The following is a 288,358-nucleotide window of genomic DNA, read 5'->3' as shown; positions in this document are numbered from 1 at the left end:
AATGTACTCATTTGAGTGTTTACATTTAAAAATAACAAAACCAGATTTTTTTTTCTAGAACTTTTCTTTCTTCAGTAAATTTCTGGAAAATAGAGCTTTAGCTGCATTTAAATCAAAGTGTTAAGACTGCGTGCTTGCACGTGGCTCTGGGCTCTACCGCACTGCAGTGCTTGGCATTTCCCTGGGACTCTCATGTACTGAGAACTGACGTATACTCTGAGCAAGAATCTGTATAGCAGGTCTGCCAGCTGAGGCTGAAAAATAGACTTCATCTGAGGACTTCTCTGTGTGTTAATTGACCGAGTATTGGCTCTCTTATTTCTTATTTTCTGAAACCTACATGCCGTCTGCCTCCTTTTTCCTTCCCTTCTCTGGATATTCACTTATTCGTTTGTTCAGGCATTCAGCTGCTCCTTTAACAAGCATGAGTTGGGGGCACTACGTGCGGGTGGGCTTCCAGCTGGTGCTAATGGTAAAGAACCCGTCTGCCAAGGCAGAGCCGTAAGAGACTTGGGTTGATCCCTGAGTCGGGAAGATCCCCTGGAGGAGGGCATGGTGACCCACCCCAGTCTTCTTGCCTGGAGAATCCCACGGACAGAGAAGCCTGTCGGGCTACAGTCCATGGGGTCACAAAGAGTTGGACACGAAGGAAGTGACTTAGCACACTCATGTGTGGGCACTGGTCTGGGAGAAGGGGTTAGGGTCAGGGAGAATGCTCACCACTGAGAACCGTGTGCTCTACTAGGGGAGACGACATGATGGACGCTGGAGGGACTCCAGAAGCTCAGAGCAGGCATGTCTAACAGTGATTGCAGAGTTGGAGAGCTGTTCTCAGAAGACTTGGGTCGTATTATCTTTCTCTAAAACCTGGGTGATTCCTAGACTCACACTGAGTTTCAGTTCCTTAAGCCAGAAGGTGAGTACTCTGTGCTCAGCAGCTTCCCTGCTCCTACCGCCTCACTTTCCTTGTTCTCCATCTGTGGGAGTGAGTTGGGCCACGCTCAGGGTACTGATAATGGGCACCCTTGAAGGGTCTTTGACAGTGAAGACAGAGAAGGTTCATACAGCCAAAGGTCCATCTAGTCAAAGCTGTGGTTTTTCCAGTAGTCTTGTATGGATGTGAGTTCAGTTCAGTTCAGTCACTCAGTCGTGTCCGATTCTTTGTGACTCCATGGACTGCAGCACGCCAGGCCCCCCTGTCCATCACCAACTCCCGGAGTTCACTCAAACTCAAGTCCATTGAGTCAGTGATGCCATCCAATGATCTCATCCTCTTTCATGCCCTTCTCCTGCCCTCAATCTTTCCCCGCATCAGGGTCTTTTCCAATGAGTCAGCTCTTCACATCAGGTGGCCAAAGGATTGGAGTTTCAGCCTCAGCATCAGTCCCTCCAATGAACACCCAGGACTGATCTCCTTTAGAATGGACTGGTTGGATCTCAGCTTTCTTTATAGTCCAACTCTCACATCCATACATGACCACTGGGAAAACCATAGCCTTGACTAGATGGACCTTTGTTGCCAAGGTAATGTCTGCTTTTGAATATGCTATCTAGGTTGGTCATAACTTTCCTTCCAAGGAGTAAACGTCTTTTAATTTCATGGCTGCAATCACCATCTGCAGTGATTTTGGAGCCAAAAAATATAAAGTCAGCCCCTGTGTCCCCATCTATTTGTCATGAAGTGATGGGACTGGATGCCATGATCTTCGTTTTCTGAATGTTGAGCTTTAAGCCAACTTTTTCACTCTCCTCTTTCACTTTCATCAAGAGGCTTTTTAGTTCCTCTTCACTTTCTGCCATCAAGGTGGTGTCATCTGCATATCTGAGGTGATTGATATTTCTCCCGGCAGTCTTGATTCCAGCTTGTGCTTCATCCAGCCCAGAGTTTCTCATGATGTACTCTGCATAGAAGTTAAATAAGCAGGGTGACAATATATAGCCTGGACGTACTCCTTTTCCTATTTGGAACCAGTCTGTTGTTTCATGTCCAGTTCTAACTGTTGCTTCCTGACCTGCATAGAGGTTTCTCAAGAGGCAGGTCAGATGGTCTGGTATTCCCATCTCTTTCAGAATTCTCCACAGTTTATTGTGATCCACACAGTCAAAGGCTTTGGCATAGTCAATAAAGCAGAAATAGATGTTTTTCTGGAACTCTCTTGCTTTTTCAATGATCCAGCCAGTGTTGGCAATTTGATCTCTGGTTCCTCTGCCTTCTCTAAAACCAGCTTGAACATCAGGGAGTTCACGGTTCACATACTGCTGAAGCCTGGCTTGGAGAATTTTGAGCATTACTTAACTCAATGCATGTGAGATGAGTGCAATTGTGCGGTAGTCCAAGCATTCTTTGGCATTGCCTTTCTTTGGGATTGGAATGAAAACTGACCTTTTCCAGTCCTCTGGCCACTGCTGAGTTTTCCAAATTTGCTGGCATATTGAGTGCAGCACTTTCACAGCATCATCTTTCAGGATTTGAAATAGCTCCACTGGAATTCCATCACCTCCACCAGCTTTGTTCACAGTCATGCTTCCTAAGGCCCACTGGACTTCACATTCCAGGATGTCTGGCTCTAGTGAGTGATCACACCATTGTGATTATCTGGGTTGTGAAGGTCTTTTTTGTATAGGTCTTCTGTGTATTCTTGCCACCTCTTCTTAATATCTTCTGCTTCTTTTAGGTCCATATCATTTCTGTCCTTTATTGAGCCCATCTTTGCATAAAATATTCCCTTAGTATCTCTTATTATCTTGAATTAGGTGTGTTGAATGGATGTGAGGGTTGGACCATAAAGAAGAGTGAGCATCAGAGAACTGATGCTCTGAACTGTGATGTTGGAGGAGACTCTTGAGAGTCCCTTGGACGGCAAGGAGATCCAACCAGCCAACCCTAAAGGAAAACAGCCCTGAATATTCACTGGAAGGACTGATGCTGAAGCTGAAGCTCCAATACTTTGGCCACCTGATGGAAAGGGCCGACTGATTGGAAAAGACCCTGATGCTGGGAAGGATTGCAGGCGGGAGGAAAAGGGGATGACAGAGGATGAGCTGGTTGGATGGCATCACTAACTCAGTGGACATGAGTCTGAGTGAACTCCGGGAGCTGGTGATGGACAGGGAGGCCTGGTGTGCTGCGATCCATGGGGTCGCACACAGTTGGACGCGACTTAGTGACTGAACAGCAACAAGGGAGATGGGAAGGCAACGTGTAAGTGAAGGGCATTGCACATGCAGGGCACAATTCAGCAGAACAAGCTCTCCAATGCCATGAGAAAGAACGGCTGGATGTGGGAAGGGAATACGGAGGGGTACAGAGGGAAGACAGGTTTTTTTTTTTTTAAGTAATGAGGCATTCACTGGTAGTGAGCCCCAGAATTGATCATAATGAGGATCCTGTGTCTGAGGCTCTTAGAACTAACAATAAACGTGAGCAGCACTTTAGGGAAGGACCAGACATCAGTGTGCACATTGAAGGCAACTTTGCTATCTTAAAGTATTTTTGAAATATGGTGAGGTCTTTTTTTTTTTTCCTCTAAAGAAACACTAGCTAATGTGCATGGATAATTATTTTTAAATGTTTTTTTTTTAAAAGAAAACTGTTGTGATGTTTTTCACCATCAGTCTAATACTAAAAGATTCATAGCCCATATTGATTTTTCTTCCCCCAAAGACATCTCAGTTTTCAGCACGCCTTTTGCCCTCCCTCCGCCCATATACTCAGCTCTTTTCTTTCTCTGCTGTCTCCAGCCCCTGGCTACCTTCCAAGGCAGTCTGTTTGTAAACATGTATATGCTTTTAAAGGAATTTTAGTGATGGTATCTGATTTGAGATATTCTATTGCTCATCTGTTCTCTGAGGTTGTATTGAGATGTTCAGGGAGAAACAAGCAACGTTGGATATCTGTATACAGACGGACTTGAGCCTGTCCACAGCGATGAGCTCGCGGAGCCAGAGGTTCTGGTAGAACTAGGGAAGGAAGCAGGGAGCGCTGGGGCATCTTCTTCGAGTGCGCCCCGCAGAAGAACCGAGACACGGGGTGCAGTCTCTGCACCATCTCATTTCCCTGCTTGGCGCCGTTCTGTCTCTCTGGGCCGACCATCCTTAACCCCCAACCCTAAACATCTATTACAGGGAATTAATTCTGTTTCCTGACAAGCCAGGTTGGAAAGCACTGCTGGCAGCGTTGTAGTGAAACAAAGAACAAAGAAATGAACCAGAACAATAAAAAACCGAAACTATCACTACTGGAAAAAAAGGGTCTTCTCAAGATGTTTACAGCATGATGCGTTTATCCCCTCAACAAATGGTGGCTGGGTGCCTACGTGTGCCGGACACGGTGCTGATGAGTGGAGAGGAAACGATGGCCATTCAGGATGCAGTGTGTTAAACGCTGAGATGGATGTACACGCGAGGCACTTGAAAGCTCAGAGAGAAATCAAGCATCGGGGGCCAAGTTCTGCACACACAGTCTCGCTGTCTTCTCACGATGCTCTCAAGAGGTAGATACTCTCATTATCCCATTATGCAGATAAGGAAGTGGAGGTTAGGAAGAATACATGGTTTATCCGAGGTCACACAGCAAGTATGTGGTAGGCCCTGCCCTTGACTGACTCCAAGCCCGTGTATCACGGTTTATTCAGGCTGCTTTCCAGAAGTTACGCTCAGACTCAGGTTAGTGCAGAAAGGGGCTACGAGCATCCCAGGCAGAGGGAGCATGTTCAAGGGCTCAGAAGCAATTGTTACTGAAGCCAAAGAACAAGAAACCTTCAAGCAGGAAGGACAGCTCCTGCAGAATGAAGAATGAAAACCCCAAGGAGTTAAGGGTGGGATTTCAGGTATCTGAACTCCAGAGGCTGGGAGAGATGATTTCAAGGCCGTACCTTAAACATGTAAATGAAAGTATATGGCATCGGTGGCCATCCACCTCCTTCCATGTTGCCCACTGATGAGGATGCTGATGGGTGGACTCATGGACGGAACCACAAAATTTTAGAGATGGGCAATGAGATTATTTAATTTTTACCATCCAGTTTTCCACAAGAGGAAATGGAGACTCAGAACTCTGCAGTGATATTTTCCCCGACATTGCATAGCTAATTAGGGGTGTGTGTGTGTCGGGGGGGGGGTGCTTCCCGCATAGCTCAGTTGGTAAATCATCTGCCTGCAACGCAGGAGACCCAGGTTCAATTCCTCGGTCGGGAAGATTGGGAAACTCAGCAGTGGCCACATGACTGGAAAAGGTCAGTTTTCATTACAATCTCAAAGAAAGGCAATGCCAAAGAATGCTCAAACTACTGCACAATTGCACTCATCTCACATGCTAGTAAAGTAATGCTCAAAATTCTCCAAGCCAGGCTTCAGCAATACATGAACCGTGAACTTCCAGATGTTCAAGCTGGTTTTAGAAAAGGCAGAGGAACCAGAGATCAAATTGCCAACGTCCTCTAGATCACGGAAAAAGCAAGAGAGTTCCAGAAAAACATCTCTTTCTGCTTTATCGACTATGCCAAAGCCTTTCACTGTGTAGATCACAATAAACTGTGGAAAATTCTGAGAGAGATGGGAACACCAGACCACCTGACCTGCCTCTTGAGAAACCTGTATGCAGGTCAGGAAGCAACAGTTAGAACTGGACATGGAACAACAGACTGGTTCCAAATAGGAAAAGGAGTACGTCAAGGCTGTATATTGTCACCCTGCTTATTTAACTTCTATGCAGAGTACATCATGAGAAACTCTGGGCTGGATGAAGCACAAGCTGGAATCAAGATTGCTGGGAGAAATATCAATAATATTTCAGAAATATCTCAGATATGCAGATGACACCACCTTGATGGCAGAAAGTGAAGAGGAACTAAAAATCTTCTTGATGAAAGTGAAAGAGGAGAGTGAAAAAGTTGGCTTAAAGCTCAACATTCAGAAAACGAAGATCATGGCACCTGGTCCCATCACTTCATGGGAAATAGATGGAGAAACAGTGGAAACAGTGTCAGACTTTATTTGGGGGGGCTCCAAAATCACTGCAGATGGTGACTGTAGCCATGAAATTAAAAGACGCTTACTCCTTGGAAGAAAAGTTATGACCAACCTAGATAGCATATTCAAAAGCAGAGAATACTTTGCCAACAAAGTTCCATGTAGTTAAGGCTATGGTTTTTCCAGTAGTCATGTATGGATGTGAGAGTTGGACTGTGAAGAAGGCTGAGCACCTAAGAATTGATGCCTTTGAACTGTGGTGTTGGAGAAGATTCTTGAGAGTCCCTTGGACTGCAAGGAGATCCAACCGGTCCATCCTAAAGGAGATCAGCCCTGGGATTTCTTTGGAAGGAATGATGCTAAAGCTGAAGCTCCAGTACTCTGGTCACCTCATGCGAAGAGTTGACTCATTGGAAACGACTCTGATGCTGGGAGAGATTGGGGGCAGGAGGAGAAGGGGACGACCGAGGATGAGATGGCTGGATGGCATCACGGACTCGATGGACGTGAGTCTGAGTGAACTCCGGGAGTTGGTGATGGACAGGGAGGCCTGGCGTGCTGCAGTTCATCGGGTTGCAGAGTCGGACACGACTGAGCGACTGCACTGAACTGAACTGAACTCTCTGTGTGTGTGTGTGTGTGTGTGTGTGTGTGTGTGTGTGTGAAGTCAGTTCCATCGTGTCCAACTCTTTGGACTGTGCAAAGGTGGGCTTGTGGACCATAGACCACCCTGCGAACTAGCCAGCAAGGTTCCTCTGTCCATGGGAGTCTCCAGGTACAAATACTGGGGGGCTGCCCTGCCCTCCTCCAGGGGACCTTCCCGACCCAGGGACGGAGGCCACGTCTCTTCCGGCTCCTGCATTGGCAGGTGGGTTCTTTACTAGCGCCGCCTGGGAAGCCTCCGTAGCGCAGTCTCCAGCATGTGGAGTCCAGCAGAATGGACCCTCTTGACTACTGTATATAATGAGTTCTGTAAATACATTCCTTGGACCCGCAATTTCACATCTAGGCATTTATCTTTGCACGAACAATCAGAAATGGTCAGAAAGATTTATATGGATATTCATCACAACATTATTTGTAACAGTGCAAAACTGGAAACAAAATGTCCAGCAGTAGAATGGGTAAATTAATGACGGTCCATGTGGCTGATGGAATACCATGCAGCTATTGAATATCAGGCTAAAGAGAGCATTTCATCATCACAGAAAACCTCCTTAGGAAGTGACGAAAGCAGCCTGCGCACAATATATGAGCATAGTGCCGAACTTTGTAACAGACAGTAGACGCTGTCTAGTCACTAAGTCGGGTCTGACTTGTGAGCCCATGGACAATAGCCCGCCAGGCTCCCTGTCCATGGGATTTCCCAGGCAAGAATACTGGAGTGGGTTCTCATTTCCTCCTCCAGGGGATCTTCTAGACCCAGGGATCCAAACCATGTTTCCCGCACATGTCTTCTGCATTGCAGGCAGATTCTTTACCACTGAGCTACCAGGGAAGCCCGCACAGAGAGTATTGGAGGCAACTTGGTGAGAAAGAGAGGATTCGCCCAATAAATCCACGGTCATCATGCAGGTGCACGTCTGCGTGAGACCCCTGCCCCCAAATCGAGGAAAACCTAGTTTTAGTGGATTGTGTTAGAAACTCTGTAGTAAGACTAAGATAAAGAATGAAAATAAGTTCTTTTTTCTGATACTATCAAAACGACATTCATATTTGAGTTTAACGAGCCATTCTCAGTGTTCCAGATTTGAAAAGGCTTGGAAGGAAATTATATTTTATGGCTGTAAACTGATCTCAGCATGCTGAGATTTCCACATTTAACTCCTATTAATGCTTCTCAATGCCAGCATGAAAACGTATACCTTAGACAATCTTCCTCAGTGCTATTTCTTACAGGGAGCTGATTAGAAGCAATAAAGTCATAGACGAAATAGGCAAAGCCTCTGGACAAACATGAGAAAGGATGTTAGAGCTGAGTCATTTACTGCTTTCTTCTATTGATAAATCCATGGATACTGACAGGAATCAGAGTACAGATGAGGAAAATAAGGGTCCCAAAGCAACGAGTGGTCGTTTCCTACACTTGTAATTCCAAGTGGGTCAGTGCAACCAACTCTGAAAAGACTCTAGTGTGCCTCCTTGCTTGTAAAACACTTATCTGCTCCTTCAAGTTACACGTTATTTGTAGCAGGTTTGGAAAACACACATCAAATAGATTCTACAAATACAGAGACTCCATCATTATTGGTTTTGTGCTTCAGTTTATAACAGAATTAAGTTATAAACATGCTTTTAATAATGCGCTCTGAACAAGTCACTTGGCCCATCAAATCCTTCTTAACCTCCTCAGCAAACAGTTACCGGACTGAAGGGAATGATTTCTGAGATTCCTTCTAGCTCTGAAATTATACAGCAAGCTATTGACTTACAAATAAAAAATCTTCAATCTTTTAGATCGGAGGTTGACGAACTATAGTCCATGGGCCACTCTGGAAGGCTGCTTTTTTTTTTTAAATAAAGTTTTATTGGAACACCAGCCACATCTGTTCCTTTACACAAGGTCTGTGCTTGCTTTTGTGCGCTAGCGGCAGAGGTGAGCAGCTGCAGCAAAGACCACAGGGCTCACAAAGCCTAAGGTGCTTACCATGGGCCCTTTACAGAAGATCACCAGTCTCTCTCTTGGGCTCGATTTACAGACCTTTTTACACTTTATAGAAAGTTATTCTTCTTATTCTTTATATAGAGCAAATCTTGACAATCACTTTTAAGGAAGATTTATAGATTCAGATAAAATGCCATCAAGCTTTTCAATAACACACATACACCTCTGTATTAGATTTCCTTTCACTGTAACTCAGGGGTCTGTCTTCACAAACAACTTTCCAAGTGTTTGTATTGTTCTTGCAGATCTCCTAACCTTGCTGAGTCTCGTAAACACAACCAGGAAAGTGGAGATGAAAGCTCTGGTCACTCAGTCATGCCTGACTCTTTGCACCCCTGTGGACTGTATCTTCCAGGCCCCTCTGTCCATGGAGTTCTCCAGGAAAGAATATTGGACTGGGTTGCCATTTCCTTCTCCAGGGGGTCTTCCCAATTCAGGGATCGAACCTGCAGATTCTTTACCATCTGAGCCACCAGGGAAGCCCAAATATAACCATATGTTTATATTATTTTTATGTAACTTACAACCAGTCCTTCTAAAGGATATCAGTCGTGACTATTCATGGAAGCACTGATTTTGAAGCTGAAACTCCAATACTTTGGCTACCTGATGTGAAGAGCTGTCTCCTTGGAAAAGACCCTGGCGCTGGGAAAGATTGAAGGCAGGAGAAGAAGCGGATGACAGAGGATGGGATGGTTGGATGGCATCACTGACTCAATGTACATGAGTTTAAGTAAACTCCAGGAGTTGGCGATGGACAGGGAGGCCTGGTATGCTGCAGTTCATGGGGTTGCAGAGAGGTGGACACGACTAAGCAACTGAACCAATGACGACTGAACTGAACTTACAACTATTGCTATAATCCTGTAACCATTATATTCCCTTAAATGTTTCAATACTTTATATAAATGTGAAAGGGTTTCAGTTGAGAAATCAGAAGCCTAAATCAATTATAATTTTTCAGAGAACAAGACTGACCTATCTAACCAAGAGGTTAAAGTCTCTTAAGCAAAAATGAACCGATATGAACAGATTCCTTCTGAAATAAAATGTATATATGAAAGGCTAGACCCTCTTCTGCCAGCAATGCCATTTATGGACGCATCAAGTGCACTCTTTGTTCTCATGATATTCCATGCAACATGATTTCTGACCAAGAAAAGAATATCACTGCTAGAAAAAGCAGGTGGCTGACCTCCATGCGCCTCACTGACCTACCTGTGTGACCATCACTCCGAAGGCTGCCAGGCAGAGAGGGGAATGGCCAGGGGAGACAGCTGGAGCCATACCTCGCAGGGTGCTTTCCTTGTCCGCGTAGCAGCACGGATTCTCCTACAGCAGATCTCACAGGTCTGGAAACCAAGGGCTGAATATGAAGACAGTACCTCTCGTTATGAAACCCGATGCTACACAGGGACGTCGCTGGTGGTCCAGTGGCTAAGAGTCCACATCCCCGATTCAGGGGCCCAGGTTTGATCCCAGGTCAGAGAACTAGATCCCACAAGCCACAGATAAGATCACTAAGGTCCAGCACAGAGAAGTAAATAAATAAACATAAATGTTTAAAATAATGTGTCAAAAATAAAAGCAAAAAATAAACCTAATGCTACATAAAAGCTTAAAAAAATTTTTTTATTTACTTATTTTTTTATACCTGTCTTAGTTGTGGCATGTGGGATCTAGTTCCCTGACCAGGGATCAAACCCAGGGCCCTGCACTGGGAGCAAGGAGTCTTAACTGCTGAACCACGAGGGAAGTCCCCATAAAAGCTTTTCTTTGCTCCACTGGGACTTGGAGCCACCGTGCACTTGGAGGTTTGCGAACTCTTCCAGCAGGGAGCACGTGGTTTCACTGGACTAGAAGCTGAGACTCCCACCGAGTCATCACTGAGCTCTTTACTTTCAGGGATAATTAAGGTCACTGCTACACACTGAGGGCCATCAGATTCTCTGGAGCACCTCCTAGGACCGCCACACCCAGGGGCAAAAGTTAGAGAAGATTCCAGCCATCTTGGAATGGCAACCCACTCCAGTACTCTTGCCTGGGAAATCCCATGGACAGAGGAGCCTGGCGGGCTACAGTCCATGGCATTGCAGAGTCGGACACGACTGAGCAACTAACACTTTCAGTTTCTTTCAGCCAGCCTAGAACTCAAGACACCTGGGAAATAAAGGTTTAGATCACGCCACCGGGCAAGGAAGCTTGGCAGGCCCGCAGGGAGCAGAGACTGCACGGCAGAAGGAAGCTCAACACCAGCTCTGGGCTTGAGACGCTGGCAAACCCAAGGGCCTTCGTGGCTAGCACGTGCCTGCCTTGCTCTTTACGGATCACTTACATATGCTAATCACTTCCCTTTGTCCCCTTCCCTTTGTCCCTACTGTTTGATAAAGCATTTCTGGGGCATGATTAACTCAGCAGTTCAGCTCTCAGGTTGTGGAACATCAGTGCTGGATGGTGGGGACGTCCCTGTGGTCCAGTGGCTGAGACTCCGAGCTCCCATTGCAGGGGCCTGGGGTGGGCCCCTGGTCAGGAAACTAGAACCACGTGCTGCATACCGCCACGGAGACCCAGCTCAGCCAAATAAAGAAATAAACACTACAGAATAAAGAGAGTGGATTGTGATTGGGCGGCAGGGAAAATGAAGCATCCCCACAGGTACGGGCAGTCTGGCCTTCCTCCGCGGAGCCGGCACTGTCGTCAGGGAGCATCTGCTCTCACTGCCGTAATTTCTTTTTTGTTGCTCCTGCCTCGCTTTTCTGACTGCATTGCGTGGCTTGTGGGATCTCAACTCCCCAACCAGGGGCTGAACCCAGGCCTCCAGCAGTGGGATCACAGAGTCCTAGCCTCTGGACCACCAGGAAATTCTCCATTACTGCTACAATGTGGCGGCTCACATTTGGGAGGAAGAGTAGCGGACAAAGGATTAGCCTTTCCAGCCTTATTTTCACGCGCCTTCCTTGGCTGCAGAGGTGGGAACACCGCAGACTCGGTTTTCAGACTTCCCTGAAGCAGAGTTCTGGGGATAATTGAGGTTCTCATGAGGCACCGGCACAAACCCAGGTGGACGTCTAGGTTGGGCGATTTCTGCTGGTCAGCAAGATCCAGGAGCCACCGAGGCCAACAGTTAACCCCGCTGCCGGGACTCGCCTGGCCGGTGCCTGGACTGCCCCCTTCCACTCCTCCCTGCCCTCCTTGCTCAAAACGTCTTGTTTCAGGTCCTATCAGAATTCTATCTTTGGACACTTTAATAAATTAATCCAGGCTAAGTAAACTGGTGACCATGGAAACAATGTTTTAATATTGATAAGAACTCTGATGAGGACAGCCACCGCTGACTAACACCATTCATTGTCGATTGCATGCCAAGAGCTTTGCAAGAATTGCGCTATTTAATTCTTAAAAACAGTCAAATTTAATGAACTAAAAAGTGCTATAATCTCAATTTTACGGATGAGAAAACTGAGGCCTTGAGTTTTTTTCCCTTAAACCTTGATTAAAGTCACGTAGCTAGTAAACATTAGAACCAGGACTGGGTTCTTAGCCTGAGTTGAGAGTCTTGTCTAACTACTATACTACATCGCCTGTTCAAATCCTGTGCAGTGATGAGAGAGTATTAGGTGACCTTGAAGCTGGATGGGAAAAAATATTTGAGGATTTCAAGGCGGGGGACTCTTCTAGCTCCGTCGCTTCAGTCATGTCCGACTCACTGTGACCCCATGGACTGTGGCCCACCAGGTTCTCTGTCCACGGAATTCTCCAGGCAAGAACACTGGAGTGGGTTGTCATTTCCTTCCCCAGGGGGTCTTCCTGACCCAGGGATCAAACCCACATCTGCATTGGCAGGCGTGTTCTTTACCACGAGCGCCAACAGACACATGTCTATTTTCCCAAGATTGGGAGATCTGAACACACAACGCTAAGAACTAAACCAGAACACTTTGTGGTAACACAATCATTTCTAAAGAAACAAGTGTTTTGCACTGTATAGGAAACATGAATATTTAAAGAAGGGAAAGTGTACATAGGTAAGTGAGCAAAAGTAGAGAAATCTGGAAAAGTAGAGAAAGGTTAGTTTATTCATATGATAAACATTTTATTAAAGAGCTCAGATTATAAGCTTCTAAAAGATTAAAGTAGTATGGATAAAGAAGTAAATCAAGTTTAATGCAGCATTAGATAAGAGGCTGGCAGCCAGTAACAAGGCTAAGATGCTCAAAGCTTACAGTCACTGATGATTCGAAAAAGAAGAAAGGTGAGCATGCAAAATGGATCCTGTGTTTGATAAATATTAGGTTCCTAAGGAAACAATAACCATAAATAAAAAGGTAGAAACCTTGTAATACTGGAAACTAACTGGAATGCTCATACGGAGATGATTTTCACATTAGGAAACGCTGCAGAAAATCTAGTGGGGTTCTCAACACTCACATATTCCTAACAAAATGCAGTAACTCTCCAAAATGGTCAGTGAATTCTGAATGAAGGTTGGGCTAACTCATGGGTATAACCAAACCTCTACTTACCTACAGAGAACAACCATCCAATTAAATGGCTTAGCTGATCAGTTCTATTTGCCATGCCAGGCATATGTGCAGCCTCACCAGTATCTGGCAATCACGTTGGTCTAAGCTCATAATGAAGAATCAGTTCAGTTCAGTTCAGTCGCTCAGTCGTGTCCTACTCTTTGCAACCCCATGAACCGCAGCACGCCAGGCCTCCCTGTCTATCACCAACTGCTGGAGTCTACCCAAACCGACGTCCATTGAGTCGGTGATGCCATCCAACCATCTCATCCTCTGTTGTCCCCTTCTTCTCCTGCCTTCAATCTTTCCCAGCATCAGGGTCTTTTCTAATGAGTCAATTCTTCGCATCAGGTGGCCAAAGTATTGGAGTTTCGCTTCAGCATCAGTCCTTCCAATGAACATCCAGGACTGACCTCCTTTAGGATGGACCGGTTGGATCTCCTTGCAGTCCAAGGGACTCTCAAGGGTCTTCTCCAACACCACAGTTCAAAAGCGTCAATTCTTTGGCACTCAGCTTTCTTTATAGTCCAACTCTCACATCCATACATGACCACTGGAAAAACCATAGCCTTGACTAGACAGACCTTTGTTGGCAAAGTAATGTCTCTGCTTTTTAATATGCTGTCTGGGTTGGTCATAACTTTCCTTCCAAGGAGTAAGTGTCTTTTAATTTCATGGCTGCACTCACCATCTGCAGTCATTTTGGAACCCCCCCCCAAAATAAAGTCTGACACTGTTTCCACTGTTTCCCCATCTATTTCCCATGAAGTGATGGGACTGGATATCATGATCTTCGTTTTCTGAATGCTGAGCTTTAAGCCAGCTTTTTCACTCTCCTCTTTCACTCTCATCAAGAGGCTTTTTAGCTCCTCTTCACTTTCTGCCATAAGGGTGGTGTCATCTGCATATCTGAGGTCATTGCTATTTCTCCCGGCAGTCTTGATTCCAGCTTGTGCTTCACCCAGCCCAGTGTTTCTCATGATGTACTCTGCATATAAGCTAAATAAGCACAGTGACAATAGACAGCCTTGAGGTACTCCTTTTCCTGTTTGGAACCAGTCTGTTGTTCCATGTCCAGTTCTAACTGTTGCTTCCTGACTTCTGTGAAAAGAACTTCTGGGTAATGAATGTACATAATCAGACATTATGAAAATTACCATATAAAATTGTTTGCAAGTGCTAATATTTTACTATAAAATGTACTTATTGTTTTCTACTATCCTAACATTAAACTACCAAATCTGAAGCAGATTTAGCAATTCACCTCATGCATAAAAAAAGTCATTATGTACATCCGTTTTTTCTCCAACTTTATACCTCCTGTTGTTCATACATCCCCTTTTTCCTCCAGTTAGTGCTAAACATATAACTATTATTTTCAGGTGCTTGATTTAGCTTTCTGAATGCAACATAAAGGTTCTGTTTTGATACTGGGGGGATATACAAGCACACACATTCATATATATGATCATTTGCCCAACCACGGTTACATTTTTAAACTAAAAAGTAGGTAAAAGTGGCTTTCTAAGAGACTAAATAGTCTGGCAAAATGAAGGATAAAAAAGTTCCCAGTGAATGATCCATTAGAGTGAAAAAACGTCAGCTGCGATCACGCTTGTGAAATACACCGTGGAGGATTCTCCTTCTGCGATTATGGTCGTTCCTGCCTCCAGGTTCAAGTGTTGCTCAATCAGCAAGGTGTTCAATTCACAGTGATTGCTGCGCGTCTCCTTGTTGATCAAGACAATACATCATCTCAGCCTAGACACATTTACCATAGAAACGAATATAAGAAACAGAATTTTGATTAAAATTTTCCGCTGGCAGGAGATCGACAAAAATACATGCAAGAAAAGATTCCATTTGAAAAGCTCGGATTCAAGTTAAGTCCAAAGAGAACGCATCTTTCTGTACCTAATGCAGTCTTGGCATTACATAGCAAGCCTTTCTCGCTCACAGCCTTTGTCAATTTGATTAAACTCACAAACACGTGACTGTCTCCGCCTCTGTTAAAAATACTCAAGCCGGAGGATGACTGAAAGTCGTGGGGCTTTGTCTCTGTGCGTTTAACAGAGCAGTCATAATACACAATACTAGCTAGAGGCGTCTGCGTTTAAATTCAATGCCCACAAGTGAGTTCTCCAAACGCAGCTCACGGCAGGGTGGGACTGAGAATGCAAATTCAAGTCCGGAGTCCGGACTCTTCTTTCAGGCGTGAGCATTTTCAGCTTAAGATGGCCTTCGTGAAACATGCTACTTATTGACAGGGTGGTTTTAAAAGGCTGGTTTTGGAAACCGTCTTCTTTTCTGCATGTTCTCTTTACAAGATGAAAGACCCTCCAGGTGCAACACTCGAGGGAAAGGACGGGACCCTAGGCCGTGTCTGTGTATGCCTCTTGCGCAGGTCGGAGGGGAAAAAGGTCCTGCGAGACTCCAGAACCAAACACGTTCCTCCTGCCTAGACCCGGCCCGGAGGACCGACCCCGAGCCCACGAGACGGGCTGGAAAGTCTCCAGGCCTTCAGCGGGCCCTGGCGGCGCGGGAGCAGGTCGGGATAGAGGCCGGCCTCGCGGGGCCGGCCAAGGTAGCCGACAGCGTGGGACCCCCAGGCCGGAGCTAGAGCCGCGGCGGCGGGAGGGACGCCGCCCGGATACCCACGCGGGGCCGGGAGCGCCGGCCTCCCGCAGGCGCCGCCGGCGTCGGGCGTGGCGGACGCGTTACCATGGCAACGGCGGCGCCTGGCCCCGCCCCTGCCACGCGGGGCGGGGAGGGGCGGGATGGGCGTTGCTAGGACACCGGCGGCGGGCGGCCGCCTCCGCGGCCTGGGATCCCGCGGCCGCCCCTCGCCTATCTCAGCCCAGACTCGCGGGCGGTGGGCGGTGGGCGGTGGAGCCGCGTGGCGGTCCGGGGTCTCGGGGCCTTTCTCCTCTGAGGCCGCCGGCCCTTCCGGCCGGGATGACGTCCGCCTGCCGTTTGCTTGGGAAAGTATTGTGTCCTGTGCTTGGGGGGCGAAAGGGATCGCAAACGCTTCGGCCTCTCCCCCGCCTGGCTCTGTAACGGCTGCGACGTCCCCGAGCCCCACTGGGGACGCTTCATCCGCCCTTCTTGCCCTTCCAGAAGGAACCACGTTTTGAGCTTTACTAGGTCAAGGAGCAGTGCTAAGCACTCTGCCTGGATGGACTCATTTTCAGTCTTGGGAAATAGGAGCTAGTAACTTGGTCCGAACGGGGATAAAACGTGGCCAAGGTCGAAGAGCTGGCTGGGGTGCAGCCAGGATTTGAGGTCCAGGCTTGCTAACTTCAGGTCCCTGCTTTTTTATATTGCTTAAGTGTCCTCCCGCAGCTGCCTCTTGGCTAGCACGTTATCCTTTGCTGTCCAAACACCACACCGACTGGAACACGCTGTCTGGAAATGGTCTGACAGGGAGATTGGAAAACTGAAATCAGAGTTGTCCAAAAAACCTGGGACATGTGTTTTACATTGATGTATCACTGATAATTTACAGATGTTCCTGTCTGAACTATACTAATGCAATCGCCACTTAGGATCCTCAAGATTCTTACTAGAGGAAGAAACCCCTGATGGACTTCTGGTAGGTATCCCATGCTGGGCTACATACAGTAGGAGATTTTAAAACTTATTTTTTTTTTTTCCTAAACAGTGTTCACAAAGAGTTTATGTGCTACTAGGGAACCGTCTCCGAGAAGGCAATGGCACCCCACTCCAGTACTCTTGCCTGGGAAATCCCATGAACAGAGGAGCCTGGTAGGCTGCAGTCCATGGAGTCGCTGAGAGTCGGACACGACTGAGCAACTTCACTTTCACTTTTCACTTTCATGCATTGGAGAAGGAAATGGCAACCCACTCCAGTGTTCTTGCCTGGAGCCTGGTGGGCTGCCGTCTATGGGGTCGCACAGAGTTGGACACGACAAGCGACTTAGCAGCAGCAGCAGGGAACTGTCTTGTTTTGTCAAGGATTTCTATGCAAGTAGTTTATTAAGGACATGCTTCCAGAGAAACTAGGAAGGGAAGCAAAAGAGGGCAGGAGACTAAGGCAAGCAAGGTGGCAGTTTAAGCCTCAGCTGGATCTGAAGGCAGCTCTGGAGTACAAATTACACAGTGAACCGCTCCCATCTTGAAGGAAGGGAGCTGGGATTTTGTGGCTCAGACAGTAAAGAGTCTCTGCAATGCGGGAGACTGGGGTTTGACCCCCGGGTCGGGAAGATCCCCTGGAGAAGGGGATGGCCACCTACTCCAGTGTTCTTGCTGGGAGAATCCCTTGGTCTGAGGAGCACTTTTGGTTCTAGAGTGAGCCTGGGTGCAGTGGCCACGGTGGATTAAGGTTGGAGGTGCGAGCCGTCAGGAGGAAGCACCCAGAAGCTGGGGGAAGGGTGCAGTGGGCCAGTGAAGAGGCTCTGAACCTATCTGGGCAGAGCGCCAGAAGCATCCACTACAGTCCACCCCTTGTGACACTCAGATTCACATGTTCTCACATCAAGTCTCCATATTGTCACAGTCTTTTCAAGATGCTAACTGGTCTCAAATCTAGTGGGACAAACCACAGCCCTTGCTGCTGCCCCTGGCCCCAAGATTGAAACTGATATGCACCACCTCTCGTCTCTACCATCCATTCTAGGCTCCTTTCAACCTTCAACTAGCCCTTCTGCCCGTCTAGGGATTGCTTGGCGGAGTGACCCAAATCTTCATCCTTGAAGGTCTTTATCAGGCAGTGGTTGGCACAACTGCCTGTTTGCAGATAAAACTGGGAAAGAGAGAGAGTCCAGTGGATCAGCTGAGTGTCAGACGTATTCGTCCCCAGTTAAGTAGCAGGCAGCCCTGCCTTCCTATGATGATCAGGGTCGGTTACCTCAGCCTGGGTGATCGTAGCTTTCTTCGCCCACCCTGAATCCAAAATGGTAGGACTGCAGCGGTAGCTTTAAGCTCAGTGTGAAGTTCTCTCCCTCTAGGAGCTAGAGCCACTAGAGCCTTAGAGTTGAGAAGACGGGAAGGCTGCCTTCCCCGAGCGGGTCACCAGGAGCCGCAGCGAGCCAGGCTGCTCCTCTTCCCACTCCTTGGCCGCCAGACCCATGTCTTCAACTCCCTGGAGACCCAGCAAAACAGAAAGGCTGTTGGTCTAAGGCACGTGCAGCGACCTGCAGGGTGGTGCCCCAGCCTCACAGGGTACCACTTCCAAGTTGGTGCCTTCCTCTGCCTTCAGAAGGTGGGTACAGCATACGTTAGAACGGTGAGTGTGTTGTGCAGTCCGTGGATCCCCTTGTCATTTGCCCAGTAGAATAGCTTTCTTTGGGACAAAAAAAAATGTTTTGTGGGATTCTGTGTTTATAAATCAGACATTCTGAGACTTCACATAGTGAGTCTCGCCAAAGCACTGTGGTCAGGAAAGGCGAATTCAAACCATGAATTTGTATCAGTCTCAGAACAAAATGCTGCCCTTGCGAGGGTGAAAGGGATGCCACGCAGCTAGTTCACCAGCAAGGCTCTGGGCTGGCTTCCCAGGTGGCACACGGTAAAGAGCCCTCCTGTCAGTGCAGGATGCGGGAGACGTGGGTTCGATCCCTGGGTGGGGAAGATCCCCTGGAGAAGAGGATGGCTCCCCACTCCAGTACTCTTGCCTGGGAAATCCCGTGGACCCAGGAGCCTGGCGGGCTACAGTCCACGGGGTAGCAAAGAGCTGGACATGGCCATGCACACAGGACTCGGGTGGGTCTCCTCAAGAAATGGCCCTGTTGGGGGAACGCAGGGTCAGTCCCTGGCAGGTCAGACATTCAGCAGTGGCAACAGCTGCATCGGCTGTAGTGACAAGGCACCCAGGCTTTTGGACCCACGTGTATGTGGCCTCTATTTGTGTTACTGTGGCTATTACATCCATGAGCCTTTAGGACTGAGGTCGCGGGCAGCACGTGCTGGCTGACACCTGCCTGGTGAGCCAGCACGCCCACCCGTTTCTTCATGCCTCTTCTGCAGTGTATGCCCATTGGCAGGCATCAGTATACAAGACGCAGGTCTTCACTCCACACGGCCTCTTCCCCCAAACGTCCATGTACCCCGTCTTCCAGTTGCACACCTTCCAGCCCCACGACCCCGCAGTGGAGGCAGTTTCCACTGCCCGTGAGTCCTCTCTATCTTTACCCTGGGCCACCTCTCTCTCCACACAGATTGGATCACCTGGTCCAATGCCCAGAGCTCTGCCTATTACAAAGATTAATCCTCATTGGTCTCATCAGAGCCACCTCTTGGGGGGACTCCAGTGCAGCTGGCCATTTTCGGTTGATGCCAGTGTACAGGACTGAGTCGGTGATACCGACTCGATGGACATGAGTTTAAGCAAGCTCCGGGAGCTGGTGGTGGACAGGGAGGCCTGGCGTGTGCCGTCCATGGGGTCGCAAAGAGTCAGACACAGCTGGGCAACTGAACTGAGCTGAGCTGACAGTACTGAGTCAGTCCACTGGTGAACCAAACTTGGGATCTTTCCTCTATCAGCTGGTCATGGGGGAGCCCCGTCCATGAGGGCCTCGGTGTGAGCTGATGAAGATGCCTTGGTTGGTGGAGAACAGTAGACTCTGGTTCCTACTCTGTGCAGTTCACTAGCATGTTCTGGATCCACTCAAGCCCAATGCCACCTGATTACATAGTCCTGACGATTGTCATTTCTCAAAAGCTAGAGATACCGCACAAGCCAGGACAACGTCTTTCAGCTATCTCCCGTCACTGCTCACCAAGAGTGAAAGTCTTGGCAGCTGCAGCAGTATAGAGCGCCACGGTGAATGCTTGGCACGTAGACTGAGTCAGCTTCCTCGGTGCTCCCTAGTGCACGCGGCGACCTAGAGGTCTGAGTCTGTGTCCTTGCGGTGCTGTCCCTGCCGTAGTTTCTGACTCTGTGCGACCCCAGGGACTGTAGCCTGCCAGGCTCCTCTGTCCCGGGGATTCTCCAGGCAAGAATACCGGAGTGGGTTGCTAAGCACTCCTCCAGGGGATCTTCCTGACTGCGGTGATCGAACCCTTGTTTCTTAGGTCTCCTGCGTTGGCAGGCCGGGTCTTTACCACTAGCGCCACCTGGGAAGCCCACAAATGTCCTTAAATGTAAGTAAGATGAGATGAATTATTCTATGAGATAAATTATTATCTGCAGTTTTCTCTTATAAAATAAAGGTATGCCGATTTTCTAACAAACAGAGAAAAGATACAGAAAGCTACCTACCACCACAGATGCGGGTCCCTACCTTCCATCTTGCTAGTAAATGGGCTGCACCCAGAATCCTTTCTTTGCCAGCTTCCTGGGACTACTTATGGCACCTTCTGTCTTAGGCAGGTTCCCCAGACACAGACCCTGCAGAGATGGTTTGTGTGTGAATAATTTATTAAGCACATTGCCCCAAGAGAAATCAGACAGGGAGTAGGAACTCAGAAGAGGGAGCAAAAATTAACCAGGGAAGGTTGTGGTTCATGGAAAGTTCCAGACTCAATGTGAAGCCCTGAGGAGCTGTGGAGAATAAGTTGCTCGGCAGCGTTTACCCCTCCTGAAAGTAAGGGGCTAGCTTTTCACACCCCCGCCCGTCGGTCACGGGCTACAGGCCGCCGTGCTGCGGTGTGGGCCGGCTCAGGCGCACCGACGCTCTTCGACCCTGGGGACTGTGGCCCGCCAGGCTGCTCTGTCCCTGGGACTCTGCAGACGAGAATCCGGGGGTGGGTTCCCGCTTCCTCCTCCGACCATGTAGATCTGTAGCTTTCTTGGCTGTTTTGATTCTGGAAGCTTCTGAATGAAGTGGCTCCAGGGGACCCAGGGTAGGGCCCCAAATGGAATTACAGAGCAGCGTCTGGGGCAAAGCCTGCAGAAACGGGGGAACGGGCACACTGGGCCAGCAGGGGGCTTAGACCCAGCGCCACAAGCGCCCAAGGGGCTAAGATTCATACGTGGAGAACCGGCACAGAGCTTCTGGTCGCTGATAAGACGGTAAAATAAGCTGCACTTCTGTCTTCTCCCAGAATCTAACTCTGAGGAAACTGCTAGGGAGACATTGAGGACTTGGGGCCCCAAGTATGTTGATGAGGGGCACCGTGCATGGACGTTCAGAGCTTCAGAGAGATGGTTGCTATGGAGACTTTGCTTCCCTCACTGCGCTGAGCAGACTATTACACTTTGTGATTAGGCTGCATAAGATTATGGCTTCCGTCTTGCTAGTACACGCCGTCTATTGCGTGCTTGGGTTGTGTGCCTTGATAAGACAAACCGCCGTGTTGGAGAGGCCCACGTGGCAAGGACGCGATGGAGGCCTGCAGCCAACAACAGCCAGCAAAGATCTCAGGCCCTGGCACTTCCCTAGCGGTCCTGTGGTTAAGAATCCTCCCGCCAATGCAGGGGACATGGCTTCAACCCCTGGTCAGGGAACTAAGACCCCACTAAGCCCGTGTGCCACAACTACTGTGCTCTAGAGCCTCCTGTGGCTGCAGCTGCTACAGATTCTGGCATTCTGTCGGCCGGCGGGCTTGAGCACAGCCTCCTTACAGATGGTTATCTGTGTACAGAGTACCTGCTAGAAGGCAGTGCCCACCTTTGGGTCTCCCTGCACCAGCCAAGGTGTTGCCCCACACATGGCATCACGTAGAAAATGATTCTTGGCAGGAAGCCGAGGCATTTATGATAATAACAGATATGAATTGAGTCCTCACCACGTGCCAGGCCTTGATGTAGACATTTTACAGATCGAATTTTTTATTAATCAGGTAGGCTTTTGTAGGATTTCCATTTTGGATGAGAAAAATGAGGCTTGCCGAGGACAAGTAACACGCCTGGGTCTGAAACTGGTGAGTGACAAGCTGAGCGTCGAGCCTGGGCAGCCTGCTCCGGGACCGGGGCTGCCCGCAGAACTGGGGGGAGGTGGGGCCAGTGCCGCCCAAACGCTGTCCTTCCCCGAAACGCCAGAAAGAACGCCAGCTGCTCGGCCGCTGCTCGTCGACCATGGGAGGGCGGGGATGTACCTTGTTCGACATGAAATCTCACTGTAGTATTCAAAACAGGGCTAGAGTAGGAGCCTTAAAAGGCGCTTGAATGAATGAAAGAGACGCCGTAAATAGCAGGTGGGGAGAAAGGAAAAGGGCTCTGCTTCCCAATGTTACACCAGCAGCCTCATACGTCTCACTCCAACACGTTTCTTGGCCGTTGCTACCAATATTACCTCTTCTGTGCTTATCTGATAGCATGGCTTGGGAAATGGAGTGTGTTTTTCTTGATTTGGAATTGAGAACAGAAAATAATTCCTAAGAGGTAAGTGAAGTGGAAGGCGGCTGTTGTCCCTAACAAGTGTGTTCATTTCTTATGGGTCTGACTGCACGCGCTCACACAGAAAACCCAGGATTATATCTAATTCTGCATTTATAGCAGCTCATTACCTGCAGGGATAAGAGAGGTTATATAATGGGCTGGTTCAAAGACTGTGCTTGCTTGTATATGCAAATATCTATCAAAAGTGCTTAAAATAACAAGTTATTCTTACACCCTCCACTGAGGGAATTTGGTTGGAAATGTTCAAGTGTCCCCCTTTATTAGGCCTGCCTCCTACAAGCACCTGAAATGAAAGGTGGCCCCTTTTAATGCTAATACCTTGGCCACACAATTTGTCTGAAGAAGGAAAGAAGCTCATGTCTTGTCTCACATTTCGTTGTTTTCGGGTACTAGAGTCAGAATAATAGCTTATTTATTAACAGTTTTTATGGTTAAGCTGCTTTCATTTCTGGACACAGATAAAAACGTGTGGAAGAGTCTGACTACGTGCACATCCTTCACTTAACAAAAGTGGACGCTGCCGTTTAAGGCAGTGGGGTTTGCTCACGACTGAGCAATTTCCTTGGCCTTCCCTGGCCTTTCTCCTCTTTTTAGTGCCACCCCAGCTGAGACACGCGGGTCTGCTCACATCACACCTGGCTTAAAACCGCACTGATCTCCCAGCCCCGCCGACACAGGGCACGCAGGCTTCTCAGCCTGATCCCCAAGGCGCTTGTCATCCAGGCCTCGTCCTCGGACTGACTTCATCTCTCAGAGGTCTGCCCCACTCCCCAGCCTCCGTCTTCCCGCCCTTCTGCCCCGTTTTTGCTTTCTCAGAGTTTCTGTGATCTCCAGAGCTCCGGGCCTTGCACCTGCGGTGGTCCCCTTCATCTTGTTCACCCTCCTCCCCCGCCCCAGCCCTGATGGCCACTGCCAGCCCCCAGGGAGCTGTCATGCCTAGGGTGCGGTCCTTTCCGAGGTGGGGTGCCCTCCCCCGGGACTGCCCACACCCACACAGCCCCCCTGCTGGACTCAGCTCCTGCATGGGGTGTCTCAGCACCCAGCACGGGGCCCAGTTCAAGGAAGAAACTGAAAAAAACTAGAATAAAAATTTTAGTTGAGCGCGTGTTCTCACTACTCTCCTGTGGCCTTTGTCTCTCTGCTTTGGGTGGATCTAAACTGTAATGAGTACAGTTTATACATTTCAATCCAAATGAATGACAGTTTAGGTAAAATAAAAGCTGTTAGCACAATAGACCATTTTCCTGAAAACAAAATTAACTTTTGAAATTTTAACCTCATGGAATTCAGTGCTGTCATTGAAAATGCAAAACTGGGAACCTGTTCCTCAAATGTCAGACCCCCAGGACTGCCTCCAAATCAATCTATTTTCAGTTCTTACAGACCCCTCCTATTATATGGGAAATAAGCCCCCATGGGCAATGCTGCCTGTAACCCTCCCTCACAACTTTTCTTAGAAAGTGTGATATGCATTTTTTTTTCTTGCTGGCATAATAATGACAGGAAGGGTAACTACAGTAAGGCGTGCTTCGAATAGCACTAGTACAGAATGGAAAAATAGCTAAGAAGATCTTAAAAATTCTAAAATATGTCTATTAGCAAACTTGATTTTTTGGTACCGTTTTCTTTTGAGTATGGCTGATTCAGCATGTTGCGTTAGCTTCTGCTGCACAGCAAGGCGAATCAGCTGTGTCCACACACAGCCCTTCTTTCCTGGATTTCTTTCCCATTTAGGTTCCCACGTTGAGTAGAGTTCCTGCGATACACAGCAGGTTCTCATTAGTTCCCTGCTTTACGCACAGTATCAGTAGTGTATGTCTGTGTCAACCCCAGCCTCCCAACTCACACCCCTACCACCACCACATGCCACGTGCTGAGATGTGGGTGGACCTAGAAGCTGTCATATAGAATAAGTCAGAAAGAGAAAACTGAATATTGTATACTAATGCATATATGTGGAATCTAGGAAAATGGTGTAAATGAGCTTATTTGCAAAGCAGAAATAAAACCCAGATGTAGGGAACAAACGTGTGGATGTAGGTATGTGTAAGTGTGAGTCGCTCAGAGCTGTGTCCGACTCTGCGATCCTATGGATTGTAGCCCGCCAGGCTCCTCCGTCCATGGGATTCTCCAGGCAAGAAGACTGGAGTGGGTTGCCATTTTTTTCTCCAGGGGGTCTTCCTGACCCAGGAATCGAACCAGGGTCTACAGCATTACAGGCAGATATTTTACCTTCTCAGCTACCAGGGATGCCCAATGTATGGGTACCAAGGGGGCAAAACTGATTTTTATTTAGAAGGGAATTCTCTCTGTGCAGGGCACACTCTTTGATATCTCCTCAGCTATTATCAGCAGCAGTAACAGTTTGGTCAAAGAGAAAAGATGAGACTTGATAATTTGGGCAGGTTCCTAATCAGACTCTCTAGGATGGAGGCAACTTTCAAACGAGAGCTGAGAGTTGGGGCTTTATTTTTATTTGGAAGGCTCAGATGGGGCTTGGTCTAAGTGCTTTGTAAACTGTAAACCACTATCTGAGTAGTTTTACTCAGAGTCTTCGATCGTCTTTATCAGTTTGAATGTTTAGAGCCAGGGGGCCCAATTTGTACATTATGTGGTTCTTATTCTGGGAAAAGCTCCAATGTTTTCTGAGCATTTTGTTCAGGCCTGACCCCACTTATCAGGACTGACTTCCCAGGTCTGATGAGAAGGTATTCACCAGCTCACTGGAGGAGTCGGGCAACCAGGGCAGAACGGGAAGAAGTGAGCATTAAGACAGAACCGGCGAACTAGCTCCCTGGAGCTGCCCTCAGAAATGGCCACACGCTCGGCAGCTCACAACAACACAGACGTGTCCTCTCGCGGTGCCGGAGGCCAGGCATCCAACATCAAAGTGCTGGCAGAGCTGGTTCACTCTGGAGGCTCCGGAGAATGCGGCCCACGCCTCTTTCTGAGCTGCCGGCGGGTGTGAGCAGTCCCGGCTGCTCTTTGATTTGTGGACGCTTCCCTCTGATCCGGCTCCACCTTTACCTTCTTCTCCGGGTGTCCCTGTGTCTGCATCCCAAATCTCCTTTCTCTTATAAAGACGCCAGTTGCTAGATTTAGGGTCCACACTTCTGCAAGTATCTGATCCAGGATACCTTAATATCCTTAACTGATTGCCTCTGCAAGGACCCTATTTCCCAGGAAGGTCACATTCACAGCTACCCGGAGAGAGAACTTGGACATACCTTTTTGTTCAGTTGCTAAGTCATGTCCAACTCTTTGCAACCCCATGGGCGGCAGCACGCCAGGCTTCCCTTCACCATCTCCCGGAGTTTACTCAAACTCATGTTCACTGAGTCAGTGATGCCATCCAGCCACCTCGTCTTCCCCCTTCTCCACTCCCCCTCCCCAATCTTTCCAAGCATCAGGGTCTTTTCCAATGAATTGGCGCTTCTCATCAGGTGGCCAAAGTACTGGAGCTTCAGCTTCAGCATCAGTCCTTCCAGTGAATAATCAGGGTTGATTTCCTTTCGGATTGATTGGCTTGATCTCCTTGATGTTCAAGGGACTCTCAAGAGTCTTCTCCAACACCGCAATTCAAAAGCATCAATTCTTCGGTGATCAGCCTTCCTTATGGTCCAAGTTTCACATTGGTACATAGCTGGACATAACTTCTGGGGGAACAGAATTCAACCCACTCCCAAAGGAGACGTCACCTGGGTAGAAACTCTTCCTTCTCAGACCCTCCCAAGAGCTCTCCATATTTTGACCTTCTCAACTTTCTTCTCTGGCCCCTGAAACCAAATCCTGCCTCTCACCTGTAGTGTTTATAATAAAACCAGAAACTTCAGCACTATTGTGAGGAGATCTTCAAGACGGAAAAAGCGAGATGGAACCAAGAAACAAACAGGGAAGGAAGACTGCTCCTGAAGTGAAGTCGCTCCGTCGTGTCCGACTCTTTGCGACCCCGTGGACTGTAGCCCACCAGGCTCCTCCTTCCATGGGATTCTCCAGGCAGGAATACTGGAATGGGTTGCCATTTCCTAGGATCTTAAAAGTTCGAACTTTAGGACTAGTGATGTATGACACGGCCCCATTTTTTGATGTAAAAATTGCACATGTGTTCTTAGAAAATGTCTGGAAGGATGTGTACCAAAAAAGCCAACAGAAGTAATCCCTAGGTTCTGGGATTATGATATCTTTCTTCTTTATGTGCATGTACTATATTTTATAATTTTTATAATTAATTTTTAATTTAATTTCTTTATTTAAATTTAAACTGTAAAATGTGTCTTTTTAAAACTTGTTTGGTTGCCTCCAGTCTTGGCTGGGGCGTGCAGGGTTTTCATCGCGTCACACGGGATCTTTCTCGGCAGTGCGTGGGCTCTGGTTGTGGCGCTTGGGGTTAGTCGCTCCGTGGCAAATGGAAGCTTAGTTCCCGAACCAGGGATTGAACCCTCCTCCTCTGCATTGCAAGGCAGATTCTTAGCCACTGGACCATCTGGGAAGTCCCCAGATTTAAACTATTATTATTAGTAGTAGTATTTTTGCCTTTTTAAACTGCTTTATTAACTTCACAATATATAATGGACATGTCTCCATGAGATAGATAAAACTCTCCCGCTGATGGAACTTTACAGGTTGGGTCCAAAACACAACACTGAATTAGAAGCTGAAGCAAACCAAGGTTCCTAAGGGTGAACTGACGGGCCCAAGTTGACACCACTAGTCAGCTGGGGAAGCTTGCTGGGAAATCTAAACTTCGGGATTACTAAAGGTCACCAATGGTTCTTTATCTTCCTCCCCCTCCTCCTTTTCCTAACTAACCAGTTTTAAAAGCCAAATAGTGCTCTAAAACTTGTAAAGAAAAAACAGCCTTCTGCTACCCCAGAAATCCCCAATCTTTTTGGCACCAGGGACCAACTGGATTAGTGGAAGGCAATTTGTGTGTGTGTGTGTGTGTGTGTGTGTGTGTGTGTGTGTGTGTGTGTGTGTGTGTGTGTCGGGGCAAGGGGGTAGGAGGGCCTAGAGGAGCTATCCCACATTGAAGGTCAGGAATGGTGGTGGTAAGGAGATACCCCTCATCCAAGGTAAGGAGCAGCAGCTGCGCTTTGCTGGAGCAGCCGTGAAGAGATACCCCATGCCCAAGGTAAGAGAAACCCAAGTAAGATGGTAGGTGTTGCAAGAGGGCATCAGAGGGCAGACACACTGAAACCAAATCACAGACAACTAGTCAACTAATCACATGGACCACAGCCTTGTCTAACTCAATGAAACTCAGCCATGCCCTGTGGGGCCACCCAAGACAGACGGGTCATGGTAGAGAGGTCTGACAGAACGTGGTCCACTGGAGAAGGAAATGGCAAGCCACTTCAGTATTCTTGCCTTGAGAACCCCATGAACAGTATGAAAAGGCAAAATGATAGGATACTGAAAGAGGAACTCCCCAGGTCAGTAGGTGCCCAATATGCTACTGGAGATCAGTGGAGAAATAACTCCAGAAAGAATGAAGGGATGGAGCCAAAGCAAAAACAATACCCAGTTCTGGATGTGACTGGTGATAGAAGCAAGATCTGATGCTGTAAAGAGCAATATCGCATAGGAACTTGGAATGTTAGGTCCATGAATCAAGGCAAATTGGAAGTGGTCAAACAAGAGATGGCAAGGGTGAACATTGACATTCACGAACTAAATCAGTGAACTAAAATGGACTGGAATGGGTGAATTTAACTCAGATAACCATTACATCTACTACTGCAGGCAGGAATACCTCAGAAGAAATGGAGTAGCCATCATGGTCAACAAAAGAGTCTGAAATGCAGTACTTGGATGCAATCTCAAAAATGACAGAATGATCTCTGTTCATTTCCAAGGCAAACCATACAATATCACAGTAATCCAAGTCTATGCCCCAACCAGTAACGCTGAAGAAGCTGAAGTCGAACGGTTCTATGAAGACCTACAAGACCTTTTAGAACTAACACCCAAAAAAGATGTCCTTTTCATTATAGGGGACTGGAATGCAAAAGTAGGAAGTCAAGAAACACCTGGAGTAACAGGCAAATTTGGCCTTGAAATGCGGAATGAAGCAGGGCAAAGACTAATAGAGTTTTGCCAAGAAAATGCACTGGTCATAGCAAACACCCTCTTCCAACAACACAAGAGAAGACTCTACACATGGACGTCACCAGATTGTCAACACCGATATCAGATTGATTATATTCTTTGCAGCCAAAGATGGAGAAGCTCTATACGGTCAGCAAAATCAAGACCAGGAGCTACTGTGGCTCAGATCATGAACTCCTTATTACCAATTTCAGACTCAAATTGAAGAAAGTAGGGAAAACTGCTAGACCATTCAGGTATGACCTAAATCAAATCCCTTATGATTATACAGTGGAAGTGAGAAATAGATTTAAGGGCCTAGATCTGATAGATAGAGTGCCTGATGAACTATGGAATGAGGTTCATGACATTGTACAGGAGACAGGGATCCAGACCATCTCCATGGAAAAGAAATGCAAAAAAGCAAAATGGCTGTCTGAGGAGGCCTTACAAATAGCTGTGAAAAGAAGAGAGGCGAAAAACAAAGGAGAAAAGGAATGATATAAGCATCTGAATGCAGAGTTCCAAAGAATAGCAAGAAGAGATAAGAAAGCCTTCTTCAGCAATCAATGCAAAGAAATAGAGGAAAACAACAGAATGGGGAAGACTAGAGATCTCGTCAAGAAAATTAGAGATACCAAGGGAACATTTCATGCAAAGATGGGCTTGATAAAGGACAGAAATGGTCTGGACCTAACAGAAGATATTAAGAAGAGGTGGCAAGAATACACGGAAGAATTGTACAAAAAAGATCTTCACGACCCAGATAATCATGATGATGTGATCACTTATCTAGAGCCAGACATCTTGGAATGTGAAGGCAAGTGGGCCTTAGAAAGCATCACTACGAACAAAGTTAGTGGAGGTGATGGAATTCCAGTTGAGCTGTTTCAAATCCTGAAAGATGATGCTGTGAAAGTGCTGCACTCAATATGCCAGCAAATTTGGAAAACTCAGCAGTGGCTGAAGGACTGGAAAAGGTCAGTTTTCATTTCAATCCCAAAGAAAGGCAATGCCAAAGAATGCTCAAACTACTGCACAACTGCACTCATCTCACATGCTAGTAAAGTAATGCTCAAAATTCTCCAAGCCAGGCTTCAGCAATACGTGAACCGTGAACTTCCAGATGTTCAAGCTGGTTTTACAAAAGGCAGAGGAACCAGAGATCAAATTGCCAACATCTGCTGGATCATGGAAAAAGCAAGAGAGTTCCAGAAAAACATCTATTTCTGCTTTATTGACTATGCCAAAGCCTTTGACTGTGTGGATCACAATAAACTGTGGAAAATTCTGAAAGAGATGGGAAAACCAGACCACCAAACCTGCCTCTTGAGAAACCTGTATGCAGGTCAGGAAGCAACAGTTAGAACTGGACATGGAACAACAGACTGGTTCCAAATAGGAAAAGGAGTACGTCAAGGCTGTATATTGTCACCCTGCTTATTTAACTTCTACGCAGAGTACATAATGAGAAACGCTGGACTGGAAGAAACACAAGCTGGAATCAAGATTGCCGGGAGAAATATCAATCACCTCAGATATGCAGATGACACCACCCTTATGGCAGAAAGTGAAGAGGAACTAAAAAGCCTCTTGATAAAAGTGAAAGAGGAGAGTGAAAAAGTTGGCTTAAAGCTCAACATTCAGAAAACGAAGATCATGGCATCTGGTCCCATCACTTCATGGGAAATAGATGGGGAAACAGTGGAACCAGTGTCAGACTTTATTTTGGGGTGCTCCAAAATCACTGCAGATGGTGACTGCAGCCATGAAGTTAAAAGACGCTTACTCCTTGGCACGAAAGTTATGACCAACCTAGATAGCATATTCAAAAGCAGAGACATTACTTTGCTAACAAAGGTCCGTCTAGTCAAGGCTATGGTTTTTTCTGTGGTCATGTATGGATGTGAGAGTTGGACTGTGAAGAAAGCTGAGCACCAAAGAATTGATACTTTTGTGTTGGAGAAGACTGTCGAGAGTCCCTTGGACTGCAAGGAGATCCAACCAGTCCATCCTAAAGGAGATCACTCCTGGGTGTTCATTGGAGGGACTGATGCTGAAGCTGAAACTCCAGTACTCGGGCCACCTTATGTGAAGAGTTGACTCATTGGAAAGGACTCTGATGCTGGGAGAGACTGGGGGCAGGAGGAGAAGGGCATGACAGAGGATGAGATGGCTGGATGGCATCACTGACTCGATGGACGTGAGTCTGAGTGAACTTCAGGGGTTGGTGATGGACAGGGAGGCCTGGCGTGCTGCGATTCATGGGGTCGCAAAGAGTCGGACACGACTGAGTGACTGAACTGAATAGAAAAACCCGCAAGAGACAAGTCACGCCAAAAGGCTTACAGCAAAGGTGCCTCACGGACAGGCGAGCTCAGGAGACAGGCATCCCCTGTTAGCCTCAGAGAGAGCATTCCTATTCATGGCGCAGGGCAGAGCCCGCAGTCACGGTCATGGTGAGGGGTCAGGTGACTGCTCAGAGCGTGGCTCATCTGCTCTTCCGCCGGCTCTTCCCCCGCTGCAGCACCCCCGCCCAAGCCCTTGCCACATTCTCCTCTCTCACCCTTGCCCGCGGCGCCCCAAACCTGTGTCACGTCCCAGCCCCACTGCAGGGCGCGCTGCGTAACGTGGAACCACCTAGATTTCCTCTGGATGCACAATATTCACCAGCTTCCAAAGGGAGAGCCGGAGACTCTCCGTGCCTAGCGTCGTGCGGCTTTCACCCTTCTTCCTCTTTCTCCACGCTGAGATTGGGCACTGCTTGTTCGTCTTTGGACTCCGTCGCCCCTGGAGTGTCCTCACTGTCTGCTGCCCCTCCCAGTTCTCACGCCTGTGCCCACCACACTGTGCCCACCACACTGTGCATTGCAGGCCCGCTTCTCAGGTCCTGCTCGTCCTGGGGGCCGAGCCCAGCCTGCACCCCCTCAGGGCTGCCAGGCGCAGGGGCCAGGGAGAGGGTGACCGCTGCGTCTGAACTTTGATTTTATGTTGGAGTTTGGCCAGTTACCTCTGTTGTCTGGTTTCTGGCGCACAGCCAAGGGACTCAGCCATACTTATAGATGTATCTATTCTCTCCCGAACTTCCCTCCCATCCAAGCTGCTGCTACTGCTGCTAAGTCGCTTCAGACGTGTCCAACTCTGTGCAACCCCATAGACGGCAGCCCACCAGGCTCCCCCGTCCCTGGGATTCTCCAGGCAAGAGCACTGGAGTGGGTTGCCATTTCCTTCTCCAATGCATGAAAGTGAAAAGTGAAAGTGAAGTCGCTCAGTCATGTCTGACTCTTAGCAACCCCATGGACTGTAGCCTACCAGGCTCCTCCGTCCATGGGATTTCCAGGCAAGAGTACTGGAGTGGGGTGCCATTGCCTTCTCTGCCCATCCAGGCTAACATCTCTTTAAACATTAGAACTAACAGTTTCTTAAAACATAATGAAATTCCCAGCCGGTAAAGAATCAGTTCTGTTGGGCCCTAAACGGGAAACCTTGAAATAGAAGGGCCAGCTTTGTGGTTTAGAGCTAAGATGGCGCCTGGCGGAAGAGATGAGGGCAGGGCCTAAGTTGTTTGTTAAAACTTTTGATTGGCTCTCTTGATTTCCGTGCACGTGGACAGCACCTGATCACCATAGACTCTTGTTACAATGAAGCGCATGATGACTTGACCTTTAACGTGGTTGGTGCAACTATGGTATATTATAATTTGACCTTTAACGTGATTGGTGCAACTATGGGCGGGCCCTCGCAAACCCCCTTGCTTGCCTATATAAACCAAGAGTTTGTGGCAATAAAGCGGAACTGCTTAGACGGAACCCCTGTCGTGTTTGATCTTCTCTTGCTCTCAGAGGGGCTTGGTTGGCGGACAGCAGGGTCACATCTCCTTGGGACCCTTTGGCTTTGCTGAGGGAAGTTCCACTGCCTCTCTCTTTCTCCTGAGCGCCCTCCCCGCACAGTTCACTTGGCCTGCTTGTTCGGAGAGGCAACTGCTCTGAAATCAAGTAGAGAAGGTGGAACAGGGGTCGGTTGTCATCTTTCCCCGAGTCGTCTTCGTGGCTGTGAATTCCACACCATATCCCGCTGTTTGTTCACTGTCTGGATACTTTTACTGAATTGTAGGCATGAGAACTAGAATAAATCATACAGATATCTGGTCTAAACTTCTAGTTTTACACACCATGGAAGATAGGATGGCTCGCTCTCTTAAGGCCCATGGACAGAGGGGTCTCCACCCCAGATGGGTCTCCTATTACTGCCAGCGGCTGCTGTCAATGTCTCATAAATGGCCCACTGGACTAACATGGATCATATTGTGTATTTTCAGCTTACCCTCTAATGAATAAGCCACTTGTCTATGCCATTACCAGGCATACAGAATTTATGAAGACATTAACTGAAAATTCATTGAATACCTGTACGCTGTCCCAGCATATGCTGGGCACCAGGTATTAAGATGGGTAGACGAGGCTTCAGCACCTACCTCAGCAAGAAGAAACCGTACCCCGAGTGTCCCCAGGCCTCGCCAGGCTGTGGATGCAGAAGTGAGCATTTTCATGTAAAGACCCAGCTCTCCATCCCTGGAGTTCCCAGTTGCCATTCTGGGCCTCCCAACACCCTCACACTCATGATTTCAGGGAGTCTCAAGACATGAGGACGTGAGGGATTGTGTTTGCTGTCTCAGCAGCAGCTCTGCTCACGTGTCCCCCACCCCCCAAACACACACATCCAGGGCCTCAATTTGGGAGGTGTTCCAAAAACCGTTTGAGGAGGTATGACAGTTATTCCGTGTGTCAATACGGGTAGGTCGGGGTAGGTCGTGGCACCCAGATATTCAGCCAAATGCTATTTTAGATGTTTCTGTGAAGATATTTTTATGTAGGATTACCATTTAAATCAGTAGCTTTCTGAATAAAGCAGATTACGTCCCTATCTACTCAGATGCAGGCTTTAATAGGAAAAAAAAATGACTGCCCTCCCTGGCAGAAGAGGGGATTCTGCGGGCAGATTTGGTGTCTGGACTCCCGCTGCAGCTCTTCCCTGGGTCTCCAGCCTCTTGGCCCACCCTCTGGATCTCGGACTTGCCAGCCTTTGTGATCGTATAAACCAATTTCTTAACAGTCTCTGTCTCAGCACTTCCTGGCGGGCCAGTGGTTTAGAGTTTCCAATGCAGGGGGTGCGGGTTCCATCCCTGGTCCCAAGTGCCATGCGGCCAAAAAATAAAAATGTAAAAAGTTATCCCTGCCTCTGGTTTTCTTTCTCAGCCTCTCTCTTTCTCCTGCTGCATGGCTAGCTAGACTGGCGATTGATGGCAGATAGACAGATGATAGACATAGATAGAGAGGCAGATGGCAGACAGATAATATCCTTTTAGACTGGTCTAGACTGATCTATCTCTCTACCTATGGTATCTATCTATCCTTCCTACTTGTTCTGTTTCTGTGGCCACCCCACCTCAGACGGAGACCTAAGCATCACGAGTGGTCAGCCCAGAGAACCCTGCCTCCTTGCTGCTCTCTGACTGACTCTGCCGCCGCGTCGCAGCCGCTCTCAGACCCCACTGCTCTGTCCTGGGACAGAAGCGGGAGAATGCAGGCCACCCACCCCAACTCTGTTGGGCCTGTGAGCTGGAGCCCGAAGCAGCTAATGTGACGAAAGGGTGTCGCGTCTGATGGCAAGAAGGACTTCCCAAACGCCTTAGAACATTGTGTAACTAAAATAGAACTACGAAAATGGCAAACAAATACAGACAGTGTGAATAACGATGAATAGGCTGAACACTGCCCCAAAAAGGATCGCACACTTTTCCATTTTTCATATTTTATTGTCTGGACGTTTTTCAGATTTGCGTCCCCCTACAGTTTCACAATGGTATGCTTGTCAATCAACACTTTTTTTTTTTTTTTTGCAGATAATAGGCATGCTAAAAAGTTTTTTCTCCTCTGTTGTATTCCTCATCCACATATTCAGTGTGCTCTGTGCTTTTTGGCATGGACTTGTGGGCTCTCTCGCTCGTGTCCTATTGTGGTCCTGGGGGTATAGAATAATTTGAATAAAATAGTAGCCTCATTGCATATTACGTGAGAACGGTGTTATTATCCCTGTGGTACAGAAATGGAAACTGAGGTTCACTGATGTCCAATAACTTCCCTAATATCCTCCAGCTAGAATGTCCCAAAGCTGGCCCCAAACCCAGGGCTGTGTGGATCCAAGCCCACACTGACCTCTGCGATTTAGAATGCTTTGGGTAATGTTTAATCAGCTCAAGACAGCTGAACAGTGACTTGCCAGGTTTGCGCCACCGCACAGAGGCCCGCGTGGGGCTTTGTCCGGGGCCGTGACAGCCTCAGGGCCTGGCCCGGTTCTCTGCCCGTCTTAGGTGCGGCTCTGCTCTCTGCCTCGGCTCACGCTCAGCCGGCCGGTCGCTCTCCAGCCTGTGTTTACTTCCTCGAGGCTTCGGTGCTTTTCTGCCTCCTGTCGCAGCTGTTTCCCATTCCTCACCCCTAGGTGACTCCTGACAACTCATCTTTCTCACGTGCTCACTCCTAGCGGAAACGAGCTTCACGTATGTGAAGAAAAATGTTCACGGTTGCAAGCAGAGGCACTGTATTAGCCCGCACAGTGACAGATGCAGCTGCAGGGAGCTACCTGGCTCAGGTGCCCGGGAAGTCTGGGGCTGTCTGCCTTCGGGTATGGCTGTATCGGGGGCTCAGGCAAGGACATGAGGAGCTTGACTTGGTGAGACTTCTCCCAGAGAGAATCCCTTCACCATGGCAGCAAGACTGCTCTGGCTGCTCCAGAGTCCCATGATCCCAGCTCTCTTGACCCTAGTGCAGAGGAGGGAAGCTCACTCCTACCCCACCGTCAGCCCCAGCTCCCACACAAACCCCAGAGTAATGTTGACTTAGCCTGTTTGGGGTGCATACCCATCCCTTTGGCAAAGGGGTGGGGATGTGTTTGACAGCCTCAGGGGTGTGACACACAGTGGGTGCACATGACCTTCAGCAAGGAAAGCAGGGAGGACCAATCACAGCCCCTCTGGTCCACATAATGAACTTCCCGTGAGGGACCCTCAGGACAGCAGAGAGCACGCACTCCCCACTTAACCACCATGCGCCTCACAGGCTGACGAGGGAAGATTTGCCCCGTTTCCAGTTGTCTTGGGATGGGAGGGAGCCCAGCATTAGAACCAGACAGGCCAGGAGGTGACAGGCACGCTGGGTTTCCAGAAGCTCCTCTCTCGTTATAAACACCCTGGGGTTGGCAGGGCCAGCCCGAACCTCTGCAGAGAAGCGTGGGGCGTGTCCAGTCCCTCCGTGGACTCCGTTCCCTCCGCCTCAGGGCCACCTGGGGCTGTTTCCAATACGCATGTTCACAACCTCCCCCTTTTTTCTCCCAGATCTGGATGATGGTGGCCTTGCTGCTGACGGCGGCGACAGCACAGCAGACTGAAGCGAAGCCTCACTGATGGCCAAGTGCTGCTCGAGGTGCCCGGGAGGCGCGAGCTCATCTAACCCCCTCGATCACCCTGTTTCACAGGAAAGAAGCTGAGGCACAGGAAATCGAGAGACTTGCCCAAGATCACAGAGCTGTTTGCTAGTGTTGTACCCAAGCAGTCCCTTAGCCAAGCGTGAAGAGTGGACGTTTAACTGGGCGCTTGCTATGTCCCAAGTGCTTTATAAGGATTATCTTGAATTGTCACAGCAGTTCAACAACGCAGCGACTGTCACCACCCTTACTTCGTGGAAGAGAGTGACGTATCGGAGGGGTAACTAACTCACTGAGTCCCCAAAGCCTGCAGCGGACCCCTGGCTAAGCAGTCAGGAGCCCGTTCTGAAAGCAGAAAGGTAAGCCTGAAGCTCCGCTTTTGGAAAACGGATCTGGCAGCAGCAAGGAAGAGAGACTCTTTTCTAGGCTCAGTAGCCGGAAGATCGGACCACAGCGCAAGCAAGTACGGAGCCAGGGTTAGAAGCTCGTCTGAGTCCTGGGCCCGGAGCTCAGACCCGCTCCAGCGGGTGGACTGAGCCAGGGGGAGGCGTAGGCTCCCTGAGGCGCTTCCCTCATCCGGGTGCCCTGGGGCCTCGCCTCTCTCATAGCAGGTGCCCCGGGGGCCTCGCTGCTTTGCTGTCCCTAAGCCTCCTGGTGGCCCATCTCGGCAGACACTGTCTCTGAGCCGAATACGCTCAGAAAAGCCCAAATCCGCCACCAGCTGGAGCTGGTAAGGCTGCAGCGCTTCCTGCCGAATTGGGTCCTGGGGGCAGAAACCGCAGTGTTACTTTCACCGGAAGCTCCTTATTCGCGGGGCTTTACAACACTCAGGAGGCTGAGCCCTGTCTCCTGGAGCCGAGACCGCAGACACACTTAAAATAACAGAGAAGAAGAACGCACCGTCTCCCCTCTCCCACACCCGAGCTTCCGTTCGGCCTGAGCGGCCCCTTCCGCGGCCCCTTTTGTTCCGTTCATTACCTTCCTCCCAGCCGTCTCATTACTGACACAGACGCCTAATTAACACATCAGGTTTCCCCTTTTCCAAAAAGTCTCGGAAACGTGCCTGTTCTGAGAGGCTGCCCACTCGAGGCCCCCACCCCCAGCCCCCGCCGTCTTTATTTTGCTCTGCTTCTCGTCCTGGCTTGTATAATTTGTTTCTTTGTATTGAAAGCTTGTCAGCTCGCGGAGCCTGGCACATATTCATCAGGAGGACGGCCCAGCACACATCACAGCTCGATGGAAAGCGAGCCTGAGTGGGGAGTTGGGCAGAGAGTCAGAAAGAAGCGGAAGCAAGCGGGAGTGGGAGCCGGCTTAAGCCCGTGACCCAGTTTCCAGGCCCAAGGCGACCAACAGTCCCCCTCTTGCGCCGCGATCTTTCATTTGCGCTAAGCTGGTCTTCAGCTTGCGCCTTAAAAGCTCATTGCTTCTGTGCCTCTGCCCAATCTGTTTTCCTCTGTCAGGATGCCCTTCCATCTCTCTGAATTCCACTGATCTTTTAAGGCCAGGACGGAGCCCCATCTCCTCCAAGAAGCCTGCCATGATTCCTCCAGTCCCAGTTAAGCTCCATTTTCGTGCTACTCTTAGAGTATTTGTATCACAGAATCTAGTCCTTGATGATGTTTTCTGGAAGGGAACTGTCTCAGACTCTCCAGCCCTCTGAAGAGAGAGAGAAAAAAAATGGTTCCTTTTGACACAGGTTGAATAAGAAAGAGACTTGTTAGGTGCCAGGGGTCAGAGGCGCCCCCAGAGCAGCCCTGCGCCCACCCTCACAAGGGCAGCCAGAGGGGAGCTTGGCAGGCACACAAGATTATACAGCAGCTGCGAAGGGGAATCACCAGCCATTGTGTAAAAACATGACCAAGTATACACACATCTCCGCTGCTGCCAGCTGCAAAGACCTGCCCACCCATCTGAGAAGCGGCTCAATTGAAAACCAGCGTCTGCAGTGGCAAGCGTCTGCCTCTGGAACCGTGGACTTGTCTGAAATTCCTATTTCTTATCCTGTACGTGGGTTTCAACACACGTGATGAACACAGTTGGAGGGGCTCTCTCTGATGCCCTCAGAATTCTTCGTTTCTGGATGCTCTACCCCTGGCTTCTATGTTTGCATCCAACGGCCAGCACTGTGACCGTCTCCTGAAGACGGGAATTTAGAGTCACTTCACCTGGGCGTCCTTTGGTCAGTGACTGACTGGTACCCGCTCTGAAAACCCAGCCCTCTGCCCAGAGTTGGGGTCAAGTGTAACTTACCCCCGCCCCCTGGGGCCGCGCCAGGCTCAGCCTTGCCTGAAACAGCTCTGTCCCGGCTCTTTGTGTTCCCCACCCTGCCTGTCCTCCCCATTCCCACCCCACCCCCTCTGATTTTCCCCAGGGAGCAGCTCCTTAGAAAGTTCCTTGCACATGAATCTTCATTTCCAAGTCTGTTTCTGGGAGAATCTGACCAAAGATAATACCCACGGTGTGTCTCTCCACTGGGCAACGGCAGTCACACACCCCACCCCACCCCACCTGGCCAGTTCCCACGTCTCTGAGTGATGGTTGTCATTCTTCTTGAAGTAGCCCTCCAGGACCAGGGAAGTTTTGCCACGGAGCCCATATTTCAAGTCACATCACTGCAAACGTGCCCTCCAACCCAGTGTAAACCCATTCGGTCACGCTTGATAGCAGATATCCAGTCAGAAGCTTAAAGAAACTTATTTTTACTGATTCTATGTATAAAATAAAACGTATCTTACTTTTTTTTCTTGGATTTTCTCAATTAAAAATTTTTTTTCTATGCCATTCAGTTAAGGACATCAATGCACTAAAATGGTGTGTCCCTGGTGGCTCAGACAGTAAAGAATCTGCCTGCAATGCAGGAGACCTGGCTTTGATCTCTGTGTCAGGAAGATCCCCTGGAGAAAGAAATAGCAACCCACTCCAACATTCTTGCCTGGAGAATTCCATGGACAGAGGAGCCTGGTGGGCCACAGTCCATGGGGGTGGCAAAGAGTCCAAAGACTTGGACACGGCTGAGTGATTAACACTTCCACTTTCTTTCATCAGGACTAAAAGGCCTCATGGAGCTTGTATATATTATTTTAAAACGATGATGGTTACTCTTAATCCTGGGTAAAAATTTCACTTCCTTCTTATATCCCAAAGTTTGCAAAGATAATCAATTAAATGTCGTTGTTCATCCTCTTAGAAAACAGTAATACCTTCCCTATGACTTTGGATGCTGCCAAGGGAGTCAGAGCTAGATTTCATTTATCTTTCTAGAGCCAACACTCTTGCTATTGCAGCTCTAGGCTGCTTCTGCATCCCCGGCCCTACCCTAAACTCTTCTGAGAAGCTACCAACAAAGCAAAGCGCAGAGCCACCTTTCCATCCTTGGTTGCAATCACCAAGCTCTTCCTAACTCTGTCAAACCTACGCCTAAGACCCCACCACCACGTCGTCACCTTTGCTGCAGGTGAGCACGCCCACTTCTTACCTTTCCGAGCCCAAGGCCAAGTTTCTTTGTTCACCTGTCGTGCTCAGCACAAGTCCAGGATCACATCGGCCAAACACATCAGTTACATGGGAATGAAGGTCACAGACTGCTTCAAGTCAAGCAAATAGAGTTTGTAACCGATTCAACCTATTTGTGGGTCCAGGCAACTTTGCAAGCTAGAGCCTAAGTTGGCAGCTGCAAGGTAATTTTCTGTAGTGTATTGGTTTGGCCAAAAAAATTCGTTTGAGTTTTTCTGTAAGATGTGATGAAAAGCCTGAATGAACTTTCTGGCCAACCCAGTGCTTTTTCACACTCCCTTGGCTATCTGCTGTAAGCTGCAGCTGGGTTTCCTTCCTTCCTCTATGTTTCTGCAAGTTGATCCCTTTTCCTGCCTCCCTAAGATATTTAAATTCTCCTGAACTCAAGGATTTGGTGCCCTTTCTTCTAAGTGAAACGCACTCAGTCGTGACTGACTCTTTGAGACCCCGTGGACTATACAGTCCATGAGATTCTCCAGGCCAGAATACTGGCGTGGGTAGCCTTTTCCTTCTCCAGGGATCTTCCAAACCCAGGGACTGAACCCAGGTCTCCCGCATTGCAGGCGGATTCTTTACCAGCTTGCCACAAGGGAAGCCCTAAGAAAGAGACTATCAGGAAACCTGGGTTTGATCTCTGGGTTGGGAAGATCCCTTGGAGAAGGGAATGGCACCCCACTCCAGTACTCTTGGCTGGAGAATCCCATGGACTGAGAAGCCTGGTAGGCTACAGTCCATGGGGTCGCAAAGAGTCAGGCACGACTGAACGACTTTCCCTTCCCTTCCTTCCCTTCCTGTGTTTACTCAAGTATGCGGCAAGTCCCACTTGGCCAACAAGCTAAATGTGATGCCTTGAAGTTCTCTTCCAAGCATGGACTCCGGGAGCTGAATGTGACACGTAGTCATCAATAGGATGATTTAGCTTCATTCTTTCTCCTCGCTTTCTAAGAAGGGCCTGGACTTCATGCTGGTTTTCTCCAGAAAATGGAGCTACCTCCCCACCCTGTGTGTTAGACGCTCAGTCGTATCTGACTCTGTGACCCTGTGGACTGTAGCCCATCAGGCTCCTCTGTCCATGGAATTCTCCAGGCAAGAATACTGGAGTGGGTTGCCATTCCTTTCTCCAGGACATCTTCCCAACCCAGGGACCATACCCAGGTCTCCTGCACTGCAGGCAGATTCTTTACCATCCGAACCACCAGAGACGCCCTGTACGTGATCTTTGAAAGAACCATGTCTCCGGCACGGCCTTCCTCTGTGCTTCGTGGCTTAGGCACAGTGTCTTTTCAGGCGTGCTGGCTCTTGATGGCTTCAGCAACGTAACAGTGGATAAATGCTATTGGCCATTTACCATTTGGGATTCAACTCCACGCCTGGATCTTGTTATGCAGGCATTTTCAGAGCATTACAGCTCAGCTGTGAAAGCACTCTGGCTTAAAGTGAAAATGCAGTAGAACCTTGCTAATCTAACAAGTTAATCACACTTGCCACCCCTTCACAGCAAGGACTTAATAGTCAGGCTCAAAGTGAGGCTTCGTGTCTTCAGACTGCATAGGAACGCATTCTTCTGATGACTGTGTTATCGTAGGTAATCTCCAACTTTGTTTATTGAAGCAAATGAGACATTACTTAACCGCTGCGCTATCCTTTTAATTCAGCCTTCAAGGGTAGCTTCAAAACGCTGGAGAACTGGGCTGAGATGTTCTGGCTAATGCTTTGCCTTCTATCCTCCAGTACCAAGACTATGAAAAGATGTGTCCCGGGCCATTTGATATCTTCAAGGTACCTGAAGACAGTCTTTACAGGAACGTTTCTAAACACAGACTGTTTGGATTTCAATATGGAAATTCACACATGTATCATTGTAATTATTTGGCCAGGGTAGGTTCATCCCTTCTCTTTCCCTGTGGGGGTGAGGGATACTTTCAAAGTCATTTCGGGTTATCTCTAAATGATTTCCGTGGCATCTACTAGATAAATTTGCTTTCTATTTACCATCTCCCCTGGGCTTCCCTGGTGGCTCAGCTGGTAAAGAATGCGCCTGCAGTGCAGGAGAGCCCGGTTCAACTCCTGGGTTGGGAAGATCCCTTGGAGAAGGGAACGGCTACCCACTCCAGTATTCTTGCCTGGAGAATTCCAAGGACAGAGGAGCCTGGCAGGCTACAGTCCGTGGGGTCGCAAAGGGTCAGACACGACTGAGTGGCTTTCACTTTCACTACCATCTGCCCGTTTATAAAACAGAAGAGTGGGTTTCCAAAAGAAGAGAGACTGAAAAAGTGACCCATGTTGTAATTTTTGAAATCTAACTCATCTCACCTAAAATTCTATGTTTAATTAAGACATTACAGTTGGAAGTTTTTCTATGAGTGTGTGTGTCTAAAATCATCATACTCTTCTATGTGAGGAAGGTTTTTACAGATCCCAAAAGGCAGCTCTCAGTAACAAAGTTTAATTGCAATGCAAGAGGGAAAATTGACGGCTTATGTTTACACGTTCCCCCGAAGGTGACTACCAGTCTATTCAATGAAGGAAATGGCATCCCACTCCAGTACTCTTGCCTAGAAAATCCCTTGGACGGAGGAACGTGGTAGGCTACATTCCATGGGGTCGCAAAGAGTCGGACATGACTGAGCGACTTCACTTTCACTGAGTATAGAGCTTGAATCTGAGTGCAACATGAACACTCTGTAAAGGCGGATGTGGCCATTCTAAGTGACCGATGCTCTGATGGTGTGGGCACAGCCTGGTGCTGTGCAGGCTGCCTGCCCTTGGCTCTGGAGAATGCGTTCTCTGTTGTTTCAGTCGGGGTCTAGAGATGTGACTTGCTTTGTGCAGATCCCTTATCTGGGGGCAACAACTTGCTTTAGACTTTCAAAGAAATTGTTACTCACTTCTGTTACTTCATCTATTCTAGAGATGACGTTTGTCAAAGATGGAAAAGGCACTTCAGAGTTTGCCCTGACTCAAACTATCCCAAGTAATGTCAATTTAATATCACTCCTTATAAATTGATGACTACAGACCCACTCACCAGAACCAAAGTTTTTTCTCAAGAAAAGGGCTTTTCCATATATGCAAACTGAGCCAAATATTTCTCTTGTCAAAAACTCAGCATCATTGGATGTGGCAGGGGAGACCTCAGCAGTAATCCAGTAATCCCAAGAATTCTTAGCTGATACTTTAACCTTCGAAGGAAAGAATTCTTAGAAAATCACTGGAGAATAACCACTGAGGTCTGCATCTCAACTATTCTAGGAAATGTTTCTGGGTTTCAAGATCAATTTGATCTTTCCAAGTGAATTCCTGGGAGTCTACAGAAAAATCTGTTGTCAACGTAAAAATAATCCTTTAAAAACATATGTGAAATTATATCCCTGCCTCACTCAAAACAGTCCTCTGACTTCCCACGACATTCAGAAGAAACTTCAGTCCTTGCCACGCCTCCAGGCTTCCTCGCCCTTGGCCTCTACCTAAGCCTGTGGCGTCCTTGCCTCCCTCACAGCTCCGGGTCACCACGGCCTCCCTGACACCGGCTCAGGTCTGCGCACTCGCTGTTCCCCTGCCGGAAATGCTCTTCCCCTGCCGGAAACGCTCTTCCGCGGATGACTTGGCCTGTACCTGCAACTTGCTCCCTTATTTGGTCTCTGCTCAGTTATCTCCCTTCCTCAGGACTTGCCTGAACCTCCATTATAGGCTGAATTGTGTCCTCCCAGAATTCACATTGGAGCTGTGTGTGTGTGTGTGTGTGTGTGTGTGTGTGTGTGTGTGTGTGTGTACTGAGACGTGTCCAGCTCTTTGCGACCCCATGGCCTGTAGCCCACCAGACTACTCTGCCCGTGGAATTTTCCAGGCATGACTACTGCAGTGGGTTTCCATTTCCTACTCCAGGGGATCTTCCTGAGCCAGGGATCGAACCTGCGTCTCTGGTGTCTCTGGCATTGGCAGGTGGGTTCTTTACCACTGTGCCTCCTGGGGAGCTGCAGCCCTCAGCATCTCAGAATGTGACTATATTCATCAGTAAGGCCTTTAAAGACATAATCAAGTTAAAATGGGTTTGTAAGGGTGACCTTAATTCCGTATGACTGGTGTCCTTATAAGAATAAGAGATTCGCACAGAGGAACTTTCTTGGTGGTCCAGTGGCTGAGACCTCCACTTCCAGCATGGGGGGTGAGGGTTCAATCCCTGGCGGGGAACTGGGATCCCACGTGCTTCGTGGCCAAAAGACCGAAACGTAAAGAGGAGGTGGTATTGTAACAAATTCCATAAAGTCTGTAAGAAATGGTTCATATTAAAAAAAAAATCTTAAGAAGAGAGATTAGCACAGAGAAAGAGAGTCAATCAAGTGAACACACAATGAGAAGATGGCCGTGAGTAAGCCAAGGAGAGAGGCTTCAGAAGAAACCAACGCTGCCGGCACCTTGACCTTGGGCTTCTACCCTCTAGGCTTATGAAAACCATACTTCTGCTGTTTAGGCCTCTCCATCTGAGGTGCTTTGCCACGGTAGCTGAGGGGACTGGGCCCCCACCCCGGGGCCCTTCTCTGACTCCTGGCCCCTGCTCTGGGATTTGCATCTCTTCCCAGCCCTTGAGGGTAGGAACCCATTTATTTATATTTTTAAATTGAAGTTCAATTAACAATTGGCATATAAAATTGTATTAGTTTCAGGCATACAATGTAATGATCTGTACGCCTGAAACTATATTTAGTCTTAGTGAAGTCGCTCAGTCCTGTCTGACTCTTTGCGACCCCAGGGACTGTAGCCTCTCGGGCTCCTCTTTCCAGGCAAGAGTGCTGGAGTGGATTGCCATTTCCTTCTCCAGGGGATCGTCCTGACCCAGGAATCGAACCTGGGGCTCCCGCATTGTAGGCAGACGCTTTACCGTCCGAGCCACCAGGGAAGCCCTGAAACTATATACATATACAGTATATATGTACAATATACATACTCTATATACATACAATATACATACACTATATATACGTACAATGTACGTACTATATATACGTGCAATATACATACACTCTATATATGTACAATATACATACACTATATATATGAACAATATGCATACTATATATATTACAATATACATACACTATATATATGTGAGGGCTTCCCCAGTGGCTCAGTGGGAAAAGGATCTGCCTGAGAGGCAGGCGCTGCAGGAGCCGAGTTCGATCCCTGTGTCAGGAAGATCCCCTGGAGGAGGGCAGGGCAACCCACTCCAGTGCTCTTGCCTGGAGAAGCCCACAGGCAGAGGAGCCTGGCGGGCTGCAGCCCGTGGGGTCACAGAGTGTCGGACACGACTGAGCGACTCCCAGATAATGCCCAGTGAGCACGGCTGGCTGCTTTACTGGCCAGAACGCCTGCCGTTTCTGTCTGTCCCTCACGTGCAATGATCTCTCCTGAAGCCTCTCTCCTTGGCTCACCGCCGGCCGTCTTCTCACTGTGTGTTCACTTGATTTGCTTCTGTTTCTTTCTCTGTGCTAATCTCTTTAAGATTTCATTTTTTTTAATGTGAACCATTTCTTGGAGATTTTATGGAATTTGTTACAATGTTGCCTCCACTTTATGTTTTGGCCTTTTGGCCACGAGGCATGTGACCAATAAGATTAAAATTTCAGATCAAAGGTAGCAGAAACACAGAGTGGGGTCGGGGGGGGGAGGCGGGAAGATAGCCTCCTTTCTTCTTCCATCCCCACACACATTTACCACAGCACCAATGATCAGATATACACATGCACATACATATAGTCTAGTCAATAGTCATCACTGCACATAGTTAAAAATTTTCTTGTGATGAAAACTTCTAAGATCTGCTCTCTTAGCAACCTTCCAGGACACAGTGCACCTTTACTATCCATAGTCGCCACATTGTTCGTTCCATCCTCAGGACTGACTCATCACTGGAAGCTTGTACCTTTTGGCCACCTTCACGCATGGCAGGTGTTCAGTAAATATCAATTTAATGAATTAATAAAGACATCAAATAATGGGCGCTGGTCCAGTTCTGTGATAACTGAACTAGGAGACTTAAGCCATGTATGCACACAGATGTTGAGGTCCTGCACTTAAATCAAATGGACGGACTTATTCCCTAAATGTATAGAAACTTGGGTTGAAATGATTATAATTCTGGCAGCCACCTTGGAAATGACATTGAAATGAATCTAATAACTAGAGAGGTGCTAAGTGGAAGCTGTATGAAATCAAATTCAAGAACATAAAATGGTTTTCCTTTCTGCTTTCATAGTCATTATACTATATTTGGAATAATTAGGAAAAAATACACCACAAAGAAGCTAATGTTCAAAAAGGCAGAGACACTTGAAAGTCTTTGAACATCTCACCAGAAATAACTTAACCCAATGAGATTAAAATTCCAGATCAAAGGTAGCAAAAATACAGAAAGGAAAGAAAGACAGTTGTGAGATCCCTCATTCCCACACACGTTTACCACCACATCAGTGATTAGTAGACATGGGGTTCCCATGGCAAATAATTTCCATTTCCCCCACGTATAAGGAATAGCATGACATCAATGTTCTCAGAAACATAGCTGGTAATTTTTACCACTCGTGATCAGATTGATCTAGGAACAGATAAACAATAGAGGAAAAATAATGGTGCAGAAGGGTGAATCTTTATCATCATATAATCAGTCAGCAAACAGGTATTGACTGGCTGGTACCATTTGAAATTCTGTACATGGTGTCATGAGAAAAATCCAACATCATACACCAAAGCTTCATGTGATTGACATAGTCAAGCAAACCTATATTAAACGGCAATAAGCAGTAAGCCCCACCTGGGGATACAAACCCAGCCCGCGGTGCTGATTCACCTCTGCATTTCAGGATCCTCACACCTAGCTAGGGCTGCATTAATATCTGTTGAAGGAATAAATGGATATCAAGAAAGAAGTGAAAAATACGGCAGTTGCTCCGTTTCTTAAGTGATCCGTGAGTCGTGAATTCAAAACTGTCAGAATCTTTACAAGGACTCTGGCCAGCAAGCTTTGTAGGGGGAAATCAGGCTACTGGGCACACAACCCAGTGACAGAGCTTCCCTCAACTCCACGCTGTGGGCCGATAACTTCCAGTGGACACGGCAGCTGCTTTACTGGCCAGAATGCCTGTTATTTTTGTCTCTCCTGCATGTGTTGCTTCCTTCTTTGAATACTGACATCTCTGTTTGCCTTCTCATTCTTGGTCCACACAGTTTAGATGGCACCACCAAAAAGAAAAAAAAAATGGACAACTGGCTCAGGTCAGGCCAATCTGAGGTTTCCTTCCACTTAACCACAGGGATGGGTTTAGGGATGTTAGGCCCGCAAGACTCAAGACCAGGTTCAGGCTGAGACTCTAGAGAGGGGAAAAAAGCTGTCTTTCTACCAAATGCTAGGCTTTCAGATGTAGGTCTGATGCTAGTTGGTTTAACTGTGTCGGCACAGAGGTAAGCAACTCTAGAGGTGGAGACAATGTGTATGTGCAGGTGTGCACGTCCGGGTGAGCACACGTGTGAGTACAATGTGGGGAGAGGAGAGAGAGGAGAGCAAGAGAGCACCAGAGAGAGGGCCACCGTGGCTCACCCGGACCCAGTCGCGCCCGAGACCACGCACACACTGCTGATAAATCCCCGTGGTGCCTCAGCGAATGTGAGCTGGCTTCCTGGGCTTTATCAGGGTTACTCTGGCCAACGGATGCACAGAGCTGACTCGTTGGAACAGACCCTGATGCGGGGAAAGATTGAAGGCAAGAGGAGAAGGGGGCAACAGAGGATGAGAAGGTTGGATGGCCTCACCAACTCAATGGACATGAGTTTGAGCAAGCTCCGGGAGTTGATAATGGACAGGGGGGCCTGGCATTCTGCAGTTAAGAATTGAACATGACTAAGTGACTGAAAAACAGCAACCTGAGATTTCTAGAAAAATAACTTGGATAATACAGTAACACAGAGCCTCAAACTGGTCTTCTTCTCAGTATTCTTGCCTGCAGAATCCCATGGACAGAGGAGCCTGGCAGCCTATAGTCCCTGGAGTGGCAAAGAGTCCAACATGACTGAGTAACTAACGCTTTCACATGAAACTGAGAAGGCTTCTGTGGCGGCTGGGCTGTAAAGAATCTGCCTGTCAAGCAGGAGATGCGGGTTCAATCCCTGGGTTGGTAACCTCTGAAGAAGGAAATGGCAACCCACTCCAGTATTCTTGCCTGGGAAATACCACGGACCAAGGAGCCTGGTGGGCTATAGTCGAAGGGTCGCAGAGTTGGGCATGAATGAATGACTAACATGAAGTGAAAGTGACACTCAGTCGTGTCTTACCGGGGTCCAGCCCTGGTTGGATCCAGGGTATCCAAAGCATGATGGCGTCGGCGACTGGGAGAGATAGATGAAGAGATAAGGAAAGAATTTTGCAGTTAAGAAGATAAATGAGAGAAAGAGGCTGATATTCCTTGGTTTACACAGAAAGCCAATAAAGCCCCAGCACGGGACTTGCTCTGTTCATGTAGGCCGCAGGCGCCCTCCCAAACAGCGGAGGGTGCCCCACCTTGGGCACCCTCTCGAGTGGGTCTTAGAAGCCCAGGCAGGAAAGTGAACTCAGAAGGCCCCTGTGCTCCGGGGGATCAACCTGAAAATGAAAGAGAAAGAGAGAAAGAAGGGAAGAGAAAGAGAGAGAAAAAGAACGACATGGGGAGACCAAGCTTCAGTGAGCAAGCCCCACAACTTTATTTTCCAAAGAAGCTTATATACCTTAAGCTGTACATAGAAAATAATGGAAGACGCATAGTCACGCAGGGTCGGCAGTCCTGACCCCTATTGAGACCAGGCGCTCTTTCTGCATTCCTTCCGATATACAGAGGTCTCAGGTGATTTACATCATCTTATGGCCAGGAGGCCTGCTAACATTTTATGACCTTTCTGATGATGATTAGTCAACCAGAAAACTTATTTTCTCCAAAGGTGATTTTTCTAAAGTCAGGCGCCACTCTCCGAAAGCACTAGATAAGGTTGCATTCCTATAGGGTAAGGGTGTAGGGGCTATAGCATGGAAAGAATTTATTAACTCAAGGTCTAATGTGGTTAAATCAAAGGGTACTACTTATTTTTCCCACATATCCGCTATATTAATAATATATTCTCAGGGACACAATGGGTAAGGGATATGGAAACTTTAGCAGTGAATATTGGCTCAACAATGAAACCCTCCACCAGTGCTATTCTAATAATTTCTTAACTCCCTGAAAGGCTCTATATTTTTAGAATGTTTTAGGCTTCCCGTGCCTCTCGCAGCTGGGAGGCCGTAAACAATCACATGCGTAGCTGTAGGAGTCTGGAGAAGCCTGTCAGGCAAGCTAGAAAGTCATCAGAGGGGTTTGGATTGGAACACTCTATTATGCCCAGGAGATTTATTAACTAGAGCTCTAAGTTGATTTTCTTTAGGGAAAGGTGGTCAGGGATAGCCCCCCATTAATGTCAGAGGTGTTGGTGAGAGGCATGAAATAGTAAGACAGACAGATTCTGGTTTGGGGGTAGATGCTCGAGCAGGTCCAGGGGGTCCCTTGAGTCCTGATTCACCTTTGCCCATCAGGTGTCTTCCTCACGACCTTTGCCATGAGTGGGATCTCCCGTGCTGGCTCCAGGCAGTGTCTGACTCTTTGCAACCCCATGGGGATAGTCCATGGAATTCTCCAGGCCAGAATACTGCAGTGGGCCACCTTTCCCTTCTCCAGGGGATCTTCCCAACCCAGGGATCTAATCCAGGTCTCCCACACTGCAGGCGGATTCTTTACAACAAAATGGAACTGGGAAGGTTATCTCCCCTCTCTGTGCCTGAATTTCCACATCTGTGAAACGGGGATGACAATAAAACCTCCCTCATGGCATTACTGTGATTAAATAAGTCAACGAGAAAAGTGTGACATGAAAGGATACCAAATGTTAGCCAATGTTGGTATTATTATTGTTATTCTCATCCTAACAGCAGTTACGTCAATGCCAGAGCTCCGTTGCTCTGTGTGAAGGAACCACTTTGGCATCAGATTTGAATTGTTACTGAGTTGAATATCCATAAGATTTTTTTTTTAAGTTCTTTGTTTTGGCTTCTTTGGGTCTCCATTGCTGCCTGCAGGCTTTCTCCAGCTGCAGTGGGCAAGGGCTACCCTGGGCTGCAGTGCCCGAGAGTTTCTCTTGGTGCCCAGGCTCTGGGCTTCAGTAGATGTGGTGTTGGACTTAGTTGCCCCATGGCAGGTGGAATCTTCCCAGACCAGGGGTCGAACCTGTGTCCCCTGCACTGACAGGAGGATTCTTAACCACTGGGCCCCCAGGAAAGTCCCCCACAGCATCTGTTATTGGATAAATTGGTCATTTATTCAGTCATTCAGGGAGGAAAGCCATGTCCAATTCTGGGATCTGGCCTGACCCCTGAATCCATAAGCGGCACTCAGGAAAAAGCAGGAGCCCCAGAGGAAGGGTCCTTATCCTCACAGGAGCCTGTGAGGGCCAGGCCACCGGCTCTGTCTGCACCTGTGGGATCAGCCCGACTTCCCTTCTCTGTGAAATCCAGTAGGGAAGCGAGGTTTTTAAGGGAACTGAGGGAAAAGGGTAATGGTGGTAGGCTGCAGTCCATGGGGTTGCTGGGAATCAGACACGACTGAGCGAATTCACTTTCACTTTTCACTTTCATGCATTGGAGAAGGAAATGGCAACCCACTCCAGTGTTCTTGCCTGGAGACTCCCAGGGACAGGGAAGCCTGGTGGGCAGCCGTCTATGGGGTCGCCCAGAGTCGGACACGACTGAAGCGACTTAGCAGCAGCAGCTTCAGCTTGAATCTGAGGCTGTTGTAAGAGAGAATAAGTGTTGGTACTTTCTCCTTCCTGTTTGAGCACGTTGGTGAAGTGCCTTCCCCTAAATTAAACTGGGAAGTAAGAAGAAACTAGTCCCCATGCCAGCATGCGGACCCACAGGCCCGCTTGGCCACGGATTTCTAGCACACAGGAGTTCTCTGAGAGGAGAACTGGGGAGGCAGGCCAGACTGCAATCCCAGAATTTCCCTCTGCTGTGGAAAAAAGAAAAGGACCTCCCGTCAGCTCAGGCAAAAGTGCTTAGAGGTTTTCTTCCCAAACCCTGCGCCCTTCTCCTCAGCCTATCCCTCCTCTCTTCATCTTTAAAAAATACTGTGGGTACCTGTGCATACGAACGGCACCACAGCGGCCCTTCTAGAGCGAGGCGTTCACACTGAGCGTGTTCACACTGTGCAGCCTTCGGCACCACCCCCCGCTCCGGGGCTTCCTCCGGGAGTGCCCCCGAGCCTCCCCAGCCTCTGCTCACGCCGCCCTGCTGTCCGTCTGTCCGTGAGTTTGCCTGCTCCAGGTCTCCAACAGGCGTGGAGTCTCACAGCATCTTCAGCGTGCGACTGGGTTATTGCACGGCACAGCGTCTCAGGATCTGTGTTGCAGCCTGTGTCTGAATCTCCTCCTTTTTAAAGATTGTTACTGTTTCGTTGTATGGGGCATGTTCCGTTACCCACTTACCTGTCGATCTCACCTGGGCTGCCTTTTGGCTGTTGGGAGCAAGTACTCCTCTGAACGTGGGTGTACAACACCTGTCTGAGTCTCTGATTCCAATCCATCTGGCAGAAGTGGGGCTGCTAGACCACGAGGTAAACCTGTGTGTAATTGGGGAGAGCCCCACTGTGTTCCTTAGCGGTTATCCCGCTAACTATGCACAATGGTTCAATTCCCCCGCACCTTCACCAGTGTTTACTTTCTGTTTTGTTTTTTTTTTAATAATGGCCATATTAATGGGTGTAAAGTGGCTTTGATTTGCATTTCCTTAGAAATGGCAACCCACTCCAGCCAGCGTTCTTACCTGGAGAATCCCAGGGACAGGGGGAGCCTGGTGGGCTGCTGTCTATGGGGTCGCACAGAGTCGGACCCGACTGAAGCGACTCAGCAGCAGCAGCAGCTGTGACGTTGAGCTTCTTTTCACATGCTTGCTGACCTTCTGTATATCTTCTTTGAAGGAATGTCCATATATTCAAGTCCTTCACTCGTTTTTAAATTGAAGTGTTTGTAGTTTATTGTTGGGTTGTAAAAATTCTTTATATATATTTAATATTAATCCCTTGTTAGATACGACTTTAAAATCTCTTCTGTCGCGCGGGCTGCCTTTTCACTGTGCTGACGTTACCTCGTTTCCTTTCTTCCCCTCCAGAAGCCGTGCCGCGTGACCCATGCAGCCTTAGTGCCCTGCCCAGGGTCTCAGCCTCGGCCCTCAGCAGTGAAAGCACGGACGCCTAAGCACCGGCCCACCAGGAAATTCCCCAGCTGCACTTTGAAAGTGTTTGTATTTAATGTAGTTACCGATATGGTTGGATTTAAGTCTAACACCTTACTATTTTGTTTTCCATTTGGTTGATGGTACTTTTTTCCTCTTTTCATGCTTTCTTATGGATTATTTCTAGATTCTATTTCCTCTCTACTGGCTTATTATCATTATCTGCTTTCTTTCTTTGTTTTTTGATGGGGTATAGAGTTCACAGCATGCACCTTTAACATCAGTTTGCTCTCAAATCATAACATACCACGTAATATGGACCCTACAAACCACACAATGGCTGTACTTCCATTTCTCCCAGGTCCTTTAAGTAATTGTTGCTGTTCACTTTACTTCAGTACACCCCACAATGCATCGTTATTGCAGTAAGTCCCCTACATATGAATGAGTTCCATTCTGAGAGTGCACTGGTAAGTCCAATTTGTAGGCCCAACAGAGTTAGCCTAAGCCCCCGACTAACACAATTGGCTATACAATACTGCGCTGTAATAGATTTAGAATACTTTTCACCAAATGACACATAAAAACAAACACAAGAAATAGAAAACATCTTAAACCTTATGGTAAGTACTGTGAAAGGCCGGTAGCAGAGTACGGCAGCCGGCACGCAGGAGCTGGCACCAGCGAACAGGCAGGGAGAGCAGCTGCCTGGAGAGGAGCGGTGGGAGGCGGCGCGGCTGAAGGGTGGTCCGCGACGGGAGACGGGGGCAGGGCCCGTGACAGTGAGCCCCAGACACACGGGCTCACTCACCTGATTGTCACACGATCGGACGAGCGAACGCACGTTCCCATCTTTGAAAGTTCTCACCTTGACAGTGCCTATGTAGGGGGACCACCGTATTTTTTCTTTTTTTTTAATTTAAACGTTCAATTGTTTTTAAAGACAATTTTAAATTAGGGAGACATTTACTTTTTATTTACACTCGCATTCACCACTTCAGTGTTCTTCTCTTCGTGTAGATTTAAGCTTCCAAGTGGTATGACTTTCCTTCCGCCTGAAAAGCTTCCTTTAACTTTCCTTTTAGGGTAGGTTTCCTGGATGAAAAGGCTGATTTAGCTTCCTTTTTTTTTTTTTAATTTTCTGTGTATTCCGTTTTTATCGGAGGATAATTGCTTTACAGTACTGTGTTGGCCTCTGCCCGGCTCCCACGCGACTCAGCCTCAAGGACATGGAAGACCCCGCCCCCCGAGCGCCCCGCCCACCTCCCAGCCCGCCCCGCCCCTCTGGGTCACCAAGCGGGGGCTGAGCTACGTCTCACAGCAAATCCCCACTCGCTCTCTGTGTTACATAGAGTAATGTGTATGTTTCCATGCTATTTTTTTCTGGATACAGAATTCTATTTCCACCATTTTTTTTCTTCCAGCATTATTAGAATGCATCTTCCTTATCTTTTGCCTTCCATTGCTCCTGACGAGAAGTATCTGTGCATTCTCAACTTTGTCCTGTGTATGTAGTAATAGCTTTCTTTCTCTGCCTACTTTTTAATTTTTTATTTTCTAAATTTTCTCTGGATGTTTTTATTTTTATTTTTTTCCTGTTCGGGGTTCACTGAGCTTCTTGAATCTGTGCATTTATAGGTTTCCTCAGCTTTGGGAAAATATTGACCATTATTTCTTCAAATAGCATTTCTGTCCCCCCCACCCCCTTCTGGGATTCCTATGTTATATACATTAAAACACTTGATCTTGTACCACAAGTCGCTAAAGCTGTTTTCATCCTTTCTTTTCTTTTTTTGAGAAGATTTTTAAAATTCTATTTATTTACTTATTTATTTTGGCTGTGCTGGCTCTTGCTGTGTGTGGAAATTCTCTACCTCAGTGCAGGGGATTCTCACTGTGATGACTTTCCCTGTTGCGGAGCGCGGGCTACCTGGCTTGGGCTCCGTAACTGCGGCACATGGGCTTGGTTGCCCTGCGGGATGTGGAATCTTCCCAGACCAGGATTCGAACCTGTGTCCCCTGCATTGGCGGGTGGATTCTTAACCACTGGACCACCAGGGAAGTCTGCTTTTCTTTTTTTTTTTTTTAAGACAGTTACCCTCTGTGTGGTTCAGCCTAAGTAGTTTCTTTTGTGATTTATTCAACTTTGCTGATCTTTTTTTCTGTAGTGTCCAATCTCCTGTTAACCTTATTCTGTGAATTTTTAACTTCACTTGGTTCTTTAGAAATTCCATTCAGTTCTTTTTTTATATAGTTTGCATTTCCTATCTCAGTATGATCATCTTTTCCTTTGATTTCATAAACATATAAATATGAGCTATTTTAAAGCTTTTGTTTGATAATTCTATTATTGCTGTTATTTCTGGGTCTGTTTTTAATGATTAATTTTATCCTAATTATGAATTGTATCTTCATGCTTCCCTTAAATGAAAAGGGATGCTGGAGAAGACTTTTGAGAGTCCCTTGGAAAACAAGAAGATCAAACCAGTCAATCCTAAAGGAAATCAACCCTGAATATTCATTGGAAGGACAGATGCTGAAGCTGAGGCTCTAATACTTTGTCCACCTGATACGAAGAACTGACTCATTGTAAAAGACCCTGATGATGGGAAAGATTGAAGGCAGGAGGAAAAGGGGACAACAGAGCATGAGATGGTTGGATGGCATCACCGACTTGATGAGCATGAATCTGGGCAAACTGTGGGAGACAGTGAAGGGCAGGGGAGCCTGGCATGCTGCCCGTGGGGTCGCAGAGAGTTGGGCATGATTTAGCAACTGAACAACAGCAACAATTAGCTGACTTTAAAAATAGGAGGATTATCCTGGAATATCCAAGTGCGCTCAAGGGTCTTTAAAAGTGGAAGAGGGAGGCAGAAAGGAGAACCAGAGACAAAGAGGGTGAGAAAGACTCAGCTCAGTGTCCTGGCTTTGAAGAGGGAGGAAGGGGTCAAGGGAAGTGGGGTGTCTAGGAGGCCAAAGAGGCAAAGTTATCGATTCTTCCGGGACCCTCCAGAAAGCATCCGAATCTCGCCCAGTGAGATACTGAGCCACAGAGCTGTGAGCTAATTTGTGCTGCTTTAAACTGCTACATTTAGAGTAATTTGTTGCAGCAGTCTATAGAAAGCTAAGGCAGCCGTCAGCAAGACCTCTGCACACTGCCTGGGTGGGGCTGACCCGTTTCCCAGGTAACTGTGAATGCAGGCAGGCTTCCTGTGTATCGCTCCCCCGTGGTTCTTTCACCTCATTTTGTTTCCCTTTCCTCAGGGATTGTACTCCTGCTGTCCAATGTCTGAAAATAATTGTATCATATATTTTGACCAGTTGTCTAGTTGTTTATGGCAGGGAGAAAACAAATAGTACCGGTTATTCCAACATGACCAGAGGCAGAAATAATGTGTTCAACACTGCATATTGAGAAATGAACTTATACAGCCTAACTTAAAAAAAAAAGACTTCTCTGAGCAGAGGACTGAAGACCCAGCTCCGTCCGCCGCCAGAGGAGAGCACTGCCTTCTTTGCGACTTGGCCGCCGCTGCTGAGGGTGAAAGGAATTCTCTGTATCTTCACATGGTCTTCTCTTTGTGTGTGTGTCTTGTAATCTAATCTCTTCTTTTAAGAACACAAGTTATATTGGATTGGGGCCCACCTCCGTTCTAAAGGAGATCAGCCCTGGGTGTTCTTTGGAAGGAATGATGCTGAAGCTGAAGCTCCAGTACTTTGGCCACCTCATGCGAAGGGTTGACTCATTGGAAAAGACTCTGATGCTGGGAGGGACTGGGGGCAGGAGGAGAAGGGGACAACAGAGGATGAGATGGCTGATGGCATCACCGACTTGATGGACGTGTGTCTGAGTGAACTCTGGGAGTTGGTGATGGACAGGGAGGCCTGGCGTGCAGCAATTCATGGGGTCGCAAAGAGTCGGACATGACTGAGCAACTGAACTGAACTGAACTGAACTTAGTAACCTCATTTTAACATTTAGTCACCTTTTTAAGACCCTACCTTCAAGTACGGTCACATTCTGAGATGTTGAGGGTTAGGGCTCCAGGTATGAATCTGGGAGGCAGTGACCACAATTCAGCCATAACAGGGCCTCTCCACGCGTGAGGTCACTGTTGCAGAAGGGACTGAGGAGTCCTCTCTCTCTGTTTCTGTGGCCCCTGGAGTGCTCTCTATCGGTTAATGGCAGTAGGAACTATTTAACGAGGTGAACTCGATTTGCTGGACAGAGTCACAGACTATGTTTAGGACAGACTTCCTGCCCTCAGCGGGCTTTCTTCCTGTGGTGAAATTATATTTTTGATATGTTAAAATATTAACTGATTTTTTTTTGTCCTTAGTACCTTCTTCTGATTGACCCACAAAGAAATTTCTATATACCCCAGACTTTCACTCAGGCCTCTTTACCCTTCCATACCTATAAGCAGCATGGAGATGCTGAGACTTGTGCCAATGGAAGGAAGAATTGCAGTCCAAAAGGAGCGCACACTCCCCACTCCAGCTCAGAGGCTCAGTCATGCGACTCTGTGTGACCCCGTGGACTGCAGCACGCCAGGCCTCCCTGTCCATCATCAACTCCGGAAGCTTGCTCAAACTCATGTCCATCAAGTCCACCCAACCATCTCATCCTGTCATCCCCTTCTCCTCCCACTTTTAATCTTTCCCAGCATCAGGGTCTTTTCTAATGAGTCAGCTCTTCACATCAGGTGGACAAAGTATTGGAATTTCAGCTTCAGCGTTGGTCCTTCCAGTGAATATTCAGGACTGATTTCCTTTAGGCTGGACTAGTTGGATCTCCTTGCAGCCCAAGGGACTCTCAAGAGTCTTCTCCAACACCACAGTTCAAAAGCATCAATTCTTTGGCACTAAGCTTTCTTTATAGTCCAACTCTCACACCCATACCTGACCACTGGAAAAACCATAGCTTTGACTAGACGGACCTTTGTTGGCAAAGTAATGTCTCTGCTTTTTAATATGCTGCCATTATGTCAGTATGTCCCAGTGTTTCTCATGATGTACTCTGCATATAAGTTAAATAAGCAGGGTGACAATATACAGCCCTGATGTACTCCTCTCCCTATTTGGAACCAGTCTGTCATTCCATGTCCAGTTCTGACTGTTGCTTCCTGACCTGCATACAGATTTCTCAGGAGGCAGGTAAGGTCATAACTTTTCTTCCAAGAAGCAAGTGTCTTTTAATTTCATGGCTGCAATCACCATCTGCAGTGATTTTGGATCCCCCATAAATTAGGTCTCTCACTGTTTCCACTGTTTCCCCATCTATTTGCCATGAAGTGATGGGACCAGATGCCATGATCTTCATTTTCTGAATGTTGAGCTGTAAGCCAGCTTTTTCACTCTCCTCTTTCACTTTCATCAAGAGGCTCTTTAGTTCCTCTTCGCTTTCTGCCATAAGGATGGTATCATCTGCATATCTGAGGTTATTGATATTTCTCCCAGCAATCTTGATTCCAGCTTGTGTTTCTTCCAGCCCAGCATTTCTCATGATGTACTCTGCATAGAAGTTAAATAAGCAGGGTGACAATATATAGCCCTGATGTACTCCTTTCCCTATTTGGAACCAGTCTGTTGTTCCATGTCCAGTTCTAACTGTTGCTTCCTGACCTGCATACAGATTTCTCAGGAGGCAGGTCAGGTGGTCTGGTATTCCCATCTCTCTCAGAATTTTCCACAGTTTACTGTGATCCACACAGTCAAAGGCTTTGGCATAGTCAACAAAGCAGAAGTAGATGTTTTTCTGGAACTCTCTTGCTTTTTCTGTTATCCAGTGGATGTCAGCAATTTGATCTCTGGTTTCTCTGTCTTTTCTAAATCCAGCTTGAACATCTGGAAGTTCATGGTTCACGTAGCCTGGTTTGGAGAATTTTGAGCTTTGTTTTGCTAGCATGTAACTCCCCAGTTAGCTGACAGTTAAATCCCAAACAGAAATGAGAGCCTGCGTCCAAGGATGCTGCCAAAGACCAGACACCCGTCCCCACAACCTGGAACTCAGACGCAGCTCCAGAACAGATTAGGAAAGCCCCAGATAAGCTAGAATTCCCTTTCTGCTGTGCCATAGGCATAGATACTCAAAAAAATTAAAGAAAGCCCTGAAATCAATACCCATGATACTGTCTGAGCAAACAAGATGTTTTCATAAGAAGAGAAGCATAGACAGCGGCTGGAAGATACATGGTGTTAATACGCTGCATCGCAGAGACTTTCTGTGATGCTCAAGGCCTGTGAAGTCTGCAGAGTGGAGAGGACATCACGAATGGCCAGTGGTCTTGTAATATTAGCCAACCATGCTGGTTAAGGTGATACACAACGCCTAGCAAGCTTACTGCTACAATGAGGTGGCACCAGCAGTAAAGAATCCTCCCGTCAATGCAGGAGACGCCCCAGATGTGGCTTTGAGCCTGGGTCAGGAAGGTCCCCTGACGTAGCAAAGGGCAACCCACTCCAGAGTTCTTGCCTGGAAAAATTCCATGGACAGAGCAGTCTAGTGGGCTGCAGTCCACGAGGTCACAAAGAGTCGGACATGACTGAGCAGGCACACGCACACACACACACACACACACCACTTTATTTATTTTTTTTTTCCCCAGCTCTTTTATTCCTTTAACATCTTAACAAAAGAACATTCCTCAAGTTTAAAAAAAGAAAAAAACTTTGAAAAATATACAGTTTCATATTATTTACATAACATACACACACCACTTTAAAAGATTAACCAGAGTTCTTTACTCCTCGCATCTGTAGCAGCTTGACACTGGTGATCCTTGTGGCTGGGTGACTTCCTCCACAAAGTCATTCAGGGACCGGATACAAGGCATGCTGGTACAAGGTGGGGCACTGTAACAACACAGAGAATCGCTATTCCCACTGGTCATGTGCTTCCTGAGTGCCAGGCACTGTGCCGAGACTCACTATCCCATCCTTACGACAGCACTGTGTGAAGAAGCTGAGGACCGGAAAGGTTCATGCCGAGCGAACCAGATTCTACACCACACTACTTGCCACCAGGCTCTTGATATGTGCTGATATTGTACTCCTGAGAGGTGACAGTTAATTCAGAAACATGTAGAGCAAAACTGAATTTTCTCACCAGGAATGAAGGGAAAGAAATGCAAGAGAAATGCTCTGGTAGATTGCGAAAGACTCTGGTCATGTGAATGTTTCTTTGCTATATTGCATTAATATGAACAGTAAATAAGCAGTTTATGGGGAAAATTGAATATATTAAAATTTATTCATGGAATAACAAGAAAAAATAGCCACTGATTAATGGAGCACTGGCCAGTATAGCCTGTAAATTGTGAGTCTGCAAGGCTCCATTTTCTACATTATGAGAATTCTAATGCGTGAAGTCGCTCATCACATTAGTGGTGTTCCCAACCAAATGCTCCTGTACTCTTGGTGGTTCTACTTATAATTTTTCCTAGCACTTTCATCAGAGAGCGGCAGCATACAACTAAAGCCTCTGACAATAGTAATTAATGATAAAAAGAGTCAAGAGCAAGCTCTCACCAAGCACTGTGCAGACGCTGTGCTGCGCGCACGCACTGATTCGTTTATCCTCTGCGTTCACCGGATATGACAGGCCCTTCCGTTCTCTCCACGTTATAGATGAGAGCACCAAGGCCCTGGGAGATCAACTTCCTTGCAGTGGTTGCTTTTATGTGTCAACTTGGCTGGGCCATAGTGCCCAGATATTTGGTCAAACATTATTCTGGACCTTTCTGTGAGGGTGTTTTTGGATGAGATTTACATTTAGATCAGTGGACTTTGAGCAAAGCAGATTGCTCTCCATCATGCTGGGTGATCCTCACCCAATCAGTTGAAGGCCTGAAAAGATGAGAACGCTGACCTCTCTCTGAGCAAGAAGAAGGTCTGCCAGCAGAGTGCCTGTGGCCTCCCCTGCGGACCGGCTCTTCCCGGTTCCCTAACAGGCTGCCTTTGCACTTGACGTGTGGCTCTTCCCTTTGTCTCCAGCCCGTGGTCCTTCCCCATCAGATTTAGGACTTGCTGACCCTCCACAATCACACAAGTCAATCACTTGGAATAAATCTCTTCCTGTCAGCTCACATCCTGTTATTTCTGTCTCTTTGGAGAACCCCAGCTAATGCACTTGCCTAAAGTTATATTCCCCATAAATGGTAGATCTGGCCTTCCACCCTACAGTCTGGTACTGGGATCCATACTCTTTTTTGGCTGTGTCAGGTCTTAGCTGCAGCTCACGAGGTCTCCATTGCAGCTCACAAGCCTCTCTCCAGTCATGGCCTGCGGGCTCTACAGCATGTGGGCTCCGTTGTCCCACAGCGTGGGGAATCTGTTCCCCGATCAGGGATCAAGCCGACGTCCCCTGCATTGCAAGGCAGATTCTTAACCGCGGGACCGCCGGGGGAGTCGCCTGGAGTCCCTGCTCTTGATGGGAGCTGTCCTGTTAGCCCTTCCCAGTGCAGTGGGCAACCTCCTTTTTTAGGCAATAGTGATAGCTTTCCCTCACTTCCTCCTGTTAACTGATCATATTGGTCAAGATAATGCAAATTGCCTAAAAAGCTAGTTGCCATAATAAACAAACCCCACATGTCAGAGGCCAACCACAGTAGACCCTCATTTCTTACATCTGCAGCAGCTTGACAGGAGTCATCCTGGTTGCTAGGTGACCTTCCTTCACGCACTCATTCAGGGACCCAGCTGCCAGAGGCTCTGTCATCTTCAACACTGTAGCTTCCAAGGTCACCCTGGGGCTTGGCTCCGTTCCAGCTAGCCAGAAAGGGAAAGGAGCATGGTAGACCATGCATGAGAATTTTTATAATCACTGTTGCTAAGGAATTTTTTGTTAAAATAATTAGGCAAGCAGTTTAAATTCTGTTATTCCAAAATTATTTTATGTGCCTGTGTTGCTCATTTATTGTTCATTTTAAAGAGTGTAATTCTTTTAAAGTAACATTTAAAAGCACATTTTAAAGTCACTTGTTTATTTCATTTTATTTCACACTCAACAGGCTGTAAATTGAGGGGCAGGTGTATTTCTTAATGAATCAAGCAAGCTGAATAGAAGGGCTGCTTTTTATAGAGGATAGAAAGAAGTTTGGAGGTGAAGCTGGGGCAAGATTAAGGAGGGCATTAAATGCCAGGCCAAGGGGCTTGGACGTTTTCCCTTTGTTGTTGCTGCTGTTCAGTTGCTAAATCTTCGTGGCTGCAGGGATGGTAGCACGCCAGGCTCCTCTGTCCTCCACTGTCTCCTGGAGTTTGCTGAAATTCATGTTCATTGAGTCCACTGAGTCAGTGATGCTATCTAACCATCCTGTCCTCTGCCCTCTTCTTCTCCTTTTGCCTTCAATCTTTCCCAGCATCAGAGTCTTTTCCAGTGAGCCGGCTCTTCATAGCAGGTGGCCGAAGTATTGGAGTTTCAGCGTCAGTCCTTCCAATGAATATTCAGGACTGATTTTCTTGAGATTGACTCGTTTGACCTCCTTGCAGTCCAAGGGATTCTCAAAAGTCTTCTCCAGCACCACAATTTGAAAGCATCAGTTCTTCAGTGCTCAGTCTTCTTTAAGGCCCAGCTCTCACATCTGTACATGGCTACTGGAAAAAACATATCTTTGACTAGACACATGTTTGTCAGCAAAGTGATGCCTCTGCTTTTCAGTACACTGTCTAGGTTTGCCATAGCTTTCCTTCCAAGGAGCATGCATCTTTTTCCTTTGGGAGATCTCAAATTCTTACTCTTTCTCCTCTGAACTGATGGTCCTTATTCTCTATACCAACTGATCATAGGTGATGTTCACCACCACATATGAGTATTAAATATTATTAAATATTTATATTAAATCTTATTTGTTTTTCATTTCCTCTCCTCCCTCCACACCCATCACCTGGATAAACTGTATGAGTCTCAAGGGCAGGATCATGACTAACACTATCTCTTAACACTGCACAAGCCTAGTAGAACATCTCATAGGTGACGTTAAGGACTACATCCTTTTGAAATTCAAGAGATGTTCCTACATCTTCAGATATAGCACAAATTGGTGACTATAACTATGGGTATTATTTCCTCCTAAAAGGTACTATATTTTAAGTTAAAATATGAATGCTGTCTGAAGACTGCTAATGCCTTTATAAACTGCCATATTCTGCATTCTCACCAAGATGACCTGCCCAGTTGTGCCTTCTCGTCTGGGGGTTGCATCTTTTAACCCTTTTCGCACCATGAAACCGGCTCGCCATCACATCTGACATCCCAGTCTTTGAGATGTCTTCTATTGGATGGGAATCTCTTTTTATCAGCCTCTTTATATTTTCCCTTCACTTCCATCACTAAGATTAGCCATCAGCTGATACTTTTTCACACTTTTGGAGGGGGGAAGCAAAGCATCAAAAAAAATGCATCAAAAATTTAATGGATAAGGAATGACTGTGAAAGTCGCTCAGTCATGTCCGACTCTTTGCGGCCTCACGGACTATGTGGTCCATGGGATTCTCTAGGCCAGAATACTGAAGTGGGTAGCCCTTCCCTTCTCCAGGGGATCTTCCCAACCCAGGATCGAACCCAGGTCTCTCGCATTGCAGGCGGATCCCTTACACGGTGAGCCGCAGAGGCAGTCCAGGGAATGGCTAGTAGAGACCAAAGAGCTGTCTGTGCTGGTGGCCAGTGAGGGCCCCTCACTCACAGGCTGAGAAACCAGCTCCCCGCGACGAGCCTGGGGCTCACATTCATGACCCAGCAAAACTGCAAATGACCTTGTATCACGGATCTGGGATTTGCAAATAATCAAGGCAATGCATGCTGACTCTGGAGGCGCCAGGTGTCTCGGATTCGATAATAATGGGACTGTTGCGCTGCTACCAGCTTACTATGCTGTGTGGCTCTGTGTGTGTCAGATGGGATTCAGGTCTGTTTGAACGGATTTGCACACAAATATGAGGGTGGGCACGTGTGCATTTTCGAGGTTTTCACTGCTGCATGACAAGCCACCCCAAACAATGGGCTAACAACAGCCATCATTTCCTCTCTCACTCCAGTCCTGGGGCTGACTGAACTCAGCTGGGCGGTTCTCACTGGGGACCCGCTCCTGGCTGCAGTCAGCTTGTGAGTGGAGCCAGAATCATCTCAGAGACCGGTTCACACACACGTCCAGGGCTTGTACGGGAAGCCCCACAAGAGCTGGGAGCTCGGGCTGGAAGACAGGCAGCCTCTTGAGCATCTCGGGCCCTATTCGGCTTCTGCATGTAGTTGTTCTGGGATGGTGGCTTCAGTGTGGCTGGACTTCAGCACAGGAGCCCGGCACTCCAAGGGCTTCCCTGGCAGCTCAGACACCGAAGAATCTGCCTGCAACGCAGGAGACCTGGGTTTAATCCCTAGGTCAGGGATGTGACCCCAAGTGGCCCGACTCTAGGGTCCCCATTCTCAATTATCATCCTAGAGGGACACTTGTGTGAGTGAGTTTTTACAAGTTTTGGGGGCTGCACCATGTAGACTGCAGTGTCCCAGCTCCTGGCCCGGGGCTGAGCCTGCACTTCCTGCATTGAAAGCACAGACAGCATCTTTACCACCAGGGACGTTCCAAGAGAGAATGTTTCTAATTGTTCAAACCCTCTTGTAAAACGAATACACCCTCCTGCACATCCTCAGTTAGTAAGAAACCAAGCTGATGGAATCACGCTTCTGAGTCTGCACAGCTGAGGACCAGCCCCCAGGGCCTGGTGACTTCAGGCGGATAATGCCACACCCATCAAGAAGCCTTCCTTGGTGGCACCTGCTCCATCCTGACACCTTCAGGTTCGAAATAAAATACCTGACGTATTTGTATAAGGAGAGGAAAAGAGCTTGTCAGAGACCGTGCGTTTCCTTGGAGCATCTTCAGGCCACATGGCACATGGGCAGGAACAAATGGGTCATGTTGTGATGGAAGCAACTGGGCAAGGTCCTGGAGGTGCTCGGACCTCAGCCTTGGGAAGAACTCCAGCAGCAGCTGATCCTCTACCGCACATCAGGCTGAGAAAAACACAGCTCCGGGAAAAGAAAGAAAAGCCTACCCGAGTGCAGCTGCCAGCCTCCCAATAATCAGATCTGGAGGATCTTTGCTGAGATGAATGGAAGGTATCATATGGTCACTGCTGGAAATATTTGCCGTCTTTGTCTAACTGTACTAGCAGACACTAGAGTTCTCAGTGGACCCACATATGCTTGTTTTTAATTAAAATGTGCTGACTGAACTGTTCGCTACAATGAAATAATGAAGAAGAGCAACAAAGACACATCGGCTAATTGACAACTCCGAACATTCTAGTTTATACCCTTCAGTTATGTTAATGGAGAGTTGCAATATGTTCGGGTTGAAATAATAATTACACAGTGCAGTTACATAATAACCTAAGAGGTAGATAAAAATGTTACAAATAACTACAGCAGCAAGACTCACAAATGGGTCAAAGGATTACAAATTCATTTACTCAGTCTTTATTCCAACAAGTACATATTGAGTGAGTACTGCTCATTATGTGTCAGTCTCTCACAGGCTAATACTTATGATGAAATATTCCTAGTGTTTTCAAGCACACACTTTTGTTTCAGATAGCACGCTCTGTGAGTATGAAGGTGTTGTGTGGGTTATCTCTCCAACCACCTGATGAAACCAAATAGCAAGCAAGTTTTGAAAAGGGGAGATTATAATTTTAAATAATTTCAAAAGCCAGTTTATGTGAAGGCAGAGACTCCAGCCAGGATCTTGACAAATTATGTGTTATTCAGTGCAAAAGAAGCTAGCACGGATGCCTGAAGGGAAAACTTGTCCTGGGACTGTGTACACAGACCGAGGCCAAAGGGCGGCCAGACTTCACGCAGACTCAAAACAGGGGCTGGCTGGAAGCCTTTCCGAAGACCACAGCAGAGTTTCAACTGTGTGATACCCAGAAATCTGGCCAAAAGGAGGAGTGATAGAAACTGCCACCGATCTTTGGGTCTTTTGTGGAGATTAATCCCTTGGCTGCGTCATCTCGGATGAATGAAGGGAGATAATTCAGAGTCAGTCACAGAACACTCTTGCTCTTAACTGGAGGGGCAGGATATCGATGAGCTAAACTAACTCCAGTGCATTCAGAGTTTATTTACAACTAAACTGCAAAGCCTCCATCTCATCCATATTCAATCAGACAAAATTGAGGCTCATCCAAGACAAGACATGAGCCAAATTTGGGGCGAGGCGAAGGGTGACATCATCGGAAAGGGCTGGAAATGAAGTGCAAATTTGAATATCATCTGTATATAAGTGATAATTAAAGCTGTGAGACTCAGTGTGTGCCAAGAGAGAAAGTCAGTAAAAGTGAGGAAAACAGTGTCCCAAGCTATGTGGTGCTTCTGAAATGGAGGTTTTAAAAAATAAGCTGGTGGGGGGCAAGATTTTCTTTCCTCTTGAATGATCTGAAGACAAATACAAGTCACTTGTGAGGAAGACTCCTTTTCTTGCAGAGAGTCACTGAATCACTTGATTGTTAAAGCAGAGGAGCTGTCTTGTAAGAAGTAACATTTTTGTTTAGTTTAAGGTAAACCATTCTTTCTCCCCAGAGAGATAATTTTGGTAAATAACAACAAAGAGAATGACACATGCTTGTCCTTGTCAAGATTGGTGTTAAATTTGGGCTGGAAACATGTTGCTTTATCTGGTTTTGCAGGGATTTCATTCATGCAGTGAAGAGATGGCTCCTCTTTTCCTAACTGGGTCTGATCATTGTAACAGAGACATAACTAGAGTAAATGCAACATGAGTCGAATCCATAAGAAGACCGGCTCAGAAGGAAGTAGTCATCGTGAGGAGGGCAGTGCTTGCCCTAATCATCCCTCCAGAGATCTATGACTTAGGGCTCTCTTTCTCTCTCTTTTTAACTTTTTTTTTTTTAGACTACCAGCTCTCCAGACCATACAAACTTCCAAACCGCTCGTTCCTCAGTAGCGTGGGCGCAGCGGGACCCTCACCCTGAGCGACAGGTGTTACGGGTTGAATAGTGTGTGTGTTAGTCACGCAGTCGTGCCCGACTCTCTGCGACCCCATGGACTGTAGCCCACCAGGTTCCTCTGCCCATGGAGCTTTCCAGGAAATACTGGAGTGGGTAGCCATTCCTTCTCCAGGGGAATCTTCCCGACCCAGGGATTGAACATGGGTCTCCTGCATTGAAGGCAGATTCTTTACCATCTGAGGTTCCAGGTAAGGCTAAATAGGGTCTCCTTAAATTCATCTGTGGAAGTTCTAACCCCTAGTACCTCTTGAGAAATCTGTATGCAGGTCAGGGAGCAACAGTTAGAACCAGACATGGAACAACAGACTGGTTCCAAATAGGAAAAGGAGTACGTCAAGGCTGTATATTGTCACCCTGCTTATTTAACTCATATGCAGAGAACATCATGAGAAATGCTAGGCTGGAGTAAGCACAAGCTGGAATCAAGATTGACGGGGGAAATATCAATCACCTCAGATATGCAGATGACACCACCCTTATGGCAGAAAGTGAAGAGGAACTAAAAAAGCCTCTTGATGAAAGTGAAAGTGGAAAGTGAAAAAGTTGGCTTAAAGCTCAGCATTCAAGAAACTAAGATCATGGCATCTGGTTGCATCACTTCATGGCAGATAGATGGGGAAACAATGGAAACAGTGAAAGATTTTATTTTGGAGAAGCGTCTGCCTGCAATGTGGGAGACCCAGGTTCGATCCCTGGGTTGGGAAGATCCCCTGGAGAAGGAAATGGCAACCCACTCCAGTACTCTTGCCTGGAAAATTCTCAAAGAGTCAGACACGACTGAGTGACTTCACTTCTTCCAAAATCACTGCAGATGGTGACTGCAGCCATGAAATTAAAAGATGCTTACTTCTTGGAAGGAAAGTTATGACCAACCTAGATAGCATATTAAAAAGCAGAGACATTGCTTTGCCAACAAAGGTCCGTCTAGTCAAGGCTATGGTTTTTCCAGTAGTCATGTGTGGATGTGAGAGTTGGACTATAAAGAAAGCTGAGTGCCAAAGAATTGCTGTTTTTGAACTGTGGTGTTGGAGAAGACTCTTGAGAGTCCCTTGGACTGCAAGGAGATCCAACCAGTCCATCCTAAAGGAGATCAGTCCTGGGTGTTTATTGGAAGGACTGATGCTAAAGCTGAAACACCAATATTTTGGCCACCTGATGTGAAGAGCTGACTCACTGGAAAAGACCCTGATGCTGGGAAAGATTGAAGGTGGGAGGAGAAGGGGATGACAGAGGATGAGATGGTTGGATGGTCCACCACCGACTCAGTGGACTCAAAGGACATGAGTTTGAGCAAACTCCGGGAGTTGGTGATGGACAGGGAGGCCTGGCATGCTGCAGTCTGTGGGGTCACAAAGAGTCGGACACAACTGAGAGACTGAACTGAACTGAACTAACTGAGCCTCAGAACATCGCTGCATCTGACAACGGGGTCTTTAAAGAGGTAACTAAACTGACAGGAGGTCATTAGGGTGGGCCGTGATCCAGTCTATGACTGGAATCCTTGTAAGAAGAGAGAAAGTGGACACAGCACGCACAGCTGAGGGGAGAGGCCTCAGAGGAAACCAGCCCTGCCGACGCCTGACTTCAGACCTCTCATCTCCAGAACTGTGAGAAGATACACTTCTGTAAATACAGTTCTGACGTCTACGTCCCTGAAGACTCTGGTACTTTGTTACAGGCAGTCTGAGCTGACTAGTACAATGGGTTGAGGGCTTGCCTGGTGGTTCAGTGGCTAAGACTCCACTCTCCCAATGCAGGGGGTCTGGGTTCAATCCCTGGTCAGGGAACCAGAACCCACATGCCTCAACGAAGTGCTCCCACGCTGCAGCTGAGGTCCTGCATGCCGCAACCAGGACCAAACGCAGCCGATGAACTTTTAAAAAAATACAAGGGGACAAAAGAACTCAGTGTATACAAGCACACAATGTATTTTCCATGGAGGGGCCTTACCTTGAGACTCTTCTCTCATTCTAACAATAGACCTACCACATAGAGTGTTTTTTTTTCTGTCATCTTGAACAACAAGAGCAAACATACTTTATTTCTGAGTTTTAGTCTCCTCATTTCGAAACTGGAGTGAAAAATCTACACCTGTTGCTCTGGAAGTAGATTTCCAACAAATTCACACAAGCATGCCTCTTCTGGTCCCCGCACAGTCATAAAATGCTCTGGCTTCCCAAATATTTTCATCAAAATATTTTATTTGGGTTTGAAGTTAGTCTGGTCCAGTCACTCACTCTGTGACTTTGGACAAGTCACGAGAACTCGTTGTTGTCGTTGTTCAGTCATTTACTTGTGTCCGACTCTTTGCAACCGTGGACTGCAGCTCACCAGGCCTCCATGTCCTTCACTCTCTGCTGGAGTTTGCTCACACTCATGTCCACTGAGTCCACTGAGTCGGTGGTGGACCATCCAACCATCTCATCCTCTGTCGTCCCCTTCTCCTGCAGCCTTCAACCTTTCCCAGCATCAGGGTCTTTTCCACTGAGTCAGCTCTTCACATCAGGTGGCCAAAGTATTGGCGTTTCAGCTTCAGCATCAGTCCTTCTAATGAATATTCAGGACTGATTTCCTTTAGGATGGACTGGTTGGATCTCCTTGCAATTCAAGGGATTCTCAAGAGTCTTCTCCAACACCACAGTTCAAATTTACTATTCTTTATAACCTGCTCCACAGGTTATGAAAATCAAAACTCAAGTGACAATTATTTAAGGCTTATAGCAGAGTGCCTGGGCCAGGGTAGGAGTTCTGTGAAGGTTGCTTTCATCCTTCTAAAGGCATGAGTCTGTTTTCTCCCAGTGGAAAAAAGTTTATTGCATTTGATATTATACTCATCTTACTTATTTATGCCCCTCTTAATTCTAAAAGGAATTTATCACTTCAGGAAAATATCTCCAAAATGAATTAGTTTTCATAAGCTGACTGTGGCTCAGATCATGAACTCCTTATTGCCAAAATCAGACTTAAATGGAAGAAAGTAGGTATGACCTAAATCAAATCCCTTATGATTATACAGTGGAAGTGAGAAATAGATTTAAGGGACTAGATCTGATAGACAGAGCGCCTGATGAACTATGGAATGAGGTTCGTGACATTGTACAGGAGACAGGGATCAAGACCATCCCCATGGAAAAGAAATGCAAAAAAGCAAAATGGCTGTCTGGGGAGGCCTTACAAATAGCTGTGAAAAGAAGAGAAGTGGAAAGCAAAGGAGAAAAGGAAAGATATAAGCATCTGAATGCAGAGTTCCAAAGAATAGCAAGAAGAGATAAGAAAGCCTTCCTCAGTGATCAGTGCAAAGAAATAGAGGAAAACAACAGAATGGGAAAGACTAGAGATCTCTTCAAGAAAGTTAGAGATACCAAGGGAACATTTTGTGCAAAGATGGGCTCAATAAAGGACAGAAATGGTATGGACCTAACAGAAGCAGAAGATATTAAGAAGAGGTGGCAAGAATACACAGAAGAACTGTACAGAAAAGAGCTTCATGACCCAGATAATCACGATGGTGTGATCACTCACCTAGAGCCAGACATCCTGGAATGTGAAGTCAGTGGGCCTTAGAAAGCATCACTACGAACAAAGCTAGTGGAGGTGATGGAATTCCAGTTGAGCTATTTCAAATCCTGGAAGATGATGCTGTGAAAGTGCTGCACTCAATATGCCAGCAAATTTGGAAAACTCAGCAGTGGCTGAAGGACTGGAAAAGGTCAGTTTTCATTCCAATCCCAAAGAAAGGCAATGTCAAAGAATGCTCAAACTACTGCACAATTGCACTCATCTCACATGCATTGAGTTAAGTAATGCTCAAAATTCTCCAAGCCAGGCTTCAGCAGTATGTGAACCGTGAACTTCTAGATGTTCAAGCTGGTTTTAGAAAAGGCAGAGAACCAGAGATCAAATTGCCAACATCCACTGGATCATGGAAAAAGCAAGAGAGTTCCAGAAAAACATCTATTTCTGCTTTATTGACTATGCCAAAGCCTTTGACTGTGTGGATCACAATAAACTGTGGAAAACTCTGAGAGAGATGGGAATACCAGACCACCTGACCTGCCTCTTGAGAAACCTGTATGCAGGTCAGGAAGCAACAGTTAGAACTGGACATGGAACAACAGACTGGTTTCAAATAGGAAAAGGAGTACATCAGGGCTGTATATCGTCACCCTTCTTATTTAACTTCTATGCAGAGTACATCATGAGAAACTCTGGGATGGAAGAAGCACAAGCTGGAATCAAGATTGCTGGGAGAAATATCAATAACCTCAGATATGCAGATGACACTACCCTTATGGCAGAAAGTGAAGAGGAACTAAAAAGCCTCTTGATGAAAGTGAAAGAGGAGAGTGAAAAAGTTGCTAAAAGCTCAACATTCAGAAAATGAAGATCACGGCATCTGGTCCCATCACTTCAGGGCAGATAGATGGGGAAACAATGGAAACAGTGAAAGATTTTATTTTGGAGGGCCTCCAAAATGACTGCAGATGGTGACTGCAGCCATGAAATTAAAAGACGCTTACTCCTTGGAAGGAAAGTTATGACCAACCTGGAAAATCCTATGGAGAGAGGAGCTTGGAAGGCTGCAGTCCATGGGGTCGCTGAGGGTCGGACATGACTGAGTGCTTAACTTTCACTTTTCACTTTCATGCATTGGAGAAGGAAATGGCAATCCACTCCAGTGTTCTTGCCTGGAGAATCCCAGGGACGGCGGAGCCTGGTGGGCTGCAGTCTATGGGGTTGCACAGAGTCAAACACGACTGAAGTGACTTAGTAGCAGCAGCAGCAAATAGCATACTAAAAAGCAGGGGCATTACTTTGCCAACAAAGGTGCGTCTAGTCAAGGCCATGGTTTTCCCAGTGGTCATGTATGGATGCAAGAGTTGGACTGTGAAGAAAGCTCAGCACCAAAGAATTGATGCTTTTGAACTGTGGTGTTGGAGAAGACTCTTGAGAGTCCCTTGGACTGCAAGCAGATCCAACCAATCCATCCTAAAGGAGATCAGTCCTGGGTGTTCTTTGGAGGGACTGATGCTAAAGCTGAAACTCCAATACTTTCGCCACCTCATGCTAAGAGTTGACTCATTGGAAAAGACCCTGATGCTGGGAGGGATTGAGGCCGGGGAAAGAAGGGGACGACCGAGGATGAGATGGCTGGATGGCATCACTGACTCGATGAACATGAGTCTGAGTGAATTCTGGGAGTTGGTGATGGACAGGGAGGCCTGGTGTGTTGCAATTCATGGGGTCGCAAAGAGTCGGACACGACTGAGCAACTGAACTGAACTGAACTGAAGGGAGAAATAGCATGAGGTGGTAGGTCATAGACCACCTTCTTAGAAAGAACTCGAAAGGAAGTTCAGAGGGCTGACACGTAATGCATCCTGCAGTTTCCTGATGTCAGAATGCAGTGGGGGGAGTAAGGGTCTTGAGGGAGGCAGAGGTGAGATGCAGCCTGTTTGCAGCTCCTCTATGGTGGTGGTTGTTGTTGTTCAGCCTGCTCAGTCGTATCCGTCTCTGTGTGACCCCATGGACTGTACCCCACCAGGCTCCTCTGTCCATGGGATTTCCCAGGCAAGAATACCGGAGTGGTCGCCATGCCCTCCTCCAGGGGATCTTCCCGATCCAGGGGCTGAACCGACATCTCCTGCAAATCTCCTGCACTGCAGGCGGATTCTTTACCACTGTGTCACCAGGGAAGCCCTTATGGTTGGACTTCACCTCAAAATAAATGTAAAGTCCCTGTGGGAATGGGTGAGTTGGTCTTCCTTTTTGCTTTTTTTAACTTATTGAATAATTGAAATGTGTAAACACTAGAAGACTGTAACAACCACACTCCCGTATTATACTACTTAGAATTAAAAGCCACTCACATCTCATCATGTTTGCTTCCAGTGTTTTTACAAAAATAAAGCACTACAGCTAAAGTCACATTTAACCAAGTGACATAGAGGCCACCTCCAGTGCATTTGAATCGATCCTTCCAGAACACTAACATGCTTATACAAAAGATTCTTGTGCGGTGAATGAGTGTGTGTTTCATGCCCATGATGGCACGTGGTAGCATATGTAATATGCACGCTTTGCACCGTGTGTGCTCCCCCTTTGCCCTTTCAACTCAGCGTTGTTTTCTGAGTTGACACTGTACTGTGGATGTATATCTGACCCATTCCTTGTGGAGGCCATTTCATGGGATGGATTGGGTGCCCCCAAAATTCCCATGTTCAAGTCCTAATCCTCAGTGCCTCAGAATGTGACTATTTGGATCTTTAAAGAGATAATTAGGTTAAACTGGGGCCATTAGGGTAAAGCCTGATCCGATATGACTGGCAGCCTCATGGAAGAGGAGATTAGGACAGAGACACAGCGAAAGACCAGGTGAATTCAGAGGGAACCCAGCCGTCCACGAGCCACGGAGCGCGGCCTCAGAGAAACCGACCCTGCTGACGCCTAGGCTCCAGAACCGTGAGCGCAGACTTCTGTCGTCTAAGCCACCCGATCTGCCACACTTTCCACGGCAGCCAACTAGACCAACAGCGGCAGCAAACTGCTCCACAGAAGGCACCGGCTGCAGCGGGCTTCCCTCATGGCACAGCTGGTGAAGAATCCGCCTGCAATATGGGAGCCCTGGGTTCGATCCCGGGGTCAGGAAGATCCCCTGGAGGAGGGAAAGGCTACCCACTCCAGTATTCTGGCCTGGAGAATCCCATGGACAGAGGAGCCTGGATGGGCTGCAGTCCACGGGGTGGCACAGAGCTGGACACGACGGAGCGGCTTCCACTGCCACAGTGCTTCAGCCACTGCTCTCACGGTGGACGCTCCTCTCACGGTGGACATTCCTCTCGTGGTGGACGTTTAGCTGGAAACAGCACAGACATGTATCCTTGCCCATGGCTTCTGGTGCATACATGCAGGAGTGCCTCTAGGGTGATGCCTAGAAATGGAATCGCTGGGTTAAACGGGACGCGCGTTTTCAAACTTTCAAGATGCTGCCAGCCTGTTCTCTAAAGCACTTGCATCAGTTCTCACTCTCAATGACAGTTAGTTCCCCCACACCCTAGCCAACATCTAATATCCTCAGACTTAACAATTTGTGCCAAAATGATTGACCCAAAAAAAAAAAGGACTGCCTTAATTACTTTCCCTAATTACATATGCCCTGGAGAAGATAATGGCAACCTACTCCAGGATTCTCGCCTGGAGAATCCCATGGACAGAGGAGCCTGGTGGGCTACAGTCCATGGGGTCGCAAAGGAGTTGGACACAACTTAGCAACTCAACAACAAGAACCATTATATATGACACTGACTATCTTTTCACACATTGCCCTTTCTTATTTCTTCTATAAATTCTCAGTGCGTATCCTTTGTCTGTTTTCACTTTAGATTGTATGTCTTCTTTCACCTGACTTGTGGGAACTATACACGTCTTAGATAGCAATCCTCTGTCTGCTAGCTCTTTTGTAAATCCTTCTCCCAGGCTACCATTTGTCTTTCAGTCTTGCTCATGGCGTTATTTTGACAAAAGCTTTCTAATTAGGTGTAATCAGATGTATCTCTATGTCTTTTTTGGTGTCAGCTTAAAAAAAAAAAAAAAACACCTTTCCTCTCCCCAATTCATAATTTATTTTCTCACAATTCTGGCATTTTCTTATTTTTTTTCTAACAGCTCTAGAACATTTTGCCATGTTTAGATCTTCAGTACATCTTTAATTTATTTCTGTGATGGGGATAGGTAGGACTTTCTAATTATTTCCTCTGTGAGAGTCAACTGTCTCAACACCACCTATTGAAATAGCAAATACTTACTCTAAAAAAAAGCCTCAGTAAAGCACCCACAGACGGTCTCATTTTAAGTAGCGTAATTTCCTGCTAACTCCTCCAAAATGTATTAGGAGGAAAGTGTGCCCCAAGGTAAGTAAGTAAGTTGACCTAAATGGGTATTTGGATATGAGCCAAGCAAATGCTAGACATTGTCTGCCAAAAAAAAGGGTTTTGATGTTGGAAGAGGTGATGTCAAGCCCTTCTTGCTGACAGTCACTGGATATTGGGGCCAGGTGTCTCTCCGGGGCCATTCTGAGTGCAATGATTCAGCCGTCAGTGGCGTTTGGAAGGCTTGTCTTTCTGCTGTCCCAGGCCAGTGGATGTGTCTCCTGCCCCTCCGGAGCAGTGACCCCTCCCTCTGGAAGGACATGCTGAAGCTACAGAATCGTCTCTGGAGATGGGAGAATGTGTGCTTGTGCACAGGCTGATTTTTTGACTGAATTCCCCCCTTTTTTGACTAGCTGCATGTAGTAGCCACTCAAGATAATAATTTCTTTTTAAAGCCCCAAAGGAGAAAAAGACACTATGTCATTAAGACACTAAGTAAAATCAGGAGAAAACATGCCTATTCTGCTTAAGAAAAGAAATATTGATGAGAACTTTTATGGGGAGTAATTTGAATAGAAATTTATGTTTTACCTTAATTATCTGAATAATTGACACCAGTGGTTTTCAGATATTTCTTAGCTACAAAAACTTTGTTCAAACTAGACTTTTCTCAGAAGACCAACATGTAGAATCGATGAAAATGAAGCAAGATTGTTTAAAATGGGAATCCCCACTGAGGGTCTTTGGCGGGGGTGCTTGGTGGGACCCTCAGGGCTCTTTAGAGTACACTGAAAATCCTCCTTTAAAGTCAAGATATTGGAGACTTAGAGATCAGTTATAATTCTCTTTTTCACTTGCATCACACAGTAATTCTACTTTCTCTCTGAGATTCACAACGCTGTGCGTCTGTTCATTCTGTAAACACTTCTTGACACACCTGCTGTTTTCCAGGCCCTAGGATAGGCAGCCAAGAGGAGGAGATGATGGGATGGGAATACCAGACCACCTGACCTGCTTCTTGAGAAACCTATATGCAGGTCAGGAAGCAACAGTTAGAACTGGACATGGAACAACAGACTGGTTCCAAATAGGAAAAGGAGTATGTCAAGGCTGTATATTGTCACCCTGCTTATTTAACTTCTATGCAGAGTACATCATGAGAAACGCTGGGATGGAGGAAGCACAAGCTGGAATCAAGATTTCCAGGGGAAATATCAATAAACTCAGATATGCAGATAACACCATCCCTATGGCAAAAGTGAAGAGGAGCTAAAAAGCCTCTTGATGAAAGTGAAAGTGGAGAGTGAAAAAGTTGGCTTCAAGCTCAACATTCAGAAAACTAAGATCATGGCATCTGGTCCCATCACTTCATGGGAAATAGATGGGGAAACAGTGGAAACGGTGTCAGACTTTATTTTGGGGGGCTCCAAAATGACTGCAGATGGTGACTGCAGCCATGAAATTAAAAGACACTTACTCCCTGAAAGAACAGTTATGAACCAACGTAGATAGAGTATTTAAAAGCAGAGACATTACTTTGCCGACTAAGGTCCATCTAGTCAAGGATATGGTTTTTCCAGTGGTCATGTATGGATGTGAGTTGGACTGTGAAGAAAGCTGAGCACCAAAGAATTGATGCTTTTGAGCTGTGGTGTTGGAGAAGACTCTTGCGAGTCCCTTGGACTGCAAGATCTAGTCCGTTTTGAAGGGGATCAGCCCTGGGATTTCTTTGGAAGGAATGATGCTGAAGCTGAAGCCCCAGTGCTTTGGCCACCTCATGCAAAGAGTTGACTCATTGGAAAAGACTGATGCTGGGAGGGATTGGGGGCAGGAGGAGAAGGGGATGACAGAGGATGAGATGGCTGGATGGCATCACTGACTCAATGGACGTTGAGTCTGGGTGAGCTCTGGGAGTTGGTGATGGACAGGGAGGCCTGGCGTGCTGTGATTCATGGGGTCACAAATAGTCGGACACGGCTGAGCAAAGAGTCGGAGGTGGTGGGGTCTAAGCCTAATCTCAAAGTGTGAGGAGGGGAGTGCTGAAGGTCGGGGAGGACATCCCAGCCTCCATAGATGCAGGGGGAAGCTGGGGGGAAGCAGGCTGCCAGATCAGAGGGGTGGGGCGGACAGTGGGGGGTGGCCTGGGGAGACACACGAGGCATCTGTTGGCAGCGGCAGGTGCTGAAACTGGAGAGGAAGGGAGGAGTGAGCTGCTGCGTGCCTGGGGGACCGTTCTAAGTTTGGACTTGGAAAGCCACGAGGAAGAGATTGAAGGGTCTTAAGCAGGAGATTGACATAGTCATGTTTGTGCTTTGGAAGGATCCCTCTGGCCCAAGCGAGCATTGAAAGGGGATGTGATTAAGGCAGGAAGGCTGGCTAGGAGATCGGCGCAGACATCCAGGGAATGATGGGCTGACCCAAAACCGAGCTGCAGAGATGAAGCTGGAGAGGGACAGAACGCACAGGATGGTGTTCAGAGGAGGAAGACAGAGGTGTCTGGAGGATCCTGGGAGTCTGGGTTTGTGTAACCAAAAGGGGGTGGGTAATCAGTGCCATTTAACATGGCAAGCAAGATGGCAGAAAGGGCTGGAGGTAATAAGTGATGAGTTTCAACGGGGCAGGTTTTTGTTTGAAGTACCTGTGAGGTGTCAAACTAGAGAGGCCCAGTAGGCAGTCGGATATCCAGTTCTGGATCTTGGGGGAGAGATCTTGGATGGAGGGCACGATTTGGGAGCCAGCCTAAGTGTGATGATAATGGTGGGTCGAAAAGGTAGCTAACATTCTTGACAGACTGGAAATAATACGGAGAGAAGAGTCCCGAGAACAGGGCAAGGGGACCCCGGGGAGCAGACTGAGCCGGCGCAGCAGAGAGGAAGAGGCAGGGAGGGTGGGGATCAAGGAAATAAGGGGGAGAGCCCTGGGGAAAGGGGGTCGTGGCAGGTTCAGATGCTGGCTGGGAAGAAGAAAGGGCAGGACTGTGACGATGAAGGAAGTACGAGCTAACCCGGATCAAGGATTATCTAACTGCACGATAGAAACACCTGGGGAATCTCTGTAAAATAATAAATCCTGGGTTCTAGACTTCATTGGTCTAATGGGGAGCCTGGGCCAGAATATATCTTTAAATCTCCCCAAGAGAGCCTAGCATGTGGCCACAGCTGGGGGCCCCATTCCGGTTATGCCCTGTTTGAGCCCCAGAGGATTGAAGCAGGCCCCCCTGGGAGAGGTCAGACAGCTCTCACATTGACCCATGGTGCTGGGTCACGCTGGAGAGATGAGCAGGAGAAACGGAGTCCGGCCAATTAAAATGCATCTACGTGGACCTGGGTCTTTTTGGTAGAGACAGGTCCTGAAACTGGGGAAACACCAAAGGTGGGTCCTCATTGCTGGTGAAGGGAATTTCACTGGGCTTTCCCAGAATGTAAGAGCTCTGTCCCGCAGTTCAGGCCAAATTTATACCCACCAAATGTCTTTCTGGTGAATAATTAAGCTTTACTTGGTAATTTAAGAGTTTCACATAGTTTTCGAAATTTGAAAGGAGATAAAAAAGTTCTACAGAAGGCACATTCTTCCTCCTCAAATCATCTCCACCCACAACCACAGCCCAGAGCCAGCCGCTGGGTCATTTCTGTTTGTGCATCTTCTGGTGGTTATCCCATAACTGTAAGTAATATGCCTGCACCTCTTTCGTAACTGATCCATACTGTACATCACTTACCCGTAAGTGAAGAGGAACATTGACTCACTCCGCTTTTACTTCTTTTCCCTGCCAAAGTCTGGTGCTCTCTGTATTATTTTTAATTCTTCTTTGGGTTCCTTTTATAAGAGTATACTTTAAATTCAATTTCTCCTTCCACAGACTCGACACAAAATTTCTTACCCCCACACAGTGTGAGATGAAGAGGTCAGCTCCCTCTTCCCTCTTTCACCTTCTGTCAGTCTGATCTGTGCGTTTCCACTGTTCTGACAGCATCCCACTCTGTTCTGTAACCCTAAGTCCTCTCTTCTTGGTCTGTAGGTTAATTCTGAGTTGAAAACCAAAACACTGCACTTACGTTACTGCACGCAGGCAGATGTCAGTCCCTGGAGAGCCAAGGCCTGCGCCAGCACCACGCCTCTCTCTCTGGGTCCAGCGTCACAGCTCTTGGGTGACTCAGGGAGTGCTCCCAGCAGCATGCGCTGATGCTCTTTTACTACAGTCCACCCGTGACTCGAAATCATGGTTCACTTTAGCTTGCCTCCTTTGGGACCACAATTCTCTTGTACCTTTTGGAGGTTTTCCTGAAAAAGCCACTCAGTCATGTCCAACTCTGTAACCCCATGGACCATACAGTCCATGGCATTCTCCAGGCCGGAATACTGGAGTGGGGAGTCTTTCTCTTCTCCAGGGGATCTTCCTGACCCAGGAATTGAACTGGGGTCTCCTGCATTGCAGGCAGATTCTTTTATAACTGAGCTATCAGGGAAGCCTTAGACTTCTCTTTTTTCTTACTGAAAGAAGAAACATATTCTGTCTTCACCACGTCACAAACATTTCCGCGTCCTACTCATCCCATCTCAGTAAGAAGACAAATTGAGGGCATTTAATTTGTCTATTTGTCTCTTTACAGAGATTTCTTGGAGTCCAGTAACTTCCTGCTTCCAGTTAAACCTGGGAAAAGGGATGTGAGAGATAAAGAACATTTTGATCACTGCAAATGGCCAGTCTCGTTGTAAACAAATCAGTCTGTTATGTATTCATTAGTGTTGTCTGGATTTAGTTAGCATGACCTTGTCATTAGAGATGCTAATTATCTATGGACATGTAAAAAACATTCAGGTTCTGAGCCTCAGAGACTAAGCATCAGACCCTGAAGATAGCCACTCAGGCACCCCGCAGGCTCGCCACAGTCAGCCAAAGCCCTGCAGGGCACTTGCAGTGGACACGGCCGTGTGTCGCCAAGACGCGCAGAAGGACTGAGGCATCCCGCCTCTCGCCGCGGTGCCAGCCGTCTCCGAGCGGCATCCACCTTCAGAGCTCACCTGGGCAGAGGCCTCTTCTGCAGCTGCCTTGAACTTCCGTTCCTTTTTCTGCCCAATCTTTCTTTCACTTTCTGACGGGTGCTGTTCCCACAAGCATTTCCCAAGAAACATTCTGTCCTGAGTCTGTTTTCTGAGGAACTGTATCTACAATCCTTTTCTCTCATACATAAACAAGACAATATAAGCGAATAATAATACAGAACTAAGCTTCGCCTTCCCCCGAGAAGGCAGGGGGCGGCGAGGTGCAGGAGACACAGGGCTTGGAGCGGCGGGGCGGAGGGCGCGGGAATGGCGGCTGGGAATCGGTTGAGGAGAAGGCTCACTTCTAGCCTCGGTTCGCCTATTGCGTCTGAACCAGAGGACGCCTGTCTCCATGCGGCCAGCGCCCTCGATCTAGCAGGCGGTCTCTCCCTCTGCCGTGCCCGCCACCTCCCCAGACCCAGGCCAGGCCCTGCTCTGCCGACTCAGATCCCGGCGGATCCCATGGGGCCCTCCTTGCCCGGAAGAGACGCCCACGCTCGCCGGGGTGACTGACTTCCGGTAGCGCCGCGGCACTTCCTGCCTGGACCGGCCGCTTCGCCGCCCCGCCGCCCCGCCGCCGACCTGCTCGTCGGCTTCCCACCAACGATGGGGTGGGCAAAACCTTTTCCCCCTCACCAAGACCGATTTGCTATAAACGAAATTCTCAGGGAACATATATATATTTTTCATTCAGAATGAGAACTTGAATCCCAAGGGGAAATGTGCAGCCTTGTAGCTTAGATAACCAGCCTTGAGAAGGGGCGGGAGCTCTTGGCTGAGAGACCACACACCACAGTCTCTGCCCCCCACTCCACCCTGCTTTTGCCAGCTGGGTGACCTGGACCAGGGACTCACTAACTCTAACCCTCAGTCTCCACATCTGTAACACTATCATAGGAACAGCACCTACTGAGCAGAGCTTGGAAAACTTCTATGGAAGATTGAGGGAGACAGCCATGAAGCCCCGCTGGCACCCTGCCCAGCGTGTGGTGAGCACAGAGCAAATGTGACCTGTGATTGTTGAACTTTGTTTATTTTTTTCTAATATTTTCTTTTTATGAATTTATTTTTTAATTGGAGGAAAATCGCTTTGCAATGCTGTGTTGGTCTTTGCCATGTCACAGCAAAAATCAGCCGTAATCACACATGTATCACCTCCCTCTTGAGCCTTCCTCCCCTTCCCCACACCCCCGGGGCCATCTCAGAGCACCGCGCCAGGCTCCCCGGGGTCAGTGAACTGGCACTGTTCCGGTTGCTAAAATGATACTGCTTGGGCCTTTGTGAGCAGCAGCTGTATAGAGTCAGCTTTCTGTTTTATTCTCTAGTGATGTGCTGCTGCTGCTGCTGCTGCTACTGAGTCGCTTCAGTCGTGTCCGACTCTGTGCGACCCCACAGACAGCAGCCTACTAGGCTCCTCTGTCCCTGGGATTCTCCAGGCAAGAATACCGGAGTGGGTTGCCATTTCCTTCTCCCCTTAAGGTTTCCAGCTCTGGAGGTCCCCATAGGCTCTAAACCCGAGGAGGTGTCACGTGGGAATCAAAATCCAGTCTGTTTCTCTTTGGTGAACACTTCCGCTGCCCCACAAAGATGCCTGCCTACTCCATGTGGCAGATTCATCTTTCAGAATCGTCGACGCAGAGGCTGGCCTATCAGCCCCCCACAACCCCGGCGTGATGTTCGTCTCGGGTGCAACACGCTGACCCGGGAGAACCTGTCCTCTGGGGACGAGGCTGCACTCCGCTCCTACCCGCCCTTTTTTCCTGCCCATGGGTTTCTTTCTGCCATCTTATTTTCTCTTTGTCATTTTTGCTTTTTTCTTCTAGATGATTGTGGGTTCTTTTCACATATGAAATAAATGACATATGATTAGTCTAGAAATCACAGGAAAGCAAAGAAGTGGGGAACGTGACCCCACAGCCTTTGGCGTGCATTCCCTAAAGCACCTGGGCGTACACGCACTTTTGTCTCCGTGAAGATAAATTCGTACAGGAGAGACTGATGGTTCCCCATCAGGGTGATTTTTGTCCCTCTTTCAGGGGACATTTGGCACCCTCGGGGGATATTTTGGGTTTCCTTGGTGGCTCTGTGGTAAAGAACCTGCCTGCCAATGCAGGAGGTGTGGGTTCAGTCTCTGGGTCAGGAAGATCCCCTGGAGAAGGAGGGGACCACCCACTCCAGCGTCCATGGGCAGAGGAGACTGGCGGGCTACAGTCTGCAGGGTTGCAAAAGAACTGGACTCAACAGTAAGAGTGGGGATGTTCTCGTTGTCAGAACTGGGGCAGGTGGTGCCTCTGCGTCTCGAGACAGCGGCCACGGACGCTGCTGGCCCCCCACGCCGCACAGGACAGTCCCACAACAGCCAGCCGTCCAGCCTCAGCAAGCAAGAGGGCCGAGGTTAAGGAATGCTGGGCTGGCCCAGGCTTTAGTAGACCACAGCACCTGCTGAGCATCTGCCTGTTCTTGTGAACGAACTTTTACTGGAACGTGGTGCTGTCCGCCTGTCCGCATGCTGTCTCTGCCTGCTTTGGCCTTACCAGGGCAGCTGAGGACTTGTCACGGGGACTGTGTGGTCCGCAGAGCCTAAAGTAGATGTGAACCACATGTGAACATTTAAGTTTTTCTAACATCCACAGTTCTTTAAACTACCCAGACTACTCAATAGCAAAAGAAGCAACCCATCTTAAAAAAACCGGCTAAGGATAGGAACAGACATTTTTCTAAAGAAGACACGAAAATGGCCACCTGGTTTGTGAAAATATTCTCAACCCTAATCATCAGGGAAATGTAAACCGAAACCACAAGCTATTGCCTCGTACCTGTTAGGAGAGCTAAAAGGACAAAGAGAAAAGGTAAGTGGTCCTGATGCAGAGAAAAGAAAGCGCCCCCTGCCCGGGTGATGGGCGAAATTGGTGGGAAAATGCCCACTTCAGTTTTCTTGCCTGGAAAATCCCAGGGACAGAGGAGCCTGGCAGGCTACAGGCCATGGGGTTGCAAAGAGTCAGACATGACTGAGCAATGAACACTTTCACTGTGGAAACCAGCATGATGGTTCCTCAAAAATTAAAAATAGAACTACTGTGTGAGCAGCAATCCCTCCTCTAGACAAACACAACCACTGGTAGGTCATTCAACCCAGACCCTGAAATCATTGTCACCTCAAGGAGAGGTCTGCGCGCTCATGTTCACTGTAGCATTATTCACAATAACCAAAATATGGAAGCAATACAAATGTCCATCGACAAATGAATGAATATAGAAATTGTAGTATATAAAGTCAATGGAATATCATCCAGCCTGAGAAAATGAGAACTTGCCATTTGCAACAACATGGATGTACCTGGAAGACATTTTGCTAAGTGAAATAACAGATCTGAAAAGAAAATTACTGCATAATCTCATTTGTATGTAGAATCTCAGAGAAGTCAAGAAACAGGGAATAGAACGGTGGTTACCAGGGTTGGGGAGGTGGAGGAAATCAGGAAATGTGGGTGAGACGGTACATAGTTGCATCAGAGAGCACACATAAATGTTTAAGCCTCTGAAAGACACTGTGTAATAATAACAACTGCCTTACCAGAGATCAAATTGCCAACACCTGCTGGATCATGGAAAAAGCAAGAGAGTTCCAGAAAAACATCTATTTCTGCTTTATTGACTATGCCAACGCCTTTGACTGTGTGGATCACAAGAAACTGTGGAGAATTCTGAAAGAGATGGGAATACCAGACCACCTGACTTGCCTCTTGAGAAATCTGTATGCAGGTCAGGAAGCAACAGTTAGAACTGGGCATGGAACAACAGACTGGTTCCAAATAGGAAAAGGAGTACGTCAAGGCTGTATATTGTCACCCTGCTTATTTAACTGATATGCAGAGTACATCATGAGAAACGCTGGACTGGAAGAAACACAAGCTGGAATCAAGATTGCTGGAGGAAATATCAATCACCTCAGATATGCAGATGACACCACCCTTATGGCAGAAAGTGAAGAGGAACTAAAAAGCCTCTTGATGAGATTGAAAGAGGAGAGTGAAAAAGTTGACTTAAAGCTCAACATTCAGAAAACGAAGATCATGGCATCTGGTCCCATCACTTCATGGGAAATAGATGAGGAAACAGTGGAAACAGTGTCAGACTTTATTTTGGGGGCCTCCAAAATGACTGCAGATGGTGACTGCAGCCATGAAATTAAAAGACGCTTACTCCTTGGAAGGAAAGTTATGACCAACCTAGATAGCATATTGAAAAGCAGAGACATTGCTTTGCCGACTAAGGTCCGTCTAGTCAAGGCTATGGTTTTTCCTGTGCTCATGTATGGATGTGAGAGTTGGACTGTGAAGAAGGCTGAGCGCCGAAGAATTGATGCTTTTGAACTGTGTTGTTGGAGAAGACTCTTGAGAGTCCCTTGGACTGCAAGGAGATCCAACCAGTCCATTCTGAAGGAGATCAGCCCTGGGATTTCTTTGGAAGGAATGATGCTGAAGCTGAAACTCCAGTACTTTGGCCATCTCATGTGAAGAGTTGACTCATTGGAAAAGACTCTGATGCTGGGAGGGATTGGGGGCAGGAGGAGAAGGGGACGACCGAGGATGAGATGGCTGGATGGCATCACGGACTCGATGGACATGAGTGTGAGTGAACTCCGGGAGTTGGTGATGGACAGGGGGCCCTGGCGTGCTGCGATTCATGGGGTCGCAAAGAGTCGGACACGACTGAGCAACTGAACTGAACTGAACTGAACTGAACTACCAGGTTGTCATGAGGATTAAGTGAGCTGGTACATGTAACCAGTTTTACTAACAGAGTCCCAGGGATGGGGGAGCCTGGCAGGCTGCCATCCATGGGGTCGCACAGAGTCGGACATGACTGAAGTGACTTAGCAGCAGCAGCAGCAGTATTACATCTGAATCCATCTCCAGCACTGTTATATCAATTTAAATACACTGTTGCTGCTGCTGCTGCGTCACTTCAGTCGTATCCGACTCGTGCGACCCCATAGACAGCAGCCCACCACGCTCCCCCGTCCCTGGGATTCTCCAGGCGAGAATACTGGAGTGGGGTGCCACTGCCTTCTCCAATGCATGAAAGTGAAAAGTGAAAGTGAGGTCGCTCAGTCATGTCCGACTCTTAGTGACCCCATGGACTGCAGCCCACCAGGCTCCTTCATGAGATGTGTGTGCAAAAGTGGCCTCCTGCTACTGCTGGTTTAGTCCGACTGTGATTCATCAGTCTTCTTAGACACAGGACTGGTTTTCCTTGATAGACTTGTCACAGCTTCAGTCTATATCTATGCATATGTGATGTATGCTAAGTCACTTCGGTCATGTCCAACTCTGTACGACGCTATGGACTGTAGCCCACCAGGCTTCTCTGTCCATGGGATTCTCCAGGCAAGAATACTGGAGTGGGTCGCCATGCCCTCCTCCAGGGGATCTTCCCAACCCAGGGATCGAACCCGTATCTCTTATATCTCCTGTATTGGCAGGGCGGTTCTTTACCACTAGCACCACCTGGGAAGCCCAATCCATATATATATATGTGTGTGTGTGTGTGTGTGTGTGTGTATGTATATATATATGAAGTGAAGTGAAGTGAAGTCGCTCAGTCGTGTGTCCGACTTTGGGACCCCATGGACTGTAGCCTACCAGGCTCCTCTGTCCATGGGATTTTCCAGGCAAGAATACTGGAGTGGGGTGCCATTTCCTTCTCATATATATATACATATACATATATATATATACAAACATACATATATATAGTTGATCTTATTTTTCACTGAAATGTTTAGGACAATAAATGATCATTTGTATCAGTTAGCTTTCACTTGGTTGTTCCGTTGTAACAAACAGCCTGACAGTCTCAGGGCTTACAAACATATATTGCTCACTCTCATCCAACGTGAGGACCTGGGCTGCAGGAGCAGCACCTTCTGGGAACGTGGCTCTCTGAGGCAGACAGAAAGGGACACGTGATCAAGAGGCCAGGTGAAGCCCCCACAGCCTCTGCCCTCACCTGCCACCCGCTCTCTCCTGTCCACATGTCAGTTTGTGCAAATCATGGCACCCAGCCCAGTATCAAGGGGTGGAGAAGCACGCTCCAAACACAAGAGACACGGCAAGCCACACGGCAGTGGGTGGCGGCAGAAAGGGGGAGCAAATGGTTGAGAACAGGACTAAAATCTACCGCACCAGTCAGCCCAACCCAGCTAAGTTAGGCTAGTTATCACTTCCAGCTGCCGGAATGCAGGGACCCTTCTACAGGCTCACTGTGGCGCTCAAGGGAGCATCACGGCTCCTGCCCCCTAAGAGGCCAGATGGCAGATGCTGAGCTGCTCTCAGGATGAGATGCTCTCAGGACAGACAGATCTGGAGAGGCCAAGCTTAAGGCAAACATGGCCACACCTCCACTCCCTGCATGAAGGACAATCAATGAAAAAACTTTGCACCCAAAGAAATCATTTCATCATCAACCAGCTAGGAAACGGTAAATCCCTGGATGCTCTTGCAGTCATCAAGGAGATGAAAGGGACCTCAGTTCTCTGGGCAAGATGGTATGACGGCCCCCTCAGGACAGGAGGAAGCGGGGCTCACGTGCGAGCTGCCTCCCCTCTGTGATCAGTGTTGCGGCTGTGCTGTTGCCAAGTCAGGCCCAACTCCATGACCCCTGGACTGCAGCACACCAGGCTCCTCGTCCTTCACTGCCTCCTGGAGTTTGCTCAGATTCACGTCCACTGGTGAGTTAGTGATGCCATCCGACCATCTCCTCCTCCGCTGTCCCCTTCTGTGTGATCAGCAGGAGCTATCACCACCATCACCATCATCACCGCCAGCACCCCCGCCTTTTAATGCCCAGCCAGCTGCCATGCTTCGGAGCCTGCCAGTGGCGCCCTGGTTTCTCAAAGAGCTGCCTCCATTGCAGAGAATGGACCCCTGACTGGAAGGAAAGGGCCACCGGCTCTGGCTGCCTGAGCAGCTGGAAAACCACTCAGCTACTTGCAGCTGCATAAAAGTGTGTTTGTAAAATCCAACACGAGCTTTGGAATTAATAAACGTAGTAAATTACAAGCCTATCCCACTCAAATGTAAAAGAAAGCATTCTAGGAACACAAAAATCAAAAAGGAGAAATGCCTGTTTCCTGCAGTAAGTCACTTTAGGTTTGAATCACTTATTTATATAACAAGCCTTTCTGGACTGATTAAGAGAACTGCCAGTTACACTCACCAGCCTTTCTTCAGCTTACAGAGGGGTGCGTTCCTTCTTGTTTCACCTGGGAGAGCCTGGCTGCAGACTCGTGTCCTGACCACCAGCCTCTCCCCATCGTTGTCAGCTTCTGGGAGGGTCCAGGGCGCAAAGCAGAACACGCTCATCCCAAACCCACAGCAGCGGAAGAAAAGCAATGGGATCCTTTCCGTCCCACGGGGCCACCAAGCCTGCCTGAGCCTTTGAAAATGGTCAGGAATGAAAGTCCAGTATCCTCTCCTTCATCCATTTTTAAAATCTCAATCTTTCAAGGCCCAGTTCAAACCCCACCTCTGCTGTGAAGCATTTCCGAACCACCCCAGGTAAGCGTCATTTTCCTTCCTCTGAGCCCCAGCTGCTATCTCCTGACTTTACCCGCCTCTTGGATGCTGTCTCCACTCCTGGTCATGTTGGTTAATTTTTCGAGTAGACTGGAGCAGGTAGTGACTCTACAGATTCATTCCAGTCTCCTTCTAGGGTTCAGAGCAATGACTTCCGGGTGAGCCTGTGATCCCAGGAGGACCACTCAGCATCTGCTCTGCATAATTAAAAATGCACCTTGGAAGAGAGGACCTCCTGTCTTCTCCTGGGTTGAGGAGCTATAACGAGATCTTAAATCTGCAATTTTTGAGCCCCATCTTCTCCAGATTGCCTCAGAACGCCCAGACTGAGAGATGGAGAGCTCCAAGGGCACGGTGTGAACCACAAGCAGGTGCAGCTATGCCTAAAATTCTTACCCCAGACTTCACAACCATGTGAGCAAATAGATTTCTTTTTCTACGTCAGTGAATTTGAGTTGGCTTTTATCATCTACAACCTAAGGGACTAATATGGTCACTCAGACCTCCTGAAGAAAAAGGATGCTTAGGGACTTGCCTGGTGGTCCAGTGCTTAAGAATCCACCTGTCAAAGCAGGGGACACAAGTTTGATCCCTGGCCAGGTTAGATTTATTGTTATTCATTGTTATACTTCCTTTGACTAAGATCAGAGCTCTTGTGGGCTCCTGAGCGGCACTGTTTGCTGGGGTCGGCCTGGGCCTGCTCCTTCCCCGGACCCTGACTAACACGGGCACCCACCTCCCACAGTCGCCTTCTTTGTAAGCAGAACAAAAACACAGGAAGCAGGGACTGGCTTCTTTCAAGACCCACCTGAGTTCAGGGGAGGAGCCCCATGCACTTGAGGCTGCCGTGGATGGAAGCAGAGTGAAACTGGGGGCGTGCGGCGGGGGGAGCCTGCTTCTTAGTCCACGAGTTCGACCAATAGAAATGCTGGTCGTGATGTAGGGAATTTTCTGGGCAAAAGATGAGTGTGAAATAGAACTCCCTTTTAAAAACACATCAAAGAAAACAAGTGTGTCTCAAGTTGAAATTGTAGATTTGTGTTTTCTATGTATTTTCCATTAGACGGTGAATAATCGGATATAAATCATTGGGTGCAATCACATGGATCAATCCCAGGTCCCCTTCTGTGCCCAGGGACGGCTGTTTCTGATTAGTAGGAAGCCCACTGCCCCGCCGAACAACGGGCTCCTCTCCACCCGCTGAGGACAGGAAATTAAGCCATCAGGCGTCTTGCCTACTTTCTTCATGCAATCCTCAAGCTGGAAATCCATCAAATATGAAAGGCAGAAATAAAAATTGGGGCCAAATGGGAGGAAGTCGGAGATGCAGCTGAATTCCGCATGGCTCTCAGTTTGTCCATGAATGTTCAGCATTTGCTTTGGAATTGAAATCCCTGCTTTACAGCAGCTAGTTTATAGATTGGCAGTACTCTGGGTGGTAAGAAGTTTGTTATCAAAGCACCAACTATTTCCTTCAGCAACAACTCTGCTTTTATCTATGAAAATATCAGGAAATCATTTTGAGTCAAACAACCAAAATAAAGGCAGCAGAGTTTGAAATAAATGTTAGGAAAATTGTGTAAAACATTACATCAACACCCTTGGCACTGTCGAAAAGCAAGATTTCTGAATCCAGTGAGTAGCTGAAGAAGAAAATTCAATTCCACTTTTTCACTTTGCCAATTGTATAGCACTTCATTTAAAACAGACTCTCTGAAGAATCGATTCAAATTAGCTGTACAGTTTTCCCTCAAAGAATCTGCTTTAAAATAAATTGAATTGGAGCATGAGACATAATAAGTGAGCATAAAATTCATGCTAACTAGTCCGATGGAAAAACTTCTCACAATGAGGAAACAAATAATCTCACATGACTGAGCTAAAAATAGTCTTTAGATTGTCAGTCTCAAAATTGAACAAAAATAGGGAGAGCTGTTATAATAATGATATGGCACATTTCCTCCTAATGAAATGCCCTTGAATTTTGTAATAAATTACATAAAGAGAATCCTCTGGGCAAAAAGAAAATACTAGACATGAGTTGCTTTCATAACTAGAGCGACAGCGATATGAATGCCTTCCGTACCGTCTCGGGCCCGAGCCGTCTCGGCTGGCGGCTTCCTTACCGGAGGCAGGCTGGGCGCGGGTGGACGGCGGCCGGGCTGAGGATGCTCCTTCCCGGTCTACCGCCCGGCGTAGAGAACTGCTTTGCTGCTGTCGTCGCTTTCTTTTTCCAGGTGTCGGCGGTATAAATATCTATTTGAAATCACTTTACAAAGTTTATTAGGGCTCTCAGGCGTCCAGGTGGCATTCAGTTCAGTTCAGTTCAGTCGCTCAGTCGCGTCCGACTCTTTGCGACCCCATGAATCGCAGCACGCCAGGCCTCCCTGTGCATCACCAGGTGGCATCAGTGGTCAAGAAATGTAAGAGACACGTGATCGATCCCTGGGTGGGAAGACACCCTGGAGGAGGGCATGGCAGCCCACACCAGTGTTCTTGCCTGGGGAATCCCATGCACAGAGGAGCCTGGCAGGCTGCAGTCCATGGGGTCGCCAAGAGTCGGACACCCCTGAAGTGACTTAGCAGGACTCTTAGGCCCCCTGAGGACAAGGATAATAGCTTAGGTGGCTTGGTAACCACCAGTACCTGTTGCAGCATCTGACCCATGGTAGGAGTCCCTTATGTGTTTGAGGGGCATAAGAATAAATACATCAATGAATCAATCTATTGTTTAAGTCAGATTAAACTTATTTTTTAAATTATACCTTTTGAAGAAATTTCACAGTTAAGTTGGAAAATGTGCAGTCAGTTTAATTAGAGAGAGGATAGTTGGGTTGTATTGATTTTTTTTTCCTATTGAAATTAAGAAACAAATCCTTAGGTGTATCATTGAAGAAGGCTTGGTGGAGGTTCTTGTTTTAAGTTTTATTTTTTCATTTATTTTGCAGTTACCTTGTAGTGTTGGGTTAGTTTCTGGTGGACAGCGAAGTGAATCAGCTATATGCGCCAGTTTGTGTCTGCTCACTCCAGACTCCCGGTCCACCCCTCCGTGCCCCTCCTTGGCGGCCACGGGCTCCTCTCTGCCTGCAAGTCCGCTTCTATTTCAAAGACAAGTTCGTCTGCATCACATGAGGCTCCACATGGGAGCTGGCATATGCTGCCCGTCTTTCCCTTTCTGACTCACTTCACTTGGTATCATCATCTCTCGGTCCACCGGCTGCCGCCACCGGCATTATTCCATTCTTTTCTGTGGCCATTGTGAGCGCGTGCACCGTCTGCTTCACTCAGTCGTCGATGGGCCTCCGGGTTTCTCCACGTCTTGGCTGTGGAGAAGCCTGCCGCTGTGTACACTGGAGAGCACGGATCCTTCCAAATGGCCGTTTCGTCTGGATATATCCGCAGGAATGGGGTGGCTGGGTCATCTGGCAGCTGCGTTTCCAGGTGTTTGAGGAACCACCACACTCTTCTCCATAGTGGCTGCACCAACGCACATTCCCACTGACAGTGAAGGAGGCTCTCTCTTCTCCACATCCGCTCCAGCATTTATCAGCTGTAGGTTTTTTAATGATGGCCATTCTGACCGGGGTGAGGTGCTGGCTGCCGTTGTTCAGTTGCTCAGTCGTGTCCGACTCTTTAGGACCCCATGGACCGAGGCACGCCCAGCTTCCCTGTCCTTCACCATCTCCCGGGGTTTGCTCAAACTCAAGTCCATTGAGTCGGTGATGCCATCCAACCATCTCATCCTCTGTCGCCCCCTTCTCCTCCCACCTTCAATCTTTCCCAGCATCAGGGTCTTTTACAATGAGTTGGTTCATCGGTGTGAAGTGGTGTCTCATCATAGATTTGATTTACGTTTTCCCAGTAATTAGTGGTGTTGAGCATCTTTTCATGTGCCTGTGTACCATCTATGTATCCTCTTTGGAGAAATGTCTATTTTGGTCCTGATGGAGATTCTTTAAGCCCCTGCCTGGGAATAACCATACAGAAGAAGTTTATCTTAGTAGAACCCAATTATCTTGGAATTTAGCTTTGTCTTGACGTATGGGCAAGCCCCTCTTTCCACGATACCCATTTGGGCTTCCTTGCTTTCCACTGGGCTCCCTCAGTTTAGCTTGGTTTCCTGTCACCTCATCTATCCTCATCCATGCATCAGTCTATCCATCTATCTGATCATCTGCCCGTCAAACACTCAGGGATACAGGTATGAACAGCAGCAAGAGCCGACATTTACCGAGTGCTTAATCTATGTCGAGCACTGTTACTAGTACTTTCTGCTAATTAACTTGTTTGATTGTCCAGCATTTCTCTGGAAAATGCACTGTTAGAATCCACACTTAGCATTCAAACCAACAAGATGCAGCGAGAAGCAACACCCTGTCCAAGACCACACCACGAGGAAGTGGGGGAGTTAGGAGTGGAGCCCAGAGGGTCTGGCTCTAGAACCACCTGCCTGCATACAGTCTCGGCCCTTAACAAGCTGTACATTCCAGGGGGAGAAACAGAATTCAAACACGTAACCATGTGGTTTTGGCTGTAACAACTTCTCTGGACAAAAACTACAGGTGCTGCAAGAGTATGTAACATGGACGTGTAGCCTGCAGTGAGGACTTCAGGGAGGCCTCGCTGCCGAGGAGGTGGACCCTTGGCTTGAACCGTGAAGATTGGTGGGGGGGGAGCATAAATAGGAGAGACGTTCTAGGCAGAGTAGCATGTGCAGGGGAGAAGCATCTGTGTTGAGGCAGAAAAACTGCCCGAGGGGCCTTTGGTACCTACTGACGTCAGCTCAGTGCAGTCGCTCAGGCGTGTCCAACTCCCTGTGACCCCATGGACCACAGCACGCCAGGCCTCCCTGTCCAGCACCAACTCCTGGAGCTTGCTCAGACTCACGTCCATCGCGTCAGTGATGCCATCCGACCATCTCATCCTGTCAGTATGATCCAAGCTCTAGCACGAGCCTCTTCCGCTGTTCTCCATCCTGCTGACTCACCCCTAGGTCACCCAGTCACAGAAGTCAGGTGTCCAGGAGACAGCCTTATCATCTTCTCCCTCACCCAGCGCCCAGCATGCCCACTCCTGCAACCCAGCACCACCAAATTTAACTCATTGTCCCCACCGATCTATCAAATCCACTGGTTTCTTTCCGATCCCAGCCAGCCTCCTGAATCCAGACCACTTTCACTTCTTGCTTGGATGTCTGCAGTGTTCCCTTCTATCCAGCACGCTCTTTCAGGCTGTTCTCCAGAACGCCTCCTGTCTGGCCTCCACACGACAGCTGGGGTCCTCACCAAAAAACACCTCTGGCGGCCTCCCACTGCTGTCACGAAAATGACAGAACCCCCTGCCCTGGCTGAGCGGCCCCGCATGGCCTGGCCACGCGCTGTGATGTCAGCGCCCTGCTGGCCACACGCTGCGCCGCACGGCCCCGCAGCCCCCACGCAGCCTCCCTAGGCCTGCTCTCCCTCTTCCCGGAGCTCCCTTCCCCGCCACTCTGCTTAGTTAGCTCTTAGCCTGCTGGCTCAGCTGGTAAGGAAACCACCTGCAGTGCAGGACACCCCCCAGGTTCGATCCTTGGGTCGGGAAGATCTCCTGGAGAAGGGATGGGCTACCCACTCCAGTATTCTTGGGCTTCCCGTGCGGCTCAGCTGGTAAAGAATCCGCCTGCAATGCAGGAGACCTGGGTTCAATTCCTGGGTTGGGAAGATCCCCTGGAGAAGGGAAAGGCCCCCCACTCCAGTATGCTGGCCTCCATGGAGTGGCAGAGTCAGACACGACTGAGCGACTTTCACAGTCATCCTTTAGGTTTCCATTTAACCCTTAGCAAGCCCATCCTGTGACCCAGCTTGGGTATCTGACCTCATTAACATCTCCGCTTGAACAAGATACCTCTCTCTAGTGACTGAATTGTGTCCCCAGATTCATACACTGAACCTCTAACTCCCTGTACTCGGATGCGACTGAGTTTGAAGACAGGGCCTTTAAGGACCCAATCAAGTTACAGTGAGGTTGTTAGGGTGGGCTCGATCCAGTGTGACCAGTGCCCTTGTGAGAGGAGGAAATGCAGACATGCACACACACACACAGGGGAGAGGCCCTGTGAGGGCTCCCAGAGAAGGCTGCGATCAGCATGCCAGAAGGAGAGGCCTCAGACGGAGCCAAGCCTGCTGAGACCCTGATCCTGAACTTGCAACATCCAGACTGCGAGGCAACACAGCCATTCCTGCTGTTTAAGTTGCTCAGTCTGCAGTCATCTGCCATGCAGTCTGAGCAGACTAACACACTCTCTCTCACAGAAACTGTCAGAGCTGAGGTTCAGTCCAGTCCAGGCGCTCAGGCGTGTCCAACTCTCTGAGAACCCACGAATCGCAGCACGCCAGCCTCCCTGTCCATCACCAACTCCCAGAGTTCACTCAAACCCATGTCCATCGAGTCCGTGATGCCATCCAGCCATCTCATCCTCTGTTGTCCCCTTCTCCTGCCCCCAATCCCTCCCAGCATCAGTTATTTCCAATGAGTCAACTCTTCACATGAGGTGGCCAAAGTATTGGAGTTTCAGCTTCAGCATCATTCCTTCCAAAGAATATCCAGGACTGATCTCCTTTAGAATGGACTGGTTGGATCTCCTTGCAGTCCAAGGGACTCTCAAGAGTCTTCTCCAACACCACAGCTCAAAAGCATCAATTCTTTGGTGCTCAGAATTCTTCACAGTCCAACTCTCACATCCATACATGACTACTGGAAAAACCATAGCCTTGACTAGATGGGCCTTTGTCGGCAAAGTAATGTCTCTGCTTCTGAATATGCTATGTAGGTTGATCATAACTTTCCTTCCAAGGAGTAAGCGTCTTTTAATTTCATGGCTGCAGTCACCACCTGCAGTCATTTTGGAGCCCAAAAAAATGAAGTCTGGCAGTGTTTCCACTGTTTCCCCATCTATTTGCCATGAAGTGATGGGACCAGATACCATGATCTTAGTTTCTGAATGTTGAGCTTTAAGCCAACTTTTTCACTCTCCTCTTTCACTTTTATCAAGAGGCTTTTTGGTTCTTCTTCACTTTCTGCCATAAGGGTGGTGTCATCTGCATATCTGAGGTTATAGATAATTCTCCCAGCAATCTTGATTCCAGCTTGTGCTTCTTCCAGTCCAGCGTTTCTCATGATGTACTCTGCATATAAGTTAAATAAGCAGGGTGACAATATACAGCCTTGACGTGCTCCTTTTCCTATTTGGAACCAGTCTGTTGTTCCATGTCCAGTTCTAACTGTTGCTTCCTGACCTGCATAGAGGTTTCTCAAGAGGCAGGTCAGGTGGTCTGGTATTCCCATCTCTTTCAGAATTCTCCACAGTTTATTGTGATCCACACAGTCAAAGGCGTTGGCATAGTCAATAAAGCAGAAATAGATGTTTTTCTGGAATTCTCTTGCTTTTTCCATGATCCAGCAGATGTTGGCAATTTGATCTCTGATTCCTCTGCCTTTTCTAAAACCAGCTTGAACATCTGGAAGTTCACAGTTCACATATTGCTGAAGCCTGGCTTGGAGAATTTTGAGCATTACTTTACTAGCGTGTGAGATGAGTGCAATTGTGCAGTAGTTTGAGCATTCTTTGGCATTGCCTTTCTTTGGGATTGGAATGAAAACTGACCTTTTCCAGTCCTTCAGCCACTGCTGAGTTTTCCAATTTGCTGGCATATTGAGTGCGGCACTTTCACAGCATCATCTTTCAGGATTTGAAAGAGCTCAACTGGAATTCCATCACCTCCACTAGCTTTGTTCGTAGTGATGCTTCCTAAGGCCCACTTGACTTCACAGTCCAGGATGCCTGGCTCTAGATGAGTGATCACACCATCGTGATTATCTGGGTCATGAAGCTCTTTTTTGTACAGTTCTTCTGTGTATTCTTGCCACCTCTTTTTAATATCTTCTGCTTCTGTTAGGTCCATACAATTTATCTCCTTTATCGAGCCCATCTTTGCATGAAATGTTCCCTTGGTATCTCTAACTTTCTTGAAGAGATCTCTAGTCTTTCCCATTCTGTTGTTTTCCTCTATTTCTTTGCATTGATTACTGAGGAAGGCTTTCTTATCTCTCCTTGCTATTCTTTGGAACTCTGCATTCAGATGCTTATATCTTTCCTTTTCTCCTTTGCTTTTCACTTCTCTTCTTTTCAAAGCTATTTGTAAGGCCTCCCCAGATAGCCATTTTGCTTTTTGCATTTCTTTTCCATGGGGATGGTCTTGATCCCTGTTTCCTGTACAATGTCACAAACCTCATTCCATAGTTCACCAGGCACTCTATCAGATCTAGTCCCTTAAATCTATTTCTCACTTCCACTGTATAATCATAAGGGATTTGATTTAGGTCATACCTGAATAGTCTAGTGGTTTTCCCTACTTCAATTTCAGTCTGAATTTGGCAATAAGGAGTTCATGATCTGAGCCACAGTCAGCTCCCGGTCTTGTTTTTGCTGACTGTATAGAGATTCTCCATCTTTGGCTGCAAAGAATATAATCAATCTGATTTTGGTGTTGACCATCTGGTGATGTCCATGTGTAGAGTCTTCTCTTGTGTTGTTGGAAGAGGGTGTTTGCTATGACCAGTGAGTTCTGTTGGCAAAACTCTATTAGCCTTTGCCCTGCTTCATTCCACATTCCAAGGCCAAATTTGCCTGTTACTCCAGGTGTTTCTTGACTTCCTACTTTTGCATTCCAGTCCCCTATAATGAAAAGGACATCTTTTTCGGGTGTTAGTTCTAAAAGGTCTTGTAGGTCTTCATAGAACCATTCAACTTCAGCTTCTTCAGCGTTACTGGTTGGGGCATAGACTGTGGGATTACTATGATATTGAATGGTTTGCCTTGGAAATGAACAGAGATCATTCTGTCGTTTTTGAGATTGCATCCAAGTACTGCATTTCGGACTCTTTTGTTGACCATGATGGCTACTGCCTTTCTTCTGAGGGATTCCTGCCCGCAGTAGTAGATGTAATGGTCATCTGAGTTAAATTCACCCATTCCAGTCTATTTTAGTTTGATGATTCCTAGAATGTTGACATTCACTCTTGCCATCTCCTGTTTGACTACTTCCAATTTGCCTTGATTCATGGACCTAACATTCCAGGTTCCTATGTGATATTGCTCTTTACAGCATCGGACCTTGCTTCTCTCACCAGTCACATCTACAACTGGGTATTGTTTTTGCTTTGGCTCCATCCCTTCATTCTTTCTGGAGTTATTTCTCCACTGATCTCCAGTAGCATATTAGGCACTTACCATCCTGGGGAGTTCCTCCTTCAGTATCCTATCATTTTGCCTTTTCATACTGTTCATGGGGTTCTCAAGGCAAGAATACTGAAGTGGTTTGCCATTCCCTTCTCCAGTGGACCACATTCTGTCAGACTTCTCTACCATGACCCGCCCGTCTTGGGTGGCCCCACAGGGCATGGCTGAGTTTCATTGAGTTAGACAAGGCTGTGGTCCATGTGATTAGTTGACTAGTTGTCTGTGATTTGGTTTCAGTGTGTCTGCCCTCTGATGCCCTCTTGCAACACCTACCATCTTACTTGGATTTCTCTTACCTTGGGCATGGGGTATCTCTTCACGGCTGCTCCAGCAAAGCGCAGCTGCTGCTCCCTACCTTGGACGAGGGGTATCTCCTCATAGCCGCCCCTCCTGACCTTGAACGTGGAGTAGCTCCTCTCTGCCCTCCTGCGCCAGCCCGCGCAGCCACCGCTCCTTGCAAATTAACTTTCATTATTTGACTGTTGTCTCCCTAATAAGAATACAAGCTCTGGAAGGACAGGAACTGGGTCTGGTATTGCCCACCATGGGATCGCTGGAGCCTGGCATGGTGTTTGGCATGTGGTAGGTGCTCAGTAAATACTTGGTGCATGAATGAATGAATGGACAAGGAAAAACATCTGAGTGGGGGGACTTCCCTGGTGGTCCAGGGTTCAGAATCCGCCTTGCAGTGCTGGGGATGTGGGTTTGATCCCTGGTTAGGGAACTAAGATCCGACAAGCCACAGAGGAACAAGCCCATGGGTCACAACTGCTGAGCCCATGTGCTCCAGAGCTAATGCCTCACAACTAGAGGTCTGTGTGCAAGAATGCCAAAACGGGGACTCCATGCAGCTACATAAATAAATATTTTTTAAAGACGTCTGAGTGAGTGGATGAAGTCACACAGAGAATGGAAAGTAATTACACAGTGGTTTCATCTTTGGGAAGATTCATTTTGGGCCTGGGTTGCCTCTAGAAGCAAGGGCACCTTGTACTGGCTAATCTGAGCATTAACAGGCACTTATATAATTTCACGAGACACAGTGAATTCCCAGAATTTCAAGTTTTTAGTCCCCCCGAGAAACACAGATCGGAGAAATTTAATCTCATGGATTTCATATTTAATCTTTCATATTAAAGATTTAAATATCTCTCTCTAGGGTAAAGAAAAAAAAAAGATAATTTTAAGAGACATAAAGCCAGCATCCTTACAATTGGAAAAAAATATCTTCTTTGGATCAGTCCACGTTGATTAATGGCAAGCTTGACTTCCACTTGGAAAAATGTCCTCGCTGGTTTCCATTCGGGGTCATGACGCAGTGAGAGCAGCGTGGAATCGCCGTGCGGGAGGGGGGGCTCACACGTGGGAACGTCTGTCGCAGTCTTAAGAGGAGCCTTCTTTTCTGAGAAACTCATTATTCACTTAATTATTCATTCTGTTTATTTACTGTATAGTTATTACACATAAATATGGTGCAAATCCCCAGAATCCTCAAACACCAGATGCCAATTTCCCTCTGCGCTCCCAAAAGACACAGCCAAGCCATCACTGTGAGAATTAAAACAACAACAACTAAAACCCAATTAAAATTGTGCCAGCATGTTCATTTCCAAAATAAAAACCCTGCAAATGAATAAGCTTTTAGTCACTCCCCTGACTGCTCCTGCAAAAGAACAAACACAAAAAAACTTTAAACGAAAACTGGCGTATAATTAGTATTTAAACCGCAGCTACAATGTACCTCGTATCTGCACAGAAAGGGCATTGGCTGAGTCAACTTTGCATTCTCTCTCTCATTTTCAAAACGAAATGATTGAAGAAAACGGCATTTTGCTTTTCAGAATTCAGATGTGTCTGGCGAAAGCCCAGTGATGCTGGAGGCAAGATGGCAGTATCAGGGTGGGGTCTTGGATCCGCAGGCCACGCGACCTCTGTCTCCTAAAACGTGAGGGGCGCTCACACCCAGGAGCATCTCCCCATCTGAGTACACGGCTGGGAGTATGAGGGGGTGAGTGTGCCGCTCACACTCTTTGTAAAAGGGCCAACAGAGCGCAAAAGAGGCATGGCCCCCTTTGCTGGGATTGCAGAGAGAACCCCATGATGGACAGCAGTGCATGGCTGGCTGTGGACTGGAGGGCCTGTGTGGGTGTGGGGAAGAGGAGTGTGCACGTGTATAAGTGCTTTGTTGCCGCTGTTCAGTAGCTCAGTCGTGTCCGACTCTTTGCGACGCCATGGACTGCAGCCTGCCAGGCCTCCCTGTCCATCGCCAACTCCTGGAGTTCACCCAAACTCATGCTCATCGAGTCAGTGATGCCATCCAACCATCTCATCCTCTGTTGTCCCCTTTTCCTCCTGCCTTCAATCTTTCCCAGCATCAGGGTCTTTTCCGATGAGTCAGTTCTTTGCATCAGGTGGCCAAAGTATTGGAGCTTCAGCTTCAGCATCAGTCCTTCCAATGAATATTCAGGACTGATCTCCTTTAGGATGGACTGGTTGGATTTCGTTGCAGTCCAAGGGACTCTCAAGAGTCTTCTCCAACACCACAGTTTGAAAGCATCAGTTCTTCAGCGCTCAGCTTTCTTAATAGTTGAACTCTCACATCCACACATGACCACTGGAAAAACCATAAGTGTAAATGTTTCCAGTCACCAATCTGCTGGTGATACTGGCTCCACAAGGAACCGAGAGGCCATTTCAGTGAGCGTGTGGCTGGTGCCCTGCAGGAGAAAGTCTTGCTGTGCTGGGAGACCCGTCTGGCTGGCTACACTCATACCCGCATCAGAGTCTGCCTGCAGGGTCACCGTGAGGCCTGAAGGGACCTCAGAGATGCAGGCAAATGGGTCCGTCACTGGAAACACGTGAAGCTCTTCTGGGCAGGCCAGAGGCCCTGAGCTCAGGCCTGGAGGGCCAGGGGGCCCCATTCTCAGCGTTGCGGTTACCAGGACGGACTCAGGAGTCGGCCTGTGCAGGTTCAAGCCCCGGGTCTGCCACAGGCCTTCGCTTCTCTGTGCTTATTCCTGTCCCGACAACGAGGATCCGCCTGGGTCTTAGAGTTGCCGTGAGAATTAACTGGCGGTTCGTGTGAAGCGCTGAGAGCTGTGTCAGCCGGTGGCAGGCCTATACCAAACACTGGCTTCACCATCATGGGGAGCAAGTTCCAGCCCCTGCGCAGCTTATCACAGGACTAAGCTTTGCTGGAACGCTGTTGTTTTCCTTTTTGTCTTTCCAAGGAGGCTGATAAACGGTTTCACTCTTGAGCAACAAAATTGTTGCTATTCCTGGCACCTCGGACTAGAATAAACTCATTGCTTTCTGTCTCCCAATGCCTCACAGCCATTTTTATTACCTGCTGCAAATATTCTCTACTCACGTAGCCTAATTTGGGGGCTTTTTGCTGAGAAGGCAAAAACATTTTCTCATCTCTTTGGCAACCGTCGTGTAAAGGATCAGGTCCATGAAAGCACAAAAGGGCTTCACTAATCATATATGGAACTGGAACTGTGTATCATATTTCATTATTGCTTTCTTACCAATATAATATTAAAAACCTGTTGCTGCTTTAAGAATTCCTAGGCATGAAAGCCTGGTAGATTAAGTTATGGCTCTGATTAGATATATTAAACAATTACATCCATGGTATCAAGAAACATGATAGAACTGAGAAAGTCAATTTAAATGAAAATAAAATCATTGTGTCTTATGCTTCAATTTTCAAAGCAGCTGCTCCTTTCAGTCAGCGTTGATGTAACTTTACTCTCTGAGGTCTGAAGTTGAGTGCTTGCAGTCCAGACCCTTCCCTCCAGATGGGCACCTCAAGCTGAGTTGCTCAGTGGCTTCTCTTGGGTGGGGTGCAGGGTGCAAGGGGGGATGAGGAACCAGGGGTGGAGGGAGTGGAAGGTTAAGTGTGTGACTGATGAGTTTACAGCCACACCACTAGTCAAGTTAGGTACCAGCAATGGTAGGATGCACGTTCATAAGACATAAAAACACCGAACTGGAAGATCCCTTCAGTTCAGTTCAGTTCAGTCGCTCAGTCGTGTCCAACTCTTTGCGACCCCATGAATTGTAGCACGCCAGACCTCCCTGTCCATCACCAACTGCCAGAGTTCACTCAAACTCACGTCCATCGAGTCAGTGATGCCATCCAGCCATCTCATCCTCTGTCGTCCCCTTCTCCTCCTGCCCCCAATCCCTCCCAGCATCAGAGTCTTTTCCAATGAGTCAACTCTTCTCATGAGGTGGCCAAAGTACTGGAGTTTCAGCTTTAGCATCATTCCTTCCAAAGAAATCCCAGGGCTGATCTCTTTCAGAATGGACTGGTTGGATCTCCTTGCAGTCCAAGGGACTCTCAAGAGCCTTCTCCAATACCACAGTTCAAAAGCATCAATTCTTCAGCGCTCAGCTTTCTTCACAGTCCAACTCTCACATCCATACATGACCACAGGAAAAGCCATAGCCTTGACTAGATGGACCTTTGTTGACAAAGTAATGTCTCTGCTTTTGAATATGCTGTCTAGGTTGGTCATAACTTTCCTTTCAAGGAGTCAGCATCTTTTAATTTCACGCTGCAGTCACCATCTGCAGTGATTTTGGAGCCCCAAAATACCTTAGAGACAGCTAATCAATCATTTCCCAAGGTATAATCCAGGGAACATTAGTTCTTTAAGACGGCTCTCTCTGTATATCCACACATGTGTACACACACACACACACACACACACACCGAGTTACATGGTCCATCAAAGAAGTGTGAGACACTGCATTCTACTGTCTCCTGGGAGTTCCACAATGGGCTTCAGCATTTTAAAGTTTCCGTGAATTTCTACAGTAAGAAAACCCCCATTTGTCGTGTTTACGTGTCCGCAGTTCTCTTTATTATTTTTGGTTGTGCTGGGTCTCTGATGCCGCGTGGGCTTGTCTCCGGTTCCGGCAGGCTCGGGCTGGTCTGAAGCTGTGACCTGCGGGCTTCTCGCTGCGGTGGCTGCTCGTGCTGCGGAGTCCCGGCCGTAGGGCGAGAGGGCTCAGCAATCGCCGCTCGCGGGCTCAGCGGTTGCCGCGCACGGGCTGTCTGTCCACCGCACGTGCGATCTCCCTAGACCGGGCATCAAAACCGCGTCTCCTGCATTGCCAGGCAGGTTCTTCACCACTGAGAAACCAAGGAAGCCCCCTTTGTCATCTTCCACCAAATGGTTCCTGAGCTTTCTCGGCCACAGCACCCTCTGTTCATACAACCCTTACTTACGTCTAACCAGCAATGCGCAGTCTTACCTAAGTCAACTTTCTCCTTGAAACTGGAAGAGGAAACTGAGGCCCGAGAAGCGTGTGCGCCTCGCCAAGCCACTGAGAGAGGGGACTTCGGAGCTCTGCGTCTCAGAGCCAGTCCCCTCTCATTCGTCGGCGTGCGCAGGCCTGGCCGCGGCCAGCCGCGAAGGGCGCAGCGCAAACAGTGCCGGCCCCGGGGAGCGGGGGATCCAGAGCGGGAGGCAGAGCTGGAGACGCACCGATCGCACCACGCCGCGGGCGGGCCCGGACAGGACCGCCGCGGGAGTGAGCCCCGAGGAAAGGAAGGCTCAGCCCCGAAGCAGTCAGGGGCTCGCGGGCCCGGGGTGGGGCGGGGGAGGCTGGCGCGCGCCCGGGGCGGGGGGGGCTGGCGCGGGGCCGGGGGGGGGTGGGGGGGGAGGCTGGCGCGGGCCCGGGGGGGGGGAGGCTGGCGCGGGCCCGGGGGGGGGGGAGGCTGGCGCGGGCCCGGGGGGGGGAGGCTGGCGCGGGCCCGGGAGGGGTGTGAGCAGGAGTCCGCCTCCGACTGCCTTCTCTCCCTCAGCCCCTGCTAGGGGTCCCCGCCGTACCTCCCTTGTGCGGGTGACGCTGCAAAGTCAGCACAGGACTCGCCCCCTGATCGGACCAGGCTCGGGGCCCCAGAACAGCCGGTCCACAGGCTGGAGGGCGCCGTCCAGGAGCGGCCGCGCGGTCCCGCAGAAACGCGCGCAACGGCGCCGGGATGGCGCTGTCAGTGCGGCGGCCACGGTCCCACGCAGCCAGTTAACGGAAACCCAGCTGCCCTTCAGAGGAGATGAATCTTTCAGGCGTCTGTGTTGGTAGCTTTAGATAGCACCGTTCTAGACTGATTGACAGATTCACTTTGTGATTCCAATTTAAAATACAAGTTAGCTTAGACTTTTGATTTTAAGTTCAAATTCAAGTTTATACTATTGAAACATTCAAGAGAATTAAGACATCAGATTCCAGAGTTTTCTTAATTATACTTAAATTTTAGTTAACTACATGGCAAGATGTATTTGTTCACTGGAGAACTGGAGAGCTTAAAAGAGAATTGATTCAAGGATTTGAAAACATTCAAAATAAGTCCTCTGACCATGGAATTAGCTAGAAATCAATAACGAAAACGAAAAAGCCCACAACTTTTGAAAATGTAACAAATCATTTCTGAATAGCCTATGTGTCAAAGAAGAAATAAGAACAAATTAGAAAATATTTTGAAGAAAATAATGAAGACAAGGTATATCAAGACTTGTCAGATGCAGCTAAAGCAGGGCTTAGAGGAGGTTTATAGTCTTAAAGTATTAGGAAAAAAGACTGAAAATCAGTATAGTGTCTGTCTTTCTCTGTATGATTTATCTCACTTAGCATGCTGCTGCTGCTACTGTTGCTGCTGAGTCACTTAAGTCGTGTCCAACTCTGTGTGACCCTGTGGACTACAGCCCACCAGGCTCCCCCGTCCCTGGGATTCTCCAGGCAAGAACACTGGAGTGGGGTGCCATTGCCTTCTCCTCGCTTAGCATAATGCCCTCAGGATCCACCTATGTTGTCACAAATGGCAGCTTTTCTTCTTTTTCATGGCTGAGTAATATTCCATTGGTATTAGATGCAGATATATCTTATATTTCCTTTGTCCATTCATCCATCAGTGGACACGTGGGTCATTTCCGCATCTCGGCTGTATTAACATATTAGCTGGCTTTTTGAGACTGGCCACAGGGAGAATCCAGGAGCCATACCTCTGGGTTTTCTCAGTGCTGTAGGAATTATGAAGCTCAGAAGAAGTATAAAGGGCTTTCATTTCAATAGGTCCAAAGCTAAGGGAGTTTGTTCTTTGAAAGGTTTATCACCAGCAGTTTCATGGGCAAGATCAATACTTTTTTCTGCTTTGCCGAGCTCTTCCAAACACAATTCAAGGGCAGATCCATGAGGCCTCTTCTTTGTCAGAAACCAGCCCATATAACCGGACGTGAACATACTTCTGTGTGGCAAAAGCCTGAGTCCAGTGGACACTGCTGAGAGTTCAGAGTCTTATAAAAGTGCCATTAAGGCTGCCGTCCATGGGGTTGCGAAGAGTCGGACATGACTGAGCAACTTCCCTTTTACTTTTCACTTTCATGCATTGGAGAAGGAAATGGCACCCCACTCCAGTGTTCTTGCCTGGAGAATCCCAGGGACGGGGGAGCCTGGTGGGCTGCCGTCTATGGGGTCGCACAGAGTCCAACACGACTGAAGTGACTTAGCAGTAGCAGCAAGTGGCGATCTTCTGGTTTCTGCCAAAATACCCAAAACATTACTTTGAAAGGCCATCTACCCTCTTTACATATTTTTAAAATTCATTTATTTATTTTTTGGTTGCAGCTCATAGCATGTGGGATCTTAGTTCCTCCGCCAGGAATCGAACCTGCACCCCCTGCATCAGAAGCTCAGAATCTTAACCACTGGACCACAGAGAAGTCCCTACATATTTTTAATTGACATCTGGGCTTTTACTATAAATTAAACAGTGGCAAGGGATACAATTTCCACCATACAGTCACATCTGAAAATTTTTAAATAAACTTTTATTTCAAAACAGTTTCAGGTTTACAAAAAAAAAAAATTGAGATGATAGTGTAGATGTCTCACATGCCTCACACCCAGTTTCCCCGATTATGAACATCTTATGTTAGGACTATACATTTGTTAGAATTAATGAAATAATATCATACATCACTATTCACCGAAACCCATGTTTCATTCAGTTTCCTATGGCTTCTATCCAGTGTCTCTCTCCTGTTTCCAGGCTCCCATCTCAGCTCTCACGTTGCATTGACTTGTCACGTCTCCTTAGGCTCCTCTTGGCTATGACGGTTCTCAAGGATTCTTTGTTTTTGACCTTGACAGTTTTGAGAAGTGCTGGTCAGGTATTTTTCAGAATGTCTCTGAGTTGGGATTTGTCTGCTGTTTTTCTCATGATTGCACTGAGGCTGCGGGGTTTGAGGAGGAAAGTCAGAGAGGTTGAGTGTCATTTTCATCACATACGCAAAGTACACAGTATCGACAAGATTTATCCCTGTTAATGTTGACCTTGATCACCTGGCTCAGGTGGTTAGCATCAGGCTTCACCACTGTTCCCGTCTGCCCTCTTCCATCTGGTACTCCCTGGAAGAAAGTCACTATATGCAGTCCATACTGCAGGGATGGAGAGTCACGCCCCCTCTCTTTGAGGGCAGGGCACCTACATTAATTATTTGGAATTCTTCTGCAAATGAGATGTGTCTCAATTCTTCCATTTGTTTAATTATTCCACATTTACTTGAATCAGTATGGACTCACAGATATTTATTTTATACTTTGGGTTATAATCAATACTTCTTTGTTACTCAGATTGTTCCAGCTTTGACCACGTGGACATTTTCTAGAATTGGTTCTTGTGTTCCTGTGACATACCCGCCCACCAATATGTGGTTGCTTTGGTTTTTGCTTATTTTTTAATTTTTGTTTTGTTTTCTGAGTATGTCCTCTTTCTAGCACTGCAGGATGACCTAGGTTCATCTTATATATTTTGCCACAAGCACTCACAAATCCCTGTGCCTTCCCTATTCAACACCCCTTGCTGATAGTTACTGGTCTTTTAGTCATCACTATATTTTCCCCTTTTCCAGGATGTCATATTGGTGCACAGCGAATGTAGTCTTTTCACTTTTGACTTCTTTCACTTAGAAATATGCATTTAAGAGTCACTCGTGTGATTTTGTGGGCTGATAAGAGCTCATTTCTTTTAATCACTGGATAATAATTCCATTGCATGGCTGTTCCACATTTTGTTTACACCGTTGTCTCCTGAAGAACATCTTGGCTGCTTCCAGTTTGGGGTGATGATGAATAAAGCTGCAATAACAGTCTTGTGCGAGTTTTCTTGCGGAGAGAAGTTTTCAAACCAGTTGAGTGCAAAAAACAATTTGAGCAGAAAACCAATGAACAACAATGATGGCTGCATCAGTTGGCAAGACTGTGTTTAGCTTTGTAAGACACTGTCACCGTCTTCTGAAGTGGCTGTGCCATTTTGCATTCCCACTAGCAATGAATGAATAGAAACTACTGAACCGAAAGTTAAACTCGGAAAGAGGAGGAGAGGGAATGAAAGGCATGCCAGATAGTGTCATGAGTATAACACAGGTACAGCCGGATTCCGAGAGTGCATTTTCCTCCAGAATGTCGTGAGAGAAGTGTTTGAAGAGATAATTGTCAAAAAGTTTTCATATTTGATAAAATGCGTAAAATACACTAGAACTTTAGTTTCAACTTGCAGTGGGAGGCATTGGAATCTGTTGACACAAGTTTGGACATTAGTCAAAAAGCAGGTCAGATAGAACCCTGGATGGTGTAATATATGGAATTCTGTTTATGGGTGTGGTGGGGAGAGTAGGAACAAAGGCAAAAAGGAAAGAAGGAGGGGAGAGAGAGAAGGGAGGAAGAAGGAGGGGAGGGAAGGAGGAGGGAGGGAAGGAGGGTAAAGGGAGGGAAAGAAAGACAGAAGAATGAACCTCAACCCACAAGGAGTGTCGGGGCAGCAGCGAGACCTTGCTCAAGAGATTGCCTCGAGCACTATTTCTGCCATGACTAACCTCAGAAACATCGTTTAAATTCAAGCAAGGTTGGCATCCGTCTTTAAAACAAAGAAAACGACCAAACCTACAATAGGTGTTATGATAATGCTTGCAGTGTGTCTCTAGACCTTTGATCAATTTTTTTTCTATAAGTTTAATAGTATTGAAATTGTTCTGCCTAACGAATATACTACAGCAAACCTAACTGGTTTGTTCTCCATTGAAGTCTTTTTCTCCCACCAAGTATCAGTAAATCATAAAATAAGGAGTATATTTGGATTTTGGTTTATGTTTTCATATAAATTAATCTGCATTTTCTGTGAAGTTAATGTTCTTTTTGATTCACACTTCTGAGCATTTTACCAATTTAGCAACCCAAGAGAAATTTAGATTGAACACTCCATATTTTATTATGTTAAATTGTTTTCAGCCAGTTTTGAATCCATGTGGCCAAGCCAATTTAAATGTGTTTTGTAAGAAAGGTCACTTCATGAGCTGCTGTTCCTCATGCCATTAAATTTCCATTTGTATGTATTTTAACTGTCTAATTCTGCAGCTCTAAACAGATTTCTCAAAAATTACAAACTAAGAAAAAGGAAAGCAACCAACTGTTTTTATTAACCCTAAATTACAGTTCTGTGACGCATGAACCCTGAGTACTGCTGATGGTTGAAAATGCTGTTAAAAACTAATGCACATAAGTGAGTGATGCCCAGTGAGCATGTACATTTATTTAAAAAATATTTCCACTGTTCAGGGCGCTTCCCTGGTGGCTCAGATGGTAAAGCATCTGCTTGCAATGCGGGAGACCTGGGTTCAATCCCTGGATCAGGAAGATCCCCCGAAGAAGGAAATGGCAACCCACTCCAGTACTCTTGCCTGGAAAATCCCATGGATGGAAGAGCCTGGTGGGCTAAAGTTTATGGAGTTGCAAAGAGTCGGACACGACTGAGCAACTTATCTCCCCCCGTCTCTCTCTACACTGTTCAGAGCATTTCATCATCTCTGAAAATTGCCCTTCCAGCTGGCAGCACCTTTTAAAAGATATTGTCTCTGGTAGCAAATCTTTGTCTTTTGAAAGTGGGTTCGATTAATAACCCAAGGTAATTTGGGCTAAGCTTGGTCATGTGCAAGATGGGAATTAATATTTAATACCAGTCATGTGATGGAAGCTTGACCCGGGATGGCCAGTGAGTCTGGATAAACTCATTTTGGAGCAAAAGCAAAGTGTGGCCAAAGACGATGGCCTAGAGCCACGGATCATCTTCCCGCTGGGAGTGATGCAGTGGGATAGAAGTCGTTTGTGCTCAGTCAGGCTGACAGGTTTGATCACCACCCTACACTCCACCCATCGCCACCACTCGGCCTGCACCAAGTTGCTGAGACTCTGAGATGGTTTCCTCTTAAAAAAGAGGATGCAAATGTCTGTCTCATCAATTTTCAAGGATAAAATAAAATAATACAGAACACCTAGCACAATCCGCCCCCCTTTTTCCCTCTGAAAGTGACAACTAGGAAGGGGAAAATATTCATTAGGATGAAGGTGGTCCAGTTTTTTTAATGGAATTTTAGCTTTGGTTGTATTTCTCTATTATCTCATCCGATATGAATTCCAAGGTTATTTGTTAGCCTCCAATTTGGGGCAAAGATCTAGCTGTTATTTTGGTGTTTCTAGGCTAAGGGTCTGTGTGTGTTGAGTCACCTGGTTGTGGGATGGGATGGTGGAGGTAGTGGTGAAGATAAAGCTGAACAGACAAGTGGAGACTAGATTAGGGAAGGTTTTGAATGGCATATTAAGAGTTAGCCATGACCCAATAGAAAGGGTCACTATAAGGCTTTGAGAAGAGAGAAAACCACCTCTAGCTGTGCTTTGAGAAGACAGCTGACATGCTGGACCATTCCATGGCGAGGGCCTGCTTCTTCCTTACCAGCACCTCCTCCGCTCATCTTCACACCAGTGAACAGAGGGACACATGGAGGGCCCGACGGGAACAGAAGGCCAGGCGGGACGGCAGGCGGGGTCTCGGGGGTCTCTGCAGACGCGGGCTCAGGACGCCGTGGGTCCCTGGACGCCACCGCAGGGGAGGATGGGGAGACGGGAGGGCTGGGAGGGCTCCCGAGGCGGCTGGCTCGGTGACGGCTTGTGCAGGGGAATGGGGTCGGCGCCATTAACAGAAATAGAAGACGCAGAATGAGAAGCCAATTTTGGAAATCAGGGAAAACGAGTCCAATTTTAGTTCAATGAGCTTATAGGGAGGCGGAAGTGTCCAAGAGGCAAATGAGAACACGCGTCTGGGTGGAGCAGAGACCCAGACTGAAGGCAAAGGCGTGTGGTGGAATCGCACCGAGAAAGGCGGCAGAGAATGAGCTCATCCCTGGAGAGGCTGTTGGCCTAGCAGGCTGGCCAGTTAGAGGCCCCTGGTGAATACTAACGCCTGTGAGAGGGCCGAAGACACAGGAAGAGAGTGGGGAGACACAGGCCCAGAAATGTCACGAGAGAACAGCGCTACGGAAGCCAAAGAGAGGAGGACCCCAGAGAAGGGACAGCGGGACGAGGTCCGAGAGGGGCCGGTGGGTTTGGGCCCTGGTGGATCACTGGTGACCTCTGAGAGATAGCCTCCGAGTTGCCGCAAGGGGAGCCTGAGGCGGAGAGTACTGAAACATCAGCTCTCCCTGATACCCCTGAGGGAGAGAGAATTGGCAACAGCTTCCTTTACCCTCTTTGGCTACTTCTGAAACCATCAACTCAGAATGGGACTTGAACCCATGGTCTTTTAACTGAGATCACACACCTGGTGTCAGGACTACATGAAATCCCTTGGACTGCAAGGAGATCAACTGGTCCATCCTAAGGGAGATCAGTCCTGGGTGTTCTTTGGAAGGAATGATGCTGAAGCTGAAACTCCAATACTTTGGCCACCTGATGCAAAGAGCTGAATCATTTGAAAAGACCCTGATGCTGGGAAAGATTGAAGGCAGGAGGGGAAGGGGACGACAGAGGATGAGATGGTTGGATGGCATCACCGACCTGATGAACATAGCTTTGGGTGGACCCTGGCAGTTGGTGATGGACAGGGAGGCCTGGCATTCTGCGGTTCATGGAGTCACAAAGAGTCAGACACAACTGAGGGACTGAACTGAACTGAAACCATCAACTCAGAATGGGACTTGAATCCATGGTCTTTTAACTGAGATCACACACCTGGTGCAGGACTACATGAAATCCAGGTTCTTGATGTCTCATTGCAGAAAGAATTCAGTGAGAGATAAGTGACAGTAAAAAGTGGATTTATTTAGAGAGAAACACATTCTACAGAGTGTGGGCCATCTCAGAAGCCCAGAGCAGACCAGGGTACGGGGTTGTCAGTTTTTACAGGGCTGGGTAATTTCATCACCTAGCGAGTGGGAGGAGTATTCTAGCTATTTTGGGGAAGGGGTGGGGATTTCCAGGAGTTGGGCCACCACCCACTTTTGGACCTTGATGGTTGACCTTGGGCCTGCCACAATGCCCGTGGTATCTCATCTAGCTTGCTGTTGTATTATGATGAGCGTGCCCAGAGGCTCAGGGTCTAGAGGTGGGCGGCCTGTCTGCCATCTTGGACCCGCTTGGTTCTAGTCAGTTTGCCGTGTCTGCCTGTGTCCCTCTTTTAAAGGCTGTGCCCTGCCCCCTTCCCTCCCACTTCCCTTCTCCTTGGTCTGTTTATTAGACTCTTTCCTCTGTTGCCCCAGTGAATGTTGCTGTTACCTAGGACTCTGTCCTTGGCTCTGAGCTCCTAACAGTTAGGGTTCTCTTGGTTTCAGATAACAGAGAGCAACTCCAGCTGGCTTGCGCAGAAAGATTTACTGGAAGGAAAGAGGGTTACCTCATAGGACCCAAAGGGCTATGACTGGACCTTGTGTACGCGCTTTCCCCAGAAACCCAGCACCGTGGGGTTTCACTAGCTCCTTCCTTGTTCCCCTCTCGGTGTCTATTTCACTTTCTGCTCTCAGTTGCAAACCAGCTGCCTAGGTTTTCATGCCACGTGGTGGCAAACACGCCTGCCCCTTGGCCCAGGGTCATACCCACTCGCTCGGCCAGAGGAGCGAGCTATGCCTCCCTCGCTCGCCCTTGGGGTCTTCTGGGGGAGAGGCTGAGCGGACCCACTTGCACAGGTGCCCATCTGTGGACGGTTCAATTGAGGCACACCAACAGGTGGACAGGGCAGACGAAACCACGTGGCTCGGGGCGAGGGTGGGGCAGGGGCCCGGACACGGGAAACTGGGGCGAAGCTTACAGGAGGAGGGCTGGGGCTGGGTTCTGGGGGGCCACAGGGGGACGGTGACATGAGCAGCTTCTCAGCTCCCCTCCCTCCTTTGGTCTCTGCTCTGCCCCGAGACCTGGCCCTCCTAGGTATCAAATCCTGGAGGTGCCTTCCCTCCTAGAGAAGGTCCAGGTCATGTGGCTTTCTTCTGGAAAAGAAAATACAATGACCTCCCCGGGTAGCTCAGACAGTAAAGAATCTGCCTGCAATTCAGGAGACCTAGGTTCAATCCCTGGGTCGGGAAGATCCCCTGGAGAAGGGAACAGCAACCCATTCCAGTGTTCTTGCCTGGAGAATCCTGTGGACAGAGGAGCCTGATGGGCTACAGTTCATTGGGTCACAAAGAGTTGGACACGACTAAGCGACTAACACACACACACACACACACACACACACACACGCACAAACACATTCTATTTGACTTCCTCTCCCTGTGACCAGCCCTCAGCAGACCTGGGTGAGTGTCCAGGGATCAAGCCTGTATTCTCAAGATGAATCAGAGTTGACTGATCCCGAGCCAGCTGCAGCCCCTTTACCTAGGGTGTCTGCCCTCGGGGTGGGACAGGTCACGGGCCGGCTCCTCTCGAGTGTGCTGCGAGGCTGGCGGGGGCCATGGGGCAGGGGCACGGTCCAGAGGCGTGCCTGCTGTTGGTGCGTGTTTTCCTGGAAACCCAGCTGCACAGCTGCCCTCCCAGAGTTAGACTCCAGAGGTGAGCCCAGTATTTCCTAGCAAATTCCTTTTCCATCTAAGCTGGTCTGGGGGAGGTTTCTGTCACCGAGACCGAGGCGCGCCTGGACTAACCCTGGGTCGGAGGAGATGCCCAGTGGCTGTTCCCACCCTGGCCTCCTGCCTGCCGCTCAGCGGGAGGACGTGACTTCTCCTTCTCTCCTGTCATGTCTCCAGGGAGAAATAAGGTCCAAAGAGTCATTGCAATACAAGGTTGTGGTATTCTGGCAGTTACTGAATGCTGGCATTTTGTTGGTGAACTACTCTAATTTTTAAATTAAAAATTGTAAAAGCAGGATCACTTATGTACTGAGATGAAGATCAATGACTCAGCTATTCAAATTACAATAAAAATGCTTGCTGAATAAAACTGCCCAGGGGCTTTTCATCAGTCAGAACAATTTGTCCAAAATCACACATGATGCTGAACAATACTGTTGATCTCCTTTTTTCTTGAATGATACTTATTTGTACTTCTTAATGATTTTCAAAATTTTCTTCATTTTGGATGCTTAGCATATGCTAACTTTGGGATAAGACTTTATTTTCTAACAACCTTTTTATTTTGGACTAGTTTTAGGTTCATAGAAAGACTGTGAAGCTAGGAGAGAGAGCTCCAACACGCTTGCACGGTCTCCTGTGATGAATATTCTCTGAGTGTGTCCTTGGCTACAGTACATGGGTCACAGTCAATGAACCAATATTGATACAGTGTTAGGAACTAAACTCCACACCTTGCTAGTGTTTACCTCATGTCCTTTCTTCTGTTGCATGATCCCATCCAGAACACCAAATTACATTTAGTTGTGAAGTCTCTTTAGGTTCCTCTGATTGATGACAGTTTAGTAAGTTTATCTGCTAATAATCTGTTAGAAGGATGCTTGGTTAATGTTTCTATTTGACAAATTTACATTTTTCTTTGACCTTTAAACCTTTTAAAATTTGACTTAAACGAGATGTTTTCACAGTGTTGTTAATGTTTGGGATTCTGAACACTTCCAGATAAAATATTAGTATTGATATGAGTATTTACTTAAGTGCTGAATGTCCAGGGTCATAGTCCCTAGATCCCAGGTGTGGATGGGCAGAGCACAGAGAACAGGTACACAGATGGCTAAGACCCTTGGTGCATGGAAGAACCTTCCAGAACCAGTCAGAGTCCAGGAGAGGGCAGCCCAGGGCTTGCTGTTCTGCTGCAGAACCCCAGGCCCAGGCCATTCTAATGGATTCTGAAGATAAGTTTTTGTTCCCACCCTATTCTTCCTCTGCGTGTACAGCTGGGAAAAGACTTACTAATTACAGCCCAATCTGTCTCTCTGTCTTACATAGCGAGTGCTCTAGGGCCATTTTTTGGTGATGATTTTGGTGAATACTAATGATACATTGTAGACTTCCCAGGTGGCTCGTTGGTGAAGAATCCACCTGCTAAGCAGGAGACAGATTTGATCCCTGAGTTGGGAAGATCCCCTGGAGAAGGAAATGGCAACCCATTCCAGTATCCTTGCCTGGGAAATCCCATGGCACCTTTTCTTAGAGAAGTCTTTAGTCTTGGTTTTCCAAAAGCCTTCCTCACTGCTTGGAACACAGTCAGCACTCAGAACGTGCAGGCGCTATTACTTGATCAACTGATGCTGAATGCACGAAGGAAACCGGCACTGTTGGCAGGAAAAAAACACCCTCTCCTTGGGGGTTAGGACCTGCTGAGGGCCAGGGAGCCTCTGGGTAGGTGTCGAGGACCAGGAAACGAGTGGAGCCTCCCTGCCTGTGATGTGGGTGGGAGTCGGGGGCTGCAAGTGAAGAGGAAGGGTTGGGGACAACCCCAGTGGCAGTGCCAGCAGCAGCCGAACTTAGGGCTAGGGCCACATGGAAGAAGATGACTTATAATCATAATAACCACCTCTAGGAGTCTGAGATGCAAGCAGTCGTGAGCATCTGCAGACCATATAAAGAGTTTAATGGAAGGTATGGAGTATGACACCATCGCTAGGGTGCAATCTGACATCTCTTTACATCACCATCTATTCTGGTCTCCCCAGAAGTTGCATACAAGCAGTACACCATAATTAGGCTTGCTTTTGTCCAGAGTTCATGGCATATTCGAAGTCTTTGAAGCTGACATGACCATCTGAGTCTTGATCTACTTCCCTGGAAAATGAAACAGAAAGTGATTTATGGTGAGTTTCATCCTACTTCCACACTTCACTTCTCTGTCTTATCTGCAGGAAGGCTGAGGTCAATGGCTATCCTTTTTTTTCCCCCTTGCATTGATACTACCTAAGGAGAGAAGGAAAGGAAAGGAAAAAGTATTTATTAAAACCTACAGAAATGATATATTCAATACATTTAAAGGAATGTCACCAAGTGTAAAAGTTACATTTTTTATATTAAAAAAGGCAGGAGTGATGGTTTTTCTAGCCATCCTGCAATTTTTTTCTGTGATATGTCAATAAATATACATGCATCTGTCAACCAAAAAAGCAAGGCAGGAGGCTGCAAAGAAGAAGAGAGTTTATCCGGATTCTGGAAGAATTGCAATTCAGGAAATACAAACTTCGGTAGCCCTGAAAGTGTCCTGAAAAAGAGATGAAAAGCCACAGGGTTGTTAAAAGCTGCCCGGTGACAACTTGATTGACTCTGACTCAAGCCAGAAAATATTTGTCCTTGAGGACTCACAAGTTGTTTCAGAGTAAGAGTCCAGTAAGTATCTTGAGTTTCTGGAAGGTGCTCTGGATGACAAAGGACCTTGATGTCTGTAAGTCACACTTCCTTACTGATCTCCTGGCCCCATGGCAGAGAGCTCTTAGCAACACCAACACCATTTTGATTTTTCCCATCATACATTGCACAACAGAAGTGTGGAGTAAACAATTAAGAGGTAAGAAAAACCTTTTGGGGTCCAGTGGCTGACTCCCTGCTCCCAGTGCAGGCGGCCCCGGTTAGATCCCTGGTCAGGGAACTTGATCCCAAATGCCACAACTAAAAGACCCTGCATGCTACTGCTAAAAAAGATCACACAGGCCACAGTTTAAAAAAAGAGATCTCATGCTCGACGAGGAAGATTCCACAGGCCGTAACTAAGACCTGAAGCAGCCAAACGAATAAATATTTTAAAAAAGGAAAAGCATTTTGGGAGTAAATAACTATAGTGACTGGCGTCTTGCCTCGCACTGCCTTCATCTCACTGAATCTGTGCACAGATGCCAGGATGCGCCCATTCTGCAGACGGTGATGTTCAATGTGCTGGTAGGACCACTGTGTTGGTAACAGACATGGAACTCAAGTCAGGACGGTTAAATTCCCAAGCGTGGGCTTTACACTCTATCCCACACATCTCCCTATGTAAACAGGATGTTCCAGACAGAAGTGGTCGTGTTGCAATCACCACGCAGCTAACTCAAGCTCCGGGAGTTTTCATTGACTTCATTCGTGGCCTCGGAAGCTCAGTTAATTCCTCACAAACACCCGATAAGCTTTTCTGAATCCTAGGAAGAGAGGTGAAGGCGTGAGCCTCTGACTGGTCGGCTGAGGGTGTGGGTGGCCTCAGCTGGGTTGCGCCTAAGTGTCCCTAGGGCCACTGAGACAGGGGCATTGCTCTTTTGAACAGGGAGCAGAGAAATGGTGCTCAGTCCCCCTAGCTAACATAACACATGGCAGAGGGAGAAAATCGTGGTGTAAGCAATACGTTCGGCTGCTACCAGTGAAAGCAGTGCTTCCTTTAAGCGTATGTTTGAGAGGGAACTGTTGAGCTGTGATCACAGCTCCTCTTTGAGGGGCATTCTAAAACAATGCATTACTAGCCTTATGTGGTGCTCCTGGGTTGGCACAAACCACATTTTGTGGAAACAGCAAATGGTATCAACCAGGACAAAGGGCTTTTTAAACCAAAGACTGGTCCAAGTAACAGAGCCACTAATCACTGTAATAGTTTTAAAGCAGGCTTTTAAAATATTGAATTCTAAAATAAACTTTCTGAATATTTCATGCCAAAGTCTCTGAAGTCTATAACGGTACGGGATAGAGTGATAATAATTTTTCATTCTTTTGAAGAAAAGAAAAATCCCTACTTCTTTGCCCCAGGGCGAAACCATGTTGCAGTATGTTAGTATAAAATGACGGCAGACTGCAAGGCCCATTATTCTTGCTGCTTCTTTTGGTGAAATATACATGACAATTTCATGCTGCACAGGACCAAAAGCGGAATGCCGGATCTCTTCTAAGGGATTAGAAATAATCAGTATCACATGTTACTGACTACAGAGTATAAATCATCCCCTTTATTAAATTAGATAATTGAAGATTCTTAATATTGCCTAAGTATTTTTTCCCAAGGAATTGGATTAGATAAATGACCTTTTTTCTTTCCACTCTGAACTGGCATGATTGAACTATAAATCTCATAGGGTGAGTTAAGTGGATAACTTAGAAAAGTAATATTTAGGATAAACTGTTTCCATATATGTGTGTGTGTGCATTTATGCACTTATTGAGATGCTGAATACTTGTAGAAAAGGAAACCCCTTTGCCTGATTCTCTCAGTAAATAACCTTTCTGTAATTACATTAACTTTTTATTTTTCTTGCTATCTTTGCCAAAGCTTCCCATCATAAAATGGTTACAGTATAACCAAGAGGTATTAGAATGGGAAAGTTTATTCATAAAGCTTGGAGTGGCATTTTTATAATGAATGGAGGAGCGTCATGTTTATATTTAGAATGAGACATGGTAAAATACCGTCTCCTCATCACATACATATCATGGTCGTCTCAAGGAGAGGAAATTCACATTTCAGAGCTATACTTTTAAAAGCTAAAATACTGTTTTTCATTGCAGACGGCATTATTCTAAACAAGGAAGCTCTCACAGCACCCACACTCAGATCGCTGTGTGATGGAAGAGCAGATGTGCTGGTGGGCAGTCGGTGGTGCTGAAGAGATGAAGCCGACGTCATTATGCAAAAAGGTTCATCGTTTCTGTTTACGCTGTTTAACCCTGAAAGGAGTACGCTCTCCTTCTGAAACCAGAGTGCGCTGTCTTGGCGTCACTGACACACATTCAGCACTGAAATAGTCCACCTCCAACTAGAAATAAGCGCTGGGAAGGCAAGAACTTTCTCTTGTTTGCTGCAAGGTTCCCATCTCTTGGCCCACAGTTGGCAATGACTGTTTATAGAGTGAACGAATTTGTAAAATAAGGGAACCTGCGGAGACAGTGGATGGCACTGTGGAATATCCACCGCCTCTCCGGAGGTTTGGGGGGATTAAAGAAAGTACGTCCTCACTGTTTGAGTCGGAATCCTAGGCAGAGACATAACACTCTGATGGTGGCACCTAGGAGCTATCGCTCAGGGGCCCGTAAGGAATGGTCAAGTTGCGGTCTCCATGCCCAACCGCATTCTGTAAACACAGACCAGATGCAAGAGAGTCCAAGTGAGAGACGGACTCCAAAAACTGAGGTTGCCTAGAAGAGCAATGAATGGGAGGAACCCCTTGAGTGTCAGGCTGAACAGTTAAGAGACAAAGAGCGGGAAACTGGAAACCATAGCAAAACACTGGGCACATCCGCATCTGCCCTGCCCTACAGCTGGAGCCCAGGCACTGGGAGCCACTGAAGTGGCCGCTCTTCTACTGGACACAGGAATATACGTCTATATATACACACACACAAAAATGAAATAGAAGCCTGAATACACACACACACGCTTCCCTAGTGACTCGGTCAAGAATCTGCCTGTAGTGCAGGAGACCCTGATTCGATCCCTGGGTCGGGAAGATCTGCTGGAGAAGGGGTGGGCTACCCGCTCCAGTGCTCTTGGGCTTCCCTGCTGGCTCAGCTGGTCAAGAACCTGTCTGCAATGCGGGAGACCTGGGTTCGACCCCTGGGTTGGGAAGGTCCCCTGGAGAAGGGTAAGGCTCCCCACTCCAGGATTCTGGCCTGGAGAATGCCATGGACTATACAGTCCACGGGGTCGCAAAGGGCTGGACATGGCTGAGCGCCTTTCACTCTGACACACACACACACACACACACGCACACACACACACGGGCTTATATTTCACAGCTGGCTTTTTAAAGGAGTGAAGTTTACAAAGACAGATGAAGGGAAAATAAATAAAGCCATGAACAACAGTAACTGCTTTCTAGCCATGTAAAGCCAGTTAAATTAAAGACTTTTTGATTTGTTTGTTTTGAGATGCAAATGGAGAGCTGGAATGGGCCTGGGGAGTAGGAGCTCCAGAGTGGAACCGCTCTGTGTCACTCAGTATGAACATTCTAGGACCATCTGGGTGGAGGAGATGACAAGAAAGACGAGAGAGGGAGTTCCCTGGTGGTCCAGTGGTTAGGACATCGACCTTCCAGTTCAGGGGGCACAGGCTCGATCCCTGGCCAGGGAACTCAGATCCCAAATGCCATGTGGTGAGGAGAAAAAAGAGAGAGACGGTGCAAGAAGGGCCTACGGACGGGTGGGGAGGAGGCTGGGATGTGATGAGGGGAACTGGCCCAAGAGAGGCCCCGTGCTCAAAAGGCCCTGAATTAACTGCTACCTTTCTGCGGACTCTGAGGTTGGTTGCGTTGCGTGTCATAACTTCTCTTTTATCTTCTCCAAGGACTGTGACAGCCACACAGTCTGAGAGGGGATGGTGCGGTTGGGGTGTGTGCACCGAATCTGGCACAGAGGATGGAGTTCGGCGATGAGTTCAGTCTGAGTGGGTGTGGTACAGAGCAGGAAAAGTCGGTGGGGGGGTGGGAAGATGACCCACCAACTGAACGAGCTCAGAGAGAAAGGAGAACTCAGAGCCACAGGCCTTCCAGAAACTTGCAAAAGCTTATAAAGTGCTGTAAAATTCCACAGGGAGTGGAATGGGAGTTCCAGGCAATCCTATCTGGACTTTGAAGGGCAGAGGACCTAGGGCGACAGTGCGATACACTGAGAATTTCAGGTGGGTCTACACTCTGTCCATTCAGCTGAATCCCAACAGTTTTCTTATCTGTTAAAATTCCAACATTTTTTGGACTTGTCAGATGAGTGGTTATAATTACTTCTATCACCATAAGCTTTAGCATTTGTCTTTGTACATCCTGATTTGTTAAGCAAGATTCTCTCTCCTTTTGGGATGCGGCATGGACTTAGCCCAGACGAGATGTTTCCCTGTGATCGAGAGGCTAAGTGGTCCCTACCTTGAAGGAGCCAGGCTTTCACACTGTGAAATTTTTATTAAGCTCAGCTGTACTGCTGCTCTAACATTATATTCTAGAGAAAAACAGGTTGTTTTTAAATTTTAAAAAGACATAAACAGCAAATGTTTCTCACAAGTAGTACATGTTCCTTGTGCAACAATATTTACATCATACCAATTTCTTTTAAGGGGCTTCCCTGCTGGCTCAGAAGGTGAAGAATCTGCCTGTAATGCAGGAGACCTGGGTTCAATCCCTGGGTCAGGAAGATCCCCTGCAGAAGGGAATGGCAACCCATGCCAGTATTCTTGCCTGGAGAATTCCATGCACAGAGGAACCTGGCTGGCTACAGTCCATGGGGTCACAAGGAGTCGGACACAACTGAGGGGCTAACACTTTTAACACTTAATTTCTTGTAATGTTTTGAAAATATTTTTCATTGTAAAATAATTCACAAGTGCCCCATTGCTAGGTCTCCAAATTCAGATTTCAAAGCAGAGTATGTGCTTTTGCTAAAGTTATTTGTAAAAAAGGGGCGGGGGGAAGGAGAGAAACAAACAGGGAAGGAATTGAAACATGGAGCATTCTCTATTGAAATGATGAAAAGACTCTAAAAGTGATGGTTTTATGTGGAAACAAGAATAAATACTATGTATATTATAACTGTAATCTCATACACATTTATATTCATTTGGGCAGAAGTGGAAGATTATAAGCTAAACACAAATTTGTTTTATGGGCTGTTTTGGATTAAAATATTCTTTAGTATTGATATCTTTTTCAACTGAAGGAGTATTTCCTTTCTTTTTGGTCTGAATTTTCTAAACAAGTGACCTTATTTCACAATGTCTAAATCTTCAGTACAGCAGGATTTCTCAATCTCGATGCTGTTGACATTTGGGGCCGGATCACTCTCTGCCATGAGGGCTGTCAGGCCTGTGCACTGTAGGGTGTTTAGCAGCATCCCTGGTTTCTATCTGTCTGATGTCAGGAGGACCCTTCCCCACTGGGACAGTCAAAACTGTCTCCAGATATTGCCAGGTGTCTCCTGGGAGGGTCACGGGACAAAACCATCCCTGGTTGAAAACCACAGAGCTAGAATACATGAACTGTGAACTTCCAGATGTTCAAGCTGGTTTTAGAAAAGACAGAGGAACCAGAGATCAAATTGCCAACATCCGCTGGATCATAAAAAAGGCAAGAGAGTTCCAGAAAAACATCTATTTCTGCTTTATTGACTATGCCAAAAGCTTTGACTGTGTGGATCACAATAAACTGTGGAAAATTCTGAAACAGATGGGAATAACAGACCACCTGACCTGCCTCTTGAGAAACCTCTATGCAGGTCAGGAAGCAACAGTTAGAACTGGACATGGAACAACAGACTGGTTCCAAACAGGAAACGGAGTAAGTCAAGGCTGTATATTGTCATCCTGCTTATTTAACTTATATGCAGAGTACATCATGAGAAACGCTGGACTGGAAGAAACACAAGCTGGAATCAAGATTGCCGGGAGAAATATCAATAACCTTAGATATGCAGATGACACCACCCTCGAAAATGAAGAACTAAAGAGCCTCTTGATGAAAGTGAAAGAGGAGAGTGAAAAAGTTGGCTTAAAACTCAACATTCATAAAACTAAGATCATGGCATCTGGTCCCATCACTTCATGGGAAATAGATGGGGAAACAGTGGAAAGAGTGGTTGACTTTATTTTTTTGGTCTCCAAAATCACTACAGCTGGTGAGTGCAGCCATGAAATTCAAAGACACTTACTTTTTGGAAGGAAAGTTATGACCAACCTAGATAGCATATTCAAAAGCAGAGATGTTACTTTATCAACAAAGGTCCGTCTAGTCAAGGCTATGGTTTTTCCAGTGGTTATGTATGGATGTGAGCGTTGGACTATATAGAAAGCTGAGCACCCAAGAATTGATGCTTTTGAACCATGGTGTTGGAGAAGACTCCTGAGAGTCCCTTGGACTAAGGAGATCCAACTAGTCCATCCTAAAGGAGATCAGCCCTGGGTGTTCATTGGAAGGACTGATGTTGAAGCTGAAACTCCAATACTTTGGCCACCTGATGCGAAGGGCTGACTCATTGGAAAAGACCTTGATGCCGGGAGGGATTGGGGGCAGGAGGAGAAGAGGACGATAGAGGATGAGATGGTTGGGTGGCATCACCAACTCAATGGACATGAGTTTGAGTAAACTCTGGGAGTTAGTGATGGACAGGGAGGCCTGGTGGGCTGCGGTTCGTGGGGTCGCAAAGAGCAGGACATGACCTAGATAGCATGTTGAAAAGCAGAGACATTACTTTGCCAACAAAGGTCCATCTAGTCAAGGCTATGGTTTCTCCTGTGGTCATGTATGGATGTGAGAGTTGGACTGTGAAGAAAGCTGAGCGCCGAAGAATTGATGCTTTTGAACTGTGGTGTTGGAGAAGACTCTTGAGAGTCCCCTGGACTGCAAGGAGATCCAACCAGTCCCTTCTGAAGGAGATCAACCCTGGGATTTCTTTGGAAGGAACGATGCTAAAGCTGAAACTCCAGTACTTTGGCCACCTCATGTGAAGAGTTGACTGCCTGATGCTGGGAGGGATTGGGGGCAGGAGGAGAAGGGGACGACAGAGGATGAGATGGCTGGATGGCATCACGGACTCGATGGACGCGAGTCTGAGTGAACTCCGGGAGTTGGTGATGGACGGGGAGGCCTGGTGTGCTGCGATTCACGGGGTCGCAGAGTCGGACCCGACTGAGCAACTGAACTGAACTGAACTGAGCGACTAAACTGAACTGAGAGGAGCCAAAAGTGGAGCCATTCTCTGGAACATTCCAGCTAAATCTACACTCACTAGAAAACTGCTTTAAAGACATCCCCTGGCCCCAAACAAGTGATGTCGGGGCAGGGGAGGCACCCGTGTTTCTTGGCTGGATTAAGCAGACAGTTGCCTCAGTGCGCTTCCCCGCCGACACCAAGGGTTTGATGAAGCCCAGAGAGGACCTCCGGGGAGGCAAGCCCTCGGGGGCGATGACAGAGCCAGCGGCGGGCACGTCTGTGTTGGCAGCGCACAGGGGGCAGTCGGCAGTTGCTCTGAGTCACTGGGATAGTCACGCGGGTGTTGGAAGTTGACGGCCCATTTCGCTCACCTGAAACATGGATGAGAAATTCAACGTGGAGGCAAAGACTGAGATGAGAAAAGCTTTCTGAGTGGAACTTGAGGGGCGGGGGGAAAGGGAGAGGGGCCCTCTTTCTCTCTGATTCGTCGCGGAGTAATTTAAAGGAAAAAAGCGAAAACTGCCGTTCTGTCAGAGCTGTCCTGCTGCCTGAACGCTGAGAGCTACGGCGGCCCTCCCGGCGAGGCGGCCCTCCGCGCGCGAGCCGCCGGCCATTTGGGGCCGCGCGTCGCCAGCCCGCGGGCGCCCTGCCCTCCGGGCCGCCGGTGCCCCCGCCGGCGCGCTTGCCTCCTTGCGGTGAGAGGCCGCGGGGCTCGGCGGCCGTCCGGTCGGCGATGCGCTCGGGAACTCCAGCTGGCTGAAGACGCGCGTGAAGCGAAGCCACTGAGACGCACGGAGAGCCGGAAGCAGCCTCCCGCGGGCTTCCGGGCTGTGGCGGCCCCCGCGCGGCGGCGTCCGGCGCCTTCCCCGCCGCGCGGCCGCACCCCTTCCCGCCCGCCGCTCTCTCATCTTCTGCCGCGGTGCCTCCCGTCGCCGCGGGCCTCCAGCCGTCCGCCATGGCTCTCACCCCGGGGCGGCCCTCGCCCGCACAGGCGCAAGTATGAAAACGGCGTCAGCGCCCCCGAGGTGATTCTTGACCCGTGAGGGGACGGGTGTCAGTGGACAGTCACTTTCCAGTGGTGGCTCTCGGGACTCGGGGAAGCCCTCCTTCACCTCAGGCCTGCCCTCACTCACCGGCCCACCCTTGCTCCCCGAGGTTGTACCCCAAAGAAGCAACCTGCGCGTAGCCCTCATCTAAAGCTCTGCTTTCAGGAAGATCTCAGGCTGACACAGAGGAAAGTTTGAGAGATGAAGTCCTCACGGGCATTTAAATTTCCATCATGGGTAGCATGTCACAGCAGAGTCTCGTTCAGGTAACAGGGAACTCACTATTGAAACAGATCAGTTTCTTCTCTTTGGGAACTGACTTTTAGAGCAAATTAAATATTGCCTTTCAGAAGAGCTCTGAAGTTTGAAGTTTCAAGCAATTGAAACGCCAAGGACAGCCAGAAAAAGGGAATCTTCTCTTCATTGTCTGACGTGCATGTCTTATTTAATACTATTTAGTCTGCCAACAATACGTGGTATTTAGACCTTACGTGAGTAGTTTAGCTCCTCTTCACTGGGTGGTGTCATCTGCATATCTGAGGTTTTTGGTATTTCTCCCAGCAATCTTGATGCCAGCTTGTGCTTCTTCCAGCCCAGCGTTTCTCATGATGTACTCTGCATAGAAGTTAAATAAGCAGGGTGGCAATATACAGCCTTGACAGACTCCTTTTCCTACTTGGAACCAGTCTGTTGTTCCATGTCCAGTTCTAACTGTTGCTTCCTGACCTGCATACAGATTTCTCAAGAGGCAGGTCAGGTGGTCTGGTATTCCCATCTCTCTCAGAATTGTCCACAGTTTATTGTGATCCACACAGTCAAAGGTTTTGGTATAGTCAATAAAGCAGAAATAGATGTTTTTCTGGAACTCTCTTCCTTTTTCCATGATCCACCCTTATGGCAGAAAGTGAAGAGGAACTAGAAACCCTTTTGATGAAAGTGAAAGAGGAGAGTGAAAAAGCTGGCTTAAAGTTCAGCATTCAGAAAACTAAGATCCTGACATCTGGTCCCATCACTTCATGGGAAATAGATGGGGAAACAGTGGAAACAGTGTCAAACTTTATTTTGGGGGGCTCCAAAATCACTGCAGATGGTGATTGGAGCCATGAAATTAAGAGATGCTTACTCCTTGGAAGAAAAGTTATGACCAACCTAGATAGCATATTCAAAAGCAGAGACATTACTTTGCCAACAAAGGTCCATCTAGTCAAGGCTATGGTTTTTCCAGTGTTCATGTATGGATGTGAAAGTTGGACTGAGAAGAAAGCTGAGCGCCAAAGAATTGATGCTTTTGAACTGTGGTGTTGGAGAAGACTCTTGAGAGTCCCTTGGACTGCAAGGAGATCCAACCAGTCCATTCTAAAAGGAGGTCAGTCCTGGGTGTTCTTTGGAAGGACTGAGGCTAAAGCTGAAACTCCAATACTTTGGCCACCTCATGTGAAGAGGTGACTCATTGGAAAAGACCCTGATGCTAGGAGGGACTGGGGCAGGAGGAGAAAGGGATGACAGAGGATGAGATGGCTAGATGGCATCACCGACTCAATGGACATGAGTTTGGGTGAACTCCGGGAGTTGGTGATGGACAGGGAGGCCTGGCGTGCTGTAATTCATGGGGTCGCAAAGAGTCAGACACGACTGAGCGACTGAACTGAACTGAACTGAGGATCCTGTATACCTCAATGTAAGAGTGTTCTTCTGCTTTCTGGACACAGAGGTATAGCTATGGCCTGGTCGTGGGCGGGTGGTGGAACTGGCCACTTAGGATGAACTATGGAGGATAAAGGGCAGGCCAGGAAGAAAGGATGACACAAGCCAGGCAAAGCTCTGGCCTCCTTAGGACCAGGTTCTGCCGACTAGAAGAGAGACACAGTGCATGCTGTCGGTACTTCCCCGTCACCTGTGCTACTCAGCTGTGTGGTTTGGGTGAATGGATCCCCACCCCAAGTTCCAGAAGTGGGATCCCACTGGCTTAAGGCAACCAGTTTAATCCTCCTGTCCTTACCATAGTGACTGGTTTGAGGGATCATTGGCTACTTAGGACATGACATTCCTCCTCTGACCACTGCTGATGGGTAAAGAGTTGTGTGCATATGTGCTCAGCGGTCAGTTGTGTCTGACTCTTTGTGACCCCATGGACTGTAGTCTGCCAGGCTCCTCTCTCTTTCTGGGGATTCTCCAGTCAAGAATACTGGAGTGGGTTGCCATTTCTTATTCCAGGGGATCTTCCTGACCCAGGGATTGAACATCTCCTGCGTCTCCTACATTGGCAGGTGGATTCTGGGTAAAGAGTTGGGTCAATCATAATGAAGCCTGGGCATTTTGTTTGTCAGCTAAGAAGAAGCTCTCTCACTGGACAGCTGGGATGCAGAGATGACATGACCTTACAGCAGTCATTTTCCTGACACAAGAGTACAACTTCCATAACAGTTCTCTGAGTCACTGATCTAAAAATGTATGCATCTGCTTTTCATGGTCAATTATCAGCCTGAAAATGGTGCTACATACAGTGAAGGGATGAGTCAGAAGAATCAGAGAGTGAGTTGGAGCCTAGTCAGCCAGGCCTGAAGCATGCCCAGTTTCAAAACTCTTAGTTACCTGATCCAATAAATTCCCTGGGTTGTTAAAAGCAGTCTAGAAAGTATTTCCTGGTATGTGCAAATAAAAGCATCCTGACATGTCAGGTATCCCACCTGAAATCTTTTCTAAACTTTGCAATATCTGGAACTTGGTAGCTATCGAGGAGACACTCATAAATTCAATATTTTTGAAACAATTATTCCATTTTGAAAGAAACCCTGAAATAATTCAGATTTTCCCTTTGGGTGCTATCTGAAGATGCTGAATTAGTCTCTCTAATTCTGCATTCTAAAGAAGTTACTTTCTCACTGCAATCCAACAAAAATCTTTGTTTACACTGCCTTAGCTGTGATTATGTGCTGAAGGAAGCTATTGATGGGACCAATATGGTTTTTTTCCTAAACAGTGACAGAATAGATTCTCCAGTCCAAGGAAAAAAAAGAAAAATGGATGTGAAATGCAGTCACAGCTGGCAAAAGTGATCAACCATAAATAATGACTCATTTTTTCCTATTTACTAGGTTTTTAAAACAAGGAGCCTTATTTGAAACTAGAGGGATTTTAAAAGGAGGAAAGAATGTACTTTCAGAATGTGTGATTATTGACTACTTGTGCACACGTGGATAAATGCAATCAACATATAGCCCAAAGTCTCATTTCTGGCAAAGAGTTTCATATTCCTTCTCTATCAAGTGTTTTAGCAGAACCACTAATACATAGTGACATGATCTTTTCACTCAGTTTGAGTCTCTGGAAGAGAAATTGTGATGGCAGAAAATAGCTTATATCAGAGAGCTTTAGGGATAAAGAACAAAAACCAAAGTGAGTCTCTCTGAACTAATAATAAAAAAATCTGGTTCCTATACTTTTGGGTCACTAGCTCCTCTGTTCCCGCCGCATGCCATATCTGTCTAAGAGGCCTGCTCTCAATACAGCAGGGAGCGATGTGGCCCACCAGAAAAGGCCCAGGAGTGAGGTTTTGTCTCAGCGAGGCTGGGTGACCCTGGGCAAGTGTCTCAGCTGCTGTGAATTCCAAGCTTCTTGCTGCTCAAGCCGAATGGCTGGGCTATGATTGATACGCTGATACAGCTCTGCATTTTGACAAATCTACACTGGATCTCATCTGCTACCAGTGTATTTGTACCAGAAGTCTAAAATGGCAAGCCACCCCCCAGGCATTTTTAGCTTTTAAAAAGTAGTTTTGAGTCTTCAACCCTGCAGACAGGTGTAAAGATCCCTAAACATATATAAATAGGGACAAAAATGATCCTGCCTTCAACAGTGTGAAATATGAATGGAGAGAAAGCCATGTCTATTTCAAATATATAATCACTTCAGCTGAGATATCTAGTATCATCGTGAACTTGATTATGAGATAAAAGAAGTGGGCCAGAGATGGCAATCATTTAATCTCTTAAGAACAGCTCTTCTGAAGAGCTTTTCACACTATGCTCCATAGACTTCTGGCAGGTTATGATCTGGCTAGAAAGAAAGCATAATGATGAGGAAAATTGTGTTTTCAATAACACATGCTTTTCCAGTACAAGCCCTTCCACAAAGGAGGCAATAAGATGAACTCTGACCACTTTAACAGATGGCGTAATGGGTCTGTGCACAGATGTGGCCTCTCTGAAAACAACAAGTTCATAGCCTTGATTGGAGGTTTAGGAATGAGCTGAACTTTCAAGTGTGATGTAGGAAAGATTACATACTTCCAGACAAGAAAGCTGAGTATTAGCGGGTTCAGATGCTCGGAGAGATGAGCTAAAAGAATAAAGCTTAATGAGCTTCATTTTGCTAATGCAACAAATAGAGTTGAAGATGAAATATGAACTCTAAACATCGAGCCATTTATAAATGCCCTGCTGATAATGCTGTTAGCCCCTGTCGGATAGGGAAGCTTGCTTTTTCAAAAGCATACTTCCTCGGAGTCAGAAAACACCAATTGTCAGGTGATGCTCATTTTCCCCAGTAGTATGAGGTTTTCGAGTAGAATATATCTTTAATAATACATGATAGGGGGACTGTGGGATTTTTTGTTTACTTATTTGTGCTTTCCTTTTTTAAGGAAGACAGAGAAATAGACTCTAAAGTTTATCTGGATAAAGAAATATGCCAGGAGAATATTTTTTTCCAAAAAATAATAATGATATCAAAACAAAATATAAAGCCTCAGTGTGCTTATGGCCCAGGAGTTAATGAATGAGAATGGCATCCAGATACACATATATACACACACACATACATGGGAATTCAGCAGTGATCAACAGAGGCATTTCAAGTTGGTGGGGATAAAACAAGTTGGTAGGAGAAGGAGCTGGGATCACTGACCCTCTGTTTATCCGTTCTGGGATGGCTGGAGTCTGTTTCCATGGCAGTCTGCTATGTGGCCAACAAAACTTGTTTCCGTTTCTTCCTGAGAACATAGCTAAGCCACATTTTCCAGCCTCGCTTGCAATGAGATGCCACTGGGAGTTCTGGCAACAGAATGATAATAATATAATAGTATAGAAAGAAAGAATATCCATTGTTCCTTCTAATTAAAAGCCCTCACATTTCAAAGGAGTGTACAGGACCTGACAGTCACCCCAGGGACTGTGGCATGGCCAAATCCTGAAAGATATTCTCATCCTGTGTTAGCAGAGATGCGCCAGTAATCCAAGGGATTAATTCTATATATTAATAACTTGGTTATAGGAACATTGTTTGAAAATTCTATCAAGTCAGGGCGTAGTGTCATTTTTCTCACTAAATGAAGAGTACAGGGATTTATAAAAATTAAAAATTTTTAACTGTTCACACTACAGCTCTAAATGATCCATGTGGGAACAATAAGATTCCGCCTCCCAGGCCACTTTTCAATGACGTGCATCACTGAGCCAATGGAACGTCTGGCCTTACTTCTGCATAATTGTAATAAATTATTGATGGCTTTGCTTACAACATACTCTCAGCATGTGAAAACTCTGCGTCTGTGGACAATAATAAGCAACATAAAAAAAGAAAAATGAAACATTTCATAGTGAAACAATTCCCTCAGATTATCAGAAGTACCCTGTTCTTCAAAGGCCACCTGTAACGGCAAAGACACACCAAATGGCATGAACACGAGGGCTTTTCCTATGAGAATTTCAGCTGGGAAAGAGATGAAGGTTCAGAGGGCACATAGCAAATGTTTAGAAAGTTATGAAATGCAGAGAGAATAAACATGGCCAAATCAATCAAATGCTAGGCTAAGATAAAGGGACCGCCAAGTCCAAGCGCAGAGAGAACACTTTAGCATTGAAACCTGCTAGAAGGCAGGACTTCTTTTCTTTCCCTGAAAGAGTAACTCCCAAGGTAAGTATGAGGATGGGGGAAGAAGAAGGGATGCACCTCTTCCCCCAGCCTTAATGAGGTCCCACAAAGTGTGTGACCCTCTTGTCCTGACAGACCTCTCCCCACCTGCCCAGGACTGACAATCCACTCCCCACGGGGAGACCACAGTGCCGGAAGCTGGCATGACGTTTGCCTTCCAGAGTGGGTGGGAGGGCCAGGGAGAGTCTTCAAAGGTTTTAGGCTGAGAACACAAGCTGGTTCCTGGTGGGGTTTCAGTAATGTGTAAATCACATTAGGAGTGTGAGGGTATGTGTGTATGTCAAGGTTGGGGTGGGGCTTTTCCTAGCCTTGGGAAGAAACTGGACTCGCCCATAAACGGCCCCAGCAATACAGATTTTAGGGATTCAAATTACTGGCCCCATCCAGTGTGACATTTTCCTCCCATTATCCAGTCTCTCCTGCCTCCAGGCAGGGCCGGATCATTGATTATGGAATATTCCAGCCACTAAAAAAGATCCCGATGATCATTAAAGACATTAAGTGCTGATCGGTGCTGGCGGAGTGAGTTAAAAGGTTCGTGCCCTTCTAGTAACAACTCCATGGGGCTATTTCAGGGTATTTATTAAACAAATTAAGTATTTACATTATGCTCCAGCACAGAGGCAGAGTCACTGAGTACCTGCGTACAAGAAGGTGAAACCAAGAGAAGTTATGTTGGGGAAACTGTTTTTCCAGTTTCCTAGAATTGGGGGCTGAGGACGCACTGACCCACTCCAGTGTTCTTGCTGGGAGAATCCCAGGGACGGGGGAGCCTGGTGGGCTGCTGTCTATGGGGCCGCACAGAGTCGGACATGACTGAAGCGACTTAGCAGCAGCAGCTGCATTAGGCAGGTATCAGTAGGGTCCTCGTGCCCACCTGCACACAACTTTTTTATGTAGCTGAACCAAGGGACCAGGAAAAATTCATCACGATCCCAGGTGTTTTCCTTCTGGGTATACAGTCTATGTCTTAGAAAGTGGTGATTGAGGACTAGAAAAAGGGGCTTAGTTAGTAAAGAATATCTCGGTTAGTAAAGAATCCACCTGCAATGCAGGAGACCTGGGTTTAATCCCTGGGTTGGGAAGATCCCCTGGAGAAGGGAAAGGCCACCCACTCCAGTGTTCTGGCCTGGAGAATTCCATGGACTTCACCCCATAGTCCATGGGGTCGCAAAGCGCTGGATATGACTGAGCGACTTTCACTTTCACTTTCACTTTCAAGGACTAGAAAGACAATTAAGGAAATCTCCTTCAAAGCCTAAATGAAATGGGTCTACTCCAACAATCCCCCCCCAAACTAAAAATATTAATGCCATAATGATGATGAACCTAATCTAAACGTATTTTCTTACCCTACGGCGCTATGGTTTCCTGTGGTAAAGGAATCTATGGTTTCAAATACAGTGATAGCCCATGAAGGCCAGGCCATCTGCACTATATTATTATTAGTTTTCCTCCTCACTTGACTGTCAACTTGCAGTTCTTACATTTTATTACACTTGACTCACGGTGTGGTTCTTAGAGTTGACACAGTGCCTGGCACACACTGATCCAAGGAACGTGTGCTGTATTGAGCCTGTGAATAGGCAAGTTTGGAAACGGGAGAAAAGCAGTATCACTGACTCTCTAATAGTCTTAAACCAGTTACTGTGATCACTGTGGCACTTTGCTTTCTGATTAGGGTAAGAAATTCTGTATCCTGCTAATTTAAATGTACTAGAAACATTTACCCCCCTATCATTATAGTCTTGGTTATTTCCACTTTAATGGATGTATATGATTTCATCCTCTGGAGTAGCAAACGGCAACCCACTCCAGTATTCTTGCCTGGACACTCTGTGGACAGAGGGGTCTGGTGGGCTACGGTCCACGGAGGCACAAGAAGTTGGATACCACTGAGCAGCCGAGTCCACGTGACATTACCAAATGGATCTATAATGATGTGCATGTCTGTTGGGCTTTGGAAATGCCCCAGGCTTTCTGCTTTTATATCTGTGCCAATGAACACATCCATTAAGAATCCTTTCTCTCAGAAATAGATTCTTGAGGACTTCCCTGGCGGGGCAGTGGATAAGAATCTGCCTGCTGGTGTCAGGGACATGGATTCGATCTCTGGTTGGGGAAGATTCCACATGCCGTGGGGCAACCAGGCCCACGTGATACAACTCCTGAAGCCTGCGTGCCCCGAGCCCGTGCTCCGCAACTGGAGAGTAGTCCCTGCTCGCTGCACCTAGAGACAGCTCACAGAAAGCAAGCGAGACCCAGCACAGCCAAAAATAGAGACGCAATAAAATAAACATTTGAAAATTATATTATGGCACCCCACTCCAGTACTCTTGCCTGGAAAATCCCATGGATGGAGGAGCCTGGAAGCCTGCAGTCCATGGGGTCGCTGAGGGTCGGACACGACTGAGTGCCTTCACTTTCACTTTTCACTCTCATGCATTGGAGAAGGAAATGGCAACCCACGCCAGTGTCCTTGCCTGGAGAATCCCAGGGACGGGGGAGCCTGGTGGGCTGCCATCTATGGGGTCGCACAGAGTTGGACACGACTGAAGCGACTTAGCAGCAGCAGCAGCAGCAGCATATTAAAAAATAGATCGAGTTCATTTATTTATTCATCAGATACACCCTAAAAGCCACTATGAACCAGGAGCATTAGGTGCTGAAGATGTAGGGGTGAGCCAAAAAGAAACAGGGTCCCTTGCAGCTTTTAGTCCAGCCAGGGAGAGAATCAAATGATTAGACAGGACGTCGAGTCACCAGTGTGCTGAGCGCCCTGTGCCCTGTGTGCTGTGCTTAGTCACTCACTGGTGTCTGACTCTCCGCGACCTCCGTGGAATGCAGCCCGCCAGGCTCCCCTGTTCATGGGGATTTTCCAGGCAAGAATACTGGAGTGGGTTGCCATGCCCTCCTCCAGGGGATCTTCCCAACCCAGGGATCGAACCCAGGTCTCCTGCATTGCAGGCAGATTCCTTACCATCTGGGCCACCAGGGAAGCCGAGCACCGTGGGAGAGAGACAGAAGGCGCCACAAGAGGGCAGGATAGAGGAGCCGGGTGCGGAGGTCAGGGAAGCGGTCCCTGAAGAGTTAACAGAGAGGTGCAGGGCAGGGAAGAGCTGTCTAGCAAAGACAACAGCATGTGCAAGGGCCTCGAGGCAAGAGACAGCAAGTACATTCAAGGAACTGGAAGAAGCCGTGTCCCCAGCGTACACGTGATGAGCATGGAGTCCAGTGACCCTGCAGGGTGACTGAGATCACTCAGGGCCTGGTGGGCCACTTAAGGACTCTGGTTATAATCCAAAGGGCTATAGGAAGTTGCTGAACTGCTTCGAGGAGAGGGCTAACATGCTTAAATCAACATTTTGAAAGTGCATCCTTGCTGAGGTAGGCAGAATAATGGCCCTCCAAAGATGTCCATGTCTGAAACCCTGAAAAATACAGTTAGGTTCCATGGGAAAGTGGGGAGAAGGTTGTATTAAGAGATAGAATTAAGGTCATTGACCTTACAATGGGAGGTTATTCCTAGACTCTCCAGGTGGGCCCCATGTAATCTCAAGGGTCCTTAAAGGTAGGGAAGGAGAAGGCTCAATTAAGAGTCAGAGAGAGACTGGAAGATGCTAAGCTGCTGGCTTTGGACCTGGAGGAAGGTGCCGTGAGCCAAGGCATGCAGGTGGCCTGCAGAAGCTGCAAATGACTCTTCCCCTAGAGCCTCTGGGGGCGGTGTGGTCCTGCTGACATCTTGATTTTGGCCCAGCAAGGCCCATTTTGGATTTCTGGCCTCCGGAACAGAACGCTGACAAATGTGTGCTGAGTCACTACGGCTGGGGTGACTGGTTGTGGCGGTCATAGGAGATTAACACGAGGGAGGAGAGCGTGAGTTTGGCTCTGGACAGTTAAGTTCTGGATGTCCTCGGCGAAAAGAGCATGGGCATCTGCGAGTATCCACCTGTCAGCTACTTCCCAGTGCGCTGTTGTTTAGTTGATAAGTCCTGTCCGACTCCTTGTGACCCCGTGGACCGTAGCCCGCCAGGCTCCTCTTTCCATGGGGTCGCCCAGGCAAGAATACTGGAGGGGGTTGCCGTTTCCTTCTCCAGGGGAGATTCCCGACCCAGGGATCAAACCTGCGTCTCCTGCCTTGGCCACTGAGCCACCAGGGAAGCCCTTCTCTAATAAGTGACATGGTAATTTTTTTGGCCACACCCACAGAGTATGGGATCTTAGTTCCTCAACCAGGGATAGAACCCATGACCCCTGCACTGGAGCATGGAGTCTTAAATCACTGGGCTGCCAGGGAAGTCCCATTAGTTACATGATTTTTAAATAAATCTGACTTTTCAGGATTCCAGTTTTACGTTACATTTAAAGTCGGTTCTACTTCTAAATCTCTGAGTATATAAGCTTGAAAAGAAACAAACATATTTTTCCCTTAGATTCTTGTCAGTACTTGGCAATCATTGGGGGAAAAGTGATATTAAAAACAGTGGATCTAAACTAAAGGGGGAAAAGATTCCATTAAAAAGGTAGCCCATATATAAAATTATCTTAACTTTAATAAAAAATGCATTGAATTTATATAAAGAGAACTACAAAATTCCATGGAGACATACAAAAGGATATTTTTAAATGTCCATATGTGTATTTCTGGATGGGAAGATGAACGCTGTAAAGATGCCAAATTCTTCCCAATTAATTTATAGATTGAATGCAATTTTTATCAAAACCCCAAAGGGAGGCTTTGGAACTCCACAGAAATGACTCTACCATTCATCCGGAAAATAAACAGGCAGGAAGAGCCGAGAACAATGTGAAAACGAGAAATGCCAGGTTTCAGAACCTATCAGAAGAGCTGGGGTGGGGGGAGTGTGTTCCTGGTGTTAGAACGTGGGAAGAGAGAGGGTCACAGCCTGGAAAGATCCCTAGTCTGCAAGAGAACTCAATACAGAATGTGACAACCGAGGCATTTTCTATGAACAGAGAGTATCTATTGTAACCAATGATAAAGGGAAGCGGGCAAGCAAATCAGAAGCACAAATGTTTAGCTCATGAGCCCAGGCCAAACACACAACTAAATCCCAAAGCACCAAACAATCTGAAAATTCAAGCCAGCCAAGAAAACGGACATGGGTGTTAACCTGGTCTCTAGATGCAGAAAACCTTCTCAGTATAAAAACACTGGGGAAAAATTGTGAAGAAAAAGATCACGAGTCTGAATACATGAAAGCTTAAAATTTTGTGGATCGAAAAATCATTATAGAAATTAAAGGAAAACAGCACACTGGGAAAATAGCTGTGATAAAAATGGAAATGGGTAAATATTCTCACACAGAAGAGAAAACAGTCAAATGACACGGATAGATAATTCACAGAAGGAGGACCAGAACGAGCTAACCAACACGTGCAAACGTTCAGTGCTGCTAGCAATCAGGGAAATACGGAAATGAGATACTGTTTTCACCTATTAGCTTATCAAAGATTGGAAAATAAATAGCATTCAGTCATCAGTGAGAGCACAGAGGGCGGATGCTGAAAGAGGCAGTGTCGTTTTCAATGAGGCAATTTAGTAAGAAGAGCCAGGAGTCCTAAAAGTGAAAAAAAGCAAGTCCACGCTCTCCAGTATGGTCCTCCCCAAACTGGGAACGTCTCTGAAGGAAGTAACCGTGTGAACAGATACGCTGATCGTGGGGCTGTTTGCGGGGCCTCCCAGGTGGCACTCGTCGCGAAGAGCCCACCCGCCAGTGCAGGAGACAGAGAGACGGGGGTCTCTCCCTGCCAGAAGGCGGACACAGTACCCCACTCCAGCACTGCCTGGAAAACCCCACGGACAGGGGAGCCTGTCGGGCTACAGTCCACGGGGTCACAGAGAGTCGGACAGGACTGAAGCAACTTCCCAGGCAGGCGGGGCTGTTTAGAAACTGAAAATGCCAAAACGGTGGAAAAGCATGGGGCCTAAAATTCATTTATTTTAACAAAAATGTGGACAGCAACAAAAAAGACTACATACTGAAATATTAACAACAGTTGTTCCTGATTTGCTAGGAATGTGGTTGGTTTCTATTCTCTTTTTCTGACCTTTTTCCATTTCGGAAATAACTGTACAAGGAGTATTTGTTACTTTTGTAAGCAGATCTCTTCCCCCACCATCCACATACACAAGAACCGCTCTCCCCAACCACACACATGCACACACATGCACACACACACACATGCAAATGCTCGAGCCGTCAGCACACATATGCACACAAATGCCCGAGCCATCAGCACACACACGCGTGCACACACACACACACACACACGCAAATGCCTGAGCCATCGGCACACACATGCGTGCACACACACGTGCGAGCCCTCAGCGTGCGCACACACACGCAAATGCCCAAGCTGTCAGTGCACACACACACGCAAGTGCCTGAGCCATCAGCACACACACACACGCGTGCACACACACATGCAAATACCCGAGCCATCAGCACACACGCAAATGCCGGAGCCATCAGCGCACACACACAGACACAGACACACACACGCGAGAGCCCTCAGCGCGCACACAAACACGTCTTCTCTACTCTGCCAGCTTCCCATTGCTCGCAGTCATTAGCTAAGGGAAAACTCAGGGTTGGTAAAATCATCCTGTGAGTGATGGCCAACAAAGGGAAAACACTGATGAGCGCTTGGAGGGCTCAGGTGGTGTGAGTGCACAGGAAAGGGGGGAAAGCAGCGAGGCTCGGGAGGGCACTGGGGAACGGGCACCGGGGCTCGATCGCGGCCCGCAGGGCGCGGCCGGCACGCGTCCCTCCGGGTTTTCCTTCGGTGACTGCGTAGCTGACTGTTCAGCGCGCTTGACATTCTTTACAACAAATACATCCCCGGACGGAAGTCTTCCTGAAATCAGCTCCCAGCTGGGAAGGAGAACAAAACAGAACCTTTTCTTAGCTTGGATCAAACCGCAGGCACAGGGAGGAAGCGAGCCTGAACTTCTCGCTTGGCCTTCTCGCCTCCGGGGCGACGCACAGAAGAGGCGCGCCAAGACGGGAGCCTTCGTGTCTCCGCGCCGAGACGGGAGCCTTCGTGTCTCCGGGCTGATATGGCGGCTTTCGTGTCTCCGTCCTTCCCTGTCCGTCTCTGCGCCCCCACCCGCCCCGTCCCGCCAGCCCGGCGAGCTGGACCTGCCCCTGGCCCGCCGCGGGGGAGACCAGGCCTGACCTGCCCGGGTGCAACCCGGTTCCACCCTCCGCCCCGAGTAAGAGCAGGTAGGCACGCTTTCCCTTTCAGAGACTGTAGAAATCACTCAGCTCACTCTTTCCATTTCATGGAGGAGGGAAGTGAGGCTCAGAAGCGCCAGTCAGCTTTCCTAAACTTGCACATCCAGCTGGCAACAAAAGCAGATCAGAAACGCGAGTCCCTTGATACAGAGCACAGTCCTGCACACAGCTAATGGTAATTCTGGGCTTTCTGCGACCAGGACACCTTTGTCAGGAATCCACGTGGCTCCTTCTTTCGTTGTTTAGTGGCTAGGTCCCCTAGGACTCTTTGCCACCCCATGGACTGGAGCCCACCAGGCTCCTCTGTCCACGGGACTTCCCAGCAAGAATACTGGAGCAGGTTGCCTTTTCCTTCTCCAGGGGATCTTCGTGACCCAGGGGTAGAATCCACGTCTCCTGCCTCAGCAGGTGGTTTTTTTACTGCTGAGCCACCAGGGAAGAGAGGCTGTATTTTACAGAGAAAGAACACCAGCAGCTCAAAGCTCCCTACGCCCTGCCTGTGGTGCCAGGAGCCAGGCTCTGGGAGTCCTGTCCTAACCCCTTGATGATTCTCACTGTATGTGTGGACATGGGATAAACTCTGGGATGAGGATCCTTTGTTGTGCTATCAGCCAAGCTGTTCACAGCCGCGCAGAATTACTGGCTGAGCAAGACCTGGGCCTGGAATGCCCTAGACCATGACATCACACTGAGTGTCCTCCCCAGAGCTCCAGAGAACATTCCAGTAATTTGGGGCTGGGACAAGAAAGCACAAAAACATTTCAAAATATTAGTGATTCAAAATTACGTAGTTAGTGCATAGCTAGAAATTTTCCACTGAAGTTCTTAATCACGTTTTTTTCAGGTTGTCCTTAAGAAAAGAGCCCTTAGCAAAATCTGAGTTTAAGAGAAGCACTGGCATCTAAATTAGAGGAATTCCATCATAAAATGTTTTTTAATTAATGCTTCATAAATAGGTATAGACGAGTTTTGAGCACTGGTGAGGAAGTGAACGGTCAGAGGCGAGTGAGTGCTCCTGGAGCGTCCTGGAGATCAGAGTGCTGATCGATTTGGCGGAGAATCCAACTGGAAGGAGAAAAAGTGGTGAGGATCAAGGGGGAAGGCGAATGAGCAGGCCAGAGACAGCGTCGAGGCCGGCGGAGAGCGTGAGCGCCCCAGGAGCCTGAGCTCCAAGAAGAGTGAGCGCGAAGGCCTCCCCAGAGCTCAGAGCCAAGGACGAAACGTCTGCGAAGCAAAATGGAAAGAAACCGAAACCAACTACGTCCTTCTCATAATAGTAACTTGCCCCTCATATACTTTGCTCACGCTCAGTATATTAGAAGACTTCAAGAAGAATTTTACAAAATCCAATGTACATGCTTGACTTTGGATTTGTGAAGACTAAACAAAAGCCTTAATGATATTGTTGTTAGTGGATATATAGGCATTAGTGGCATGTTTCCTAAAAGCAATCAAAACCAAGGTACTCATCACACGCATTATTTAATTAACTATTAGAGGGTCTTGCCATGGCAAAAAGGCAAGAAAAACAGGTAGGAGAAATTAATAGGAAAGGAATATCACTAATTACGGAAGTCATGCTAATATAACCCAACAAACGCAAAGGAAAGTTGCTGAAATAAAATAATTCAAGAATATTTACCATGTAAAACACCTTCCAGGATAACAATAGCATCCCTTTTCAATGACAGTAATTAATATTTTTGTTTTGAAAACAGATTTCCCTTATAACAAGGGCAAAATATATCTTTTCTTAATATACTTTCATTGAGTACCTACTTGGTAACTAACCTGATAAAGTAATACATAAAGAATTCTCAAAACTCAATAATAAGAAAGTAAACAACATAATAAAAGATGGGCAAAAGACTTGAACTAAAGAAGATATACAGGGACTTCCCTGGGAGTCCAGGGGCTAAGAGTCCATGTTCACAATGCGGGGGGCCCCGCCGGGCCCCTGGTCAGAGAACTAGAACCCAGATGCCACATCTAAAGGCCCCTCCTGCTGCAACGAAGAGCTGGTGTAGCCACGTAGACAAGTAGAGAAAAAGAAGACACACAGGTGTAAAACAAACTCACGAAAAGAGTTCCAGCGTCTCTGGTCACTAGGAAAATAGGACTGGAAACCACAGTGAGATAACCACCGCGTGCCTTAAAGAATGGCTCCGTTTACAAAGACCACGTACTGACAAAGACGCAGAGCAACGGGAATTCTCATGCACCGCTGGCGGGAATGCAAACGCTTTGCTAAGTTTGGCAGTTTCTTAAAACATTAGACACGCGCCTACCATATCATCTAGCCATTCTACTCCCAGGTGTTTACCCAAGGGAGAAAGCACACATGCGAAGACTCACACCTGAATGGCACAGCAGCTTTGCTTGCCACCTCCAAAACCGAAAAGCCAGCGCCACCAACATGTGGATGCATCAGCCAGCTCTTGCACGTCAATAAAATGAGACACTCCTCAGGATTAAAAGGGGATGGACTGCTGATAACATGGATACATCTCAAAGTAATTAGGCTGAGTCAAAGAAGCCAGCTCAAAAAAAGGGTGATTCCATTTATATAATATTCTACATATTCTAAATATTCTAATATTTATATAATATAATAACAACGGGAACGAATCTGCAGTGTCAGAGAACACTTCAGTGATTTCCTGTAAAGAAGAAGCAGGAAAGTGAGAAGGTGTAGGAGGCTGGGACTGCCAAGGCATACCAGGAAACATTTGATGGTGATGACTGTCTTAATTATCTTGGCTGTAGTGATATTTCATTTGATCTACATCTTAAAAACTACTAAACTGTGTACTTTAATTATGTGCAGGTTATTACATGTCAATTACATTGCAATATAGATGTTGAAAAATGCTTTAGGTAGAAAATCACTTATACCATCATCTTTTATAATGGCAAAAACCCAGGAGGAAATCCAAGTGTCCCACAAAAAGAAAACAGCTCAGTAAACTATGGTTCATCGATTTATCATAAAGCCTTTCTGTTGTCAAATAATGTATGTGGTGCCATGTAGCTATAAGTTAGTATTCTCTCATAGTAGGATATGAAACGATACATCTAACATAACTGCAAGTATACAAAACCCTGTGATTAGATGTGGCTGAAGACTGAAAGAGGCCACGGAGAAAATAACAGTTGTCATCGCAGAGTAAGAAATCATATGTACAGCTGTAGAGTTGTTGAAATACATTTTTCCTTTTTGAAAAAGAATAGGAAGTTTGGTTTCCAGAGTTTTGTTGACATCTTTCTAAAGCTCTCTCTAAAGTAGTCAGTAAGTTCAGGGACTTGTCTGGTTGCCCAGTGGTTAAGAACCTGCCTTGCAAGGCAGGGAACATGGGCTCAGTCCCTGGTCTGGGAAGTAAGATCCCACACGCCACGGGGCGCAGCAGCTCCTTAAGTCCATATGCCCAGAGGCCACGCTCCGCAGCCAGAGAGAGCCCCCTCCTCCCCGCAACTGCGCAGGCCTGCACACAGCCACGAAGACCCTGCATGCCAGAACAAATAAATAGAAGGTCTTCATTTTCTTTCTAAAAAATAAAAAAGTATTCAGGAAGTTCAGCAGTAAGGAGACAAAGAAACCACGTGAAATTTCGGTGTTGACTCTCCAGCAAGGTAGTAACTCTTTGCCTCTTTTCTCTCCAGGCCCTCTGCTCCGTTCCCACCTGTCCCCTACTGCTGGGCGTCTCCATCCCCAGGACACTGCTTTCTTCACGGCCTTGCCATTCTTGCCCCAGCTCCATCGTGATTCTGCACACTACACCTCAGTCTCCATGCTGCCTTCAAGACAGACTGCATCACCCATTCCCCTTATTAAAACTATTAGAAGACTCCCGCGCTGCCCATGAAATACGGTTAGCTACTTAACAGCAGCCTCTTGCGAACTACCGCAACCTCTACTTCCATCGTTATTTCTCACATTATTTCCTTATTCCCGGAGTCTCATTTCTTAGTCCTTAATTCCTAGGCACCACCCTAGGTTCTGGGAGTATAAAATGAACATTATTATTTGTGTGATGGCTAATTTTTCGTACCGCCTTGCCTAGACTGTGGTGCCTATCTGTTTGCTCAGACACGAGTCTAGGTGTTGCTGGGAAGGTTAACTTTTAGGTATGATTAGCCTCTAAGTCAGGAGACTTTGAGTTGGCAGGTTACAGTCCAGGTGGGTGGGACTCGTCCAACCCTTTGAAGCTCTTATGAGAAAAGAGTGAAGTTTCCCAAAGAAGAAGTGATCCTGCCTCCAGGAGGCAGTCTAGTACCTTGTCTGAGGGACTTTCTGGCAGTCCAGTGGTTAAGACGCCACGTTCCACGGCAGGGGCAGGGGGCAGAGACAGGTTCTATCCCCGGTCAGGGAACTAAGGTCCCACATGCCCTATGGTATCGCCAAAAAAGAAACAAATATAAATTTGAAAAAGAAAAGAAACCTTGGCTGAGCCTCCAGACTTCCCTGTGGACTGCAGCCTTGCCAGCTCACAATCATGTGAGCAGATTCCTTAAAATAAATCGCTCTCCAAATACGCACGTCTCCTATAGTTTCCATGTCTCTGGAGAACTCTAATGCCTTAATGGTTCCTGCGTGTATGGAACTCGTCGGCCAGCCCAGGAAACAGAAATATACGCAGAACTTAGAGGGCACCAGAGTAGCCCTTCTGCCAGAAACAGTGAAAGACACATTTCAAAAAATGGTTTTCAGAGATTGGACAGCGAAGAGCAGGGCCTGTGATTCTGGAGAGGAAAAGCAGAAGAAGGAGCCCGATGACTGTCCTGACTTTCTGCCTAGAGGTGCCCTCCAAACCGGGATGCAGGGGAAGGAAACTCAAGCAGGGGAAAGCGGTCACCCTGAGCTGAGGAGACAGAGGTCAAAGTTCAGGGCACGAAAGTGAAGCCGCTCGGTCGTGTCTGATGCTTTGCAACACCATGGAGTGTAGCCCGCCAGGCTCCTCTGTCCGTGGGCTTTCCCACAGAGCACCTAACGTATTCAGCACCAGGGGCATGTCATTTCTTAAACACCTCTCTCCTCTGCGTGATGGAATTATTTTCAGTAATAATCATGTAATAATCAGCAATAACCATTATGTTCTTGATTTATTCTCTGGTTTTAAAACAAACCATTAACAATGCAAAGAGGACAATAAATATCATTTTATCAAATTTTAATCAAATTTTGGTAAAATAGTTCAGGTGTAAACTAAAATTTCTACTTAACAAACATAAACAGGATGCCTCTCATCATCTACTTGGTTTCACTACTTTACATTTTAAACACAAATTGAAACCCTTAAGTGGCCACACACAGGGAAAGACTTAACTCGCATTACTTATTTTCACAGCCGCGGTGCTGCCATTCTTCACACCGCCCCAGGCCACCTTTATGATTAGTTTCTATTGGAGTAGAGTTGCTGTACGCTGTCGCGTTAGTTTCTGCCGTGCAGCAGTGAATCAGCTCTGTGTGTTCATATTCCCTCTCTCTTTGGGGGTCTCCTTCTTCCCGTTTAGGTCCCTGCAGAGCGTCGGGTCCAGCCCCTGCGCTGCACAGCACATTCTCATCAGTTGCCTGTTTAATGCCTAGCATCAGTAGGGTGTATATGTCCATTCCAGCTCCTCCTCGGCGTCCATACAACTGTCCTCTGCAGCTGTGTCTCCACTTCTGCTTCGCAAATGAGATCACCTGTGCCGTTTTCTAGATTGCACACATACAAACCTACCGTTTAAACAGGGGAGTTTCTTATACTATAGGGGATGGAAACGAAAACTATTGGGTTGGCCAAAAAGTCCGTGTGGGTTTTTCATAAGATGTTTATGGAAAAACCTAAAAGGACTTTGTGGCAAACTCCACATATTCAAAGCCAATTCAAATGATTCTGAGTAGTTACTGCTAGAAACTCAACTGTTTAGGGTCCCTTGGGTTGCAAGGAGACCAAACCAGCCAATCCTAAAGGAAATCAATACTGAATATTCACTGGAAGGACTGACTGAAGCTGAGGCTTCAATACTTTGGCCACCTGATGCAAAGAGCTGACTCATTGGAAAAGACCCTGATGCTGGGAAAGACTGAAGGCAGGAGGAGAAGGGGACGACAGAGGACGAGATGGTTGGATGGCATCACTGACTCAACGGACATGGGTTTGAGTAATCTCCGAGACTTGGTGAGGGACAGGGAAGCCTGGCGTGCTGCGGTCCATGGGGTTGCAAAGAGTTGGACAAGACTGAGTGAACGACAATAGCAGCTAGAAAGTACTTCTATGTGCTTTCAAAATAAGTGCACGTAGCTGTTTAATAAAAGGAAGCTATAATACTGTACAATTTAAAGTTTACATGCATAACATTAAAACTCAAAAACTAACCTCAGCAACTGTTTAGCATGTAGGCCAGCAAAAGTCCCATTCCCCACCCCACCTGTATTTTATCATCTGGTTTGTCAGAGCTGTAGGGACATGAGGGCAGATAGGGTTTGAATCATTTCGATAATTATTTAAAATTCTCTTTGGATTTTGTTGTTGTTCAGTCAGTCGCTAGGTCATGTCGGACTCTTTGTCGCCCCATGAACTGCAGCACGCCCGGCTTCCTTGTCCTTCACTGTCTCCTGGAGCTTGCTCAGGCTCATGTCCATTATGTTGATGATGCCACCCAACCATCTCATCGTCTGTCATCCCCTTCTCCTCCCGCCTTCAGTCTTGCCCAGCATCGGGGACTTTTCCAAGGAGTCAGTTCTTTGCATCAGGTGGCCAAAGTATAGGAGTTTCAGCTTCACCATCAGTCCTTCCAATGAATATTCAGGACTGGTCTCCTTTAGGATGGACTGGTTGGAGCTCCTTGCAGTCCAAGGGACTCTCAGGAGTCTTCTCCAACACCTCAGTTCAAAAGCATCAACTCTTGGGTGCTCAGCCTTCTTTATGGTCCAACTCTCACATCTGTACCTGACCACTGGAAAAATCATAGCTTTGACTAGATGGACCTTTGTCAGCAAAGTGATGTCTCTGCTTTTTAATACACTGTCTAGGTTTGTCATAGCTTTTCTTCCAAGGGCATATCTGCAAACTCCCAGCCCGGTTGGACCGCTCCCTCACTCTGGATCAGGAGTGGCTGAAAGTCTGGAATTTGCGGGGTGGGGCCCCTCAGAGAAGGAGCCCTGCAGAGAAGGAGCTCCAGGATCTGCTTGAAGAGAAGTGAAGTGAAGTCGCTCAGTCGTGTCTGACTCTTTGTGACCCCATGGGCTGTAGCCTACCAGGCTCCTCCCTCCATGGGATTCTCCAGGCAAGAGTACTGGAGTGGGGTGCCATTGCCTTCTCCAAGGGATCTTCCCAACCCAGGGATCGAACCCGAGTCTCCCACATCCCAGGCAGACGCTTTAACCTCCTCACCACCAGGGAAGCCCACCAGGACCTGCTTGGGATACCCTGAGATATGCAGGGATGAGAGTGCAAAAACCTGGGGCAGAATTGCCAGGGATGAGCCAGTTGAACAAGCTGATCTCAGGCAGGGCTTTTTCCTGTCAAGACTGGAGAGACTGCACGGGACACTGTGGCTATTCAGTAGACTCAAGGAAAGCCACACCTCGGGGGCAGGGCTAAATCAGTCGCGGAGTACAGGGGGCTCTAGACCTGCACAGCCCGCCCTTGAAACCACAGGACTGAACTGCAAGGTCTGCTTGCGCATGGGCTTTTCTCCCCAGTGAATATGGTGCCTGTGTCTTCATTTTACAGGTCTTTAAGTGTGGGGAAATGTTCGGGTCTGATTAGAGATCACAGTGAGTGAAGTCGCTCAGTTGTGTCCGACTCTTGGCAACCCCATGGACTGTAGACTACCAGGTTCCTCCGTCCATGAGATTTTCCAGGCAAGAGTACTGGAGTGGGTTGCCATTTCCTTCTCCATGAGATCACGGTACATGGATTCAAAAGAACTAGAGTCTGAGTCCTGATTCTATCCAAACCGTTTCAGCGTCCTGACCTTGGGTGAGTCATCTTTCAATTTCTGTTTTTTTTCATGAAGATAGCAGTAGGTGGGTTTTTGACTACAAGAGGGTCAGTGCTCCAATCTTCTCATGGTTCAAGAGTCAACTGTACAAAGCTTATAAATATGCCTTGAAAAACCAAACCGATTTGCAAGTAAATTTAACACCTGCCAGAAATAAATCTCAATACTCAAAAGAAGGCATCAAAAACTTTGGCTCCCGACATCAGAACACTCGTAACTGTGGTAGGCAGAATTTCAAGGAATGGCCTTCAATATTCCATATTCTCTAGTTCCCAGACTCGGTAAATGTTATGAGGGAGCATTCCCATGGTTGTTATATAATCCAGGTGGCCCTAATCTAATCACATGAGCCTGTAAAAGCAGAAAGTTTCTCCAGCTGGAAGCAAAAGAGGAGATCAGCGAGGCTCAAAGAGTTAAGAAGCGTGTGACACGCCACTGCTGCTTTGAAGACAGGCCTACGCGGGCAGGAATGCAGGCGTCTTCAGGAGCAGGCTGACAGCCAGACAGAGAACAAGGGCCTCTGACCCACAGCCACAAGGAGCTGGGTTCCGCCAACAACCCACATGGGCCTGGAAGCAGATCCTCGCCATGAATTTCTAGATAAGAGCTCAGCTCAACCAACACCTTGACTCTAGGCAGAGAACTCAGCAGAACACATCAGACTTACAACCTGCAGAACCGTGAGATCAAAACAGGCTGCTCTGAGCTGGTAGGGTCCTGATAATCCGCCACATGGCAACAGGAGACTCATAAAGTCCGTATAGAATCCAATGAGACATTACTGTGCATGCCGAAAAGAAAATATGACCCACAAACAGGAGAAAATTCAGTCAAAAGAAAGAGAACCAGAAACAACGAAGATGGCAGAATTGGTAGATGAGGACTTTTAATTATGAGTGTGCTCCAGGACTTAAAAAAGAATAAATAAACACACTGAAGAGAGGAATGGAAAATATAATTGCAGAAGAAATTCTTTGTAAAGTTAAAGAAATGGAAATAGAAACTTTCCAAATTGAATCTGAGAAAAAAAAGGTTGAAAGTGAAATGGAAAGAACATCGGTGACTTGTGGAGCAACACGCAGTGGCCTAATTTATATGCAACTGGAGGACCAGACATCAGGGAAGAAGAAAAACAGCTGAAGCAAGGATGCCCAAACATTGGCCAAATTTGGTGAACACTAGAATCCTCCTGATCCAAACTCAGCACACTCTAAGCAAGAACACTATTAAAAGGAACATCGTAATCAAATTGCTAAAGACAAACAAACACCAAGTCTAAAAGCAGCTAGAGAAAAAAGACACATTTAGAGAAAAAAATATATAAAAATTACCATTGACTTGTCATCAGAAATAATGGAAACCAGTTAGAAGGACAACTTTAAAGTGCTGAAATAGTCTTCAAAAATGAAAGAATAAAAACATTTTCAGAAAAACAGAAGCTGAGGAAATTTCCAGCCAGACTAGAAATGTTAAGGAGGTTCTTTGAAGTGAAGTTGCAGTCGTGTCCGACTCTTTGCGGTCCCGTGGACTGTAGCCCACCAGGCTCCTTTAGGCTTGTCAGAAAAATACAGCATGGAAAACTAGATCTACACACAGGAAAGAAGAGTCCTGGAAATGAAGGTGAGAAAGGAAGAGAGAGAGAAAAAAGAGGAGATACAGGAAATATAAAGATGACAGGCTTAAACCCCACCATATTGATAATTACATTAAATGTAAATAAGATAAACACTGATTAAAAAGCAGAGATTGTCAGAATGAATAACAAAATGACTCAACTATATGCCAGCCTTAGGAAATCCACTTTAATCGTAGAGACAGAGATAAACTGATAGTAGAAGAATTTTAAAAAGATAACCGAAGAGGAATGGCTATATCAATATCACTTCAGAACAAAGAATATTATCAGGGATAAAGAGATATTATATAATAATAAGTTAATCAATTAATCAGGAAGACATAATCCTAAATGTATCTATACCTAATAACAGAGCTTAAAAACACATGAAGCAAAAATCTGAGAGAACTCAGAGAAGAGACAAATCTATTATCTATTTAATACTCCCCTGACTATTTAATACTATTTAATGCTCCCCTGGCAGTAGAGGGCCGACCACAAAGAGAGAGCATCAGTAAGGGTGACGTGAGTGAGTGACGCTAGCAGCCAACCTGGCCCAGAGGACATTTACTGAGCCCCACTCCCACGTCTAAGAGACGCTCATTCACTCCATTCTCATGGAACATTCACCAAGACAGATGATGAGACACAAAGAAAGTCACAATAAATTTAAAGGAATTGAAATGAATTAAATTAAAAATCAGTAACCAAAAACATCTGGAAAATATCCAATTATTTGGAAATTAAGCAACATATTGGTTAATAACCCATGGTCCACAGAATAAAATACAAGGAGAATTAGAAGCTATTTTGAACTGGATGATAATGAAAACACAAAATTTCTGGAATGCAGTTAAAGCAGTGCTTATTATGGAAATACAAAAATTTAAATGCTGACATTGAAGATGAAAAAGAAAAAAAAGACTAGTATCAATGATGGAGACATCTCCCTGAAGAAGTCAGAAAAAGGTCAAGTAAACCAAAATGAGGAGAAGGAAATAAGAAACAGAACAGCAAAAACCAATTGACTAGAAAATGGAAGAATAACACAGAAAATAAACGACACTAAAGATGGTTCTTTAGGAAGATCAATAAAATTAATAAACCTCTAGCCAGACTGATGAGAGGAAAAAAAAAACCCCACAAATTACCTATATTTGGATTGAAAGTGATACGGATCTTAGTTATTAGAAATACTGTTAAGAGAATATCATGTATAATTTGTGCCAACAATTTTGAGCTTAGATGAAATGGACACATTTCCTTTACATTTAATATTTCTTCTAAAAAAGAGAACAAGGAAGCAGAAAGCACACTCAAAGCGAAGACGGCAAAATGTCCCAATCTGTTAAATGTGGTTGATAGGTACGTGGGCGTTGGTCATGTTTCCTTGATGCTTGAAATGCTTCTTAACTGAAATTCTAAATTAACTGAGGGAAATATTTCTCGGGATCATTCAATCAGCAAACATGCGTTGCTCAGAGTGGCGGCGCTGCAGCGGGTCCTGGGAACACGGGAGCCAGTCAGGGACAAGGCTCTGCCCAGCGCGATGCCACTGGCGGGGGGAGATGAGCAAGGAACCAGACGAGACGCGGGCAGACCCGTGCGTGCTGCGAGGGAAACGGGCCTGTGAGGACTGCTCGCAGAGGGAAGGGGCTGAAGGGGAGCAGCCACGCGGGAGGGCCCGGGGAAGTGGACCCAGCAAGAGAACACTGCAAACGGGGGGGCCCGAAGCTAGGACGAGCCAGAAAGATCAGAAAACACGGTGGGGTGAGGGGAGACTGGAGAGGCTGGATTTTTAAGCACAACAGCACGTCATTGGAGGTTTTCAGCAGAAGAGCTGGTTTTAAGGCACGTGGGCCAGCAAGTAGCAAACGGATCATCGGAAGGGCGGCTGGAAGCTGCAAGCCCTTGCAGACTTCAGGGGAGAGGAGGCCGGTAGTGGCAGGCTGGTACGGTGCCGATGGAGCGGGCTGGCGGCGTTTGAGATTTGCCACCTGTGACATGAGCTGATTGCTCAGAGACTCGAGCTTGCCTTCTTTCCCCTACAAACACGCATCCATGTAGAAATAGCCGCCCACTCCCCGCTCTTGGTCATTGCTGTTACCACGATGATGGGCACACGCAGCAGCCTTGGGTAGGCTCTCCGCCACCATCAGCCTCAGGGGCTGGTCCGAGTAATCCTGAAGCCACCGCGTGACACGGGTGACGACCTCACTTTTCGCTGGCACTGCGTTCAGGGCCAGACACAGCCAAATGCAGGCCAGACCCGCGGGGCCACTTCCAGTACCTAGTAGCTTATCAGCTGCGATGCCATCAGGACATCAGAAAAGGCAGCAGTCATTTTAAAAGAGAATTTTACATAATAAATAGATAGGAGTTAGGGGACTAAAACAGCAACACGGAAACACTGCAGTTATTTTTTAAAAAGAAGAGGGTCGGAACCATCACCACACGAAGCCTCTACCATCGTCAGGGCTGGAGACACAGAGGGGAGAGCCTGAGGTTACGAGGACCGAAAGGCTGGTGGCCGGCCCGGGAGCCTGGAGCCCAGCCTCAAGGGGGCTGCAGCTGGGTCCCTGAGGGGTCCACGGTGAGAAACAACGGGGAACTGGAACCAGCGGCAGGCGCTGGGACGCGGCGATCCTCAGGGGACCCCAGGACCTGGGAGGAGGCAGGCAGGAGGAAGTCGGGGAGTCACCCTTCCCCAGCGCCCTGCACGCACCAGGAGGGGCGCCCAGCGGGGCTGCTAAAGCAGAAAGGTAGCTTTCCAGTTCTCGGCCCGACCGGCCACCCGGGGTAGAGAAGGGTGGGTTTCGGTCTGAAAGACGAGCTTCACAGCCAGCACATGTTGCTACACCCCACGGTCCTGTTTCGTCAAAGAGTTCTATTATTCTTGACGTGCGCCTTCATGGAAATGGTTTCATCAGCAGCAGAGTCACTTTTAGAGATTTCAAGTCTATTTTCCAGGGCATGTCATTCTCACATCGGGAAAGCTGTCTGGAACACAGGGCTCTGTAAACGCCATGCTTGGTACTGACACTAGACGCTTTTACCTGAAGCCACTTAGTGTCTGAGCCAGTTCCTAAGCAGGCTGATCAGAAGGCCAGGGTCCCCAATAGGAGAGAGGGGTCTGGAATTTTCAAGGAGGAGGAAAGGACAAAAGTCTTTTTTTTCCCCTCTACGTTCCTTAGCCTTAGTCACAGAAAACATTTTTTTTCTTTAAGCCCGGCACTGATAATCACACAACAGACTCAGTTTAAACTCTGCAGTAAGGGCTATAGAACAATGCACCTGCTCGAGGACGGTTTCTCCTTCTTGAAAACCTTCTGATTAATCCTGCCGTCTTAGAATGCATATTATGGGGTGGGTCTGGTAAAATCCTTCTACAGTGCGTTCTGACCCTGTCGTCTTAAAATGTAAATTGTGGGAGTGGGTCTAGTAAGATCTTTACCACCTTGAGACATTCTTTTGATTTATTGTAATAGCCAATTAAAAAAGTGTAAACTCCCTTGCTTAGACTAGCGAGGGGGGCACTCTCTGCCCCTTTCTGATGTCTGTGTCAGAAGTCTCCTCTGTCCCTTTTTCACTTAATAAAACTCTGCTACACAAAAGCTCTTGACCAAGCATGGTCCATGGTCCCGAAGCTAAATCTTCGGAGATCACAAATCCAATATCGTTCACCATAAGCTATCATATCTATTTGCATAACATTATAAAATGTTATGTTTTGGGTTTCTTTTCCATTGACTCTAAGATATATATATATATATATATATATTTATGACCACTAATAAATGAGATGTATATTTATGATCACTAATAAAGAAATAAAGAGCCTCTTGATGAGGGTGAAAGAGGAGAGTGAAAAAGCTGGCTTGAAACTCAACATTCAAAAAACTAGTATCACGGTATCTGGTTCCATTACTTCATGACAAGTGAGTGAAGTCTCTCAGTCATGTCCGACTCTTTGTGACCCCATGGACTCTTCAGTCCATGGGATTCTCCAGGCCAGAACACTGGAGTGGGTAGCCTTTCCCTTCTGCAGGGGATCTTCCCAACCCAGAGACTGAACCCAGGTCTCCCGCACTGCAGGCGGATTCTCTACCAGCTGAGCCAGCAGGGTAGCCCATGACATGGGATGCCTTCATGGCGGACAGACAGGGAAACAGTGGGAACGGTGAGAGGTGTTCTTTCCTTGGGCTCCAAAGTCACGGCAGACAGTGACTGTTTTAAAAGATGCTCGCTCCTTGGAAAGAAAGCTATGACAAACCTAGACAGCATATTTAAAAACACAGACATCACTTTGCTGACAAAGGTCTATATAGTCAAGCTGTGGTTTTTCCAGTGGTCATGTATGGATGTGAGAGCTGGACTATAAAGAAAGCTGAGTGCTGAAGAATTGATGCTTTTGAAACTGTGGTGTTGGAGAAGACTTTTGAGAGACCCTTGGACTGTAAGGAGCTCAAACCAGTCCATCCTAAAGGAAATTAGTCCTGAATATTCATTGGAAGGACTGATGCTAAAGCTGAAGCTCCAATACTGTGGCCACTTGGTGTGACGAGACGACTCATTGGAAAAGATCCTGATGCTGGAAAAGACTGAAGGCGGGAGGAGAAGGGGACGGCAGAGGATGAGATGGCTGGATGGCATCACCAACTCAGTGGAGGACAGAGGAGCCTGGTGTGCTGTAGTCCCTGAGGTCGCAAAGAGTTGGACATGACTTCATGACTGACCACTACCAACAACAATATGTAGCCACTTACTGGATTGCTTTTAAAATGATCTTTAAAGGCTTGTTTGCAATGACAGCCGATATTTGCAATTATGAGTGAATAACACCAGGCAGGAGACTGGATCCAATGAAATTTCCTTTCTCCTTTATTCACCAGTTTCATTAGGTGACCTCTGTAAGCAGCAAAATCTCCCACTGACTGAGGCTACTTCAGGCCCAACACTCTTTTCTGGTTCAAAGTAAAGTAAGTGAGAACATGTCTGATAGTTTGTGAGACTTTGGAAGAGAACCAATTCTTTTCATAGGATATGTCTTCATGAAGTCTCATTTTCCTATTAAGGCCCCTAAGGCAGTACTGCTTAGATTCTCTTTGGTAAAGGACCACCTTCAAAAAATTTTCCAGTGTGTTGCAAACTGATACTTCATAAAACTTAATAAAAATGAATCCCTAGAAAAGTGAAATAAAAAGACACGCAAGATAAAAACTGCAATTTTGTATTCCTAGTTCAACCAACAGGAGATTATATTGCAATAAATAGCACCAGATAAACAAAAGGAAAAAGGACTGTGGAAATTGTAAGCTGTTTGTTCACTGAAAGTTTGCATGTAGGCAACTAATACCTAGGATCACTATTACACTTGTAACTTTTTTCATTTTGAGGGAAAAAATGAATCCCCATATTAAATGTCTATATATGGGGTCACACAGTCAGACACGACTGAAGCGACGCAGCAGCAGCAGCAGCTACACTGTGAGTGAACAGAGAGCGCAGAAACACCGTGGCGCAGCTGGTGAAGAATGCTGCCAATGCAGGAGACGCCAGAGGGACCCCATCCCTGGGTCGGAAGACCCCTGGAGGAGGGCACGGCAGCCCACTCCAGTGTTCTTGCCTGGAGAACCCCGTGGACAGAGGGGCCTGGCGGCCCACAGTCCATGGGGTCGCAGAGAGCTGGGCGACTGAGTGCACACAGAACAGAAGTTTTAATACAGCAAATGGACTTGCTTCTCGCCTGATGATGTTTCTAAGCCGGGTGCGTCTCGGCGCATTTGCCAGCAAGGCTACTTGTAGGGGATCAAGTGCATCTAAGCTATTTCTAAGTCTTATTTTCATAATAATAATATGATGGTGATGATAAGAACAGGAAAGAAACTAGTCTCACAGAATGAAACAGAAGAGGCTCTCGAGCAGTTTCAGCAAGCTCGGTTTGTTCATTTCACAGTTTCATCCAAAATGGAGACAGCGTGACTACATTTTCAGAGTTCTTTCAATCCTTCAACAGAAGCCAGTTCTAGCTTCTAGCCAGTATATCTTGTGGGTTATGGTTAAATTTAAGCTATCTTCTGATGAAAGAAATGGATTCTGGATCCATGAATCTTCTGGGCATAGATCTTCTTTTGATGGAAAATAAAATTCAAAATGCCTTCTCAAACCGTAAGGTGTCTTGTGATAGCCTGTCACAGCTGTGCAGTGCCGAGACCATCGCCTGCGTCACCGGTCGTTGCTAAGCTATGGAACGTGTGTCATGATGATCTGTAGAAACTCTGTTCTTCCAAGCTGCTAGCTTTCGAGTTTTACCCTTTGATCTTATCAGCCATTGATAAACATGTTTCTTCTTTGCATGGAAGTACTAAGGTCGTTAAAACTCACCGAAGGTATTAGATACATAAGCAGTCCTGCTTGTCCAGTTCATATCTTCAACAAGCCAGGGCCAAACTGTCTTCTGATTTTACAGAAATGTACAGAGGTCTTCCATAAATCGAACATTCTCAAACAATTGTCCTCTTGATCATCCTGATACCTCAGCACGTAGCAACAGCTGTTCATGGCCTGCTTCCACAGGATCAAATAACACAGAATAATTCGGAATGTAACACAGCAGGCTTTACCTAATCGCGATCTTTAGGACAGCACTAAGCCCACGGGTTAGTTCCACCAACATTTCTTTTCACGGCAGGACTTTCTCATGAGAGAGGTGATCTATTGATTTACACCCTGGTGCAGCCTCTAAATCAGGGTGACGTCTTCAGGATGCTTTCTGCACCATCGGAACCTGCTCCCACACAAAATGTAAACTCCAGTCAACGTCTGTTGACAATCTAATCCTTCATCTATACAGTTCAGACTGCGTTGTTTGTCAGCGACAAAGCCAAAAAAAGAAATTCTTCCCTCCTATCACCATCATGTTCAAACTGCACGTAAACAGGGATGTGAGTGAAACGACCATGCTACCATGAAAAAGCACACTGCTGACTTTAATCGCTCCGTGAGCTAGCCCTCTGCACCACGAGCTGGTTCCAGAGCAGGCTGAGCTGTGGGGGCTCCAGAAGCAGGACTCAAGCTACGCTCTGTGTTAGGGACTCGCCCAACATTCCGAGCAAATACCTTTGAAACCATCTTTCACCAATGTCTCACCAACTGTATGTGGATTTTAGTCTTGGCGAGCTGAAACGCTACTTACTAAGAAGCCTGTAAAGCCCTCATGTTTATATGTGAAACCCTGAACATCTGCTTTAGTCAGCTTTCGAATCCAGTATCCTTTTGTTCAAAACCTTCTCATGGTTTTGAGCTGAACTTTTTTGGATGCCGTTAAAGAAGCATTTCCGTGTCACCGTGGATCCTGCCGCCCTGAACACTGTGACGGCCCCACAGCCTCGCAGCCAGCAGGGCTCTACAAGTCACCAGCGTCATGCTTTCGGGATGTCAGCCTCAGTGACAGCCGTAAACGGGACGCGGTGTGTGAGGGATCGCAGTTCCAAAGAAAACACACACGGACTCTTGCCTTTGTTTCTTCAAAATCACTTCCACCTGCACCTTTGGGTTTATGCTCTTGGCACATTCAGAAACGACGAGGATTTTCTCACCAGAAACCAGACAGACAAACCAAAGAAACTCCAGGGAGGCTTGTTTTACCTTCTGTAAACTGAGGGGGAAAATGACCCACACACATTTTATTTCCTCAATTAACTAATAATGTGAAATAATAAAAATGAAATTTTTGATTAAATATGAAAACTTGTAAGGTATAAAAAGAAAGGCTTACATTTCCACAGATTTTTAGATACTTTGAGAGTACCGCTGATAAACCAGAAATAATCACTCACTGTAACAGGGTCCTACCACACAGCGTTATTAGCTACATAACCTGCACCGCGTGTGACTCGCTATTTGAGCTTGCCGGAACTGAGGTGGCCTACACCCTGTTCAGTGAGACGAGTCTGCCATTGAGAAGTTGGCATCATGACAATGTCAAACCGCTCGAAAAGCTTCTGACTTCCCAGGTGGCGCTGGTGGCAAAGAATCCGCCTGCCAATGCAGGAGCTGCCGGAGACACAGGTTCAGTCCCGGGTGGGGAAGAACCCTGGAGGAGGCAATGGCAACCCACTCCACATTCTTGCCTGGAGAATGAGTCCCATGGACGGAGGAGCCTGGAGGGCTGCAGTCCGTGGGGATGCAAACGTGCAGAGGTGGGCAGAGGAGGGAGTCGGGCAGGATGGGCCCCGGGCAGTGGCTCTGACGTGCGTCCCCGGGTCAGAGTCGCGTTCAGGGCTCCACAGGGAGCACGGGGGAGGAGAGAGCGGCACCTCTATTCACAGAGCACTGCCTGTGGGAGCACTTCACAGACAAGCACGGGGCGGGGGGGACTCCCCTGGTGGTCCAGCCTGCCCTCCACTGCAGGGGACGCAGGTCCAATCCCTGGGCAGGTCACTGAGATCCCACACTGCCACAGGGCAACTAAGCCCGACCCAGAGCAAGGGCCAGGGCGGTCATAATCAGAAATTAATAACAGAAAGATCATGGAGAATCATTTGAATAAACACATAGAGAAGCCTGGGATGAGCGAATGACAGACACAGCGGCCCTGGGCGCTCACAGGCCTGCCATCCTGGTCCTGGGACCCGGGGGCACCTGGGTTTATGAGCTGCCCAGTGACGATCTGTAGAGCCGCGTGCTCCTTCAAGCAGGTAACCGTTCCTTCGAGGAACAGAGCTCTTAAACGTTTGTGCACCATGAACCCTTGTGGCAGTTTGATAAAGATTCTAATTTCAAAGGCATAAAAGGAAGCCAATTATACTGAATAGATATGAGTATTAAAAAAACAAATTAGCAAGAAGGTATTATAGGGGCTTCTTCATTAACACACTAAAGAACAGAACCTAGTGGCAAGACCAATACCCAGTGATGGGAAGAGGGATGGGAGGAGTCAAGGCGAGGAGGAGTCTCTGTGATTCCAAAGCAGCGAAGAGGGTGAGCGAGTTCAAGTGGCCACAACCCCTAAATTATGATCCCAAAATATTTGTGAGCCCCTGAGGGCAGGAGAAGTGGGTGACGGGGGATGAGATGGTTGGATGGCGTCACTGACTCAATGGACACGAGTTTGAGCAAGCTCTGGGGGATAGTGAAAGAAGCTGCCTGGCGTGCTGCGGTCCATGGGGTCGAAAAGAGTCGGGTATGACTGGGTAGCTGAACAACGACCACCTGTTGGTGGCAAAGTCCGGGACACTGCTAAGATGACGCTGCTTGGTTGGCCACGTTGCTAATTTAGAAAGATGCTAAATATCCATCAGAGATCTACATCCACAGAACCCAGACGAAAAATCCTTGAATTGAAAGACTTCATTCACTTGTACCCTCACCACCACATTCAGGCTAAGTTCCAGTTTCCAAATGCATCTCTTCTTTTTAATAAGAAAAATCATATAATACACCAAAGAGTGGGCTTCCCGAGTGGCTCAGTGATTAAGAATCTGCTTGCTGCTTCAAAGACTCAGGAGACGGGGATTCGATCCCTGGGTCGGGAAGACCCCCTGGAGAAGGAAATGGCAACCCGCTCCAGTATTCTTGCCTGGAGAATCCCATGGGTGCAGGAGCCTGTTGAGCTACAGTCCACAGGGTCACACAGAGTCGGACATGACTTTGACGCACACACAGGTCGAGAGGAGACTTGAGAGCAGGCCCCTGGGTAAAGGCAGGGGTGTGGAGCCAAGCTGGTGTGGACACAGTGGAGGAAAAGAAAGGAACCCGGATGCCCCCAAGGGTTTGGGCATGAGCGACAGGAAGGATGGAGCTCCGCGAGGGTGGAGTTCTGGGATTAAGATGGAAAATGAAGCAGGTGTGGGGGAGAAGATCAGGCGTCTGGTTTTGAAAGTGGGGTTCTCTATCACATGTCCTTGCAGAGAGCTGGACACAGAAAACCTAAAGCAATTTAAACGTCGCAATAGGGACTGATTAAGTTAACTATTATATACTGATAAGCTGTTGAAAGAACGGCAGTTATAAAGAATGAGATCCAATCATACTATTACGGAAGTCTGTGACATATGCAGAGTGGTCCGCAGCGTGTTACTGATACTTTACATAGACACAGTCTATGTCTGTGTGCACACACGTGTCACTTTACATGCTCGGAAAAGAATCTGCACGAATACCCACCCAACAGCTAATAATATTTACCTGGGGAATGAGACTGGCAGAGGAGAGGATGAAAGAAACATTTTGCTTTATCTATTTCTATATTGTTAGAACTTTCCAGTGAAGAACATGTGTTATCACATAATATAAAATGTTTTAAATGATGCTTGGTTCACATGTAAGCAAACACTCTCAAAGCTAGGCACATTTCTGATTGTTTCTTTGTTTTTTCACTTTATTGAAGTACAATTGATTGATAATACTGCGTGAATTTCTCTGCAGAGCCAAGTGACTCAGATATACATGTGTATTCTCTTTCGCATTCTTTTCCGCTGTGGCTTGTCAGAGGATACAGAATACAGCTCCCTGTGCCGTATAATAGGACCTTGCTGCTTATCCATCCTATATAGAACACTTTGCCTCAGCTAATTTTGGAATTCTGCTAATTCCAGACTCCCAACCCTTCCTCCCCGACACCCCCACCCCCGCCCTTTGCAACCGCAAGTCTGTTCTCTGTGTCCGACGGTCTGTTTTTGCTTCATACATACGCTGATTTGTATCGAAGTTTAGATTCCACACATAAATGGTCTCATCCGGTATTTGCCCTTCTCTTTCTGACTTCCTTTGCTTAACAAGGTCGTCTCTCGGTGTATTCACGTTGCTGCAAAGGGCATTACTTCATTCTCTTTGATGGCTGATAATATTCCATTGTGTAAACACACACACACACACACTATATATATATATATATATACACACCACTTCTTTATCCATTCATCTGTTGACGGACATTAGTTATTCTTTGAAATGAGGCAGAAACTTTGTGACTGCAGCTCTTGGCGGGAGCAGCAAGTAGTCTGAGATACGGGGTGGATGGAGGTGGGAAGTAAAGCGTATGGAAAGGGGAAGAGAGGAAAGACAGGAGACAGGCACGCGCCAGAGCTCTGACACGGAGGCTGGGGCAACACTCAGTCTCTGGACAGGTTTGCATTTGGCAAGCACGTGTTTTTCAGTTTTTTAAACATGGAAGCCTTTAGGCAACTTGGGAGCTCTCCAGTTCACCACAAGCCCCACCACTCCCTATGAACCCCCACTCAGCGTGAGCCATACATTTCCGTTGCTGCAGGAATGGCCTTCCCACCCCTGTGCTGACACGCACGGGGCTCTTACTCCGGGCTGGGCACTGCATTCGACTCTGCCTTCTACTCTACTGGGCACATCAGTCAGTTCAGCTCAGTCGCTCAGTCGTGTCCAGCTCTTTGTGACCCCATGAATCACAGCACACCAGGCCTCCCTGTCCATCACCAACTCCCGGAGTTCACCCAAACTCATGTCCACTGAGTTGGTGATGCCATTCAATCATCTCATCCTCTGTCGTCCCCTTCTCCTCCTGCCCTCAATCCTTGCCAGCATCAGAGTCTTTTCAAATGAGTCAACTCTTCGCTTGAGGTGGCCAAAGTATTGGAGTTTCAGCTTCAGCATCATCCTTCCAACGAACACCCAGGACTGATCTCCTTTAGAATGGACTGGTTGGATCTCCTTGCAGTCCAAGGGACTCTCAAGAGTCTTCTCCAACACCACAGTTCAAAAGCATCAATTCTTCGGCGCTCAGCTTTCTTCACAGTCCAACTCTCACATCCATACATGACCACAGGAAAAACCATAGCCCTAACTAGACGGACCTTTGTTGGCAAAGTAATGTCTCTGCTTTTCAATATGCCATCTAGGTTGGTCATAACTTTCCTTCCAAGGAGTATGCGTCTTTTAATTTCATGGCTGCAGTCACCATCTGCAGTGATTTTGGAGCCCAAAAAAATAAAGTCTGACACTGTTTCCACTGTTTCCCCATCTATTTCCCATGAAGTGATGGGACCAGATGCCATGATCTTCGTTTTCTGAATGTTGAGCTTGAAGCCAGCTTTTTCACTCTCCGCTCTCACTTTCATCACTGGGCACAGAGGTAACATCAAAAGACTGAAAGCGTTATCAGTGTTTTCTACAAAATCTGCATCTGCCTCATCTGTCTTTCTTTTAGCCATATTCATTTTTGGACACGTCAATAAAGTCAAAGTGGCCGTAAGCTCACTGTTTTAGTTCATACTTGTGCTGTAAAGAAGATCAGCCCTGGGATTTCTTTGGAAGGACTGATGCTAAAGCTGAAACTCCAGTACTCTGGCCACCTCATGCGAAGAGTTGACTCATTTGAAAAGAGCCTGATGCTGGGAGGGATTGGGGGCAGGAAGAGAAGGGGACAACCGAGGATGAGATGGCTGGATGGCATCCCTGACTCGATGGACGTGAATCTGAGAGAACTCCGGGAGTTGGTGATGGACAGGGAGGCCTGGCGTGCTGCGATTCATGGGGTCGCAAAGAGCGACTGAACTGAACTGAACTGAACTACCAGGTCGTCAAGAGGATTAAGTGAGCTGGTACATGTAACCAGTTTTATTAAGAGAGTCCCAGGGACAGGGGAGCCTGGCGGGCTGCCATCCATGGGGTCGCAAAGAGTCGGACACGACTGAGCGACTGAGCTGAGCTGAACTGAGCTGTAAAACATGAACTGTGCTCGCCAGGAGGCCATGAGCCCTGACTTCTGACTTACCTTTGACAAGTCCTTCTTTTCCTGGACTGGTTTCCTTTTCCTGGGTTTCCCTCTGCTTAAGTAGAGAGTCGCACAAAGACAATATAACCCAAATCACCTTCAAAATGATGGCACCAAGGACAGACAGAGTCGTAACACAGAAGACGATGCTGAGCAGGTCCTGCTAGCAAGCTCATTCTGCAGGCGGGGAAAGAAACCCTGGCAGGTAAAGGCCAAATACAGTAAAAAGTAAACTCAGCATCTCTTTCACCAAGCATCTTTCCATCATCTTTCCATACATTAAATAATATCCATTCTAAGATGAGTTTAAGAGGCTGTTAACATAATTATTTGGGGCTGAATGATGAATGAATAAACAAACAGATGCTCAGCATGTGGCATCTCTTTATCTCAATGGAAAGAGAGCCCTAAAAAGTTCTCTGCGGAATTCTTTTCTTCAAAGTGGGTGATTTCAAGATCTAATTATGACCCTGAGGCTGATGTCTGGCCCTCGAGTTTTGACTTTGGAACATGGAGCTAAGAGAAATTTTACAATGAGTCCTGGAAGAGAAAAGATCATAAAGTTTAATCACATGTCTCCAGGGGGAAAAAGAACAATTTTTTAAATGTTCTATTCCTAACAATCATGGAACAAACATCACCTTTTAAGATCTGTTTCTCAGAAGAGCAGAAATCATTTAGTCGAGGAAAACAGTGTGGCTTAATTTTTTTATTTTTTTTCTCTTCTAGATTCTCTACCAAGAACTACAGGGCAATGTGAAAAGACAGCGAGGATGACAGCTGCTAAGTAATCTCTCTGCTGTATTTCTAATAAGATAGTGACGTCATTTCCGTTGCTGACATCTAGCTGTACTGGGTCTGAAATAAGCTGTTGCGGCTTTTTCCCCTCAGTGGACTCCAGTTGCAATAAGTAATACATCATTTATAATTGGAAATGTGTATCCCTCCCCAAAAAGTTTGCTCCTTCTTGCTTACGCCCTTGAGCACCTGGCTTGAATTTGAAGCCACTGCTTGATTTGCACGCACGCGTCTGTGCTCACTGGCTTCTGTTGTGTCTGACTCCACAACCTCATGGACTGCAGCCCGCCAGGCTCCTCTGTCCATGGGATTCTCCAGGCAAGAATGCTGGAGTGGGGTGCCATGCCCTCCTCCAGGGGATCCTCCCAACCCAGGGACCAACTGAAAATCTTGGTGTGAAAAAATATGATTAGCAAGTTCAATACAGCTTAAGAGAAATTAAATAAACTGAAAGACAAAACTAAGAAAATCTTCCAGGATGCAGTAGAGAGAGACTGAATTTAAAAAAAAAAAGGTAGGGGGAAAACAAACAAAAAAAAATTAAGGAGACAGATATGAGGAGAGAAAGTCAAGGAAAAGATGTAAGACATTGAAAGGAGTTTCAAAAGGAGGGGAGAAGCGGAGGAGAAAAAATGCTATGCTGAAAATATCCAATTAAGGGAGCAAAACAAAGTGAGCAGTTTACACAAATAGGGAAAAGCATTCAAAGAAGGGCAGCACCTATTTACAAGCAAAAGAACTGAGCACATTTGGAATATAAAGGATTTTCTCCTTCCACCAAAGAAAGTGAAAGTGAAGCCGCTCAGTCGTGCCCCACTCTTTGCCAACCCATGGGCTACACAGCCTGTGGAGTTCTCCAGGCCAGAACTCTAGGGTGGGTAGCCACTTCCTTCTCCAGGGGATCTTCCCAACCCAGGGATTGAACCCAGGTCTCCTGCATTTATGGGCGGATTCTTTACCAGCTGAGCCACAAGGGAAGCCCAGGAACCTTTCCATAAAAAGCTAGAAACAGATGCTCACTCCGACCCCGACCAGGCAAGCTTGTATCAGAGGTCCTGACTCATGGAAAAGAGCTCTTTGAATGTGAGATTTTAGAGAGAGCGTACCTCCCGGTGAGGGCCCAGGTATCACTACGACTAAACAAAGGCCCTCTATGTGAGCCGTCGGGAAAGTAACGGAGATGAAGGTTGCCGGGCTGAGAGAGTAAAGACACTGGAATCTGGAGTCCTGAGCGGCTCCCAGGACGGTGTCACGGCTCTGGGTTTGGGAAGAGGCTCTAGCTGAGCCCCAGTGGAGGCGCTACGTCCACTGGGCTGGACGGACGACAGCGTCATGGACGCGGAGAGCAAATCAATGCGACCGGAGGGCGGACAAAAAGGGAGGCGCTGCCGCAGGGCGGGAGCTGTGGTCTCCAGACAGCACTGCCCTCCTGGAGCAGCATTCCCGGGGCTGCCGGGGTGGTCCAGCGGTCAGGACCACATGCGTCCACCGGGGGGCGGGAGTTCAGCTCCTGGGCTGGGGTCTAAGATCTGCACGCTGAGCTGGGCAGCCGGAAAAAAAAAGCAGCAGCGCTCCTTCGCCGCGCTTCCCTGGTGGCGCAGCCGGTAAAGCGGCTGCCCACGATGCAGGAGACCCGGGTTCGATCCCTGGGTCGGGAAGATCCCTCCGGGGGAAATGGCAACCCGCTCCAGTACCCTTGCCTGGAGAATCCCATGGGCAGAGGAGCCTGGTGGGCTGCAGTCCATGGGGTCACAAAGGGTCAGACACGACTGAGTGGCGAACACTTTCACTTTCTTTTCCTTCAAAGGAGGAACTGAGCAAAGTGCCTGGGGAAGGACCCAACCTCAGTGAGAGCGGGACGGCAGGCGCGACCCTGCAGCCCGCAGGCAAGGCGCAGGCGAGCGCGTGCAGAGGAAAACGGGCTCCGGGGCGACACTGGGAACGTTGAGCGAGGGAAGAGTGCAGGCCGAGTCAGAAGAATTCCAGGCCCCAGTATCAGTAGAGCCAGCTTGAGGCAACCAGAGAGAGCGGAAGGGCTTCCGTCTGCAACGGAGGCGGCCTGGCGGGGAGTGTGACGGAACCGGGTGTCCTGGGAGACCAAGCTCTCTCTGTTGGTCTGCCCCAGCCTGGATACTAACAGGGGAACCCATGTCCACGTCTTAAGAAATGGTTCAGATGGCCTCTTGCGGTTACAATGGGAAGAAATTTAAAAAAGAAAAAAAACTCTGAGGACTTCCCTGGTGGTCCAACGGCTACAACCCCGAGCTCCCAGCGCACGGGCCTGGGCTCCAGCCCTGCTCAGGGAACTAGGCCCCGTGTGCTGCAGGGAAGATCGAAGACCCTGAGCGCCAGAACGGAGACCGGCGCAGAGCAAGCGAGTAAATAAGTACTTTTTAAGGGTAATGATTGATCTTTTTTTAAAAAGCAATGAAAGCTCAAAAGCAAAACCTCTGACCTCCAGATCAGAGCCACTCAGCATTAACTGCACACTTCACATCTGGCAGCGCCTTTGTCCTGCAGCGTAGTCCTAACTTTGACATACTCAACACAGGGACATTCTCATTTACCAGTACTGGAAGTCTAGAGAAATTAGGATATGTCATCAAGAAACACTCAGGATTGCTTTCCTTTAGGACTGACTGATTCCATCTCCTTGGACTCCCAGGAGTCTTCTCCACACAGGAAATCGACCCTGTCATTGGAAGGACTGATGCTGAATACATTGGCCACCTGATGGGAAGAGCCGACTCATCGGAAAAGACCCTGATGATGGGAAAGACTGAAGGCAGGAGAAGGGAGCGACAGAGGGAGAGATGGTTGGATGGCACCACAAACTCAATGGACATGAGCCTGAGCAAGCTCCGGGAGACGGTGAAGGACAGGGAGGCCTGGCGTGCTGCAGTCCATGGGGTTGCAAAGCATCAGACACGACTTATCGACCGAACAACAACGACATCAGAGAAAGCATCAGGACCAACACCGAGGCCTTGAATACAATGAATGCTCAGCACAGGGCCGTAGACTTGGACCCATGCTGAGGCTGAAGCTCCAGTCCTCTGGCCCCTGATGCGAAGAGCTGACTCATCGGAAAAGACCCTGATGCTGGCGAAGACTGAAGGCGGGAGGAGAAGGGGACGACAGAGGCTGAGATGGCTGGATGGCATCACCGACGTCATGGACATGAGTTTGAGTAAACTCCGGGAGTTGGTGATGCGCAGGGAGGCCTGGCGTGCTGCAGTCTATGGGGTTTTTGACTGAGCGACTGAACTGAACTAAACTGTAGACTTGGAATATATTAATAGAAGTATTTAATGGCTTAATATTATGTTGAGGCTACTTGAAATATTCTATTTTACAATTTCAACAAAGAAACTGTCTTGTACTTTGCATAATTAACTTCAGAGAAAGAGGTTTTGGAGACCAGTGTCTGTTGATCACTTAGCTGGCCCCCCAAATCAACGCTCTCCATTACATCTGTCTTATCATCTCCCCTGATGCAGAACACAGCACGTGCAAGTCTTAGGGCGCATCCCTTTCAATAAGGAACAAGCTTCAAAACAAGCGAGGGTTGGCATCTGCTAGCCTATGAATCTGGACTGTTAATGATATAAGACAAACACCATGCATTCAAGAAAATGGTGCCCATTCATCCACTTTCTTCAAAATGGAAAAGCAGTACGTTTAATTTGTGGTTCTCCGCATTTTAAATAGGCAACTCAATGAAGCAATAAATGTGTTCATAATGAATAGATTTCTCTACATAGGGGACTCTCAACGGCAGGAACATAGCTGAAGATCTAACCTAGTGAACATAAAAGTAAACGGCAGAACACACAGGAATAATCTGAATCAGCCAGAAAACGAGGCTTTGTTTTGTTTTTTTTAAAAAAACAATCGCTATTGTTAAGGGTAATTTTTAGGTTGTGATATAAATGCATCATTGTGTAAAAAGAAAAGATGGCTGTGATTAAATTACCAGTATCTAAAATAAGATCGAGTTCTCTGTGTTCCCTGCCTGTCTCCCCAGCAACTGCTACGCTTGGCCACTTTGGGGAGCCCCTCAAGCCTTCCAGATTCCCCTCTCCTCTTCCTCACGCTGCTCTGGGCTTTTTTTCTCCTTTGATCTAAACTCCCACCACTCTCCTCCTCCTCAACCTTTCCAGTGGGAGCCATGGCACTTCTGCTTCTAATTAAACCGTCCTGGGTCCTAACTTCGACGACAGAGGATGAGATGGCTGGATGGCGTCACCGGCTCGATGGACACGAGTTTGGGTAAACTCCGGGAGTTGGTGGTGGACAGGGAGGCCTGGCGTGCTGCAGTCCACGCAGTCACGAAGAGTTGGACGACTGAGCGACTGAAATGAATACCCTAACTCCAGTGGAGCCCTATGCCAAGGTCAGAGGTGTGAGGCCTCGTATCACGGCCACAGACACGGAGCCCCACACCAAGGTCATCTCCAGATCCGACTGAGCCCCATAGCAACTGTTGCCATGAGACCCCCTGATCCAAACTGGCCAGCTGCCTGACCCCAACCAATCACCTGATGCCACCCTTCCAGCAGGAATCTTCTTTGTCTTGAGGCTATAAAGGTTGGCTATGCACCGTGAGAAGGGGGCACCCTCCTGAGTCAGCCGGCTGTTCCAATGGCCGACTCTCCTGGTCTGTCGGGGGTCAGCCCGCTATGCTTGCAGCGCCCACGTTCTGAATAAACTCACCCCTGTCTGAAACACTCTTGTGTCTGGAGATTCCTTTGCAACCCTCATCCAAACCGTGACAACTTCTCCAGCTAACGCTCACTCCACCCTGTGCCCTAACCGAAGCTCGGCTCTCTGGTGGCGACACAGCTCCCCTCCAGCCGTCCCCGAACCCGTGTCTCTCCTCCGACTTCTGGAAGCTCGCCGCTGACGTGACAGCCCCCATTCCCTCTCCCAGCCGCCCCCACCCGTCTCCCTGTCTCCCCCTCCGCTCTCCTTGCTCTTCTGCTCCTGGAGCCTAACCGTCCCCTGATGCGCGTCTGGATGCGGCAAGGACTCACGCTTACTTCATTGCTGCTCAGTCTAGACATCGCCTGGAGGATCCCGGGGACGGGGGAGCCTGCAGGGCTGCCATCTATGGGGCTGAGACATCGCCTGGAGGATCCCGGGGACGGGGGAGCCTGCAGGGCTGCCATCTATGGGGCTACGCAGAGTCGGACATGACTGAAGCGACTTAGCGGCAGTCTAGACAGCACTCTTAATCACGCCTCTGACTTTTTATTTACGTTTTCTTAGATTCCTGGCTGCTTCCGGTCGCAGGTGCAGAATGCAGGATCTCTCACTTTGGGCTGTGGGCTTGGCTGCCCCACAGCACGTGGGGTCTCAGCTCCCCGACCAGGGGCCGAACCAGTGTCCCCTGCAGGGAAGGCAATTTCTTAACCACAGGACCAGCAGGGAAGTCCCGCTTCTCTGACTTAACTGACGACACTGGTCCTCACTGAGCCTCCTCGCTCCTCCGTCCCCTTGGTCTCAGCGACCGCACAGTCTCTGGTCCTCGTCACTTTCTGGACACTCTTCTCAGCCCTCTTTGCACACTCTTTGTTGTTGCTGCTCACTTGCTGAGTCGTGTTCGACCTCTGTGACCCCGTGGGCTGCAGCACACCAGGCCTCCGCGTCCTTCACTGTCTCCCGTCGTTTGCTCAAACTCGTGTCCATTAATTTGGTGATGCCTTCCAACCATCTCATCCTCTGTCGGCCCCCTCTCCTCCTGCCTTCAGTCTTTCCCAGCATCAGGGTCTTTTCGGTGAGTCAGTTCTTCGCCTCAGGTGACCAGAGTATTGGAGCTTCGGCTTCAGCATCAGTCCTTCCAATGAATATTCAGGGTCAACTTCCTTTAGGGTGGACTGGTTTGATCTCCTTGCCTTACTTTTTAGCTTGTTTTAAATTGTCACAACCCTGAATACTGGTGATACTGGTACTTCCCATAATTCTCTCTTCAGACAGCCTTCCCTTCTTGCTTAGATTCTTGTCTCTGCAAGAGCCCACTCACCCAGCGTCTTCAGTTACCGTTCACGCGCTAATAACCGTCAGCTGCGCGTCTCTGGTCCAGCTCTTCCTCCTCGGCTTCCGGAACGGGCTGGGCGTCTCCCCTCGGGTATCTCGGGCACAGCTCAGTGGCTCTCCCTCTAATAACCTGGGCCTCCTGCTTTCCTTCTGTCAGTGAACTTCATCAGGCATGACTCCCAGGTGCTGAATCTGAAGCCCAGATCTGGTCTTTAAAAAAGCTTTCTGGATGCATGTAGGATCTTAGTTAAAAATTTTTTTAATTGAAGTATAGTTGATGTACAATATTGTGTTGCTTCGAAAGCGATTCAGATATGCGTGCGCGTCCTTTTCAGATCCTTTTCCATTTTAGGGCATAACAAGGCGCTGAGTGTAGGGCCCTGCGTTATACAGTGGATCCTGCCGTTACTCATCGTATAACAAGTACAAAATATATATAGTATATATAGCGCGTCTGTGCATCTGTGAATCCCAAACTCCTAAGTTAGCCCCTCGCTTTCCCCTGTGGTAGCCACGTTTGCTTTCTACATTTGTGAGTCTCTTTCTGTTCTGTATATAAGTTCATTGGTCCATCACTTATATGTGGAATCTAAAAAAAAAAAAAAAAAGACACAAATAATCCAAATTCAGTCTTGATGCCTTCCCTTCTCTCATTAACTGCACCCAATCTGTTTAAAGCAACGCTTAGAACTGGCCACGGAACAACAGACTGGTTCCAAGTAGGAAAAGGAGTACGTCAAGGCTGTATATTGTCACCCTGCTTATTTAACTTCTATGCAGAGTACACCATGAGAAACGCTGGACTGGAAGAAACACAAGCTGTGATCAAGATTGCCGGGAGAAATATCAATAACCTCAGATATGCAGAGGACACCACCCTTATGGCATAAAGTGAAGAGGAGCTAAAAAGCCTCTTGATGAAAGTGAAAGAGGAGAGTGAAAAAGTTGGCTTAAAGCTCAACATTCAGAAAACTAAGACCATGGCATCCGGTCCCATCACCTCATGACAAATAGATGGGGAAACAGTGGAGACTTTATTTTTGGGGGCTCCAAAATCACTGCAGATGGTGACTGCAGCCATGAAATTAAAAGACAATTACTCCTTGGGAGGAAAGTTATGACCAACCTACACAGCATCTTTAAACGCAGAGACATAACTTTGCCAACAAAGATCCGTCTAGTCAAAGCTATGGTTTTTCCAGTGGTCATGTATGGATGTGAGAGGTGGACTGTAAAGAAAGCTGAGCACCAAAGAACTGATGCTTTTGAACTGTGGTGTTGGAGAAGACTCTTGAGGGTCCCTTGGACTGCAAGGAGATCCAACCAGTCCAGCCTAAAGGAGATCAGTCCTGGGTGTTCATTGGAAGGACTGATGCTGCAGCTGAAACTCCAATACTTTGGCCACCTGATGCGAAGAAGTGACTCACTGGAAAAGACCCTGATGCTGGGAAAGATTGAAGGTGGGAGGAGAAGGGGACGACAGAGGATGAGATGGTTGGATGGCATCACTGACTCAATGGATGTAGGTTTGGGTAAAGTCCGGGAGTTGGTGATGAACTGGGAGGCCTGGTGTGCTGCAGTCCATAGGGTTGCAAAGAGTCAGACAGGACTGAGCAACTGAACGAAACTGAAACTGAATCTATATACCTAGATCTGTAAACATCTCCATACAGATGTCCCTTAAATCTGTCCACATCTCTCCAGTACCCCGCAGGCCCTAGCCCAGGCTCCACGATCTCTTGATTTGGGGCAAGACCTCCAATCTCTCAGCAGAGATCTGTCTAAAATGCAATCTGATGTCGCTGTCCTAACTTAACCTCCCCCAACCCCAGGATGCCCCCTTTCCCCTTGGGGGAGGTCCTTGCACCTCACACCTGGACTCCCAAAGCCCTTCACAAGGGGACTACCATCTTCCAGTCCAGGTCCGCGTCTCACCATCCCTCCCCCGTGTTACACACCGCGTTACACACCACTTCTTTCACTCTGCAGTGAAGGCATGACCTCTGGCACGGGGACTTTTGTCTAAGCACATGCTTTTCCATACACGCAAAGCGATCAAGCTCTCTGTGTGGCTACCTCTGACTCATCCTTCAGGCATCACCAGAGACATTCATTACTCCTGGAATCTCCCCTAAGCAGTGCCAGGGGCCGACGGAACATTGCCTTGTGCCTTTCCTGCCGTGGCACTCACCACACTGTTGGAGGCATCTGTTTAGTTGCAGGTGACTGTCAGTTCTGTGGGCAGGACCCACGTCTGTCCAGTACCCATACTTTCCCTGTACCAGCCCGGCCCAGCACATAGTAGGTGTTCTATGCACACTGAATCAGTTGTTCTCAAACTTTCTAACTTCAGGATTCCTTTAAACTCTTAAAAATTGAGAATTCCAAAGGCTTCTGTTTACACACATCACTATTATTATTGATAGTTATACTAGAAATAAAAACTGGGGACATTTAATACATTAATTAATTTTTTAAAATAATAAGTTAGTGACCTTTTAACATAAATATTTTTCATGAAAACTAAGCAAATTTTCCAAAAGAAATAGTGATAAGAGAATTACTTTACATTTTTGCGGGTCTTAGGAATGCTTACTATAGTATAGCTGGATTCTTATTTCTGCTTCTAAATTCTTTGTGACATCATGATTGTAGTATATAAAGAAAAATACAGCCTCACACAGATATATAGTTGAAAAGGGAGGAGTATTTTATAGGCTTTTTCTATAACAGTAGATATTTATTTTTATATCACACTATAACTCAATAAGTAGCAATCTCTTAAAGGCTAGCTGTAATGTATAATTTGAGACCATGTCAATTAACTTTTCATACTCTGCTTTGGTGTATTTTGTACTTTCAACGGCCTTTTGCCCAACCATGATATTGTAACATCATACATTGGTTATCTGAAAATATTAATTCACTGAGCTACACAGATCTTCTAAGACATTTCATTATGCAATATTTTTAGAACTACATTTGTGAATATCGCCACTGAATGCGCCAATAAAGTCTTTTAGTATTGAGAAACTGTCAAGCTCACAGCGGTGGACACAAGTTTCCCAAATTCTAATTTTCACATGAAAGCTTGAATTTTAGCTTTGGCAACAAATACAGTCACAGTTGTTTTCCTTGAAATGACAGGCTCCCTTCACTCATTTTCAAGGAAATTTCGACCACATATTCAAGTCTGAATAACCGTAGTTTTTCCGTCATTCTTTCAAATAAAAATGGTGTTCCATTAAAACAGTGGCCAGTCACGATCTCAACTTATAAAACAATTGCGCAAGTGCTTTTCCTGGAGATAACTACCATGCCCTGGCATGTAATGGAAATGCTAGATGGATACATCTCAGAATGGTAAAACGAAAAAAAAGATGTGCACTTGAGGATTAAGATTTAATAACGCAATATTTTATTGCTTCATCTAGGATATTCGTAAGTGAAACTGACTTCATTATCACTTTTTTAACTGGGAGGGCAAAATGATGAAGAATGCAATGACTACCAGTGTGGTCTGGTGCTACTGCCCCGATTTATGCTGAGAACAGATGAAACAGCTCAGCAGTGTCACCTATCACAGATTTTGCATCATCAATGCAAATGTCAACAGAGTGAGATGAGGCAAACAGTGCCTTAGCGTCATGAAGATGGCTCTGACCTTGCAGGTCCCTTGGGGCTGGGATCACATGGACAGAATCTCTGGGTCAGATGAAGGGACACGAGGAAAGAGACCACCGGCCAGCTTCAGTGCTGGTGGCTCGCTGCCAAGCAAGGGCGTTCCTGATCAGGGTCCACCCTCAGCGCCTCTGGCACGGCCAGCTCCTCTGCTCGTCACTCTCGGGCTGCTAGTGGCTTCCTCGCTTCCGACTACTGGGTGTTGACACCTGGATCTTAATAAAGTCTTAGTCGGATCTCGATTTCCTGGTTTCATTTTTTATATAATTTCTGAGACCCATAGAGAAGGCTGAGCATTAAAGAACTGATGCTTTTGAACTGTGGTGTTGGAGATGACTCTTGAGAGTCCCTTGGACAACAAGGAGATCAAACCAGTCAATCCTAAAGGAAATCACCCCTGAATATTCATTAGAAAGACTGATGCAGAAGCTGAACCTCTGATACTTTGGCCACCTGATGCGAAGAGCCAACTCTTTGGAAAAGACTCTGATGCTGGGAAAGATTGAGGGCAGGAGGAGAAGGGGACGACAGGGAATGAGATGGTTGGATGGCATCACCGAATCAATGGACATGAGTTTGGGTAAACTCCGGGAGTTGGTGATGGACAGGGAGGCCTGGCATGCTGCAGTCCATGGGGTCGCAGAGAGTCGGACACGACTGAGCAACTGAGCAACAACTGAGACCCAGGTGTGGTCATCAGCCCTCTGGCCTCAGGGCCCATGATGAAGAGTAAAGGAAACCCTCCCTGGTATTTTCTCTTCTGGACCATTCTAGGGTGGACTGACTAGCTATGTGTTTTGCACTATGTGTGCGTTGAAGGAGGCAGTGCCAGAGGGGGAAGAATTTAATACAAACTGGTATTATTTAGGAATGTACCTAACTTTGAATGTAAAACAAAAACCGTTCTGCTGTTTAACTTCTTGCAAAAGGTACAGTGAACTCTGTTTGCGCTCTTGAAGACAGGGGTCAAATAAAAACCTTTGTCTGGTCAGTGATTACAAGCTGAGAGAAAGGATCAGCACTGAGGTTTTAAAGACGTGCGCTCACCCATGTCTCTCCCGTCAGTACCCTCTGGGCACGCAACAGGAGTGCATTCAAGTACAAGACCCTGGTGAATGCATCTTCTAAATATGAAAGCTGAAGTTAGGCCTGCACGGGACAAGGTATCACTGCCTGAAAACAGCCTTCAACAAGTAGCAAACTAATTTAGAAGCAAATGAGGATGATTTTCTGGAGAAGGCACTGGCAACCCACTCCAGTACTCTTGCCTGGAAAATCCCATGGATGGAGGAGCCTGGTGGGCTGCAGTCCACGGGGTCGCGAAGAGTTGGACACGACCGAGCGACTTCACTTTCGCTTTTCGCTTTCATGCATTGGAGAAGGAAATGGCAACCCACTCCAGTGTTCCTGCCTGGAGAATCCCAGGGACGGGGGAGCCTGGTGGGCTGCCGTCTATGGGGTCGCACAGAGTCAGACACAACTGAAGTGACTTAGCAGTAGCCGCAGAGGATGATTTTCAAGGCAGTCCTTCCTATTGAGTAACTCGTTTTTATCATGAAACGAGAAATGCTCTCTCCTTGCATGCCTCTTTTTTAAGGAAATATTGTGCATCTTGAGGACTGAGGTCTGAAGGGTCCTTGCTCTTGGCCTCACTGAGCCTCCCTGCTGTGCGAGGGCCTCTCTGGCTGCAGGAGGCAGGGGCTGCTCTCTAGCTGTGGTGTTCAGGCTTCTCCCTGTGGCGTCTTCTCTTGCCGTGGAGCCTGGGTCCTAGGGTGCATGGATTGGGGTGCACGGGTTTAGCTGCCCTGTGGCCTGTGGGGTCTTCCCCAACCAGGGGTGGGACCCATGTCCCCTGCACTGGCAGGCAGAGTCTTAACCACTAACCCACCAGGGAAGCCCCTCCTTGCACACCTCTTATATCACTTTACTGAGAAACCCTTGAACTGAAGTTTTCATATTGGTACAACCACCTCCTTGCACTCTGAACAGCCAAGCTCCACCATACTCCTGCGTCAGTATGAAATGAACCTTTACTATTTCCAAGAGTTGGTGAGAAAATGAAATGCCTTTCCTGCCATTCTGTAGCATTCTTGCAAGTGGAGCCCAGAGGTTTAACCTCCAGGGGGACTGTGGGGAGACTTTGGGTGCTTCCCTGGCAGGGAGGGCATTTGGTGAGAAGGCAGCGCTGTGTGGGTGCTCAAAGGCAGAGTCTGTGCTCCGGGGTGGGCACCGCCCACACCTCAGCCCAAGAGCACATCTCTGGGATGGTGAGAGTCCAGCAGAGGCTGGGCTTGGCTCCCCAGCCACAGTGGAGCGAGGATTTGAGTTCTGGAGGCACGAGGCCTGGCTCTGAACGTGGGCTCTGTGACCCACAGGCCGACTGACCCGGGGCAGGTGCCAGGGGCCAGCGTGAGGAACTCTGCCCGTGGCAAAGGTCATGAGGAAGGAGGCTTGGCATACACAAAGGCGTGATCAAGCCTCAGGAAACCCCCTGAGCATCTACCCCCAAAACCAGAGTCTGTTTTATGCTTTCATCTACACCTCTGACTTTACGGGGGGCTCTCCCCCATCACCATTTCTCTCGGAGAAGGAGTTAACGCGCAGCTCCAAGTCAATAAAAATTCCTGGGCATGACAAGAGTGTTTCAGCTTACGGACTCCTCTGAAAGTTATCTAGCCCACCTGTACAGGTTCGTCCGGCCACATGTGATTGTTTACAGCCTCCCAACCTGAAAGGCACAAGATGTTTTAGACTTACTAAAGGCAAATTCCTTTGGGAAGTTGGAAATTGTCAGTATAGTGGGTTGGTTAGGTATTATATTGGTGAAGGGTTTTTTCATTTGTTGTGTCAATAATTGTTGCTAATTCCCTGCTCTGGGTGGGACAAGGATGTCTCAGGTCAAACCTCTCTGCTGACAGACTAGCTTGTGTGACAGGATTATCCATACTCCTGCCACATGATTGTTTACTACCTCTCAACCATAAACAGCACAGAGAGTTTTGGAGTATTTTGAGTCTTAGTTAGCAGAGGGCTTTTCTCATTGTTGAGTCAGCGATTGCCGCCAGGCCTCTATATCCTTAGGCACCTGGGAATATATTAATCAATGTATTTGGAATATAGAAAAGGAAATATAGTAGTTTTTAAGGTTAGCAATACTAGACTTTTTGAGTTAATGAATTTTCTCTTTTGTAATAGATCACTGTACTTTGTTATATATCACTGTGTCCTTGCTATGTAAAAATGTAACTTTATAACTATCGTAAGACTAAATAGATCTTAAGGGGAACATTGGTGAAAGGATTTTCATTTGTTGGGCTGATGTTTGCTGCTAAATCTCCATATTCCCTGCCCTTATAATGAATATAACTAACATATAGGAGAAATAAGTATTAACCTTTAAGCATATAGGAGAAATAAGTATTAACCTTTAAGATTAATCATGTTAACCTTGGGTTAAATTAATTCCTTTCTTGATTGTAACTCACTATACCCTCACCCTATAGGAATGCAACATTATTTGGAGGGTGGTGCCTGGCTTAAGAAAAAACACCCTTGGAAAAAATAAGTTTTTTGATTATCAGAAAGAAAGGGTCATAAAATGTCATCAGGTCTCATGGCCAGAAGATGATGTAAAACCCCTAAGACCTTTTTTTTTTTATACATTTACGTGAAGCACCTGATTTTGATAAAGGTCAGGACTGCTGACCCCCGCGTGACTCTGTATTCATCCCTATGCGTAACAAAAGGTATATAAGCAAACCCAAAAATAAAGAAATCGGATCAGTTTCCAGAAAGACTGATTCCCCCATGTCGTTCTTTCCTGCTCCCTGTTTTTCTGGCTGAATTCCCATCTGGAGCGTGGGTGCTCGCCATGTCTGCTTACTTGCCCCGGTTTTCAAGCCCACGTGAGAAGGAGCCCAAGGAGGGGCACCTTCCGATATTCAAGTGGCACCGGTGGCCCAACGTAGATGGTGCAAATTCCTTGTCTTGGAATTTTATTGGTATCCCACGTAAACCAAGTTATTCAGCCTCTTTTTCTCTCTTACTATTTTCTGGCCACATTCCCATCTGGTGCATGGGTGTCCACCAAGCCTGCTAATTTTGCCTGGGCTTCTAAGATCGGACCGGGGGGGGCCTCAGTGCCTCCTCTCCTTCAGGAGAACAGGAACACGCCTGTGGCTACGTAGGTGGTGATTGGTATTCCATGTGAACCAAGTTATTCAGCCTCTTTTTCTCTGCTAATTTTCTAATCCCTCTCTATCTGTAATTAAATAAGTTATTTCCAAGGACGCCAACTCCGTCCCCACCTTCGAATCACCCTGGATCCACCGGGGCTGGACCCCAGTGGGGGGGTCTAATTGTCAGAGCCGTCATCTACAAAATGGAGAAAATGCACCCAGCTCCTTGAACTGTTACAAGACAGTAAAGAATCATCAACACGGGACCTCGCTGGTGGTGCAGGGGTTTGGAACTTGCCGATCCAAGGGACACGGGTTCGTTTAGTCCCCGGTCCAGGAAGATTCCACATGCCGCGGAGCAGCCCAGGCTGGGCCCTAACTACTGAGCTGTAGGACCCGGGGGCACAGGAGGAGCTGCTGCACAGAGAGGGCCGCACACAGAGACCGGAGGGGAGCCCAGTCGCCACAACCAGAGCAAGCCCGCGCAGCAAGGCAGACCCAGCGCGGCCACAGGACGATAAACACATAAAGGTCCTTTAAGAAATCACCGGCACCGAGCGCTGAGCTGGCAGGTGGCGCTAGCGGTGAAGAAGCCGCGTGCCAGCGCAGGAGACGCAGGAGGCGTGTGTCCGAGCTCCGGGTCGGGGAGATCCGCGCGAGAGGGGATGTCTGCACGCGCGTGCTCTTGCCTGGAGAGTCCCATGACGGAGGAGCCTGGGAGGGGCTACAGGCCGTGGGGTCACAAGAGTCAGACACGACTGAGCGACACACGCTTTGACTTGTCACAGTAGCTGGCATGTAGCAAGGGTCAGCTGCTACTAGCATCAGCGCTCTTCTTCTGCAGGCATGAGCTGTACCTCCCCTGGTGTTTTCCGCATTAGTTTCCATGTTAGCACAAGCGCCTAAAAGGCGAAGAAATGAATCTAGGGCTTTTGTATAATTCCTCCTCTGCCAATGCCAGGAAGAGGCTCCTGAGGAAAAGCTGGGAGATCCCATCTAATCTTTCAGGTGTCAGTTAAAGAGTATATCACTCCCTGAGGCGGTCCTGGAACCTGGGACCCTTTGCTGCAGAGCTTACGCCAGGACACACGGCTCCTGGAGCTACAACATACAAGGAAACTATATGGGACTAAAAATAATCGTGTGCACGCACAGCTGGGGCAAATTCTGGACCAAAAGATACAAAAAAGGACCAAAAACCCCAACTGCCATTTCTGAAGAGCTGGGAGCACACAGTAGGTGTGGAGAGCAGAAGCCCGGTACTGCTCCCGGCCCCCCGCACGCAGCGGCACCAAGGGGTGGGCAGACCAGCCCGGCCCCTGACGCAGCCCTCGCCCCACCCTGACGAGCGAGCAGGGGAACCGCTACTTGTTGGCACGCTCTCCTGCAGCCCGCGCAGGAGCGCCAAGGAAGCCTTGCTTGAATCTCCAAGCTGGCCCCTGGTCAATCCCTATTGCTTGGAACAGGCCGAGAAAAGCAGTGTCGGTATCCTGCCCAACAGGGTGTTTATGCGCTGACTGGGAGGGACCTCTTGAGATAGAAACATCTGGACTAATAACAAAGAAAGACAAAAAGATGCGGTCTCATCAGATGAAGGCTCAGAAAGGACCCCAGTGTGGGGTCTCAACCACAATTCTAGGCCTCGAGTCCCTCAGTCTTCTCAATCCTGATGACCTTCACTTCGACTCTGCTTCAAGAGTGAAAGTGAAAATCGCCCAGCTGTGCCCAGCTCTTTGCGACCCCATGGACTGTAGCCCGCCAGACTCCTCTGTCCGTGGGGTTCTCCAGGGAGGAGCACTGGAGTGGGCACCTTCCTTCTCCAGGGGGTCTTCCTGACCCAGGGACCGCGCGACAGGCTGCAGTGGGCTCACGGGCCACAAGGCCCAGACCCTGTTCCTTTAGACCGGGAGTCAGAAACAACGGAGTCAAAGTCAGGCTGTGAGAACAGGGCCGTGCTGAGACGATCCGTGTGAAAAGGGATCCCGCTCGGCGACAGCTGCAGACCCGAGCCTCTCGGGCTCCCCGCTCAGTCTCCCCTCCACGCTCCACTGAGCGCAGAGCTCCCCACTGCTCCAGGCGCCGTGGCCCCCCACCTGGGGGCCCCTGGCCCGGGACACCGTCCCTCCAGCCGCCGTGTCTCCCGGGCTGACCCGGTTCTTCCTCACCATTCAGCGTGGACGTTCCCCACAGGGGTTACTCGGGAGAGGCTAAACGTGAAACCACAGGAGCTAAGTTGGAACAGCGCCAAGTGTGACACTTGGCAGACGGCTTACACAAATTACACTGGTTTCCAAAACACACGTGGCGTGACCCTACTTCAGTGGGGATAGAAGAGCCTCTGAGAAGCTGATGCCCAGGGGTTTCAACGGTGATTTTCTAAGTAACGGGTGGCGTGGTGTGTGTTTTTTTGGTCTATAGTTTTCTGTAAGAAGCATGTGTTGCTTCTGTAATAAGAAAACCTGGTTTTGTGAGATCCATTTCATTGTCAATGTCTTTGCATTCCAGTTGCTCACAGTGATAGACCATTTTGGACAAGGACGGTGGCTGCACAGAAGAAAAGAACCTGGACTATAATGGAGAACAGGTAGGTGGTTCTGTGCGTGGTTTACAGCGGCATGTGTCTATCACATCACAGCTCGGGAGGTCAGAAGGCTGGGATGTGTCTCATGGGGCTATGAGCGAGGTGGCGGGGGCCGCCTTCCCTTCTGGGGCTCTCTGGGGGAGTCCATGCCCGTGCTGTCTCCGGTTCTAGAAGCTGCCGGCGTCTCTTGTCTGTGGCCCGCTTCCTCCACCTTCAGAGCGAGTCCTGTCGGCCTGAGTCCTCCCCCTGCCACCATTTCCCTGATTCCGACTCTCCTGCCTCCAGCTTCCCCATTAAAGAACACTTGTGATGACCCTGGGTTCACCTGGATCTTTCAGAATCATCTTATTGCTGGTTAGCCACCCTATTGGAGAAGGCAATGGCACCCCACTCCAGTACTCTTGCCTGGAAAATCCCATGGACAGAGGAGCCTGGTAGGCCGCGGTCCATGGGGTCGTGAAGAGTCGGACACGACTGAGTGACTTAGCAGCAGCAGCCACCCTATTCCAGGTACGACTGTGCTTCCTCCTTGTCGGGTACCGCGGCACACTCAGACGGGGTCGGGATGTGGGCGCCGCCCGGGGCCCATCTTCTGTCCGCCGGGAGCTCCCAGGTGTCTCTCTAGTTCAGCCTGGGACCTATCTTTCTACCTGACATTCCCTGGGTGTGTAACAGGCATCGTGGCCAAAGTTGACTCCCTGACCTTCCTCCAAAAACTGTTTCTCCCCTCGGGGTCCCCTCTCCATCCTTCCAGCTTCTCAGGCCCCAAGCTTAGAGTCCTCCTTGACTTCCACCTGTATCCGGCCACCGGGCTCTTCACATCGCAGCTCGCTGCCTGCACCTTCCTCAGGCAACCAGGACCTGACCACCACCACGTCCATCACTGCCCAGCCCAGGCCAGCATCGATCCTTAGCAAGACCACTGCGGCAGCCCACTCACTGTTGCTCCTGCCTGCCTGGGGTCTCCTCCTGTGGACGAGTCTCAGGAAAACAAGCCCTTTCTGCCCCTCCGCGGCTGCTTACCCTGTTTCCTTCGCCTCGTGCTTCGGTTAACATACACCATACGGTTATTCATTGTTTTCCTCTGCTCTCCCCACCAGAGCATAAGCTTCCTGAGGGCAGGGAAGCTCTTTTTCTTCCCTGCTGCAGCCCCCTAGCCTAGAACTGTGGCTGGCACAGTGTAGGCACTCGGTGAATGCCTGGCATTTGAATAACAGACCCTCCTCCCGCTCACTCCTCTGGACTCTGCCCCATATGGGTGCTGGGCGAAGGCTGGGGACAGAGGCCGAAGGAAGACCAGAGCCTTCAGAGGCCTGTGGGTCAGCTCTGGGCTCCTTGCCAGTAACTTCCGGGTCAGCAGGGACCCAGGGTTTGTGGGCTCGGCTGGGGAGCCACCTCCCTCCTGTTGAAACCCTGCAGCCTGAGCCAGGGATCTAATGAAGGATACAGGCTGCTGGGGGCAGGCTGGCTGGCACCCTGAGCTCAGTCTCTGCCCCCCTGGGAGGGAAGGGCCTTGGGCCACCATCCCCGTACACAGGTGACCCCTGCTGATGGCGGTGAACCCCGCTGAGAGGAGCTGGCAGCGTCTACTCTTGTGTTCAACAAGCAGAAGCACCCACTGTGTGCCCAGTCCTGTTCTGGGAGCTGGGGAGACGCGAGTGAGCAAGGCGGACAGGCGTCCCTGCCCCCAGGACGCTGAGTGAGGGGGCCAATGAACAGAAGGGCAGCACATTGCCGAGGGGAGCCGCCGCGTGAGGGCGAGGGGACAAGGGGCCGCCGCGTGAGGGCGAGGGGACAAGGGGCCGCCGCGTGAGGGCGGGGGGACAAGGGGCCGCCGCGTGAGGGCGGGGGGACAAGGGGCCGCCGCGTGAGGGCGGGGGGACAAGGGGCCGCCGCGTGAGGGCGGGGGGACAAGGGGCCGCGGTTCACTCAGGTACAGCGCCTGCCTTTTTCCTAGACACGTCACCACCTAGCTACGTGGCCTTGGAGGAGTCACACCTCCCAGGACTAAACTGGGCGACACTAAAACATTGGCTCAGCAAGCTAAAATGTCTGAGTTATTGTTGCTGTTCAGTTGCTAAGTCGGTTCCGACTCTTTGCGACACCATGGACTGCAGCACGCCAGGCCTCCCTGTCCATCACCAACTCCCAGAGCTTGCTCAAACTCATGTCCATTGAGTCAGTGATGCCATCCAACCATCTCATCCTCTGTCACCCCCTTCTCCTCCCACCCTCAATCTTTCCCAGCATCAGGGTCTTTTCCAATGAATCTGAGTAGGGTTAATGAATTAAGCTCCAAGTCTGGCTTAATCCAGTACTTCAATGAGGAGGCTCTTTCTTTTTCTCCAGAACTAAGGAAAACAGGTCGTTTTTAATCCCATGTAATTCATCTTAAGTGAGTGAAAGTGAAAGTTGCTCAGTGGCGTCTGACTCTTTGCGACCCCGTGGACTGTATAGTCCATGGAATTGTCCAGGCCAGAACACTGGAATGGGGAGCCTGTCCCTTCTCCAGAGGATCGTCCTAACCCAGGGATCGAACCCAGGTCTCCTGCATTGCAGGTGGATTCTTTACCATCTGAGCCACAAGGGAAGCCCAAGAATACTGGGGCGGGTAACCTATCCTTTCTCCAGCAGATCTTTCAGACGTAGGAATCAAACTGGGGTCTCCTGCATTGCAGGCGCATTCTTTACCAACTGAGCTATCAGGGAAGCCAACTCATCTTATGGTACACAAAAATTACCAGAACTGAAGAAATCAGACACCAGAAAGATTAACTTCCAACTAAAGTGTGATTCCAGAAAGATGATCGGGTTAGCAATTATATTTGACTGAAGTCTTCACTATCCGTAACTCTACCTTCTCAGGAGCTCTTGTGAATTTTCAAATTTTCCCTTTTCCATTTCCTTTGATTGTTAGGAAAACAATCAGATTCCTTAGGGCACCCGACATCTACTGTGATCAGAGCTCCATCGAGTTCTTGACACCTCTCCTGCCACATGCCCCCCTCCCCCAGAAAAACTCCACACCCTGGCCAGCTGTGTGCCCTCTGCTCCGGTGACACAGACTCCACATCCCTGGACATGTCTTGTGACTTCAGTTTTCCATGCCTCTGTATGTGCTATGGGTTCTGATATGCCTTGGAAACACATCTGTACACACACAGTGATATAATGTGGTTAATAAGGTCACAACAACATAGAGTATTAACATTAACCCTTTCTGCCCTAAGGACAGGACTGTGCCTTCTTCACTTTGGAGTTCTCAGTGTCTCTGGAACTTGGGTCCCCAAAGTGGGGTCTGTACACCAGCGGGATCAGTATTACTTGGGCTTGCAGACATGCAGGTTTTCAGGCCCTGCTACAATATCTACTGAACTGGAGACTCTGAGCACAGGGCCCAGGAGCATGTGATTAAAACGTCCTCCAGGCGAGGCTCACGCACCACAAGTTTGAGAAGCCCTGACCCAGGCATCCATCCACGTTGGCTGAATGGACGGATAAACGGTTAAAAACTGCGATGCTGCTCTTCATTTCTAGGGCTTCCCTGGGGGCTCAGACGGCAAAGTGTCTGCCTGCAGTGCGGGAGATCCAGGTTCAACCCCTGGGTCGGGAAGGTGCCCTGGAGAAGGCAGTGGCACCCCACTCCAGTACTCTTGCTGGAGAATCCCATGGGTGCAGGAGCCTAGTAGGCTGTAGTCCACGGGGTCGAAGAGAGTCAGACACGACTGAGCGACTTCACTCTCTGTATTTCTAAAAACATACCTCCCTTCCAAGCTTTTTGCCTTCGTACGTGTCAGTTCAGACCTATGCATAGGTACATACATCAGTAAGTTCAGTCGCTCAGTTGTGTCCAACTCTGTGCGACCCCATGGACTGCAGCACGCCAGGCCTCCCTGTCCATCACCAACTCCCAGAGCTTACTCACACTCACATCCATCAAGTCGGTGATGCCATCTGACCATCTCATCCTCTGTCATCCCCTTCTCCTCCCGCCTTCAGTCTTTCCCAGCATCAGGGTATATACACAAATACAATAAATAACCAATCTTTTTAAGATGTCCAGTGAAATTTTGATTTGATCACTGCAGGACGTTAGACGTTTTCCTCTATTAAGGAGCAGTTAACAGAGGACTTTGTGTATCGTTAGTTAGTTGTTCAGTAGTTACATGTACACACACAATACAGTTCTGAATTTTGGTTGGAAGAATGGAACCCCAGGGAATTAAACTCAGTGTCTGCCCTGGGATCACAGAGCACGTTTAGCGGGAGGCCAGGATCAGACCCAAGAGCCCAGAGTTTCCCACTATGGCTGAGCGCAAAGCCACAGACGCGCTAGTGGTAAAGAACCCGCCCACCAACGCAGGAGACGTAAGAGACGCGTGTTCAGTCCCTGCGTCGGGAAGATCCCCTGGAGCAGGGCATGGCAACCCACTCCTGTATTCTTGCCTGGAGGATCCCACAGACAGAGGAGGCTGGCGGACGACAGTCCGTGGGGTCGCAAAGAGTCGGACACGACTGAGGGACTAACACAGGCAGAGACCTTGGAAGGCTCCCATAAATACTTTGTTTTGCGGTCAGGCAATGAATCGTGTAAAGGTCCCTGCCCTCTATCTGCTCACTGCCTAAAGGACTTTCCTCTGGGGCCAGAAGTGATTTGGCGGTGTTGTCATAAAGGCAGCCTTTTCGCATCTCCCTCGGTAGCTGCGGAAACCCTGGCTCACACCCAAGTGCCCCACTTGGGTTTTGTTCAGGAAAGAGTTCTTCCAGCTGCTTTATTTGTTCCATGATTACATGTATGAGCTTCCAGAACGCACAAGATCACAAGTCAAATGAAAGGCTTCAGTTCCCAGTTCGCATAAAGAGATAAAATTTGAAACCAAGGGAAACAACAAAACATGGCTAAATGAAGGCCTAAGTATTACAGAAATGAGACTGAATAGTATTCTTACTAAAAGGTCAGCAGGAGCCAGCGCGCGGAAGGAAAATGAGACTCCGTGGGGTAATCACAGTATCCTTGCGCTGTATTTATGGCCCCGCTCGCAAAGGAAGTCAGACGCCCTCTTTACCATTTACAATTTGGGGCAGGGCAAGCTGCTAGAAATGAAAATATATGTCTGCACTGAAAAATAAAGCCGTGCGTGCTCACATTCACGAGTCTCATTCGCAATAACCAAAAGGTGGACACGACCCAGATGTCCACTGCCAGACGACGGGATAAGCAAAATGCGGAACAGACACACGACGGAATACCACTCGGCCTTCTAAATGCAGACGGCCCTTGAGGACGTGCTGCCGACAGAAATAAGCCGGCCCCAAATGAGAAACGCTGTAAGATTCCACTCATACGAAGTACCTCGTGTAGTCTAGCTCACAGAAACACAAAAGCGAATGGTGGCTGGCCAGGGCTGGGGAGAGGGCAAATGGGAGTTTCTTTCCGTTTGCAAAGTGAAAAGGTTCTACCGGTTGGTTTGCACAACAACGTGAATGTGGTTACGGCTACGGCGCCGAGAGCGCAGTTCCCGCTGCGGCGCTGTACGCCAACACACTGGTAAATAAAAATAAAACCAACAACGGAAACAAAACAAACAAACCCCCCCCCAAACAATGACACACGCAGGACTTCTCTTTTAAGGGCTGGAAGAGCGCATCTAAGAAGGAAATTGGGGCATCCTGGACATTGGCCATCATTCATGTCAAGAGCCTGGGGGTGAGTACTAAGATGCGGGCCTAAATGGAAAATGTCACGGGGCAGGTTACTGTGGCAGATGGAGAGACACGGAAGAATCCGGAAACAGAAAACTACAGCCACCGGGCGTGAGAGGAAGGTGACCTTTGGCACAAACATGGACAGCTTCAGCGATCCCTCATGCAAAGTAATCAAATGTCAAAAAAAGAGTCTGGAAATGTAAGAAGCAAAATGCTGAAGTTTCATGGATCTTGAAATATATTCTGGAAAGTATTTAGAAGCTGATGGAGTCCCAAACATCATTTGAGCATTAAACACATCCCACACATTTATCTACTGTGATTAAGCCTCGCAGTCTTACTATATCACAAATGGGACACCTGGTGTATGTAATGATTAAATGCAGTGAGACTTTCAGAAGAGCATGCATAAACAGTGAAGACGCTCTTGTCTGAAGCCATCTGGACTAAAAGTCAATTCAGTTCAGTTCAGCTGTTCAGTTATCTGGCCCTTTAAGACCCCATGGACTGCAGCACACCAGGCTTCCCTGACCATCACCAACTCCCGGAGCTTGCTCAGACTCATGTCCATCAAGTCAGTGATGCCATCCAACCATCTCATCCTCTGTCATCCCCTTCTCCTCCTGCCTTCAATCTTTCCCAGCATCAGGGTCTTTTCAAATGAGTCAGTTCTTCACATCAGGTGACCAAAGTATTGGAGTTTCAGCTTCAGCATGAGTCCTTCTGATGAATATTCAGGGTTGACTTCCTTTAGGATGGACTGGTTGGATCTCCTTGCAGTCCAAGGGACTCTCAAGAGTCTCCTCCAACAAGCAGTTCAAAGGTGCTCAGCTTTCTTTAAGGTGCAACTCTCACATCCATACATGACTATTGGAAACACCATAGCCTTAACTAGATGGACCTTTGTTGGCGAAGTAATGTCTCTGCTTTTTAATATGCTGTCTAGGTTGGTCATGGCTTTTCTTACAAGGAGCAAGCATCTTTTAATTTCATGGCTGCAATCACCATCTGCAGTGATTTTGGAGTCCGAGAAAATAAAGTCTGCCACTGTTTCCGCTGTTTCCCCATGTATTTGCCATGAAGTGATGGGACTGGAGGCCATGATCTTAGTTTTCTGAATGTTGAGTTTTAAGCTTTTTCACTCTCCTCTTGCACTTTCATCAAGAGGCTCTTTAGTTTCTCTTCGCTTTCTGCTATAAGGGTGGTGTCATCTGCATATCTGAGGTTATTGATATTTCTCCCGGCAATCTTGATTCCAGCTTGTGTTTCATCCAGCCCAGCGTTTCTCATGATGTACTCTGCATATGAGTTAAATAAGCAGGGTGACAATATACAGCCTTGACGTACACCTTTCCCAATTTGGAACCAGTCCATTGTTCCATGTCCGGTTCTAATTGCTGCTTCTTGACCTGCATACAGATTTCTCAGGAGGCAGGTAGGGTGGTCTGGTATTCCAGTCTCTTGAAGTATTTTCTACAGCTTGTGGCCTATCTAGTCAAAGGCTTTAGTATAGTCAATGAAGCAGAAGTAAATGTTTTTCTAGAATTATCTTGCTTTTTCTATGATCCAATGGATGTAGGCAATTGATCTTTGGTTTCTCTGCCTTTTTTAAATCCAGCTTGAACATCTGGAAGTTCATGGTTCGTGTATTGCTGAAGCCTAGCTTGGAGAAGTTTGAGCATTACTTTGCTAGCATGTGAGATGAGTGCAATTGTGCAGTAGTTTGAGCATTCTTTGGCATTGTCTTTCTTTGGGATTGGAATTAAAACTGACTGTTTCCAGTCCTGTGGCCACTGCTGAGCTTTTCAAATTTGCTGGCAGCACTTTCACAGCATCATCTTTGAGGATTTGAAATGGCTCAACTGGAATTCTATCACCTCTACTAGCTTTGTTCATACTGAAGCTTCCTAAGGCCCACTTGACTTCACATTCCAGGATGTCTGGCTCTAGGTTATCTGGGCATCCAGCAAAGGGACTGAGAAGCCCAGGGAATTTGACTTTGGAGGCCAGTGGGATTCGATTACAGGACCCCACAGGACTGGGGAAGCAGACTCTCGGAGGGCACAGACGAACCTGCGCACCAGGACCCAGGAGAAAGGAGCAGCGGCCCCACGAGAGACTGAGCCAGACCCACCTGTGAGTGTCCGGGAGCCTCTGGGGGAGGCGTGGGTCGGTGGTTGGCTGCCGTGGGGTCGGGGCACTGAATACAACAACCCTGGGAGTGATAGCACCTGGTGGCATAAGCCCTTTTGAAGGCGGTCACCATTAACCCTGGTGGCTCAGAGGTTGAAGCGTCTGCCTCCAGTGCGGGAGACTTGGGTTCAATCCCTGAGTCAGGAAGATCCCCTAGAGAAGGAAATGGCAACCCACTCCAGTATTCTTGCCTGGAGAATCCCATGGATGGAGGAGCCTGGTAGGCTACAGTCCATGGGGTCACAAAGAGTTGGACACGACTGAGCAACTTCACTTCACCATTAACCCTACCATAGTTTGGCCTCCAGCCAAAGCACAGGGAGGGAACATAGCTCCTCCTGTCAACAGAAAATTGGACTAAAGATTCACTGAGCATTTGCACGTCTCTGGAGAGTGGCTGGCACCCGTCTCCCCTGGGCATCCTCTCTCCTTCTCTCGGTCCTCCCTCCCTCACTCCCATCCAGGCCTGGACCCGAGAGCGCTCACTCCCCAACGAGCTTCCTGCACATCTCCATCTCAGTTTATTCCCCAGGAGCCCACCCTAAGACACACAAGTGACTTAAACGTGTGACTTAACGTTTTAAATATAAACGTGTCATTTCCTTATGCTCTGATCTACGCCAAAGCCTCATCTTTAAGAAACGGTACACGGATCAGCAGGACTTGTTCTCTTTCTCGAATGAACCACACCTAAGACGAATTACCTACAATGTCCAATTTCAGGTTCCTGAAAATAAGAAACCTTAAAAGACCACTAGAAAACCACCTAGATGCGGGATTCCTCCAGCTTTTAGATCCCCTGCTCGCCAGGCCCTAACAGCTCTCCAACCCACAGCTCGTGTGACAGATTAAAACAGTCTTTAAAATTGTAACAAAATACACACGACATAAAATTCACCATCTCAGCTCAGTCATATTAAGTGGCACACTCATTTCGCAGTCATCACCACCATCCGTCTCCAGAAATGCTGCGGCTGAACCTCGGTCCCCACTGAAGAAGAACTCTCCGTTTCCCTCCCCTGCAGTCCCTGGCAACCACGATTCTACCTTCTGTCTCTGTGAGAACGACCACTCGACGTCCTCGGAAGTTTTTCTTCAATTTATTGAGTTACTTTTATTAAGTCTCTCCAAAACTTATGTTTTTTTTTAATAGAAAAAGCATCTGTCTTTTTGTACTGACATTCTGTTTGCTTAATATTTAATTAAATCACCTAATTACAAGGACAAGTTCAGCTGGCATAAGGAGGTTTGAGAACAAACAACATAGACGAGGTTTGGGGATGAAAACCGCTCAGGAAGTTGGAGCAGACACGCGTGACGGTGCTGCAGGGACGCTTCTGGTTACAAACGCTCAGCATGCTGCGGGCACCCACCAGGCGGCTCTGGATAAGGACTGGAAGCTTCCTTTAAGCTGCTGCACTGGCTAAGAGAACATCTTCTACTGTGCCAACATAGATATTGGTGGCGTTTATTGGGCACCTGTTACACGTCAGGCTCTGTGCTAAGCATGAGGTTTGCACTGTGTTACTGAATGTCCACAATCCTCGAGGCAGATACTATCACCTTCATTTCCCTACAAGGAAACCAAGGCCCGGAAGTAGTCAAGCAATTTATCCAAAGTGGCGCCACTGAGAAGTGGCCGAGCTGAGTTTCAAGTTGGTGTGACTCTAAGGCCCGTCTCCCCTCTTCCTGCCCACACTGGCTCTGCAAATGAATATTAAATAAAAGGTGTAACAAGAATGAAAACACAGAAGGGAGCCTTTGCTTGCCATTGGCATCGTACAAAATGACAAAATATGTCACTTGCTTCTTTAAGACTATAATTTAACAAACAAGGGGTGTACTTAAATTCTCGTAAGAAAGGAGGATAGGTAATACAATCTGCAATCGGTATTTGTTTACATAAGAATGATTTCAGTTAATTAAAGGCAGAAGAGCTGGGCAGTATTTGTAAGGAAAGAACTGAAGTCAGACGTTTTAATTATGCTATCAGATTACCACAAAAAAAGAGAATAAGCTGTGAAGTTTTACCGAATATAATAAAAGCAAAGTGCGTTGTCTCAAGATAACTCTTTGGATCAAGACAGAGAGAAAGAAAACATCTGAAATAATTCATAGACTCAGACAATAAATGACTAATCAAAGAAGTCTCACTACAACCATCTACGTCAACAGCCACATGGAAGAACCAAGTTTATTAACAAGCATATTCCCAAGAAAATAAAAGAAGAATTTGTGCTTTCTTTTAAAAAAGAAATTGAATGACATTTCAGAACAGATACCAACATCATTGAAAGCTAATAGCAAATTAAAAAAAAAAAAAGAAGGTATTTAAGATTGCCAAGCCATGAGTAGAAGCAAGCATCGCTTAGCAGCCTCTGCAAGACTTGGCAGAGTGCTGGGCCCTCGTCGGCCAGGAAATGCGGCAGCTCCCATCTACATCCACAAGCAAGAGCGCACCCACTCTCCCCCAGTCTGTCTGGGACACTGAGCTGCAACGATTCACGCCGAGAGTCTCAAAAGGTCAGCAGAGCCAAGAAAGGCTGCCTGTGCTCCGAAGCTCTTTCTACACCAACAATCCATGAACCATCATGAGACACAGCTAAGCCCCAGGCCCTCTCCCAGAGAGCCTGGCGACTCCTCTTTGCTGTAGCCATCAGACCTAGAGGTCCACGTCTAGACGGAACACCTGCCCTGGTTGTCCCATGGACGTGCCCCAAGCTGACATCATCATCAAACCCTCTCCCCTCCCCTGCCTGTGTCCCCGTCACACTGAGCGGGGCCACCACTCACTCAGATCCCCAGGCCAGGGGCCTGGGGGCCATGCTCAGCTTCTCCACCCCTCCACCGCACATCCCGTCCCCATGGTAATTCACACATTAGACACCACTTGAATGCACGTGCTCGTCCACTGAGCCCTTAGGTTAGGACCTAGACCTTTGCAGGAAGGCTTCCTATAGTGATCAGTTTAGTCAGGGGATCCGTATCAATCTCCTCATTCACTGATCTCCAACTTCATATCTGTAATTTTGCAGTAACGATCAGAGCCACAGTCAGCCCCTGGTCTTGTTTTTGCTGACTGTATAGAGCTTCTCTATCTTTGGCTGCAAAGAATACAATCAATCTCATTTCAGTGCTGACCGTCGGGTGATGTCCATGTGTGCAGCCTTCTCTGGTGTTGTTGGGAGAGGGTGCTTGCTGTGACCAGTGTGTTCTCTTGGCAGAACTCTGTTAGCCTTTGCCCTGCTCCATTCCGCACTCCAGGGCCAAACTTGCCTGTTACTCCCGGTGTCTCTTGCCTTCCTATTTGCATTCTAGTCCCCTAGGATGAAAAGGACATCTTTTTTTGGTGTTAGTTCTAGAAGGTCTGTAGGTCTTCATAGAACCGTTCAACTTCAGCTTCTTCAGCGTTACTGGTTGGGGCATAGGCTTGGATTACCGTGATATTTAATGCTTTGCCTTGGCAATGAATAGAGATCACCCTGTTGTTTTTGAGATTGCACCCATGTACTGCATTTCAGACTCTTTTGTTGACCATGATGGCTACTCCATTTCTTCTGAGGGATTCCTGCCCACAGTAGCAGATATAATGGTCCTCTGAGTTAACTCACCCATTCAGGTCCATTTGAGTTCTAAGACGTCCATGTTCACTCTTGCCATCTCCTGTTCGACCACTTCCAAGCTACCCTGATTCATGGACCTAACGTTCCAGGTTCCTATGCAGTATTGCTCTTTACAACATTGGACTTTACTTCCATCACCAGTCACATCCACCACTGGGTGTTGTTTCCACTTTGGCTCAGCCTCTTCATTGCTTCTGGAGCTATTTCTCCAGAAGCATATTGTTCGTCAGTAACATACTGGGTACCTACTGACCTGGGGAGTTTATCTTTCAATGTCCTATCTTTTTGCCTTTGGGAAAGATTGAAGCCAGGAGGAGAAGGGGATGACAGAGGATGAGATGGTTGGATGGCATCACCGACTCAGTGGACATGGGTTTGAGCAAGCTCCCGGAGATGGTGAAGGACAGGGAGGCCTGGCATGCTGTGGTCATGGGGGCACAAACAGTCAGACACGACTGAGCGACTGAACAACAACTTCATATCTAAACACCATGCTCAATTCTTTCACATCAACCTGGGTGGAATCCCTGAAAAAAGCGGAAAAGAGGAAGAGACTTTCCCACAGCACTTTAGGGGTGAGAGCTTTTTTGCATACCACTTAGAGATGAAAGCACATCAGTTAACACCAAAAACTGGTTTGTAGCCCACATGCAATAGGCCAGTTTATTTTCAATATTCTTTTATTTGATTAAAAAAAAAAAAACTGTCTCCTTCGAGCAATCTCACTTAAACCCTAGTGATTCATTCTGGGTAAATACAGAGATATCTCCTAAGAAACTTTTCCCGAGGACGACATTTGAGGCCTCCTGACACACAGGTGACTCTGAGAACCTTCACAACCCCATCTTAGCTGATGAACCAAACCCAGACCTAACTTTGAGCCCCAAACTCTGCCACTTACTAACTGCAGACCTTTAATCAAGTTACACAGCCTTACAGAGAAGAGGGGGACAACGGCCTTCAGCTGGATGAGGCTCGAGGAGCTCAGCAGACAGAGAAGGTCTGCTCAGGGCCAGGCACCGCCTGGAGTATCTGAGATTCAGGGATGAAGTCACAGCTCTGCACCTCACACATGCAGGCTAGTGGGCAGACAGACGCGGACCAGGGAGTGTGCAGAACAGGAAGGCCAGAACCAGGAGGCTAGTGGGCAGACAGACGCGGACCACGGAGTGTGGCTGCACAGGAAGGCCAGAACCAGGGTGTGAGCAAGTTTCATGAAGACAGAGGACTGGGATGATGGAGGAGAGCTGAAAGAGAATGTCTCTGAAATGGGATAATTGTGTAAACGCCTGATACCTGGCTTACTTACCACTTTTGTTAAGCTGGGTGTTGTTTATTTTTTTTAACCCACATTTAGGCTTACCACTGCTACTGATATAACCTTTCTCTTTTCTTCCTGAAAGTTCATATATGAAATCACCAAGAAAACACCTGACGGTCCCTCTACCGTGAAGACACTCCCACAGCCCTGACAGGCGGGCCTCATGAGGACGAGAGGCACCAGGATGCCCAGCATCTGCGGGGGCCACCTCGAGGGGGAGTCCTCTGGCCCCAGTCAGCCCTTCAGATGACCGCAGTCCCAGCTGATATCCTGAGTGTAACTTTATGAGAGGCAAGAGAAGCCAGGACCAGCAGCTCAGTCATTCCCAGATTCCCAACCCACAGGTATTACATGAGATATGAAATGTTTATTGCTTTAATCTGCTAAGCCTCATGGTTTTTTGTTGCTCAAAAATAAATAAGACACAGGCCAACAGGGTATTAATGATAAGGGCTTTGTATTCAGGATAGCATAATATTCTTATTTAAAAACCAATGCCATCTCTCTTCTCTGGAGCAAAGAAATATGATACACACGATCACGAGCTGTGAGGTGACTCGGTTAATGCTGGTTCACGTCACAACCTATCAAGAAACTATAGCTTCAAATACCAGAATTATCTCACTGAAAGAGACTGATAGGTTGTGAATTCTCCAGTTCAATTCAGTCGCTCAGTTGTGTCCGACTCTTTGCAACCCCATGAACTGCAGCATGCCAGGCCTCCCTGTCCATCACCAACTCCCACAGTTCACTCAGACTCACGTCCATCGAGTCCGTGATGCCATTCAGCCATCTCATCCTCTGTCGTTCCCTTCTCCTCCTGCCCCCAAACCCTCCCAGCATCAGAGTCTTATTAAATGAGTCAACTCTTCGCATGAGGTAGCCAAAGTACTGGAGTTTCAGCTTCAGCATCATTCCTTCCAAAGAAATCCCAGGGCTGATCTCCTTCAGAATGGACTGGTTGGATCTCCTTATAGTCCAAGGGACCCTCAAGAGTCTTCTCCAACACCACAGTTCAAAAGCATCAATTCTTCGGCGCTCAGCCTTCTTCACAGTCCAACCCTCACATCCATACATGACCACTGGAAAAACCATAGCCTTGACTAGATGGACCTTAGTCGGCAAAGTAATGTCTCTGCTTTTGAATATATTATCTAGGTTGGTCATAACTTTTCTTCCAAGGAGCAAGTGCCTTTTAATTTCATGGCTGCAGTCAGCATTTGCAGTGATTCTGGAGCCCCCAAAAATAAAGTCTGACACTGTTTCCACTGTTTCCCCATCTATTTCCCATGAAGTGATGGGACCAGATGCCATGATCTTCATTTTCTGAATGTTGAGCTTCAAACCAACTTTTCCACTCTCCTCTTTCACTTTCATCAAGAGGCTTTTTAGTTCCTCTTCACTTTCTGCCATAAGGGTGGTGTCATCTGCATATCTGAGGTGATTGATATTTCTCCCAGAAATCTTGATTCCAGCTTGTGCTTCTTCTAGTCCAGAGTTTCTCATGATGTACTATGCATAGAAGTTAAATAAGCAGGTTGACAATATACAGCCTTGACGTACTCCTTTTCCTATTTGGAACCAGTCTGTTGTTCCATGTCCAGTTCTAACTGTTGCTTCCTGACCTGCATACAGATTTCTCAAGAGGCAGGTTAAGTGGTCTGGTATTCCCATCTGTCTCAGAATTGTCCACAGTTTATTATGATCCACACAGTCAAAGGCTTTAGCATAGTCAATAAAGCAGAAATAGATGTTTTTCTGGAACTCTCTTGCTTTTTCCATGATCCAGCAGATGTTGGCAATTTGATCTCTGGTTCCTCTGCCTTTTCTAAAACCAGCTTGAACATCTGGAAGTTCACTGTTCATGTATTGCTGAAGTATGGCTTGGAGAATTTTGAGCATTACTTTACTAGCGTGTGAGATGAGTGCAATTGTGCAGTAGTTTGAGCATTCTTTGGCATTGCCTTTCTTTGGGATTGGAATGAAAACTGACCTTTTCCAGTCCTGTGGCCACTGCTGAGTTTTCCAAATTTGCTGGCATGTTGAGTGCAGCACTTTCACAGCATCATCTTTCAGGATTTAAAATAACTCCACTGGAATTCCATCACCTCCACTAGCTTTGTTCATAGTGATGCTTTCTAAGGCCCACTTGACTTCCATTCCAAGATGTCTGGCTCTAGATGAGTGATCACACCATCATGATTATCTGGGTCGTGAAGCTCTTTTTTTGTACAGTTCTTCTGTGTATTCTTGCCACCTCTTCTTAATATCTTTTGCTTCTGTTAGGTCCAGACCATTTCTGTCCTTTATCGAGCCCATCTTTGCATGAAATGTTCCCTTGGTATCTCTCATTTTGTTGAAGAGATCTCTAGTCTTTTCCAATCTGTTGTTTTCCTCTATTTCTTTGCATTGATCACTGAAGAAGGCTTTCTTATCTCTTCTTGCTGTTCTTTGGAACTCTGCATTCAGATGCTTATATCTTTCCTTTTCTCCTTTGCTTTTCACTTCTCTTCTTTTCACAGCTATTTGTAAGGTCTCCCCAGACAGCCATTTTGCTTTTTTGCCTTTCTTTTCCATGGGGATGGTCTTGATCCCTGTCTCCTGTACAATGTCACGAACCTCAGCCCATAGTTCATCAGGCACTCTATCTATCAGATCTAGGCCCTTAAATCTATTTCTCACTTCCACTGTATAATCATAAGGGATTTGATTTAGGTCATACCTCAATGGTCTAGCGGTTTTCCCTACTTTCTTCAATTTGAGTCTGAATTTGGGAATAAGGAGTTCACGATCTGAGCCACAGTCAGCTCCTGGTCTTGTTTTTGTTGAATGTATAGAGCTTCTCCATCTTTGGCTGCAAAGAATATAATCAATCTGATTTTGGTGTTGACCATCTGGTGATGTCCATGTGTAGAGTCTTCTCTTGTGTTGTTGGAAGAGGGTGTTTGCTATGACCAGTGCATTTTCTTGGCAAAACTCTATTAGTCTTTGCCCTGCTTCATTCCACATTCCAAGGCCAAATTTGCCTGTTACTCCAGGTGTTTCTTGACTTCCTACTTTTGCATTCCAGTCCCCTGTAATGAAAAGGACATCTTTTTTGGGTGTTTGTTAGTTCTAGAAGGTCTTGTAGGTCCTCATAAAACCATTCAACTTCAGCTTCTTCAGCATTACTGGTTGGGGCATAGACTTGGATAACTGTGATATTGAGTGGTTTGCCTTGGAAATGAACAGAGATCTTTCTGTCATTTTTGAGATTGCATCCAAGTACTGCATTTCGACTCTTTTGCTGACCACGATGGCTACTCCATTTCTTCTGAGGGATTCCTGCCCGCAGTAGTAGATATAATGGTCATCTGAGTTAAATTCACCCATTCCAGTCCATTTTAGTTCGCTGATTCCTAGAATGTCAACGTTCACTCTTGCCATCTCTTGTCTGACCACTTCCAATTTGCCTTGATTCATGGACCTGATATTCCAGGTTCCTTTGCAATACTGCTCTTTATAGCATCAGAGTTTGCTTTTATCACCAGTCACATCCACAGCTGGGTATTGTTTTTGCTTTGGCTCCATCCCTTCATTCTTTCTGGTGTTATTTCTCCACTGATCTCCAGTAGCATATTGGGCACTTACCAACCTGGGGAGTTCCTCCTTCAGTATCCTATCATTTTGCCTTTTCATACTGTTCATGGGGTTCTCAAGGCAGGAATACTGAAGTGGTTTGTGATTCCCTTCTCCAGTGGACCACATTCTTTCAGCTCTCTCCATCATGACCCGCCTGTCTTGGGTTGCCCTGCGGGCATGGCTTGGTTACACTGAGTTAGGCAAGGCTGTGGTCCTAGTGTGATTAGATTGATTAGTTTTTTGTGATTGTGGTTTCAGTGTGTCTGCCCTCTGATGCCCTCTTGCAACACCTACCATCTTACGTGGGTTTCTCCTACCTTGGGCGTGGGGTATCTCTTCACGGCTGCTCCAGCAAAGCGCAGCTGCTGTTCGTTACCTTGGACGAGGGGTATCGCCTTACCGCGCCCTTCCTGACCTTCAACGTGGGATGGCTCCTCCAGGCCCTCCGACGCCCGCGCAGCCACAGCTCCTCGGGTTGCTCCTCCCAGCTGCCACCCCTCGCCTCGGGCGCCGCCCCTGGCCTCCAGCCCAGGGTGGCTCCTCCCAGCCATTCTCCCTGGCCTCAGGCGCGGGGTGGCTCCTCAGGGCCACCACTCCTGGCTTCGGGCGTGAGGTGGCTTCGGGCGTGAGGTGACTTCTTCTGGCCACCCCTGACCTTGGATGCGGGGTGTCTCCTCCCGGCCGCCACTGACCTTGACATGGGGTAGCTCCCCCGGCCACCGCCCCTGGCCTCGGAAGCGGGGTAGCTCCTCCCGGCCGCCGCCCCTGACCTCAGACTTGGGTAGCTCCTCTCGGCTGTTCCTGCGACCCGGCGCTCTCAGCTCGGGCGGCCGCAACCCGGCGCACTCAGCACGGGCGGCCGCGACCCGGCGCTCTCAGCACGGGCGGCCGCGACCCGGCACTCTCAGCTCGGGCGGCCGCGACCCGGCGCTCTCAGCTCGGGCGGCCGCGACCCGGCACTCTCAGCTCGGGCGGCTTGACCCGTTCTTACAGACAATGTAAAACACGGTGCATGGCAAGGCAAGATCCAACCAGTCCATCCTAAAGGAAATTAACCCTGAATATTCACTGGAAGGACCGACGCTGAAGCTGAAGCTTCAATACTTTGGCCACCTGGTGCAGATACTTGGAAAAGACCCTGATGCTGGGAAAGACAGAAGGCAAAAGGAGAAGCGGACAGCAGAGGATGAGGTGATTAGATAACACCACTGTCGGGGTCCAGCCCTGGTGGATCCAGGGTAATTAGAAGCGGGGACGGTGTGGCAAGAGAGACATAGATTTAGAGAGAGATAAAGAAAGAGTTTGCAGTTAAGAGAATAGAGGAGAGAAAGAGGCTGTATTCCTTGGTTTACATAGAAAGCCAATAAAGCCCCGAGACAAGGGACTTGAACCGTCTACGTAGGGCCACAGGCGCCCGCCTGAATAGCGGAGGGTGCCCTGTCTTGGGCTCCCTCTCGCGTGGGTCTTAGAAGCCCAGGCAAATAAGTAGACATGGCGAGCCTCTATGCCCCAGACGGGAATCAGCCAGAAAATAGAGTAAGAAAGAAAAGAAGACACAGGGGAACCAGTCTTTCCAGGAACTGGCCCGAGAAACTGGTTCGTCCTTTATTTTCCAGGAAAAGCTTTTATACTTTTAGTTGTACATAGAGATAAGTGTAAAAGCAAAGCCATGCAGGGTCAGCAGCTCTGACCCAGGCTTTCTTGCTGCATACCCATCTGTATACACAGGTCTTAGGTGATTTACATCATCTTCTGGCCAGGAGGCCTATTAGCATTTTATGGCCCTTTCTGATAAGGGTCCATCAACCAGAAAACGTATTTGCCTTAAAAGTGTTGTTCTTACTAAAGTCTGGTGCCACTCTCAGAAAGCACTAATTAAGGTTACATTCTTACATAGCAAGGACACAACAATTTATAACAAGGAAAGAGGAGTACAGTGATTTATAAGAAAGAGAAAGTTCATTAACTCAAAGTCTAGTGTTGCTGACATCAAAACTACTATATTCCTATTTCTGCATCCCAACTACATTGATTAATATCCTCCCAGGTGCCTAAAAGATAAAGGATATGGAGGCCTGGCGGCAAACACTAACTCAACAATGAAACCCTTCACCAAACTAATTCTTAGCTCTAAAAGGCTCTATATCATTGAGATGTTTTAAGCTTCGTGCCTCTCGCGGCTGGGGGGCTGTAAACAATCACAAGTTGTAAAAGTCTCTAACTGTCAGGCAAGTTAGAGAGCCATCAGAAGGATTTGAGCTGAGACACTCCTTTTATACGCAGGAGACCAGTTGGAGCTCTGAGTTAACTTTTTGCAGAGAAAGGTGGTCGGGGATAGCCCCCTGTAATGTCAGAAGAGTATAGGATAGCAGACAGTAAGCAGACAGATTTTGGTTTCGGGGCAGATGCTCAGGCAGAGGACCCCTCGAGACCTGACTCACCTTGCCCCGTCAGGTGCCTCTGCAAGACCTTGTCCTGGTGGGATCTCCCCTGCTGGCTCCCGGCACACCACTGACTCAGTGGACATGATGTAAGCAAACTCCGGGAGATGCTGAAGGACAGGGGAGCCTGGCGTGCTGCAGTCCATGGAGTCTCAAAGAGTCAGACATGACCGAGCGACTGAACAACAGCAATATGGGAAGGCAAGTAATGATGAAAGGAAATGACTCATCACTAAACTGTAAGAATTAAGCAAATAAAGCAAAGGAGTTCTAGCCACCATTATTAGGTGACAAACCATCAATTTTTAAATTTATCAGAACTGGTAATTTGGGCATTCAATTCATTTCATTTCTTAAAAAATAGAATGTATTATGAGTAGTATATTTAAAGTTTCAAGATGTTACATCTGCAGCCAGAAGAAGGAGCATTTTGTTCTCATTTATCATTAATCTCGACGTTTAGATTTTGTTCACAAACACTGCGTCCCTACTTTCTGCAGAGATTACCCCAGGGGCCGGGAATGAACTGATAGAAACTAAAATCTGGGACCTCCAGGAACTCACAGATGGTAGATCAGTGCTTCTCACATGAGCATGACCGATGGGGATATTTTTAAGTATGGATGTGAAAGGCCAATTTATAGAAACTCAAATACTGAAGGTGGGTTAGGGGGGAGGGACATGGAGATCTCCATGGTCTTAAGCTCATAATCACTTCTGATGCTTAGTCTGATGGTTCTGGGTGGAGCATAATACACGACAGGCCGTTTACTCAGTCATCAAATCCTTACCAAGCACCTGATCTGCACCATAGGTGCTGGGTGCTGGGGTGTGGGGGCTGGGGGCTGCTGGATGCCAGAAAATACACACCAGGCAGTTAGAAGGATGAGAGAGTCAGCCAAACAAAGGGGCAGATGACACTCCACCGCAAACAGAACATCTCTAAGTGTGGGATCACACCATACGGTAGGCTTGATGACTGAGTTAGATGATAGAGTATATTCACGGATTCTGAGATTTACTTCATTATTTTCTTTTGGTAGCACATTCCATGGCAGTTTTAAGAAAACAAACAGACTTTTCTTTATCTTAGAGCACAGCTGATTAACAATGCTGTGATAGCCTCAGGTGGAGTGCAGAGGGGCTCGGCCATCCATACACACGCATCCTTTCTCCCCCAAACTCCCCTCCCACCCAGGATGCCACACACACGGAGCAGAGTTTCCTGGGCTCTACCGTAGGTCCATGGTTGCTGGAAGCGGGGGAAGGATGGCAGGAAGGGATGTTTGGCGAGTTTGAGGCTGACATGTCCACACAGTTCAGTTCAGCCACTCAGTTGTGTCCGACTCTGCGACCCCATAGACTGCAGCACGCCAGGCTTCCCTGTCCATCACCAACTCCTGGAGCTTGCTCAGACTCATGTCCATCGACACACTGTTCTATGTAAAATGGATAGCCAACAAGGATCTTCCGAGATTTTTTTTTTTTGAAAGAGACCTAATTGACCTTCTACTGCCGTCTCCAAGATCACACAACAGAGAAGGGAACTGGAGCTAGGCCCTGTGACTCCTGTTCTTACGCACTTTTCGCCTTGGCTGGAGGCTTCTGCTCAGGAGCAAAGGAATCTCTTCAAGAACCAGGACAAAAACAAGGTATATTTCTCAATTCTCAAAAGCTTGTGTTGTTACTACAGGCATACTATATCCCAGGAGCTATCAATCTGGGGTATTTTGGAAAAGATACAATCAGCAAAGGAAAAAAACAAGGTGGATGTGAAAAATGTCTTTGAAGCTATTTCAGTTGCTACTCTCAGAAAATGTTTGAATTTCAACTCTAGTAGGCATAAAATAAGCTCATAGGAAACGCTGGTTTTGAAATCTGAATCAATGACCTAGAAATAAATCTCCGAGAGGGATAAACGAAATTTTGAAAGAGTAGAATCAAAGAAAATAAAAATGTTATCTTCAAACGGTTTGTAAAAATAATGTTTTGGGGTGACAGTGTGGAAATAGGTGCATTTTAGAGCTACAGGTATTAATGACATACTGGCATTTTCTGACATAACACGAGTCAGCTAAGGAGTAGGCTTCCTTCAGAGGGGCTCATCGCTGGAAATAACCGAGGGAAGGCTCTTGTCTACGGTCTCACCAATGAAACAGACATGGCCTCCCTACTCAGGTCTTTGCCAGCTGGCACCCCCTGCTGCCACTTTCCTGAGGCTCCTCAAGCATCAGCAAGGCGCTCTTCTCTGGGACAAAATCAAACTTAGACCTCTTATTTTTTGACACTTCTGTCCACCCTGTCTCCCTGAAACACCCCGTCTTCCCCTTGTTCTCATGGAGCTGCAGATTGCGGGCTCTCTCCTGCCCTCTCCTTGCCCGGCTGGCCCCCAGCCACATGCATCCTCTCAAGTCTCTGCCTGGCCTGCTTCCCAGTCCAGTCGTCCATCTACACTAAGGCGGGGGTGGGGGTGGGGGCGGGGAGTGGGGCGTGGAGATCTCCAGGTTTTAAGCTCATAATCGCTTCTGATGCTTAGTTCTCCACCACCAGGGTGGAGCATAATATAAGACAGGCCATTTACTCCGTCATCAAACACTTACCGAACACCTGATCTGCACCATAGGTGCTGGGTGCTAATGGACAGCTCTCCCACCCACCCAGGCTTCCCAGCCCTGGGAGCTCACGGACAGTTCTCTTGGCGCTGCTTCCCAATATCCAGTCAGCCTCGGAGGCGATCAGATTCTTTCTGTGTAACGGTCCTAAGCTCTGACTTCCTCTTCACCCATCCGTCTCCTTTACTGTGGAAACACGACTCCTCGATTAAGCCTTGGACAGTTAATGTGGCTTCCCAGGCACCGGCTCTGGTTCATCCTACAGCCTGAGCCAGATGAAGACCATTCTCTCACGACCCGTCCCTGTCCAAGAGTCGGTACCTGCCCTGCTGAATCCCACCGCAGTGCCCCTTACCTGGCACGACTCCCCTCCTTGTAAGCCAAACCTTCTACTTTCTCCAGCATGAAATTCCTTCTTGGACGATACCTGCCTAACCTACTCATCTTCCATGGTGAATTTTAATTTCCCCAGCAGTCATATCTGGATCACTCACACTCACTTTATTGCAACTAAAACGCAGTTCGTGTAGAGGCCACAGTAACAGGGGGGGCCAGCCAAAGGGTTGCCCTGTTTGCTAAACTGAACTGAATTTACTGCAACTCTGCCAAAGCTAAATTGAATTATCCAAAGACTGAACGAACTGAGCAAACATCTGGCTTCAACCATAATAGCCATTACTTTAATTTCTTAAACTATAGTAATAGAAATAGATACACGCGAAAAGCGTTTTTTAAATTAGAAAGATCAAGGGGACAAAAATCTTCATACGTTCTTCTTAGTTTTCCGTCCCCTGACGTTTACGGGGACTTTATCACTCTGATTACAAAAGGGTCTTTTGGCGTCTGAGGCCCTAAGGACGGATGACGGGGGCAGACTCAAATATGTAAAGGATGAATTGTGTCCACAAGTCTGCGGGTCAGAGAGATGTTTTCCAAATGGGAAATGAATTCTGACAGGAAGCCGCCTGCTGGGCAATGAAGGACAGCTTTGAGAAGCTGGTGATCAGATTCTAGTTACGTCGACTAGTCTGAAATACACAGGCGGCGTCTACAGTGTGGAAGCTGCTCTGAGAAGAACTTGATTATGCAGAAGAGGCAGCCAAAGGTCTTCTAAAACGTGAACATCCACTTCATCGGGCGCGCTAATATGTCACAGAGAACAGGCCCTTCTTACAAAATAACTGATGGTCAAAACCACAAGCCTCCTTGAGAGGCTCATAAATCCTGCCTCCTTCAAATCAAGATTAGCTTCTGACTAGGTAAGCCCAGCAGGAAGTTCCTTTCATAGGGCGGACTGTTTAGGGGGCTTCCCCGGTGGTCCAGCGGTTGGTTAAGAATCCACCTTGAATGCAGGGGTTCGATTCCTGGTCAAGGGACTAAGACCTCACGTGCCGAGGAGCAGCTACACCCAAGCGCTGCAACTGCTGCGTCTGTGCTCTGGGGCCTGAGAACCGCAACTAGAGAGTCCGACGCCGCAGCCTAAGAGCCTGCCTACTGTCTCCTGCCTGCCGCAACGAGGACTGGACGCAGCCAAATCAATACTTTTTTTTAAAGATTGTTTTAAAAAAATACAGGTGAAAATTAAAATCATACATGTGTATTTATACCTAATCTCCTCCGTACGTCTTCTTTCTAATCGTACGTAAAATGCTGCTTTCATTCACTCACTAAGCTTTCATCGAGCACTACTCAAAGCTCCAGGGAGCCGATGAGGCCTCCCCAAAAGGAACTCACAGGCCAAAGACGGGCGCTCACAGACTTGGTGGAAAGAGATGGAGAGTCAAGGACAGGAAATGGTTAATGGGAAGAAACAACACTAAACGGAAACTTCATGTTTACTCCTAATTTATTGATTGAAGACTAACCCAACAAATTAATGTCAAATAAATCCAGGGAAGAACTCTGCCAGCTTGCTTGTAGTCAGATTCCGTTTTCTGAAATTCTCACGTGTGACTGCGTCAAGTCAAGGCCGCGGTGAGGAACAGATGCTGGGAGACAGTGACTATGTCAGTAGAACAGTCTTTATCTCCTACAGATAAGAAAGGGTCCCTACCTTCATGTCACGAGAAATACACCTGTTGATGCTTATATCTTCTAGTTTGCTTTCGGCAATAGTTTTGTTCTCACTATAAAAGAAATTTAGAATTGCATTATTGTAAAATAATTCTAAGAGAACAATAGAGAACCATTACAGAAGTTTTGGAGAACGCACAGAAGTGATCCGTCAGACCAGATCCTAACGACTCTATTGCTGCCGCTGTTCAGTCACTGAGGCCTTCCTCCCCGGCCTTCACTGTCTCCCGGAGTTTGCTCAGATTCATCGCCACTGAGTTGGTGATGCTATCTAACCTTCTCATCTTCTGTCATCCTCTTCTCTTTTTGCCTTCAATCGTTCCCAGCATCCCAGCAAGCCCATAGGGAACGGTAATATACCAAAGCAAATCTTGGAATCAAACAGTATCCTCTAATAATAATTTTAGGGGAAATGGAATAAAATGCAACTGAAAAGCAAACTTACTTGGCAACCTGTGAGGTCCTCCCCTTCCTTACAGGATCAGAGCCTCTCTCATCCTCTGCAGGACCACCCCTCCCTGAAGAATTGCTCCCTTTTCTGAACTGCTTATTTCATCTCACGTAGTGGAACTAGGGGGCTTCCTTGGAGGCTCAGACGGTAAAGAATCTGTCTGCAACGTGGCAGTTCAGTTCAGTTCAGCCGCTCAGTCGTGTCCGACTCCTTGTGACCCCATGAATCGCAGCACGACAGGCCTCCCTGTCCATCACCAACTCCCGGAGTTCACTCAGACTCACGTCCATCGAGTCCGTGATGCGATCCAGCCATCTCATCCTCTGTCGTCCCCTTCTCCTCCTGCCCCCAATCCCTCCCAGCATCACAGTCTTTTCCAATGAGTCAACTCTTCTCATGAGGTGGCCAAAGTACTGGAGTTTCAGCTTCAGCATGATTCCTTCCAAAGAAATCCCAGGGCTGATCTCCTTCAGAATGGACTGGTTGGATCTCCTTGCAGTCCAAGGGACTCTCAAGAGTCTTCTCCAACACCACAGTTCAAAAGCATCAGTTCTTCAGCGCTCAGCTTTCTTCACAGTCCAACTCTCACATCCATACATGACCACAGGAAAAACCATAGCCTTGACTAGACGGACCTTAGTCGGCAAAGTAATGTCTCTGCTTTTGAATATGCTATCTAGGTTGCTCATAACTTTTCTTCCAAGGAGTATGCGTCTTTTAATTTCATGGCTGCAATCACCATCTGCAGTGATTTTGGAGCCCCCAAAAATAAAGTCTGACACTGTTTCCACTGTTTCCCCATCTATTTCCCATGAAGTGATGGGACCAGATGCCATGATCTTTGGTTTCTGAATGTTGAGCTTTAGGCCAACTTTTTCACTCTCCACTTTCACTTTCATCAAGAGGCTTTTTAGTTCCTCTTCACTTTCTGCCATAAGGGTGGTGTCATCCGCATATCTGAGGTTATTGATATTTCTCCCGGCAATCTTGATTCCAGCTTGTGTTTTCCTGGGTAGGGAAAAATCCCCTGGAGAAGGAAATGGCAACCCACTCCAGTATTCTTGCCTGGAGAATCCCATGGACAGACAAGTCCATGGGGTCACAAAGAGTTAAGACACAACTGAGCGACTAACACTTAGACTTAGTGGAAACAGGCAGTAAATAATCTGCTCCTATTCCTGCTCCACGCCCTTGTCCTTTTCTCCGCATAGGTCACGCACTGGTCTCTGAGGACAGGAAGATCGCCTTCTATGCCTCTGTGTCCCCGGCAGCCAGGAGCACGCTGCGCAGGAGTCATGTCGGTCGATGTGGCCTCCAGTGCTTGTTCTCATAGTCACCACTTAACGTGAATACTAACAAAATGCAGTTGACTAATATTTTGAAGAAAGAACCTGGGGTTAAAATTTTCTAATGTAATATATTTTGCCTCATTTGCCAAGATTTCTGAAGAATTCAATATAGCGTATGATTTAGACAAGTAAAAACTGTAAGAAATAAAACCCTTCCTGTTTTTTAAAAATGGACATTCATTTATTGTGAATTTTAAAATCTCTTTAGGACTTCCCTAATCCCTTGGACTTCAAGGAGAGCAAACCAGTCCATCCTAAAGGAAATCAGTGCTGAATATTCATTGGAAGGACTGATGCAGAAGCTGAAACCAATCCTTTGGCCGCCTGATGCGAAACTGACTCATTTGAAAAGGCCCTGATGCTGGGAAAGATTGAAGGTGGGAGGAGAAGGGGACGACAGAGGATGAGATGGTTGGATGGCATCACCGACTCGATGGACATGAGTTTGAGTAAACTCCGGGAGATGGTGATGGACAGGGAGGCCTGGTGTGCTGCAGTCCATGGCGTCACAAAGAGTCAGACACGACTGAGGGACTCAACTGCACTGAACTGAGGACTTCCCTGGTGGTCTAGTGGGTAAGAATCTGCCTGCCAATGCAGGGGGCATGACTTGGTCAGGGAACTAAGATCGCATTTGCTGCAGAGCAACGAAGTCCACGTGCCCCGATCAGTGAGCCCGCGCGCGGGGCCCGTGCTTCATGAGAGAAGCCGCTCGTGAGAAGCCCACGCATGGCAACCAGAGAGTAAACAAGTAAATAATAATAATAATAAACTCTTTAAACTTAGATAAAATACACAGAGAACAAAAGACCTCGAAGCTTTTCACTGGCCATTAACCCTTGTTTGCCATTCCCCTCTACAAAACTCCTGTTGATGCAGTCATTCTAATACGTCAATGAGGAACACTGTTCAAAATGTTTTAGATAAGTTTTACATAATGCATAACTGTCCTAAACAAATAGGATCTACACCTTTTTTGAATTCCACCTGCCACACCCCCACACTTAGCCTACTTAAACTCACATCTGGGGCTCTCCAGGTGGTCCAGGAGCTAAGCCTCTGTGCTCCTGATGCAGGGGGCCAGGGTTCAACGCCTAATCATGGAACTAACTGGACCCCACACACGGCAACTAAGAGTCTGCCTGCCTCGACCAAAGACCGTGAGTGCTGCAATGAAGAGCGAAGATCCCTCATGTCCCAAGGAAGACCTGGTCCAGCCAAATAAATAATAAATAAATATATATTTTAAAAAATCAGACTCTCCAACGGCACAGGAGTGTCAGAGACAAACACCACAGGGTACCTTGAGAGCTATGAGCAGACGGGTGGCTGCCCAAGTGTGTCAGGGGAAGGCTGGTGTGGGGACACAGGCTTCAGGGACTCTCAGACAGCCTCACTGTCGCCTCTGAAAGTAATGCACTCCCGCTCTCCCACTGATGCCCACATCTCCGTAAGGTTCTGTAAGGAGGTGTAAGGTTTAAGACATAAATATGCCTATGCTGCTGGCACTGCTTAGCTTCCCTAGAAACCCCAGACAGCCCCCATGGCTGTTGTCAAGGATCCTCGTGACTTTTGAGGAGAAGACCCCACCCATTTCCACCGGTGAGCTCGGCCAAGCAGCAGGGTGCCAGTGCCTCACCTGCAATAACTGGTCCCTGGACGAGCAGGTAGTCTTGGGCCTCGTAACTGGTTGAGGAGGGTCCCAGGACCGTAGCGGGAAGCCCAGAACCTCTTACCCGCTTGTCTAAGCACAGTGGCTTACATGAAGCTCATAAATGAAGGGCACCCCCCACCTGTGGTCTTGAACCTTCCTTTCCTTCTAGAGAGATTCCCTGGGTGGCTTTCTGGTGGCTGTGCTATAGGACATGGCAACCCACTCCAGGATTCTTGCCTGGAGAATCCCACGGACAGAGGAGCCTGGCGGGCTATAGTCCACAGGGTCACAAAGAGTCAGACACAACTGAGCAACTAACACTCACGGTCTTTCCCACCAAAATAAGGAACGGATAAGCACATGTCAACAGCGGAGCCTGCAGGCTGCAGTCCACGAGGTCGCAAAGAGGTGGACCTGACTTAGTGACTAGACAACAAGCACAGGTGGAGTCAAGTCCCCACAGAGCCGAGGCGCGGACCTTCTCCTGCCAAACGCTCTCCTGCAGACACCGCCCTGGGGCTCGCCCCCGTCTCAAGCACCAGCACTTGCCTTCCGGACGCTGCCGGCCGGGGCATCCCCCGGGGAGGCGCCCCCTGCTTCTCTTCTGCTGCCTTCCTTGTTTTAGGTGCTCTGTAAGCCAGGTTAAAGTGTTTGTTTGTTTATTTTTTCAGCAGCCGACTAAAGACAAATCTGCAAGTTCAGGATAAAGAAAGACACTTCAAACTCTGCCTCTGAAGCCTGGTTTTGAGTCAAGTAATTCACTTCCCTCCTAGGGACCAGTTATAGATCAGGGGGAAAGTGGCATGCGCAGCTTCCACGAGAAAACTAGAGACAGAGGCGCAGTGCGCACCCTGCCTGCTTTCTCCTAGAAGCAAAAGCGCGCGCGCGCGAGAAGCGCCACCATGTGCAGCAAAACAGAAACTTCCCCAAGGTGCTCGCCCCTGCTTCTCGCACTTTAGAAAAGCTAACTCCAGCTTACCCAGCAATATTGAGCGCCCAGATCAAAACAAGGTTCTGATAAGAAGGAAAAGTATAAAAGTCTCTAGAAACAGGAGTAACAGGATCCCAGCCTGCCTGGAGGTCACAGAGCTCGCCCACTTGTCCCCCTACATAGCTTCTGATGCTCATGATGGAAGAAAGTTCCTTACGCTCCCACGTCACTGTCACAATTAAGCTGTCGCATGGCTAAAACCACAAGCTGTAGGGTCTGCAGAACAGACTCTGCCTTCCAGCTAGAACTACCCCATGGGCTGCAGCACGCCAGGCTTCCCTCTCCTTCACTGTCTCCCGGAGTTTGCTCAAATTCAAGTCCATTGAGTCAGTGATGCCATCCGACCATCTCAGCCTCTGTCAGCCCCTTCTCCTCCTGCCCTCAATCTTTCCAAGCATCAGGGTCTTTTCCAGTGAGTTGGCTCTTTGCATCATGTGGCCAAAGTAATGGAGCTTCAGCTTCAGCATCAGTCCTTCCAATGAATATTCAGGGTTGATTTCCTTTAGGATGGGCTGGCTTGATCTCCTTGCAGCCCAGGGGACTCTCAAGGCCCAGTGCAGCCAAACAAGCAAACAAACAAACAGAAAATATGAAACGGAGGTGATGAGAGCAGCCACGCTGGGCGTGCTGGGAACAGTGCACGCGACAGAGCGTGAAGGCGCTGAGCCTCCAGTGGCGGTGAAGACGCTCAGCGGCGGGATGACGACAGCACCCTAGGGGTGACCTCGCAAAGAACCTACTGTCTTGACTCTCCAGGTCAGCTAGAGCCAGGAGCTGCTGTCCTCCCACACCAGGAGGGGCTGGAGAGCTCCCAGCAGCCTCCTGTGGGGCTCAGCTGTCAGCAAGGAGCAGCGGCCATTCTCGGGGGATAAAAAGGACAGAATTCTCCTTAGAGTTTCACTGCCTGAGAAAGACTTCGAGGGTGCCTGCCCTCTCTCTCTCTCTCCCCCCAAGATAGAAGGCAGAGTTAGGAAGGGTAATAAGACTTCTCCATTCTCCTGGGACAGAGAAGTATGTAGAGTACCTAGAATGTTTTCCTAAATTTCCCAAATGCCTGGATAAAGCCCCCTTAGCACCATAAATACATAAAATATCTACAGCCTGCTTTTAGGAGCAATGAAAAAGAACAGAATCTAGAAATAACTCTTAACTGATCTTAGCTTAGGCAAATATGAGAGTACTTCATTTGCAAAAATGTCATGATATCCCGATTATCTAAGAAGGTCAAACACGGAGCCTCTCCAGTATTTCCTGCACAAAGTTGGGCAAGGTCCCATTTTCCCGTTCGATGAGGTAGCACTCTCAAGGAAAGACACTATCCTGTACTCTACTGAAATCCACATAGGAATCTAACAGCTGCTATGCCATTCACAGCAATCCAACAGTATTAATAATAAACTAAACTTCCCTAACCTGGTCATAAAAATTTATTATGTAATAGTTGATACACACGAAAGAGTGAATAAATGTTCACAAACAGCTACCTCATGAAGCTTGATAATGAAGCCGAAACCTACGAGCCCACTGCCACCCTAGAACTAGAAAACTACCAATATCACTGTAGCTGCCTCATCTCCCTTCCTGACCTAAGCCCTGTGCTTGCCTTCAGAAGTGACTGCTCTCTTAAACGTCAAATGTACCATCCCCTTATTTCAACTTTTTCTTTTGCCAAGATGGACCTTCAAGAGAATATTGTTTAGTTTGCATCAGTTCAGTTCAGTCCAGTCGCTCAGTCACATCCGACTCTTTGCGACCACATGAACCGCAGCACACCAGGCCTCCCTGTCCATCACCAACTCCCGGAGTTCACTCAAACTCATGTCCATTGAGTCAGTGATGTCATCCAGCCATCTCATCCTCTGTCGTCCCCTTTTCCTCCTGCCTCCAATCCCTCCCAGCATCAGAGTCTTTTCCAATGAGTCAACCCTTTGCATGAGGTGGCCAAAGTACTGGAGTTTCAGCTTTAGCATCATTCCTTCCAAAGAACACCCAGGGCTGATCTTCTTTAGAATGGACTGGTTGGATCTCCCTGCAGTCCAAGGGACTCTCAAGAGTCTTCTCCAACACCACAGTTCATAAACACTGCAAAAGCTTGGAGACCTCTCCCTCCAAATGGATGTGAAGTGGGCGCCATAGAGCCTAGGACGGCTCAGCTCTTGTCTTTCTTCCTCAGCAGGCATCCTGTGCCTTCATTTCCCTGGAGACTCGGCCAAAGCCCTGAGGACTCTCCTGGTACCTGACCGCAGCGGTCACAAAATTTCCTTCATTCTCAGAATAGGTGTCTGTCTACACAGCTGTGACCTGAAACGGGGTAGAACTTTCTGCCCACTCAATAGGGACCGGTGTGCTTGTCATTTCTAGCTTGTATGACGGGGGCTTGAGGCTGCCCGCCGTATTGGTGGGGAAGCCCTCCGCCTGAAGAAGAGGAAGCGCAGCCCAGATGGCAATGGACAGCTGTCTGCGAATTCACTGCAACTACCTCCCTAACAGCTCTTCATCAATAAGGACCAAAGCAGAGACCGGCCAACTGCCTGGGTGACTGTATAACTTGGTCAGCATATCCGCAACCAAGTCCCGCAGACTTGCTTCAGCTTCTGTTAGGAACCGTGATTTCCTAATCATTTTTCCAGAAAGCTGTGTCACTGTGAGCATCCCATCCTCACTGATGAAACGCTTAAGAACTGTGAAGGATCTGAGAGTTCAGTCTCACTGCAAGCTACCAAAGTAGCCCATCGGTCTCACGGATGCCGCAGAAGGTCCAGGTCTCCCGGCGCAGAGATGAAGGACGTCATAACCTACAGCGCAGCAAGCAGCTCGAGCATCGTGCCGTCGTGTCGGCTCCCGAGCCTCCGGATGCTGCGGGGGGATGTGATGTGGATGGGCTATGCACGTAAAGAGCCACACCCCCGAGGAGGGGCCTTCAGCCTGCAGAGCCCGGGCCCTTTAGGATGGCTGGTAAGCATGCCTGCCTTTTGTTCTGGGAAGAAACGCTAACTCCATCCTCCAAGGATGCTTGCTAATCATTCTTGAAAAGGGACGGTGGCACCAAAGGCAGCCAGTGCCTTACTCATAAGATGCGCAGAAACAAGAGAGGCCCAGGAGTGCCCGTGGTCTATCGTCACCTGTCATACATCAGTTAAAAATGCTATTTAAAATGTTTTTTTTTTATTTTTATTTAAAATGTTTTAAACAGCATGATTGTTTTAAATTCCATCTTGAACCCAGAAGCGACAGAGCCTTGTGGAAGAATCTGTGACAACGTGCAGGAAAGTGTCCCCCCCCGCGAAGATGCGCAATTATTAGAGCTGACAAGTGTGTGCTTTACAGGTTCATACATTCGGGGGCTTTGAGGGAATCTTTCTGACTCAGTTTTTTCTGTACTAAACAATATTCACTTAGAGTGTAATTAACAATTCTAAAAGACAGGAAGACCCGCTGCGAGACGGAACGAGAGAAGCACCGCGGCGCCCAGCCACGGTCGGTGCGGCCAGCGCGCTTCCTGGACAAGCAGCTCACCGGGGCAGCGACGTCTCCGCTTCACATTGCCCTGCGGTTTGCTCCTTTTCTCCCCAAACCTGCCAGTTTCCTCGTGTTACTAATGTACTGACCTCTGCTTCATATTCCCCCGAAATGTATGCCTTTTCTTTAAGTCCATCACATTCCCTGAATCACTAACAGACTGACCTCCCCTTGATGTTATCCTGCAATTTACACCTCTGCCTCCCGACTCCCATCAGACCTCCCAGCGCCACCGCTAACGTGCTGACGGCCCACAACCTGTACTGCATCTCTTGCAATCTGCACGCATTCTTCAGAAAGGCCGGGGGAAGCCGTCCCGTCACTGTGTCTAGGGCCGAAGACCAGAGGCTGCTGGAGCCGGGGCTTCCTGACAGGCCTGTGGACGCGGCTCCCAACTCAGGAAGGCTTTAGGAACTGACCAAGTTGATGAGCTGGGTCCCGAGGTGTTGAGGAAGACGTATATGTCCTCCCTGTCCTTTGAGAAAGTTTTAGGGGCTCCGCAGGATGAGAAAAGTCTTACATCGCACATATTACATATTTACTTACATTTAACACGTTTCCCCCCCATTACATTCACATGAATGGGAGGCTTTTTCATATGTTAACAGTTTTCTCTCGTTTGTCCTCTTGCTATTTGTTGCATTTCCTCCTGGTCACCCGGAAGCTAAACCATCCTGCGGAATGTGTTAACTACATGGAGTCTGAGATGAGTTAAAGCTAGTAAAACAAAGGGAGGTAGGGTTAACCAGACCACCTCACCCGCCTCCTGAGAAACCTGTATGCAGGTCAGGAAGCCACAGTTAGTACCAGGATGGAACTGACTGATACAAAACCAGGAAAGGAGGCCGTCAGGCTGTGGGCTGTCCCCCCACTTATTTACCTTGGAGGAGGAAGTGGCAACCCATTCTAGTATTCTTGCCTGGAGAACCCCTGGCAGGCTACAGTCCATGGGGTCACAAAGAGTCGGACACGCCTGAAGCGACTTGGCAGGCAGGCAAGCTTATTTAACTTATATACAGAGTACAGCATGCGGCACGCGGGCCGGGTGTGCTGGAAGGAGCACAACCTGCAGTCAACACGGCCAGGGGAAACACCGACCTCAGGCACGCAGAGGACACCACCCTCACGGCAGAAGGCGAACAGGAGCCAAAGAGCCTCTTGATGGAAGTGAAAGAGGAGAGTGAAAAAGTCGGCTTAAAGCTCAACATGCAAAAAACAAAGATCACGGTATCCAGTCCCATCACTTCACGGCAAATAGACGGGAAACCAGTGAAAACAGTGTCAGACTTTATTTTTGGGGCTCCAAAATCACCGCAGATGGTGATTGCAGCCATGAAATTAAAAGACACTTACTCCTTGGAAGGAAAGTTATGACCAACCTAGATAGCATATTCAAAAGCAGAGACATTACTTTGCCAACAAAGGTCCATCTAGTCAAGGCTATGGTTTTTCCACTAGTCATGTTTGGATGTGAGAGTTGGACTGTAAAGAAAGCTGAGCACCGAAGAATTGATGCTTTTGAACTGTGGTGTTGGAGAAGACTCTTGAGAGTCCCTTGGACTGAGAGGAGATCCAACCAGTCCATTCTAAAGGAAATCAGTCCTGACTGTTCACTGGAAGGACTGATGCTGAAGCTGAAACTCCAATATTTTGGCCACCTGATGTGAAGAGCTGACTCATTTGAAAAGACCCTGATGCTGGGAAAGATTGAAGGCAGGAAGAGAAGGGGACAACAGAGGATGAGATGGTTGGATGGCATCACTGACTCAATGGACTTGAGTTTGGGTGAACTCCGGGAGTTGGTGATGGACAGGGAGGCCTGGCGTGCTGCGGTCCATGGGGTCACAGAGAGTCGGACACGCCTGAGCGACTGCACTGACTGAACCGAGGCAATCTAATTGTGCGATGAGAGGGATTCCTGGAGGCCCAGGGGTTCGGGGTCTGTGCTTTCCCTGCACGGGGCACGGGTTTGACTCCTTGTCGGTGAATTAAGATCCTGCATCCTGGGCCACGTGGCCGAAACCAAACCAGAAGCACAACAGACAAACAACATATACACACCCCCAAAATCGGTAGGCACTGCAGAGTTTCGAAGAGACTCGAGTGGCTAGCCTTTCCCTCCTCCAGGGGGTCTTCCTGACCCAGGAATCCAACCAGGATCTTGTGCATTGCAGGCGGATTCTTTACCAACTGAGCTATCAGAGACTCAAAAGGCACCCTTCATATAGTAAGTCACTGAGTAACTATTTCCAGAGCCAACTATGCACTTCAGCTGATCATTCCCAAAACAGTGAGCAGGGAAAATTCTAATTCACAGAAAGTTGCTACACTGTATCATGAGTAATGACATTGAGGTCCCAAACTCAGTAATAAAGAGACTGATCATTACCATTTTTTGTTCAATTGTTTCTGCATTTGTAATGAAGTCCGCGCTTTCTCTCTAAGACTGTTGGAAAAGTTGATCCCACTGCGGCGATGCTGATCACTCACCACCTGGTTGCTCAATCGCTCAGTTGTTCCTACTCTGCGACCCCGTGGACCGCAGCACGCCAGGCTCCCGCCCATCACCACCTCCCAGAGTCTGCTCAGACTCACGTCCACCGGGTCTGTGATGCTAGCCAGCCATCTCATCCTCTGTCGTCCCCTTCTCCTCTTGCCCTCCATCTTTCCCAGCATCAGGGTCTTTTCAAATGAGTCAACTCTGCATCAGGTGGCCAAAATACTGGAGTTTCAGCTTCAACATCAGTCCCTCCAATGAACACCCAGGGCTGATTTCCTTTAGGATGGACTGGTTGGATCTCCTTGCAGTCCAAGGGACTCTCAAGAGTCTTCTCCAACGCCACAGTTCAAAAGCATCAATTCTTTGGCACTCAGCCTACACAGGTCAGAGGAAGACAACTTGAGACTCTCAAAAGAGAGAAGGAAAATTCTAGTTTGCAGTTCAGACAGACTCTGAAGAATATTTTGAGACAGTGGTGTTTCACCAGATGAATTCTGTGGTAACTGTGGTATTTGAGGTTTATAATGCTTTCAGTGTTTACAAGGTCAAATCTAAATTTATATATTGAAATGCGTTCTATTTTCACTGTTGAGTATGGGTGGAATCGATTTATTTGCTTATTTTGAAATGCGTCTACTGGCCTTTAGAAGCTATTATTGACATAAAGGTGCTTTTGAACTTTACAAACATGTTGGATGCTACCTGCTATTCTAAATATTTTAAATAAAGTATTAAATATGTACAAAGCAACAACTTATATCCAAAATAAGAAAATGAAAGATGGAAATCATTGCCAAATGCCTTCCTAAGTCATATTTTTACGTAATCATTTTCACAGATTTGTTTTTATCATACTGAATTAAAATACACTTTCTTAAAATATTAAACCATATGAATATCTAAATCTATTTTCAATGTTTTACACAAAGAGTATGGAGAACATTTTTGATAGCAATCAATAGGTCTACTTTGGACAATTATTTTATTTAATGGTTATTACAAACCAGTGTCTGTTTTTTAAAACTGACTTAAGAGACAATTAACAAATGTGAATGTTCTTTATTTTAACCTTCTTTAAGGTCTAAATTCACTTTTCATCTTGGCTTGTCTCCTTTTCACCTTGTACCTGATTACTTTACCAGGCATATGTCTCTCTAATTGCTTTTCGTACTTCCTCGTTCATTTTTTTTGATTGCCTGTTGCTAAGCAATGCACACGACATTAGGGTATACATTCACCATCTGAGAACATGGCCTACTTGGCATCATTTTCCTCTAGTCCTTGACCTCATTGGAACTGACCTACACTGTAGTTTCTGCTTCCTTTTGACTTTCTTTTTGCCAAAATACGTTCCCCCATCTTCCTGTCCTTTGATCAGGACTCAGCCGCTACTGTTTCCAGTATTTAGCCCCGTGTTCTGCTGTTTTCCGCTGTTTTTGCTGAGCTCTGGTGGGCAGGCGAGTACTTTACGACTGTTTCTCTGTAGTCTCCTCTGTCTTCTTCTTTCTTTTGTATTTAAAGACGTTAGAAACGTAGCTCTTCTTTCATGAAGTTTAGGACCTTTCCTGCCTTTTTCCCTTTAATCACTTTTTCTGTTCCAGATGCTGGCATTGGTTTTTTCAGGACCATAGCACCTGTTCTGCCCTCTTCCTCATCTTACTGATACTTTAGCAATTATAATGCTGATTACGGTACATTTCTATGAAACCACTCCACTTACCCAACTTATATTTGTTGTATTTTTCAATGAGCTACACAGCATTTAATTTATTCCCCCAGAAAACCAAGAAACAAAACAAAAATCAAACACATATCACTTTCTTACAGGCATCCATGGTTTTCTTTTACACACATGCCTGAACAAACACGTCGGAGAGCACTCAGCGCACACTTTGCCTTTGCCGAACCAAGCTCGCCTGTAGGCTGCCGTGTACTGCCAGGCTCATACAGACTCCTGTTCCTATTATTCCTGGAGAAATGATTTCTAAGCATGGGGTGAATGCGTTTATGACATAGGATTACCTGATATTCAGCTTGACTGACTCTGAACATAACCTTCTAAGGTCCTGCTTTTTCTAATTATAAAAAGAAAGAAGTGAGGATCCTCCTATTATAATACAGGGGTGTTGCAGAGTAAGTTTAAGCAAGATTCATTATGAATAAACTCTCTAGAACAAAGTTGCTCTACCAGATACGTCAGAGAGATGTTTGGGTGTACACGTTAATGTTAGTCCACCCTCTTTCACACCTGGCCTATTAATACTCTCTAGTTCTCTTTAACCTAAGCTCTGCAAGTGTGCCCTTCTGAATATCTATGTGTATGGCTCCCTTCTCTGGAGTGACAGCCTGCACAGTCAGATGAAAGGGCTCACATTAACTGACATCTCAGTCAAAGAGTCCTTCCACATTTCAAACTGATCCTAAACTGAGAATGCACTTCCAGTTTTTCTACTGAAGGTGGTTTATAATAAGTTGAAAATTAATAGTGGAAACAAAACAATATGATGGAAAATGTTTAAAAAATGATAAAAACATAAAAATGAAAACAAGTGATAAAAAGGCACCAGTGATGCCTGTCTGTAAACCCTGGCCTACTGAGGGGCAGCAAGCGCAGTTATCAAGACTATCGGCTTGGGGGTCAGTTGTCTTGGTTCTCTTGACTATGTCATTAAAATGAAAGCTAATAAAACCTACGGAGCAGTAAAATGGTGTAAAAAGCTCAAGAATGTGAGCTTGAAATTTTACAAGGCACTGCACCAAGTTTAGGACAGTCAAGACAATTTTGAAGAAATCCTAAGGCTCTAGGACTTACACTACTAGATATCAGGACTTATCAGTTCCGTTCAGTTCAGTTCAGTCGCTCAGTCGTGTCCAACTCTTTGCGACCCCATGAATTGCAGCACGCCAGGCCTCCCTGTCCATCACCAACTCCCAGAGTTCACCCAAACTCATGTCCATCAAGTCAGTGATGCCATCCAGCCATCTCATCCCCTGTTGTCCCCTTCTCCTCCTGCCCCCACTCCCTCCCAGCATCAGAGTCTTTTCCAATGAGTCAGCTCTTCGCATGAGGTGGCCAGAGTACTGGAGCTTCAGCTTTAGCATCAGTCCTTCCAAAGAAATCCCAGGGCTGATCTCCTTCAGAATGGACTGGTTGGATCTCCTTGCAGCCCAAGGGCCTCTCAAGATAAAATCATATAATTAAGAGAGTGTGGTGTTGGCACAAAGATAGACAAATATAAAGGTCAAGGGAGAATAACAGAGAGTCAGGGAAGAGTTGGAATTACAGTCTCTCAAGTCTGAATTCAGTCTAGAGGCAGAATTCCTTCTTACTCAAGAAGTCTCAGTCTTTTTCTTATAGACATTAACTGGTTAGATGAGGCCCACCCACATTAGGAAGGGTAATTTACTTTACTCAAAGTCTACCATTTAACTATGTTGCTTAGTTGCTAAGTCATGCCCAGCTCTTTTGCAGCCCCATAGACTGCAGCCCGCCAGGCTCCTCTGTCCACGGGATTTCCCAGCAAGAACACTGGAGTGGGATGCCATGCCTTCTCCAGGGGGTCCTCCTGACCCACGGATCAAATACCTCTCCTATATGCAAGTGGGTTCTTTACTGCTGAGCCACCAGAGAAGCCCCAGTTAAATTAATTAAACATTAATCACATCTTAAAAATATCTTCACAGCAACAGCTAGACTGGGGTCTGATGAAAAACTGGACGCCACAGTCTAGCCAGGGCCACACTTAAAACTAACCGTCACGCTTGTGTTAGGCAAAGAGTGAGACCTGAAAAAGCATGGATCCTAAAAAAATGACAAACTGGATCTCATCAAAATAAAGAATTTCTGTCTTTAAAAGAAAATGAAAGTCACAGGCTGGGACGTGCATCTGGAATACGCAGAAATCTCTTACAACTCAGGAGTTTAAAAAGAACATTAAAATACAGGCAAAGATTTGAACAAATCCTGCATTATGAAGGTGTGGATGGCAAACGGAACAAGAAACCAGTGTTTGAGTCATCAGTCATTAGGGAAGCACGAATTAAAAGCACAATGAGATACCCTTATACACCTATTAGAAATGGCTAAAAAAAAAAACAAAACAAAAAATTAATAATGCTGAGCGCTAGTAGCAACGGACAGCAACTGGGGTCTCATATTCTGGGAATGAAAAAGAATAAAGTGAGTTCAGAAAAAGCTTCCCAGGTTCTTTATAAAATCAAACATACACCTCTCATGTGGCTCAGAAATCACACTTATTAACTCAAAAGAAATGGGGGTAAATATCCAAATAAAAACCTGAACACAAATGTCTACACAGCAGCAACATTCAGAATCACTCCAACTGGAAGCAACCCAACGTCCATGAACAGATAAGCTGGTGCCTCTGTACAGCAGGATGTGACCGATGCTTTAACCTGATCTGTACAACGACATGGATGAGCTTCACATGCGTAATATTGAGGGAAAGAAGCCAACACAGAAGGTTACAAATTGCATGATTCCACTTACATGGCGTTCTGGAGAGGCAGGAACACAGGGACAATAGCAATAATAATCAGGGGTGCCAGAGGCTGGGAGTACAGGGAGGGATGGAAAGGACAGGAGCCTTTGATATGTCGATTATGGGGCTGGGTTCACAACTGTATCCATTCATCAAAACCCATGAGACCAAAATACGTCTGTTACGGACAAGTCTGTGATCTCTAAACTGTATCTTAATAAGCCCGACTAAACAGTACTAGCAGCGAAAGCCAAAAAGATGAAAAAAATATTCCATTAGAAGAAACTCCCTCATGAGATGGCTGAATGGCATCACTGACTCAATGGACATGAGTCTGAGTAGGCTCTGGGAGTTGGTGAAGGACAGGGAAGCCTGATGTGCTGCAGTCCCAGGGGTCACAAAGAGCTGGACACGACCAAGGGACTGAACTGAACTGAAGGCAGAAACTTAGTGGGGGAAGAAAAATTGAAATGCAAGTTCAGAAAGGAACAATGTAAAATTTCAAACTGGTAAAGAACATTTTCACATAATTTTAAATGCTCGCTCACGTTTTTTTCTTTTCTTTTTTTTGTTCACACAATTTTGAAAGGAAAATGATGAGTGTCAAGTCACTGTGGTATGTACTCAATAAATACATTTAAGAGAGACATAACAGCTCCATTTTTAAATGTCAATGTTCGCAACACACGGGAAAGATATGCTTTGCAACCATTAAACTTACTTTGACAAGTTTTAGCATCAATTTAAAAACGCGCAAGGAAATGCACAGTTTTAAAGAATCCTTTTAGAGAACTGCAAAGACTCCTGCTCCAGAAGACAGCTTCCCCAAACTCTGCCACAGATGGCTGGCAGGTGTGGCAAGATTGAGCCCCAAAGTCCCTTGGGCAGGCAGGCTGTCTGCCTTCAACCAAAAGCGACCTGCCTGCTCACTGAAATGTGCTTTTGCAGAGACTCCCATTGTCTCTGATGCAAGAAGGTAGAAGAGCCTGTAAGACACTGCGCTGGAGAGACCCCTGCGCGTCAGTACAGGCGGAAACACAGAAGGACACCCACGGCACAAAGACCTGCAATAACAAGCCGCTGAGAGCAAACCCAGGGCCCAGCCGCTCACAGACAGACAGACGCCGTGAAGAAGCGCCTTTCAGTGGGACCATATGCAGCAATGACAATGAGTGAGATGTAACAGCTCATTGATAATAGGCATCATTACGGACGAATCTCCAAACCTTGATGTGGAGTGAGAAACATCAAGGTCATGCTTACACGTACTGTGATATTATGTATGAAACATTCCAAAACATGCAAACCAAGATAATGAATTGTTTAGGGATAAATATCTGTGCAATTGTATTAAAACATGCGCAGGATTGACAAATAACCAAAATATAGACCACCTGGTTCTCTCTAGAAAGAAAGGTCAAGGAATCAGGGAAGGATGCATAAGGGTTTTCAACTCCTCGTGTAATATATTTCTTCAAAAAATCTGAACCAAATATGGCAACAGTTGCCTGAAGAAAACGGAGTAGCTGGGTTGCAAGTGTTACATTGTATTACTATCTACGCTTCTCTGTGTTTAACGTATTTCCAATAGACACACAAAAATGAAGTATGTATTTGGTATCCTGAAACTTGGCAAGAGCTCTTTGTCATGATTTATACCAGATACAGAATCTTCAGGTCCGAAGAATCGGAAAGGGTGACTAAGCTTAGGGATTAAATATACACTTTATTACCTTTTTAGTTAGTTAATCACTGGAACCTAAATCCAAGGTCAGCCTGGATGTCCTCCTCAAGTTCCCAGAAACCCAAAGAACATCTGCCGCACGTGAGCTGTAGCGACTGAACACCACGTCGAGCACCAAGCCCTGACCTCTCTGCGTGCTGTGTGCTGCTGCTTCAGCCCGCCCTACTCTTCGCGGCCCTGTGGACTGGAGCCCCCTGGCTCCCCCATCCTTGGGGGTCTCCAGGCAAGGATCCTGGAGTGGGCTGCCACTCTTTCTCCAGGGGCTCTTCCCGACGCAGGGACTGAACCCGCACCTCCTGTGTCTCCTGCACTGGCAGTTGGGTTCTCTACCACTAGCACCGCCTGGAAAGCCCATCTTTAATAAATTAATTCTTTGATTCATCAGACAAGAGCTAAATGACCACGTGCTTTGTGGTGACTTGAACACCCAGAGGTAGTCAAGACAGACGAGAGACAACGCTGGCCTCGTGGAGCTTTACAGTCAAAGGTGAGAAAGAGACAGTGAGCGAAGGAAGAGAAGCGACGGTCTCAGAGGTCAGTATCGTGAGTGATATGAAACGGGTAGTAGAGATTTCTTGTTGGGGGAAGGAGAGATAAGCTGAAGCCACTTAGGATACAACAGGCCTCTCTGAGGATGCAATGTTTGAACAAGGAACCTCAGTGCAAAGACTCGGACTAGAAGGTAGCAGCGGTCTTGACCAACAAGATGAGTGAGACTGAGGAAGCATAACGAAGTCGACGTGAGCTCTATAAGCCTACAGAAATAAAGGACACAGCCTCGGGTAGCGATTTAAAAGTTTCACAGTTCTTTTTAAAAAGTTATTAATAAAACTAAAAATATGTTGCTTCCTATCCAGGAGCTCTTGAAAGTATCACACCTTAGTTCTCTAGCTTGACTTCTTACCTGCTGTTTCAGTAAAAGTAGTACTTTGGTATTATCCTGAGATAAAGAAACACTGAAAATAAAATAACAAGGAATCCTCAAGGTATTTACTGAACAACACCAGTAAAAATCAACCTTTTCCTAACATATGTACCAACCACTTACAGAAGACAGCAGACGGTAAATATATTCTCGGGAACAGGTGCTATGGAATAAAGCAAGAAAACTTACGCAGGGATCGAAAAGGCAGGTGACTATGAACAGTAAAACAATATTACAGTAAGACATTAGACATCTGTATCATATTTCAGCACATGTGTTAACACTCAAACTTGTCTTGCAGCTATAATGTATTCTCCTGGGAATGGATGTGGTGAACAGTGGATCTCTTCATTTCAACCAGAAAAAAAAAATAATCTAAAGTTGACTGACAGAGAGGCAAACTCTATTAGCTAATAGCTATAATCCCAGATGGCCACCTTAGGGGCATTCAAAGCCCATCGTCTACACCATCATCTAGTATCCAAGCTAGAGGATACGGCTAGCACCATGAGGATCACAGGGACGGAAATAAGACAGGAAATGCTGGGCACAGTGAAACCTCCCCTGGTTGCAGTTCCGCTGAGGGAGGTGGAGAGTGAATGCTATCTCGTCGCTCAGGCGTATCCGACTCTTTGTGATCCCACGGACTGCGGCCCGCCAGCCTCCTCTGTCCACAGGGTTTCCCAGGCAAGAGTACTGGAGTGGGTGGCCGTTTCCTTCTCCAGGGGATCTTCCCTGCCCAGGGGTCAACCTGCATCTGCTGCCTGGACAGGCGGATTCTCTGCCACTGAGCCACCGCGGAAGCCCACAGCAGTGGGACTGAAATTAGTGGGCGAAGACCAGACAAGCCTTCTGTAGCAAAACGGAAACATAGAGCCCATTCAGATCCTCTAATTCAGAAGCGCAGAGGCCTAGGAAAGCCTGTAAGATCCGGAAAGGCCTGCATGCGGTAATCAGAATCATTTTCCAAGTCTGGAAATTAAAAGCCACGAAAAAACACTGTGGGTTAAAAGATATTATATGAAGACAATTTCTCTGAATCATGGCTGTGTGAAAATGTATAAAACATCTTACCCATGAGGTTGGACAAAATTAAAATAGTTTCAGAAAATTACTAAAGTGGTAAATCATGAATTCTGAAGCCTGAGCTTGAATCCTGACTTTCCAGGATTAGCTGTGCAACCCTGGACAAGCTCCTTAACCTCTCTGGGTTTCTTCTAGGAAATGGTTGTTGTGAGGATAAAACGAATAAAGAACATACATTTATTCATTTTTGCCATGGAGTAAATTTAGCCATAACTCCACGTGCAGACAAGAGCTGACACAGCAGTCCTGCTTGGTCACCCTGCTTCCAAGGACGGCTCCTGGCTGGCCCCCCACCAACACTGAGTCATGAGTGGATCACTGTGTCAGAAACAGCTACGCAAGAGCACGCTTCATGGTGAACCCTCGCTTTCCTTCTGTGAGCCTGGAATTCTGGAACATGCCCCTCACAGAATGCCTCAGTAATCATCCCACAATAAAAAGCCTAGGTGCTGAGTCTCTGACAAGCTTCCTTCGTTGACTACACTCCACACATGATGTCACAACTTGTTGGAGGAAGTGAGCACATCCCGTGTGACTTCAGTGAGAATGGACCCACAGCAGCGTGCCCCTGGGGTGCCCGGGACCAAGCCCCGCACGCCTTTCCCTCTGCTGATTCTGCTTCATATTCTTTCACTGCAACAGATTCTAGCTGAAAGTACAGTCATATGTTGAATTCCTCTAGTGACTCACAAAGCTGGTGGTGGTCTCAGGAACCCATGAACATATTCAGAAATAGATTATTACAAGCAATTATCTTACCTTGGGTCTAAGTATACTTAAGACATGTATTTTAACAAATCTGGAAGTCACATTCACGAAAAATGACTGTTAGAGATAACACCTTGATGAAAATAAACACTGCGTTGGTTTCTTTTCATAAATAATAGATAAGATTAAAAAGTTGAAATTCAGTAGCATGTTCATTAAATTATACCAATATTTCTTGGTAACATGCTTTTATGTCCCATGAAAATAAATATTTAGCTGTTAATCTTTCTAAATGATATTCAAGACAAGAACATTAAGATTTCAGAAACACTCAGACCCTCCAAACAGCAACGGGACACAGCACGGCAGGAACGCCGGGCCGCGAGCCGTGGCGACGGGCCCGAGTCTGCACGTTTGCATCATCTCTTACAAATGGGCGGTTAGCCTTTCCCACAACTGAACAAATCCAATATTCTGCCCAACATATCTAATGTTCTGTCTAAAAAAATAAGTATCTGGAAAAGAGAATTTAGCAAGAAGAGCTCGAGAGAAAAAGTACTTAATAATTCATGAAGACTGTCTGTTTTTGGATAGTCAGATCAATTCCCGCTCTGGAAAAGAGGGTAAGTAAGCCACTAAAACAAGACGACCCTAGAGGCGCTGAGTTAAAAAGTCAGTGGGGACAGGCCTCACTCCTAAGGCAGCTCAAACTCAATGAGGCTGAGCACCCCAAGGGCACTTCTGCCCTGAGCTCTGGTTTGGTGGCTTCACTGGAGAAGCGGCCAGGAGACAAGCTTCAGGGCTGACACAGCACGGATCATCTCACAGGATAACTTTCCCACATTAAGCTTATCTCCAAAAGGTAACGTGAAAGTTACCTTAAGCAAAGAAGAAAAAGAAAAAGGTTTTCAAAAATGATAAGCTATCTCTTAAAAGTTATGGCTACTGATTGCCCTTATATAGACCGGTAGCCTGAATCTAAGCAAACCTTGCGTAGGAACAAAAATTTCAATCTATGGATTTATTTTAATGTGGTCCTATGCTGATAGTACACACACACACACACACACACACACACACATGTCTTAGGTAAAATACTGGCAAACTGAATATGCTGCTGCTGCTGCTGAGTCACTTCAGTCGTGTCCGACTCTGTGCGACCCCATAGACAGCAGCCCACCAGGCTCCCCCGTCCCTGGGATTCTCCAGGCAAGAACACTGGAGTGGGTTGCCATTTCCTTCTCCAATGCATGAAAGTGAAGAGTGAAAGTGAAGTCGCTCAGTCATGTCCGACTCTTCGAGACCCCGTGGACTGCAGCCCACCAGGCTCCTCTGCCCATGGGACTTTCCAGGCAAGAGTACTGGAGTGGGGTGCCATATAATAGTGTATAAAAAACAGTATCATGACCAAACTGTGTTTATATTAATACACACACACACATATGAGCCATTAAGCACATTAACAGATTAAATGGAAAAAGAAATCTCCTCAATAGATAAGGAAAAAGCACGTAATAAAATTTAATGCCCATTCTTGACAGAAACTCTTGTACTAAACTAGAGAGAAACTTCTTTAATCTGACACAGGATATAATTATAAAACATCTATAGCTAGGTATGATCAAAATAAATGATAAAAAGGTGTAGTCTCTCTCCCTGAGTTTGGGAACAAGACACGATCACTACAGGAAGTACTAGCTAGCTCAGCGAGTCCAGAAAAAGAAATTAAAGACACGAGACTGGAAAGGAGCAAAATGTTTCTATTTCCCACTGGTATCAGAATCTTCTCAGAAATACCTTCAAAAACCTACAGGTATACTTAACAAGGTTGCTGGTTATAAGGTCTATATATAAAAATCAATTACATTTCTATTTAATTGTTTCGATAAGCAGTTTAAAAAATAATTTCCAAAAGATACCATTTTAATAGCAACAAAAACTATAAAACATCATATTATAAACTCCAAATTTGCTAAGACTAAATCTTAAATTTCCTCACCAGAAAAAGGAATGATCCTCAAGTGACCAGACAGAGGGATGAGCTGATGCTACAGAGGCAGTCTTATCACAATATGTAAATACATCACATCAACACACGGGCACCTCAAACGGACGTAACATCACGTGAATGATATCTTAATCTAAAAACCTGTAAGCATATAGGGATAAATCCAGCACAAGCGCAGGAACCCTGTGTGCAATACAGAGCCGCGACTGGAGGCGCCAGCTCTGCATCTTGGCCTCCGTGGCTCAGCCGGTAAAGAACCCGCCTGCAACGCGGGGGCCTGGGACCAGCCCCTGGCTCGGGAAGATCCCCCGGAGGAGGGCGTGGCAGCCCACTCCAGCATTCTTCTTGGGGCTTCCCTTGTGGCTCAGCCGGTAAAGAACCCGTCTGCAACGCGGGGGCCTGGGATCAGCCCCTGGCTCGGGAAGATCCCCTGGAGGAGGGCATGGCAACCCACTCCAGCATTCTTTTGGGGGCTTCCCTTGTAGCTCAGTTGGTAAAAAAATCTGCCTGCAATGCAAGAGATCTGGGTTCAATCCCTGGCTCGGGAAGATCCCCCGGAGGAGGGCATGGCAGCCCACTCCAGCATTCTTGCCTGGAGAATCCCATGGACAGAGGAGCCTGGAGGGCTACAGTTCATGAGGTCGCAAGAGTCGGATACGACTTAGCGACTAAACCTCCTCCTCTGCCATTTACTAGCTGTAGGATCTTGGGCAAGTCAATTAACTGCTATGTGCTTCAGTCTCCTGTGTAAAATATCAGACATCACTAGGACTACCTCATGAGGTTGGTGGGAAGACCGAACACCAAGTAACAGAATGAGGCCTGGCACGCAGGGAACCCCTGGAGTGCTCCATACGGTGAGAACGTCAGGATTACGATGATGATACCGGCAGCAGGATGGTGCAGAAAAGTGCACACGCTTTCTGAAGGCTTTTCAGAATACTTAATTAAATGGAAAATATACCATATTCATGGACAGGAAGACAATATTGTTAAGACATCAATTCTCCAGAAAATCTCTAGACTCAATGCAATGCTAATTAAAATGTGAACAGGGTTTTTGATGCTCAATAAGCCAGTTCTGGAACTTAAATCAAAGAGCTCATAACCACTACACCACTGAAGAAGAGAAGTAAGGAGGGAGACTCTCCCCACAGACTGTATGACTTCATGAGGACAGTGCGGTACTGGTGCTGGGACAGGTTAAGTGACCAAAGAAACGTGATAGAAAATCCATGAACAAAGGCAGTGTGCAGAGCTGCAGAGAGAGGAAGGCACAGTCAATAAAGAGAGCTAAAAATATTGGTTATCCATAAAGAAAAAAGAAATTCGGTTCTCATACACTTAAGCCATACTCAAAAACCAACTTTAGAAACTTCCCTGGTGATCCAGTGCTTAAGAACCTGCCTTGCAATGCAGGCAATATGGGTGCCAGCCTCGGCTGGGGAACTAAAATCCCACCTGCCACGGGCAACTGAAAGAACCTGCACGTCACGACTAGAGAGCCCACGCGCTGCAGTGAGAGGCCCCACTCGAGACAGCGACGCCGCCCCGTGCCACACGACGCCCCGTGCCACACCGGAGACCCAGCGCAGCCAAGTAAATGGACATTTAGAAACCAGCCCTAGAAGAATTAAGGGCTTAATTTTCAAGAGCGAAACTTTAAAAACTGACGAAAACAGGAGTATTTTTCTGAACTTGAGATAAGGAAGGGTTTCTTAAATGAGACAGTATCACTCTACTACCAAAACAATTCACAAATTTAACCAAATTAAATTTGATTTATATTTCAAAAGGCATACCTGAAGAAAGTGAAAAGACAAGCCACAAACTGGGAGAAAATATTTGTGAACTGACAACATATACGTATCAAGAACATATATTAAAAAAATGTTCAAATCAATAGAAAATGCAACAGAAAAAAACGTGGGTGAAAACCACGGATATATCTATAATATACAGATATGTAACAAACATGAAGCGAGCTGATAGCTGAATCATTACTAAATCAAGCCCACAGTGAGTTATCACACCTAAGAAGTGCGACAATACCAAGGGCTGGAGAAGACGCAGGTCAATAGACTCTCTCACACACTAAAGACTGGAGTGTAAGTTAACACAAATGGTTTGGAAGTATCATTTGGTATTATAATATTTTGGCACTGAGTAAATATTTGTATACCTTATAACCTAAGTCCATATCAAATAGAAACACCTGCACACAGCTACCAAGAGTGATGATATAAGGTTGTTCGTACAGTACCAACAGTAACAGCAAAAATAGACAGAACTCTTTTTTGTGGTGATTACTAAACGCCCACCAACAGGAAAATAGATAAATTATGGTAAATTCATACAGTGGGATGTTAAATATTCTTAAAATGAGCATAACTATACACAAAACAGGAATAAATATTAGAAGTATATTATGAGTGAAAAAAAACCAAGGCACAAAACACCTAAATTTGACACTCTTTTTTAAGATAGTTTTAAGATTTTATTTTCTGGGGCTCCAAAATCACTGTGGATGGTGACTGCAGCCATGAAATTAAAGGAGACTGCAGCTCCTTGGAAGAAAAGCTATGACAAACCTAGACAGTGTATTAAAAAGCAGAGACATAACTTTGCAAACAAAGTTCTGTCTAATCAAAGCTTTGGTTTTTCCAGTAGACATGTATGGATGTAAAAGCTGGACCATAAAGAAGGCTGAGCGCCGAAGAATTGATGCTTTTGAATTGTGGTTCTTCGAGAGAAGAAGTCTTCTAGAGAAGACTCCTGAGAATTCCCTGGACTGCAAGGAGATCCAACCAGTCCATCCTAAAGGAAATCAACCCTGAATATTCATCGGAAGGACTGATGCTGAAGCTCCGATACTCTCGCCACCTGATGCAAAGAGTCAATTCATTGGAAAAGTCTCTGACGCAGGGAAAGATTGAAGGCCAAAAGGAGAAGAGGGCGACAGAGGATGAGACGGCTGGATGGCACCACTGACTCAATGGACATGAGTTTGAACAAACTCCTGGAGACAGCGAAGGACAGGGAAGGCTGGCGTGCTGCAGTCCAGGGGGTCGCAAAGAGTCGGACATGACTGAGCGACTGACGGACAAGGTGAGGAAAATTAAGCATTAGGGAAATACACAGGTGTGTGTGCTTATACATGTGTGTGTATTCTTAAGGCAGGAGGATAGCAAACACTCGACTCTGGACAGCAGTTCTCAAGCGAGGGAAGCAGGAAGCCGGGCTGCAGGAGTGCATGGGTGTATGTGGGTTAATGATGATATTTTAGCTCTTGGGTTGAATGTACTCATTTTATCGCTAATCATACCATTTTTAATGAATAAAAATATCCATGTGTGGAAAAATTGTAAAGAACTACACACATTTACAAACTTACATCTTTACATATTTAAACTAGTTTTAGTTTAAATTAGCACCATAGTAGTGTATGAAAATCCCATGGGCGGAGGAGCCTGGTGGGCTGCAGTCTATGGGATCATGAAGGGTCAGACACGACTGAGCGACTTCACTTTCCCTTTTCACTTTCATGCACTGGAGAAGGAAATGGCAACCCACCCCAGTGTTCTTGCCTGCAGAATCCCAGGGACGGGGGAGCCTGGTGGGCTGCCGCATATGGGGTCGCACGGAGTCGGACCCGACTGACGCGACTCAGCAGCAGCAGCAGCAGCAGTGTATGAAAACTGTTACTTTGCCACTTTGGAATGATTTGCTGTGACACTTAACTTACTTACGCAACCTGTTGGAAAGACTAGCATGAAAGCACCAGCTAAACAAGGAAGGCAAACAGAATCTACTGCTCCCATAAAGCCAGTCTGTGGACGCTAATTTACTGATACACTGTTCTCCTGGTGCTGAGTGAGTGAAAAATGCCAGCTGCAAAGAACCGAAAGTTTCCAGTCGAGGAAATCAGCCGCAGACACACACACCGACTGGATGCAGACAGAGAGTAAAGGCCCGACCTGTAACACATATGCTGCACACTGAACGTCTGTCTGCATTCTCCCGAATGCCCATGCTGAGATAGCGCCTGCAGAGCGCTGCTCCTAGGAGGTGGGGGCTATGGGAGGTGATCAGGTCGTGAGGGTGGAGCCTCACGACCAGGACTCCTGCCCCACAGATGGGAGCCCAGACAGCCCCCTGCCTCTCCCACCGCATCAGGACACACTGAGAAGACATCTGTCTGCAGACCACGGAGCAGGCCCCCACCAGACACGAGTCCGCCAGCACCTAGACCTTGGGCTTCCCAGTCTCCTGAAGCACGAGAAATAAATCTCCGTTGGTTAAGCCGCCCAGTCCGCGGTCCTGTGCTGCGTGCACACTCAGTCACTTAACTGTGTCCAGCACTTTGATACCCCGTGGACTGCAGCCCCGCCAGGCTCCTCTGTCCACGGGATTCTCCAGGCAAGAACACTGGAGTGGGCTGCCATTTCCTCCTCCAGGGGAATCTTCCTGACCCAGGGATTGCACCCGGGTCTCTTGAGTCTCCTGCGTTGGCAGGCAGACTGTACCCCTGCGCCACCTGGGAAGGCCCCGCGGTCTTCTGAGGCGTCACGGCAACGGAGGGCACGCTGTGCTAGGGCAATTCCCAACCCGGCAATCGAACCTGGGTCTCCAGCATTGCAGGCAGACGCTTTGCCATCTGAGAGCCTGCACCAAGGGTTCTTACAGAATCTTTTAATTGGAGAAAATCTATAACCCTATAAGGAACCAGGCTTCTCAAGAATTAACACACTTGTGATGCAACTTCCTTACATAAGCGGCACAGTATTTAATCCAGATCCGACTGCCCTGGATGATACCAATGTTCACAAGCTCTGAGGAGAGAATGAAGCATTAATACAGCATCACCATAGGATCAGTGAAAATGAAAAAGCAGAATTCCACACACAGAGTTTCCAAACAGTAGATATATTTGCTTTTTGGTAGATCAGAGGCATCTTGCAGTATAGCATATTAACTATATTGAGAAAAAAAATTAAAGTATTAAGATTTAAACATTAAGCACTAAATTCTATAGTGTAAAAGAATTTGAAAAGTAACAGAAATCCTGCAGAAACAGTGTTCAAATTGCCTAAAACAGGGAAGACAGATTAGCAGTTGTTCAAAAATAATATAAATACTTCAACAGGCAAAAAATCACAACACCCTATTAGTATGCTTAAGGGACACTACCCATATTCTCTACATAAATTCAGATTTTGGACACGTCAAAGTCTCTAAAAGAAAAGCCCTTTGATATTCCAGACAGACATCAAAAGACACCCTATTTTAAAAAAATGTAAAGTCAAGCATCAAATAGGTAAAGACTTTCTGTACTTAAATGAGAAAGGATTAGTACGAAGAATAAATAAAGAACCCCTACAGATTAAAAGAGACAGGTCAATATTCACGTGTGGGCCAGCAATATAAACAGGCGACTGAGAGAGCAGGCTGGCAGACACGACGCGGAACTTGAACTTGACTGCAATCAGGGAAACCACAAGGGTAAGAAAATCCCAGTGCACACTCGGCAGCTTGGCCAGAACTAAAGAGTTGGGTGACGAGCGTTGATGGGGCTGTGGACAGAAAGGAATTCTGACGCGCGAGTGAGAGGGAGCGTGAGAGGCCGCTCAGGAAGCAAGTCAGGCTGCAGGTCCGCACGCCTGTGGCCCGACTGTTTCGTTCCCACGTACGTGCGCGCTAAGGATCGCTGCCACGTGTGGACAGGAAGACACCCGCGGGAAGACCCACTGCAGCGCATCTGTGACAACGGCTGATGAGTCCGTCAGCAGGAGGACGGATCCATAAGTCACGGGGCACTTGTACAATAGCAAAAAAAGTGCTCTGGGGGAAAGTTTCTTCTCCCCATCTACTTCCACGCTGAGGGGCCTCTCCTGGAGTAACGCTCCCAGGCTCTCTCCACCTCCTCGCTCATCCCTCCTGCAGAAACGGCTTATCTAATTGGCGCTCCCCTTCTTCTCTCTGTAAGAACCTCCTGACTGCGAGGCGGGGGGCGTGCACACAGTACTCTGCTCCCCAGAGCCACGGGGGTGCCAGGCGAACTGCACAGCCTGCGATTAGAAGGGTGAGCATATTTAACGCTGGCTGCACTCCAGCAAGCCATCCCTCGCACAGAGCTGTCTCACACGTGCAGAGCTGATATATGTATTTACTGCCCTCCATCACTCGCATCTATTTCCCGATTTCTTCTAGATGGCAAAAGAGAGTTCTGGTTATTCTGCCTTTTCAGGCTTCAACAGAATACTACACAGCGAGGAAAAATACACGAGAGCTATCAAGGGGGCTGAGTCTTTAAAATATAGTACGAGAAAAGGCAACTTGCATTTATGCCAGCCTGAGAGATTAAAAAAAAACAATGCTACACATTACTTAAAATACATAAATCTGTATCATAAAATATAAAGACACACATGAATGATTTTAAAAAGTCAGGAATAGTGATTATCACTGGGGCAGAGGAGGGGAAATGCAACCAGGCAGGGTTAACCAAGGGGCTTCTCGACCATGTTTGGAATGGAATGGTTCGTTTCTCAGTCTGGGAGGAAAATATACAGAGATCTTGTTTTCAGCCTCAAGTATCTCAGACACACACGCACACTCGTGCCCGTGTGCACACGCACATGCCACAGACACTTTGACAGGAGAGCAAGCGATGGAGCCGGAGAAGCTGCGAGAGCTGCCCGAAGGCGCCTGCCCTGCCGCCAGGCGGGCCAGCTCTTCCCCAGACCCCCTGGAACCGAGCCAGCGGGAAGAAGGATCGCCCTTCTGGAGACGGATGCCAAACGGAGCGCTGGCTTCTAAAGTGTTACTCTAAACAGGAGGAAAATCTATTAGGCCACAGAATCAGTGAGAGTCAGAAAGGATGAAGCAAGCCAGGATCCAAGGAGTGGAATTACTGGCAGCAAACCATGGAAAGCTCTCCAGAGTTTACTTTTGCCAGAATGAAACCTAAACCATCATCTTAAAAAAAAAAAGGACCAAAACGTTTGCATTATCTCTGAAGGAAGAGTCAGTAACTACTCCAAGCAACGCCCTTCAGTGTCTTATAAATCACTAGGATGTTAAGTTCAGTGGAAATTTTCAGTCAGTGTATTATGACTGCATATGGTCTGAGGCTGCACAGAAAGGAGATAATCTGTATTATTTCCTGATCCCTTGGCTAAGCGAGACCCTCTGAATCGCCATAATAACGGAACAGAGTCCGCAGGCCTGTGCCACTTCACTGAAGAGAAAGCATCTTCTCTTTTAAAACTTTCATATATTTTATTAAGTTGTAATTATTAACAACTTCCTTCCTCCAGAAAAGAGGTATTCAAATGATAAACTCTCTTTGGCCTGATGCACAAGCGGGCCTCAAAATCATTTTTTCTTGTCTTTTGTCTCCAATGAAGAGGAACTAATTAATGAAGAACATGCTAACGTTACAAATGACTGACGTTTAGACGAGGTATTCAGTCCTTACCGCACGCTACGATTTGTAGCCTGGGGATAAATAAGATGTTGGAAGGTAAATAAGAGGTAGGTGATCACCGATCAAAGTAACAGATACAATGCAGGCAGCTGCTTTCCAGGGAAAGCTGGCCACACTTGCTGCTGTACCCGTCTGTAAGTGCCCAGTAGCCTCATCAGGTTCTCGTGCCCAGCACGGATTCAGAAAGAACCTGCCGAACTGTATTTACCTGGTAACTAAAAGAAACACAGGAAGATGGTGAGGATCCAGGAAAGGAATACTACACCACACAAGCAGGACGCCTTCACATCCAGGGATGCTCAGAAACCGGAACGTCCTGAGGACTCCAACGTCTTTCTCTAACCCGTGTCTCCCTGTTTACAACATACAGAAACATGAGTAGGCTCACGCGGAGACGGAGAGAACCAGCGTGCGGAGACCAGGGAGGCCGTGGGTGGAGGGAACCGGGAGACTGGGACTGATATATGTGCACTGAACATGCAACAGGAGGCGGGCGGGAGCCCGCTGCACAGCTCAGGGGACTCCGCCCGGGGCTCTGAGCTGACCTGCGTGCGGAGGGAACCCAGAGCAGAGGGGGCACATGGACACGTGTAGGTGGTTCACTGCTGTAAATGCAACTGCACGCCAACAAAAATTAATTAAACAAAGATACCTTTCAAATTTCACTGCAGATCTTGCCTCTTGCTCACTGCAGCCCTGCCACTCCGGTCTTGTAATTTCTCAATCCTGCCAAGCTGAGCCCCACCTCAGGGCCTTTGTGACTGCTTTCCTCTTGCAGGATGGTCTTCTCTCAGACAGCAACCAGCTTTCCATCATTTAGGTCTTATTCCGACGTGAGCCCCCAGAGGCCTCCCCTCGCCTCCCTGTCCCCGCTGTCAGTGAGCTGCTCTTCCCCTGACTCGCTTTCGCTTTCCCCGTGGCGCCTGAAGGGAGCTCGCTTGTGTCCGCAGTTAGTCTGCCTGCTTATGACGGACCACGGACCGTGAACTCCTGGAGGGCAGGGACTTCCCTGCTTTGCTCACAGCTCTGGCCCTGGGACCCAGAAAGGCATCAGGTGCACAGCAGGTAGGTGCTCAGGGACCCTTTCATGGAGGAGTTGATGAGAGTATGCCTGCTCAGTACAAAGCCCTCAACGTCAAGGGCTTCTCAAAGAATGCAACATACGTGTTCCCTAGTCTACCAAAGTCAGAGTCCTGACTGCTGAGCCTACTTAAGAGTGGGGGAGGGGAGCGAACAAGGGAGCACTGAGAGGAAGATCAGAAGGGGGCGGAGCCCGCGCACGGGAGGGCCCCGCGCCACACACTTGTGATCACGCTGATCCGGTCTTCAAAACCAAAAGCAAATCCTTCCACTATTTTCACAGTCAGCACTGATTGCGTTGTATTCTGTTACTATAGCTACCAACATTATTTTCTATCCAAATTGCCTTGTACTTTTCTAGCAATGATATGAACTATCTCAGTTAAGTTCAGTTCAGTCGCTCAGTCGTGTCCGACTCTTTGCGACCCCATGAATCGCAGCACGCCAGGCCTCCCTGTCCATCACCAACTCCCAGAGTTCACTCAGACTCATGTCCATCGAGTCCGTGATGCCATCCAGCCATCTCATCCTCGGTCATTCCCTTCTCCTGCCCCCAATCCCTCCCAGCATCAGGCTCCTTTCAAATGAGTCAACTCTTCGTATGAGGTGGCCAAAGTACTGGAGTTTCAGCTTTAGCATCATTCCTTCCAAAGAAATCCCAGGGCTGATCTCCTTCAGAATGGACTGGTTGGACATCCTTGCAGTCCAAGGGACTCTCAAGGGTCTTCTCTAACACCACAGTTCAAAAGCATCAATTCTTCGGCGCTCAGCTTTCTTCACAGTCCAACTCTCACATTCATACACGACCACTGGAAAAACCATAGCCTTGGCTAGACGGACCTTAGTCGGCAAAGTAATGTCTCTGCTTTTGAATATACTATCCAGATTGGTCATAACTTTTCTTCCAAGGAGTAAACGTCTTTTAATTTCATGGCTGCAGTCACCATCTGCAGTGATTTTGGAGCCCCCCAAAATAAAGTCTGCCACTGTTTCCTCTGTTTCCCCATCTATTTCCCATGAAGTGATGGGATCAGATGCCATGATCTTTGTTTTCTGAATGTTGAGCTTTAAGCCAACTTTTTCACTCTCCTCTTTCACTTTCATCAAGAGGCTTTCTAGTTCCTCTTCACTTTCTGCCATAAGGGTAGTGTCATCTGCATATCTGAGGTTATTGATATTTCTCCCGACAATCTTGATTCCAGCTTGTGCTTCTTCTAGTCCAGTGTTTCTCATGATGTACTCTGCATAGAAGTTAAATAAGCAGGGTGACAATATACAGCCTTGATGCACTCCTTTTCCTATTTGGAACCAGTCTGTTGTTCCATGTCCAGTTCTAACTGTTGCTTCCTGACCTGCATACAGGTTTCTCAAGAGGCAGGTCAGGTGGTCTGGTATTCCCATCTCTTTCAGAATTTTCCACAGTTTATTGTGATCCACACAGTCAAAGGCTTTGGCAGAGTCAATAAAGCAGAAGTAGATGTTTTTCTGGAACTCCCTTGCTTTTTCAATGATCCAGCGGATGTTGGCAATTTGATCTCTGGTTCCTCTGCCTTTTCTAAATCCAGCTTGAACATCAGGGAGTCCACAGTTCACATATTACTGAAGCCTGGCTTGGAGAATTTTGAGCATTACTTTACTAGCATGTGAGATGAGTGCAATTGTGTGGTAGCTTGAGCATTCTTTGGCATTGCCTTTCTTTGGGATTGGAATGAAAACGGACCTTTTCCAGTCCTGTGGTCACTGCTGAGTTTTCCAAATTTGCTGGCATATTGAGTGCAGCACTTTCACAGCATCATCTTCCAGGATTTGAAACAGCTCAACTGGAATTCCATCACCTCCACTAGCTTTGTTCGTAGTGATGCTTCCTAAGGCCCACTTGACTTCACATTCCAGGATGTCTGGCTCTAGGTGAGTGATCACACCATCATGATTATCTGGGTCGTGAAGATCTTTTTTGTACAGTTCTTCTGTGTATTCTTGCCACCTCGTCTTAATATCTTCTGCTTCTGTTAGGTCCAGACCATTTCTGTCCTTTATCGAGCCCATCTTTGCATGAAATGTTCCCTTGGTATCTCTCATTTTCTTGAAGAGATCTCTAGTCTTTCCCATTCTGTTGTTTTCCTCTATTTCTTTGCACTGATCACTGAGGAAGGCTTTCTTATCTCTTCTTGCTATTCTTTGGAACTCTGCATTCAGATGCTTATATCTTTCCTTTTCTCCTTTGCTTTTCGCCTCTCTTCTTTTCACAACTATTTGTAAGGCCTCTCCAGACAGCCATTTTGCTTTTTTGCATTTCTTTTCCATGGGGATGGTCTTGATCCCTGTCTCCTGTACAATGTCACGAACCTCAGCCCATAGTTCATCAGGCTCTCTATCTATCAGATCTAGTCCCTTAAATCTATCTCTCCCGTCCAGTGTATAATCATAAGGGATTTGATTTAGGTCATACCTGAATGGTCTAGTGGTTTTCCCTACTTTCTTCAGTTTCAATCTGAATTTGGCAGTAAGGAGTTCATGATCTGAGCCACAGTCAGCTCCCGGTCTTGTTTTTGCTGACTGCACAGAGCTTCTCCATCTTTGGCTGCAGAGAATATAATCAATCTGATTTTGGTGTTGACCATCTGGTGATGTCCATGTGTAGAGTCTTCTCTTGTGCTGCTGGAACAGCATGTTTGCTGTGACCAGTGCGTTTTCTTGGCAAAATTCTATTAGCCTTTGCCCTTGTCGCAGGTATTCTTGGAGTCTGAGAATCAGTAAGAGGTGAAAGGCAATATGAACACAGTATGGAATAAAATGCTTCTAAGATACGATTCCTTCTCTCAGCCAGGAAAAGGAGACACAACACTTTAGGTCATTATTTGGAGTAAAAGCCCCAAGAACGATATATCTATGTTACAAGTGAATCTGGCTGTCTTATGTGTCGACTAGAATCCGAATAACTGTGCTTGACTGAATACACACTTAAAGGGAAAAGCTATCCCCTAAAAAATAAATTCAAGAATCATTCAGACACAGTTTTACTGGCACAGGTTTGGAATCTATCACGAGGTATTCCAAGCTGAATTTAAACCTCCTCATTTTTCAAGCTGACCTGTTACCACTAATAGGTTTTAAAATGATGAACAGCCACAGAACCATAAAAATAAATTCCGTTTTATAAAACTGAAGATCATTTTATCTGAAATGAAGTTTCATTTTTTAAAAACATCATGCATTTGGGAAAAAAAGTCATATACTCCTGGAAGCAATGGTCATTTTCCATGAAAGAAAACGTTATTGGGATACAGCAGTAGCACAGAAGTGAAATATATACTGTGAGGGAGAAGCTGATTTGCTGTTTGGCAAATACAGGGCTTGTTTCCATACAGTGGGTAGGACAGAAGGCAAGAGGAGACGCCAGGATTACATTCAGGAAATTAGGAGAGACAAAACAGAACCATGGTATCAGAGGCAGGCTGATCATCACAAGTCATAATCTGCTTTTAAGACCCTTTCTACTGATGTGCAGAACTTGAAGGTGCAGCAGGACTGCGGCTAAAGAAGCACCTTCCATGTAAAACAGCCGGCTGATGAGGCCCTCTGGCGCAGCACGGGGGCTCTGCTCAGCACCCCGTGGTGACCTAAATGGAAGGGAGTCCGAGAAGAGCGGACACGTGCATGCGTGCGCCTGACTCACTTTGCTGTAGAGCAGAAACTAACACAACATTATGGAGCAACTAAACCCAAATTAAAAAACAAATAATAAAATAATTTTCAAAAGAAGCGTCTCAAACCACATCTCCTATCTGTACACAGTAGGACGAAAACTCAGAGATGATGGTTGGATGGCATTACTGACTCAATGGGCATGAGTTTGACAAGGTCCTGGAGATAGTGAAGGACAGAGAAGCCTGGTGTGCTGCCGTCCACGGAGCTGCAAAGAGCTGGACACAGCCTAGCGACTGCACAGCAACAGGACGGAAACTCAGGGGATAATGGGGCAAGAGGTATGGTTCCCAGTGGAATCCTTTGTGGGGCGGGAGAGTTTTCAAGGTCACATGGAAGTTTGATGACTTGCTCCTTTTTGCTTTGTTCTTTGGTCCAAGTCAGAAGGTCAGCTCAACTTCAAAGAGACAGAAATAAACTTCCAGATGGTCACAGAGCCAAGGTGCTCTGCAAAGGCCAGAGCCGACAGTTGGGGGGAAGGAGTGGCTGTGGCCATCCGTGCCGACGATGGGCCCCATGCGACGATCTGGGAGTGCGCATGGTCAGGCTCCAGGGAGGTGGGTTTCTGAGTAATGCGGTTTAGTGGATCCGTGAGCGATCTGCTGACTCCCTGTGTTTGATGTGAGAAGTTGACTATCATGACTGCAGAAATTACCATCCTCCTGCGTGCACACAGGGCTTGAGACTTGCATGACACACAGACGGTTGTGCGAGGTGGGGTGGGGGGTCTGGTCTCCATCCCGAAGCACCAATGAGAGACAGCTCACACACAGGAAGAGCAATGCCAGGCAGGCAGCATGAGCGGCAGGCAACGGAGAGGCCTGAAAGTGCGGGGGAAAGGACCCGGTCATGAGGACTGGGCCGACCAGGACACAGGACACGGGACAGAGGAGGGGGACCCGATCGCATCCTGAGGGAGCATCCAGGCTCGCAGAGCAGGGAGGGGGCACCCCAGAAAGGGGCGACCCTGCACGCCCGGGCAAGAACAGCAGGATGGGTTCAGGTAACGAGCTCGTCATAAAGGCGGGGAGAGCAGGGGAGCAGGGCCAGGGGCGGCCAGCCGACCTGAAGGCTGAGTGAGAGCCTGGCCTCCTGGCGCTGGAGGGGAGAGCAAAGAGGGGCCTGCGCACTGCTGGCAGGAAAGCGGCCTGGGCAGCCCCCAGGGAGAGCAGGGTGGAGGGTCCTCACGGAACTAAAACTCACCACTCGGGGGCACACATCCGGGAAAGCTGAAGGCAACAATCTGAAAAGCTACACGTGCCCCGATGTTCTCAGCAGCGCTATTTATGATAGCCGGGGCACGGAAGCAAGCTGCCTGTCTAGAGGTGAATGGATAAAAACGGCGTGGTGTGTGTACACACACGCGCACACAATGGAATATCACTCAGTCACACACACAAAGAATGAAACGCAAATGGACCTAGAGAGCATTAGGCTGAGTGAAGTCAGTCAGAGAAAGACAGACACACACTGTAGGGGTCACTTACATGTGGGCTCAAAACAGTAACACAAATGAAGACACACGCAAAGCAGACACACTCACAGACCCCAAACGGCTACCCCAGGGAAGCGGGGACGGGACTGATGAACTGCTATGCATGAAACAGGTGGCCACATAGAGACTCTGCTATGCATGAAATAGGCAAGCAACAGGGGGCGTTGCACAGCACAGGGAATCAGAGACATTCTCTTGCAGCAACTTATAATGGAGTCCACTCTGCAAAAACACAGCATCACTCTGCTGTTTACCTGAAACTTATATAGTATTGCAAATCAACTACACTTCAATAAAAAGAAAAAAAGAAAAGAATGGGCCTTCAGCCTCTACGCTTCAGATGTGAGTCCTAGAGCCCTGCGTAGGGTGATGGGAAGAGGGCTGACAGCAGACAGACCCTGAACTAGCAAAGGGACTTGGTGACCGGACGGATTTAGAACAAGGACAAAAAGGGAAAAATCAATGACCGTGAGAATGAATCTGAAGAAACTGTGGTGTCACTGACAGGAACAGTAAGAAAGAGCTGACCTGAGGACAAGGATAAAGACTTTCGATTTAAACATGATGAGCCGAAGGCGACAACAAACAGCCTGAAACATCCTCAGCTGCGCACTAACCGCGTGACTCTGAGGACCCTCTAAGCTTAGTTTTCTCACCTGAAAACCAGGAGCAGCAGCAGCGCGTGACTCGCTAAGTTACTGTGAGGACTGCGTGAAGCAGTGGCAATACCAGCGCCCACTAACGCACTGGCAAAGTAGCATGCTTTGGCCGCTGTTATCGTCCATCTCACAGCTGACAAACTGCTCAATGAATCTTTGTTGTCACGTGAACTTATGACTATCCGATGCCCCTCTCATCAGGACTTTTTGTTTTTTCCAGTACAGCTGAGATAAGCCTAAACACCTCTATTCTACTTGTAGTCCGTGTAAGATTTCCAGAGCATTTGAGTCTGGGCAACTTACAACCTGGAGAGGTCTTCAAATCTATGACAAATTCACCACTACAGACCATTAAACCTAGTATGTCAGCTGATCCATCCGGGTTAGATGTGAATATTTTGATGGCTATGGGTTTCCCTAAGAAGCAGCAGGTTGACAAGGGGGCTTCTTTACACTGAAAAAAATTGAAAGAAAAGTATTGTATATGGTCTAATAATAATTGGCAACATCCTAAAGATCCTGTTGAGATGAAAGTTCTTGTCTTTGCTTTGTTGGGGGTTTAAGAAAATAAGATTAAAGAGAGTGAGAGTCTGCAGCGATGATGCAGCCACGAAGGACACTCAGCTCAGCTCAGTTCAGTCGCTCAGTCGTGTCCGACTCTTTGTGACCCCATGAGTCGCAGCATGCCAGGCCTCACTGTCCATCACCAACTCCTGGAGTTCACTCAGACTCACGTCCATCGAGTCCGTGATGCCATCCAGCCATCTCATCCTTGGTCGTCCCCTTCTCCTCCTGCCCCCAATCCCTCCCAGCATCAGAGTCTTTTCCAATGAGTCAACTCTTCGCATGAGGTGGCCAAAGTACTGGAGTTTCAGCTTCAGCATCAGTCCTTCCAAAGAAATCCCAGGGCTGATCTCCTTCAGAATGGACTGGTTGGATCTCCTTGCAGTCCAAGGGACTCTCAAGAGTCTTCTCCAACACCACAGTTCAAAAGCATCAATTCTTTGGTGCTCAGCTTTCTTCACAGTCCAACTCTCACATCCATATATGACCACTGGAAAAACCATAGCCTTGACTAGACGGATCTTAGTCGGCAAAGTAATGTCTCTGCTTTTGAATATGCTATCGAGGTTGGTCATAACTTCCCTTCCAAGGAGTAAGCGTCTTTTAATTTCATGGCTGCAGTCACCATCTGCAGTGATTTTGGAGCCCAAAAAAATAAAGCCTGACACTGTTTCCACTGTTTCCCCATCTATTTCCCATGAAGTGATGGGACCAGATGCCATGATCTTCGTTTTCTGAATGTTGAGCTTTAAGCCAACTTTTTCACTCTCCTCTTTCACTTTCATCAAGAGGCTTTTTAGCTCCTCTTCACTTTATGCCATAAGGGTGGTGTCCTCTGCATATCTGAGGTTATTGATATTTCTCCCGACAATCTTGATTCCAGCTTGTGTTTCTTCCAGTACAGCGTTTCTCATGATGTACTCTACATATAAGTTAAATCAGCAGGATGACAATATACAGCCTTGACGTACTCCTTTTCCTACTTGAAACCAGTCTGTTGTTCCATGTCCAGTTCTAACTGTTGCTTCCTGACCTGCATACAGATTTCTCAAGAGGCAGGTCAGGTGCTCTGGTATTCCCATCTCTCTCAGAATTTTCCACAGTGTCTTGTGATCCACACAGTCAAAGAAGGCTTTGGCATAGTCAATAAAGCAGAAATAGATGTTTTTCTGGAACTCTCTTGCTTTTTCCATGATCCAGCGGATGTTGGCAATTTGATCTCTGGTTCCTCTGCCTTTTCTAAAACCAGCTTGAACATCTAGAAGTTCACGGTTCACGTATTGCTGAAGTCTCGATTGGAGCGAAGAATATATTAGCAGTGGGGAAACTGAGAGAAGATAAATTCCAAGTAAATCTGAGAATTTAACACTGCAGTTATTAGTAACGCTAGAGAGTGAAACACACACATTTATCCTGTACACAGTAAGAGCTTAATAAACATTTGTTAAATATTGCTGGATAAATTGATGATGGTGCCTGAAGAAACTGATGATGAAATTGATGATGACTGATGAAACTGATGACCAGATTATCTGTCTGTCGTTTTGTTCACTGTGGCAATGACCTCACTATGCTATTCATCGTAACCGTTTTTAAAGAGTAATTAAACAAAAGGTATGGAAACAGAGAATCAAGGTATTTAAAGCTAGGAAAGAAACTGAGGCCCAGGGAGGTTAACTGACTTGCCTCAGTCAATTCCCCATAATGTAAGATCGGAGCCTGAACAGCTAACAGACAGCTCTGTGCACATCCCATCACCCTGTGATGGAGGAGAAAGAGTTGCGGAGAAACTCAAGCCAGTCAGTTTCATGATTTGTTTGAAGGTCTAACAAAAGGTTGAGATGAGTAGATGGATTCTGAGAAACATGCACTTCAATTATTGAAGCCGTAAAAGTTTCTCATTATGATGCTTAAACAATTCATGATGGTCTAAAATACAGCATTTTTTTTTTTTGCAGTATGAGGCTTTTATATTTTTTATCAAAAGACTTTATGACTAAATGTCAGAAATCAGGGAATTTCAGAAAAAGGGTGTACCAGTTAGCTTGTTTAGGTTCATGAAAAGGGTTACAGCCATAGATTATAGAGCTCTGTTTTTGACTGCAAAAATTTATGTGCTGTCTAGATCTTTATTCTATTGAAATTGAACCGCAAAAGGCCCTTAAATAAAATGATTCCTTCGAAATCCATAAATTGTAGTAGAGCTGACTGATGAAGAGATTCAAAATCCCTTTCAAGGGTGCACGTGGGGAGAGGTCTAGAAGGGGCGGGGCAGAGTCTCTTTTGCACAATGGGGATGCCTCCCTGTGTTTCCAGCCTGGAGCCAGACTGCCCAGGTCAAGGCCAAACTCTATCAGCTACGGTGATCTGACCCACGTGACTTGGCCCTGCTGTGCCTCGGTCTCCTCATCTGTAAAATGGGGGTGGTAACAGCAGCTGTGTCATAGGCTGGCGAGGACCACAGTCGAGACAGGCAGAGCGCTGCGGGTGGCGCCTGAGGGCGGCAAGCGCTGTGTGCTGGCTCTAGGGTCACACCCAGGGCTGCGTGGCGTCCCGCACCAGCCCCGCCACCCGCCTCTGCCCTCGCTGCTCGCTGCGAGGTGCCCTTCCTTCCGGGAAGTCTTCAACCCTAACTCAGCTGCTGAATGCCTGGATGACCCTGGCTGGAATCATTCTTCTACAGCAGGCATCGTTTCCTACTTCATCTTACGGTCACTCTCTGAAAGACGGTCCCTGTCTGACTTGCTCCTGTAGCCCCCAAGGTACCCTCCTCGGTGCCTCACACGTGGCACCCAGCAAGTATTGATATTTGTGGAGTGAACTAATACATCGGCAGAGCTGTCTTCTCCTGCCTTATCAACCGATAGCTGTTATTATCTCTTCTATTAAAAAGGGAAGGTAGGTCCCAAGAGGCCCAAACTGTTAAGCTGAGGCCAACATCGTAACTGTCTTTTGGAATAAAGCATAATTTATGAGATGCACAGCTAATTTAATTTCATGAAAACTCAGAGAATTTCTGGAACAAAATCAACACAGAATAAAACCTCAGGTTTGGAATGTAGCCAGGATGGTCACTACCCAGACTGGGCAGGGCGTACCATTATTAGTGTCATCTCCTGATTACCCGCTGTGAGAGGTGGGGCCCTTTGAAGATGAATACCTATTTGTCTGTGGCAAATTATCCCCAAGTCAAAGTTCCTTTATGTTCTTCTGCTTCTTTCTCTCAGGCAGTCTAGATTAATAAACAGTGAGCACCAAGATGGGACAAGAAGCCTATTGAACATGCAGCCACTCATTCGATCCCTCAAACAGCTCGGCCATGTCGATTCTCTTAACAACTATAAGGGAGCAGAGGCGCGGAGACACTAGACAACTTGCCCAAGGTTTCCTGTCGAGTTCAGCTCATCTGACTTCAGTCCACCTCCCCACGTTTACTGCCCTATACGAGGGAGGAAGGGGATCAGCGTGGAGTGTGTGGATTACTCAACCACTTGTGGGACAAAGGGCTCGGAGGATTCTTCGGGGGCACACCCAATCTGGTCAGCTGGCCTGGGCAGGACGGTGCAATAATGCAAACTGCAATGAATTTCAGGGTCAAAGGAACCCCGTGAACTCAGGCTAGATCCCCAGCCTCCAGGAGATCCAAGTTGGTAGCAAACCAGTGGACTCTCTGAGCAATGGCAGCATGGAGATGCCCAGCATGACACAGTTTCCTTAGAGCAAGAATCAGCCAGGAGCTGGAGTCCTGGCCGTCAAGACAGGAAGCTAGAAAAGGGAAGCTGGGGTTCGGGACAAGCCTCGGTGCTAATCAGGAAAACTTGAGAAGCTGGGTGTGCAGAGCTGGACACACACTGTGGGCGCATTTGAACGGGGGCGCCAGGACCCATCCAGACAGGGGTTGCTGTTGCCACATCTTACTCCCTTCTTCATCGTGCAGTGGAAGACAGCGGTAAGCCACACACCCGATCCCGTTGCTTCTCTGCTCAAAACACTTCAACGCCTTCCCATTAACCTCAGGGTCAACTCCAAGCTCCTCAGCACCTCACATGGCCCTTTATGACCTGGTGCGGCTCCTGTCTCTGGTCTCATCACTCTCCATTTATCCTTCCGGCCCCACCCAGCCAGGCAAACAAGGACAGCTGACGATCCCGGTTATTCAGAGGACCAAGCTCTCCTACTCAGCTCCGCAGATACGCTCAGCTTAGAGCACACGCTATCCCTGTCTGGCTATATTTCCACCTTTCAGGTCTCCCATCGGCCATCACTTCCTCTGGAGTCAGCCTTGCTTTCCATTTCCGGCCTGCATCCAGCAGCCTTCCTGGATACTCCCACAATGCTCTGCAGTCATCCTTGAGGATTAACCATCTTGGATTCTAATCACCCACCTCCCCAACTAGACGCTAAGCTCCTAGAAGGCAGGGCGGTGTCAGTCTTCTCTGCTTTTACACATCCCCAGCGTCTGCAAGGCAGACGAACATTTGTTTCCAAGTCAAAGGCAGAATCCTGAGGACAGAGGAGGGCCACCCACGCTAGTGATTAGGGCGCGAAGAGAAGACGAGAGCGCACCGCGCTCGGTAAGCGCGAGGGGAGGACCGTGTGGCCAAGAAGGGGCCTCAGGAGGACTCGGAAACGTTGCCGAGACTCTAGAGAGGGTCTCCGTGTCAGGCACTGCCTGGAAAGCTGTGCGCAGCGTGCCCAGCGCAGTCGCAGGGCACAGGGGTCTCCTGAGTGCCCTCGTCACTTCGGGTTTTGAGAGCTTCTCGTGGAAGACGTGAGAGCCCGCCTCTAGAGTTTTTATCACAGGAGGAAAAGAAGGAAAAAGGACAGCGAGGGGAGAAAAACACAGGATTCCGAGGAGTCAAACTGCTGGCTCCCTGGAACTGACGTGAGCCTACCGATCAACATCCAGGGGAAAGCCAAGAGGCAAATGGAGAGAAGCGGGGACTCCAGGCTGTGACGTTTGCCCGTGGCAAAGGGGAGACCACAAAGGCCACTGTGTTTAAATCATTAACAGAAGCGTGCCTCGTTCACACGCATGGATCAGGCTCGGTGGGGAAAGAGACAAATTAATCTAAGGCTGTTCATTTTCTGATAGCTTAAAGCAAACAACTTGGAGCAATACTATGAAGCCAGCTAGTAAAATAAATAGAAACGAAGTCCAAAGAATTTAAACATGAAAATTTGGGGAGGGGAGAAAGAACCGCACAAAGCAAAACAGACGAAATACAAGGCTAACCAAACAAAAGCTAAATCAAATAAACAGGCATTGCCGTGTGCCCTGGAGGACTGCCAAGGGGAGTGAACTTCAACAAAGAATGCTTCTGCTACCAGCTCTGAAAACTTCAATTCCAGAAAGACGGGAGGATGGCGGAGCCACATCTGAGTGACACCAGGCGTGAGGGGTGGACAGGGAGCTGGTCAGTCGTGATTCTGGGCTGACAGGGAGCTGGTCAGTCGTGATTCTGGGCTCTGCGGACAAACATTAGACGCTTCCCCTTGTTGGTTCAGTCGCTAAAGTCGTATCCAGCTCTTTGCGACTCCATGGACAGCAGCATGCTAGGCTCCCCTGTCCTCCACTATCTCCCGGAGCTTGCTCAAATTCATGTCCATTGAGTCGGTGATGCCATCCAACCATCTCATCCTTTGTTGCCCTCTTCTCCTGCCTTCAATCTTTCCCAGCATCAGGGTCTTTTCCAATGAGTCAGCTCTTCACATCAGGAGGCCACAGTATTGGAGCTTCAGCTTCAGCATCAGTCCTTCCAAGGGATATTCACGGTTGATTTCCATGAGGATTGACTGGTTTGATCCCCTTGCAGAACCCTCCCCTAGCAAGATGCAAAAAGGCAGCCCACTCCCTCCCCACGCCTCCCGTGGACACTATGTTCAGCCAGGTATGAGAAACAAGACCTCGTCATACACGAGAAGCTGCCGACTCCAGCGTCAGCCTGCTCTTCTCCACTTGCAGATAAAAAGGCCATCGTAAACACCTCTAGGCGGCCGTGCTAGGATCCAAAGTGTTAAGAGGAATCCAGCCCCTGGAGCCCAAGTCAAACAATGCGCTGGCAACTACTTGTGGACGTGGATGCTGGGGACAGAGCCCTAGGCTTGGAGCTGGCACAGCTCCCTGCAAACCTCTCAGTGATAACCATCGCCACCGCTGCAGTCACCCCGCCCGAGTGTTTATCCCCTGGCAGGCACGGAACTAGGTCCTTTGCATGAATCATCCCCTTTAAGCCCCCAACAAGTCATTATTATCTTAATTTTATAGCCGCTCAGTCTACAGATAAGAGAGTCAAGGCAAGCTAAGATACTTTTCAGAGACCTCACAGCCAACCAGGAATGGAGCACGGTTTTAGATCCAGACAGTTATTTCAGGACAAGCTCTTCTAACCAACAGACTTGTTAGAAACCCAATGAAAGGAGGTGGATAATCAGCAAACATTTATCAACAGTGGGGAGATGTGTACTTTGAACTCTGCTATGTTAAACTGGGGTGAAAGTTCTTTAAAAAATACAACAATAAAACCAAAGTAAGGGGGCTTTCCTGGTGGTCCAGTAGCTAAGAACTTGCTTGCCAATGCAGGGGACGGAGATCGATCCCTGGTCCAGGAGGATTCCACGCGCCACGGAGCAACAAAGCCCGTGTACCACAGCTGCTGAAGTTGGCACACTCTCGAGTCTGTGTTCCACAAGAGAAGCCACCACAAGAAGGAGTCCTCGAGCACAGCTAGAGAACAGCCCCCTACTCACCACGACTAGAGAAAGCCTGCGTGCAGCAAGGAAGACCCAGCACAGCCAAAAATAAATGATAAATAAATACCTTTTTAAAATGAGGAAGACTAAGGCCGAAGCTGAAGCTCCAATAGTTTGGCCACCTGATGCAAAGAGTACACTCGTGGGAAAAGACCCTGATCCCTGGAAAGAAAGAAGGCAGGAGGAGAAGGGGCAACGCAGGACGCGACGGCTGGATGGCATCACCGACTGGATGGACGTGAATTTGAGCAAACTTAGGGAGAGAGTGGAGGCGACAGGAACCTAGTGTGCTGCAGCCTATGGGGTCGCAGAGTCGGACACGACTGAGTGAGCAAGCGTGCACTCTCTAATGTCCACTGTGTCCCTCCAGCAAACACGCAGGCTGCTCGAACCCCTAAGGAAACTAACAGAACAAACCAGTAGGGGAGCTGATAACGTGCAACTCAGTGGTTTTGGAGGGTCAGCATTACCCAGATGCAGACTTCGCTCCAAACACCGGGAGACCTGGGAATCTGAAGTTCCTTAAGATTTCCTTAGCATGGCAATGCTTCTCCTTAAACATCTGCATTGCTGTCTTTATTGAGATTTCTGTACATTAATATGTGCTTTTTTTTTTCCAATATGACCTATTTTTCCAATGGGACTGAAGAGGGGAAAAATCACAAATGCATGTTTAAAGAAGCAAGAATATTTAAATTCCCCCAAATTTTGTCATACATTTTTTGCGCTTTCTATTTGAGATGAAAGATAAAACACCTGCGTGCATGACTAATTGTCACGATGAAAGAGAGCCAGGCAGTTGCTGAAGAGACGCCAACAACAAAGGAAGGAACCACCGCAGGCGCCCCCAGGGCTGGAGCGACACCGCGCTGTGTACTCGGCTTCCATGGCAACCAGCGGCGGGAAGACGGGCGGCTCGTAGTCACTCCGCTCCGCGGTACACGTCTATAAATCAAACTTACATAAAGAGCACAAGATTTCTGCTGTGGGCCGGACACAGAGCCGGTTTATTTTCCTGTTACTGTATAATTATGGAAAAGAAGCGCGAAACAATGAGGTCATTCTGAGTGCGGAATAAACTCAGAAATTACTGATACACCTGCAGAAGGCCATCCATCTCGCGGGAAGCAAGAGGCGGGCAAGGCGGGCGGTGGACGGAAACCCTGCCCGGCTCAGTCACAGGCTTCCAGGCACCGACCTGCTCCGGCTGGGGGCTGCGAGTGCCGTGCCTGGGCTGGCTCCCAACCCCTGCTCGGTTCGAGAACGGACACAGGGGCAACTTCATCAACTGCCTGCCGTGCCCTACAGGTTTTCATTCTGATGGACCGGGCAGAAACGGCACTCCATGTTTAGTATGGAAGTTTGCTGAGGCCGAACAAGCATACACTTGCTTTTATTTACACCCAAAATGGCTCGTCTTGTAGACGTGAGGATAGAAAAATGATGCTTTGGCATTGAATTGGGAGCCAGGAGACCCGAATCTTGACCCAGGGCTATGTAACCTTGGGGAGGCCACGACGCTCGTGAAGCCTCCATTTTCTTAGTGATGGTGTCAATGATTTTTTAAGTCTCTGCCAACATCTGCTTCCACAATTCTGTGTCTCAAAAATCAGATCTAACCAGTCATTAGCTGTGCTGTTCCTAAATATACACCCACACAGGTTACACCAGCAGTCCCCAACCTTTCTGGCACCAGTGGCCAGATTCACGGAAAACAGCTCTTCTTCCAAGGACCAGAGCAGGTGGGGGGATGCTCTTGGGATGCTTCAAGCATACGACGCTTACTGTGCGCCTTTATTTCCATTAACACATCAGCTCCACCTCAAACCATCAGGCATTAGATTCTGGAGACTGGAGGCCCCTGCTTTACTCAGCTACACTTTAAATTCCATGCTGGCTAAAACGCCTAAGTGACAGCATTTTAGGATTAGCATTGCACTGAAGCTCTCTTCTGACTTCTATCAATCATTCAAACACAGAATATGCTCCGGAAAACTGAATGATATCATCAGAGTTCTAAATGCATAAGAAAATCGTTACAGATGATCCTAGAACTGATTTTCTTAATATTATAAATAACATTTAAATTATAATGACCTTCCTGTCACCTAGAGAAGGGCTGTCTATCAATTCCTGCCCCTTGAAGTCTGCAGCTCTCAGGGACGGGGTGAGGCTTTCCTGGACTTCATCCCTGAAGAGTCATGCTCAATACAATCTGTGGAACAAATAAATGGAGGGATGCGCAGACTCGTAGTAACCCCGTTGCTGCACCTTGCAGAAATCTTTCCCCAGTCTTACATGTCTAGGCAGATTCAGACCAACACATAAATATTCCCAGGACAGACAGGCACATGTCTGAAAACCGGATATAACTATACAAGTCTCTCCTTTGTGGGTCTGTGAGCCTACAAAATCCTTGTGACACTTTATAACCAGGAAATAGTTTTGCTTTAGAGGAGCACGAGGCAGTATGAGACTCAGAGAAGACCTCGTGTCCTGAGACTCTGGCTAAAATGCAGGGGTTTCGTGGGGGCTCAGAAGCAACTGACAAACAGGCTCTGCCTCAAGGGAGGAAGTGTAGGGAAAACAACACCCCACAAGCACTCGCTGCCTCCTCTAGAGCTCACACCAGCTTGGAGGAAAAGCCTTGGTCACCCCATTTTACAGGTCGAGAAAACTGAGCTATTAAGGATTGATACAGGGCTTCCCTGGTGGGTTCAGTGGTGAAGAACGCACCCGCCAATTCAGGAGACACAGGTTCGCTCCCTGGTCCAGGAAGATCCCACAGGCCCTGGAACAAACGCCGAGCCTGCGCTCTGGCGGCGGGGACACGCACTTCTGGAGCCTGCGCGCCCTGGAGCCCGAGCTCCGAAATGAGAAGCCCCCGCAGGGAGCAGCCTGAGCCCCGAGACCGGGGAGCAGCTCCCGCTCACAGCGACCACAGAGGAGCCTCACAGCGGCTGGCACGCAGCACAGCCAGAACAAGCTCCCGTGAAAACAAAGAGCTGATGAGCTGAAAACGCAGGGCTCTCGATTTCAACCCTGCCGGAGGGTTCTGGATTTCCTGAACTGACAGGCAGCCCTCACTAAGGTGACACAGAAAGGTGAATTTAAATTTTAATATTCTTTACATTATAACAATGAGTTCTAACAGGTATTGTTGATGTTTTCGTTAATGTTTCCAAACAATGTACCTTGAAATCAGAATCACCTCTTATTTGTTTTCATATAATTCTCCTGATGCTCTTCATCACACATTAGTGGTCAGAAATGAGATGTAATTCCCCAATCCCTGCCCGCAAGACCTGAGTAGGATCCTACTGTAAGTTGAAGGGAGTTTTGCCTGAACTCATGGGTTGTGCAGGACTGAACTGCTGTTGGGCTTGACTGAGGATGGGTTGTGGTGTGGGGTATCTGCAGGCTACTGAATGCAACTTACAATGCTTAATAAAAATCTTTATTCTTTTAGTATTTAAAATATGAGTTCTAGGATTATCTGTTTCAAATGTGGGTTTGTTTGCTTGCTCTTGCTTCTTTTTTGACTTTTTAAAACTCGGATGGTCTCATTAAGTTTTCTGCCATGTATTCAATGTTTGGAAGATTGAAACAAGTCAGAAGAAAGCGTCCATGTGGGGATAAGCTCCTAACACACTATTGATCACTGCTTTAGCCAGGACAGTAAAGAATGTGCAATGCACGAGGCCCAGGTTCAATCCCTGGGTCGGGAAGATCCCTTCGAGAAGGAATCCCCTGGAGGAGGAAATGGCAACCCAGTCCAGCATCCTTGCCTGGAGAATCCCTTGAACAGACGAGCCTGTGGGCTACAGTCCATGGGCCGCAAAGAGTTGGACACGACTGAGCGACTGACACTGGGCCAGGACAGAGGTGAAAGGGTACCTGTGTGAGGTGCGTGTTTAGGAGAGCACACATGGGGGAACTCCCGGGGGTCCAGGGTCAGGACGCGGCGCGTCCACTGCTGTGACCCAGGTTCAATCCCCGGTCAGGAAGAAAGGCCCAGGAACAACCTTGGTTAGGTCTGACCGACAGAGCCGCACCCCTGAGCTCTGACTCCAAGGCCTCCACGCTCCACCGAGGGCACCTCAGGACACATTCAAGCAGCAGACTGTCACTCTACTGAATTCTCGGGTCCGTAAAACAGAGCTAAAGACAAACACAGACCCTAAAAAACGCATTAATAGCATTGTTTTTGTTAAGTCGTAATAATACAAAGCAGTGTTTCTTACATCTCCCGGGCGAGCACTTACTGTTGTCTCCCCTTCCCGTCCCAGCCAGCAGGCTGAGGGTCACTTCCAGGCTGAGGGTGTCACTCCTGGGCGTCACACAGCCACGCAGCTTCCAGCAGGTGGATCCTGCGGAGCCAGTGACGTCTTTACGGAAATTCACTACAAATGGGTTCTGCTGCCCATCAAAGATACTCGGTTTGGTGTGTAAGCTTAGAAGATCCAGTAATTTGGGCACACATTTTTGGCACGAATTTTTCAAAAACTAACAGAATAATGTTTATTAAGAAAGCGTCCAGGTTAACCTCGCCTCCCAGTTAGTTTCTTACCAGAGTTTTCAGCACCACCAACTGGTTAAAGAGATCAACTACAATGCGCTTGGTTCTCAAGCTGGTCTGTTCATGAAAAGAGGGATCATATATACATAGCTCACATTTAATTTGTGGTAAAGTAATTTATTTCAGTCACTAAATAAAATCAAAAATGCCTTTCCTTGTCAGTCAAATAAAAAATAATCCACTTTGGCTTTTCACTTAAGGAGAAGGCATATTTTACTTAGTAAGTCATTAGGGAAAACTAAATGTACCCACTAAGGCTAATTTGATTTATTCTACCGTAAGCTCACACTCAAAAAGCAATGACCAAAACTACGGTGAAAATCAGAAACTAAGATAGCAAACTAAATGGTATTGAATAGTACGTGAGCCTGCAGTGTCTGCCCAGGACATTAATTTAATTTGAAATAAAAACGATTGAGGAGGTAATGTAGGTAGTTTCACATTTTAAAAAACTGGGGCTTTTTCTGCCAAGATTCCTGACTCAGAGACGAAGGCTGCCGTGGGACATGTGAATATCCACTGTCATTTATCTTTGCCTCCTTTGAACCACATCTAGCGACAGATGGGGTACAGAGAGCGCCACTGAAACCTGGGCTTCAAATCTGACTGCTGCACAATGAGTCAGTTTGTGAAAATAAGTACTGCTGAAGAACTAAGTCCAGTTATTTTTTTACCCCAGAACAACCAACCTGGAGACAAGATGTCTATGAAAAGTACATCCAGCCACTTGTTGGCATGACAGGTCTGTAACCAGCAGAATGAATGGCCCCACACCGCAACAAATCTGGTCACTAAAAGTAGCTTATCTATTGGACAATGTATGAGAGAGAAAGTTCCATCCAATTTATTACATTTGACTCTGACAGCAGAGTTCTGTCAAATGCCTTCTGAGAGTTTAAAACTAGTGCAGTAATTTTATGATGATAGCAGTTTAAATCTTCCCACGAACATGTAGTCGGGTTGGTAGTTTTTAAAGCCTCCAACTCTCCGTCTGCAGTGGAAACCCAGTAAAGAAGATGACGCGGGCACTGCCCCACGCGGCTGACACGCGCGTTCAGCACGCTACCTTTGATCTTCACGCTACTCCTCTGCTCATCTATTTACTCATTCACTCGCTCACGGAGCTCTTGAAAATTCTCTCTCTAGCAAACAGAGCGAAATTTCTGTAAACAGGGCAACAAGAACAGGACTCTTCCTCTGCACCCCCTTCTCCCTGGATGAGAGCCTTCGTGTGCTGTCCCCGAGGCAGAGACGATTCCCATTTGAAACCATGAATGGGGTACCAGGAATCTTAACAAGACCACGACTTAGGTTAAGAAAAGCATTTTGAAACTTTGTTATTGGTGCTTCTAAATGCGTTCTTTGGCAGATGCAGAGAATGGACACGGTGGGGTGAGAGGAGGGTGGGACGAACAGGGAGGTTAGGGCTGACGTGTGTGCACACTGCCACGTGTAAAACAGGTGTGCACAGGGTCGGGAGCTCAACTCCGTGCCCCGCGGCGATGGGGGGGGCGGGGGCGGGCGCGCGAGCACCCACAGCTTCTGCTCGCTGCGGCACAGCAGGCGCTAACACGGCACCGCAAAGCCGACGCACTCAGATAGAGTGTTTTTAAAAGGGACAAGGAGGAGTGAAACAGCATCTGAATAAGCTGTAATAGCCACTCATATAAAAAATAAACGTGTTCTTTAACGTGATCCTTAAATGATAAATGCAAGCATATTTAGACATTTTAACTGTAAATTCTTTCTACTATTATTGGACAGCAGTATTCTGAAAAAAAAAAAAAAAACACACCACCACAATTTTGAGGTGTAACAAACACAAAAACATTAACAAGTACCAGCAACACAACTGCCCTCAATTTAAAAAAAAAATTGATTGCACGTCAATGTCCTATAACTGTTCTTCTTTAAGCAAAAGACAAAATAATTGAGAAGTCAGTCCAGTTTGGCTTGAGATTAGCAGTAAAGGAGCTCAGCTTTATCTGTAGAATGGATGGGCACAAAGCTGATGCGAGGGATCACCATAGCCATTCAGTAAGGGAATCACCGTCAGGGGCAGAAAAGAGGGGTGGGGGGAGCGGGCATCGAGGGGAGAGTCCTCAGGAGGAGCGCTGGACGCCCTGGGAGGCTGACAAGAACCACAACCTGGAAGGGGGGCAGAAGGGCGGCCTGGAGGGACTGTGGTTGGGGGAGTGGATTTCTAGGCGATTCTGATCTAGTAGGTTCAGGGAGACTGAACATATCTGCAGTCAGGGATGGAAGTTATAAGCTGGACAGGGGGTGATTGACGGAGAAAGGCCTTGGAAGGAGGGGAGAGGAAGATACAGGAACAAAGGAGAGGAACTAGAAAAAAGAGGGAAAAAAAAGAAAAATTAGAAATACGAGTTGAAGGAAGATAGAAAACTCTGGAGGTGAGGTGAAGTCGCTCAGTCGTGTCCAACTCTTTGCAACCCCATGGACTGTAGCCTACCAGGCTCCTCCCTCCATGGGATTCTCCAGGCAAGAGTGCTGGAGTGGGGTGCCATTGCCTTCTCCAGGGGATCTTCCCAACCCAGGGATCGAACCTGGGTCTCCAGCATTGCAGGCGGATGCTTTAACCTCTAAGCCACCAGGGAAGCCCTGGAGGTGAACAGGGAGGCAGAAAGGAAACCCAGAGGCCGTGACCCTGCCCATGAAGCCGGAGGCAAGGTCACCTGCCGCGCGTGGCCGCGGGACAGGTTTAGCAGACACGGCAGCGAGCAGGTCGCTCTCATGGTGTGTGACATGCTAACAGACAGGCTCGGATGTCCCACCGAGAACTCGGCATCCCACCCGAAGAGTGACAACGGGCACAGAGAGGGGTGGCGGGGGCACACATGCCAGCTCTCTGCCACCCCTGAACAGGGAGCTGAAGGCAGACGAGCTCAGGCTCTCCCGGGCAGCAACAGGGCACGACGCGCTTGAGTGACAGGCGCCCCCGATTTCAGCACCAAGAGGAAACGCTTCTGGAATCGCACAGGAGCTGGGCAGGAGAGCTGGGCATAGATGGGTCTGGCTGGGCAAGCAGGCACAGCAGCCTCTGCCCGGCGAGGGAGCACCGCTCCATGCTGGGCAGGCCGTCGGAGGGACCATGGCGGGCAGCTGGGGGTCACAGTGTGTTCGGGGAGCTGGACATGAGGTTCTGAGGTCACTCGGACACGACGCTTGCTGGGAGAAGGGGAGAAGGGGAAGGAGGCTACTGAGTGCGGTGTGCGTGTCTGGCGGAGGAGGCCGGTGCAGCGCAGAGAGGCCGGGGGCTGGCGGGGGAGGCCGGTGCAGTGCAGAGAAGACAGCCTGGACTCACTCCAGCTCTCAGATTGGCCAGGAGCAACTCCAGGGACCACCACGCACTCAAGAGCTTGCGGGACAGGACCGGGCCGGGCCAGAACCAGGGGGTGGGGGAGCTCCGTCCAGAGCCTGGGTGCTAAGTGAACACAGCGAGGGGAAGGGGTGCCAGCTAAAGCGCACAGAGGTGGGGGCGCGGCGGATACAGCGGTAGGGGAGGCGGGGGAAGGGGTCAGCAGCCACAGTCACCACCAGGAGCCAGTCAGGGGGGCTGAAGCGCCTCCTGATGGAGGCCAAAGAGGAGAGCGAAGACCCCGGCTTCAAGTTCAACACTCAGGAAACGAAGATCAGGGAATCCAGTCCAGTCACTTCATGGCAAACAGTGGAAACGGTGGCAGACTTTAATTACTTGGGCTCCAAAATCACTGCAGACAGTGACTGTAGCCATGAAGGATGTTAAAAGATGTTTGCTCCTTGGATGAAAAACTATGCCAAACCTAGACAGTGTATTAAAAAGCAGAGACATCACTGTGCCGAAGTCACATAGTCAAAGCTATGGTTTTTCCAGGAGTCATGTATGGATGTGAGAGTTGAACTATAAAGAAGGCTGGGTGCCAAAGAATTGATGCTTCTCCAACTGTGGTGTTGGAGAAGACTCTTGAGAGTCCCTTGGACTGCAAGGAGATCCAACCAGTCTATCCTAAAGGAAATCAGTCCTGAATATTCATTGGAACGACTGATGCTGAAGCTCCAATACTCTGGCCACCTGATGTGAAGAGATGGCTCATTTGAACCTGATGCTGGGAAAGATTGAAGGCGGGAGGAGAAGAGGGCAGCAGAGGATGACATGGTTGGATGGCATCACCGACTCAATGGACATGAGTTTGACCAACTCCAAGAGACAGTGCAGGACACAGAAGCCTGGTGTGCTGCAGTCCACAGCGTCGCAAAGAGTCTGACATCACTGAGTGTCTGAGCAGCAACAAAGCTGTTCCCGGGACTGAACCGTCCTTCATCCTGTGGGGAGGAGGGGAAGGTGAGGGACAGGAAGGAAGCGCGGCCAGGAACAGCTAACGGTATCAGCACCTCGCTGCCTCTCCGGGGGTCAGCTCAGGAGCACGCAGGGTAAGGAAACGCGCCCTGGGAAGCCTGCAGTGCCTTGAACTCCTGGCTGGCCCAGACCTTCTCCAGCAGCAGTGTGCCACCAGGCAGGGAAGATGAGCAGCAATATGGGCAAGTTGGAGATGGGAAGAGATGACGCTGAACGCACAGCAATTGCTCAACAGTGTCTTGCAAGTGAGTCAGTGTGTGACCCTGTCTTATAAAGAGACAGTCAGGAATTCAGTTTAGCACTCCCACCCCAGCTAAGATGATAAAGATTCTGTCAGCGGCTTTAAATATTTTTAGCTTTTCCATTTGATTTGGCAAGCTCTTTTGCTATTGTGGTGTAATTCCCAAGGCACCACGCGGAACACACGGGTTTCCATCGAAGCAGCCTGGTCTGGAACGCTGGCCACCACTGCACACGAAATGCCGCGCCCGCCCCCCTTTCACACTTTTGTCAACAGTTGTTTTCATTTACGTGCAGATGGGGGCTTTCCTGGTGGCTCAGTCGGCAGAGAATCTGCCTGCAACGCAGGAGACCAGCTTCAATGCAGGAGACCACCTGCAACGCAGGAGACCAGCTTCAACGCAGGAGCCCTCCTTCAACGCAGGAGACCACCTTCAACGCAGGAGACCTCCTACAACACAGGAGACCTCCTTCAACGCAGGAGACCAGCTTCAACGCAGGAGACCAGCTTCAATGTAGGAGACCACCTGCAACGCAGGAGACCAGCTTCAACGCAGGAGACCACCTTCAACGCAGGAGACCTCCTTCAACGCAGGAGACCTCCTTCAACGCAGGAGACCTCCTTCAACGCAGGAGACCTCCTTCAACGCAGGAGACCAGCTTCAATGCAGGAGACCAGCTTCAACGCAGGAGACCTGGGTTTGATCCTGGGTCAGGAAGATCCCCTGGAGAAGGAAATGGCACCCCACTCCAGTATTCTTGCCTGGAGAATCCCATGGACGGAGGAGCCTGGCGGGCTACAGTCCATATGGTTGCAAAAGAGTCAGACATGACCTAGCGACTAAACCAGCACCACCAGTCAAATGAACTCTCAGATGTTCCAGTCCCAACCAAACCAGTTCATGTGCACAGGGGAGAAGCTATACAGCTGCACGACTGGTTTATCAAGAATGCTTCTGGGCAGAGAGAACACGCCTCGCTTTCTCTGGTCCTGGGCAGGCGTCACGGGTTGCAAAGGCAGCCCTGGTCCCTGCTCTCAGGAGGTTTATGCTGTTAGAGGTGAGAAGGGAATATAGCAGTGACTCAGAGCGCAAGCAAACCTTGGCTCCCTTATGCACCAGCTGCCAGCATCAGGCTCTCCAAGCGGCATTTTCCTGATACAGTTTACTTGTTTGGCTCTGCTGGGTCCTGGGTGTAGCATGGGAACTCTCGGTTGTGGCACATGGGACCCAGCGCCCTGACCAGGGATTGAACCGGGGCTCACAGCGCTGGGAGGGCACAGTCATAGCCTCGGGACCACCAGCAAAGTCTCGTCTCCAAGCTTTCAAATGCGGATGGCCAGAGCCTAACCCAGGACGTGCCTCAGAGGATTCCCCCAGTACAGGGTCTGGCACACAGAAAATACTCAACAAACGGCAGCTGCCAGTGTGGCCTGGTTGCTATCACCAGATGCATTACTGGGCAAGTGTGGCAGCGGCTCTGAGGACAGAAACAGAAATCCTGTGGGCTGGGGCGATCGGGGCAGGCTCCACAGAAGAGAGTCCAGCTAAGTCTGTAGGGACGGATGCTGTTCAGACACGCGGAGGGGAGGGGAACATGGAGAGGCAGGAGGAGGAGAGGAGAGAGCAGCGGGCGAGATGGGCCTGGGCTGGGGCACCATCAGAGCCACGGGACGGAGCCTCTGATTTGGTCACGCCAGGTCTGGGAGCAGGAGGACCCGCATGTCAGGCTGAGGGGTCGGGGGTCACCTGGCAGGTCTGGGAGTGGGAGGGGGACCCACATGTCAGGCTGAGGGGTCGGGGGTCACCTGGCAGAGGGTGAAAAGTTACTGAAGTCAGGAGGTAACATTCAACAGTAATGCTAATTTACTCTCATTTCAAAGTGGAATGAGGAGGGTGGACCCGGGATTTTCCAGTGTTAACGTGCATATGGATCCCCCAGAGATCATAGTAACATAAACAGATCTGACTCAGTGCACTTGGAGGGAGACCTGAGATATGGCCCTGCCAACAAGCTGCCTGGGGGAATCCTGATGCGGCTGGTCTCTGCAGCTCTGAGTGACAAGGATGTGTCTCCTCAGGGCGGCCTGATGGGAGAGGAGGCCTGGGTAGGGTACCGGTGGACAAGAAGGCTAGGCGTCCTCTGTGAGGTCACACGACACAGGTCATGCTTACCGTGGTTGAAAACATAGTATTAGAAACCTTTGGTCTTGATTTTTAAGGCTATCTCTAAGGGGGACACGGAGAAGGCAATGGCACCCCACTCCAGCACTCTTGCCTGGAAAATCCCATGGATGGAGGAGCCTGGTGGGCTGTAGTCCATGGGGTCGCTAAGAGTCGGACATGACTGAGCAACTTCACTTTCACTTTTCACTTTCATGCATTGGAGAAGGAAATGGCAACCCACTCCAGTGTTCTTGCCTGGAGAATCCCAGGGACGGGGAAGCCTGGTGGACTGCTGTCTCTGGGGTTGCACAGAGTTGGACGCGACTGAAGCGACTCAGCAGCAGCAGTTAAGGGGGGACAGCTGAAACTCTGATGTGAGACTATTAATTCTGAGCCTTTTCAGTGGCTGCCATCTTTTTTCACTTATTCACTGGGCTGGGCCGGGTCTCAGGTGCAGCACACGAGATCTCTAAGCGTCACTGTGGCACGTCTGTCTTATTCTTCTCTTTTTAGGGGGGCATGTGGGGTCTAGTTCCCCAAGCAGGGACTGAGCCCGGCCCCTTGCACTGGGAGCAGGGAGTGCTAGTCACTGGACCGCCAGGGAAGGCCCTCTTCCACCTTAAACACGTTAATTTAAGTATTCCCCATAAAATGTGGATTTATTAAATACAAGTTTTTCTTATCTTATAAAGGCAACACACAGAATTGTCAAAATTCTCACCCAGAAGTTAGCTATTACAAAAGAAAAACCTAAGAGAGGGATTCTTCTTTCTGTGGAGGAAAATAGTGTGAATACATTCACGAGATGCGCCTATCACTAACTTCAAGGATGACCGAGAGGGTTAGCAGCGTTCAGTCGTAAGAAAGAAACCGCGGCAGCAGTTTTGCATGTGACAGGTGGATTAAAAGAAAAATAGCCCTCATGCCATTACAGCGAGAACGGTGTATCCACCACATATGCGGACGAGCGATTGGAAACGTTGGCCATAACACTCATCACACTGACATCTCAAAAGCCAAACCCAGGCTTGGCGAGCTGTCATGCCCAGGAATTTTCTCTCGAGAGCAGTCTTTGTCACACTGACAGACCACATCTGTATTCACGCAGTGGTGGACTCTGAACGCTGTCTGGGATATGCAGGGAAAATCAAGGAGATGGCATGCCACCCTCCGTGATGGATAACCCCGCTGGCAGGTTCTGGAATGAGAAAAAGAGCTGCCAGGACATCAGCACAGCCCCCTCCGGGCGGAGACGCAGAGGGAACAAGCCAGAGAGCTTCGGAGACTTGCGGAAGGAGGGGCAAGAGGCGGAGCGGGACGAGACTCGAGTCACCTGCTGCCCTGGCCTGGCGCTGACCGCACTTTGCGGTCCGTCCAGTCCTGACCCCAGCCCTGGAGCTATCTACAACACGCGGGCTTGATGTAGCGCTGGGGAGGCATTCAGTGCGGAAAACAAAATAGGCAGAATAAAAAGTGCATTCGCTACATAAGCCACTCATTTACATCGAGTCTAGTCACCTGCTTGACGTGCAGGAGACGTGCTCTGCGAGTGTGAGGCTGCACACCCCACCTGCGCCTGTTCGTATCAAGCTCATTTTCTAAAACTGCGTATAACTGACGCACGCACATACCTATGTGTAAGCATAAAGAAGACATTTACGGCAGATCCGGAGTTTCAAGGAGGAGACACACACGTGTTGGTGTATTTGCTCTCGTCTACCTCGCTCTGTGTGACAGGCTCTAGGCCCACCCACGTCTCTACAAAGGACTCAGGCGCACTCCTTTCTATGGCTGAGTAACACTCCATTGTGTATCTGTACCACGCCCTCTTACGCATCAGCTGTTGACGGACACTCAGGCTGTTTATGCACATTAGCGCATGCGTGTGGAATCCAGAAAGATGGTACAGCTGCACCCAGTTCCTGGGAAGGAACAGAGACGCAGACGTAGAGACACAGGGGTAAGAGGAGGGTGGGATGAACTGGGAGATTAGGTTTGACAGCAATACACTGTGTGTGTGTCAGCCGCTCGGTCGTGTCCGACTCTGTGACCCCATGAACTGCAGCAGCCCTCCAGGCCCCTCTGTCCACGGGGCTCTTCAGGCAGGAACACTGGACTGGGCTGCCAGTCTCTTCTCCAGGGGATCTTTCCAACCCAGGGATCGAACCCGGGTTTCCTGTGCTGCAGGCAGATCCTTCACCGTCCGAGCCACCAGGGAAGCAGCCGCCTGACCACGTGTGAATCGGTGGCCAAGCGGAACCTGCCGTCTAGCACAGCGAGCTCAGCTTCGTGCTCTGTGCCGACCCAGAGGTACCAGCAGGGTGGGAGGCGCGCTGATGGCGGCAGGTCCGGGCGGGAAGGGATACATGTACACATGCGACTGAGCTACTTCCCTGTACAGCAGGAAGTAACTCAGTGTTATAGAGCTATTACACTCCAATGGAGAAAAGGGGACAGTTTCCTTCCTGGGTTAAGAGGTGATGGGTAGGCCATTGGTGGGGTCAGGCTTCGAGGTAAGAAACACCTTAACATCTGGGCCTTGAAGGAAGAACAAGACTTGCATCTGGATGGGTCTAACATGAGAGAGGGCTACAAAGTCTGGACACCCAGAATGCGAAAGAGGTTGCATGTTTCTTCCAAAGAAACAGTACGTCTTTGTAACATGAACCAATTAGCTTAACTGAAGAAACCAACACCTTCTGCTTGAAAATCTGTGTGATGAAGTCATAGCTCTTCTCTGCTGGTTTCCTGGTCCTGTTTCTGGGCGTCAATTCCTGCATCACCAGCATCACCAGTTCTCAAAGTTACTGCTAAAAAGAGAGCGTCTTCAAATGCAAGGGTATAATTTTTGTTCATGAAGCAAAACCAGCCAAGAATCCCCTGGGAAAAGTGACATTTTCTTGAAACAATCAGCACGTAAACACGTCTCCAGCTGGACTTTGCACCCGCTTTAAATTTTATATATTTGTTTAGCACACAGGCTCTCACCGGCTCCCGACTGCACGAGCTCTGTAGCTTGCGGTTTGCGGACTGAGCTGTCCCTACAGCACGTGGGGGTCTAGCCCCCTGACCAGGGATGGAACCCAAAGCCCCAGCGTTAGAAGGAGGATTCTTCCCCACCAGGGAAGCCCCCTGGATTTTTAAAGTGCAGTTGTAGTTACCGTATTACATGTGAAAGTCCCCAGGGAGAAGAAACTCAGGTCCGTTTGAAAAATTATACCTACTCATTTCCCCATTCAGTGATCGCGTGCAACAAAATCATCAGAAAACCGAATCTCAGACAGTAAAATTCTGAAACCAAAAAAACTGAAAGAAAACTCAAGGCATTATCATCGCAGAGAAGATGCAAAAACTCATGAAATAAAGCCTGGAAATTCAGAAGCCTAGTTATTTGGTCATCACACTCACACTAGGGATGGCTGGTGACAGCTGTCTATGTGTAGTTAAGAAGAATGAGATGTGATTTCTAGCGCTGTTTAACTGTTCTATACACAGAAGTACGTGGATACTTCAGATCGACAATCACATTCATCACAGCAGGGGATAACTACTGATACCTGTGATCTTGGGGAAGCCACCTGACCACATTTATAAGTCATTCTGATGCACAGGATAATGGCAGGGAACTCGAGAGAGACTGCCTGAGAAAACGATACCAACAAGTCAGCTGCCGACGAAAAGGAAGTCTAGGAGACGAAAGATCACGGTGAGGAATACTACTTTAGAAGAGGTGCAATGATTTGAAAAAACATAGGCAATCTTTTTTTCTCAAATACACGCTGTCCTACGTCACTCCCCTCTGAGCTCCTTGGCTCTCTAAGACTCTCCCATTTGGCCCATTAGCTCACTTCACCCGGCTCAGGAGGCCGCTTTCCCCTCCCGTGGCTGTGACCTAAGGCATACACGAGAAGGTTCCTATCACTCCCTTCAGAAACTGCCTTCTTGGGACTGCCCTGGCACCCAGTGGTTAAGACTTCACCTTCCAGGGCAGGAGGTGTGGGTTCGACCCCTGGTTGGGGAGTTAAGATCCCACGTGCCTTGTGGCCAATAAGCTAAAATGTAACAGAGAGGCATCATTGTAACACAGGCAATAAAGACTTTAAAAACAGCCCACATTAAAAAAAAAATCTTTAAAAAATAAATACAAATGAGATGGCATTCTTAAGCCCATACCCCACTGACACACACCACTGGAAATACATCACCCAACAGGTCATGATGCTCTTATTATCCGACCCATTTTTAATGCTCTGAAAAGGAGAGCTGGACAGCTTATGGTTTTGACCTTCCCCACATAGCATGAAGGATGAATCTCAGACCCAAACTACCAGATGCCGCTCGAAGGGCCTCCAGCTGTGACTGCAGAGCACGTTGGTGCCTCAGCATCCCCGCCTGACACCGCTACCCGGCGCTCCACCTGCACTCCGAATCGTGGACGCCGGCGGGCCTTCTGACCAACCACGCTTCACTTCATGGCTGGGAAACAGAAGAAGCTCCCCAGAGCTTTTTGCCAAACGACAGGTGGTGAGAAAGCACAAATCTCGATGCTTACAATGAGATGGAGAAGGCTCCTGGGCATGGAGAGGCAGAGATACCCACGGAGAAACACACCAGCCGGAAACACCACAGGCATCGGTGGGGGGTAACGTCAAGAGAGAGCATCAAGCCAGCTCCCTGTTAACAGCTGGGGCTAAATCGGGAACTGAAAATGCCTCTCAAAAAAAAGCAGAGAGAGGCCATCCGAGGTTAATTCATCGAAGTCACATGTAGAATGAGAAAAATGGAAGGCAAAGCCATATGTGGTTAAAAGCTCCCGACTGCACTTGAAAGGACTCTCTGCTACATTGTAAGAAATAAATTAAACCATAAAGAAAATGGCAAGTGAGGATTTTTCTGTTAGTGGATATTTGGAGTAAGTGGCAACGAACCAACAATTATTAAGTAACTAGAACGCACAAGGCTGGCAACATGCTGAGAACGGCGGAAGCTACAGATGAACTCGCAAACCCAAAGAGCTGCACGGAGATCACTGTAAACACTGTACTTTCATCAAGTGATTAAAAAAATTACACAGCTGTCTATCAAAATTCAGAGAAAGGAGAGAAGACTATTCAATGTAAACAAAAAAAAAGGCTTTTTCTGGGTGTGAGTATTTACTGAGCAGGACCTTGAAAGACGGGTCTAATTTGGACAGGTGAGAAGTAGAGAAAGGTATTGCCAGCAAGGGCAACAGGATGAAGTATGAACACACATCACACATTGAAAGGAAGAGTGTTATGCCGAGAGAAACAGAGGGATTAGGGATGATGAATGAAAGGTGAGTTTGGAAAGGGGACCAGATGTTGGAGAGCCAGGTTAGACAGTTTTAACTTTACCCTTTAGAGTCACTAAAGGGCTTTGAATGTGCTTTTATTAAAAAAAAAAAAAAAAAAAAAAGCACTACAAAGTTTCCATTAAGGTCCATTAGTACTAAGGAAGAAAGATTTTTTTTTTCTTGTTTTAAACATGCAGTGTTAGAAACAGCCTATTATCTCAGATTTACTTCACTGGACAAATAGTGCTACTCAGCTCACGGCAAACAGATGGGGGAGCAGAGGCAAGGGTGGCAGATCTTATTTTGGGGGCTGCGAACAGTGACTGCAGCCATGGAATACAGAGACACTTGCTCCTTGGAAGAAAAGCTATGACAAACCTCAGCAAAGGTCTGTCTAGTCAAAGCTATGGTTTTTTCAGTAATCATGTACGAATGTGAGAGCTGGACCATAAAGGCTGAGAGCTAAAAAACTGATGCTTTTGAACTGCGGTGTTGGAAAGACTCCGAGGGTTCCTTGGACAGCAAGGAGATCAAACCAGTTAATCTTAAGGAAACCAACCCTGAATCTTCATTGGAAGGACTGATGCTGAAGCTGAAACTCCAATACTTTGGCCACCTGATGCAAAGAACTGACAACTTAGAAAAGACCCTGATGCTGGGAAAGATTGAAGGTGAGAGGAGAAGGGGATGACAGAGGATGAGATGGTTGGATGGCACCACTGACTCGATGGACATGAGTTTGAGTTAGCCCCCGGAGTTGGTGAAGGACAGGGAGGCCTGGCGTGCTGCAGCCCATGGGTTGCAAAGAGTCAGACACAACTTACCAACTGAACAACAAGAGGTCTCATGCCCCTTAAACTTGTGCCATTAGTAGTGGGCATGGGGAAAAAAGAGTTCTTCAAGGACAGAGTTTCCTAACAATTTCTTAATAATAGTAATGAAACATCATCTATGATAGAGCCTTAGCTATTTTAGCACACAGGTATACAAGTCATGATTATCAGCTCTAAGTGAAAAGCAAAGTTGTAAGATTCAAACACTGAAAGGAACCTCAAGCTTTTTTTCTTCTTTTCTGCACCAGGTCTTAGCTGTGGCCGGTGGGATCTTTAGCTACAGCATACAAACTCCTAGTTGCACCGTGTGGGACCTAGTTCCCTGACCAGGGATCAAACCCAGGTCCCCTGCACTGGGAGGGTGCAGTCTCAGCCACTGCACCACCAGGCAAGTCCCCTTAAAATTTGAAATCCAAATAGCAAGCATTTTATGATATCTTTAGAGGTAATGTAAAGAAGCACCTTTTGTGTGTGTGTATTTTTACACAAGATATCACCTCTTGGTTTAAGACAGAAATACAACTCAAAATCTTTCCCTTGGTAGAAAACTTCCCTTCTTAATTTATAAGAAAAAAGCTATAATTAGCAGCCCCCAAGCAATCAACCATTAAAAATAAAACCTCAAAACTGCTTCCCTCAATAAAAGCCAACAATTCCATAAAACAAGAGAGGAAAGCAGATACAGAAAAGCCTAGGGGAGACACTGTAAAATAACAAGGTACAGCGAAATAACAGAATGAAACGGAACTTCAGCAGGTATATAGCTCAAGAAAGAAGCGTGATGGGAAAATAAAACCCTAACAGGAAAAAAAACAAAAGACCACAATGGACACAGGACAAAGGAGAAGAGACACTTGGAAATATGCTGAGATGGGGTAAACCACGCAAGCCAAGGAAAACAGATACTGGCTTCTCTCATGAAGCCAGTGCCACGGGGCAAGCACTTCTGAGAGAGGCTCCTCCTGGGGAAGTCTCCTGGGGAAGAATTCGGCAATTTAAGAGCTGAAGGTTGTGGAATCTTCTTTCGTCCTTCAAACCACAGGGGGCTGGTCTAACCGGAAGCCCCCTCTAGGGCTGCCTCCCTACGGTGGTCTTCAGACATCCATCCGCCCTCCCCTGCCTAACTGGGAACCTGGGACTGAACGGCACTCACGCGGGGCACCTAAGCCGTTCAGGCTTCTCACAGCGTCCAGCCCTAGAAATGTGGCATCTTTCGCACCACGGGCACCCCGGCAGCTGCTCTGCTCTTCCCTTCTCTTGAAAACTATTTGCCTCCCTGAAGCAGAGACGTGTGGAAGTCAGGCAGCGCTGCTCCTCCAGCCCACTTCGGCCACACGCCCAGGAAGCGCCTTCCTCTCTTTCGCTGCCACGGTTGTATTCAGCTCTTATCATGCATCAGTTATCCTGCTTCAGGGATGAATGAGATCGCAAACGCGACTTTAGGCAGGCTGGGTTCGGTTAACCAGAAGGCCTCGTTCGGTCGTTAACTGCAGTGGTCTCTAAGCTCTGACCATCATCCCAGGAAGTGTAGGACTTGTGGGCATGCGAATATATTTATGCATAGATGATGCGGACATGTGCTACAATGTTCATACGTTATGTTCATTATAAAATACAGAAATTTGTAAAAAAAATCAAAGAGGAAAAATATTTCACTTATTCATGGCAAATGAGTTTTTGCCATCACTCAAAATTATTAAGAACATTTAACAAGAACAATGTGATTTTCACATAATTTATGATTTCTGAACATCTTGGTTGAATTTTCTGTGACTGAGCGATTCCAATTTTTTTTTAATACTTTATTCATTATTTATTTGGCTGTGTTGGGTCTCCGCTGCGGCACTCGGGTCTTTCGAGGCACACACACCGTCTCTAGTTGCGGCTCAGAGACTCAGTGCTTGAGGTGCACAGGCTTAGTTGCTCCACGGCATATGGGACGTCAGCTCCCCGACAAGGGATCAAACCTGTGGCCCCTGCACCGCAAGGCGGATTCTTAACTACGGAACCACCAGGGAAATCCTAAGTTCATCTTGTTTTAATTCTAGGTCTCACGTAGACAGATCTAAACAGGAAATGGGTGTTGTGACACCGAATCTCTCGGTTTTTAATTCCATCCTCTGATTATAAAAAAGCTTAAGGGCTTTGTCTTATTTTGTTAACCACTTTGTTGCTTTTGAACTAATTGAGATTCAGCTAATAAATATTCATCTCTCCTGATGTCAATTAGTTAGTTGCTCCTAACTTATCAAAGCTATTAAATTTTTACATTGATACTTTAAAAAAATTGTGCTGTCCAATCACAACGCTTCCTTTTTTCCACAGATTAGAACACTCTGTTCCTGACTTATTGAGCATGCAAATATAAAGGTTTTAGAGGGCGACACATATTTCTAAAGACAGAATCACATTTCCAAACACCCATTCTCAAAAATGTTCTCCCTATAGCATAGGTTTCTTTAGAGAAGCAGTTACTTTCCCACTCACTGCTAAAACACGGCTTCTACTTTGAAAGGCTGTACTTAAGTGGATTTTTCAAAATTACATTTGTGACACGAGGGGACAGCTCCTAAAACCGTTTAACACCCAAAGGTCAGCAAATGTGGACACCTGTCTTTTTGTAAAAGTAAAACGAAGTAATTCTTCATTCTTTTTGTGAAAAGCCACCACCGTGTGGCAGAAATACACTGACTCTCACCTCTCATCCCAGAACGCACACAGAGATACCACAGCATCAGAAAGGCCGGGATATTCTGGAGTAAACTGCGTCACACTGTTTGGGGCACCTTGGCTGTACCTGGCTTGAACTCCTTTGCTCTTCCATACCTTGCTCAATAATCTGCTTGCAAATGACGCAGCAAAGGAATTTCATATATGTCAGTATTGATGACAGTGAGTGCAGATTCTTATTTCAAATAACCTGCTTGATAATTACTACTGAGGACTGGCTTCTGGCCAGATTTCATGAAATCACTTTAATCCAAATGGTAACATCTGCCAGATGGCCGCCGATGTCTCTTCCCTCCTTCTTCCTCATAGCAGAAATTCCATTTGAGCACACATGACTGCCCAAAGCAGAGACTACATTTTTCCAGACCCACCTCTGCCTTATAGCTACTCATGGCCTTGGAACTAAGCTTCGGTCACACGGATGTGTGAAGAAACAATGGATAGCCTTAAAAAGAGGAGCCTATCTTTCTGCCTACCTATGTGGAACTCAGGTGTGATGGCTGGAACCTTGGCAGCCATCTGGAAGCAGGAGGGAGAAGCCAGGTGCTGAGGCAGCCAGAATACAAGGGCAGGAGTCTGGGTTCTTCACGACTGCGCTGCCCTCAGATCAGCCCTGGACGCCCGTGTTTGTGGCTCTTTTGTGAGCGTTGTTACTTCGGGTTTTCTCGCTTTCAGCGCTGGACTGAACCCTCACTAACACCCTTGGCGACAGGGTTGACGAGGAGCTCGTGTCAGCAGGCAGAGCAGAGGCGGCGCTGTCATCTCTCGCGGCAGCGTGTGCCGGCACGGCTTACACTGCTTTCCGTCTGCAGCCTCCTGACAGAAACTGCTTTTAGCCACCTCCCCATCCTGGCAGGATTAGTTCACAGAGACAGTGCGAAGGCGGTCTTCACGTCTCCTTTCTCCGGTGCGCATGAACTGCAGCCTGGGTCTCCCGCTTCGAAAACAAACGAAGGCGGGGCCGCTACCGATGAACCCAGCTCTACTCTCCACACGACGCACACAGCCTGCGGCACGCCAGCATCCACGTTAACATTAACAGCGGGCGGGTTTGGCCAACACATCACCTCACAAAGCAGCTCTACTTTCTCTCTGCTTCTCTCCACCCCTACGAACAAATCATTTTTGCACCTTCCTGGTATGTAAGCCTCCACCCACTTCAGCCCACTGTCAAGGCTGTGGATGGACTAACAGCTAACTATAAAATTCTCCCCTGGAACACGACAATATCCTGCGAGATGAAAACGTCCACTAGTCAAAAATAAGCATAAAAGAGTATTCTCCGTAAAACCGAAAACCTGCACAAGCGATGGTAAAACAAGGGCGTGTATGCATAAAGACTCTGAGGCCTTACCTGAATACCTCGAGGATAATCCTTTCTGATAACTTGGGAGCCACCTGCTTAAATGCTTTCTTGAAATCTTCCAGAGTTAAATATCCACGATCTATTTGAAAGCAGAATACGTCACATTCATGTACTACTAAAAGCCCTGTGAACTGCTACTTCAGCCATAATATTTGCATGAGACTTTAATATATAACCAGGAGAAAAGCAGTAATCTACAGCTGATTTTACATGTAAAGTAATCTGAGACTGCCTCACTGGATTACTGGATTACTCTAGTATTACTCTAGTGATACAGTGCAGCCCCAGATGCTCCCGAAGCTTTCTCCCAGCTCTGTCCCTTGCCGACTCCCTGAGTCCCAGGGAGAGCACCAAGAGGCAACGCCGCAAAAACGGCAGCAGGCTCCGCTCACTGTGAATTGCCAAAATAATTCATTCTTCAAAACGCACATTTTTTTTTCTTGCTTGGTTTTAGGACTACATTCTTATTTAGAGGAAAACCATTTCAGAAGCCAAAATACTGAACCTGGACCCCACAAGTCTTTCAACCCTGCGTTCTGTGAGGAGTTGGTCCAAAGCCACTCTTCTTGGCCACCCCCGCGTGGGAAAACAACTCCTCCATCACGTGTGGCTCAAAGGAGGAGTCAGAGAAAAAGGCCCCGTGGTCTCCCAAGCTTCCGTAAGTCGCTCTGCACCTATATTCCCACAGGGCCAGCCCTTCTGATGTCCCCATTAAAATGTAAGCAAATCTTAAGTACAGTCAGATTACTGCTGATGCTATTTCATCCATTGTAAAGGTCAAGAGTTAAGGCTGTGACGGAGGGAAACAAATGAACACCAACATCTACCATAACAGCTAATGAATATGGGAAAGTAGTCTTCCAAGTATATCATTTTTTTGGGTTGGCCAAAAAGTTAGTTTGGGTTCTGTAAGATGTTATGGAAAAACCTGAACGAACTTCTTGACCAGCCCAACACTTTCTGAGTATATGTTCCCATCCACCGTTCCTTAATAACAATTTTTTATATCCAAACACTTTAAAGATACTTACAGTGCCTGTCAAAAGCTGTGAAGATGTGTCTTACTTCATTGCGATACAGTTGAGCTTCCTTCTTTTTCCTTACAATGTCTAAAAACTCCTTAAGTTGTATCCCTAAAAATTGGAAAAAAACAAGTTTACCAGAAATGACTGTCTTCCCTTTTAAGAAAAATGTGAACGTGAAAGCAGCTCAGCCGTGTCCAACTCTTTGTGACCCCACGGACTGCAGTCCCTGGAATTCTCCTGGCGAGAATACTGGAGTGCGTGGCCTTTCCCTTCTCCAGGGGATCTTCTCAACCCAGGGATCGAGCCAGGTCTCCCACATTGCAGGTGGACTCTTGACCAGCTGAGTCACCAGGGAAGCCCAAGAATCCTGGAGTGGGTAGCCTATCCCTTCTCTAGGGGAATCTTCCCGATCCAGGAATCAAACCTGGGTCTTCCTGCATTGCAGGCAGATTCTTTACCAGCTGAGCTGTCAACTTCAATGGAAAGTGGTACTATCGCCCACAGATGTTATCTTGATTTTGGTAAGCAGTACTCATTCGTACAGATCTCTAAAGCTGAAAGGCACTTTGTTAAAAGCCAAGTCGGCTCCACATTAGCAAACACGGTGGACACTTCAGGAGCTCCCTGAGCTGCTTCTGGGAGCAGAGATGATGGCTGTGAAAAGGCGCAACAGTCTTCCCTCTGATAGATCTGATGGACAGGGCTAAAACTACTTATTACACAAGGTCTCCTAACTCTTCTTTCCACGGGTGTCTGTGATCCCATTTTTCCTAGCCAGATGTCATTACAACAGGTTTTTCTCCAGCTGGGATAGCGGAGCCAAGAAGTAGTTTCTCAAAAGTCCACACCAATCGCACAGCGCAAGTAGAGGTGGAGCGAACATTCCATAAACAATAGAGCTGGCAGTGTCCCCAGCCTGAGGGACACCCCATGACTGTTCTGCAGCCTCGGGCTCTGCTTCCTGCGATTCTCAGAATAAAAGAGCCCAGCGTGATCACAGGAGATTGGATACTGCGCTCATGATGTCTATTAAAATGAATTCTAATGTGATCTTTGTAGTAGGCTTAAAGAGTGAAGCCAAGAACTTAAATGTTTCAGTGAACTGAGCCCTAACCATATAAAAACAGCAGCTTGTTTCTGTAAGTCAGGACTTCCATTTCAAAATGTGTTGCTCTTTTAAAAATAGCCCCAAATCACACAGTAACCGCATGCTGATTTTCAAGGACTTGCACCCTTTTCCTTTCGGTGAGGGATACTGAGCTACATACAGTTCCCAAAATAGTTTCAGTTTTTTTTTAAGCAGAAAATAGTTTTCTAAATTCTCCATCGTTTTCTTATTTGCAGCTAAAGATGCAGGAATCTGAAGAGGTCTGCCTTGGGGGCTTCCCTGGTGATCCGACGGTCAGGACGTCACCTTCCAGTGTAAGGGGGGCCGGTGTGATCCCTGGTCATGAGCCAAGACCCCACGTTCCTCGAGGCCAAAAACCAACACGTAAAACAGAAGCAAAACTGCAGCGAATTCAACAAAGACTTAAAACATGGTCCACATCAAACTTGAGGAAAAAAAGCCAATCCATGCGTTTAAATGATCCTTTTATAGGACTGACGATACTAGGACTGACTGTGTGCCGGGCACTGTGTTAAGCTCTGGAAATAGAAGGGGAAAGAGAAAATACAGATTTCCTGGGCCAAGGGAGTCACTGGTCTACTGGGGGAGACAGAGACGATGCAGGTTCAATTACAAATGTATAAATAATTGCAAACCATGACTTGTGCAATGAGGGGCATAACAGGAGGCCGTGAACACGTCACAGAAGCCCTCCTGTCGGGCAGGATCAAGGCTGGGGACAGGGAGGCTCCAGAGGCAGGGGCTAGAGGTGCGCTTGGAGCTGGTTCACTGGCACAGCAGGAGCCAACTCAGCGTTGTAAAGCAATTACACCCCAGTGAAAAGTAAGTAAATGAACACAAGGAAATCAGCTTCCTCCCTTACTTAAGAGTGTGTGTGTGTGTGTGTGTGTGTGTGTGTGTGCGTGTGAGCCCCTCAGGCATGTCTGACTCTTTGTGACCCATGGACTGTAGCCTGCCAGACCCCTCTGTCCGTGGGATTCTCCAGGCAAGAATACTGGAGTGGGTTGCCATTAAAAGCCTTTAAACTGTATACCAAATGATAAAACAGGAACTGAAATAATTAATATCAGTAAATTACTATCACCATGAAAACAAACAAACAAAAAGGAACCCTCCTGCAGAGTAGACTCTGGTGAAGAGATCTCTCGGAGGAGGTAGCACTGAGGCAAGACCTGAGTGAAGCTCCAGCACTTTGGCCACCTCATGCGAAGAGCTGACTCAGTTGAAAAGACCCTGATGCTGGGAGGGATTGGGGGCAGGAGATGAAGGGGACGCCAGAGGATGAGATGGCTGGATGGCATCACCGACTCGATGGACGTGAGTTTGGGTGAATTCTGGGAGTTGGTAATGGACAGGGAGGCCTGGCGTGCTGAAGTCCATGGGGTCGCAAAGAGTCAGACACAACTGAGGGACTGAACTGAACCGAACTGAATACCTAAATGGTGAGAAGGGACCAACTGGCTAAAGCGTCAGAAGAGCACTCCGTGTGGAACTAGCACGTGCCCGCCGCGGGGCGGGAAGCGGTGGGAAGGAAGCGGCCCCTGCGGCGAGGCAGTGGTGAAGACCGGGCTGGGAAAGGAGGGAGGGGCTGGAACAGGAGATAACGTGGTTTTTACTTCGGTTGCAATAGGAAGTCAAGTAAGAAGTCTGGATTGAGAAGTGACAAGATCTGATTTAGAAAGATCACGGAAAGATCCCGCTGGCTATTGTTTTGAAAAAGGACGAGGGAGAAAGCGAGATAGAGAAAAGGAGGCTCGTCAGGCTCCTACTGGCCCGACGGTGGTCAGGAGGGCGCTGGCAGCAGGACCGGGAGCGACGGGAGGCTCCAGACACACTGCAGAGAAGACGGGGGGTTAGACGCGAGCACGTGGAAGAGGATGCCAAGGGCGAGCCCTAGGTTCCGGCTCGAATGGAGGTCTGAGGAGTTGTTTAGAGCGACGGGAGAGACGAGGGGACGCAGGATGGGGCTGCAGAGAGACGCATGGCGATTTGGAGGCGCTAGCGGTTTGATAGGGCGTCCCTAGTGGCTCAGATGGTAAAAGCATCTGGCTACAATGCGGGGACCTGGGTTCAGTCCCTGGGTCGGGAAGATCCCCTGGAGAAGGAAACGGCAACCCACTCCAGTACTCTTGCCTGGAAAATCGCATGGACAGAGGAGCCTGGTGGGCTGCAGTCCATGGGGTCGCAAAGAGTCGGACACGACTGAGCGACTTCACTTCAAGCTTCACTTCAAGCGGTTTGATGCTTTGGGGGCGACCGAGAGTGAAAGGCAAGAACAAGCGGCAGCAGACGCTTTGGGCAGCAGGCGGGCCTCCTCGCACCTACCAGCGCGCTTGGCCTGTGCTCTGGAAGGACGCACCGCAGGGAACGCGCGTCCGGACCGCGTTCCTCCACGGCACTCAGCTGTACCACCATGCAGCTCCCGTCTCATCGGCCCCCTGGTAATTAATTACCTGCCGCACGTTCACCCGAGACTCACTGAGAGAAGCACTGTCGTCAAATTTATCCCATGTTTAGGAAGATACTTTGCTTGTGGAAGCACTCCTCACATGCTGAATAAGCAAACAAAATCATGCGTGCATACTAAGTCTCTTCTGTCATGACCAACTCTTTGCGACCCCATGGACTATAACTCGCCAGGCTCCTCTGTCCATGGGATTCTCCAGGCAAGAATACTGGAGAGGGTTGCTATGCCCCCCTCCACGGGATCTTCCCGACCCAGGGATTGAACCCACATCTCTTTCGCCTACTGCATTGGCAGGTGGGATTTTTTATCACTAGCGCCACCAGAAGGCATTTTTTCTATTAGAGTTTTCAGCAAAAAGCATTAAAATGTGTGTGGTTTAAATGCTCTTATAACTCTGGACACTAATGCCAAAAAGTAGGTCGCTATTTAATCACACGGCCAGCAAAATCATCATTTTAGAAACCCCAATTTCTTAATACCTATGATACAGTGAAAAACAAAATTCAGAGGGAAAGGAAACACATGCATAATATTTGCTCTTTACTTAGTGCATCTGATTTGGGGAAATGATAAAAGAAAGCACAACTGCATTGTTTAATACGTGATGCAGATTCACAAGGGAAAAGAGGTACATGAGCGGGAATATCTTTTAAATTACACATTCAGAAGACTCATCGCTATTTGAAGCTGTATAGTCAGGTCTTTATTTCATAATCTTGGGGATAAAAAGCAAATGTTCTTTACTATTTCCTAGGAGAAAATATACGTGGGTTTCAACTGCAATGCTTATTACCACTTAAAGAGAAGAAACAGGAACTTCTCTGGCAGTTCCGTCATTAAGACTCCAAGCTTCTAATGCAGGGAGCCTGGGTTGGATCCCTGATCGGGGAACTAAGATCCCACAAGCCTCATGGCATGGCCAAAAAAAGGAGAAAGAACCTAAAGATGCAAATAACCCCATATATGTAATCAGTTCATTCATACTCTTTTCCCACAGGATCATATACCTTGTGTTCTTACGTCAACATCAAACTCGTAAGCATACCCTACAGCCTCATGCCCACCCTGCCTTTAACTTGTGTTAATCGTCAATGGGAACACATGCAAACATGTTCAATGCCAATGCAAGTTTCTTTCCAGAAAGGACAGGGCAGTTTCCACTCAGCTGAGTGCTCACTTTCCAAGGCCAATGTATAAAGGCTGGTTACTCCTATAGCTCTGTGATGCAAACACCTTAATGGAAGTTTTAAAGGTCTTACTGCTCTTCAAATGGCCTAGAAATACAGTTTCTACTACGAGCTCCACCTGCTGTCACAGTATTCGAACCTGAAATGACCACTTCACAAAGACTCACCATAACTCTAAATGCATTACCTGTGTCCACCCCTGGAATGAAAGAGAATGTTCAGAACCTTCTAATTCCAAATACAAGGTGGAGTCTTCTGAGTCTTTTCTAATGATAAAAGTTACATAAATACACCTTGTGTAGTTACATGTTAAGGCCATAACAATAGGGGTCACGTAGACCTGTGTGTTTCGTGTTTATTACTAATCTCCGGAAGGTGTTCAAAACTTGCCTAGGTCAGGTAATAGAGACTCGGAGAACAGACGTATGGACACAGCGGGGGCAGGAGGGGGTGAGACGAACCGAGAGAGCAGCCCTGAGATATTACACACGACGGTAAGCGGAGCAGAGGGCGGAGGGGAAGCCTCCGTGTCACACAGGGAGCTCAGCCTGGCGCCCTGACCACCCAGAGGGGTGGGGCATGGTGGGGCAAGAGAGGAGGTTCACGACGCAGGGCGCTGTAAACCTACGGCTGGTTCATGTTAATGCACGGGGGAAACCCACACAACACTCTGAAGCAATTATCCTCCGATTAAAAATGAATTTTAAAAAACTGTCTGGGCAAATTGACTCTATCAGTGGTTCTCAGACTTTTTTTTTTTTTTTTTTTTTAGCTGTAGGAAAGGTTCTTCTTTATAAAAATAGGAAACCCCACTGTGTAAAGATGAAGGCAAGGCATCCTGGTTGCAAAGAGGTGGGCTCCCCAGGCTTTCCTCTCCAGCAGCCCCTGGAAGTTCCCCAACAGGAAGGACCCAGGATTGCGGATCCTGCCGTAAAGCCCACTGGGGCCAACGATCCTCACGGATCCTTCCAGACTCTGCAGCTCTGCGCATCTCCCACACCACGGAGAGCGCTCCTTCCCATCTGATAAACGGCTCTGGGCAAAAGGACCCTTCCTGTTCTATGCTGAATGTATACATTCCTCTCCAAGCTTCTTAGTACATGTCACAGAGATATATCAGAAAAACGCCATCTTTTCTCCTTTTCTCTTTTTAAGCAATTTCCTAGGAGGGTAATCATCTTTCACCACAGGGGTGGATATATTCAAAAAGTACAATAAAACCATATACATTTTTCCTTGGCAGTTTTTTCTTTTTCTTTTTTTTTTTTTTTTTGTGGCTCACAGTTCTAAGTTTCAGGGTCAGCATGCAGAAAGAAACCCTCTTGAAAAAGGAGTCATCTCGTTTTTGGCTATCACAGCAAGCTTAAACCCAGGAGAGGAAGGAGAGTGACAGAAATGCAAGTTATGTAGACTGGAGGTCTGGTCCGAGCTTTAGTAGAGAGGGTAGGGCTCCCATTCATTGGGCCATATATTAATTTTTTCCGGGGACTGAAAATGCCTAAAAATGAGGGCTTGAAAGGATCAAGTGGACTTTTAAAAGGTATAATGCAAGCCTTTTTAGTTTGAGAAATAAAATTCAGATTATGATTTTTGGCGGACGTGCAGAGGGGGGAAAAAAGGATAGAATGTGTTCCCATAAAAACACTGTAAGGGCAGAAGGGCTTTCGTGGCATCAGCGGCGGCGAGCTGCCACAGTGAGGTGGGAGAGGAAACCCACAGGACTGATGTTTTCCTCTACCCACCTGCTTAAGAGCAGGGGAATGAAGAGAAAAGAGTCCCTCTCACTGGCAGAAATCAAGTCTTACCCTATCACTGGGAGGAAAACGGAGAGGAAGCGTGAAGACAGCTTACAGCAGAACAGAGAAGCCTGAGCCAATAAGCCCTTCTTTCTATCAGACGCGGGCAGGAATCACTACCTGTTTTATTAAATACATCTCCTGCTCATAAACCTTCAAAGGTTCCTCAGCATTAATAGTGCCAAGTCCTAATACCTTATTCTGGAATTTAAAGCTTCATTATTCCTTCCAGGCAAATTGTCCTTAAATCTCCCCCTTCCCAACTCCCAGCTTCCACCAGGGTCACTCACTCTGAACACCGTTCATTCACAGGTACGCACCGTACTCCATGCTGGTGTGGCATGTTAAATGTTTCAAGGAGGGTGGATTCTGTTTCCAGCGGGACTTGATTTCAACAGAATGACAGCCGAGAGCGTACTGTCGGCGCTCCTGTTCAGTCGCCAAGTCCTTTCCAATTCTGTGACTCCAAGAATCGCAGCACGCCAGGCCTTCCTGTCCATCACCAGCTCCCAGAGTTTACTCAAACTCAGGTCCACTAAGTCAGTGATGCCATCCAGCCATCTCATCCTCTGTCGTCCCCTTCTCCTGCCTTCAATCCTTCCCAGCATCAGGGTCTTTTCCAATCAGTCAGTTCTTCGCATCAGGTGGCCAAAGTACTGGAGTTTCAGTTTTAGCATCAGTCCTTCCAATGAATGAATATTCAGGACTGATTTCCTTTAGGATGGACTGGTTGGATCTCCTTGCAGTCCAAGGGACTCTCAAGAGTCTTCTCCAACACCACAGTTCAAAAGCATCCATTCTTCTGCGTTCAGCTTTATGGCCAAACTCTCACATCTGTCCATGACCACTGGGAAAACCATAGCTTTGACTCTACAGACCTTGGGTATGAAATTGGAAAGGAGCGCAGGGAAGAGGGGTGCTCTAAAATGAGGGGCAGGGATCTGAAGGAGAGGGACACCTGGGGTAGGGGGGTCTGTGGGAGAAACTCCACAGGGCTGGCAAGCAGAAAGGGCCCCTCCAGAGGAGAGAGGGTGGACCTGGCCTTTCCACTGCTAGCAATGGACAGTCAGTGACAAAGCCCCGCCTCTCCACCACTAACGAACACCTGGGCACCGTGCAGAGACAAGACAGGCCACGTGGGTGCGGGGACGGGCGGTGCAGGCCTCAGTCTAAGCCGACCCTGAGGCCTGCACGCACCTGGCACAGCAGCACACACGGCCCCCGGGAGCTGGAGGACAGGCTGGACGCCGCCATCTGCCATCGTGCACGCCGCCTGACCTCCGTGCTTCTCCACCTCCTCTGATGGCGCCAGCCTTCCACACCCGGCTCAGGCCCACTCCTCGGGCAGGAAGCGAGGGCCGCTCTCTTCCAAGAGGCCTCTCGAGCGACCTCTTGCTCTCTTGGGGGTCTTCTTGTCTCTATGCTCATGTGGCATCTGGCTGTCACGCCAGCGACAGTGCTTCTTCTATCTTCCCTACGACGTATTACTCGGAAGGAACGCTGTGACCACCCTAGACAGCGTGGTGAAAAGCAGAGACAACGCTGTGACCACCCTAGACAGCGTGGTGAAAAGCAGAGACAACGCTGTGACCACCCTAGACAGCGTGGTGAAAAGCAGAGACAAAGCTGTGACCACCCTAGACAGCGTGGTAAAAAGCAGAGACAACGCTGTGACCACCCTAGACAGCGTGGTGAAAAGCAGAGACAAAGCTGTGACCACCCTAGACAGCGTGGTGAAAAGCAGAGACAACGCTGTGACCACCCTAGACAGCGTGGTGAAAAGCAGAGACAAAGCTGTGACCACCCTAGACAGCGTGGTGAAAAGCAGAGACAACGCTGTGACCACCCTAGATAGCGTGGTGAAAAGCAGAGACAAAGCTGTGACCACCCTAGACAGCGTGGTGAAAAGCAGAGACAAAGCTGTGACCACCCTAGACAGCGTGGTGAAAAGCAGAGACGTTACTTTGCCAACAAAGCTCCGTCTAGTCAAGGGTATGGATTTTCCAGTGGTCATGTATGGATGTGAGAGTTGGACGATAAAGAAAGCTGAGCACCGAAGAACTGGTGCTTTTGAACTCTGGTGTTGGAGAAGACTCTTGAGAGTCCCTTGGACCACAAGGAGATCCAACCAGTCAACCCTAAAGGAAATCAGTCCTAATATTCATTGGAAGGACTGATGCTGAAGCTGAAATTCCAATACTTTGGCCACCTGATGTGAAGAACTCACTCACTGAAAAAGACCCTGGTGCCGGGAAAGACTGAAGGCATAAGGAGCAGGGGACGACAGAGGATGAGATGATTGGATGGCATCACCGATTCAATGGACATGAACTTGGGCAAACTCTGGGAGATGGTGAGGGACAGGGAAGCCTGAAGTGCTGCAGTCTATGGGGTCACAAAGAGTCAGACACAACTGAGCGACTTAACAACAACAACCAGTGGTCAGGACCCCACACTTCCAGTGAGGGGGTGTGGGTTCAGTCCCTGATCCGGAAAGTGAGATCCCACACGCCTCGAGGCTAGCCAAAAAGCAGAGAAGCAACAACAAACCGGTCCTAGGATTTCAAGGTGAGTATAACGTCCGTAGCTCAGTCAGTAAAGAGTCTGCTGCAATGCAGGAGACCCAGGTTTGAGTCCTAGGTCAGGAAGATTCCTGAAGAAGGAAATGGCAACCCACGCCAGTGTTCTGGCCTGGAGAATTCCATGGACAGAGGAGCGTGTCCGGGTCGCAAAGAACTGGACACGGCTGGGCGACTAAACCGCCACCATAATGCGAACGTGTTTCCTAACGACAGAAAAGAACAGAGCGAATTAAATCCAAAGTCAAACGCCAGCCACATCTGCTGTGCTGTGGCCTCAGTTCCTCAGGGAGAAGCCCCAGACAAAAAAATATACACAAAACAGACACACAAACGTGCCTCCAGCATCACAGGAAAGGCTAGAGAATGGACATTTAAATTTAGGGAAAGAACACCTTTCATCGTCAATGACCTTGCTCAAAACAACTCAGGTGAGACAGCAACAAACAAAGGTCATTAGCCTCACCAGACACAATTTTTCGATTAACCTGATCCTGGATAGCACGACTGAGCCAAACAGTCCACAATCACCATCGTGATGAATCGACTTCTTCGATTTTTCCATCGCTGACGATTTAAAGTAAGCTCCTAGAAAGCTTTTTTTCCTGTTAAGTATGAAAGTAAAATGTGTTTCTTGTTTTGAAAGGGAAACCATGTAAGAAAACAGAAAGAAAGGGGGTGGGTGGGAAAAAAGCATGATCTAATCATCCAGTGGAAACAAAATTCTAATGTTCTTTGTTTTGATTTTCCTCTCCAAGCATATGTTATATGATCTGGGATTAAAAATGCACAGACAGCTGTTGTGGATTCAGTGGGGGCAACGTACACTGGGCAGCTTAAGCCAGAGTCTCATAGTCGTGGCTGTTGTTGGTGCTCTACAGTCATCCACAGTGAAGTCAACCCCCCTGAGATCACCCGTGGCCTTGCCCTTCCCAGAACCGCCCAGACACACGCAGCATTAAACCACTGGCCTACGCTGAAGAAGGGCTTCCCGGGGGGCGCTAGTGGTAAAGAACCCGCCTGCCAACGCAGGAGACACAAGGGGCATGGGACGGATCCCTGGGTCGGGAAGATCCCCTGGGGGAGGACATGGAAACCCACTCCAGTGTTCTCGCCTGGAGAGGAACAGAGGAGCCTGGCGGGCCATTGTCCGTAGGGCCTCAAAGAGCTGGACTCAACTGAAGCAACTGAGCACACGTACAACGAAGAAAGTTCAGGAAACTTTACACACTTCACTACTGTATCTCCTGAACTGTGTGCAGACATCAGTGTCCGCTCATCAGCCTCTCCTGAGACCTTGTGGGGGACAAGCCCTACGCCAGGGAAGACCACGTCTCTCTGGAGAAGTAGCTTCTGTGGCGCGGCTGCTGATCGCAGACTGGGCAGTGACTCTCTTTTTGCTCTGGACCCTCAGGAGCAAGTCTGACATCAACCTCTGGCAATGGCACAGAACCTGGCGGCTTGTCTTTTGTGTACTGACCAACCCCTGATGTCGACTCATTCATTCGCTGAGTGCCCGGGACAGTGAAGACTGGCCTCAGCTCCATCACAATGACTAATATGACCCACGGCACTGTTAACATCACGCATTAGCAAACGGCTGTGAGGGTAAGCTTAGAGATTCGAGTCCTGCGGCCCGCTACATGCTAGCTAGCTGCACCACCTGCGCAGGTTACTTAACCTCTGAGAGCTTCAGGATGGCTTTAGCTTATAAAACGAGATAACCCTGATATGAAGGCGCAAGTGGCCCCATCATGTCCCACTCTTTGCGGCACCATGGTCCGTAGAGTCCATGGACTTCTCCAGGCCAGAACACTGGGGTGGGCGGCCTTTCCCTTCTCCAGGGGATCTTCCCAATTCAGGGATCAAGCCCAGGTCTCCAGCACTGCAGGCGGATTCTCTACCAGCTGAGCCACCGGGAACCCTGACATAGAGCTGTGTTAACGTTGACGATCCCTGCACGATGCTCATCACAGCATCTGCACCGGGTAAATGTTCAAGGAATCAAGCTATAATTATTGTCTGTAATAACAATAAATACTGTAACACGCAGGAAAGTATTTTATAAACCAATAAAGAACCACCAAATGCCAGGATTAAGATTTTTTATTACTCCCTGGAGTTCAGTCTACTCATTTGAAAAAAGGGAACATATGACCATTTTCTAGGCTCTTCTATATTCAAACTTCTTCATTTTCTGTAGTTAGAGAAGATATGACATGTTCTATACTCTTAGAGAACAGAAATAAAACCCTCTACAATGAGGCTGCAATACCAGGTGGCTCAGCGGTAACAGAACCCCCCTGCCGATGCAGAAGACACCAGGGTCATGGGTTTGATGCCTCGGCCAGGAAGACCCCCTGGAGGAGGAAATGGCAGCCCTCTCCCGGGTTCTTGCCGGGAGGATCCCACGGACAGAGGCGCCTGGCGGGCTGGTCCACAGGGTCACAAAGAGTCAGACACGACTGAAGTGAGTGAGCACGCACGCGTGCAGTGTGTACTAAAGGCAGCACCAACTCTCGTCTGTCGCTTCCTTAAACACGTGGCTTGATTTTCCCTCCTGTTAGTATTATGTAACTTCTTGTTCCTGGTGCCCAAATAGTTGCTCCTGACACTCCCGTGCTTTGTCAGGTTATGAGCATTAAAAACGGCATCAGCGCCTTTTTGCTGTTCATTCTGGCTGCTCTCGAATCCTCCCAGTGTGACCTTCCTTGAGATAGCCTGCTCTTCTCACGGCCTTGTCTAAACTTTTCACTCATCCTAATTTTCACAAGGAGCCTCGACAGAGATGGCCCACCTTTTATAAAACAGAGAGCCAGGGACGCAGAGTTTGGGCGTGAAGGTTTAGGACCGTTGGCAGCGTGTACATCGTCAGGGCTCTGCCCGGCTGGGTTCAACCCAGGCCGTGACTCTGGACCTCCCCCAGGAAGCTGGGCAGCAACAGGCCCTCGCGTGGGATGGCATGTTGGAGACCTGGCATGGCCTTTTCTAGACGTAAGAAGAGCTACACCTAGTGGGAGAATGCCCAAGTCACAGCTATCCAGAAGGACTTGCCGGTGGCTTAGCAGGTAGGGAAGCCACCGCAATGCAGGAGACACAGCCGTGGGGTCAATCCCTGGGGCAGGAGGATCCCCTGGAGAAGGAATGGCAACCCACCCCAGTATCCTTGCCTGGGGAGATCCCACAGACAGAAGAGCCTGGTGGGCTGTAGTCCACGGGGTCGCAAAGAGTTGGACACAACTCACTAACTAGCAGCAGCAGAGAGCAACTTCGGGAAGTGGATTATCTGCATGAATAGCTCCCAGAAAACCAAGGCCAACACTTCAGGTTTTAAGATCAAAACATTAAGGAGAGAGATGATATATTTGGTAAAAGAATCTGTGTATAAACTTTTCCTGTAAAAGGGAAAGTTAGGGGCCTCCCTGGTGGCCCAGGGGCTATGGCGGCATGCTCCCAATGCAGCGTGGCCGTGTCCGATCCCGTCAGGGAGCCAGACCCCAAGTGCCACAACCAAAGACCTCAGATGCCGCAACTAAGAAATAGCCTGCGCGTCACAACAAAGACCAGAGATCCTGTGTGCCGGGACTAAGATCCAGCATAGTCAAAGAAGTATTTTTAAAAAATAAATAACATTAAATGCGACTCAAGTCACTGAAGGGGAGAAAAGAAGGGGCTGATGGTCTGGAACTGGTCCAGGACCGAACAGGTCTCATGAAAAACCGCTATGTCAGCAGCACTCAGAGTTCGGCAGTGACTTCTTGCGAGGCTGGCTGTTTTACGTTCGCAAGGATGTCTGTGCTCTGGAGTGTCCCCTTTCAAGGGGACATGAACTGCAGCTGGTTGGAAAGTTAGTATCCTGGCTGTAAGCCTACTCCTCTACTCATGAAGAATGTGGTGCTTTGAGAAGGTCAATTTGCCGTTGACATCAGAACCTGAGAGGAAGGGGGAGCCAGGAAGCCTGCGGACGAAGGAGAGGCCTCCACAGCGATTCCGGAGGGAGGTACTGAGCACCTACACTCAGACCTCACTCCTCCAACCCTGCCTTCCCCTGAACGTCTCCGATGGCTAATCTACTTTGCAACCTTCTGTCCAGTTCAGTTCAGTCGCTCAGTCGTGTCCGACTCTTCGCAACTCCACGCACTGCAGCACGCCAAGCCTCCCTGTCCATCACCAACTCCCGGAGTTCACCCAAACCCATGTCCATTGAATCGGTGATGCCATCCAGCCATCTCATCCTCTGTCGTCCCCTTCTCCTCCTGCCCTCAATCTTTCCCAGCATCAGGGTCTTTTCTGATGAGTCAGCTCTTCACATCAAGTGGCCACAGTATAGGAGTTTCAGCTTCAACATCAGCCCTTCCAATGAACACCCAGGACCAATCTCCTTTAGGATGGACTGGTTGGATCTCCTTGCAGTCCAAGGGACTCTCAAGAGTCTTCTCCAACACCACAGTTCAAAAGTGTCATTTCTTTATGGTCCAGCTCTCACATCCATACATGACTACTGGAAAAACCATAGCCTTGTAACTTTCTGAAATTTATTTAAAAACTGATTCTTCGGAAAAGATGCTGCAACAGGAAGCATGCTAACAATCTGATGGAGAAGCGGCTGTGGGAGCAGCTGCAATATCCCTGATAATGAACGCGAGGGCCATGCTTATGAGAGCAGCTCTGAGGGCACATCACCAAAGTCAGAGAGCCCTCGCAGGGAAGCCTCCTCTCAGGGTGAGAGCCTCCAGTTCTGCAGCAACCCTCAGGCCACTATGAGTTTGAGAAAATCTCCCAGAGTGAGGTGCTCTTCATCATCCATAAGCGAACGAGGCTTCAGGAGAGGCCACGTGAAGGCAGTACCTGCAGAGGAACTCCCGTCCAAACCTTAGAGCTTTAATGTACGTCAGACCTAACATCAAAAGGAAGCTCCATGACTGCGGACGTGTGAGAACTGTCTCTGCAGGAGGTGCAAAGCCAAGCATTAGAGAACTTGGGTGGGGGGTGGCTTCCCTGGTGGCTCAAACGGTAAAGAATCTTCCTGCAAAGCCAGAGACCTGGGTTCAATTCCTGGGTGCGGAAGATCCCCTGGAGGAGGGCATGGCAACCCACTCCAGTGTCCTTGCCTGGACAATCCCCATGGACAGAGGAGCCTGGCAGGCCATGGGGTCACAAAGAATAGGACAGGACTGAATAACTAAGCATAGAGAACTTGGGGAGGAGAGAAAACGTTCATGAAATTTACAAAGTCTCCAGCCACAGGTCAACGCTCTCTCGAACATCAGAAAAAGAGAAAGTGCAGCGGGGAGACTACTAACAGCGTGCCTGGAAGATCCTCTGCCACAGACCAGTCCTCACATCGTATCGGGGCACTCACCCTCAAGAGAAGCCTCCAGGGGCCGCCCCGGTGGTCCAGTGGCTAAGACTGCACGGTCACAATGGGAGAGGCCAGGGTTCGATCCCTGATGAGGGAACTAGATCCCGTGGGTGGCAACGAAAGGTCCCGCACGCCGCAGCTGAAGACTGAAGACCCCCCCGCGCTGCAGCTGAAACCCGGGGCAGCCAAACAAACAGACATTGTTTAAAAAAGAGAGAAACTTTTAGAACGCAGTAAAGGTGGACAAACCTTCTGCCAGAAGTTACACTGCAGTGCACAGCAAGTCACCATAGAGAAGCCATGTGGTGTGACACACGTGTACAAGGCGTGTCTCACTAAACGTGACATGACACACACGGGGGGGTGCTAGGATACGGACTGCGGGAGGAGTTTTCAGAGGTCAACCTTTACATCAGAGAGCTCGCCTCACCTGTGAAGAACATGGGCCACCTTTCTTCCAGAATAATACCTATTTGTACATCAGATAAATGGTTAAGGAAAGAAAACCTCCTTTGTGAGGTCAAATCTCTAATTAGGAATCAAAGGACCCAGAGGAGGGAGAAGCTCTATGGGAACAGGGACTGTGAGAGTGCCTTTGGCAAGCTCCGTGTATTTATGCAGAAACACTATATAAACAAGAGCATCCAGAGAATCACTCACTAACTCCCAGAGGCCTCCCAAAGCAGAGAAACCCGAACAGTGCAAAAACTGTGAGAAATCCTTCTGCCAGAAGACAGAAATCTTTCTAGACTAGAAGGTTCACATAGAAACCCAGAAAAAAATACATACAGAAGCTCTCACCAAGAACTTACAATCTAAACTGAAGAGCAAAGAAACAATATTTGAATGTTTTGACAGTGTGAAAAATTTTAATAAGAAATTTAAAACCTGGGGAAATTCCATCAAGTTAGGGAGTTAAAAAAAAAAATGAAACAGTGAAGAGTGGGCTATCTCCTCAAAAATATCAATGTTGCAAAAAGGAAAAAAAAAAAAAGGCAAAAACACCTTCTCCTAGAGGCAATATTGTTCACAAAGTCATGTTCAATACGTGATACCAAAGTGAAAAGTGGAAGTGTTATTTGCTCAGTTGTGTCCGACTCTTTGCAATCCCAAGGACTGTAGCCCACCAGGCTCCTCTGTCCACAGGATTCTGCAGGCAAGAACACTGGAGAGGGTTGCCATGCCCTCCTCTAGGGGATCGTCCTGACCCAGGGATTGAACCCAAGTCTCCCGCATTTACGGCAGATTCTTTACTGCCTGAGCCACCAGGGAAACCCATGGGATACCAAACTTGTATCCAAAAAATAATCTACTAAACTCTTCTGTATATCCAAAATTTATAAATAAAAATATTTTTTAAAAGAAAGAAAAATATAGTCAAAAGGACACAGGAGCCAACTCAAGGAGGCACGCGATGGCCAGTCTCCGACAAGCTGAGCGCTAAAATAATCCAGCATGGTGTGCTCAGCCACTCGGTCGTGTCCGACTCTGCGACGCCACAGACTGTAGCCCACCAGGCTCCTCTGTGCATGGGAGTCTCCGGGCAAGATACTGGAGTGGGTTGCCATCTCCTCCTCCAGGGGATCTGCCCGCCCCAGGAATCAAATCTGCCTCTCTTGTGTCCCCTGGGCTTGGCAGGCAGATTCTTTACCACTAGCAGCACCTGGAAAGCCCAGTTAAGTACAGGAATGAATTATAAATCATCGAAGGCACACAAACTCACGAGTCCTTAGTGATAAAGGAGCTAGACTCATCCATCAGGAAGACGGAGTCTCTTGCTTATAGTAAAAATGCCAGGGCTAACTGAAAGAAGGCCTGGGATTAGAAAACCATTACTTTGCAACCATATGGCAAAAACTGGATCAGACAAGAATCATAAATGGATACCAGATCCAGGGGGAGATGGTGACGAGAAGGACAATTTTGCAACTTCAAACACGCCTCTCCACAGGCTGCTGCTGAGTGGCAAGGGAAGAAAATATCAAGAGAAATAATACAATGGAGCAACCGGACAACATCCTGACCAGTGAGAAAATGAACATCAGCTACAAGAGACAGACAGACAGACATCTGCTGTGTCAAGACGTGGTGCCCCGAGAAGGAAAGATCGCCCGAACACGATGCTGTCTGAGGACGCAACAGCTCGACCGAACGACGGAGGAATGCCAGGCAAGCACAGGAGGGCTAGTCCTAAAAAGCAAAACAACGAAGAGTGGGCTATTTCCTCAAAAAAATCAATGCTGTAAAAAGGCACCAAAAAAAAAAAAAAGTCTACAGAAATGTCCTGGCTTAGAAGAGGCTAAAGAGACACGGTGCCCAGAACTAACTCCTGGATGAGATGAGGGAAGACGCCCTGAAGGGCATAACTAGAGCAAGCAACAGCCCTGGATCGCAGCCGGCCGCTGTCGTTCGGTCTCCAAGTCACGGCCGACTCCGCTGCACAGACGGCACAGACAGGCGTCGACGTGAGCTCCCGGCAAGCGTGCCGAGGCTATGGAGGCTCGGCAAGAAGAGGCAGAAAGTGCTGACGAGAGGGGAGACGGCGTAAGGTGCGAACCGTAAGTGAGTCTGGGTACACGCCTATGCTCTGCACTATTTTTATTTTGCAACTTTTTGTTAAGTCATGAATTGTAATTGAAAAGCCAATTCCGAGTGCTGTGGACCCTACCGCCTCAAACAACAGGGTCACCTCTTTTCTCCTCCGCCTTTCCCCTCTTCACTCAGTCACCTGGCTGAGCTGAGAAACAGCTTCACGTTGCACACAAAGGCAGACGATGCAAAGCAAAGGGCTCTTGATCCACAGCTGCTGGACCTCCTGGAAGACTGACCTGCTCACACTGTTGCTTTCTCACGTCCTGTTTATCTTCCAACGACTGCAGCCCGGCCTCTGTCCCCAGCACGCGCTGACACGGCCCTTGCTAAAATCACCCAGCGCCCCCGGGGTGCCAGCTCCACGGGTCCCCTCAGTTCTTTTGCTACTGGACCTTTCAATAGCACTGAACAGCGCTGACCACACCTCCTCCTTGAAACGTCCGCTTCTGTTGGTTTCTGGTCACTCTTGCCCTTCCTCTGGGCCCTCTGCCCCTCCTAAGCCTCCTTGGCCATCTCTTCATCCCCTACCTGACTTCTGGTGGTTATCATTCCTATGGCTCTCAGCCCACACTCTCCCGCAGGGGGTCTCATTCATTCCCACGGCTTTAAAACCACCCACAGGCTGAAGACTCCCAAACATCTCTGCAGCCTAGCGCTCTGCTCTGAATTCTAAACTCATACAGCCTGACTGCTTGGATGTCCTTGAGCAAAACCTTTCAAACTCAAAATTGAACTCTTGCTGTCTCCAAACCTTAAATCTTTCCCCCTAGTCTTTCCATTTCAGTAAGTACCACTTCTGTTCACTCAGCTGCTCAGAAAACCCAGATCATCCATGGGATGTTCCAATTAGAAGTACCACTCTTCAGGCTTTTAAATAGTTGAAAATTCTCTGATAATAAACATACTTGTGAATACATTGATTCATCAAAACTAAAAGAACCAAACCTCTTGTTTTGGGGGTAATGGAAACAAAGCAAAGATTTGCTTTAACAGAACACTTTAGAGTCTCTGTTTGTTTTCGTTTCATGAGTGTCTAAATAAGGTAGGTAGTAAAAATTAACTTTCACATTACCAGAAGTGTTTGGATCTCCTGAAGACATCACAGAATCAGCTTCTATCTAGAAAAGAAAAAAAAAATAGAATATATAATTTCATCAATGTTTTCACAGTATAAGTTCTTAATTCCTGGGATGCAAGAAAGGAATGTATGAGAAACCATCTTTGTTGAATCCAACAGACAAATCACAATCATTTTACTGTTCTGTCAGTAAGACACCAGGAGCTAATCTGCTACAGATGCTAATGGCCCCCAAAGCTTTAATCTATTGATCAAAACAGTTAAATCACTTAAAATCAACTTGGCTGTCATACATACAGCATACACTACAAGGTAACCTTTCTGTCTTACACAAGTACAAGCAGTTGTAACAATGGGCTCTTTGGCTTCATTTAAAATATTTTCTTCCTGACTGTAATAGTAACAATGTAGAAAACATAAAAAATATTTTTACATTATGAAGAGAAACAATGAAAAAAAAGCCATCCAGTGAAAACCACCGTCCACATTTCCACCAGGTATGCTTTCCTTTTTCCCGTGCGTTTTTTTCAAAATTGGAGTACAGCTGTTTCCCGGCGTTGTGTTAAGTTTATGCCGCGCAGCAAAGTGACCCGGTCGCACACATCCATAGGGCCCCTCTGGTTTGGGCTTTCCTACTAAGGCAAAGTGACCCGGTCACACACATCCATACGGCCCCTCTGGTTTGGGCTTTCTTTCTAGAGCAAAGTGACCCGGTCACACACATCCATACGGCCCCTCTGGTTTGGGATTTCCTCCTACAGCAAAGTGACCCGGTCACATGCATCCACAGGGTCCCTCTGGTTTGGGCTTTCCTCCTACAGCAAAGTGACCCGGTCACACACATCCATACGGCCGCTCCATCGTCACCTTTGGCTTTCCTTCCCATTCAGGTCACTGCAGGGCACCAGGCAGAGCCCCTGTGCTGTGAAGTCAGCTCCCATCAGCTCTCTGCTTTACACACTGCACTCTGTGTACATCAATCCCAGTCTCGTCCATCCGACCTCCTCCTTTCCTACCCACGCATTTGCAAACATATTCGAGAACGCACTGTGTATTGTTTGTGGACCCGCCTTCACTAAGTATTAAAACACCAGCATTTTCCCACATTGCTGCAAGACTTTTACAAACATCACGGAATTAGGATCTTGGCAACATGCGACATAGCTTCTCCACCTCGGATTCCATGCCCTACACTTTCCCGGTTCTTCCTGACCCTTCCAGAAGACTAGCTCCCGGTGCGCCTTCCTCTTGGGGTCCCCACCGACCTTAAATGTGCAGACGCCCCCAGGCTCTCCCCTCGGGAGAGCGGAGAGCGTGCCGCCCTTCACACTCTGCACACCCTTCCTGGCCGGTGACATCCACTCGCACACCTGTGAGGAACCCCAAATCTATCTCCGCCCTCCCCTCTCCACCCGATTTCAGATTCCTCATGAGGGAGGCAGCACAGCCTGAGAGCTGCTCGTTAGCACCATCGTCACCTCATCATCCAGCACGGGACTTAACCAGCGAGTGCACACGGCTGTATTTAACATGGAGAACCAACAAGGACCTGCTGCAGGGCACAGGGAAGGCTGCTCACGTCAGGGGGCAGCCTGGATGGCAGGGGGCGCTGGGGGAGAATGGATACACACATACGTATGGCTGAGTCCCTTCACTGTTCTTCTGAAACTGTCTCAGCATCGCTGCTCAGCTGTATCCCAACACAAATAAAAAGTGAAAAACACAAAAAACACAGCACGTGCACTTCCGGCGCTTGCATCTCCTCGGTGTTAGCGCACCGCTGTGTGAGCTCACTGCCCTTCCCCCAAACCCCGCCTTCGGAGCTTCCCTCTTCTTATCCTTTCAGTCCTGTGGCCACATCGCTCCGGTATAGTCACCAGGTCCAATCACCGGGACAGCTTCTCCCACCACCCCGGGGCGCCCCCAGACCCTTCATACCAGTGGAGTCTATCTCTGCTGGTCTAAACAGGCCCAACCTCCTATTACAAGTACCACTAGAACTCCTCACCTTCTCCTCTTTCTGTTCTTAATCTCTGTCTCAGTATTTCTCAGAGTTTATAAGTCTCTCTAAACTGGGAACTGCTTCAAAGCGTGTGTGCACTCAGTTGCTCAGCTGTGTCTGTCGCTTTGCGGCCCCGTGGGCGATAGCCCGGCAGGCTCCTCTGTCCATGGAATTTTCCAGGCAAGAATGCTGGAGTGGGTTGCTGTTTCCCATTCCAGGGATCTTCCTGACCCACATCTCTTGTGTCTCCAGGACTGGCAGGTGGATTCTTTGCCACTGATGCCCCCTGGGAAGCCCTGCTTCAAAGCAGCATCTATGTTTTATTCATCTTTATATTTCTAGCCACTTGGAACTGCTCCTCTTACTATATGAGAATATAATAAATCTCATTCTGTAAATGTTTTCATGAATGTAGAGTGATTTATTACATAAAAGTGACTTACAGCTTCATGACCTGCATTCAGGAGTTATTTCATTTGCTCAAAAGCAATATTTAAAAACAAAACCCCAAACCTCAACCTAATATAAGAGTAAAAACCTGTTAGGTTTCAGAGGGAATACATTTTCACTTAAATGTTCATGATGGTTACAAATGATTCTTAAGTGTATAGGTGATTTGTTACATCAGTATTTTACTGTTTAGCAGCCTGTAGTCAACAAGCATTTGCTTTGATTAAAAAGTAAACTCCAAAACCTCAACCGAAAGTAACAACCTGTTAAACTTGATGGTGTGTAGTACGTACATTACCCTATCACTGTACATGTCATTAAATTCTTCACTTATGCCCTAAAATTAAAACCGAGTGAGTAGATCCGAAAGTAGTAAGGGCAGAACGAGGCCAGGTATCTTTCCAACTGAACCTGGGTTAAACGCAGTGTTTCACAGGCTGGGTCCACGTGGCCGACCTGTTCTGGAATTCCAGCTGAAATGAGTGCAGGTTAACAGGAGAGCTGCACTTTCTGGGAGGTAGCCCTGACTAGCCCTGAGGACTTCTCTGAGCTCCAGAATCAACCTCACAGTAACTAAGCAACCCCCTGGCAGTTGAACCACTCAGAACCTACCCGAGCTGTTCATGGGACCCAGTTGAATCAACAGAACACACTAACAGTGAAGTTGTGATACACCTAAGCATGATGGAGAAGTGGACGCTATGTGGCCCCCGGCTTCGTGGGGTCTGTAATCTGAGACAAGTAGAGCTCGATCACAAGGCAGAGCTGAGCCCAAGTGGCCGCCGAATCCCTTGGTCCAGCGAGGGCGGGAGGGAGGGCATTCCAGAGACAGCCCCGAGTGCTCCCCCGGGCTGATGCCTGCCACTGAATCTCCTACACCTGGCCAAGATCTCGCCTCTGATCTATCCCAACTCGGCAGCTTAACAAGAGGGGCCTGGGACTAGAATGGGTGTAGAGGACAAGGGGAGCACGCAAGGATGGGGAGCCCCAGGAAACCTGTCCGACTGAAGCAGGAGGCTCACTGGAGTTCAGCTCAGCTCTCCTTAACTAGCGCAACCTTTTCTGGAGAAGCAATGCCCAGTGAAATTTCAAGTGTAGCTAGCACTTATACTTCTAGGAATTAATTCCACAGAGATGCATTCACAAACAGAGATATAGTTGCAAAAGAATGCTCACTGTAGCAATATTAGCAGGAATGAAAAATAATGGAAGCAACTGAAATGACCAAAACAAGGAAACTAGCTAGAGACGACTAGGCAACTGCCTTTTCTTAAATGTAGTGTGTGTGCTTTTATGTTCTTCTACTGTCAAGTGAAAAAAGCAAGCTAAAATAAGACAGGCATACTATGCACCTTCCTATGCTTTCAATAGCATGCCAGGCGTGTTTGTCATGCATAGGAAATTTGGGATGATACACAAGAAAATGGCTAATAATGGTAACTCCTGAGGAGTAGGGAGGGAAGAGATTTACATCCAACTTCATATTTTTCTGGTCAGTTTTAAATTTTTGACTATATAAATGCATTATTTTCATAATTTAAATGGGGCAACTTTTTTTTTCTAGTTTAAAAAAAAAAGAAAATCCTGCACGTCCCTTCCTCTGTGAATTCCCCCTGTTACCAACATCCCCCTCCCAGGCTTCTGTCTTGAAACCATGCTAATATCTCACATTTAACATAATTATTGCCAGGCTTGTGGTAACTTAGTTTTTATAGATTCTAATTCATCACTTATTTGGGTTCTTAAGAAGAAAGTAAAATTCAGCACTGGACACATCTCTAAAATTGCTCAAAAGGCAATGGTTTGTTTTATAAACATCCTAAGCTAGCCCTCTGCACTTTACTTAGAATCCATCCACTACTGTATTGGGCTTCCCTTGTAGCTCAATTGGCAAAGAATCTGCCTGGAATGCAGGAGACCCTGGTTCAATCCCTGGGTCAGGAAGATCCCCTGGAGAAGGGAATGGCAACCCACTCCAGGATTCTTGCCTGGAGAATCCCATGGACAGAGGAGCCTAGCAGGCTACAGTCCATGGGGTCGCAAGAGTAAGACACAACTTGACAACTAACCCACCACCACTATTGTATTCTCTGCGCTGTCCCCAAATACAGAAGAAATTTCTACCTTGGATGGCTTGTAACCAAACAGCATTACAACAGCAACTTTAAAGTCCTCTCTGCTTAGATAGCCTTTGTTATCTTCATCGCATGCTCTAAATACCTAAAGAACATTAAAAATCTTCAGTTAATAAAACAGAAACCATTTGTTCTACTATTTTTATTACTAACATATATTAAGTTTAGACCTGTCAAATCTAAAACTTAGCTGAAAAGTTGGGCTGGGAAGTGAGTTTCATTATCTTAATTTTAATTCTCAAAACACCTTAATGATGTGCTAAAATTTACTCCCCACCCCGCCTCAAAGTGCCAAGGACTTAATCGGTAGGTTAATTCTTTTAAACCATCGGGATAAATTCTACCCAAAATTCATGCTAGAATGAGGAAGGCGAGGCAGCGAGGACGGCTTTGAAAGGCGGGAGGAGAGGTGCAGGTTACAGCTTATTATAAAGAGACTGTCGCAGAGAGCAGAAGGGGGTTGGAAGTAGGCAGAACACTGGACGGGGATCCAGAAGCTTGGAAGCCCCAGGCTAGGTCATTAGCCATCACACCTCGGGGCTGAACGAGAGCCGGGCGAGGGGATGGCGTGAGCGCCCCGGGTCAAGCCGAAGTCCAAGACCCAGCCCTCCGGACACCTACTTCCACCCACTTCTTGTGCTCTGAGGGACTAGCCTCCCACGTCCGCGGCCGGGCGCCGGCCTGGGAGGAGAACATCGCGATCTCCCCATGCGAGTCCAGACTGCAGAACCCGCGAGCTCTGCGGCCAAAGCCCCCGGGCCGGGACCGCCAGCCCCGCTCGGCGCAGTCCCGGAAGCTGAGCTTCGCCAGGCACCTCCAACGTCCCCTCTCATTGGACAACCTGCGAGCCACTGGCGTTGATCCCGCAGCTCTATTGGCCAGAGACTTTGTTTGGCTACGTTTCCTTGGAACAGCCTATGGCAGAGAGGCCCTCAGGCCCGCCCCCAGCCCTGGCTCCGCCCCTCTAGTTTTATTAACTCTTGGCACAGCCTATGGCAGAGAAGCCCTCAGGCCCGCCCCCAACTTTGGCTCCGCCCCCCTAGCTTTATTAACTCTTGGAACAGCCTATGGCAGAGAGGCCCTCAGACCCGCCCCCCAACCTTGGATCCGCCCCCTAGTTTCGGTAACTCTGGGAACAGCCTATGGCAGAGAGGCCCTCAGGCCTGCCCCAAGCCCTGGCTCCGCCCCTCTAGTTTCTCCCCCTGGGCTGGGACACGTGCTCGCCCAGGCACTGTTTCACTGTGTACTGCGTGATTCTTCTCATTTTCTGTTCCCATACCTTGCAGTATTTACTTTTGATAATTTCGATCAAAAACACTATGCTAGGCATCATAAGAGACACAAGAAGAGTGTGAACAAAGCATAAAAGGAACCAATCAAGCCCAGGACTCACGTCCGGATCAGCAAGTCCCAGGTAATTACTCTGTTCCATCCTCCCGATAAGCCTAGCACTGAGCCCGGTGCCTAGTACAAATCAGACGTTCAATAAACAAACCAAGTGAGCCCTTAGAACGTTTCCATCAAGTTATTTAATCCAGCTTTCTGGGAGGGGTGGAAATTCCAAGAACGGTATCAAGAGCACTGAGTCCAAACTCCATGGCAAACATCCTTACTAAATGCAAGAAATAGGGCAAGGATTTCATTTGGGAAGAGTTTATCTCAGACCCGTCTCCTGGCAAATCAGTAAGATTAAAAAGGCAACACACACACAGAGGCACACACACCTACTTTAACTAAGAAACCAATATTCGAGCTTGAGTCTGAGGGAGCTTATTTAACCTTTGGTCTTAGAACAGGGCTTACAGTCTGCGCCCCAGGAGAACCCGGAACACGTCTCAGACTTCAGCTTCCTCTAACCTCTCAGCTGACCCTCTCCC

At 47.7% G+C, this 288,358-nt stretch overlaps 1 protein-coding gene and 1 long non-coding RNA gene across 6 annotated transcripts; one reads left to right on the top strand and one right to left on the bottom strand.

Moving 5' to 3' along the window:
• On the bottom strand, nt 111,516-287,308 carry EFCAB11 (EF-hand calcium binding domain 11). Of its 5 annotated transcripts, XR_001296226.2 has the most exons (7): nt 287,103-287,304; nt 286,471-286,566; nt 281,889-281,934; nt 263,711-263,812; nt 262,668-262,758; nt 126,407-126,552; nt 112,544-112,650 (listed from the first exon to the last, which is right to left on the bottom strand). XR_001296226.2 is itself a non-coding variant. In XM_005686197.3 (6 exons), the coding sequence occupies exons 1-6, from the start codon at nt 287,175-287,177 to the stop codon at nt 112,569-112,571; spliced, it is 492 nt and encodes a 163-aa protein (XP_005686254.1). In that variant the 5' UTR covers nt 287,178-287,303; the 3' UTR covers nt 111,516-112,568. The 5 variants fall into 5 exon arrangements, 4 of the variants coding, with proteins under 4 accessions (XP_005686254.1, XP_017909341.1, XP_013822838.1 ...); XM_005686197.3 differs by lacking the exon at nt 126,407-126,552 and having other exon boundaries at nt 111,516-112,650; nt 287,103-287,303; XM_018053852.1 differs by lacking the exons at nt 112,544-112,650; nt 126,407-126,552 and adding an exon at nt 163,689-164,472 and having other exon boundaries at nt 287,103-287,303.
• LOC108636919 lies at nt 254,568-265,778 on the top strand. Its single transcript, XR_001918635.1, has 3 exons — nt 254,568-254,746; nt 263,134-263,337; nt 265,049-265,778. It is a non-coding gene; the product is annotated as an uncharacterized LOC108636919 (long non-coding RNA).

This window comes from Capra hircus, chromosome 10 (assembly GCF_001704415.2).
Source record: "Capra hircus breed San Clemente chromosome 10, ASM170441v1, whole genome shotgun sequence".
NCBI classification, from domain to species: Eukaryota; Metazoa; Chordata; class Mammalia; order Artiodactyla; family Bovidae; genus Capra; species Capra hircus.
The sequence above is the reverse complement of the archived record's forward strand: the minus strand, read 5'-3'. Positions and strand labels throughout refer to the sequence as shown.

Coding starts and splice junctions, on each gene's coding strand:
- EFCAB11 (XM_013967384.2), bottom strand. CDS start 287,177: ATGTTCTCCTCCCAGGCCGGCGCCCGGCCGCGGACGTGGGAGGCTAGT. Junction 281,935..286,470: donor TTGGTTACAAGCCATCCAAG/GTAGAAATTTCT, acceptor TTTCTTTTCTAG/ATAGAAGCTGATTCTGTGAT. Junction 263,813..281,888: donor AGGAGATCCAAACACTTCTG/GTAATGTGAAAG, acceptor TCCAATTTTTAG/GGATACAACTTAAGGAGTTT.